Consider the following 211,979-nt stretch of genomic DNA (forward strand, 5'->3'; position numbering starts at 1 on the left):
CCAAGACAGATGGTATTGTTCAGACTGCAGAAGAGAAAGCTGCAGGGAGACTTCATTGTGGCCTTCCAGTACTTAGAGTTTATAACAGGAGGGAGACCAATTTTTTACACAGTCTGGTGGTGATAGGAAAAGGAAGAGCAGACTTAAACTAAAAAAGGAGTGATTTAGATAAGATGTTAGGAAGAAATTCTTTACTCAGAGGATGGTGAGCCACAGTTGTGGATGCCCCATCTCTGGGGGTGTTCAAGGCCAGGCTGGCTTTGAGCAATCTGATCTAGTGGGTGGCAACCCTGTCCATAGCAGGGGAATTGGAACTAGATGATCTTTAAGGTTTTTTTTTAGTCCAAGCCATTCTATGATTCTATGAGAGCATTACTGAACAGAATCAATAAAATGGAATGCAAAAAAAAAAGTATACAGCAGGAGGAGTCACAATGCTTAAGAAACTACAAACTTCAAAATGAATTTTACTTCTTGCTTGGTGCTAACAGTAAATTGTGAACAAACTGGTATCATTTAGACAAATGGCTAGTTGAGTTTATTACATACATATACACACATAATGTAGTATTTAGACTTGATGATCCTTGTGGGTCCCTTCCAACTCAGGATATTCTATGAGTCTATGATATATGCAACTATGTAGAAATTGCCTCAAGTGCAGGTTCAAGCTGAATTCTTCATGCTATTTTCCTGCAATAGCCTATTCAAGGGTCAGCTCTATAGCAAACCAGATAGCCCCCATACTTTTGAATGTACACAAGGTTATGCTTGTTTGCTATGTGGACGCACTGAAGAATTCTGTGACCAATTTGCCCTCAGCACCATGTTATAAAAGTCAGTAAAATAAGATGATGGCTCAAAGTTCTTCAAGGAAGGTCCCTTCTGCAATGCCAGGCAGGACATTCCAGCTCAAGATGCAGCTCAAAGAAAACTGTGACAGTTTCAGGTTTCAAAGCATCTGTGAGCCAACAAGCTCACATATAATGTACATACTGCAAGAGACTATTAATATTGATGGTATCTTTGTCTCTACCCACTAAGTCAGACATGCCTAATCCACAGTCTGTAGACCACAATTAGTCCATCCCGGTCCATTCTGCATGCCCTGTGCCATCATGGTGATGGCTCTGCCCCACTGAGTGCCCCAGCCCAGTCCCTGGAGCACCCCCATCACTCAAAGCAACCACACTGCAATGTGCAATTTGCGCTGCCTAGGCTGAAACTGGGACATGGGCAGTGTTGGGCAGTGCCAACTCAGTTATGGCAAACAATTCTATGTACTGTGATACACTGGCTAAACACAGTCACACGAACAGTGAAAAATATTCAGCCATACTTTGTGTTTTGATAAAGGAATTTGAGAACAGGTTTTCAAGATTACATCACATTTTGGCTGCATACACATTCATGAACAAATGTTTTCAAGGGTAAAGCACAGGAAAAGTAAAATTTCATCAAAAATCTCTGACGGACATCTTGAGAGCTTACCAAGAATTGCAGCCTCTACCATCAAACTAGACTGATGCATTAGTTTCACAAAAATAAGGTCAAATAACCCCATAGTTGTATGGTTTTGTTGCCCTTCTCTTTTTGGTTGAATGACAAACCTTAAAGATTAAAATAAGCTCCTGCACACTTCAGTCGTATTTTCACTTCAGAATAACGAAGTTAGCAGTATTAGCGAAGAAAAGAGTATAGAAAAGAGTATAGTTTTTATAGAGAGAATAATCCTCCTTGCATTTCCATTTCTTGTTTGCATTCTGGAAACAGTAACTTTTTATTCACACCATGTCCTTGCAATAGTTGTCACCTCCATTTGTCTTTTTTTTTTTTTTAATAGATAAATAAAATGGTTGAAGAAAGAATGCTGGGAAAGCTGGCAAAAGAAAATGCTTTTGAAGCAAAAGTCTTCTGGTCATCACTATCCTTAAGACATCATGCTAAAGAGCCTCTCCTTTATTCAAGTTAATACTGTAAACAAGAGGTATCTGTCTCAGGGGAGCAGTGGAGCGAAAGTGCCACAATATTAGCAGTGTCACAGCAAGTAATAGACAGGCACTGCTGTGATGGAATAATAACAGAAAATACATCTATTACAGGGAGAAAATGTACTAATTTATAGTCACCTCCATGTGGTGGAAAGAAACCAAAAACAACTCCTTAACCCATCTTCCTAAGAAAGAAGGTACCGGCCCTCTTTCCTGTGAGACACAAGAAAGTGCATTACAAAAAAACAATAAGAAATAAAGGGTGCTATTTTTGAAAAAGGATGATTAAATAATTGTTTCTACTAATACTAAAGACACTTGGCTCCTTGCAAAGAGCTTTTCATGTACCTGGATCTCACAGCACTTTAAGTACAAAAAGTGTTTTATGGTTTCACTCAGCCAGAGGATTCAAAACCAAAACATTATTAAATGGGGATGAGTGATGAAACACCAGGAGAAGAAAAGGGTGCTCACTTTGTTTCTGTCATTGCCAAAGACATATCTCTCTTACACCTTCATCCTTACAAGTTCACACTTGGAGGAAGCTACATGTCATATAGAGTTACAAAATGTAGATAAGCAGTCTGACTGGAAGGAACTGGTGAGGAAAAATTGGGGCCAAGAGAAACTTGAAAGAAGTAGAGTTTGATAGAAGAGAATATGGAAAGTGCACAAAGTTGGGAGGGCTGAGACTCAGTGGTGAATGTGATTCATTAACATGATGAGTACTGTCAGCTACTTTGAGAGGTAGACCAGAGATATGACAGCCCTCCACTTCACTACAAAGTTAGTTCTAGAGGGGAATGTGACAGCTGTTGCAGAATGAGTAACACTGAACTTCTATCTAGGGACTAAATAAAGAAGAAATTAACTGAAGCTAGTAGGAAATCTAGTAGACAACAATTCTCTGCACTACATACTGGGATTTGCTGTTCCTGAAATTGCTATATGAAAAAATGCTCTACTTAGCTCCTGGCTAGATGAAAAAGTGTTGAGATTTACCTGCCTAAATAAAGAAGTATATTTCTTCCCTCTGTGTCATCATCCTTTTGGAGAGATCAAGGAATGCAAGAAACACTCTCTGCTGTACAGTTCACTAAAACACAGAGTTACTCTTCCAAAATCCTTTAAACAACAACTTCATTTTTTATCCATTGCTAATAGAATCTATAATCCATTGCATAGAGGTCTGCATGGGCTTAGTTCCAGCAGTTACCAAAAAAACATTGTTTCAACCACTAAATTTACACCTTTAATAAACTTTCAAAGACAAACTATTCCCAGCAGTGAGACACTGCACTCTTCCATGAGGTCAAGCCTCATGGAAACAGTGACTGCACCTGTCACCCCAGAAGACCTACTTTTTCTAGAGAACCCTTCATCATCAATAGTCAGACTCCACAATGTTAAAATTCCCCCATATAAATTTAAGCAGAATTTTAAATGGATGTAGCATCCCAGTTAATGGTTATTTGGAGCAAAATTCCTACAAACCATTAATGACAGGGTTTACAGAAAAAGAACTATTAATGCTTATCCATATCAACTGATTCCTCACTTGACCATAGACTTCCATATGTAGTTTCTGTGATAATAGGTTTATGGGAATTTTTCTAGTACCTTCATAGAAATAGTGTGCAAGAGATTTGAAGCTCGTAGTTACTGTCTAACCATGTAAAATGTAGCAAATAACAACTACCACATCAAGAAATTGAATCAAATATATAAAGGGGGAAAAAAGAGAGAGAAAAAAAAAGACATTTCATTCTAGAAAACTGCATATTTAAGCTAGAAGAAGCCTAAATCATGTTGCTAAAAATATTTTTTTTCCAGAGCAGGCATAAACATTAAAGTAAGCATATATTTACTTTTACTCTTGCCTGACCACTAACATAAACAAGTTCTGGCCATGGACCATGAAGACACATTACCTTAACTATTGAAAAGCATAAATTTACTGCATAATTGAGCTTAGACGTACTTAGTCAAAAGTAACAATTCAGGAGAGAAATTTGAATATATGGATGTCAAAAGCACCTGCTGTGTACACATAATGCAGAGTAATTCATTGTCACACTTCTGCAGTTAACAATATTGTGAAGAAAACAAACTGCATTTCTAATTTTAAAAATTGCTTTGTATTCTGTATCTTCACTTCATGTTTCATTTGCACACTTCTGTTGCCTTCCATAAATATACAACACCTAAATATTTTCATTTTTCTAAGGGAAATATATCTGATTTTATTGCCTTCCCATCCTGTCTGAACTGTCCTTAGTTTTGTAAAGTCAAGATGCATGTGGAAAAAAATGAAAAGTCTCTACGTTCTCTAGCAGCGTTCAACATGACTGGGGAAAACCATATCTTTGCATACACTATCATACTGTGATACTATATTACTAGGCAGGGATAAAACATGACAGTATAAAATGATGATACAGATTTGTCATGGAAGATGTTGGCTGCTGTGAAAAAGTATCACTTGCTGTTCCGAGGGGGGAAAAAAATCACCCTAAGTTATCAGGAAACTTACACTGAAGAAAATTAGTTGAAAATAGTTTCAACTTCACTGCCCAGGGCATACATTAAATGCATTATCTGTATTGAGCTCTGCTGCAGCTCTAAATTTAGTGAAATGTGGTTTTCACTGAGGCTAATGAAAGTTGTAATCCCCATGGAGAGTGAAATTTCAGCATTTTATTTATTCAATGGCTTCTCATTCTCCCACCAAACCACCTCAGGCTATGAATTATTAGAGCTCAGAAGATAAGGGTTGGGGGTCTCTTACAATGGATACTCTGAAAGTAACATCTCCTATTTTATGATCTTGGCCCCCAGTGTCAGAGGTGGATGTTGGTGGTACAGCACTAGAGGCTGAACCTTCCCACCAATATTCCATGACACATGTTGTTGCTGAGTGACAGATGGCAGCAGAGGGGCAGTCTGACAGAATGGCGTCTGACATGGAAGTGCAGATGAAGCAAAAGTGTGGAACTGAATTCCTCCATGTGGAAAAAATGGCACTCACTGACATTCATCAACACCTGTGAATATTTATGGAGACCAAACACTGGATGTGAGCACAGCGGAAGTTGGACTTCATGGGCAACATCCTCCTAGAAACAATGCTGTCATAGCAGCTATGAGGCAGTAGGTCACCTCTGCTGGTGTAGATATTTACAAGTGTGGCATTCAGGCTCTTATTCATCACTGGTGTAAATGCATGGTAATGACTATGTTGAAAAATAGCATTTTGTAAATGATAATTTGTTCTATCAAATAGCATGATTGTGTTCCTTGTATCTGATGTAGTTTCCATGGAAAAAAACAGGAGGCATTACTTTCCAAGTGACCTATGTAAAATACGTGGATAAGACAACTGTTTTGGAAAACCTGAAAAAAGAAGTGATAATGATACCATCACACTTTTGTATGTTCAGAACAATGGTAGTAGGTAGTTAACCACTGGTATTGCTTTCTTTCATGAGAATTTTAATATAGGAAATGTAATTAGCACTAGCCTTTCAAAAGTCTTTCCCTTACCCTCCCCAAGAGGAGATGCCTGTATTCCTGTTTCAGTAGGATATGTGGCTGTAGTCTTCTGTCTTACCTACAAGCACATACTCATATTTCTATTGAGTTTGCCAGTAGACACAACTTGGAGCTTATACTGGCTTCATGGTTTTGTGACAACCATATGTCACTATAGAAATACCTCCTTCTCCTTAAAACTTTAGTGAAAAAGATCATACATACCCACTTGCATAAAGTCAGGAGGAGCAAAGCTAGACCAAAACTTTCCAGAGAATTCTAACCTGGATGTATGATTCAGGTTGCTCTTTTCTTAGCCAGAGTGGTTTCCATCAGAGTCTAATGTTGGATTTACCATACCAAGTTTTAGTCTGTATACATACATAAAAATTAGAAAAAAACCCAAACATTTGATGCTTAGTAAAAAGTCATTACAATGGGACTTACCTCTAGATTAAGACATCTTAACACTGTGAGACACACATCCTCACTCCCACTGTAGCTGGTGAATATCAGATCAATGTAGTTGATAGAATCCATAAAGCAACTGAGCTTAAAAGTTTGTTCTGAACCTCACAGCTCATAAGGTTAGCATGGTTAACAACAGCTTAGTTTCTGTGGCCAATTTTATACAAACAAACAAAAAACAACAACAACAACAACAAAAACTGTGTTTCAACCAATTCATTACTTCTGACTCCTGAACTCAAATGACTAAGTACCTACATACGACCCGGTCACTCATACAGTTTTGTCACGAGGCTGAAATTCACATATTTACATACTGCAAGGGCCACTGCACTTCCACAGTGTCATCCCAATCTGTATCTATACTTCATAGCAGTGTCTTTACTTCATGGTTCCCCTTAAAAGCAAACAAAACAAATGTGTAACAGTTTATATTTGTTTTACTACCACAGCTCAAATAGTAACCTTTCCCATCAGCAGTAGGATCCCTTGCAGAAATAAATAATAGCAGAATCCACTTGAAGCACCTAAAATTACCTAAATATGAGGTACTGAGCTGCCTGCTGAGATATACATACATTCTATACATCCTCTAGGCAGACCTTATTCACTGACATCTAAGAAATCTGTTACAGAATTTAAATCTCCTCCCCTACATAGGCTTCTCAAGTTCTGCATCCAATAATTATACCTCATCATTATAGCAGGGTTCAAGCATCCTCTCATGCATGACATTTAGCTGAAAATGGTTCACCCTTGAGGGGATGTTTGGATGAAGATGCTAAAGATATCCCCTGCAGATCAGCTTAAAAGCTTTTTAGCTCAGTTAATAGATGAGAGTCTGATTGTATTAGTATCAGCTAATTGATTTGGGAAACAAAAACCTATAGATCTTAGCCTGTCTTACATTTGCCCTATAGTTTGCTGGTAAACCTGAACAGTCAGGGACAAAGACTTAACAGATGCAGCAGACTCTGGAAATTGGATATTTTCCAGTTCAGCAATTGGTAGAGACGCTATCTGGATTATGCAGTCCCTTATTATGAAGTGTCAAGGATTAGCCAGAACTGAAAACACATGTGGGATTAGGGATTTATTTATATGGAGACAATCAGGAAGTGAATTAACTAAAAATGTTACTTTAAAGAGAAGCTGTAAAACTGCATTAAACCCTAATGTGCATGTTCTCTTTAGAATTACATTTGAATGATCTAACTTCAGTGTAGAAGTAAATTAAATTAAATTAGGACCACTTGAATTCTGGATAAGAAGGCCCTTGGGGGTTTTAATGATGTTTAACTGATCTATTTCTAAGCCGTATCTTTCGTTGACTCACATTAATTTTCATGAATTGAACTGTGTAGATAAACCTCAAGTTCTGAAATTACAAAATCCCACCAAAAAAAAACGAAAAAAAAAAAAAACAAAAAACCAACTGCTAAATTAATGGCAGCAAAACATCTTTTAAAACAGTTGCAAAACAGCTCGTTCATCTGCAAAGGCAACAGTAAGTGATCATGCTGACTCTGGATCTGCACCCTGAAGGACACGATTTAGGAACAGGTTCTCCTAAAGCTTTGCATTGTGACAGAGCCCAAGTGAGGTTTGTTCTATACTTACACTGACAACTGCTTGCTCTGGAACTGTTGTACAGCTGGTCTTATACCACAGATTTTAGAAAGCTATGATCATTTTGGAAGGCCTTTAGGCCAAGGTTAAGGTTTATTCTTGATTGAAGACATGAAACCTATGACACATCAAGAAATAAACTTTTCTCTTTTTTTTTTTCATTCTAAATTCAACTGCTAAAGTCAATGAGAATAAAACAAAAGGGAAAACTCTCTTCTTTTTCCTCTAATCTATATAATCCATGTTTGCCAACTACCACCCAATCTATTTCTTGCATACTACTAGAAAAGCAATGAAACAAATGGCATTACTTATCTTTCTGCTTTATGAATGCTCAATATCCTGTTTCCACACAGGAAAGACTATGCTGCTAAGCAATTTTCTTGATATGTGAACACACCTATTAGAATGTTATGCCTAATTAAGGCCTTTGGGGAAGCTTACTATTATCAGATAATATTTTACTGATATCTTCATACAGCTGCAGAAACAAAAAACATGTTGATTCGGTAACGATGAAGTTCCAAAAAATCAAGATTGATGAGGTGCATTCTTCTCACTTGAACGAATTAAAGAAAAAGAAACCTGGTGCCAAAAAACAAATATTACTTTTTCATAAGCACCATTAACTATGACCTGAAACAATATTAATGCTATTAGAACTGCTAAATGAATAGAAGAACTGAAAAGTTCTAATGGAGTTACCATGGAGCTCAACTTACCACTTTTACTATTCTCCAATATGGATTTTAAATGCCAGCATTTTGATTAATAATTCCTGATGTTATACCATTGCCATTTTGAATTAAAAGGAAACGTAATTCACCTATTTAAGAACAAAAACCGGAAAAAAAAAAAAAAAAAAAAAAAAAAAAAAAAAAAAAACAGAAAAAGGGTGAGAGGTTGCATTTATCAACAACGTAGAGATAGCAGCCCCTCTCTGAATGTTCTGGAAAACAGATGGGGCTAAAAGCAGAGAGGTTAAGGAGGGGAAAGCATGTTACTTTAACACTTGAAGAGGAAGTCAATTTAACCTTGACTTCCCCCGTGCCTGTGAAATCATAAACACCAAGCACAGCTTTGGATGAAAAGACTTTCTTCTCAGTTATTCTGGGATGACAAGGTTTGCAGAACTTCAAAATGTATGGTTCTGAGATTCTGGTATGCTTTTGCCTATTGGAATATATCAAAATATTCTGATTTTCTTTTCCCCTGGAAATTATTAATATAATATAATATAATATAATATAATATAATATAATATAATATAATATAATATAATATAATGTAATGTAATGTAATGTAATGTAATGTAATGTAATGTAATGTAATGTAATGTAATGTAATGTAATGTAATGTAATGTAATATAATATAATATAATATAATATAATATAATATAATATAATATAATATAATATAATATTGTATTATATTGTATTGTATTATATTGTATTATATTGTATTATATTATATTGTATTATATTGTATTATATTATCATAGTATCATAGTATTGTGCGAGTTGGAAGAGACCTTAGAGATCATCGAGTCCAGCTCCTGGGATTCAAGCCCTTCTATGTAGCAGAGCAGCATTTCTGCCACTTGCACCACAGGGGGGATTCGAACCCTGGGCCTCTGGTGTTGCAAGCAGCAATTCTACCACTGCGCCAATGGAGGCACACAACAAATTATATTATATTATATTATATTATATTATATTATATTATATTATATTATATTATTAATAATATTATATTATATTATATTATTAATAATATTATATTATATTATATTATTAATAATATTATATTATATTATATTAAGCCCTGAACTACTATGTTTAAACACATACCAAAATTCAACTGATTTCTAAAGTATCCCATTTTTCAGGATAATGACTGTCTTTTATTTATGTGTATGTCCAGGTTCTTCCTTGGCAAGCACAGTAGAATATAATGGCAAAAGTTTGCCTGGTTCAGCCAAGCAAACTAACAAATGCAAACAAAATATCCACAGCCCAACCCAGCTTTCTGCTGTCTTAATAAGCTGAATCAGCTCATGAGTGGTAGAACAAGTACCAGCACCTCTAAAAGAAGTTGAACCATGGAGGTAGAAGTAAGGGAGGACAGAAGAGGAAGTAGGGGAGAGCAGAAGCTTCCTTTCAGCAGTAACAAATCATTAAGCAGGCTCAGAGATCTCATTTCTGCAGGTTTACATGCCCAAGTATTATGTCTGAACACAGGCAAGCCTCTCTGCCTTTTCCTTCACTTCCCAAGGGCAAAATTCTGCCAAATGTGTAAAAAGAGCTGTTAAGTACGACAAGATTTAGAAAAAATTTCTTTTTTAACTGCTGTTCAAGTATTCGTAGTAGTTGCAATGCACTGAATACAGACCTATAGTTAAAAAAAAAAAATCTACTTGGTAATAATTCTGAAGCTTTCTTATGCTCGTCAAAAGTGTTAACTCTTCAAATGAGACATTTTTATATGGCTTTCAAAACTCAAGGTCTTTTGCTGTAAAAATGAAAACAATTTCTTTTCAGTTTTCATCCTTCAAAAAGAGCTTGTGCAGTCAAATTTAAGTCTTTGCCAGGTAACCCTCTTTTGACTACACATCACACCTGAAAATCTAAAAGAGAAAAGAGTTCTGTGGAAGTCAATATTTAAAGCTTTTATTACAAAAATATTGGAATATTATGATATTATTGAGATGCACTGTAAAGCATTTGCATTAGAGGGTAGAGGCATTAGTCAAGATTGTTCTGTAGGTCATCATTCATAGATTTTGCAAGAATAAACTGAAGCTCAGGACAGAAAAAACATTGTCCTTTTCTATCTGTATTTATAATAGACCTTTACTCGAAAGCCAATCTCAGATTTGGTATTTGTTTTTGCCTTAATCAACATTGGAAAAGATCATACAATTACAGAATGATTTGGGTTGGATGGGACACTAAAACCCATCTAGTTCCACCCCCACACAATGGGCAGGACTGCCATCCACCGGATCAGGCTGCCCAGAGCCCCATCCAACCTGGCCTTGAATGCTCCAGGCATGGGGCACCACAGCTTTTCTGGGAAACCTGTTCCCCTATCTCATCACCCTCATAATGAAGAATCTAGCATCCCAGCATCTAATTTAAATCCCACGTCTATTAGTTCAAAGACCATTCACCCTTGTCCTGTCACTATCAAACTGTGTAAAAAGTTGGTCTCTCTCCCACTTCTAAGCTCCCTTTAAGTACTGAAAGGCTGCAATGAGGCCTCCTAAGAGCTTTCTCTTCTCTGGGATGAACAAGCCCAGCTCCCTCAGCCTTTCTGTATAGGCCCTCCTCTGTACCCCCTCCAATTGCTCCATGTCTTTCTTAAGCTGGATGGAGCATACACTGGGTATGGTATGAAACAGCTGGAGACTGAAGGACAGAATGCACAGATGAGCATCTTAATCAAACACAGACATGTTGTCAATTATTTCCCTTCCTGTTTCTAAGAGTAAAAATGGATTCTCTCATTGAAAGTAATAAAAGAGGAAGATGTAACAAGAAGGTCTGGAAGCTGGAGTTGGACAATGAGGAACCTGGAGACCAACAATTCTGGATACTTTCAAAGGGTGGTAGTCCAGCTTTTCTGTCTCAGCTTATCTCTAAAATGTACACACATTATCTAGCAAGCCTACAGAAGATATCCAGTTGTTGGCAGCAAAGCTCTTTTCAATACACAGGGTACTATAAAAGCAGTAAATAAAATTATTTTTACTACCACTAAGAAGAAAACAATAAAATACATACTTGAATGAAGGGCAGCACACTGTAATATTGTTGTATTCTGCTTGAAAAATGTATTTTTTTTTTCTTTTGAAGATAATGAAAATATACCATAAAAATGGAACTTGTAAAAATAAATCTCAGATAAGTAATCTAAGGAGGATGTGAGTGCTACAAGAAATTGACATTGGTTCGCCTGATTGCTTTGATGCTAAATGACTTGAAAATTGGGCCGAATGCTCAAGGCTGTCATAAGATTCTCTGTTAAGCTTGATTTGTCCAAATCAGTTGCTCTGACAGAACTTCTCATTTATGCATCACTCATGGAGAGAAATCACATTATATGCTCTCAAAACAGTGATGCCACTCTGGTCTCGTGATTTTTTTCATTTGGAAGCCACATCAGACCACTTATAAGATAGGACTGTCTCAACTCCAGCCTAAATACATTAAAGCCTAAATAGAGCTTTAGACCCCTGTCTGGTTGCACTATGCTTGACAGCCAAGCTAGCTGTTTTAAAGACAGCTCACTCCATTGTTAGATTGCAGTGTAGACATACAAAATGAGAGATGACGATAGATATTCATCAGCTTTAAAAAATTAAAAATAGCTTTAAAAAATTTAAAAATGCTTAAGAAAAGAGCAGGAGAGACAAAGACTAATTTTTAAAGGAAATAAGATTTTACTTTCTGGAAATTACCATTTAGACAAAAAGCCTGATTAATGAAAATTTAGTATAAAGCTTCCAACTAGGGAAACAGATGATATTTCCTGTCATTTGAGGCTTTGGTGGAAAGATCCCTCATAAGAAACTGACTCCAGCCTAACAGATTCTTCTCAAAAATGCTACACAAATGTTGAAGACCTCTATTTTTCAATACCTGGCCAACAAATTTGTTCACTTGCATATTTTGCTCTGCAACTTAACAAGTAAAATCAGAAAAAAATCCTACCATAGGAAGCACTACCTTCTTATGGATACATTTTTACCTTAACTCTCATTTTTACTTTCATTAAGCAAAAAATCCACATAAGCACCATACAGTAGAAAATTAGAATCCTTACTATGACAGAATGTAGACTAATCTGAAGGGTTGGCCTTCCAGCACACGAAGGGGCCCCAGAGGAAAGTTGGGAAGGAAATTTTTATGAAGGCATATAGGGTCAGGATTAGAGGAAATGGCTTTAAACTGGAAGAGGATGGATTCAGACTAGATATTAGGAAGAAATTCTTTACTGTGAGGGTGGTGAGACACTGGAACAGGTTGCTCAGTGAGGTGGATTCCCCATCCCTGGAAGTGTTCAAGGCCAGGCTAGATAGGGTTTTGAGCAACCTGCTCTAGAGGGAGGTGTCCCTGCCCATAGCAGGGGGGTTGGAACTAGATGATCTTAAAGGTCCCTTCCAACCCAAACTATTCTATGAATCTGTGAAACATCTGACTTAAAGTCTTTAAGTACTTACTGACATTCTAAGGTGGGCCTAAGTTCCAACAACACTTTTGTGAAGGAAAGAGAACAACTCTTTTCCTATTTCTTGAGGTTTTTATCATTACAGAGGGAAAACATCAGAAACATGCTGTGTGTAATTAAGGGATGAAGGCCACAGGAGTTTAAAATCCCTTTGTTAGGACAAAAACAGATCAATAGCTATGTAAACAATCATGTTACTTCCTTAAGATACAATTAGGGAATTAGAGGATGGCAAAGAAATACTGGAAGTCCCTTATCAGTCAAAATTCTAACTACTCAGAAAGTACACTTAAAATATTATGTACACTTATTATTTGAAATTTAGAGCTAATACTAGCTTTAGTTTGACATAAATGGTTTATCAAGCAATGTTTTGACCTTATTTAAATTGACCAGTGTTCATTTCTGAGATTTCTATTAATCATTCTCTCACTGTGCACTCTTGCACCTTAAGCCATCGTTATCATCTAAAGTGACTCAAAGAAATGGTAAATCATGGTATTTGTGAGCAAAAAGATGTCCTACGATGTACTTTAAAACATAATAAATTGCTTCTGTTGCATCTTCCAACAAGCGCAGCAACAGACTCATTAAAGAGTGAAACAAAATGAAAGTAAGTGATAGTTTTTTATGTTCCTATTTTTTACCTGATGTAACAAGATCAAAAGAACAAGACCTGTGCAGTTTGTTTCAATGATAACATTGTTAATTCAGAAGGAATTGCTATTAAAGATCCACAGTGGCTGGCTACAAGAATTATTAATGATAGAAGCAAAGAGAAGTAGGAATTAATTTAAAATAAAGGAATATCACTTACAAATCTCACTTTTTTTTTACTCTTTTGTTTACCTGTCACTGCAATTATCAGTGTATGAAATAGCTGTGATGAGATGTCATGGAAAGATGAGAACCCTTGTGTGGTTTTAGTTTGTTTCTTAATTGGCGTGCATTTGAAATATTTTCTTCAATATTATATCCTCTCTCTCCCATTAGGAGTGCCTCTTCCCATAGCAAAATATGTATGAAAAGTGCAAAACCTCTACATTTGCTAGGGAGCTTGGGTACATATGGCACTGGAAAATACTTTTACACCTACCCCAGGAAAGATCAGATAAGATGCTGCACTTTAAAATACATCTACATTCATCCATCTATACATGTATGCATCATAAATATAAAGTAAAATATCATGTGATAGTTTTGAATAAACTATTCAATGCTTCCCTGGGAAATTGGTCAAAATTATGTTATTTGCAAAGATATTTAACACCAAGGTCCATAAAGCACTGGAAAAAATTATGGTAGAGAGCCAGTTTGCAGTAGTGAGAAGATCAACTATGTAATCCAGTAGCTTTTTCCTATCTGTAAATTATATGATTCATATACCATACAAAGATAATCAATGACTTCATTTATTTATTTATTTAAGTACAGTAAAACTCATATTTCTTGACATCCACAGCATCTTACAAAAACTCTCTTTTAAATTTCCAGAAAGATTGAGAAATCTGAGAGTCACTATTCGTTCTAAAGTTGCAATAAAAGCAAATAAACGATTTAGATTTAAGTACCATTTCACAACGACTGTATCACACTTCTAAATATTATACTTTCTGATGTGTTTACATTTGACTGAGGTCCAATACAACTTGCTGTATGCCCAGACCAAGGTGAAATAGTGAAGCCATACATTTAAAAAAAATAAAAATAGAAAATGGTACACAACAGGTATTTAAGCTCAATTTGAGCTGTGAATCTACAGGTCAAGTTAGAACAATAAATGACGCATCATCATATCAGTGAAAATTTCTGAATTGACCTGGATTTTTTCCCAGCCTAACTTGGGATAACTATTAAAGTGACAAAAATTAACATTGGCACCTTGAGTTGCACATTTACCCTACAAGAAAGCTGTCCTGAGCTGAATTCAGGGCACCTACAATCCAAAGAATAAAGACAAGGCCTCAGTTACTGACACCTGCTTCAACAAGGTGTGCAGAGTAAGATGTTCCTGGCAGCCCAAATGCAAATCCTTCCTGAGAAACACTAGCAGGTAATGCAGTGCGTGACTCCACTACTCACCCCTTACAGCAGTAAGCAGCAGATGACCCTGCAGCAATACGTAATCCCAGCAATTGCTTTCTGCTTTCCATAAGGAATAGAAAAGCCATACTGCGGAACTACAGTCTTTCCTATGGGCCAGACAGAGCAACCAAGCTATGTACAGGTTACCCCTACTAGTTATTCCTGAGCACAGCCAGCTAGGCTTTGAGGAACTTTGGGTTGTCAGTTGAGGTACACCCCCATCACCAAAAATAAGAATCTGATATCCACTTCTGTGGGCTGATTCTTTCAAAACTATGAATAACTCTTACTGACAACAGTGGCTTAATCCTATTTGTAGAGTGATAATAGAGTTTCTTAGCACAATGACTGGCATTATGCTGGGTTGGAGTAGCAAGGCAGGTGATGTCTTGCGCTGTCTCTTATATAACAGCATGGAAGAGTGCACAAATCCAGCCCTTAGGCTGTTGAAAAGAAAGGTATCTTCTGCTCAGTATTTTATAAATTCTTAATAAAATAGTAGAACCAATATACAGCAGTCATACACTCATCAAATGCAATGTGGGGAAAGGGAAGGAGAGAGGAAAGAATATTTATGGCTTGCTTCCTGTATCTGGTTTGCTGAACAGCAGATTTACATCAAACCTTTGTTCAGTGGAGATTTATGCCAAGATTTACATACATATAGAAAGTGAAAATACTTTCACCAAATGTGGGAACAATGCTCATTTTTAGATGCATATTTATTTACATTGAACTATCTAGGGACTTGACCCAGCAAAACACTTCAGCATAAAGTTAGCTCTATGCACTTTAATGGAGGCTTACATGTGCTTACAGTGAAACACTTAGCTTAAGTGCTCAACTCAAGGCTTATATATTTCAAAAAAATTTTAAATGACAGATTTCAAGTAAAATATGCTAAAAGAGATAATACAAAAGCAGATTTTATAAAAATATTTCCAACCTGCAAGCAACCTTCCTCCCATCATCCCAAATCTGCAGGGACATCCTCATCTCAGCCACTGCTAGACAGAATCCTCAAATCTATCTCTTTTATTATATCCAGATTTATAATCAAACTCCAAATGATCAAAGCAACCTGATCTCTAGAGGGAGTGCAGCAATGTATTTTATTTATTTATTAATCACAGCTCTTCTGTTAATTTTTCCTAGAAAAACAAGATTTAAAGCATACCTAGAAGACGTGACTAGAGCTTTCTAGCTAATAGTCATACTTCTGGCTTCTTGGGAGAACGTGACATAAAAGACAAAAGCCTAACAGATATATCACTCTAAGCATGCTCTGCCAGCTCTACACCTCACCTAGATGGAAACTTTAACAGGAAAATCCACAAACTGTCTCCTCTCATAGCACCAGTCTTCTATCAGTGATTCAGCCCAGTCAGAATCCGAGCAACTCCATCTACAGAAGAATCTGTTAACCCGTGACAGTCTGAAAACTCACAGCAAGAAATGCTTAACTGTATTACAGGAGGCAAGTTGCCTAAATTAACCAGGTAGCTAAGCATCAGGAATGCTCCCACTCATTAAGATTTGCCATGTGCTTCTTAAGGTACAGGCAATTTTCTCTTCCCTCCATCATAGTCACAGAATAAGAGTTAAGGATTTAAAACACTTGTGTTTCTCTAGAACTGAGGTACTACACAATTCTTGTTACTGTTTTCTTCCTTTCTGCTTCAGGTACAGCAGTTGGTACCCCTGCAACACAAGCAATTTAGGACTACTTAATATTAATGGTGCATGTACAGATGTTCGTTGTGCATCAAACCAAGACACTCATCGGTCTGCAGTATTGTTACTCTAGGAAATCTAGATTTTATCAGCTTTAGGGACAGATACTGAAAACAGACAGTGTCTACAAGGTAAAATACACTGTAGCATCCTTACAGTTCGTTTAGTCAATGTGTAAAGTCTACTTGCCAGCAGACAGGACTGGAGCAGCTCATTGCTCACAGTAGATGACCCTGCAGAAAAGCAACAGCATAAACACAACAAAGTACTTGTTTTCCGCCCTTTTCATGTTTACATCTCAAAGAGTTTCTCAGTGAAGAGGTAATTCAAGAGGTTTCCATAGTCAGTCTAAGGTCACTGATTTAAGGCTTCCTTTTGCAAACTCCTTAAAGAAACCTATGATGGAGCTCCATAGACTACCCTTTGAAATCTGTAAACAACACTGGCACCAAAGGAGCTTGATCCTGTGACTCTACCACCACAGTGGGAAAAAGCTCTGCCACAAATGTCTTCAGCCTAAGAAATAGGTATTTTCCACTGATTCAAAACTGACCAGACACAAAGGAAGAAACACCCGGTGTTTATTCATTCACGATGTATATATGCTGATGGGCTTGTTCTGAACACCTGACATTTCAACTTTGCTACCAGTGTATTATTTATAACTCCAGAGCATTTGTCAAGCTTTGGGCATCCTGAAAATAGGGACTACATAAGCACAGGAAAGGAGGTAATGCCAATAACTATGTACTTAGAAGGCCCTGAAGAGCCATAATACCGTTCTGGCCAATTTAAATATTCATTCTTTCCTTGTTAACATAAAGCCTCTCCACGTTTAGTTTCTCAATTAAACAGGAGGTGAAGTGGTTTACATAGCAGTGTTTTAGTGAGATGGAATCTAATTACAGTTAATCTCCCAATATGCAATAGGGTGGCTTCCCAACAATTAATAAAAAGCAATGGTTAGGAATGATGACAGCACTGCTTCCAAAATGAACTTAAGATAAAATGCAGGAATGTATAATTACCACATTAAAAACCTGCATTGAGAGGTATTCATTTCTCAGGCAAGAATAGGTAGAACAAATTATGATTATAATATATCTCTCATTCTGGAGGAAAGGAAAGCTTACTGTACACATTTCTTACAGACCTATCTTGCACTGGTGCTTAGGAAGCAGAATAGGGCTGTTCTCTTATCAAGAATCTAGGTGCTATGGTGTCAGCTGTACGCACAAAAAGATAATAGCATATGGAGACAGAGGAACTAAAATATTGATATTTCATTTTTTAATCCTACCGAGGACCTGTGGTTCTTCAGATTTTTCTACTATGTGACAGATACAGAGACAACTTCTTGCCATCATAAATTAATATGATTTGGGAGCGAACACCTAAAAGCACTCAGGGTTTGACCTTGTGTGTCTGAATTTTTAGGAGTCTCCATAGGACTCCAAAACATAATTGTATTATGCTGACAGACAGTACTTATAATACTCTGGAGGATCTGCCTGATCTTTGGAAGCGTATTTCTATCCCAACTAAAACAGAGCATTAAGCAAAAGATAGTCAGTCTTTGTACTTAATATTCACAGCTTTCCTAGATTCAGCCCCTGAGAACCAGCAGTGACTGTATTAATAGCAATTTTCTCCCACCACTTTAGAAGAAGCCACATCAAACTTCTACTTGACAGTTCAGGTTAGGACAGTGCACGCTAAGCTACAGGGCACAGAAGAGCAGAGGTACTACAATGAAATGACACTGCATTTTCCCAAGCCTGACAAAATGACTTTAATGCCGTTGAAAGAGCACTTGAACAGTCTCCTCCTTCTTGTTATCTAACACAATTTGAGTTGAAGAAGAAAACAAGAAAGTCAAAGACTGATACAAGTCCCTTCTCTCTCCAGAAGAAGGGTAATAAGAAAAGACTGCCATGCCTAATAATGCAAATGTCAGTAATTAACAGCTCAGTAAAAATTGCCTATGATTTCCACACAAATCTTACCATCTGCCTGCAATAAAAACCATGGAGTGTATCTCTGACAGAAGTGGAAGTCACATGAAGGAGATGTAAGCAGAAGCAATTCAGCAAATTAAAGGATCTTGTATGTCAAGATAAAGGGAGCATTTTCCCTTAAAATAAAAAATAAAAATAAAGAAGTCCTTTAACTTAGACATTTTTGAACTTATTCCCTGATATTAATAAATGAGTTCCTTTTAAAAAGTGGTGCGAATCCATAAATACTTACAACTTCTGAGCATAATATTTTAGACATGTGACTCTGTTTAAACAAGAATAGTTTAAAAAGAGATTTCAGCAGAGAATTCTTGAGAACCAGCAAAAAGATGTGAAGATGCACACAGGCTGGCCACCTTCCCCACCCAGCTTGACTGGGAAACCAATGCTTGGTGTGCACAGTGAGGTTTTAGTTGTGGGAGACTGCAGGGGCAGCCTGTTTGGGAAGAGGCATGGGGCTGCCCTGTGCTGGGTCCAGATGGTTCCAGACAGCTCCACAGTAGACCCAAATGCAGGCCAAAGCTGAGCCCAGCAGTCAAGTTGGTGACACATCTATGAAGAAATATGCAAGACAGAAACAATAATATATACAAGAAATGGCAGAAAACACCAGCTAGAAAGGAGGGAATGAGTTACAAACAGCAGAGGGAACACCAGGCTCAAAGGAAGAGCAGTTCTGTGGCAGATTGATTTCTTCCTTTAAATTGTAATAAATATAACTGCCCTCTCTGCTGCTACATCATTAGAACTCCACTGTGCTAAGGAATATCAGGACACATTCAAAGTGGACAGGAGATAATCCACTAATTTTATACATTTGTGTGCTCGTTTTTGTCTGGGATAGGGTTAATCTTCTTTGTGGTAGCTATTGCTGTGTTATATTTTGGATCTGTGATATAAAACAGTGCTGAGAAGTCAGTTATGATTTAGTTACTGCTGACCAGTGCTCATACAGCATCAAGGTCTTTTCTGTTTGTCACACCGCCCTGCTTGTGAGCAGGCTGCGGGTGCACAAAGTCCTGGGAAGGGACACAGTCAGGAGAGCTGACCCCAGCTGACCAGAGGGATATTTCACACCATGTGATGCCTTGCTCAGCATTACAAGCTGGATGAAAGGAGGAGGGAGACAGGAGGGGGATGTTCGGAGTTATGGCATTTGTCTTCCCAAGTAACCGTTATGCATGAAGAAGCCTTGCTTTCCTGGAAACAGCTGAACATCTGCCTGCTGATAGGGAGTAGTGAATGAATTCTTTATTTTGCTTTGCTTGCACATGCAGCTTTTCCTTTACCCATGAGACTGCCTTCACTTAAAGCCACAAATGTTTGCAGGTTTACCCTCCCAATTCTCCCTCCTCTTACACTGGAAGGAATGATTGAGTGCCAGTGTGGGGCTTCTCTGCATACCAGGCTTAAACTATCACAGACTTTTCTTGGGGCTCAAGGGGCTTAAGACCACAAGTCTTCACCGGCACATGCTAGATTGGATTTATAGTTGCTCTGCTGCTGACAGGCTCCTGCGCCTGCCTTGGGGCTCACTCACTTTAATATATATTAGTCTAGTGCTTGCAGGGGGCTCTACTTCTTGTCGGACTCTAATGTGCCTGGGAACATTTCCGTGGCCACATACGTGGACGGGTAATGGCCAAGGCTTGGCTGCTGGTCCTGTGATACTGCATTGGACAGACTGCAACTCCATTGAGAAGCTGAGTCAAAGGGACTGAGAGCTGTGGGTAAGTCCATGAGGGAGCAGGTACACCTCAGTGTTATCTGTGACTGGGGATAAGCCTACACCAGAGCGGGTATATCTTAAAGCGGCTGTGGCTGTGGATGTTGAAGCTGGCACATCCCTGAAGAGAATGTGCACCACAGATAAATTCACACTGGAATAAGTGTACCCTAAAGTAGCCCATGAGTAAGGCAGGTAGAGATATACCTCTGAAGAGATGGACAGTGGCCAACAGATAACGCTGCACCAGTGCAGGTACTTGCCAGAGGGACTGTAAGCCTTGGACATAGGCATGCTGTAGCACTGGCAAGGAATGGAGTAACATTAAACCTGATCCAAAGGGATCAGTGATGGAGAATGTAGTGGATATACATTTAAGTAACATAATCCACACTTTGAATTGCTTGTTATGTGAACATATATAGCAAGAACAATCTGAGCACAAAGTGCTGCCCTCAACTTGAACAGAGACTTGGGTGCTTTGGCAGCAGAATCCGTCCTCTGGTTCTGTTTTTGCAACATCACTTCTTATACAGCCAAAAGAGAAAGCATCTTCATTTTTTTGTATTCAGATTCATGGTTGCTTTCCTTTGAAATTTGTAAATTGTCTCCTATGAAAGTAATGCGAAACACCAGCTGGGTTTTTAAGTCTGGGAACACATACCAACAACTAACATAAACATTACCAATAGGGATTTCAGTATCCTAACTTCTAGAAAAATAGTACAAATACTTTAAAAAAGGGGATGCAAAAGGAGTTGAGCAATAGGGATCAATTCTTGTGGGATCAGATTCCTCAGGACAGGATTTTAAACATTACGATGTATTGTTCCAGATAGATGCATAATTTCATAGAATAAAATAAAAAATTAAAAAATCCACATCCCAAATTCAACTGGGCAACAATAAATTTGGGATGCAAGTGTTACAGTCATTGATGCAAAGATTCCTGAAGTAATAAATGAAGGCCAACAGATTAAATATCACAGAAAGTAATCTTCAGTCCACTTCTGTCCTCTTAGTAACCTTTCTGCAACACAGCAGTTTTTGCGCTTGTGAAGAAGTCAAATCTCTTGATGCCATTGCAGCAGCCAAAAAAAAAATCAAGTCATATAAATCCATAAATTGGTCACCGCTGCATTTCCTTCTTGACAGAGATGGAGTCCTTCAGATCTGCATGTGAAGATGGTTTGAAATTACCCTATCCCAAAGCACACATAAGCTCCTGTTTTGTAATGCATTGTGAGTTTTGGCACAGTTGATTCCACAACAAAATCATTTAAATTCTTTTGCAATTCTGATGCAGTTATTAATGCAGCAGTTGACTAGAAGAATATCTACAAGCAGTGTAGAAAATAGAAAGGAAGATAATGACTAGTCTGAAATGCTAACAACAGAAAAGCACTAGAAACAATCCATTGTAAAATAACTTCTTTCCTCAAGGCTAGGCACATTTAGACTACAAACCCAATTATGGAAAAATACTGCACAATACTCAAAGAGAAATTTTCAGGCATGGGGAATTCTTTGCTGATACTGTGCTACATAATCTTTCCCTTTTTTTCTTTCCCCTGCTGAAGTAACCAATACACTGAAAACAATATATTTAACACTGTCAAATTTTCCAAACTATGAACCTTCCTCAAATTTATTGGCCAAAAGAAAATCAGAAGAGTTAAACTTTGATGAGATATAGTAGCAGTTAACAGACAAAATGCAAATACCTTCCTCTTCCTATACATTCCATTCCAATCAGCAACAGTGTGGTGCGTTCTGGGAAGGGAGGCAAGGAATTAAAATACAACTAAAGGTTGATCAAAATCCTACAGGCAAAAACAGGCTTCAAGTGGCAACATAAATAAAATCTTCTTTCTTTCCTTCCTTTCCTCTTTTCTTTCCTTTCCTCTTTTCTTTGCTAGGTTTCCACACATCTTATTCTGATGATGTAATAAGCAGCTGGCATAACAGCTAAAAGCAGAATGCCTCTTTCCTGTATTCTGCCCTCGTTCCTCACTTCAGTACAGTGAGGAAATTCACTTTAACGACAACTAAGCAGTACCAGATCCCATACATATAAAATGGACACAGCTCTCACTGCATTCCCCAGGGGCTAGCTTTTCTCTCCAGCTGGGTCCCTTAGCAGTTCTGCTGTTCCAACATGATATATTAATGAGATCCAGTACCTACAATTTCTGGGGACTTAGAATTTACATGCTAAGCATCACCATTCTACTGTCTGACAAGGCCATTTAAGATATCCCTGAAGAAAATGGCTTTGCTTCTTTTTTCATTTTTTTCCCCAACACTTCTCAACCAAAAGCAATATATTACTTCTTAGCAGAAAGGATAAAATGAACATTTTGCAAAAAAACTTCTTGTTGCAGTATTTGCCAAGAACAGCCAAGGTCTGGTTAAGTTAAGCGTGCGTGCAAACACTAGAAATGACAAAACAGCACTTGAGAAAGGTACATCACAAGTCCACAGGTTTTCTATATCGTGCAGCACTTGCATGTAGGTAAGAATATAAACACAAAAAATACCACATGTGGTTTTTATGAGCTTGGGGGGGGGGGGGGGGGGGGGTTGTTGTTTGTTTTGTTTGCCTTCTCTTAAAATAATAATAAAAAAAGGCCCACTGTGTTGCTTCAGTTATTCGAGGAAGGGCTGAGGATTCTGCAGAGCTAGTAGCACCCTGCCAGAAGGAAAAGCCCTGTTTCTCACTGAAGAAGAAAAGACAAGGTTGATAAAACAGGTATTGACACCAGAGTATGCCAAGGGAGAGGAAAGACGCACTGAGTCTTGCCATTCCTCTTTGTGATTCCTAAGAAGTCTGTGCAAGCTGCAGCAACCTTTATCACTGTGTAGGTCACAAGAAAGGGAAACTATGGAGGGAAATTAAGACAGGAGAGCAGAGAAAGAACAGCAACTTGCGTTTAGATTCTTGGAAAGGGAGAAATCACCGCAAAACATTGTCAGAAATAAGTCAAGCCAGTTTCTACTGTTATTATTGAATTAACTGCTAGGTTAAGGCCTTGTCTAAACACAACAGTTATGCCAGTTTAATTCAAATCAATTAAAAAACTCATTAAAGTTACACAGGTGCAAAGCTCTTTGCAGACAATCTTGTGCCAGTTTATAACTAGCTAAAGTGATTTGCATGTATCCACAAAAGGTCGCACCTGCTTAAATAAATTGATTTTTTTTAATTATTTTAATTTCATGACATTTTATCTAAATGTAGAGTCTGATACATAGCTATTTTTAAATGCACTGAAGTTGAGGTTCTCAAGGATAATTATTATGCAGTGGTATTGTGTTTTCTTTCATTTAAACACTACCATACATTTTTAAACAATGATCATCCAGGGATTTCAGTGATGAGCTCAGTGGAATCAGGCATCTTCCAGCACGTTGAGTTATACTCTGCTCTACAGTTCAGGAAGCACTATTTCATCTGCTTATAAAGCTATCTTCAAAATCTTAACGCTAAACTCACTTACCTGTTCATCCACGGGACCAAAAAGTTGGAAGGACTGTTTAAGATTTGCTTATTACCTTAAATCCGCTATCTATCGGTTTCTAAACTAAGCTACCTATTACTGTTAATGAACACTGCAGAACTGTTGCCAATGAAGTTTGGCAAAAGGCACGAATTGTTCCCTCCAACCACGAGTTTGTATTTCTGATTAATAATTTACTAGATGGATGTGTCTGGTTTCTTCTGTCTTAATTCTGTCTGACATCCTTACAACAGCAGGCGGCATGTCAGCAACACATGGTAGCCGTGTTGAGGGGTCAGGAGCTCTCATATGATGTTTTCCTGTATACAGATCTACAACTTTGAAGATGCTTCAGTTTGTACAGTCGTAACACAACCTTCCACACTTGGCATTACCTTCCTAACAATTCCATTATTGAGGAAGCTTGAAAAATAAATGAGATTCTCCTCCTCCTCCCTTCCCCCCGACCCCCAGCTTTAGGCATTTGGATATTTTTTTACATGCTCAGAATAGGAAACTGATTTTCTGTATGCAAAATGGTTCATAATCAATACGCAAAGTCAACGCCTTGACCACTAATTTCTATGCTTTCATGGTTACTTTGTTTTCAAAAAAAGCCATCACCAGACACAATGGAACAAGTTAAACCAAATTACCTTCAAACAAACAAACAAACAAAATAGAAGAAAACAAGAATTAAGAACGGTGGGAAAAGAATATATGGAATAATAGAACAGCTTAGGTTGGAAGGGACCTTAAAGCCCAACCAGTTCCAACCCCCTACCATGGGCAGGGCTGCCACCCACCAGATCAGGCTGCCCAGGGCCCCATCCAGCCTGGACTTGAGCACTCCAAGGATGGGGCACCACAGTTTCTCTGGCAGCCTTTTTCCTCTGAGTAAAGAATTTCTTCCTGACCAATAATCTAATCTTCCCCTCTTTTAGTTTAGAGACATTCCCCCTTGTCCTGTCACTACTACACTCTGTAAAAAATTGGTCCTCTTCCTGCTTATAAGCTCCCTTCAAATACTGAAAGGCTGCAGTGAGGTCTCCCTGCACAGTGTTCTCTTCTCCAGGCTGAACAGCCCCAGCTCCCACAGTCTTTCCTCATGGGAGGGGTCCTCCAGCCCTCTGGTCATCTTTTCATACCTCCTCTGGACCTACTCTAATAGCTCCATCATGTCACAGGGCAATGGGGAAGGACAAATTTCAAGCAGAGGTGGAATGCAGTCGTTCAGTAGGCATGGTTCGCATCTCCTCCACAAAAGTGTTTTCCATTTCTGTCATGGCAGCGTAGTGCCAAAATGACTGACTCCTTCCATCCAGCCGTATGACTATGAATTTCCATTTGAGTGCAGCTGTTTAATCAGACGTACTGTAAGACTACTAAACCTTATTTCGCACAACATTCTGACAATGTATTTACAGAAACATTAATAAAAGCTTGTACTAGAACTGCGCTTTTGCTACCACTAAATTTTGTTATCCACTCTCTCATGTACTCAACGGTACAGACTTTCGAACAGTTTGAAAATGAATAGGAAACAATATCGTTTGTTACCAAGGACAAAGAAACACTTTACCATTAGTCAGCATTCAAATAAATCAAGTTCTGTCGGAGCCTGTCTAGGCTCAAAAAAATTGTCAGTATAGTCAGAATGATATAAGCTCCCTGCTGGAAGTTAAAAGTTATAGCACTGAAATTTAAAGTGAATGCCACGTAACTTCACCAATACCACGTTCCACAATGACTTTTAAATAAAGCAGATTCTTAATCAAGAAAAGTTAACACTGATAGTAAATTTTGCACTGAAAGTTTTGGTATTTAATTTTTTTTTCAGTGCATCATCGGTCAGTTTTGCCTTCTTAGTACCCAGACTCTTGGGTGCAGGGGGAGAAAAGACAAAGATATTCTACATACAGCACCACATAGAGCTTCTCCTCTACTGCATCATTAACCTTGAATTGCTGTTACCAAAGATAGGATCCACCTATGAGAATGGAAATACCACAAGTCATCTCAGAAGAGCAGACCAGGACTAAGCCTGTTGTACAACCAGTCAATGCATCTGCAGGAACAATGGATAACTGTGAATTTCTAGCCATTTTTGCTCCTCGTTCGCGACCCAATTAAAGAAAAAAATATATCTATTTCACTAGAAATGCCAGTTGAGCAGCTCATTAAAAACACAGACCATGCTAGGAAAGGGGCAAACGTCTAACTTAATTTCTCTTGAATCTATTATTGACCTATTTTAACTAGAGTAGAAAAGAACAACGTATTAACAGAAAAATAAAACACGCACAGCTTTTCAAGAGCCAGATTCAGCAAAATTGAACCCCATCATTTTACAGAAGCTTCCTTAAACCTCATACAGGGGTTGCCCCAAAAGTAACACCTCCTATTTTATGGTGTTGGCCCACAATGTCAAGGGTGGATGTTGATGGGATGGCAGGAGAGGTTGAGCCTTTCCACCAGTATTCCATTACATGTTGTTGCCGTGTGACAGATGGCAGCAGAGGGGCAGTACAACAGAATGGTGTGTGATAGAGAAGTGCATATGGATTCAAGGGGTGACATTACGAGGACCAAGCAGTGGCTATGAGCACAGCGAGGCGTTGGGTGTTGCATTTCAGTAGGGCTGACACTGACAAGCGCAATGTGCAGGCCCCTGTTCATCTGTGTTGAAAAATAACGCCTTGTAGCCGAGCATTTGCTCTTTCACTGCACCCTTCGTATCTGCTGTAACTCCCACGGAGATAAACAGGAGGCTTTACTTTCCGAGCGACCCACACTTTACTGTACCTAGCAGTATCCCTGCCTTCAAATCAGTCACAGCCCCCACCACCAGCAGCACCCGGCAGGGGCCGGCAGAGCCGCAGAAGCAGCGGCAGCCGCAGCTCCTGCCCCGCCACGGGCACGCCCCCAGCCCGCGAACTGCGGCTCCCGGCAGCCTCCGCGGCGAGGGCGCACAGGACGCCAAGAGCCGCACCGACCCACGCGCGCTTTAGCGCTGCTGGCGGTGACGCTCTACTCTCTCTCTGTGACTCCCTCCTATTGGATCGCAGCACCGCCACTCAGAGCCCTCCCTTTCCCGATCCGCCAATGCCCGGCCACCGAGAGTCGTCTCCCCTCCGCGCGCGCTGCCACGCCTTCCCCTTCGCCACTCCGATTGGCCGCCGGGCCTCGCCCCGCCCCTTTTAAATACCTGTCGCTTCGTGACAGGCTACCACCGACTTCCGGTTAGCAGGGCGGCCGTGGCGATTGGCCCGCCCCTCCCCCCGGTGCCCGCCTTCTCCCGCAGCCCCGCCCCCGCCCCCGTAGCTCCTCCCGCGCCGGAGGGCGGCAATGTCAAACCGCCCGCGAGCCGCCAGACGCCAGCCCGCGCGCGCCCGCCTCTTGCGTCCACGCGCACGCGCGGGGCCTTAGCGCCGCTCAGGAGGCGGCCGCGCGCCCTCAGCTCCTCCCCGCTCCGTCGTCACCGCCCGCCCCTGGGCTGCCGAGGGCGGCGGCGGGAGGCAGAGCCCGACTCCGGCGAGGCGGCGGGCGGCGGCGGGCGACCCGCGAGGAGCGCGGCGGCAGCAGCGGGGCTGGCTCTGCCCCTTCCCTCCCACCCCCCGCCCTTCCCTTCCCCCGCCCCTCCCCTCCTCCCCGCACGCGCCGGGCGGAGCGGCCGCGAGGGAGCCCCGGGCGCAACATGGCGGAGCACTCGGCCCCCGACAGCAAGCACAAGCCCGGCGCCGCCGCCAACTCCGTGGCGCCGCTCAACAGCCGCGGCGGGCCGGGGGGCGGCCTGTCGGGGGGCCTGTCGCAGCCGGCGGGCTGGCAGTCGCTGCTTTCCTTCACCATCCTCTTCCTGGCCTGGCTGGCCGGCTTCAGCTCGCGCCTCTTCGCCGTCATCCGCTTCGAGAGCATCATCCACGAGTTCGACCCCTGGTGAGCGCCCACGGGGGGGGGGGGCGGAAGGAGCGGGCGCCGCCGAGCGGGCGCTGGGAGCCGCGGGGTCCCGGCAGCGCCGCCCCGTCCGGACGCGGCGGCCGCGAGAGGCGAGCAGGGAGCGAGGGAGGAAGGGAGGGAGCGGGGCGTCGTGCGCGGGGCTCCGTCCTTCCCCGGCGCTCCGTCCTTCCCCGGCGCTCCCTCCTTTCCCGGCTTAGTCGGGGCGCGGTGGGAGTGACAGCGGCGTGCGAGGACGTGCCCGCGTCCCGGCCGCGCTTAGCCGCAACTTTGCGTGCGGCGGGGGGCTCCGGGTAGCGAGCGCCGTCTCTTCCATTGAACGTCCTGTCTCGTCGGGCTGCTGCCACGCGAAGGAGGGAGGTGCTTTGTTTTGAAATCCGCGTTACGATCATCGAAACCAAACGCTGTTGCTGCGGCCAGACCCCTCGTGCAAAGCGTGCGGACCGCTGTGGTAGTCCAAAAGCACAACTTCCTCTTTTCTGTGTGTGTGTGTGTGCGTGTGTTGGTGTGTGTTTTTTCTTCTCCCCCGTCTCTCATGTAATCCATTCAGAAACCGTGGCACAGAACAGGCGGAGGGAACAAGGAATCGCTTTGTTTTTAAGCGTTGCACGAAGCAATCCGTGCTTTGTGAGCTGAAAGCCAAATATCTGCAGAGCGCCGAGCAGTCGCCCAAAATTTAAGTGCCCTTCTGCAAACGCGGAAGGGAGGAATGCAAACTCTTAATTAATAAAGTGAACAGCAGGGAGCACAGCTCCATGCAGCTGCAGCGAGCATATAACCCCAGGGTCACGTCCTGGGGAGCAGCTTTTAAAACTCTTCCGATTGAAATCTAAGCAAAAAAAATCGGTGGCGGAGGAAACTTGATACAAATGACGTCTTTGCACAACTTTATCTGGTTGCTGTAATCAGAAGGCTCATCCTTGGATGAATGGAAGTTGCACAGCGTTGGGTTGTGTAACTCTCATCGCTAAGCCTTGAAGGACATTAGGAATGTGCCAGGAGAGCTCGGTTTGTGGCCCCAGTGATGGCTGTGAAGATAACCTGCAGTGTGGCGGGATGCACAGTCATCTTCCTGCGCGTGCAAACAGGGCACCGCTGCTGTGCTGTTGCACGGAGCTCTGCTCGTAGGGAGCAGCAAAGTTGACAGAACTCAGTGGTTTTAGTGCAGGTCTGTGGGAAGCAGAGAGATGTTGAGAGCTATGCTAGTGTCATGTTGCTGCATGCCAGGAACAGTGGAGGCAAACGCACTTAAGTTAATTAGTAGGAAAGAGAACCTAAAATGGTAGAAACTGGGGGGGAAAAGAAGTGTTCTCTATTGCACTGGTGATATGAGAAAGCAAATAGCAGTTGTTCCCAAATACTGCCGTGTGCTGAGGAATTAGTGGTTTTTTTCACAGTTATAAGGGTCTTACAAACCTGAATCTGATGTGGGAAAAGCGCTTATGAAAAGAGATTAGCAGTGCCCTATTTTTATTTTCTTTAACCACTTCTTTAGCAAGTTGTGCAGGTGAGCAGCTTTCTGTTTCCCTTTAGGCATCAATGAAACAGTTCCATGTTATTTCCCATTCCTTTGGCTTTTGCTGTCAAGCCTGTATAGGGCGTAAGCATCTGTTCCGTGTTATTTGTTTTGTGATGAGAGAAAGCTGTGGTCTGCGTGGTAAAACCAGGAGCATTAAGCGAATCTGTTAGTCTTTGGAATGGAAAACACCATTTTCCCCTGTGAACATAAGAAACATAGGGAATTGAGGGTGGAAGCAAAGGGAGGCTTGCTTTGGGTTATCAGCAAATTAATTGGATCAAAATGCTCTGTTATCTCTAGCATCTGCTTCCAGTTAGGTTTCTGCTGGTGAGTTTTCTATTGGAAGGTCTGGAGTGCTCTGTACAACTTGCTCCTGAGCCTTTCTTCAGGTGTCATTTCTTCCAGAAATGGCTCAAATGTATAGGCAGCCCAGTGCAGTACAGAGGGCAGCATTTGCTTTTGATCTCCACTACAATCCACAGCGCTCATTTGAGGGAAAACAAGCTGGTATTTTGTTGTCATCGTGCTGTCCTACAAACTTGTGGCCTGATTATCATTACTGGGATAACTGTTTTCTTTCACGCTGCATACCTCTTTCAAATAGTATTGCCACTCTATTTCCCATGCTTTGTTTACTTGCCATGCTTGAGCTGGTTCAGAGACCACAAAAAACATGTGTAATTTCTGTCAACTCCTCGGCTGGGAGCTGATGCGTGGAGTCAGTCAGCACTGACTGGGAGCTGTTCTTGGCTATTGGAAAAGCCAGCAACACTTCAGAATTTTGTTATCAGACCAAGAACTCAAGCCTTGAGCAGTGGTTCCAGTGTACGCTGGGGTGGGCAGGTTTCCTGCCTAAGGTTTGGTTCATGGTTTGGCTGGTGTGGCAGCTGGGTGAACCAAGAGCATCATTTCTGTGCTACACGCTTGTGAGTGTGCACTGAGGTGTGTTCATGAAAGTACAGCTGTGCTTAGCCCAGCTGTCCAGCTTCTTCCTTCCTTCTTTCTGGTGTTGCCTTATGTGCCACAATGGCTGCCCAACCAAGGCAGCCAGACATACAGAATACCAGAACGGGACTGCTTCACCCCTTACCTGCTGCTTTGCATCCACTGTGCAGCCCCAGCCTGCTCCTATACTGTGTCACGTAGCCACTCACATCACACGTACTCATAATAACCTATAAGCTGAGTGTGTATACATAGATAAGTCTACCAGTGCATTAGTAGTAGTCACGCACTGGTACTGCTACTGACTAAAGCAGGAACAACCTTTAGTGCACTGGTAGTCTTCAGTGAGTGCTATCAAAACAGCGCCATTCATTCTGTTTGCACAGCTCTCACCACTGTCACATGTGAGAAAAGTATCTGAATCATTAATCATATCCCACGGCATTAAGTCAAACTTTTGTCTTTCCTGAGAATTTTAACAGCTTTCTAAACAGTAGATTTGGAAACTCGGATACGACAGGAGTAAAAGAGCTGGCTGAAACTGGAATGCGGAAACTCTTGTGCCTGGGCATGAGACCCCTTCACGTGTGCCGTGCAGCACCAGCATGATCTTGTCAGCCAGGTTTGCCTGCTGCATCCAGGCACGTTGTGTCCTACTGTCCCGCCAGCCCTGGGTGCAGCAAGCTTGTGCGCATCTTTACCTCTTCCAACTTGGCACCATTGTTCAGTTCAAACCACCTGCTGTCATCAGGGTGGCTGTTGTTTATCATACACCACACAATTGTGCTAGGGGGAAGTGGGGTTTGTATACACAGTAACAGTCTACTTTCTCATCACTGATACCATCAGCTGCTGTTAGTGGACTCTGTTGACTGGCAATAAATTGGCAAAAATAAGGGTAAGGCCAGTGTGATGACATTGCAGAGGTAGACCGGTTGAGGGGAAATTAGGATTTTACCTTGAGCACAGACACAAATGTTTCCCTTGGCTCAAACCCTGTACGCTTGATGGATTCTTGAGAAGTTATGAACTTTTTATTAATGGAAACATAAGTTAACATGTTTAACTAAAATATGAAGGCTTCGTTAAAATCCAGGGTGTGACTCTAGTCACCATGGAAAGTGTATAGAGTTGATGGAACCCTGGAGTTTCTGTTAATGTACCGATTTCATCCAGAGAGAGCAAGGCTGTAGGTTTGCACTGCAGTTTGCTGATCTGATACTTTTTGGAGTAAGGAGTTCTCCTGTCGATCACATAGACTGACCTATAGTGCAGTCCTGCTTTTTCCTTTGTGCGTGCTGTAAAGCACTCACAATGAGTTGATTTAGTGAGGGAAATTGTCCAAATACTGTAGCATTTTAGTTCTCCAAACCTGCCCACAATCAATTTTTATATTGCACTTCAGTCTCTTTATTTTTGAGGAAGAACATGAGCGTTAGGAGAGAACACAAATAGCAACTGACTTTACAGGATAAAATCAGGTTGAGTGATAGGATAGAGGTGTGTATGTGTAGAAACAGCATGTGAGGAGTGGATGTGTGTTTCCACACAAGAGTGACGAAAGAAGGGTAGGTAGCAGTGAATGAGGGTACCTTAAACAAGTGTTCATAAGGGGGAAAAATTAAGTAAGGAGAATGATGTTGTATTTATATAGTACGTAAGCTCAATTAACGGAGTTCTGTCTGTAGGCTATGAGTGGATGTGGCCTACCCAGGTAATTCATCTGCCCGTTGCTTACCTGCTAGTGGCTTCTCTTGCTGGGCAACTGCACGGCAAATTACACAGTAAGTGTGTTGTTCTTGAATGGTGGCAGGTATTCATCTCCAAACTGCTGCCATTCTGCAGGCTCTTACCCCATCCCATTATCTTATGAAAAGCAAGCATGCGAATGCAGATCTGTTTGGGAAACCTTTCCCACCCACTTTAACATTCTTTTCCCAACCACCTCCTTTTGTTTATAATCTTTGACAACGTCCAGACCTTGGGAAAACATTTGGTTGCAATCCAGTTTGAATATTATTGAATTGATATATTGGCTTGATTTTGAGATGCTGGAAAACGTCAAGAAATTAATCCTAAAAATTTATATGTTTTCTTCATTTACGAGCCTTTTGATTCTATGAAATGAGAAATATTCTGTTTCCATTTGAAAGGAATATATTTCAAAACTCTGTCAGCATAAGATGGCCTTTGGATTTTAGTGCTTTCTTTCCAGGGACTTGTACAGCCTTTCCATGTTCAGATACTTGGCCATTTGGAAGCAGCCTTTTCAAGAAGGTTGATATGGTACCAAGTCAAGAAGATGTGAAACTGAGTGTATTTGGCTTTTCTACTGCTTAGGAAATTGCAGGAGGTGTTAAGTATTAGAAATTTAATGGAAGGAGTACAGTCTGACAAAGACGTGTTGGACAAAGTTGCAAGAGTAACAGAGAGATGCTGAGTGGGGAGACTCAAATTTTGTCAGGCTATAGGCCAAAGAAGTTAAAAGCAGTTCCTCTTGTGGTTTCAAAGTGTCTGCCATTCACATAAGAATCAAAGTTTTGATCCATTTCTCCTGTTGTTATTTATCACATTTACTGTTTGTATCGTTTCTTTCTTCAATAGCTCAACTTTTACTAGGGGAGAAAGTTTCACATGCTTGCAATAATGGGGTTATGGATGAGAAGGTAAGAGGAACAGCGTTGGTAAAACGCAGAGAGTGTGTGCAGAGAGACCATCTTTACAGCATCTCCTAGAAGAGATGGGAGATGAGACAGAGTGCTTGCAGAGTACCCTCCCTTCTATTGATTTGTGGAATGAAACTTGAAAAGCAAAATGTATAGGGATTGTTTTGTAGGCTGGGTTGAACTGAACCAACAAGTTTAGCTTTTAATACTGTGATTTTAAAAAAAAATAGTCTTCAAAAATGCTTTAGCAAGTCAAGTGTTATTGAGTGACTGCTATGATGAAAATCCTTGAATGGACTTCTCTTAGCAGCTATTCTATTATTTGAGCAGCTTAATATGTTCTGTTTTTTGAACAGAAAGTTGATTTCATTACAGAAGGTCAAGGATGGCTTTTAAAGGTTTTCTTTTGCTTCCTGTTGTAATTCCAACAGCCCCTGGTTTTGGCACCAAGTAATCCTAATTCTCGTGTTTTAAATCTGACTCGGGTTGAATTTGAGGTGGGGATTTGTGAGGGCAGGTTTAGGCGGCAAAGTTAGCAGGCGAATCTGAAATCCCATAGGTACTTAAAAATGGGTTGGGGGTAGATGTGTTTGAATGTCTTTGCTGTTCCACGAGCATCTCTCCTGATGCAGACAGGTTCTTTCCTGTTTAATGGATGTCTGTGAACGTGCTGCGGAAAGTTTCCTGCTTAATTCTTGAGAATTCTGTTCTTGCAAGCACTTTGAGGTACATTCATACTGACATGTAGCGCCAGTCCTGAGGGCTTCCTTCTACTGTGCTGAGTTGGCAAAGCTGCTGCTTTTGCAACCTGTACTCTGTAGCAGGGCATGCACGGATTTTTTTATTACTATTGTAAAGTCCTTCAGCGAAACTTCTAGCCATCAGATTTACCACGTGCTTGGAGAATGAAGTGAACTTGGGACGGGTAAGAAGTGGGACTGTTGCTGTAGTCTTTCTGTGTTCTGTATCTGCAGCATGTCCAACAGACTCATTTTCAGCCATGTGACTGAGCAGAGCTTGTGATCTTTATCTGAACTGTTGCTGGGAATCAAACTGAGATGGTTTTAATGTTAGTAGCTGATAGGTCTGGGTTTGAGAAGTACCACTACACAGACCCTAACATTACACCTCACCTTACAGAAGCTGGAACAGCTGAAGGAATTAGTTTATGGCCATGGATACAAACAGGACAGTTCAGCTTCCTTATTTCTCAACTTAGGCAGCTTTCCCTGGGTAAAAGCTCCTTTGGCACATGGAAAATTGAGTTCTTCCTACACTTCACAATTCCTGCTATTAAGTGAGGCAATATCCCTGTGCTTTAGCAGAAGAAATGGTCTCTTTTCATCAAGAAGTAACGGGATACTTGGGCATGAGAGCTTCACAGAGCAGAAAGTGGCATTTAAAGTGTATATTTGGTGTGGGAGACCCAAGTCCAGTGTCAGATCTTACTTTTTAAAGAGCTTGTCTAATAGAAATGACTGGAGTATGTGAACTGTGATGAGAATTATTCCTGGGTGTTACTCATACCATGTTCTACAGCATTTTATTTACACAGTTCAAGTTAGTTTGTTAGTTAAAGTGCTTTTCAGAGTTCTGTTCAGCTGATAATCCATGGAGATAGAATTGCAGTACACCTTTGCAAAAAGGTTCCTCACTGAAAACCAACAAACAAAACCCTCAGGAAACAGTATTGCCACCAGGGATTTGAGTTCAGTTTGTGGATTTTTGGTGCTGTTCTTAACGGAATCACTGCTTTACATAGAATTATTTGCATTTGCTCAGAAAAGTGGCTCGCCGAACGCATCTTATTCATGGGTACTATCTATCCTGTTTGAATGGTAAATGAATTCTGAAGAAAGGAAAAATAGCGTGTCGTTATGTCATTTTACGCTGTTCTTGCATATGTGGCTGGGCAACCTACATTATGTGACTTTTTTTTAGTCCCCACTGAATTGCCAATCCTTTCTATATTTTTTTTCAATTATTATTCTGTAAATTGCAGCTTACTTCTTGCTTAGCTCTAAGAAATATGTTGTTCTGTTGTCTTTGTTGTTCTGGTTTTTATTCAGTCTTCACAATAGAGGGATATTTGTGGGAAAAAGGTGTGAGAAGCACCCGTTTGATTACTGAGTTGATCGGAAAGACCACGTTTTGGGCCGAACACTTGCCTGCTACAAGCAGAGGATTTGAAAATACAGCAATGCGTTTTGTTGAGTCAGAAGCAAAACAACAAAACAAGCCTACTTGTCCTAAATACCTTTCTGCATGTCTTCTGCACCAGCTCTTATTTTTGTCTCTTGCCTGTCTTGAATGTGCTTCCTTCCTATTCTAAATCTATCACAAACTCACTGGGAAGTTCAGCTGAATAACTTGGAATTTTGTAAATATTGTTTCAAGTGCTTATCTTGGAAAAGACAGTTTCATTTTCACAACTGAAACATTTTAAGTTTATCATTTGGCTATTAAAGGCCTTCCAAAGTGCCTTTTATTTTTTCCTTTGGCAGTAGATAAAATGCCTTAAAGTTGCAATTCTTCTCATTTAGAAAGTCGGTGAAACAAAATTGGAGCTTTGGCATTATATTGATGTTAACAGTGGAAGTAAATGGGTATCTCTTTGGCTTGCTTTACTGTAGAATAAGGATCATTAAAGCCAATGCAGTGTTTGAGTTTTTTAAAAAGCTGTGTAATGCTACAGTGCTCTATTTTATCTTATACAGGTAATACTTATCTTATACAGGAATGATTTATCCAACCTCAAATGTCTGAAGCAATAATTGAAAAAAGCTGCTGTGTATGTCTCACAATTTATTCTGCACTGCAACAGTTTTAATCTTTCGTTTGCCAAGTAGAAAATAGATTTTGACACTGAAGAGACTAAGTTAAATATTTGTGACAGTGTCTTAATTTGTGATGTCTCAGGTCAGTGTCAGTCTACTGCTGGTAATGACAAATGTAAATGTTCTGCTATGGCTAAACATGTTTAGGAGCCAAAGAACCTGTAGTGCTTTAATCTTGTAATGTGCTGCTATTTACCAATGTTTCTTGCCTCTTCCTAAAGAAAAGCCCAATTTTTTTTTACTGGGAGAGGTTTAGATGGCCCTGTTAGCTTCTAAGCAAGTGGAGTGCCTGTAGTTGCCATCATCTGTTGGACATTTCTTAGGATAATTTTCTAGCATACTAATAAAGCAACTGACAGAAATCTGATAAACACAGGTGTCAGGGAATGTGGCTGGATGCAGGAAGAAAGAAACTGCCCTTTCCAGTGGCAGTGAGCTGCTGTATTGTCACATCTGCTGTCCTCATTTGGCCACAGGTATCCATGTGTTCTGTGAACAACAAGCAGTTTATTCAGGGGTGACCATAGTTCCTCCTAAAGCTCTTTGACTGTGCTGTTTAAATGTTCCACCAGAAATGAGGTTGCTGTTGGTTGACTGGTTATGTGGGATGTTGAACCACCTAGATCTGAGCCCCTTTTCCGAATTAGCATGGCCAGCTCTAGTCACTCTTCTAATTTAAATGCATGTTTGTGGAGAGTTGGGAGGGCATCCTGTCTGGTGGGGATTGAAGTGTGGAAAGGCCTGGAGCAGGCCAACTTAATTCATCTCTGGAGAGTGAGTGAGGAGATGATTTAGTATTATGTGACCTCAGATCCATCTCCTGAGAATTTCTGCTAGGTCCTTCCCAGCAACTTTTACATATCCCCTGCTGTATTCCTCCTTTCTTCCCTGCCTGAACCACAGCTGATCCTCCTGTTTTAGTATCCCCCCTACCCTATTCTGTTTCATGTGCATGTTCGTTTTACCTTTACCCAGTTTACAGGGCAGTGTGGGAGAAGGGCAAGACGTGGCACTTCAAGTCGGGGGCTGTCACTTAATAAAGTGGCATTAGAAGTTAAACCCTGCTCTCTTACTGTTCAGTAATATAGGACAGAAGGGATATAACTAGCAAATAGTACATTGCTGTAGCCAGCCTGTCAAGGAGTTGATGTATTTTGGAACATGCTCCTGGGCATATGATAGAAAGATGGGTACAAGCTGAATATTTCTGTGACAACATTTGTGCTAGGAAGGCATCACAGCTTCGGAGAGTATCTGAAAGAGAGGAACACAGTTGAATAAGTTAATAGTTACAATATAGTAAGACAAAAAAATACTAGAAATCAGTTGTGTAATGAGACAACAAACATGCAACTTCAATTTTCACATAGTACATGGCAGGGATTTAATATTAATTATAAATACTCTCTTAACTGCTAAGCAGTATGGTCACTGTGGTACACTTAATCTGAAATGCTTCTGTGAGGTTACCTAATAAAAAGCAAATTGTGTTTTATTGTCATACTTACGTGATTCTTTTGTGTAGTCTTTAAAGAAATATTAGTATGCGTTAGGTGCAGCTTTTAACATGTTGAACAAAATTCAGTGAAAACTTGCATTTTTGTTTTGATTTAGACTTACTGGAAGCAATATGAAAGATGTGAAATAGATGTAGGGGAGAAGTAATTTTTACTTCTTCTTGCCATACTTCTGACAATAAATCTGACAGTGAATGTGGATCAGGAATGCAAAATACACTTTGAAAGATAAAACCCTGTCTGTCTATTGCAGGGAAGGATAAAGACCACTTTCTGTCATCATTTCTTGGTCTTTGCTTATTTTATCGGTGACCTCCTGTTCCCACACCGATTTCCTTCAGCATGAGAATATCTGTGTAGTCACTCTGCTAACAGCTGGAATGGTTTCTGCCCTCATCTAGAGGCTGCCATCCTTTATGTCGGTTTGTGTTAATGGATTATGGGAGTGCTTCTAATCTTCCTCAGGAAAAAAAATAAGGTGAAATAGTTTAAATTATCTTTAGAGTGGTATGCTTTTAGATGTAATTCAAGCTAATTATCTGATTTGGGCACTGGAGCAGATTAAGAGCACTTCTGCACAACTTTTAACTAGCAAAGCTCAACTGAAGGATGGCTGCCACAGTTAAATTTGGGTGTGTAATTAGTACAAGGCATTCTAGAGTTGTGCATCTCCTTTTTACCGTTCTTTGCTCGTTTGTGGTTTGGACTACGTTCATGCCTTTTTCCTTTCAGGTTGTTCAATTAGGGCATAATTCAATTTATCTATGTGTTTCTCCAGATTTAAGACATACAGTTGAGTTTGGTCAGCCGGCAGCTATGTCTATCTGCATAATGCAGCAGTTGATTACTGATGTCAAGTTACTGAAGGGATCAGCAGAATTTAAGCAGACATGTACAGAGTTAAATAAAATTAGGTTTCTTACTCCGACCTTAGTCACTGGACTGAAGTTGTTCAAGGTAGAGAGACAGTCTGCTTCTTCTCTGACTCTCTTATCCACTCTAAAACATTAATTTTATTTTCACAGTATCCCCTGTAGTAGTCAATAAGACAATATTGCAACAGATAGAGCTGAACAGGTGTGCTATGAAAGGTCCAGCTTCTTGAACAAAACAGAGCCTAAAGCCAGAAAGGACAGCTGAAAAAAAGCATAGGGAATTCAGGTAACTAAGAATTCACTGTGGTAGGAGGAATAGCAGATGTATTAAGAGATGTACTAAAGAGTGCATTTTTAGGGAATAGCCTCTAATTTTGAAGCTATTAATCAGCCTTTGTCATATTAAAAGCCTGCTTTGTCTGGAAGAACATCCTTAAACATGTTGTTGAATTTGGTGCAAAGCTTTCAGAGCTTCATGATGCAAGGGTAATGCATTACAAAGTAACCCGGTACTGCTCAGGGGGAAAATAAACAAAACTCTAGTGCCTTTCTAGTTTTGAGAGCTGGTGGTGTATTGAGCAGAGAAGTGAAGCCTCTTAAGCAGGTGTTACTGTCAGAGCATCACTGTCAGTATTGATATCAGTCATAGCTTGCTATCTGCAGTGAAGTATTTGTCCAGTAGAGAAGAAGAAACACATTCAAATGTGCCCTGCAGTAATTTTGAATGATTCTGTTTAAATAATCATGAAAACCTTTTGGGAATTTTGACAGTCTGAGGAAAAAATGGAATCATCACTTTCTTATTAGGTTTAAAATCTTTGAAATGCTATGAAAGGCAGGCTTCTCTGGCAAAGTATAACTTCTGGTGTTGTTAAAACTAACTTTGCTTAATAATTTGCCTTTAGACATGGAATAATTGAAAAGCAAGACAGAAAAAAAGGTCATGAAAAAGCTTTATAGGCATCAGAGGAAGCGTCTGAAACTGTAGACAGACATCCACCCGCTACAGCGATGATGGGATGCATATTGTGGCTTCAGATGTAGTATATTGTGTGAAAAGTATAAGGAGTGGTCATGGCATGCCTTAAAAAGCTTGCAGTTATTTAGCAAAAATATTGAAGATGCCCTGGGCTCTCTGAAAACAGTAGGCTGTATGCTCCCTTTAGCATTTTGTATCATTAAGCTACTGACAGCATGCAGTTCCTAATGTTAGCACTTGCTAAGCGCAATGTGCTGTTGGAAGCAGTCAAAATACCATACCAAGAAGTAGCTGTAGAAGTACTGTAATCTTTTTCAAACACTTCAGGAAAGTTCTGATTCTTAATGGTCATTTTTTAATGCGTGTTCTATACACATTCTGGTACTCGGGATTTGCACTGAGCGTGGTTGAATGTTGCACTTGAAAAATACTAGCTGTCCTTCTGGCTACGTTGTCTGGTTTTGTTTCTGCTTAGGCTGTTTGCTGTTCTTCCCCATCAGGGATTAGTCGAATGATACTACAGAGAGGAGGAGCTAAGTTGCTAAGCTGCATTCCAGCAACAGGGAGGGAAAAAAAAGACAAATAACTTCTTCCTTAATCTTTTCTGAACTTACATGGCCATATCACTGCAGAACTTCATCCTGCCATTTTATTGCATCACTAAATCAAATGTGAGTGTTGTAAGCGACAACTTGCAGGATGTGTATTTCTCTTTTGCAGTGGCTCTATTTGCAACAAAAACTGCAGAGATCAGTTGTGTCTCTAAATGTGGGGCACTCTTGAGAACTTTCACCAAATACTTGGTATTATTTGAAGCTTAACTCAGAATACAAAGAATAATCACAAATTCATATCTTCTGAGATAAAATCATAAAGACTTAAACATTAAAAAACAAAATCCTCCTTAACCCCTACAGAAAGGATAAAATTATGACATTATCAAACTCTGCTGTAGTCAAAGCTATTACTTCTACTTTCTGGCAGAGCTTAGTAATTAGCATTTTTCAATCAACTTCAGTAATAACTATAGGAACATGTACTATGTCTTCAGTGACAGACCGGCTAGAGTTAACATGTTCATGACTTCTGGGTGTTTGTGTTCCCATGAGGTGCAGATACTCCAGATGAGTGTGCAAAGTGATAACAAAACTGTGGTAGGAGAGCAAAGAGAAACAAAGAGAAAAAAGGTTTGTGATCACAGAAGTACTTGATTATATGTGAATGTTCCAAATGGGGGCAGTTCGTGGAATGTGTCATATATTTGTATTAAATTTAAGAACTAATAAAACCACTCAGCTGACAATCATCTGTAAGCTGCAAAGAAAGGAACAAGGGAGTTTTGGGGGGGTTGGTACTGAAATGAAATTGCCTGGCTGCTCTTCCATTTTGCAGTACGTTGTCTGCCTTGGCTCAGGTGAACTGAGGACCATCCACCATCTGACAGATTCTTGCTCTTGAACATCTCAGTGTATGTTTTCTCAGTTCTTAATGTGAAGTCTGCAACACCTTGCTTTTGGTAGTAGGAAAGGCTCTTTATCTGTCATGAATGTTTGCCAGTAGGTATTTCTGGTACCAAATTCTGATTGATTAGTTGAAACTGGCTTAAGCGGCCATGTATGCTCTTCCAGAGATATAAACTCAGCACTAGTAAGCATTTTTTTGATGAGAAATAATACTGCTGTGTAGTGCGTTGAATCATCACGTGGTTCATTAAGGTACCATACTTCCATTAAAAAGCAAAAAAAAACCCATGCAAAACTCATTGTGCTGATTCTCAATTTGAAGATAAAGGCTTCACAACAAGGCTTTCATCATGGTGCAATTGTAGTATAATATATAGGCAAGCAGATGTTTTAAAATTTGGTATTGAATACTCCAGTGGAAGTTACTGAACTTTTCTCATTAGTGTTTTCCACAGAAGCATTGGACTGAATGAATTCTTCCTTTAGATGTAAAGCATGTCAGATTTGGAGTTGGTCTTTTTCAAGAATCTACATTTGCAGTCTCTAATTAGATGCTGTATTACAGAATTGGTTCCACATTTGCATTAAAATCTAACTTCTAGAATTGCTTAGATAACTTGCAGTGTTCACAGTTAGCTGGTATCGTGTCATTTTCCTGAGTATGCAGATGTGAAAGTTTTATGCACCTGCAGCTGAAGACTTTTAGTGCACAGAAGCCTTTATAAATCCAGGCTTAGAATAATTCAACAAATTCTTCTGGTAAGGAGATAACACATTCCCTAATGACAATAAATGCCAGATAAAATACCTAGATGATGGGACATCAGTAGCATGAAGTTGGTAGCATTTATGGCAGCAGCATTCCTGCAAGAAGCAGCACTGATCTTAGCCTCTCTTGTAATGGGAGGATCAACTGAATTTCATCACTGTCAGTGTAATTTGCCTTAAATGTTGTTAAGATCTGGATGAAGCAACTGCACTGCTGCCGCACATGCTCTCATCTCCTGTGTATTCTCCTTAAATAGTACTTTTGTCAAAGAAGTACTCAACTTAGGAATGTCAAAGCCGAAGATATCTCTTTACAAATATAGCAGTAATTGTTGCTGTGATGTGCTGCAGAGTTCCATAGCTCCTGGATATAGCGAGTCATCACTGTGAATAGGACTAACTAATCATCTTACAGCATCACTTGGTTTCATTAAGGAAGCAGTTCACAGAGTGGAATAAAAATCGAGCCAAAGTATGAACAGTTGGTTAAGATCTGATATTAGCAGTACATAACATGTAAATGAAAACTCTCACAGGCTTTGTATTGCAAGCTGCCTAGTTAAGTTTCCAAGTAATTTTGCTACTACTAGAAATGCTGCCTCCGCTCAGTTATTTTGCTGTTGCTGCTTTTGCTCAGCTGCAAGCTAAAATTAAAATATGCTTTGAAAATGAAAATCATACTTTTTAACTCTTTAGTCTTCTGCTGTACCTACTATAATACAGATTTCTCCAACATAGCTATCTGCTCTACCTATCGTAATATAGATATCTCCAATAGTTGACAGAAAATCACCAGAAAATTAATAGTACCATGCACAAAGCATCATGTTAGTGAAGCTGGAGCGTTCCCCAAAGGTTCAAACTAGGTTAATTTGGTGGCTGAGGCTTCTAATTCTGAAACGTACCAAGAGGATTGTTTGATTTCTTCAAAAATTAGCTTTGAGGAGGAGATACTTCAAACTTCAGACCTGATAGAAAGGGGCAAGGAGAACAGCAGAGCATCATTTTCCTCACAGAATGTCAGCTAAAATAAGAAAAGTCAGTACATACGAGTATTCAGTCAGTCAAGTTCTTAAGTTCTTTCCTAACTGATAGCTAACATGCATCTTATTCACAATGTGGGTTGAGAACGTGAATGTTCACCTCAGGCTTTCAAGCTAAGTTCTTAATTAGACATGTGTTTCACATAATTTTCTTCTTCGTTCTTCTCATACTGACTTGCCTCAAAGAGAGGAAGAGAATCTTGGGAGGTGGGTGAACATTTCCCATACCTTCAGATCAGGTGGCTGTGGGTGGGAGAAAAGGGATCCTTTCCTTAAGATGATCCTGTCACATACTACCACGTATTATTCAGTCATTGTAACCAGAAGCCTCCTCCAGTCCTGGTGTGCCTAATCTCTATCCAGTCAGGAAGAGGGTTGGAAAAGAAGTCTTTGATATCTGTTGGGGGTGAAGATGGTGATACCAAGGCTGAGACGTGATACCCTTCAACCTTTGGAATGTGGGCATAAGCAAAAAGGCTCATCTGTTGATATTCCCTGAAATTGTTTTATGTTCTGTGGAACCTATAGGTGGTTGCATGTGGCATCTGTAGAAATATGATACCACTTTGCCACTTTCTAGCACAGTTTGTAAAGAACCATGGTGGCATGAGTGTTGTGTGATCATAAAATCATGGAGAGGCTTGGGTTGGAAGGAACCTTAGAGTTGTAACACCCTGCTGTGGACAGAACTGCCACCCACTAGGTCAGATTGCCCAAAGCCCCATACAGCCTGGCCTTGAACACCTCCAAGGATGGGGTATCCACAACCTATCTAGGCAGCCTGTGCCTCACCACCCTCTGAGTAAAGAATTTCTTCTCAACATCTAATCTGCATCTCTCCTTTTTTAGTTTAAAACTGTTCCCTTTCATCCTGTCACCATTGGACCTTGTGAAAAGTTAGTCTCCCTCTTTTTGATGAGCTCCCTTTAAGTACCAGAAAGCTGCTATGAGGATTTCACAAAGCCTTATCTTCTATACACATAACAAGCCTGGCTCTCTCAGCCTTTCTTTGTAGGTGAGATACTCCAGCCCTCTCGTAGTCTTTGTGGCTCTCCTCTGGACCCGCTGTGACAGCTTCATGTTTTTCTGTAGTGAGGCCCCATGCCTGGATACAGTACTCCAAATGGGACCTCATGAGGGCGTAGCAGAAGGGGACAATCCCCTCCTTCTTCCTGCTGGCCCAACCCTCTGTTGTTGCAGCCAAGGATACTGTTGGCCTTCAGCCTGGGTGCATCTTCTGCTTTGGTGTCATTAGTAAACTTGCCCTTGTTCCTAATGGACTTTCAAGGTGATTGTTTGCAGCACATGCTGTTATCGTCTCTCTCTGTTCTGGTGAAAGGGAAACGGTTTTACAAGGTTCAGGCTTGTCCTTGTAGGAGCAGATCTCTATGATGCAGGGAAGTAGCATCAAAGCATAATATGGGCATCGTGTTCAGCTGTCTGGTACACTGCCCACCTCTGCTGCTTTGTCAGTGCCTAAAGCTGGCCTTTGCACAGCATTACTCAGCAGATTTGTCCTTATGCACGCATATGCTTATATTCACATATTTATTTTTGCTTGCAGGTTACCTGATGGAAGGGGAAGTGAGCACTTTTTTATTTTTTCTGAAGTCACAGTGAGGTTCTGTAGTTAAGCTTCTAAATACTATTTTTTTTAGATTTCTCTGGTCTGAAGATTGTTTCTTGCTCAACCTATAGGACACCTCACATTGAAAAGTTAACTTACCTATAGCCTTTTTTTTGGTGGCAAAAGAATCCATTGCCTTTCAAAGAGGGGTCAATAGATTCATATCTAGCAAAAAGTATATAAGGATGGAAGATTAAATTCATTCATCTTAAGTGGTAAAAGTATAAATGCTGTTATGTTGGCTTTCAGTTTTGAGGGGTAATTCATTCTAATTACATACATAATGGGTTGCAGCCAAAGCACAAGACAGTTGTTCTCTTCCCTCTGAAGTCAGTTCTGAAGCTTTACTCGTTTGAAACTTGAGGAGAATGTCAATATGTGTTCTTGCCTATTTCATTTTTTAACTTATCTTTTAATGTTGTAAGAGTAAACATCTGCAGCCTGTGTGAGCTCGAGTCATGACTTAAAAAACTGACATTAGTCCATGCTAGTAAATGCATTAGCTTTCTTGTTTCCTTTTTAATGTCTAAGATAGCAGTGTTGACTGGGTTTTCAGTGCATTTTAAGTCAGGACCATACCTGGCTGGAGAGCATGTAAATTCCTGTTTTGTCTCGTACGATGCTGCAGGCTCTCGACACTAAACAAATTAACAAAAAACCTTGCTGCACTGAGATAAGAGGCTAGTTTTACAGGTACAGCATTTCGTAAATCATATTACAGTTGACCATTTGGAGCCGGAGAATTAATTGTTATTTAGAAAGTTAGTCAAATAGGAATGGGTGCAGGCTTGTTAAAAACAAATGTCACGTTGCTGTTTGAGAAATACATTTGTAGGTCAAAATGACGGACATTTATGTGAATTTTCTTATGTAAATATGTCTAATTACTTTAGAAGGTCTACGGTTTTATCAGTGTGTCCAATATGAATGGTTATGTCGGACAGTTTTCCTGAAAATACTGCACTATTATATTTATTGGGTTTTATTAATGTCTCTTGACTTACTGTGATAGTTCAGCGAGTGGAACCATACAGGTTTGCTGGCATCTGGATTTGAATTTCAGTTCATTTTATTCAGTCATCTGACTTTAGCAAAAAAATATAATCTTTAACGCTTCAACTAAATACCAGTCGGAATATTTATTAGGAAGGCTGGATTTGTGGAAATTGCTTGTTTTAGAAGTGGCATTTACCCGAGTTGTTGTAAGCCTAAGGTTTGCTTGTTGAGTTCTTAGTTTGTTGTTGTTTTTGCACTTATTTTTCTTTTGTTCTCTTCAAAGCTGTTCAGCATTAATACCTGTGGCTTTGTTGGTGTGGCTTTAGAATACACACACAAGAGTTGCTGTTTTGGGTCAAATAGATTGCAGTTTGTCTCACAGCAATGTGAGCTAATTTGAAGAACTTTATAATAGCTGTAAGATGTTGCTACTTGAAGTTTGAGACGTTTGAAGAATTAATTATTTGCCAGAGAATCAGAAGATTATTGCATTGATAGCAGTGCATGTGTGCTTGTCAATGTTATATGGGTGGAGTGGAAGGCTGAAGTGAAAGTATGCGTGGAAGGGCTTTAATTGTGCAAATAATTTTCTGGCATAGAGAATATGTACAAACTTTGAAGGTGAAATTTCACTTATAGTGATTCTATCTTATGTAAGTAGGTTCTTATTTGAAAGAAAATATTTATGCAGAGGGCCATCAGGTTGACATTGTGTGAGCAAATAGAGTTTGTTTATTTCATATTATTGCATTACTTCATCTTTCAACATTATGTAAAATAGATCAGTGGCAGATGTGCTGGGTAGCTGTCTTGACTCAGAAGGAAGTCCTGCATTAATTCTCCCATAGTCTTCATTCTACTTAAGTGGTATTCTGGATAGGGTATGTAAATTGGTGAAGAGACTGCTAGCTTTAAAAAGGAATGCAGAAATAATACAGGCTTTGTGTCAGTCGTAGAAAACCGTTTAATGTTTACCAGGACAAAAGGCTGTAATACTTCACCAGTGTATGTGCACAGGCTGTAGAAATGGAGATAGTGTGGTTGTTAATCACTGCAAGCTTGGTAATTTACCTTAAAAATGTATGGATTTTGAGAGGACTGTTGTATAGTAAATGAGATGCTGAAGTTTATTTACTTTCTAGATCTCAGTGAGAAGAGGACTTAAGTTATACCTAGGGTTCTTGATTTTTATTCCCTTCCCACTGTTCTTCTCTTTTTTTTCTAGGTTTAACTATAGATCAACACATCATCTTGCATCCCATGGATTTTATGAATTTTTAAACTGGTTTGATGAAAGAGCATGGTATCCACTGGGAAGAATAGTTGGTGGGACTGTAAGTATTGTAATAATGAAATTTGACTTTGTGGTAATGCTGCTGAACTTTAAACACAACTTTGACATCAACAGAAGGAGAATCTTGGTAGAAAATACTTTTAATTGTTACACTGCTGTTGAGGGAGTAAGAGGATGTTCTTAATTTTTAGCTGCACTAATTAAGACATTAAGTCAAATGCATTAGACCTCATCCAACTGTATACTGTGAACAAGAAATACAGAACTGAGTTTTGCCTTGTTATATGAGCTTATGATAATAAGTGGGGGGTTTATAACTCCTGTAACTTTGATTTTTCTTTGTAGGGAAATTATTACACAGGGTTACATTACAAAAGAAAAGAAAGTAAAAAACAATTATCTAACTCTTCTATGACTCAAGCTTTAAGTCAATGATGTATTTAAAGTAGGCATCATCTGCATGTGGAATTCACATTGAGGGTTTCAATGAATAAAGACCCTTCAAAACTAAACTAGGAGTGGTCAGGAGACAGGCATGAGAAGCATCAGGAGTGGCTAAGATTGATGTCAATGCAAGTTACAAAATAGGAAAGTTATAAGAAACAATATTATTGATTAGAATACAAATATAGCTCAGTAGAATGTCTTTAGTAATTCAGAGCAACACAGCCACATCTAACCTTGAAAGTACATTAAAACTTTTTAATTACAGAGCATACCGTTTACATTCATTTACAAAGCTTTTTGTAACAATTAGATCACCATTTGCTTTGGTGTTTTAGAGATACTTGTGACATACTTCTTGTATGTCTATTTTTCCATACTTATCTAAAGTTAAAAAACCTTGGAAATTGAAATTAATTTTGATTGCATGCCATATTTTGGAAGTTGCATGGTATGCTATGTTTTAATAGTTTGCCTTGGTAACCTGTTCTCGAGGATATAAGCAGAACATCCCATCATCTGTTAATTTAGCACAAAGCTCTTCTTAGCTTTTGGAAGAAACTAAGGCAGTTGAAGTCCATATTAAGTTTTCTACTACATATTGATTTTTTTTTTAATGTTGATAAATGTGGAAGGGTACGATTCCTATTAAGAATATTTTAATGTCCTCCAGTATTCTATGATAGATACAAATCCATGGAACCTATGCTTTTCTTTCCTGGAGGACATCTTAATCCCGTTTTGTAGGACTTTGTTTTAGTCTTCCTATCCAAGATGTTTAAGGATATCTTGCAAACATAGAATGCTCAACTGACTGTCAGTCAGCTTTTCAATTTAAAAACTGCAATGCATATTTTCTTTCTCCGCGGGTAACAAGAAATAAATAAATGACATGGTGTATTACAGAGAAAATTGGAAATGGCTGAGAAGTGTTGAGGAGCTTTGTGTTGTTTTAGTTCTTTTTTGGGTTTGTTTTGTTGCATTTTTTGTTTTGTTTCTTATAGCTCTTTGCTGGCTTGAAATATTCATGCAAACTTTAGTTTCTGATTCCTTATCTGAACTGAAAATTCTGCTCATTATGTGATAAATGTCAGGGAAGATGGGATATTATCTGTGTGCTGCTTATTCATTTCGAAAATGGATTATATGTAATTGTTAGCATTTGGGTAAAATTTAAAGAACCTTGGGTATTCAGCAGTGTTGTCAAAACATGATTAAAGCAGTATTAAAATAATTCCATTAACTTTACCTGCTCACTGCTTGTATCAGCTTAAGAAATGACTGTATTTCCTTGCAAATGATATGCAAATAAACTTACCGTGACCATTTTGTACAATAATGCAGTGAGTTTTTTTCCCTCCCTTTAGGTATACCCAGGACTGATGGTGACAGCAGGCCTTATACATTGGATTTTAAATATGCTTAATGTGACAGTCCATATAAGAGACGTGTGTGTGTTCCTAGCACCAGTTTTTAGCGGCCTTACAGCTATTTCTACTTTCCTGCTCACCAGAGAACTGTGGAACCAGGGAGCAGGGCTTTTAGCTGCCTGTTTTATTGCCATAGTTCCAGGTTACATATCTCGATCAGTAGCGGGATCATTTGACAATGAAGGCATAGCTATTTTTGCACTGCAGTTCACATACTATTTATGGGTAAGTAATTGCTGCATCTTTTGCTTTGGAAACGTTTTTTGGTTCCTCCTCCAACCAAATGAATGATTTTTTCTTAGCATTCATTGAAATCTCATTTTCTTCCCTCGCATTTCTCTTCTCTTTGGCTCTGGATGTGGCAAGTACTGAGAAGTCACATGATCTGAACTACTCCATAATAATGCTCTTCAGCTTATTACATGAAAATACCGCTCAGCTGGAATATGTGTATCCTGTAGTAATAGGATAGTAATGACGAGACTGTACGTTTAAAGAAACAGTAGGGTTGCTTTCATTTTTTGGTTTGGAGATATTTGGTGGTTATGTCAGACTTGAGCCTCCTTATTTAGCTGATGAAAAGCTGTAGACTTCAAATTGTCATCTGGAGAAGCTATGACTGTACGTCTAGACATTGACAATTCAAATTTAGTATTCACATTTAAGACCTAAATCTGCCCATGGAGCAAGATATTCATACTGCTTGCATGCTTTAAAAATGTTTAATAGTGTAATGCCTTTTAAACAGCCTATTTTTTCATCTGTCACTCCTTAATCTGCATGTAGAACTTCATCTGTCATGTAGTTTTGTGTGAAGGGATTTAGGCAAGCTGGAGTTTTTGGGGACGTGGGATATTGTTGGTAAGAACATAATAGAAGGAAAGTCAAGCTTTTCATGATTAAGTTACTGATGATAATTAAGTGCAGGTTCTGAAGAAAGGCCCACTAATGATTTTTATGTTTTCTTAATTTGAATTTAAATTGCAGTTGTAAAGGTATATTAGTTTGGATAATAATAGAATCAACCTATGTTGTTACTTTTTAATAACTAAGACAAAATAGCATTTGTCTCTTCTAATGAAAATCCCGTATTTAACTAGACTGCATAGTGCCAATAATGTTTGTTGTGCATAAGCTCTTGCAGAACTGTGTGAATCAAATATATTTTAGAGATAACTGCGTAGCTTTGTTTAATGACAGTATTTCACCACTGACTGTTCTGTACAAAACCATATTCCTGAGCCAGTTCATGGATCCTGCTTTATCTTTAGTAAAATCTGGATGCTTTCACCAACCTTAAGTGAGCTTTTCAGAATTACGGGACAGCTCTATAAGTACAGAGCTGGGTCTGATGCCAGCCATAGGAAGCCACAGGTGGTCTACAGTTAACAATAAGTTCTAGTGTCTCAGAGAAAGCAGCACAAAAGTGTTGCGCCTACTTTTCTACCTCGGATCATGAAATAGACATTTGGAGCGCATCCTGTCTCTGCATTATCTAGAGAGATAAGTGTAAGCTGTTCTGTGTACGAATGAGTTGCCCTTGTGGTTTGATTTTTATGGACATCAGTAGCATACAAATATAATTTGGTACGTATTTAAAAACTTGACAGTTGTATTTAAGCTGAATTTTATATTATTGTCCAATATTTGTTTATTATACTTGGTTATTTTTAAAGGTGAAGTCGGTGAAAACTGGGTCAGTCTTTTGGACAATCTGCTGCTGTCTATCTTACTTCTACATGGTAAGCCTGTTGTATGTTATAACTAAACTCTTTGGGTAGGGCTTCATTCATGTGTCGATGTAGGACAGAAGGAGGAGATTTTAGTCTTTGTTGGGATCATACTGTAAAGTTGTTCCTTTCTCTTAGTAATAAGACCTTAAGTATATGATTTAGAAGAAATACTAAATATTTTGAAATTCCAAGTGTTTTAAGTACAGCGAAAGCAGTTCTCGTACAACACTAAATACACTAAATACAAGAACTTTTCTTGCAAATTCATCCCGTGCTGCAAACAGATGCTCTGATTCTGTGGACTTTCTAGTTTGGCCCAGGTGATTGAAGGTGGAGTTTTGATATTCATGCATATGTGTGTCATTATTACTATGTACATATTATACAATATATGCATATCGTACATGCTATATACAGTGATAACAGTAGATTTTTTTCCTCCCCTTCTGAACTGTTAGATTCACAGTATTATCCTGCATGAATCTGTCAAAGGCCTTTTTTCATCTAATGGATAAACATTTTTTTGTGGCTATATGATAAATAAATTAGCTTCAAAACGTCCAGCGGTGGGATAGTTGGAATAATTGCTTGGTGATGTTAACATTGAAGCCTGAAATACTGCATTTTCACAGGCAGATAGCTGTAAAAAATAAAGAACTTGGGAATTATTTTGCGTGCCTTAATTTAAAGTAGAGCACTAATTCAGAGGTTGTGGGTGCTGCCTACATTTCCTTTAGCTTTAATGTTAATTGGGTTTTTTGGGAGTACATCTGTTTCCTCTCATTTCTCCTCCTTTCTGTTAAGTCAGCAAACAAAGAGCATCTTTTTTATACACTAACATTTGTGTTTATATTGCATTACATGGAAGGTCTGTGCTTTTGGTACAGAGCTGTGTGTTGTACAAGGTCAGGTACATTAGGTTTTAAATTGACAAACTGGTAGATGGTTGTCTTTTATATTAGGCCTATTTAATGGCAAGATCCTCTAAAAGTGTTGTTCATAAATATGCAGATATCTTATTTTCAGCTGGGACAGTGTCTGGTATATATATGAGTGTCTGGTACGATGCCATGTTTTGGTTCTAGGAGAAAAACAATGCTGATAACACACTGCTGTTTATAGTTGCTGCTAAGCTGTGTTGTACAGAGCCAAGGCCATTCTTAGTGAAGGGCCCAAGGAGCTGGGAGGGAACAGAGTTAGGACAGCTGACTTAAACTGGCCAAAAGGATATCCCGTAACTTACGGCAGCACGTGGAAGGAGTTTTGAAGGGAGAGGGAGTTCCTCCAGCTCTCTGCTGCGGCTCAGGGGCTAACTGGACATCAGTACTGGGGTACTGAGCAATTGACTGTGCATCACTTGTTATATACATTCATGTATATGTATTGTCATAACTACTATCCTTTTCTCTATATTAGTAAATAGTTTTATCTCAACCCATGAGTTCTACTTCATTGTTTTTTTCCTCAGTTCTCTCTCCCATCCCACTGCGAATAGGAGGGAGTGAGCAAATGAGGGTGTGATGCTGAGCCACCTGCTGGGTTAAACCACAGCATAGCAAGTTCTCCTCATCTCAGTCTGACTAGTCCCTTGGTTTGTAGAACTTTCCAAGAAGGAAGGGATGTGATCTAAAGTGTGCATGTGGCAGAACTTAAAGAATCAATGTCATCATCGTGACACTCAGTCCTTCATGTAAATTTAATGTTTATTTTCCTTTATTTTCCTTTAAAGCAATGCCAACTACTAAAAGGTTAACCTATTTCTCCATTAATTAGTGTCAGTGATTAGATGAGAATTCGGTTGCTCACAGAGCTCACCTGCTTCATCTCTGTTGGTGGCTTTCCGTATATTGTATTTCTTTTTGAGGAAGTATTTTGATAAGATGCCCTCCTTGGCATTTTGCTTACATAAATTTGTAGGACAGCCTAATGATTATATGCATTATGTAGTATTAATTTGCCGTCTGGTGGAATGAGTGATCTTCTCAGTGCAAGTTGAAAAATGACAATTTTGAGGCAATGAGGGTCATTCTGTGCTTGTGGAATGTGGGGAACGGCTTCTCCAAAGAGAGATGGATATTGCATGAACTGAAAGAAGCTTTACTTAATATCTGAATTTGCTTAAGGTACGCACCTAACTCACTCTGGTGATTTGACTCACAATATAGTGTTGCATTCCAAAAGGAGGAGTTATTTTTTCTTGCATTTAAATGTTTTAGCTTTTATTTAACATAAGCTACTTTTGCTTCAATTGCTTTGTCATAACAAAGGAGTAAAATTAAACTTTAAACTGAGTACTCACAAGAGCACTGCTGTATTTCTATTGCAGCTCTGCAAGGAAATCTCCCCTGTGTTTGAAAAGCTCCAGTACAATCTTCAGTGTAGATCTAGTTTAATATCTTGATAATTAGCGAATAGATGCTAATTAGAAATACAAGTTTCTGGTTCATGCAGGCTGCCTGCTATGTGCATCATCTGAGTTTTTGCCTAAGCATGACAATTTGTTCTCATTCTATACTATCTTACCTGTCTTTGGTAGTATTTTCTCTCAGAAAATGAAATTGCCTATGTAAAACATGGTAGTTCATGTTAGTAATTTGGCAATAGAATGACAATAATCTGAAATTATTTTCCAGAAAATTCTCAGATTTTCTACTTGTTCCTCATGGTATGAATCAGTCACCCCAAATTTTGAAGCGTTTGGTTTTGCAGTTAGAGTATCAGAAAGCACTACTTAATTCTGTCCTTAGTTTAGGATTTGTTCTATCAGACACAGCTATTTGGGTTTCTGGATTCTAGGGTTTTAAAAATACCTACATGAAACTGAGCCTTAGAGTACAATTAAAGTAAAAACCACACAGCTGCTGCATTCTGAAAACGAAGATCTGGGGTAGGCATGGTACATATGGGAGAAGTCTAGACTGCAGTTTGACAAGAGAACGTGTTAAAATACAGGCTGCCTAGTTAACATTAGCCCTTCATAATGTATTAAAAATTTAGATAACATATTGTAATGGTAGCTCATTAAATCTTTATCTAAGCCAACAATGAGTGATACAAGGATAACACTGTAATGTTTCAGTTCTAAGTACATCTTACCAGTAGTTCTCAAGCACCACAGTTAGTATGGGTTGACAATCTCCTTGATCTTGTCGTGTGCCATTCCACAGCCCTGCTTCCCTGTGTATCTGCCCTCTTCCCTTCGTTTCTTTCCTTACACCTCAGCTTCCCTTTGCTGCATTGTCCCAACGGTTCTGTTGTTGGCAATGCACCTTGCTCCATTTCTTCTTTCTGGCTGGAGATGAAAAGTGATTGTGCTTGTTGTATGTCAAATGAAAATCTCGAATCCTGGATGGGAGTACTATTGCTGCCATGTGCTGCATCCATCACCTTGAGGAAAAGCCCCCAGCATCACATTCTTGTTTGCCAGCCTGAACAAATTAGTTCAGGAGGAGCTGCGGAGCTGTAAGCAAGGCAGTCATGAAAATGTGCTGGCCCGTTTCAAAAGTCTTTAATACTTTGATATTTTTGCTTATGGGGGTTTGAATTTTTTGTTTTCCTTTCCATTGGTAGTAAGTGTGGAGAAAGACTCTGGTAGTATTGCCAGTAGTTTGGCTTCTTGTCTACCTGGTTTTTGTGTTTTCTTGTCAGCACTGACTGTCATAAGTATTTGCAGATATTCTTGCAGCTGATTTCCTATTCCATTTCTCACAGGTCTCTGCATGGGGTGGTTATGTTTTCATCATCAACCTTATTCCACTGCATGTGTTTGTTCTGCTGCTGATGCAGAGGTACAGCAGGAGGGTCTACATTGGTAAGTTTTGTTCTTTGAATAGTCATTGTTAAATGCTAGATCATGAGATACGAAATTACACTGATGTCATCTGTATTAGGTGGGAATGAAGTAATTGCACATCAGATTGCATTTCATTAACTGAATAACTGAGTATAGTCAGTTGCTGTCAGCAGCAGTAGAGAGTGAAGACATCCTGTTCACAGTTCCAAAACTTTGGATGCACTGCAGTGAATTCATTTTCTACTTTGTAATGCACTGAAAAAAAAGAGAGATAACTGGATGGTTTGATATTCCTAAAATCCTGTTAGTGTATTTAATTTGTACATTGTGTGGGTGCATCCTAAAGAAAAAAGAAAGTTTCATTTTTTTTTCCTAGTACATAAAACAACTGCTATTTTTAAAGCGTTTTGCAGCAGTAATTTTGCAAATGTTAGAGTATATTGTGACATACACAAGAAAAGACACAGGGAATTCTAAACAACCATGGAAGTTTTATATAACCTGAACTAAAATGCAGCATAAGAGTCTGCCACCTCCACTTGATTCCTTAATATTTTCTTGGGTTAATGGATCAACCTTGCTTCCAGTTTCAGAAATGTTTGGATAGCGATCTTAGGAGAATAACATTTTTATTTGATTTGCCTGATATTTACGTACTATGTCAACAGTTTAGAGATAGAACCTATTAAATCAATTGGCCGTTGTGTGGATATGTGAATGAAATAATGAAGAAGCAGTTCAGGGATTCAAAAATGAATAAATTAGCTAGAAGTTTTTTGATCCCTTCATGTGAAACCTTTACTAAAGATAGTTTGAAAGCATAGCATTCGTTCAACTATAATACCATGTTTTGTGTTTGTAAATATATATTTGTTCCCCCTTTTGGTACTGATTTTCTCTTGGTATTTTTAGTGGGTTTTTTTGTTGTTGTTGGTTTTTTTCAGAACCTACTGGGGGAATTACAATATTTGCAGACAGTGCGTAATGGTTCAAATATATAATGGTTACTCACACTCCATTTTTCAGTTTTTATAGCCCAATACAGATGTTTGTTCCTTGCTTCTTAGTTGCCTATTTTTATCATCCGGAATCTGAAATGAAATGTAAAGAAGGAGGGAAAATCTGAGGCACCTTTAATTTTAGTGGTAGTTAACTTTTTCATAAACCACTTGTTTATAATTATAGGGGAGAGCAATCCGTCTTGTTTTTCTTCTAAAATCACTTTATTAAATATTTTCGTTTCCAGCTTCTGTGAGTTAGACAAGAGAAAACGAAAGTTATTTGTTAATAAAATCCTAAAAGGATGCGGTAACCGGAAACAAGGACGCATAAGTACTCTTGTTTTTTTCTGTTCTCAATGAACTAGTCTTTAAATTCATCAATGGAAAATAGTTCTGCCAGCTCGTATGACTTAAAGTTTTTGGCACCCATTTGTTTTGCATAGAGCTGCTGTGTTTTGAGATGTTATTGTCCTTCAGCTGTGAGGGAGATGCACTTTAGCAGAGTTGTCAGAACTAAAACATGATTGCTGCCTTGCAGTTTCCTAGCAATTCCTGGCTCAATTTAAACTTCCATGGGAAGCCTTACACAGATGTCTGCACATCTTGCAGCAGCGTTGTAGTTTGTTTAACAGGATGTTTTTGTAAAAACTGATAGGAATGTTCAAGCAATTCTGGGTAGAAATGGAAGTGTGTTTCACTGTCACATATTCAGATAGGATGATAAGATGAAAGCTCATTGAAGTAGGGAAGATAAAGATACTTTTGTAGCATATGTGATATGCAACTACTAGTGTGTGTGCAGGAGACTCCTATTTCTCAAGACCAGCAACATGAAGCTATAACTTTTTGTAACCTATTGACAGATGACAGTAGCTAGTAAAATCAGCATCAATTTTAGAAAAAAAGACTCTTTATTTGAATGCAGAAACTGCTGTCATGTTGTCCTCCATTCTTTTATGTGTAGTTTCTCTTGTAGTTTCTCACAAATAGAAAACATGAATGGTTTTACGTTTGGAAAGGCACTAATGTAGATTTAAGTCTTGCGCAACTGGGAGACTTGGCAATTTTCATTTCAATCTACTCTTTTTCTTTTTTTTCCTATATACTTCAAAACAAAACACTTAAAGACAGGACATGGGGAAACGGTTTCAAGGTAAAAGAAGGGAGATTTAGATTAGATATAAGGAAGATTTTTTTTTTACAATAAAGGGCGGTGAGACACTGGAACAGATTGCCCAGAGCTGTGGTGGTTGCCTTGGCCTTGGAGATGCTCATGGTCAGGCTGGAACAGGCACTGAGCAACCTAATCTAGCTGTAGATCACAGAACTGTAGTGATTGGAAGAGATCTCTGCAGATCATCTATTGCAACACCTCTGCTAAACACAGGTTCCCCTACAGAAGGTGGAGCAGAAAAGCATCCCTTGGAATTGGAAGGGATCCTCAAATGTCATCTAGTCTAACTCAAACAATTCAGTGATCTGCCAGAATATAAAACTAAATTTCTATAATTCCTTGCTTTGGTGTTTTATCATATGCTTTTATTAACTACTGAAGTATTGTAAATCTTAAGGCAGTAAGTGCTTGTTTCTGATGATTCTAATCTACTCATTGACAATTGTTGATTGTATTCTCTAGAGCAGTTTTCAGTAGTTTGTGTTGGGTTTTTTTTTCTCAAGTTTGTGCAGTAACTGAAATTGTGTGAAATGAGATTATCCAAAAGAAGGTCAGGTTTTTTTTTCTGATTTTGGTTTAATCAAAGTTATAATCATAGAATCATAGAATGCCTTGGGTTGGAATGGTTCTCATAGACCATCTAGTTCAACCCTCCTGCTGCAGGTAGGGTTACCCACCATTCAATTACTAGATTTTGATCAGGTTGACTTGGGGCCCATCCAACCTTGCCTTGGACACCTCCAAGGTTGGGACATCCATGATACCAAATAGATTTCAGAAATGCAAATCAAATTCTTGTTTTTACATCACACTGTTTGCATAGTCTTTGCACAGGAACGTGGATACTTTGTGATGCAGCATTACCTTCATGTAATAAATTCCTCAAAAAGTTGTGTCAGACCATCAGTTCTTTCAGTACCAAGCAGGCAGCTGGGGTGGCTGCTTGAGAGAAGTGGGCTTTGAGAGGTGCAAAAAAAAGAGGGCAAATGAAGCACACCGGTTGTAGAATTAAAAATGATCCTTCAAAATGGTCTAACAGGTTGAAATCTAGTGATTTATGCCATCATTAAACCTCCACAGGATGGCAGTGTTGCAGCACTTTTATGATACAAAAATGATTTATGTTTTAGTGAGTTCTTCAAAAATGAAGTTTTCTACAGCACAAATACATTTCAGTGGCATAAAGAGGGAATAGATTGGTAGTAAAGCCAAGCAGCAGAATACTGATGCTTCAAAGAACACGGCAGCGAAGAGAGCTGGAAGTGGATGGAAGCATCATGACAGTCATTTTTCTGATCTTTGCAAAGCATACAGTGTCCTAGGAGCATAATACACAGCTGCAACAAAAATAATGCCACTGGTATATGGTGTGGTCCTCAATGATGTGGTCCCCAAACCTGTTCTCTTAGTAAAGAATTATACAAGGACAAGGATCTCCTCATAAGATTGAGGCTGTATCCAAGGCCAGTGGTTTATGATGTACAGGAATGTTTAAAAAATCTTGGAGGTACGGTACTGCTGTTTGCAGCTGAGGGAAGAAAACCTCATTTGGATTTGAAGTTGAGTAGTTGCTCCCAAGATGAGCAGACTTATTGTTGTTCGTAGTTGGTATTTCACTCTTGTCCTTCCTTTTCCTTTTCACCTTGGGGTTTTCAGGAACCAAATCCTGTCAGAGTGATGTATATGAATATTGTTTCAGTTAAAATAATGATTCGTGGTGTTAATACTTTTGTGTTCTTGGCCTCAACTTTCTGAGGGGTTATGAGTCCCCGTTATCAGTACAGGTCTAATAGTACAGATGCTCAGTATTCACTTTAATTCTGTTGCTTTTCAGTTTCTTGTCATGCCTCTGTTCTTGTGTTAAAAATAGAACAAACGTACCTTTTTCATTCTCTAAGTAAGGAGTGCACACTTAAATGTTTTGTATCTTTGCAGCCTGGCTCCTTTAATTTCTCCTCATATGGAAAGCTGCTTTTTTCACTTGTTACCTGAGATCTCTTCTCCCTCCCATATTCTGGAAAAACACAGAAATCAAATAGGCCCGAAAAATAAGCAACAATAGCGTAGTTAGGAATAGCAGTACTTTGCTACTTTCTCTAAGAATGCATTTTTTTAAGGGAAACAGTGGCCAAAATATTTAAGCCATTTTTTCAGTTTCAGTGCCATTCTTTGTTCAGAGTTGAGGAATGGGCTCTGCTGGGGAATCAGCGCTTTTTGAAGTGTGTATACTCATTTGTTGACGCTTTTCTCTTCTGCTTTCTCCCTCTTTTCTCGTAGCATATAGCACTTTCTACATTGTTGGGTTAATATTATCAATGCAGATACCTTTTGTGGGATTTCAACCAATTAGAACAAGTGAACACATGGCAGCTGCAGGTAAGAAAACTGTTTGCTTCCAAAGAGCCTGTTCAGCACAAGAAAACCTCAAACCCTTGTGGCTGTTTCTTTGTATTAGAAATAACTCAAACTAATAAACTAAACTGTTGAAGAAAATAGGTACAATTTAGTGTTTGTAGGGAAGTTTTCTTTCCAATCAACACATTATCCTTCTTTGTGTGAGCTAATGGAAGTAAAATGCCTCCGTAACGCTGAATCACTAATGCATTCTGACAAGCACTTATTTTACACATTGATAATCTCTGCTGTGTTGCAATATAATGTTGCTTTCAAATGTTGTATAATTGAAACATTCATTACTGGTAAACACACTTCTTATTGAGCCATTTGTTTTTAGAGCTGATAATTTTTCAAAGCGAGTTAACTACAGATGACATACTACATATAGGAGGCTGATTTTTAAATTACCCATTTTAATCTTTTTGATTCTTTGTTTTCTTAGACTAAGCTTGTTCTCAGTAGCTGTTAAGCATTCAGACATCTTGATTTCTTGACAGAAGTAACCTTTACTAAGTCTGCTAGATGTAGGAGCATGCATATTATTTATTAGGAGCACAGACTGGTTTTGTGGTACAGCTTAATTTGTTAGATGGCTCCTTTTTACAGTTATATATTATCACCTAAAATGTATTTTGGACAGCAATTGGAAGTTGATTAAAATTCACAGGAAAAAAAATATATATTTTTAGCATATTTTTGATATTAATTGAGATTCTTTCAACATTCTGCAAATAATGGACAGAGTAGAAGCTATTATACCATAGTCTGCATCAGAACAATTCTACAATTATTTAGTGAATAGAGATTTTGCTTTCTCTGGGGCTTCGGAACTAATGAATTTCAACATCGTCTGTCACAGTTCCATGATTAGAGAAACACCGTATGACCATATGTTTGTAGTCATGTGGGATTTTTTAGCAGTGATTTTAGCTTTTGAGTGGCAAGATCACTGGATTGATATGATTATATATGTTGAAAAATATAACAACAGAAAATGCCCATGCTTAATATTAGACTTGGAACTACCTTTTTGAGTGTACGGGGTGCTTACCTAACAGCGAATTCTGGTGTTTCAGCATTAGCTTTGTATAATTCAGTTGTCTGTGTTACTTAGATGTTGGTTTCTTTTTTTTCTTCCATTAAATCCTATTGCTTTGTTTGGTAACTTGATTCCCATATATTCCTTTATTAGACTTGCTTTTCATGTTGTCTCGGGTCTTTCTCTGTAACCCATTACTCAAAGTAGCCAAGAGCTGTATCTTGTTTTTTCATAATGCCTAGGTTTATTAAACTGGCCTTTGTCAAAACGTATGCAATCCAGTTTTCAGATGTTTTTCCCCTTTAATCCCAAGTTAATTTGGGAGTGAGAGGGCAGCTTTTAATCCGTAATAAGCAAAGAATGTTTATTGGAGAAATTCATTGCAATAGCTGAGGAACTATCATCTCTATTAACTATTAAAGTGAATTTGTGAGTAGGTAATTTTATACTGGTTTTCAGATGTAGGGGTATATATACATTGTGTGTATTTTTCTAACCCAAATAGAGGGTAAGTTTGGCAATTGCTTTTTTGTTTTGTTTTGTTCTTAGAATTTAAACAGAAATGTTTGTCTTTCTTTAGGTGTTTTTGCATTGCTGCAGGCATATGCATTTTTGCAGTATCTGAGAGATAGGCTAACAAAGCAAGAGTTTCAGACCTTGTTCTTCTTGGGTGTCTCACTGGCTGCTGGTATTGTATTCCTGAGCGTCATCTATTTGACATACACAGGTAAATAAACATGAAACCAGATTCTCTTTGGAGCAGGTAACTGAGGTGATCGGAACTTGAGTTAAGTCAAAAATAGTTGTTGGTGACACCAGAGCAAACCAACACCCATGTTATTACTTCATGTGTCTGTGTGCTGGAATTCACTCTGCATTCTGAGCTGCAGGATTCTTTCCTGGATTTGAGTATACTGGGGATATTTAGACTTATAAATTAGCTGAAGAGACCAAACAGATCATCAGCTGGAGAGCACAGATCGATATCACGTCAAAATACCAACAACGCATTTAGAATTAAAGAATGGGAGAAGGCGAATATTACAAAGCATGTGCATGCCAGAGTAATTCTTTCATTACTGAAAATGAAGTGTGTGCATGTAAATGTACTTTGCATACAAAACTTTGTAACATCATTGCAGTTTTTCCATAATGCAGAGTATGACACAAGAAGTCAGGTTGGAAGAGGAACATAACTATAGTAAAAGCCTATTGGGAAGATAAGCACAGTTAATCTATTCTGAATAGCACTGATAAATCAAGATAAAGATAGGTACTTTATTAAATAATTTAACCTGATTTCAATATTACTGAAGGTAATGTATGTCTGTAAGTTCCTCTTCTGTGGTTCAGCCTCCAATCTTCATGATAGCTACCCAGCCTCACAAAATTAATCTTGTTTTTGTATGGTTATGTTCCTCAGATGCCTCACTGCCTTTTTCTCATTCCATGACCTATTTCTTTGGTCATTTACCTCCATGCTTTCTTCCTCCAATGGAGAAAAAGTCAACTGTTTTCCTATATAAACATCACCCATGTGATATACTTTATACATATATGTGATATACTTTATACATATACTTTATGTGATATATACCACTATATGTGATATACTTTATACATATAAACAGTTTATACATATAAACTGAATTCTGCTTGGTATAAATTGGGTGATGTTAATATATACCTCATATATAGTCATGTTTTTTAGAGGGATTGGTTGGTTTTAAAAAGAAACAATCACTTTCTTCAAGTTTAACTTTTTTTTATATTAATGGAGATCTTTCTTGTACTTCCTCTTAGCAATGTTTCTACTGTAGATTTTCTTATGGCATCAGCTGTTCTTCGGACATTCGATTGCAAGTTTAATTTTTGTTAATTATGATACCATTATTCCAAAAGAGTACTTAGCATCAATACTTGCCTGAATCTTCTAAACCTTGATGGTTTGTAATTTGCTTTTCAGTGTGAATGAGCAAATCCTACTGATACTTGTAATCAAAAACAAAAAATTCAGACTGGCATATCAGGACATTTGGCTTCTAATCTCAGTCTGTAGCAAAATATGTTTACGTTGCATTTCTTAGAAAGTGTTAACATCCTTTTCTGAAATTCCATAATAAGCGTCACTGCTTTACCAAACAACAAGTCTGCTCCCCTCCGTTTTTCTTTACATGCTGTGTGATCCAGGCTCCTGATTTATCTCATGGCACTCAGCCCTCTCTCTGTATTTTCTTAATAATCCCCTTGCAGCAGGGTGCTGACATCAGGACCGTGCAACCCAGGTGCAGCACCTGGAAGAAGGAAATTAATGTTTTGGATGGAAGTCCTGCCTGCCTTAATGCTCATCAGTCACTCTTCTTAATTGAGCATTATTCACTGTTTTCAACTCTGTGATATTTTAACATTTTTCTAGTCAGCCACCAATGGGACACCAACCCGCTGTGTGGTATTTTGAGCATATCAATACAGACAATTTTCAACACATCTGGTTATCGCTTATCCAGCCTGCTCTTCTTCAGCTTACAAATAAGAAACAAGGAGAACGGTTTAAAGGCATTTAGTAATGTATCTTGGGATGTTCTCCATCAAGATCCTTATAGGGACTGAGGCTACTGGCCAGTAGTTCCCCTGGATATTCCTTTTTGCCTTCCCAAGAGGTGGAGCATTAGCCATTTTCCAGGCGGCAGGTGCCCTCCTTTATCACCCTGATCAAGATCATGGATAATAATCACAGCTGCCAGTTATTTCAGCTTGGCTGAATCCCATCTGATACTGTGTTCTGGATACATCCAGAGAAGACAGTAGCTGGGTGTTCCCTGTCTGCTGACATCGCATTCTTACTTGTGCATGGTTTGGGAGCAAACTTTGCATTCAAGGACTGAAGGGGAAGATGTCTCGGCACAGAACATTACACATAATATTTAAATGTCTAAACAGAATATTAAATGAGAATCCTCAGTCAAATAATACTATTTGTATTTATCAGTGGGAAGACTTAGCGCATCACGCAGAAAGGCTTAGCTAATAATTAAAGGGATATAAAGTTCTCATTTTGGATCCTCTTTATCTGAATTCAGATAGAGCTGAAAGATTTGCAAGGAAATTTAAACTTCCAATTTTTGTCATCTTATAAATTATAATATATAATATTATAAATGTGTTTATATATGCAAGCTTATCAGCATGTCAGATAACACCTTTTATATTCTGTGTTGCATGTAGATATATCAGTACAGAAAAAATACGAAACGAGTGTTTTGTGTATCAGTGTTTTGGCTGTTAATCATTCTTTATTTTTTTTGCTTAGGCATTTGAGAATAATGAAATACTTCTTATCAGTTATGTTTTCTGTTTTTGAGCTTCTTTACAGCACGTAGGTTGCTATCAGTCATTCTTTGAGAAATATGTTAATTATTTTGAATCACCGTGACTTCTGGAGGTGTGTATGTCTTGAGATTGAACTGGCCCGGTGTGATCTCGTAACTAAAACTGGGTTCATGATCGGTAGACTTCCTAAGCTACCTAATGCAGTAGGCCTTGTTCACATATTCTGAACGTTTAATGACATTTCTTCTGGTGTTTAGTTTTGTGCTGTCATGTAAAGGTGTAAACTAATTATTGCATTTAAATACCTAGGCAGCAAAAGTCTTTTTTTCCTCTCTTCTCGTTTTCAGGTTATATCGCTCCTTGGAGTGGAAGGTTTTATTCACTGTGGGACACTGGGTAAGTAAAGGATAATATTTGCTATCAATAGCATTCAGCAGAAAACTGATAATCTTTTGCTCTCCTCGTTCTCAAATCCATTTAGTATTTCAGTAAACAAGAGTACAGTTGATTTTGATCACTTATCTAAAAAGAACATCGGTAGTAACTGTACCGTGGTCTTTGCAACCATTTTACCTTCATCACTAATTTGTTCATTAAAGTTCTTGCTTCTTTGGAAGTCTTTGAATATGCTGATTGTATGTTCGTCTATGAAATGTCGGTGCTTCTCAGGTTAGGATAACCAAAAGTGGTGTCAACACTTGGGGGCACACTTCAGAATTATGAAGAACCTTAAACTTACACTGTTTTCATTGAGCAACGTTGCACGAAATCAAAAAGTTGTTACACATGATCTTGCATGGTATTTGTTTATTACATTCATACATCTGTTTTGTGTATACAGATGGCTACTCTGAACAATTTTGGTTTATTCATCTGAGTAGATAAACATTCTGGTTTAGTTAAACCTTTAAAAATCCAATGTTCAGTTCCTTATCCAGACACTTAAATAATGGATGCTATGAATAAAACCAAAGGTATTTTTCAGATCAGTGTGTTGAAGGTGAGTTTTAACTGGTAGATTTTCAAGGCAGGGGTTCATTTGCAGTTCAACTTTTTATCAGGCTTGGAAGGCCAGCTGACACAAGATCCTGTACCAGCACTGTAATAAATGGAGTAGAATAGGTGTCAGTAAAGAAGCCTCAAGTTTATTTGAAAAATATATCGATGTTGTTCCTTGCCTATAAATGGTCTGCCCATCCAGGTACAAAACATGAAACTTTTGAGAGCTTGCCTGCATTAGAGAATCGCATTGTGTTTAAAACACGTTAATGCATTTCTAAGTAGGACCTGGGTATCAGTGAAGAAAAGGATACCTCACCATTTGGGCACGTAGCTTCCAAGGTTAGGGCTGTATGCAGAGCCGTCTTTTAATGTGGAACCCAATTTTGTCATCATCCGCACTGAGTGTTTGACGTGTAGTTTAGTTAACGTGCCTTTCCAAGTGTAGACAAGGCCTGGTTTTAAGCATCTGAGAAAACGTGGGGACATCAGCAACTGGCCTGGTATTTAATATTTGGATTCATCACTAACCAAACAAAGATGTTTTGAATGGAGGAAAGCTTTCAAAATACAGCATTGAAATCCTAGGAAAATTACTGTCACGGTTGATTGTCACTCTGGAATATAATGATGGCTACCATGGCTGTATGTTTTCATTCTGGTGAATTTGGCTTCCTATTTAGCCATTATAGAACAAAACATCTGTAATTCTCATTCTTTTAATTAGTATGGAAATGATCCTTTATACCGATGCTTGAAATAGCTCTGCACACCAAATACTTCCTAAATGCAGTAAGACAGGGGGACATCTTTTGGTACTGAAGTTTCATCAGGTTTCCGCTAAATAAAGCGCTTAGCATTTGAAATTGCAATGCTGCCTTTGAAATGCATTTCAGAATTCCTAATGCTTACAAGTTTTAATAATTTTATCTCTTCAAAATAATTTGAACTGAATTTTTTTTGAAAAAGGTATGCGAAAATTCACATCCCGATCATTGCCTCTGTGTCTGAGCATCAGCCTACAACATGGGTTTCCTTCTTTTTTGATCTGCATATTCTCGTGTGTACTTTCCCAGCAGGGCTGTGGTTCTGTATCAAAAACATCAATGATGAAAGAGTCTTCGGTAAGAGAAAATGTTTTAAAATCATCTTCAGCTTGATTCTGTTTTGGTTTTGTTTGCTCAAAGCCGGTTTACAACGTGTTTAAACCTTTTCTAGAATGAGGGGGGATGTTCGGAGTTGCCTGTAGGCAGTAGTATTTACAACCTGATATAAATGCAGCTCGTGTGGAGGTGGGTGGGACGGTGATGGAGTGCCTTATTGCACGGTGGGGTCAAAGCATTTCTGTGGCTCTTCCATGTGTGGATTGCACAGCCCTCGGGTTAGGGGTGCAGTTTCATATTCAGGTGAAGAGCTCGAAGCAGCAACCCTCCCCCACACAGGTTCAAGGCACCTGATTCTTCTCTGGGTACCTGGCAGTCATCCATCATCCACAGAGGATGATGCGAAATGCCTCTTCTTAACAGATTTTCAGCTATTTTAGTGAACTTAATCACTCACTGTGGAGCAAGTGCAAGATAAGGCTCAAACCTAAGCAGAGGCGTGGGGTCTCACTGTGCCACTGACAACAGATTGTTTGTTTGTATGAAGCTTTACTTTGAGAGCACACTGCCAAGGCTAGGAATGAGGTTTCTGAAGGTGTAACTTGGAGTTGTAGCCCAAAAGGAGGAGTGATGCACGCTTGCTCATTCTTTTACGGAAGCAGAAGGCTTCAGTCCAGTACAGCAGCCTGGTGGAATTACCCCATGAGCGACAGGAACATTTACTGTGTTCAGACCTGTGACTTTGGAGTATTTTGTGCACTTTTGTTTACGTGAGTCCTTGCAAAAAGCGGTGCTGCAAGGCTCCCTTTCAGCCTGCTCATGCTGCATCCTTTCAGTCAGCATCAAGAGACCTGTGAGTGAGAACAGAGAGCCGTGCCACCGCACTGCACAGTGCAAAATGTTTGTACAATGCAATTCGATAAATCAGTGCCCCTTAATTATTTCTGTGGCAAATCACGAAGTTTTCACTAAAGTTTGTGCTTGTATGTGTCAAGCTGTAGCAAAGCAGCAATAACCACTATTACGTGAGCAATAGATGTTCCTAACAGTGCATGCAGGTTGTGTTCTTGCTGTTTTTTCCTCTGAGGAAAAGTGTTGTGAATATTCCTATCCTGAAAATCCTTTTTGTTGTTGTTGTTGTTTTGTTGCTGCTTTGTTTGGGGTTTGGGGGGAGGAAGAGATGGGAGGGAAGCAAAGAAAGGGAGCGGAGTTAATGCTGTCAAGGAAAACTTGCTTCAGAATAGGGCTTGCAGTATCATCTTCTGTAGCTGTGTTGTAATGTAGACGAGCCCCCAGTTTGTTGAGGAATGTCTGTAATTTAGATTAAATGTTGATGTTTATATAAGGATCTAATCCTTGCTCTTTGTTTTTTCAGATTTAATAACTTGTTTGGCCTTTCTAACCAAGTGCAACTACCTGCTACTCCAATAGTATTATTGGTGTGTGATATTAAATTTCGCTAACAGTGGACCTGCTGACACATTATTAATGAATATGAAAATGGAATTGTGTTATTGTTAATAGCTGTCAAGATGAGTTTCAGGAAGGACTTGAGGTTTAAAAGGGAAACGCATTAGTTAATTATCTCTGTAAATTAAGGAGCAGTACAAGCTGCACGCTCCAGTATTTATACACACAGATACTCAGCCTGCTCCCAAAAACAGTTTTCTGGTGAGCCTGAATGCGTGCAGTCACAGGGAGGGTTACTTTCTAAATGTCATCAGTAGGTTTCTTTTTTTCCCTCTGCAGTTGCTCTGTATGCAATCAGTGCCGTTTACTTTGCTGGTGTGATGGTTCGCCTGATGCTCACTCTGACTCCTGTGGTCTGTATGCTGTCTGCAATTGCTTTCTCTAATGTCTTTGAGCGTTACTTGGGTGATGATATGAAGAGGGAAAATCCACCAATAGAGGACAGCAGCGATGAGGATGACAAAAGGAACCCTGGCAACCTGTATGATAAGGTGAGGGGAGGGAGCAGAAGTTAGGAATTTAATTAAGATAAGCTTTATTGTTGTTTTGGTTTATTTTAACTTTTCTAAAGGTCTGAAATTTAGAGTAACAAAGTGCTGTTCTCCAATGAGCTGTAAGTAATGATGCTCTGAAAGAAAATCAGTGCCAGTATAGAAGTGGCGCCTTCTAGCTGATCAGAGCGAGCCTTTAACCAAAGGAAGTCTGCAGTGCTGACCCAGCTTTCTAGATGGGTGATGGCAGGCAGTTGTTCCCTCTCCTTTAATACAGCAGTTCTGTGTCACGCAGTGTGTAACTGCTTCCCTTTTGTATTCCTTCCTAAACAGAGTGAAATAAAGGAATAATACATTTTATGGGAAGGTATGTCTGTACTCCCAAAGTCCTGAAGGAGATGGTGTTACCTATTCATGTTTTTATTTTGTAGCCTATATTACACTAACCAGTGCATGAGGATTTCTCCCTGTTCCTCATAGTAGACTCCAGTGTCCTTCTCTGTTCCACTGTGCCTTATAAAAGGGCATCATTGCACTAAGCTGAACTAAGCCACATATAACAGACTTTCTTCTTCTGAAAAGATCTGGGAGAGTAATCCATTCTTTCAAGTTGCTGCATTGTCCAAACATTCTTGTGCATACCTAGTTGATTTACACTAGAACTTGGTTGATTTTTGCAGTATCCCACAGCTTTTATGCAGTGAAGAAAAAGGCATTTCATTTTCATTGCTTTAGATGATTGAAGTTGCCGTAACAGCTCTGTTTGTGTTTGTTCAGGCAGGCAAAGTGAGAAAACATGTATCTGAACAGGAGAAAACAGAAGAAGGACTAGGTCCCAACATCAAAAACATTGTTACTATGCTGATGCTGATGCTGTTGATGATGTTTGCCGTCCACTGTACCTGGGTCACAAGCAATGCATACTCCAGCCCTAGCGTTGTTCTTGCTTCTTATAACCATGATGGGTAAGTAGTGGGACAGGTCTGAAAATAATAAAAGGGCAAAAGCATTTCTAGTTCCTTTGCATTTATAATTTGTTTTGCTTTTTATTATATTAAGGCAAAATCATCACCTGAATGAAAAACTTCTTAATATTCTACTTTTCAAACGTATTTTAAAAAATACTTAATGTGAATACATAAAACGAATCCTATCCAAAGCCAAAGCATGATGGTTTGAAAAAGAACAAAAAAGTATTTGGGTCATACAACTTGTTAATGAATACATATTCAACTGGAAAAGCATTTAGTCACGTCTTCAAAAGCAGTTTCAGCTTCTGGCTGTTCAGCTGTCCATGAGTTTAATCTCACGAGTACAGGCTGGGGACTGAATGCCTCATAGGGAGTGGAAAGCATAAAAAAGGCTTTGTTTGTGAGCCCAGATTTATCATGATGCAGTCAATTTCTTGCCAACATTTGTACTGATGTGAATAAAATGAACTCTGTTTTGCAGCACTCGGAATATCCTGGATGACTTCAGGGAAGCGTACTACTGGCTGAGACAAAACACAGACGAGCACGCCAGAGTAATGTCGTGGTGGGACTACGGTTATCAGATCGCAGGGATGGCCAATCGGACCACACTGGTAGACAACAACACTTGGAACAACAGCCACATAGCTCTGGTAAGCGTGGCAATGCTCTGCAGAGTACCAGCACCAGAGTGTCTTCTTTTGGACAGATAGGAAAGTGTAGATGTTTACTGAAGGATAGAATGACACAAAGAAACAGGTGGAAGGAGCAGGTATCTCAGCCGTTATTTCAACTCTGTTATAAAGGTTGGACTGGGGCTAGACGGGATCAATTCTGCTTTTGGGTTCTCCGTTTTGTTTTCTTGGAGTTTCCAGAACTTCAGCTCCAGTTCAGTTTGTCATATTTTCTTTGTGGGAGGACAGACAGCGTGGGGTCGTGTAACCATTCCCCTTGAGAAATGCACTGCAAAAACTCACCTGGTACCACTGCTCACCTGGCACTGTCCAAACACAGATCAGTTCAGTTCAGCAATGCTTTTGACTGGATTTTGAGTGGCACTATGAAAACCGACCACGTGAAATGCATTTTCAGGCATCCTGGAAACCTGAGAAAGCTTATACGTAGCAATAGAAGAAGTGTTGCAGACTTTGAAGTCTCAAATCTCCAGTTTGATAAAAGCATCTGTACCTTCAGTTTCTTCCAGTTCCAAAGTTTAAGGGTTGCTCTTTCCATCTGAGGCAGGGTGTTTGTTACCACTGTCTGTGTCTACGGGGACACCATCCTTTTTTCAGAAACAGGAATGCTCTGCATGGTAGCCTTACTAGGTGCTGCGCAGTCAGCCATCGCTCAGTGCCTGCTTCTTCCCAGAAGACCCGTGTTCTGCGGCATGGGCAGAATGCCAGGAGGAGCTTGGGGGAAGTGATAAAATAGTTTCTGTCTTCTGTCAGTACCCAGCGCAGCAGTTGGACCAGATGTGCTGGCAAGCAGCATTCAAAATGAACAAATTAATTGAGTTGTGCTTCGAGCATACAAAGTACTGTAAAAATGTGTGAGGTGAGGTGCTTTTGGCAGTGGCAGGGAGCTAGCATCAGCCAAAAGAAAGCTTGGGAAATGGAATCATTGGTGCTAATATCAGTCAGCAAGCTTTCCCATGTAATAAGGCTTTTCTCTTTTTTTTTCTTGCTGAACTGCCAGAGTCAGGTGTTACACAGCTTTCTAATCTGACTGTCTATCTGTCTGTGTTCATCTGCTCTACAGACAGCTGTTTTGCTGTTGCCGGTATCTGTAGTACAGATACTGTGTCCAAACCTGCAGATGCCTTCAGGACAAGATGTATAAGGTGAACAGGCAGACCATAAAACAATTACCTGTATTTTGTGCACGCAGTAACTGTGCACGTTACAGCACTAACTGTTAGTAGTTTCTGATAAAGAATTCTGCCCAGTATGACTGGTACAGTTAGTTAGCTTCTGTTTGCGAACAAAGGGGGAAGTAAAGCACTACGTGTGTTTTGTGGCAGATCTCTGAACTTGTGTTTTGAATGAGGCATTGCCCTGAAATACTTGCGAGGTGACTTTTTCCTGGACAGAAATAGAAATCTGCCAAATAATTTCACACAGATAAGGATAACAACAGCCAAGAAACTGAGGCTGTTGGTCTTTCTGACAGATTGACAGCCTAAGCTTAGTATTTTCTCATTAAGTTCTTGACTTAACTGAATTTTACCCATTTTGATGCAGTATTACTTATATTGTAGTTGTGCCCTTCTACTACGGTGAGACATTATTATACACTTAAGTCCAAGAGATTCTGTGGCACACGGAGCTACTGAACTGATGCCGGTTATTGACCTAAGTGGATTTTATAAGTGGGAAAAATGCACAAAAGGAAAGCAGTTGTTACCACACTTTCTACAGCTCATTTCAGTAGGCAGCCCTTCTCCCACAGAGCAGATGATGTTTCCATTTAGGTTGAGCTTTTGGCCTTCTATATGAAGACAATCTGTTTTATCTACCTAGAAGGAGATTGTGGGGTCAGGTGGGGAACCATATTCTTGGTCTTGCAGGTGCTTGATATGAGAACGTGATTAGTAGGCAGCTGTTCAGAGACTGAGGGTGTTTTTGCTATAATGCAGGTGGGAAAGGCCATGTCCTCGAATGAGTCGGCAGCATACGAGATCATGAGAAGTCTGGATGTGGATTACGTTTTGATTATTTTTGGTGGTGTCATTGGCTACTCCGGTGATGATATCAATAAGTTCTTGTGGATGGTGAGAATAGCAGAGGGGGAACATCCCAAAGATATTCGGGTAAGTGGAAATGCACATGGGGAAACTGAAGGGATCTTGGCCCAACGTGTTCTGTATTTTCACCTCCACTTTGTTATGGTTTTATTGAACCTTTATTTACTTTGTCGTTTTTCTGGTGTTCATCACCGGGAGGGAAATCTCTGTTTACTGCAAGTATTTGAAAACTACGTTAGGGGTTGTTTTTCTAGAACAGCAGCAGTGCAGAGGCCTGCAGTCTGCAGGACAGGTTCTTTCAGTATTTAGCTGTGAAAGGTCAGTAACCTCGAAAGTTTCTCAGTTTCTTTTTTGCACTGTAACAGAAGAACAAGGTATCCCTTATCATTCCTGTCTGTCTCACTGTGCACCACTGAAGTACTAAAAGCAAAAAAGGAGCGTTCAGAATGTTTGAATAGTTGGTGTTACCAATTCCTTCATTCCGTAATAGCAGGAGACAAGTTAGTGCTAATATTTATGTAGAGTTGAAGTAAGTTATTAGAATGTCTTCAATTGCACAAGTCTGTAGTAATATTTGCTTAAGCCAAACAAAAACTTTCAGCACAGACCTAAGGAGAAGCTGCATGAAGAGTTTCGTCATGCGCTTGTATATTAACAATGTGGTGCTCTCTACATTTGAAGAGTAATTCGTCCTACAACCACTTTGTATCTTTTCACATCAGTTTTTCAGTGACTGCTTACAGTAAAGTGACAGAATTTGTAGCAAGACTAGAATAGAGATGTAGAAAAATTGTTCTGCAGCATTTTAGGTTACAGTGAGGCAGTTTGTAACTGATTCTACCTTCATTGAGCACCATCAGCACTGACTTGAATCAACTTTTAAACTGCAGAAGTCAGAAGAATCTTAATGATTCTTTATGAAAGTTTTGTTGGGGTGGTGGTGGTTTGGTTTTGTTGGTTTTTGTGGAGAAAGGAATGAGAAATTACCTTACATAGAGGTTTAGTTTATACTGACTCTATTTATCTTCTTTTGCTTTCAAAGGAAAGCGATTACTTCACTCCTCAGGGAGAATTCCGGGTAGACAAGGCAGGTTCTCCAACACTGCTGAACTGCCTCATGTATAAGATGTCCTACTACAGATTTGGAGAGATGCAGGTTAGTGCTGACTCTTCTACTAAATCATAGTAAAAATGTGAGAATACAAATGTTACTCTGATGCATTTTCCACTCTTTAGATTGAGTACTGCTCCTACTAATGGAATCGTAAGAAAGAAAGTAATCTTTAACAATTAATCGTAACACCTCCAAACTACTTCCTGCACAGAGCCTTTAGGCAGAAGCAGCTGTACTGCTAAGCTAGGCTGGCACTCAGCTTTGTGCTGTCCTTTACTTGGCCTCAGATGAGTGTCCTAACTCCATTATGGAGAGCACTCGATAAGCTTCAGTTCTTTTGTGGCGGGGAGCATTTCTTGTTTATAACAGCAAAGCAGAACTATTAATAATTGTCTTTATTTAGTATCTGTCAGAAACCACCCAATTTCTATCCAAGTCACACTGGTGCTGTAAGCAACTCCATGCTATATAACAGAGGGAGGACAGAATTCTCAGAGCGAGCCACCAGTCCCCTTTGGAATCATCAAACATGTGTAGCTAAATTGGCCTGCTTTGCTTTTTTCTTCTCACCACCAGCCCTTGCCCCATGGGCTTCTCATTCTGATCAAGAGCTCTTTATTCAGCTATAACTTAGAGGCCATGGGATCATGTTCTTAACACAGGGGTGAGATTTAACTGATAACCCTAATAAGGAACTATTTCAGACTTGAACGGAAGAAACATGATAGTGCAAAATATTTCAGTCTGAGAGCAGAGAAGTACACATTAACAGCTGTGCCAAAAAAAAACCCAACCTACTTTGAGCTGTTGTACCCTTGTCTTTCACTGAAATAGCATCATCTCTGAATGCAGAAGTGGCGTTTCTATTGAAGATACAAAGTGGTGTTTCCTGCATCAACTGCAGGAATGAGCGAGGCTTCTCAATTTTGACAGTTGAGAATAAGAGAGTATTTTCCATGTCGCGATAACCAACGTAATAAAGGAAGCAGCATCCTTTGAGCGGACCAGTGGAAATTGCTGCCATGTGGTATAAAGCACCACAGTTTGTGGTGCTGTGCTTTTGGGTTTTGTCTTGAACTAATACACAACTCTGGTCTTTGTAGCTGGATTTTCGGACACCCCCAGGATTTGATCGTACGCGAAACGCTGAGATTGGAAACAAAGACATTAAATTTAAACATCTGGAAGAAGCCTTTACTTCAGAGCACTGGCTGGTTAGAATATACAAGGTGAAACAACTAGACAACAGGGAGACGCTGGATCATAAACTTAGAGTAACCAACATTGTACCGAAACAGAAGTATTTGTCAAAGAAGGTGGGTTCCCAGTGAAGTAACTCAGAGGGTCGAGAGAGGGCAATTTATTTTTAAGTCAATCACATAGCGGGTGAATTATGTATTTCCACTAGCCAGAATGTTACGGATACTGTTCATGTTAGTGTCCAGTATCAGACCTGCCTGCTGGTAATAATTGTTAATTTACTGTCTGCTTAACTTACAAGCATGTGAAGACACAAGGCTAGATTTTTTTTAGGCAGAACGCTAACTGGAAATAGAGCGTGTCACTGGCTGTTACAGCTCCTAAGTCTTCATGTAACTGGAAACATAATCTCTAAAGTAAAGCAATTCATGTTTCAGTAACTATGGCTCACTAAGTAAATTATGTGGAAGTTGCTTTCTGACTTTGTTTGAAAGTAGTGATGCCTAGAAGTTTAAAAATGGCACTTTTGTATGAAATAAATTAAATATGAAACTTTTGTTGATGGAACTTAAGTGTCTGGCTGCTTACTGTTTGAAGTCATCTTAGCGTTAGTTTGGCGCGCTACTTCCGCCTGCTAAGAAGGATTTGTTATCAGGGAGCTCGGGAGAATCGCAGCAGCAGCAGCCCTGTCCTTCACGGCCTCTGACCCCTGTGTGTACTAACATACATTGCAAAAGGAATCCCAGGATCCTGTCAGAAAGAAAGGTGTGTGAATTAGTGCAGGCAGTAAACATACGCTGCATCATACAAGTGCAAATGAGGAATGGTGGAAGGGACTGGTAAAAACGCTAAAAATGGCATATTTTAAGTGAAATAAGGTATTTGAGAGTTGCCAAGGAAGCCAATCTTACTTTAAAAAGACAACAGCAGAAGTTTTTCTGTGCCTAACTTACAGTGTAATTTCTGCTTGTAGGTGATAAAGCAAGGCTGTATGTAATAATTGTAGACGCACTGACTTCACTAGAGCTGTGGATGTGCCAGTTCTGTCTAAAGGCAGTTTTGATCCAGCACCAGCTGTTGTACCACCAGCTACTAAAGGATTTCCCACTAAGGAATCAGTGAACCAGGAAAGAGCTCAGGGCCGCTGTCTAAACTCAGATTGCTTAAGCACATGCTGAGGGCTCTGTAGTAGCTGGGGGTTTCAAAGGGTTGCTTCCTTACTGGCAGTCCAGTCCTTCTCCTGTCACTCTTCCACGATAAGGGCTGACTGCTCAAACTCACCAAAGTAGCAAGTCTGAGTAATGTGTTCATATCTCACTTCAAAACGCTGTTAGTTTTAGCAGAAAGTTAAAAAGTCACATTGAATGGATGCAACGGAGCCTGCTGCTACGCACAGCACACTGCAGCAAGCGTGGGAGCTGCCCAGTGTGCAGCTCCGCTCTCCAGGAGCTGACTGACTATTTATTTATGCAGCTTTGAATTTCCAATGAGCCAAGGCTAGCACTAATACTTCTCCCCATCACCACCTCTGTTAAATAAAAAGAAGGAAGAGGAACCTAAAACACACTGATAGAGACCCACGAGCAGACGGCACTAACAAGCCCGCAGGCAGCAGAGGACTAAAGACTAGAGAATATGGTTGTGCAGTTTCTCTTCTTTATGAAAAACGCATTTTGTGCAAACAAACATTGCTATCGACCTTGCTAACTTCGAAGAGAACCAAACAGGGCAAAAGACGTGAGGTGGTATTTCCAAACAAAACAAATGCTCTCTGTCGCTTCTGCTCTTTGGCCTATTGAGCAGAGCTTTATCGCGTTGGTTAATTATCAATTCTGCCTCAGCACAAGCTTTGAAAATAACTCCACGGATCGTGTGTATGTGCAGCTTGGAAAAGTACAGCACGCGCAAAAGCAAATGCTGGGCATGAATTAACAATCCCGGTTTTAGAAGTAATAAACAGATAATACTTAGTTGAGGATTTACCCATTAAGCTCTTTAAAAATAAATCTAATGCTCAGACTGAAATGCACGGCATTAAAATCGCGGTCAAGATTAAATCATTAACTAATACGTTGTATTCTGTTTTTCTTTTTAGACCTCCAAAAGGAAGCGTGGCTACATTAAGAATAAACTAATTTTAAAGAAAGGCAAGAGACCCAACAGGAAGACAGTTTAAATACACTGTTCCGAATGCTAATACGAAGCAGTTGTCCTTGAGATAACCGGTCTTTGCCTTTAGCTCGAGTCATGTTTCACAGCAACATGAGGGTACAGAACCATCATTGGTCCAGATTATTGTACAAAATTTTCAGGCAATGTCTGATTAAAAATATTGGCTTATTGAGAACAGCTGTTTTAGATTTGTAATGTGAAGCAAGACAGAGCTGCTATCCAAGTCTAGCAGCGTTTTTTTTTATTGGTACATATTATCCTTCAAATCGGTTGAGAATTGGGACTGACTGCACCAAAGAACCCTGTAATTTGGTCCTTGGCACATGCATACTTGTCAATCTTTTTTGGAACACGTTCAGCTGAAGAGCAGCAGCATGTAAACTGGAATGGTTAAATCTAAAATGACTTGTTTTCGACAATTACGAGGAAATAAAGCTGTCTTTGAAATTAAACCTTCAGAATAAGTTCCTCCCATAATTACCGCTCCATGGTTTCTTCAACCGTCCTTTCCTCCCGCTGCAGGCTGGTTTTGATCTGGGGTGTGAGAAGTAAAGCTGCAGTTCCCAGCAGAGCTGACAGGACAGATAACTGGGGGACGGCTCGGACCGGATGAGCTGCTTTTGGTTAACAGCGATTGCAGTATTGCTGCCTTACGCTATCGTTTCATCAGGTAGACGAGGCAAGCCTTGCACATTGCAGATACAAGGGCTACACTTATTTGCATCCTCTGGAAAAATCTGAATCGACAGTAATGAATGCGATAGAAACGTACAGCTGAGCACCATACGGTGGCTGGCGCTTCAGAACTGAAACTAAACTCTTGTAGGTAAATGTTTACATTAGTAAAACAAGCAGAGCCTGTTGTAGGGAAGAAAAAGGTTGACAGGTATACAACCCCTTTTCTGTGGCTGGCAGTGGTAGAGGGTTTGCAAACCTCTTCCCCCCTCACCGCCTTCGCCTGCGAGGACAGAAGTTCTGCTGGAAATCTGTTTTCCGCATCTTTATTTAGTGCTCAGTTCAACTGAAGAGATCCCCGCTGTAGCGCTACCTGCTTCGTCTGTCTTTTATACTGATCTCCTGCTTGTTTTTTTGTTTTTATAAAGAAAAAGGTGGTGAAAACCATCACATTAAATGCACTAAAGTAATATAAATGGAGGCTGAACGTGTTCGCTTTCCATCTATAGGGAAACTTTATACAGACTTGAACGTTTTCTTTAGATAAAATGGAAGAAGGGGTTTTGCAGTTTGTTTTCCTGCCACAGGTTGCAACTTTTTACCGAAACCAAACTTGCATCAACAAGTTGATGTGAAGCGCAGAATAGTATGTACCTTTCATGAAGAAAATGTAACCTTACAGTGCTCTGTTGAGAACGTTACTGCTGACTTCTTTCCCAAGCTGTAGGATATTTTTGATTTACGAACTCGTTTCCAACTCCAGCGGTTCTTACAGACCAATACTACGGCTGCAGCGTTTTCACTGAGGTAATTAAATCTGGATTTCTGGGCCCCGTCATTCGGAGATTTCATTTCTATTTCGTTGCTTTCAAGCTCAATGCAGACCAGTTGTTGACTGTAGGGGAAAATAAAGTTAATTCAAGTTTTGTGTTAATAAGGGTGTTGTGTCGGTTTTGTTGTGGTTACTCAGTAATGTGGTGCTTACATTCCTAGCCATAAATTCATGCACTCAGACTGGGTCATGCAAAGTTACTGACCTCAGGAAGTTGCTGCAGTGAATCCACAGCAGCTACTTATTAAAGCTGGAAGGATGTTAAGTTAAACACAGGACCTCCGCTGTGAGGAAATCCAAAGCAGCTGTGATAGCTCCAGGGAACACACCCTGCACTGAACGGTGCCTGCAGCTGGAGAAGCTCGAGAGGTTGCCATCACTTACATACAGGCAGAAGGGTGATGCATAATTTGTCGTATTCCAAGCAAACTTACACCTTGACTGCTCAGCAGTGGTAAGAAACAAACAATCGGGCATTTGAAAGACTGTGCAAAAGTGAGCTGAACAGCTGCTGCTGGTCAGTCTCCTGTTTAGCTGTAATGCAGCCTTGCGTAAGAGATGACCCTCCCATCTCCAAGTATCTTTACGATTCTGTGAAAAAATGTGTTTAACTGTTAGCGTTCTCCTTCAGCAGAGCAGAAATAATTACTGATGTTATAGTATTTTTAAAGCAACATGAAAGGATAAGCAGCTAACTCCAGGAACCTCAACCAGCCTGGGCCCAAGTTTACCTGCTGCTTACTTACCTGAGCATTCTTCAATCTAATCTGACTTCAAGGCTTTTACTACTAATCTGCATTACAATGAAAACTTGCCTTGACATCATTAGGAATATATAAAGAATTCCCACCATAGCAGCAGGCACTGTGTGACCTTCCTTGGTCCCTCAGGAACCAACACCCTGCAGGTGCCCACTTCTCCCATCCTCAGCACTCCTCCAAGAGCTGAACCCCTCTTGTACCAGCAAAGGGCAGCACGCTCAGTTTACATCATTCTCCCACCTACCTTCCATCCCGGGCTGCTTCCTTACGTACAGCCATCCATCCTCTTGTTGCTCTACTGAGTCAAGGGTGGTAGAGTTGGAAGCACAGTTGCTACAAAGGAATAAAGATCTAAAGCAAAAAATAGGTTTGAGCCAGGCTCGGCCCTTCAGTTGCTGAAGAACTACACCTGAGGACTCACAGCTGGTCCTGCTCAAGTTTGGCACCACTTGGGCACTGCTATGAGTGGAAATGAGAGCATCACTGCTGCTGTTTATCCCAGCAGAAACATACAGACATGTGGAAGCAATTCCAAAAGAGGAGGGGAAGCTGTTTGTTAGTTAAGTACCTATCTTGATAGATTTACTCTTGGAAGCAGCAGTTAAATGCTTTGACTCAGCCCTCTGTACATATCAATGCCACTGAGTGAAAACTGAAATGAAATCCCATTTGGCAGCGACTAAAGCTGTCAGTAACAACGCTTAAAACATGCCATGGCCCTGAAGCAATGCAACGAGGGCTGAGGAACATGACTGAGTGGTATTTCCTATCTCATTTACAGCCAGGGCTGGTCTCTGTTTTGCTTTAAAACAAAGTCCTCTGGCATGGTGTTTCCCAGCAATGTGGATGAACGTTTAAAACAAACCAGACTCACATAATCTGACATCTGAGAAACGCAGACCACGCCAGCGTCCAATGCTGCAGTAACCCGGAGCCGTACTTAAAGATAATCTCTGTTAATGATGAAATTTAAATGAAATGAATTCCAGAACTGAGGGAACACCTTCACCTTTTTCCTTCCTCTTTGCCAAGACAAGGCTTGTGCTTCTCAGCCTTTCCAAAGCCGATGCTACTCCAGCCCTGTGCTCTCTATGTGGTGCTGCCCAAGTTAAACATCAGCTGTACGGTGTCTGGCAGCAGTAACAGGGAGGGACCACTGAAGTACATAAATAAAAGGCAGAGCTCCAGTGACAAATCGCTCCTATCAGAACCATGAAAACGGACCATGTGTGCCCTCAGCACTGTGGAAGACCTGGAAATAAATGCTCCTCGTTACCTAATTCTTCAATGGAAAGAGAGAGAGCTTCCCGCTACTGAATGAAACAGCTTTTATTCACGAGCATCGTAATTTTAACTTCACAAATCAAGACACGAAGGCGAACCAGAGGAGCCCGCCAGAGCATCTTCTAAAATCAGGAAGGTAGAAATTATTTTCTGAACGTTTCTAATTTGGGGGGGGGATTTTCAGTGAGCCTGTGGCTTCTTTGGTGTATGACAGTCAGAGGTTCTGGGGGGAAAAAATGTTCCCATGTGTTTAATTCTGCATTTGGAGTGGTCTTTGTGATGATGCTACAGACTGCACTGGGAGCTCCAGTTGCCTATCAGGCTAACGTAAAACAAGAGCAGAACCATGACAGGCGTACAGCTGGCAGGTGGGAAGGAAGGCATTTTCATGCCCATACCTGGTGGTGGTATTCAGTCATTACCACAAGTGCATCGCTGTGGTGTTACAGAGAAGCACGGACTGCACGTAACAATAAGGAATTTCTCTCAAAAAAGAAAAACTGTCTGTACCAAAACTATGCTCATTCAGTCCATGTTTTCCTTAAAAAATAGTATTAAAATCACTCCTAAATCATTCTAACATGAAAAATAGAAGGTATATCCAAGCAGAGAAATAACATTCACGAGGAAAAGGAGGCTGCACTTCACTACATAGGGTTCTGAAGTTCAGCATGGAAAGATCTATCAAGAGTTACGTCCAGTGAACTAACGTCTCCTTGTGCACACACCTCTGTATGGCCTCCAGTTACTCGAGAGATTTTAATATCCAGCAAAAAATAAAGCATTATAAAATGCACAACACTCAATGGATAGAAGCAACACTTTCACCTAACGTAGTAATGTAACAGGTGCAAAGGAACAGTCATCCTATTAAGAAAGCAGACAAAAGGCACAACATAATCAGCACTTTGAGGCAGGGCCTCACGACGGGGGGTGAGAAACAGAGAGGTTTCTTTGCAGAGCGCTGTTAGAGCAGCACTGAGCAGAAGTCAGCACGTCTCATATCTGTTTGCTGTCACTCCTCTCGAAAACACCTTGACTTGTAACAAACACACACTGTAAAGCAATGAAGGTTTAAGAGATTAAAAGAATCCACAACATCCTTCTGTGTGACAGTGGTTATCTTACAAAGCAAGATCAAGCTGCAGGATTGTTTACTCTTTTATTTTACAAAACAAGTTACATCCCATTTCATTCATTTCATTAATAAAGTTCTTGTTTCAGCGTAGTAATTTACTAAATCGTTACTTGAACATCAGAAAATCATTCGTTTGAAAAGGCTTCTCATCTCCACCCACGAGGAACCATTCAAAGCATCACCTGGGCCACAAGCCAAAGAAATGAAGGTACAGCTCTGCGTGAACAAGGACTGAGGGGCTCCGACCCCACAAGCAGCAATGGGCAGGGGCAGCTCTGGAGGCTCAGACCCACTGCAGCAGCCGCACCCGACTCACAGCCTGGCATTTCTGCACAAGTGCATCAGCAGCAGTTTGATTTTAAAGGCAGGGCTGTGAACCCGGGCCCTGCGGATGGGGGGGAAGCAATGTTTGAGGGGGAAGTTGAGGCAAATAAGACCTCAGCTCTATCTGCCAGGAGGGATTTAGCAAAAACATGTAACCAAACGCATCTGCATGACAACAGCCAAAGAACATCACACAGCAAGACCAAAAGCAGCTGGCTAGGAGCGACCGACTGGAGACCTGTGAAACTTCTGAAGTAGGAACAAACAGAACAGTGAGGACACGCCGGGTTAGTGCCAACAACGTTCTTGAGAAGGTATTGCTACTTCTTGTAAGAGCAGAAAATTCACGCCGCAAGTGACAGAAACATGCTCTTAAATCAGCAACCCAAAGAGCGCTGTCAATGCATCATTCATACGTCAAAGTGAGATACCCCGTGACTGTTGGAACGGAACGACTGCCATTAAGTGACGTCACATTTCAAGTGCAAAACATTTTTGGCAAAAGTGAAAAATAGAAAACCTTCACCAGTACTAATAAAAAAGTGGTTTTTAAATACTAGCACAGGGCCTGATCCTGCAAGCACGCAACTCGGGAACCCCAGCTGATGGCAGCCAGAGTCCTGTGCCCTAACATTTAAAGGATAAGGTCTTTAAATCACCATTAGTGTTTATACTTTGTTTATGCGTAGTGTAGGTAACACACACACACAAACACACATGCAACACTGTGTGTCTATATGTGCGTATATCGTACACGTGTGTGTGTGTCTGTGTATCCATACACACCAAATGGCTCCTGAATCACCTCGAGCTTGTGGTTATTTGAGATGCACTGTTCACAGTATATAGCTTCTCATTTGTATCTTCTGAAAATGAGACCTACTCAGAGACATTTTACAAGTTATATACTGTATCTTTATAATGCCTTTAAGGTAAAGTTATAAGACAACTCCCGTATCTTGTCAAAGGCTCTTCCAGAGAGGATTCAAGTATTGCCAACCATCTCCCTGTAAGAAAATTAGGGACAGGTTACAAACAAGGCTTATACATAATGCATCTTCTTACGTCCACATAAAAGCTAAAATGCCACCATTGACACTAGAAACCACCCCTGTCCTCTGCAAACTCTGTGCTTAATGAACGTACAGATGATTTTTGCAGCAGGGAATGAAATTTCCAAGGGGAAGAGAAGCATTGGGAAGATGCAGCAGATGAACTACTGGTTTAAATAGCTGCACACGCTGGCTAACTTAAACACAGCTGTGCAATGATTCTCTCAGTACATCTTATTTCCACTTCCGCTCTTCTCTAAGGAAGAACAAAGACGAACTTTGTAAAATCTACCTCATTTCAAGCAGATGAATCCCAAGACTGCTTACTTACGGGCCTGTGTCCCTAAGAGCATGTTCACTTTGCCATGATAAGAACAAGATTATCAGGTGAGCATTTGCAAATCTAGCTGCGGATTTCAAGGTAAAAAGCAAAGCTTCAGGTGCCTGACGCGAGGTACCAAAAATTCAGTGTTAAACTCAGTCTAATTGAACAAAAGTGAACAAATGTACAGAATAAACACGGAACAATCTATTGCTTCTCTCTAAAAGCCAGACTCTACTAAGAATAAAATAATCAGTGATACGTAAGAACACTAGCCCGTGGTAAAACCACAAAGGTCCATCTGTACAAGCACTCGTCTGCACAAAGATGGTACCGGTCTTAGAAAAGAAAACATAATGCTGTACCTCTTTGGCAAAATATTTTGGCTTCCATGGGGTTGTAAGAGCCGCACGCTGCCTCTCCTCTGCTCGCTGTCTCTCTTCAAGGTGGTGTTTGTGTTCTGTTGCTGCATCGATGTTGCCTTCCTTCAGAGAATTGGTGACGTGCTGCCAGAGGTGCCTGTGTGATGGGGAAGGAGCACACATGACAGTCAGCACGTGGCTACAGCAGCAACGCAGCCAGCATTGGGATGGTGCCACATTGCTATGCCACCTCCACAAGTCACATGGATGCTGAACTACCACTTCCACTCATATACCCATTTGCAGACCACATCTTCATGCACGCTCAGTTCCCTGCAATCTCCCACAAATTACATTTCTCAGCAGCTTCTGTTCCTCGACTCTTCACAGCCTGACCATTTTGCCTCAAAAGTGATGAATGGTTTTACCATTTCCTGTTGACATCCTTTACTGATGACCTACCCCAAATGGCAGGCATTCATTCTGCGTGTCTTTGCAGCCAGCTTTCGAATGACATGACAGAAGCCAAGAGAACATTAACCCAGGGCACTGACTGCTCCCAATGGCTTTCTAACAGAGGTGCTGACACACCGATGCTCAGAAGCCCTTCAAGGACTATGCACTTATTTCCAGTTGACAATAACTATCAGTACAGAACCTGATTTGCTTTTTACCAACAGTATTGAGATGCAATGCTTCCTCACGCTGCATTCACCGAGCAGCATCTTGGCCCCAAAATGTACTAAGAAACTGACTGCAACTCCCACATATTTCCAGGGGTGTTTAAATGAGTTTGTTGACAATCTGATGAACAGCACACCCAGCAGCAGCACTGGATAACTGTAATTTGCTTAGCAGCGTCAAAAAATACAACAAATACACTGCGGAGTTACTGCTTTCATTATTTACTCCAACCTTTCCTTGTTACTAAACTACGGGGAAAAATGAGTTTGTGATAAAAAGATACGTCTAGAAAGTAAAAAAAACAAAGACATCTGACCTTGCACAATGTTTCAAGATACACCGTTGTACAATAAAGAAATACATTTAAAGATTGTAAAGTGAAGTTCAACTCGTGTTTTTAAATCCTCCAATAAAGTGTTTCAGAAAATGATCCTAAATTCAATAAAAATATTGATTTTCCTGGAGATAAGTGAGAACAGTTATTGACAGAGAATAACAGAATGAGTTTTTTTCTAATATACCTAAATCAGATTAGGCAGGTGATGTGGGTATTTCTGTCACACTGGATCATATTTTACATTTCTGTACATACACACACATCACATATATTACATGTATATGTATGAAATATGTAAAGTGCGCAGTTCCTGCATGAACTATAAGATGCAAAGTTACAAACTGACTAATTTGGCTGCCACGTTACAATCCAAGAAATACATAAACAATCCAAGAAATACATAAAAGACTGCATTACCATTTTCAAACGCTCATTAAAATGCATGTGAGCATTTTTTCCACTGGAAAACTCATGTTTACATCATTACAGTGTCATTTATCTACCAAAGAACCAATGCACAGCTTCAGCTCCTTGCACCTAGATAAACATGCTAAATGAAAGCAAGGTTTTTTAGCACCACACTGTTGATAACTGCAGGTTGCTTCAGGATTCTTTTTTCTCACCTGGGATTCAGAAGCAGAATGCTGTAATTCTTCTGCCTTACCTTGATTCCAGTGGGCCTTGTTTTGCTATTGGTCTGATCTTCTTCTTGGTAACAGGCAGTTTGCTAGTGTCAATCACTTTGGTTTCTCCATTGCTGTAAGTGAATTCCAGTGTGCCATTCCATTCTCCCTGTGCTTTGCATACGATGGTATTAGTGGGATTATGTTTCACTTCAGCTGTAACCCTAATTCAAGAAGAAGAAAAAAATGACCACAAGAGTGATAACTGGTAGCATTCGTTATCAGTGTATGAAAGCATTACCACTGCACCGCTGCTAAGGCTACAAGTATGTTCCTATGTCTATGAAATAGTTTTTCAAGCATAAAGACACTGCTCCACAAAGACCCAACTAAAACAGGGAGGAGTTTCCTCTGTGTGTCTGTATGAACAAGCACACTGTGTGCTTTAGCAGCTTGTGTCAAGTAATCTGCAAATTCGCTTAAGTTTTTAGATGATTCAACTATCACAGCACAGCCATCCCCATTTTGATGGGCACCAATTAATCTGTCCCTTTTAGATAAAGCCCTGTCAAAACAGCCCGTGACAATTATTAGCCGGAGCACAATGTTGAAATGGTTGACACACATATAGAAGAATAATAAGATCAATGGTAATTAAACAGAGGCAACCATGCAAAAGCACACCTTCCCAACAGGCAGCACAGCCATGGAAATGGCTACAGTCTGAAGCAGAACAGGCAAGGGAGCTGTGTGTGTTAAAGATGTCACCAACTTAAGCATGGAACTAAGATACACAAGCTATCTTGCACAGCTCTTCCTGACACTCCTGGCACTCTCATAAAGGGGAACCAAAGACAGATGAGCAAGAGTTTCATCCCATATTTCAGTGTGGAAATGGGAGCCCTCAGTGGGGAACTACTACAATGGGCAGTGATGTACCACGTATCTACGACGCAGTGCAATAGAGGAACCAAAGAGATGACCAGCTAAATCTTTCCTTGAAATCCCATAGGAGGTCAGCAACAATAATTCCCATACCTGTGGACTTTCCCTCCATAGAAGGGCTTGGTGTGGAATGTGACCGTAGCAGAGTAGCCAGTCCTGGCACAACTGATGTTGACTTTGCCTCCAAGCTCCACCCATGGGATGGTAAGTATGGAGCGAGCGTAGGCACTGGGCAGCGTGAAAACATATTCTTCTTCGTGCTCCAGCAGGTACAGAACACCTACATAAGGAGGTTGACAGTGAAAAGGTAAAAGCTCATTGATAAGGTGTGAGATTCACTGATCAATTATTGTCATTAAAATACACTTCCACAAAGGGCACAACGTGAAACTTGCCTTGAAGAAGGGTACTGCCAGCTCCTCTCCACTAGTTTATTTCTGACTAATTTTCTGTTGGGAACAAAAGGTTCCCTGGGTCTGGCTGGGTGCAACCAAGAACCATGCTCAAGTTGACCACCTAGGAATTTCCTAGAAGTTTGCTCCTTTCTTTCAAAGGGCCCAAAAACTCTTACGTAACTACTGGGAGGCCACTCCTCTGTTACCACTGACACCAACCTCTCTACCACGCAGAGAAAATTGCTGCCAATTCTGTTTCATTCTATAATGGTTCCTAACAACAAAATGAGCAGCAGACCTACAAAGGAAGTAGTACCATATCTGATGAGAAGATCGGATCAGCTTTCATTAAGGTAATTGATGCAGCTCTATCCCCATCACAGCTGTACTTTGGTCTTTAAGATGGCAAAGAATGGGCATAAGACCTAAAATCAGGTAAAGAGCACTTTAAACCTTGCACAAAGAATTAGGTAATGCCAACTATGTGCAGAATATTTTTATTACAGTTCTGCACTCCTTTATATCCCATTTAATACCTAGCTAAAGGCAAATTTATACTTAGGAAATAATTTTTCACAACAGGGATCAAAAATAACCCATCATGAGAAGTACTTAGACTCCAGAAACCTCTGAAAATATCAGGAAAATTATCTTGACATACAGAAAGTAATAGAATCAGTTCAGCAACCAGATGAGCATAAGCCAATTTACCTCACCCTGGGGCGGAGAGGGGAAGAATTGCAACACATTAGTAGCTGTATTTATTAGTTTGTCTATCTGCTGAAGACAATAAGGACACATCTTGCAAAGTGATCTGAAATGTAACGATGGAAAAGCACTGAATAGGAACAAGCCACTAGTACTGTCAACATAAAAACATGCCCTTAATGCTGTACAAAAACACAAACCTAAGTGACATTCAGAATTTAAAAGCACAGAGCTCTATGAGAACCATCATTTTAGACACCAGCTCCAACTGCTAGAACAAAGCACAGGTACAGGAAGCTTCTTAACTTGCTGTTTCTGTCTTCCAGTAACCTCCCAGCTTTCTGCAGTTGTTTCGGGACCTCTGCAACTGCAGCTGCCAGCAGCAATGCAGCCAGCATTCCTACTACAGCAAGTCTGACACAAACAAACCAGAGAGTGCAAAAGCACGAGCACAGCACAGCAATGTCATGAAAGAACCTTCCATCATTTTACCTTGCCAAGTCACATTTTGTGTCATGTGCTGAACCCTCAACCTCACTGAAAGGTCACAACACAGCTGGAACACACACACGTTTTTGCCTCAGGTCTCCTCAGTTCCACTCCTGTAGGTAAAAGCAACCTTAACACCTTGCAGGAAGGCTGAGCTACATAATCCATCCAGGATGCTGACCAGGAAGAATTTCTAAACAAAAGGCAGGCTGTGCTTATCACAGAACTCACTGGACAGGTGCTATAACAGCGCTGAATTAATACAGAACAACAGAGAAGCCTTTTACCAGGATGATATTAAAAAAGGATCGCAGCAAGCTCATGGAGGCCTCATGGCAGCTGCATCTCCTCACAGGGCAGCACTGAGCTCTGCTCTCTGCAACAGTGACAGGGCCCGAGGGAACAGCATGGAGACGTATCAGGGGAGGGGCAGCTGGGGTCAGGGACAGGGTCTGCACCAGAGGGCGGTGGGCATGGAACGGGCTGCACAGGGCAGTGGGCACGGCCCTGAGTGCCAGAGCTCAAGGTGCATTTGGACAATGCTCTCAGACACTGGGTTTGGGCTTTGGGGGGGGCTGTGTGCAGTCAGGACTGAACTCAACGGTCCTTGTGGATCATAACACAGAATATTATATGATCCTTTGCTTTTATGATTCTATAATGGCTACAAATACACAAAAGGGAAATGCCTGCGGTTGCACTATTTCCAAATGGAAGACTGTAACAGCTTTTAGATCCAAGCCCATCAGCCAGCAAAACGATGCTGAAGCTCCCCATTTCCCACAGCTTTCTTCTTCTCAAGGCCCAGGCACCCTCCTCAGACACGGGAGGAAAATGCCAGGATCAAAACTGTGTTGGCACGGGTTTGCTTTCACCACTCTGATGGGATCAATAGCTCTACTTCTCCATGCAGGAATGGGAGGGATGCAGAGCTCTAATGATCAGTGCCAAGCACACTGAAAAGTGAGTGGCAAATAACAGCAGTGACCTTCAGTGTAAATATTTAACAACCACAGCAGGTTATGTATTAAAAATTGAACCAGCTCGCTTAGCAGCATTCCTAACATTTGGTAGCATCCTATTTTTCTTCTTAAATTCCTTAAGCACCTCAATAAGTACATTTCTTGAATGAAGCGCTACCTCCCTTGAAACATGGCTCCAGCTCGTTAATTACAACCTAAAGAAGAACAAAGGAAAGATATGAAACATCCACAACTTGATACCACTTTCAGCGCCAACAGGTGACCACCAGTTTCCCATTCTAACCCTTGGCAGAGTCCACCTGCAAAACCTCATGTGACTGAAGCAGTGCAGGGAGTGCAGCTGCACCACTGGGACTGAGCCAAGAGCTGCATCTCTTTTTGTAGAGGAAGCCAAAGGGACACCAAGACACAACAGATATAACTGCTGCCACCCTTGGAGTTCACATTTTAGCCTCCCAGATTTACTTTGAGAAATTAAAAGGCACTAAAAAGAAAACCTAACAGGTTTTTTGTTGTTGTTTTTTTTGTTCGTTTTTTTTTTCTTTACTAATGTTTCCTCCTCTCACATCAAACAATGATTTTGGAAACTGCAGATTCCTCCAAGAAGTCATTAAGTATTTATAGGCAGCTATTACAGAGGGAGAAAGCATCACGTAAGTACTCTGGGAAGAAAAGTAGATTTAGTAATCTAGTGTATTATTAGAACAAAATCCCATAGAGAAGGGTGAATTTTTTGTAAACAAGCCATGAATTTTGAAATCTCCCCTTGAAATATCCTTAACGCCATTTACTCCTGCTTTCATTAAGGCAACATATTCGCAGCCACGCTCCTTTCCATGCCTCCCCAGACCACATGAAAGGAAGCGATGTTCACAGCAAATCATTTTGCCCCTTTGACTATTACACGTCCCTCACTGACGCTGTAGCTTTGTGAATTGATTTTCCAGTAACATGCATTGACGGAATACCCAGAGGATACTCTGGATCAATAACTGCAGAAGAGGCATGTGAAACTTAATGCTTCCCACTGATTGTTCGGAGATCAATCTGAACAACAAATGGTATGTGGGTCATAAATGGCCGAGGGCAGTTTCCTGATTTAACTGGCTCTTCACAGTCTGTATTATTCATAACAGGGCATAAACGAGAGTGAGTTACTCACTGGGATGCAACACACGTGGATGCAGCCCATCAGCAGCCACCACGGTTCACACAAGATGCCCTTGTCTCAAACATTCTAGCGAGCTGCTCTGCACTGCTTGTTTTCCAAAAGCTGGCCACGTTTGCTAAATTCAGTCATGAGGCCCGTGTCATACAGAAAGATCTGAAAGCACCAGGCTAAAAAATATTAATTAAAAAAATTAATGCTAGGAAAATAGTTCGTTAGTTCCAGCTGCATGGAGCAGAGCTGGTGAATTAACAAGTTACTAATTCCTCAGGAAGGGAAATGATATATTTTGTTACATGCATAAACACATGCACATACATACACGTGAATGGAAAAAACTAAGACAAACAACACTTGTTGCTTTCACTTGTATTTATCCTGGAAAGAGCACTGAGCCTTTCCCTACCTATCAATCCTCTTCAAGGCTGATTGATTTCAGTTTTAAGTAATAACTTCTGAAAGCAAGCATCTCAGGAGTTTTGAAAAGCATTTAAATAAAGAAGTGAAAACACAAGATGTAACTAAGCCATTTGACTATAAAGAACAATCCATCTAAACTGCTCGAGCTACAAATTAACCAGTGAATCAAAGCTAACACTTCCTGTCAGATTTTGCTGCTTTGCAACAAAAACCAAGGACAGACCAGGGGCACACAGTGAGGTGTGCTCAGAACAATGTTTTTCTACCAGAAAAGCCTTATCTTACAATCAGAATCTGTTTGAAGATTCCTTGGGCCATGTAAAGCACATTAAATATTTACTCTGACTCCTACATCCCCTGCTAATTTAAATCCTAACACAATTCTATTCATTACACCCTCCTCCCCTCCCTCACTCTCTCATTAGTACATAATTAACATTAATCAGAATTAGGGACTGTGCATGCAACGTGAATTCTTACATGCAAAATACTCCCTCTTCTAACTCTGCTTTCTCTTGGGAAAACTCAGCTCTGGCTGCTCTGAAGAATGCTTTTGTCACACAGTGAAGAAGTTAACAATTCTCTTTAGCAAACCAGATTTGGAGCCCTCATAACCAAAGACGAAGGCCGAGCATAAAAAACTGCCTCTTATGGGCTTCCAGCATTGCCTGTCTACTCAATTCTGCATCTCCGGAATTAATAAACAAAAATCATAGAAAATCTTAGGTACTCTGAGTTGCAACACACACAGAAAAACTGCACAATTTGGATACCGTGCTGTACCATTTGTACAACAGATCCATACTGCTGTCAAATCCTCTTATTTAACCTCCTATGGAAGCCTTGGCAGCTCTGCTGCACCCTATTTCAGCAAGGCATAAAAAGCAGCATGTGCTGCGCATCTCAGGGCATTGTGACACGCTGAAAACACAACTTTGCAAAAGAACCACAGAAACGTTATTAGCATATTCCTTACACAATGTAATTCCAAACACTCAGTACTACGCTACCTATGTAAACAGCAAAGTGCAACATAATAAATATCTCTCAACTGTTTGGAGGTCATACACACACACAAAAAACAAACAACATTCAGGAGACAGCAGCTTCCACATACACCACACTTAATTGTATTCAATGCTAAGGTCACAAGAAAGTTAGAGGGTAAACAAAAGCATTCTGTTAAATATCTTAAGTAGAGCAAGACAGTCACTGCTACCACTACATTATGTGATTTCAGCACAGTTTGCCTCTGCTGCTCTGTGGGGAAGGATTTTTCCTCCCTACATACATCAAAGCAGTGTTGAATGAATACACAGGGTAATGAAAGTGCCACATGAGCGCCAGAATGATCTGAATATCATCTCAGGAAGGACAGAGGCGTGTGGGAAGTCAAGAAAATTGCCTTTCCAGAATCTAGTATCCATAACAAATATTCAAAGGCATCTACATGTACAGAAGTAAGCTTGATGGGTAATCTTAAATGTGCATCAATGTCACTGAATGCATATCCTGCAAGAGCAAGGAAAAGAAGCTGAATGATCATAATTAAAATTAAATAAATAAATAGATAGATAAGGAGGACAGGAAAAAAAAGTATGAATATAACATGATTACTTAGGTCATTCAATATAGAGTAACAAAAAAATGGAAGCAGAAGAAAACACCAAACAGGGACTGCAATGATTCGTGTCAGTTTGTCTTTTCCCAAAAGCAGAATCAGTCACATCTGAATCACTCCTGAGAAACCTGCTCAGTAACGTTCTAACAGTTTCTAATGGTGAGGTGATACAATCCTGCAGCGAGCCTTACTGTCAGAAAGCCCCTCCTTGTAGCCAGCTTGAGTTTTTACCCCTCTCAACTACCTCTTCCTACATTTTCTGAGTCATAATGTGTCTTTTCATCATCTACTTTTCACTAGGCAGCAACCTCCATTTGAAATACTGCAATGTGTACATTGTCCTTAAATATCAAGAAAACTCTCCAAATGATGTTTCATGACAAAAGATTGTGGGGCTCTGCTCTACCAAACACATAAACACGGTCTTCCACACCATAAGCCCAGTGGCTACTTTTCTTTGGTTCAGCAGTATATTCCCCAGCATTCACGCTGACCTCAATCTAACACAGAATTTGTACTTATGTAAGACATGATAAAGAGAAGTCTGCAACAGCTTTTCATTTTTGCACAGCTTGACAAATCTATACGCCAACTGTACCAGGGAGACCTCCCTGGGACTAAAATAAAAGGAGAAAAAAAATCTATATTGGAACAAAGTATAGTCTTGAGTGAGGAAACCACACAGCAAGCAAACATTTTCAATAGAGGCTGCCAGATTTGAGCTGTCTGTTCTCAGATTATAGGAAAGCTTCGCTGGTACAATTTCCTGCTGCTTATTGCTGGTCTTCAGCACACAACAGAAATACCTGGGCTGCACTGGCGTTTCTCCATCACTTCACAGAAATGCTGTTACCATGAGTCTGCACGCTTCTGCACTGCTTACATGAGCAAAAGAAGATGAATGACAGCTATAAATTGGTAACCCCAAACTTCTTCCACAAATGTTTACCACAAAGACAGTGGCAAACCTCACACTAAAAGGGTTCCTCACAACAGATGTTCCCCAAAGCACGCCTCCTCTGATGGCACCTCTCTGGGATCACAAAGGAAGGGAATTTACTCCCACTAAACAATCACTGGAGTGGGGAAGCAGTTAATTCCTATACCCTTTCTCTCTCAAAACTGGGACACATCGGGACTTTGAAGTCTTAAGTAATCCCCACAGTAGACACCCCCAATCCCAGGGAACTGTGTGCTAGCAGCAAGAAAAAGAAATTTCCTCACTCCTAAAAAGGCTTTGCTTTTGACTGTAATTCCACTAAACAGCTCCCTTCGCTCAGAAAAACAGTATCAGATATGAATATGTACCAGAAAAATGTGACAAGTGAAACCAATGACTTGGCCTGAAAGTAGAACAGTAAGGAGACGGACAGAAGGACCTGTTTCCCTTCTGACACTCCCTTCACCCCATATTAAAATAGCAAAATCTCTGGAAAAAGGAAACAGCAGCACTACTACAGACTTCAGCTATCACAATATTGGATCCAACAGTGAAAAAGTTTCAAGGTCAGGTATGAGAAGTGAATATATTGACATCAGGAAAGAAGCCACTGTAGTCATGTCTACCATTCAACTTCGTTCTTTACCTCCAGCAGAAACAACAGAATATATCTGTCTGCTTTTTGATATCAGGGTGTTTATTTCCAGTCACCCTACTTGTTGTCCTCACTCTCCTTTGTTACTATCTTCAATGTTGATATTATTTAACACAATGGAAAAAACAAACAACTACTCTAAATCATTCTGGTTCCCCTTCTATGACCACCTATTAAGAGCAGTACCTAAAACTTAGTTAACAAAAAGGAGTAAAAACCACAGACAGGAGACTACCCTCAAACATCAAGAGGGACTAAACCGTTTTGAAACATTAAATTAATAAATCAGCAGTCAGTAACAAGATGGATATATGCATGTTTATCAGCTCACATCACACATTAATGATTTGTTGACTCCCTGCTTTACTGAATTTCTGTTGAGCAACAGTTTATCACAAAGCTGAATGTGCATATATGATACAGCAAAACTATTTGGCTTATCACAAAGCTTGAGACAATACGCTCCTGTAGTAAGCACTACAAAAGCCACGGTTCTTTATTGGAACTATGAGAAAAGAATGTTGGGCTTAAGTACAAATGTTCGTTTTGTTTTTTTCCTATTTCTTTGCTCCAGTTGTAAATCTCCAATGTAGAATTGGATATTACATTACAAGTGAGCAAGAAAATTAAAATTGTTCTTACCAAATATACTGTCCACAGTCAATTGCTACTGCAGCTTAACACAGGACTATGTATTAGGAAAAAGTTCTTCTCTGAAAGAGCTGTCAGGCACTGAAACAGGCTGCCTAGGAAGGTGGTTGAGTCAACATCCCTGGAGGTGACTAAGAACACATTAGATGTTGTACTAAGGGACATGGTTTAGTGGGGAAATACTGGTGGTAGGTAGATGGTTGGACAAGATGGTCTCAGAGGTCTTTTCCAACCTTGGTGATTCTATGATTCCATATTTCAGATATAATTAACCATCCCATTTAAATACACATTTCTGTTGTTTTGACACTCATAACATTGCCTCAAGAAATAAAATAAAATCACATTTCTTACCTTCACCTACCATAGAAACACCTATCGACATGCCCATAAACTTGCTTTTGGTCCATACGTGAGCGTTCACACACATTTTCTTCTCCTTGCATTCACAGTAAAAGCAAGATACTGGTGGATGATGGGACACTTGTTCAGCCACAAACCTCAGCTTGTAGCACGTGGACTGGTCCTGGCCAGACTCCTTGGCTGGGTCCTTAGAAACCGCAGAGGCACCACTAGTTCTGAATGGTTTCACTTTATCTTTAGGCACATCCCACGAGCAATGAAACGTTTCACCAATTATAGGGTTATAGGGCTTCTTGGCAACCGCTCCCTTTCGGCCTTCATGAAAAGCTGTTAGATAATACTCCACAAAGCAGATAATTCTTTCCTCAGGAGTGGTTCCAGCTGCAATTGACAAAAACAGGTCTGGATGGGCCATGAAATTTGCATACATCTCCAGCAGGGATCTTTTCTCCAAAATAAATGTTGGAAGCACTACCTGTATGCAAAGCAGACAAAGGCAGACATGATTTCCCCATGATCACACTACAGTGAGGGGTAGGGGGGGAGAACAGTTAAGACAGCTGCAATTTTGGCTTAGCCAAGTTTCAGGATAGTGTATTTTCCTCCCCTATGTAATAGCAATTTCCCTTTCTTTGCAGTGTAAATAATGGGTAAAGGAAAAAGCAGCAGCCCTGATAGCTGCACCAGCTGCTTCCTATTTCATTATGATTCTCAACAGTAGCTCATGCAACGGGGACGTGGTATTCTGATTACATGGAAATTCTCCTTTTCCTCTCCTCTCAGTTAATAAACAAACCATTGTTCTCATTGCTCTCCTGGTTCACAAGGTAGAAAAAAAACAGACTGTGATGTAAACTGACTTAGTTCTAACATCAACAGACCCAACTGATTATGACCTTCCAAAAAAATAATAATAGAAAAATAATAATAAAAAAAAAAAGCAAACCTTTCCAACCTATTAAAAAAAAAAGGTTACTGTACATAAACATACACATCCTAATCTAAGTGATGGACAGCACAATGCGTACAGCTATTCAGTACCTCAAGCACCTGGGCTCCCAGTTTCACTCCCAGTTCCTCAACCACCCTCTGTGCATGCATATGAAACTTCCAGTCCCTTCAAACCAGGCCAACAAGATCCAACCCAAGACAAATCTTGAGCGTGTTACCAAGGATAAAATCACACCAAAGGCCTTTCTCAACACGCTCTAGGCAGGAAAATGCTTCAGGTTGGACTGCACCTGCCATACCCTGTCACTGTATCCCCCTGACCTTCCCACTACATCATCCTCCAGTCACCCTAGGGTATGTGGCACAACTCTTCCTTTTCATACCCTCACCACATGACTGCAGGAAGCCACTGCATGCCTTTACCTTATTTCACCCAAACTCAAACAAAGAAAAAGTACACAAGCTGTTACATCAGTGTCCTGGGACTAGAGAGGCCCCTTGGGTCTAGAGGGATGCTGGGACTGAGTGCAAGTCAGGCTGCATGGCAGGCAGCCGTCCCAAGTGACTTTTGCATGATGACAAATGGTTCATCTGGCAGCACAGATGTCACCAGTGCCCCCAATCCCCCGCTTACAAATAATGCTTTGTGGGAAGTTTTATTGAAAACTTCTTGGAGTGACCTAGAATAAACTATTTCTCTCCATTCCTCCACATTCTTCTCCTCCCCCATCCCTCCATACCTTGTGCAGAGAAGCTCAGAGCTCACTGCTGTGCAGCCAACAAGGAATTTCTGGCACAGATATCCCTCTGGAGTCAAATGGGTTGGTAATGATAGTTACAGAACTACTGTTGTCCTCTATTAAAGTAGCTCTTTAGCTTTCCTCTTTCAGCTCCCTTTTTCCCTTTAACTTTCCTCCACATTTACTTGCTCCCTTCCCCAAGAGGGATGCTTATTTAGGACACACAGGGAATCACTTTTCAAACAAATACATTTGCTCTGCCCTTTAGTCTTATCATACTATTCCACATGGAACCAAAACATGGGTCAGACCCATGAATCCCATGGATAATGGAAAAGAAACTATCAAACTTTTATTCACAACTTAGTTCTTCCTAAAGAAAATTTGTAAGTGTGAAAATAAAAATTCTTTTCATGATGGCTCAAACAATCTTAATTCCTTCACAGTAAGTCATCACACCCCAGGTACAAAACAAAACCAGATCGCTGCTCCATTTGGTAACATGCATACTCATTTTCTCTCTCCTTCTGTACGTGTGTGTGCATACATAACACAGTCATTCCTCCATAAATATTTTTACAAGTTTAGACAGAAATTAAATTAAGTTCCCTCTGTAATATTCCTCAGACTCTGTAACACTTGAGGACTCTACACAGTTTCTATTACTAACCTAACAAGTCCCCAGAAGATGCCAAGACCTTAATTTTATACTATTTGTGGTAACATACTAAGTGCCAAATACTGTCCTCAGTGCCCAGTGGTTGTGTGACGGGTGGAGGTGTAGCTGAGGAGATTGCTTTTTAAAGGTGAAAGTTAAAATTTGGAAGTGGGAGTAGAAAGAGACGAGATTTTCTTACGGTATTTTTAGCTCTTGAAGCAATTTCCTCTTCTTTGTAACATTCTCATTCTAACCAAATTTTCTTTTTCTGATATCGCCTTTAAAAATGCAATTCAGCATTGGCGACCTCAGTGCAGAAACTCATTTTAATACAAATTGTACACTGAAAGACCAGGGTATCAACGGGAAAACTGCCAGTAGCACAGAAAAAGCCTACCTGGCATCTAGAAATGCCAGCAGTGGCTATCATGAGTTCACTGTACAGAAGGGAAAGGGCAGAGAAACTTAACTCAATAAAAAGCACTGCACCTCTCTTCATGTCCAAGTGGCTGACTCTAAGAGTGACCTTTATTAGCACAAACGGAGGAAAACGGAAAGGAAGCGACAGGCCATGCTTAAGATTATGCACATTTGATGACACAACATTAAGACTTCTGTGGTTTCATCCTGTTGGCTTGACTGTGAAAACACAGCCCCCTTACTCACTCTCTTAGACACAAGCTGCTTTGCACATATACACTTAATACAGCCAACACAGTCACTAAAGAGACATTATGAGAAACTGAACATTTTTGTTATTCAGTTTCAATAATCAATTTGAAATCTGAAAGCCAGCTCACATGATCTTGCTTCAAAAGCCCCAACTACAATGGAAAATGCACCCTTAACTGTAGCAGGTAAGGATCCTTTGCAAAACAGACTAATTGAATTGTTTTCCTCAAAAGGATGCAGAAGTACATATGAAAACTGAGTTTCAAAGTTTACAAAGCTCTATTATTTTGCCAAAATGTCTAGAAAACACTGCCTCTTACTAAACAATCTCATTGCCTGGAATCTCCTGTACACAGCACCATCAAACTCTTAACAGAGTCCAAAAATCACATCAGGATTTTTTTGTTTGTAACTCATCCCTTTTTGATTTCCTCAGAAACAAACCAAACAGAAACAAACATGTTTGGAAGGTATACAGCATCTTTCTTGCCAGCACAGGACTGCCATGCACTTCTGCTACTACTCTTATCTTTCAAAGGAATGAGTTTTTGGACTCTTCTGCAGCCAAACAGAGCTCGGTCTAGAGAAATACAATTACTATCTACGTTCATATTGTTTCTGGACTACATCAGGGGGTGGGTTTTTTTTCCTTGTTTTTTCAATTCCATAAGGTCAGCACTACCTGATATTTTCCTCTGAGGAAAAGCTGTCATGACAACTAAACGGACAGCGGAATCTCTCCAGAATAATGATCAAATTGCTGAAGTCTGAAGCAAAGCACTGCCTGACAAGGCACTAAAATGTTGATTTCCATTCTTAGTCTCTCTCTGAAAAGCAAGTTGTTTAACTGATATCCTCACTTCTTCCTTGATGTTAAAAAGAGGATGGGTTTGAATTCAATGTACTAAACTAGATCTGAATGCAAGTGAAAAAGGTACAGCATAAGTTCTTAAAAATAATGATCACCATGATTTACTGGGAGGCAAAAGCTGACCAGCCTACCCCATGCTGAAGTTTTCACTACCTTAGGAGGACGAAAGCTTCTACTGTTATCTGTATCATTGTGGGAGTAAAATAAGGGTCTTTTCCACCCATTTATGTTTTTAATTTATTTTATCTTGCAATTTTAAACCAGAAGATGTTGTGAGCAACTGCAGAACTAATCTAGAGCAGGTCGACAGGCTTCAGAACTACCAGTAATACTTCTACTCTGAATGGCAGCCCCTTATTTTTCAGTACAGTTATGATGCATATGGGGAAGGTAAGGGAATGGGGTGAGCAGTCACCCATCTCTACAAACTGTTAGCATTGATTTCAACCCATCACATGTCATTTGACAACACAAAGAGACTGTGGTACTATTTTTGTTTTTTAGAGTCCAAATAATAAACGATTTATATGCGTGGCAGGGTTTTTGCTTTGTTTTTCTATCTTTTTTTCTTCTCCTCCCCACCAATGCCAATTTTAAGCAAAGTGTAAAGTCTGAAACCAGTTTGCCACCACAAACTGCTCCCCCATCCCTCCAGCAGCTGCTAAAGTCCATTTAGCCACCACAGGGCTTAGCCTGTTCTAGCAAGTCCCCATGCAGATTTGATACTACATTGTGGGGTTTTTATTTCACAGCAATGTTTTACTGTTTAATTCTTCATTAAAAGGCATGGCAGCATGACGCGTTTCAAAAGTGAAACACCTCTATGATGCTAAATGTGGCTATTATCACTGCAGGAGACTCGTGTCACTGCAGGCAAGGCCAACACTAATGTAATGTTGCTTCTTCTGACATGATACAAGAAGATAATGGTTATGCATCCAGAACCAAAAGTCAGCAACGGCTCAGAAGAGCCATTTGTTCATGTGCATCTCGTCTTACAGTCCCTAGCTCATAAAAGGAACTAAAAAAACAACCCCAGGGAAAAAGGCAGAGGAAAATGCAAACATACAAAAATATCCTCTGATGTTAGTAACTACTCTGTCACAAGCACTTCCAGCAGAAGCTGACTAGCACCAAGGCTATCCGAAATCTGACTTCCACAGGAATAATGAACAGTAAGCAGTACAGTCAACAAACTGAGCTGTATCGTCACACGTCCGTGGCCCTGAGGGCCTCGTGTCAGTAAGCAGAGTTAATAACAAAACAAAAACAACAACAACAAAAAAAGCAGCCAGCTGTCCTGCAATTTTTTATTTTAATCCTTGAAATGGTCAGAAAAGTGATGTGCACATGTGGCACGTCTCATCAATACTCATCATATGCGTAGTCATGCATCACACACACACAAGAGAGATCCAACTCTGCCATATGCCTGCTCTTCTTTTCGGGTTGTAGGCATTATACACACATTCATGCACACTAACGTTCTGCCATAGCACAGATCTGATGATATTCATTGCTACCCTCAGAAACCTGCTCTAAGTATGTTGTATAAGAAGTAGGTTATCATATTATTTTACCTTCTTACTTTTCATATACATGTCTACACCTCTCTTATTTACAGAAATTTATTTACACTATGATTCTATGGCTCTATGATCTGGGATTTTTGCCTCTTATGATAAAAACATGACACTAGAAATTAGAAAGAAAAGCCTTATGCGTTAAGACAGAATGTTTTAAAGCACACAGAACTAACAGATAAGGAATCAATCTAGTTTAAACATCACAGATTCCAGAAGCTGTAGCCAACAAAACAGAAAAGAGGAAGAGCTATTAATGATTGAAGAATGACAGAGAAACAAAACAAAAATAAACTGTACATAACACCAGACGTACTAAGAAGTGACAAGTATAAATTATGCACAAATCAAATGATGAAACAATTGTCCTCTTCAGAACAAAACATTAACTTCCCCGTAGCTATTCAATAGCTATACTTAGCAACAGATCACCGGACTGCTCAGTCTTAAAAATGTAAGTATTTATAAATAGTGTCAATTGCTTCAGAGGAAGCAGAGAAGACTACATTGAGAAAGTCTTACTTTGTACAAAATAGTAAAAACAGATTTTGATTAATATGTAAGATTAAAAGGAAAGCAGATGCAACTCTTCCAAATACACAAATGCCCATGAAAATAATCTGCTGCACAGCTACCCCATAGCTACTTATGGGCAATCTCTCAGTAACCATAACCTCTCTGTTCACATCTGTACAGATAAGCTCACAACAACACTGGTTCCAGAAGCAGGAGGATGTACAGAATGTCAGACTGCTGGGCTGGTTAGCACAGACACTCACTATGATACACTGAAGACTGTCATGCTTACCATTAGCTTTTTCTTTTTTTTTAATTAATTGAAGCTGCCAAGTAATTAAAAGGGATTCACTCCACAGAGCAGTAACTCAAGCACAAATCTCCTTCATCCATAAAATTAACACTATGGTTCCTCAAAGCTTGATGCACTCTGACTTAATACACATGTGGGATACGTACACAACATACAGTTGTATGAAAGATTTGTAAAAAATAAGAAAAGTTTCTAAATCCCTTCTTTTATTTTTCCCCCTACCAGTGCCTATTGTCGCTTCATGTGAAAGCCTGCCTAGCAGACAACAGGAGCCCATAGCTGTACAGAACCACCCTTTTACACACACACACACAGACACACATAGAGACACACATTAGGAAAAAGATACAGTGTCCATACCCTGGTAAGGTCCATGCCAAGTTTAAGCTGGGAGATGAGATGGAGAATTACACTACGCTGATCCTCCATGACTCCTAAGTCTTCCTCTTCGTTATCTTCTGTATCTGTTGCTTCATCTTCAACTAGGATCAACTCAGATGCTGAATGCTGAAATGAGAAGGAACATCACCATCTGGACAAAGATAATTTTCTCTACTACATACGTTTAATATGAAGTCGTTCAAGGGAACAAAAGACAAGCCGTTAAAAAGAAAGGTACAAATAAAAAGCCAGTGATGGGTTCAACAGAGTGTTCTGATCCTTTCTTCTGAACAGCAGTACTAAGTATCAGACACTAATTTACACATTATATTCTTATCTATATTGCAGTCAGTGATCATTGCTCTCGCTGACCACTGCAGTCCAGACTTAATGGAAGAAGATAAAGAAACCATAAACACCTTGGGGAATGAAAAAGAGAGATGACTGGGGGTAAGGCAATGCCATGAATTTGCAACGTTACACTGCTTCCCAGTGTAAAAGCGGCAATGCTGCCCATTTTGCAGACACACCAGCTGAAGATCAAGAGACATCATGCCATCCCCCTTCAAGAGGAACTTGACAGCAAATAGGGATCATGATTTGTGACACTGTTTCCATTGGGGTTTTACAATATATTGACAACACTAATCCAAACACATGCTAGTACTTTTGCTCAGCCCACTTTGAGAGCCTTCCAGATCTAACTTTTTTTTTAATTATTATTATTAAATGAAAGTTTGGTTACACAGTCAAAAGTTCACAGCCCATAATTTCATTATTCCCCGAGGAGCCCATGCTGCAAACGAGCCAACACCACCCGCAGAAGTTAGCATTCCTTCATGCTAAGCAGCACATTCCCGCAGAAGCAGTGAGCTTGCTGTGTAGAATGAGAACATTTTCAGCTCACTGAAAGTCTCTGCAAGTGAAAGTTTCATTAAAACAAAAAACAAAAAAACTAATGCTCAGAATTAGGTTTCAAAGGAAGTACTTCTGAATATCACGTTAGAGACCCCGCAGGCGAGCAGCTTGTCTAAGGAGGACGGTGCTGGAATTCAGTTGCTGCACCTTCACAAGATTTTAATTAAGCTCTTTCCACCTTTTTTTTTTTTTTTCTTTTTAATTAAATACTCGTTAGGTAACTAGTTGCAAAGGAATATCTATTTGGTGAGAACCAAGGACAATTAAAAGACACTCCGCATCTACTTTATTTAAGGCAGTAGAACACATAGCTTCCATAAAGCAAGATCTGGTGAGCTGTAACCTCAACAGCTTAAAGCTTCTCAAAAGAACGAAACCACGCTTTCCTCTTCCCACTCCCTCAGAAAATAAAAGCACAAAACAATAATCCCTTTCCTCCCAAAGCACACAGCAGCAGCTGATGCCTTATTGACAAGTTCAATCAACATAAACCCGACAGCCTCACACAAAATTATCAGTCAGGGGACACATAAAACACTGAAGCCCGGCTCTGCTGTCGAGGCGATGTTTCATTTGGAAGGGCTGTGGAAAAAGCAGAACTTACAGCAGGCGTTTCCACAGGAGCTTTGCCTTTGATCCAGCTTGACCTCATTGAGAGCACTGAGCTACTGGGTAAGCACTGCTTCTTCGTTACTGCCATGAACCAAGCTCGCGGCAAACAAGCTCCAGCAGGATTTAATAGTGCTGGGGAAAAGCAAGGGAACCTCCCTCCTCGCTCCCACCCCCTCTTCCTATTTTTTTTTTCTTTTGCTATCCAACGAGTTTCAGTGCGTGTGCCGGACGTCAATCTGCTCCGTGCATTTCGAGTCATGTGATGCTGGGATGAGTGAGCTTAACTGCAAGCGGCTCCAGTGGGGAAAGCACTGCTGATGTTTCCCAAAGGACATACCACTGGGATGCCCTCCAGGTTTGGGCTGGGGAGGTGGACGAAGGAGAGAGAGAGAAAGCAGTTGCAGGTAACAGCCAGCATCAGAAAATAAAAAAGAAGCTACACATCAACCCGTTCAAAAGACAAATAACATATAATTTTCTTTTGCTCCTGAAGGACTGCACACTCAGCCGGGGACAGAAACACTTCTTCCTTGCCTGCTAAAGCAGGTATTAAGTTTTCGATGCCTTTCAAAGTGCTGCTAGCAAATGCTACCTGCCTCCCATTGCTCCTGGACAATATGAACACAGTAGGTGGGAGCAGCTCTAGAATCAACACAGGTATTCAGGGAAATAGTTTTCGCATTGTTTCAAATGAAAGACTTCCAACTCCTTAGGGAGGATAATAAGTACAATGTAATACTGGGATCAAGCACCTTTAATGAACATTCTGCAATAAGGACTGTATTTTTCATTATCTTAACTATTTTAATAGCACACATAAGGACACTGAAAATCCTCTACTCCTTCTTCCACTACTGGAGCTTTCAGTGCAACAGTGATCTCCAGTGCATGCAGAATGACATCACTTCTCTGTAGCTTTCCTTGCTTTCCAAGAAAATCACAACACAAGTAGCAGCCTGCTACTTATGTCATCAGACCTGAGTAGTCATCCTCAGTAGCAATATCCTGTATGTGTTTTCTTCTCTTCCCATTTGCTGTTCCACGTAATTAATGAATTACCTCTTGGGGTAGAAAACAGACTCCTCTTTTAAGAAACGCAAACTTTCTTTAAAAACAAACCAACAAAGCAAAAAATCCACCATGTAAGTACAATACATGGCGTGTGTACAGACAGCCACAAAATACAATGCTATAAATGCCACAAAATACAAAAGATAATGCACCTTCAAAATGTCATTTTAAAGTGCCACTGAGTTTTTATTTCTTTGAACAGAAAATAGTATACAGTTTAGTATAAACCTATTCTCAAGCATGCAGTAAAATGTAAGGGATTACACTGACCAATCATCCCTTAATGGCAGCTTTTCTGAATTATTAGACAGACACATAAATAACTTTTCCCCATTAAATATAATTGCACAGCTGAGCTAGGAAAGCAGTGATTTGCTTCATTCCTGAACAGTTGGGGCACAAAATAAAAGCTTTGGAGCTGTGCAGCTCAGCCTGGGAACAAGCAGCAGAGCGAGATGGATGCTGAACCTGAGAATCGGACAGAACCACTTACAAACACCAAGAAGGCACTATTTACCATTAGTGTATGTTTCCAGCACTGTTTGTTTCCAACACTGGTCTGAACTACCAAGACTTTACAGAAAATAAGACATAATTTCTAGAAAACCCTTTGAAGCTTACTACTTGAAAGTAGAAACCACACTCTGGAAGAGATCTATTTTAAACAAGTTAGTACATTAGAACTGGAATTTAAGAAGGTCATCTCCTAGGATAAGAAACTCATCTTCAAGTCAAACGTCTTGGGGAAAAAAGAAAGAAATTGCTTCTGAAAGAAACACTGCATTTAAAAACATTCTTCTGGAAGAAGACATTCCTACAAACTCGGGACAGAATCAAAGAATTAGAAACTACGTTTCTGTCTAAGGGCAAAACTCCTTCTGTTCTCCCAAAGAAGACTCCACACATTTCTATTTTTCAAACTGTAACTGTTGTATTGAAAATTAATTTTAGATAATTAGTTCTGTTATAAGGTTCAGGGCTTAGTTTCCAACATGCTCACGAGTCATATCATGTAACAGTACTGTCAAGCATGGCATAGATCTTGTTTATTTGGAGGAAGGAAGCATAGAAAAAGGAATATGCAGAATCACTGCATCATCAACCTAATAGGTTAGAAGAGATCTGTTCTGATCACCTCGTCCAAACCCATCTACTCAAATGAAGAGCCAGTTGCTCACAACTGTGTCCTAGTGGGATCTTAAGATCTTCAAGGAGGGAGACTCCACAATATCTCTGGGCAATCTGTGCCACTGTGTTTGACCATCCTCACCAGTATTAAGCAGAGGGAAAGTAGCACTTCCCTTGACCTGCTGGCAGCACTCTTCCTAATGCAGCTTAGGAGGCTGTTGGCTGTTTTTGTCGTAAGAGTACGTCGTTGGTGTATCATCGACAGTTGTCTCCCAGGACTCTTGGGACTGATTTAGTGCAGTGCCTTACCTGCAGATAGCTCCAGATGCATTATTTTGCACTTCCCTGTGTTGAACTTGAAGACATTTCTTTTCTGTGCTGCCTGTGACAATCTGTTTCAATGGCAGCACAGCCCTCCTGTCTTATCAGCCAGCCTCCTCCAGCTTTGTATCAGCTCTAAACTTGCTGAAGGTTCACTCTGCTCTCATCATCCAGGTCATTAATGAAAACGTAGAACAGCACTAGCCCCAACATTAACCCTTAGGTACATCACTAGTCTACTAGCCTCCAACTGGACTTTGTGACACTAATCACAACCCTCTGGGACTGGCCATTCTGCCAGTTTCTATCCACTTCCCTTACCTAATCCATTACCCATCTGTCTATGAAGATGTTATGGAAGACAGGGTCAAAAACCTATATTGAAACTAATCAACACATACTGCTTTCTCCACACACAGCAAGCCAGTCACTTTATAGAGGATTTTCATGCCACTTAAGCAGGTAAGCTCATAAACATACGCTATTGGTCACCTTTCTGTCCTTTGTGTGCTTGGAAAAGGTTTCCAGGGTTAGGTATCCAATAACCCTTACAGGCACTGAGGTGAGGCTAACCAATCTGCAGTTCCTCAGATGTTCTTTCCTGCCCCATTCAAAGACAGGAAGGGCATTTGCTTTCTTCCAGTCTTCATGAACCTCTTCCAATTGCCATGACTTTTCAAAGATAACAGGGTGGCCTTGAGATTACAATGGCCAGTACCTTCATGCTCATAGATGTACCCTGTGGAGCCCCCTAGACTCATGCATGTCCAGTTTAAGTGCTCCCTAATCTTGTCCTCCATGAACAAAGGTATATCCTTCTTACTCAGTATCTTCTCAGAAGCCCGGCATTCCCAAAGGCCAATCTTAGAGCAAAGACTGCAGCAAAGAAGGCACTGCATAACTCAGCCTTTGTTCTATCATAGCAATAAGTACTCAAGCATAGTAATAAGCAGAGACCATGTGTATCCTGACACGACACAGTGACAACTTGTACAGGACTCATAAGGCAATTCTGCATGTAACCAGACCAAAGAATTTTAGGATTTTTATCAAGACAAGGAAAAGTCTTATGTAGTAAAACTAGATTTCGAGACAGGTGCAAGACAATGAATCTCAAATGCTTAAAACATCTGGATAAGACAACAATGTGAAGTAGTTGTTAAATATTCCTATATTTTAAAAAATGGCAAATGATAATACAGAGTAACAGAGTCTGCAACACTTTCATATTGAGAGAAAGGTGGAAGAAATTAGCTGCAAGACTTGTTCAGAACCCACATTAAACAGAATCAGCATTCTCAGACTAGTCGAAGATTGACATATTTTCCATAGAGTCATCTGATTACAACTAGTCCTACTACTGCACATAGAAGTCAAAGGCTTAATTTTTAATTTTCAGATTCCCTCCATAATGATAGAGGCTTGCAAATATCATTTACATTTTTACTTGTGTAACTTGAAAGCTCGCAAACAGGTTTTCTGTGGGTGTAAGACTATATATAACTCTGTGTTAGGCCAGAGAGTTTTGGCATATTTACACTAACGTGACAAACTGACTCCGTACAATTTTCACCACACTGAATTCCAAAATTAGAATTCTCTTTGTACAGTAGATACATTAACAGCACTCCAAAAGTGGGTGTTGTTACATAATTAGGTGCTGGCTTCTTTCAGGACTTGTCACTATATTAGAACTGACAAAGCTGCACAAACCTGTATGGGTCACTTGTCTTTTTCCAGCAGGTATCCTTCTGAAATATTTAATTGCATTTACTATCAGTTGTGGCATGAACCTGCCAGGAAAATGTGAGCTTACTGCACCCCATCCATTATTGGAAGTGATCTGAATCTCAGATAAAGCTTTTACCAGCAAGCTGTGTTTATTAAACTGATTTATATACAGGCTAGTTTATTAGCACGCTATGAAAGGAGTAATTCTCATACAAAATGTTGAACTGAACAGAAATTGAAGAAGATTTCAGCTCAGTCATTAACCTAAATCTTGAAAGAAAACACTCACATGCATTTACTTTAAATCCACAATGAAGACAGAAATTACCATCACCTATGCACCTCTCTAACTTACAATGTGTTGCCATTTACAGATTAGCGCCTTTTAACCAACATGTTCTTTACTTTTTTTTTTAACTATATCCAGGAAGATTCTAATCTCTCTTCAAACAAGCTTTTCTCCTCCTCAAGAGCAGTCCAAATAAAACAAATGGGAAAATACTTTTCTCAGCACTTACCATCACACTATTAAACAATGTAAGCACATTGTGGAGGAAGAGAAATAAGAAGGTTGGAAGTGAATTCAGTTTATTCGCTGCTTAAGCCCTGGCCTCCATCTTACTGAAGCCTTAAGTTTTGCTCCTGGTAACGCCCCTTGACTGATTATTGCAAAGAGCAGATGAAGGATAAAACTTCAAATGCACCAACATCTTATATTCTGATGGCAACTCTGGCACCTGAATACCAAAGTTCCAGTGACTTTCAAAGAGATTTAGGGGTCCCCATTTGTCAAGCATTTTATTTATTTATTTACTTATTTTAAATATGGCTTAAGAAGCCTACATACAAAGCAGAGCTTAAGTGAGGAAGTTAGAATGCAAAACTTATTATAGCTCATACACCTCAATTTTGCCCACCAAAAGGCCCCTTAAGAGAAACAAAACTAGGTGGCTTAGCTGATTTTCTTCATTTATTCAGATTATTTCATAAAGCTGTTTCCTCTACTACCTTTGTTACAAGCTTTTGATTTAATTGCTAGGAAAATTTTTCTACAATATTAATATGCAAAATGTTTACCACCTCAATGAGAGAAAAAAAAACATACCTTTTTTTTCTAGAATTCAACTGCTATAGCTCAGAGTTAATACTGAAGAAATATAACTCCTTAAATACAGATGTAAATAGAAGAGGATGACAATCGAATGAGAAAGATTTCAGAACTAAAAAAGTGTGCACAACATAACACTGTAGCAAACAAAAAAGTCCATTTTGCTTTGACAGTCATCTACATACAGATCCAATCAGCAAGACTGTTTCTCTTTCTTCCAAACTGCATGAAGGAAAAAGCAGAAAATAAGCTGGTTTTCTACTTACCTTAAATTATGAGTACCAAGAAAAATAACTAGAAAGATAAGTAATTGCTGCATCTGGGTTTGGGATACAGTGCTCATCACTGACAGTTAAATACGGAATATTTGGTAGGAAAAAGGTTATATCAGGAAAGGAAGTCTACAAAGTGCCTAGAAATTACTTTCTTAGTAAAGCTGTTGTTTCAGTTTGGTAATTCAGATCTCCAGAGGAAAAAAATATATTCTTCAAAGCTTAACTATCAATGATAAAACATCTACATTTCTTGTCTGGATAACTTAGATATGTTTTGTGGGTTGCTGTGTTTTGATTTTTGTTAGAATATGCTACACACTTGGACATCCGTACCATTTATGCAGCAAGGGACAGGTGCAAAGATCAGAGACCAGGAAGGTGAACCACCTATTACACAAGATTTTAGACACAACATGTAACTGCAGTCACTTATGGAACAAAGTAATGCCTTGCTCATTTTATGAGAAGCTTGACTATGAAGGAAGTATGCACAGTCCATTTTGCAGAGATGATCTTGATACTAACCTCTTGCAGTAATGCATACAACTGACACGCAGATGGTGCAAGCACAGAAAATAACTACAAAACTAGCTCTGCAGGTTACAAATAGGACTGCAGTCTTTCTGCCCAACAAAACCAATCTGATAAGCATCTTGAGGCAAGAACATTATCTGTATTTTCACTCTTTTGAGAGTTCCACTAACATGCTTTGTTTCCCTCCCCTACCCCCAAGCATCTCCAGGAACAGAGGTCTTTTTACACATAAATAAGCTCAGAAAGCGTCCCTTTCCTACACCACGTAATTGTTTCAAATCTTATTTGTGACCATAGTTGGCAGTGAATATAACAATACAGAAGTGAAGAGAACCAGACAGGATAAGATATTTAAGAAGGAAAAGCTCTGATGTGTAGTAAGACCAAAAAGAATGTAACATGAAACATCGGGCACCTTTGTAAGCCTTCACATAAAAAATACTAGAAACAAAGGAGACGATTATCTTATATGATTAAAGTAGTAGTCAGTGAACCAATACCCTTTTATATGCAGAGATCCTTACTTGGATTACTCATAGCACTGTAACCCTGTCAAGCATCAAATCAGGTTTGACAACTTCCCCCCCTCCCATATGAACATATTTTCTTCATAAGAGAATTCTTCTTTGGTTATCATAATTTTCCTAAATCCAAAGTAGTCAGTACAGAAAATCAGCTGAAAAGCATCTCATTCCTAAACATAGACTTGAAAGAAAAAGATAAAGTATCAGCACCAGTCTGCACATCTTGTGAATATCTATCATGAAGCAAGCACAACTGAATTATGACACTGTTTAATGTGAATTTTAAAACACCAGAGGACTATGCAATATTGCATAAATTGAGTATGAACAGGGAATAAATATTTTCCATCACTGTTATCAGAAAGGACAAAAAGGAACAGCAACTAGAAGAACAAACTAAAAAGAAAATGCTCAAAGCGAAAAGCCCCACAGACTTGTCCTAAATTGAGGCAAAAAAGAAATAAAAAATTGTGAAGGCTAATAAAAATCATAATAGTGAATTTCATATTAACCTGAAAATACATGAAAAACAATAAAGTATCGCATCATCTAATGCCATACAGACACTAGTGAAGAAAAACTTCCTGTAAGACAATCAGTTTTGTTTTGAGAATTAAATTTTTAGAAGATGGCTTTAAATAAAGAACGCGACAACTCAAAGTAAGTTCTTTGCCATTTACAAGCTTGTAAACTCCAGTGCTTGGAAGCCTGTAAAGACTCCCAGCAGCAGCCAGGCAAAACTTCAGAGATTGTGAAAGGTCTGAAAGTCACGTGTCTGTTACTCCTCATGAACTAAAGACAAAACACTGCATGGAGCAGCAGGCTGGTAAGGGAAACAAACGTGGATGAAAGCATAGCAGAAAGTCTTACCCTCAGTTTCCTCCTGTATTAAAAGGTATCCTCACTAGACTGAGATACTTGTGTAGAAACTTGATGAACTTGGAGCAACTTGTCTCTTAACAGCCACAAAGTAGGGAAAGACTTTTTGGTAAGGGACACAGCAGGCAATAGCCAATAGCTAATAAAATGTCATCCACGTATGCAAAGTGGGCACAAGAAGATGGACAACTATAAATTTAACATTTACAATCATCTGGTCTGGCAAAATTTCTTCATACATATATCCATTTCTTGCAGTGCTGCTACTTCTATGCAGTACCACATGGCAGGACATTTATCAGAGGAAAGAAATAGTAAGGATGCTAACACAAGCAACATTAACGATTCTTCCAAGGCAACAAACTCATTAAACCAGCCTGATTCCTCCTTCCCTCAAATTCTTTGTTCCATCCACAACATACATTCTCACTGCTGCCACACACAGGCTCAAAAGAGGAGGGGAAAAAAAGGAAGAGAGGCGTGAGTCTTTCAAAACATCCTCATAGGAGAACGTCAATCCATATATGAAATAATCCAAGCCTAGAAAACTACCACCTTTTATATGGCTACATTCTTGAGGGGACTGGAACTCTACTTGAAAAGTTTCCAAGATTTGTTTCCAGTCTCATGAATCACTTGGTTCATCCTCAACCACAAAGAAATCTGTGTGGCCTCTGCCAGCCTGCACTGTAAGGTGAAAGAGTCCTAACTCGTTCACCTTCACCTACCAACTCCTTGGCTGAGGTAAAGTTTTAGTCTTAGGAGCTTTCATCCCACCTGTTTCCACATGCAAAGCTTTTCAAATAAAGAACCACTAAAATTCATCATCATAGGTGGAAAAGCCTCTTTCTAGCAAGACCAGATGGAACAGCTGAAGTCAGTTTGGATGACGCTTCACTTAAGACAAACCATATCCAACCTGAGACAAATACATACTGTGAAAAAGTTCAATCCATCCCACTGAAGTCTAGGTAAGCTACTGATAGCCTTAATGAGATGGGTAAGCTTACTAATGGACAGCATGGCTAAATCCGCATACTAGAAAAGCAAAACCAACATCACAAAGCAATACAATTAGCACACAACAAATAGTGCACAATCCTGAAATAAAACTGATACTGCCTTTGAAACTAACTTTGCAAGGGGGCACAGGTTTTATAATTAACTGAATAAGCAATTGTTTATTTTAACTTAATTTTTAAGTCTTCCTGCAAGTGAATCTGCTTTTACAATGATGAATTTTCACTGAAATTCACTATTAATTATGAAATGCCAAATAACCAGAACCTCATGTTTATTCAAACTAGTTATAAATTTTGTATTAAAGCTTCTTTTCTTATTTTAAGTAGAATATTACTCTTGAGTATATTTTACAGATATTAGATGGAATATATGTATATATCAATTTGCATCTATTATTTACATAAACAGATCTACTAGATTCTTTGCTGACACTGTAATTACTTCAGAAGGTTATAAAAATATAAAACCAAGATTAGTTAGGCTATCTTAGTCATTTTCTGTCAGTGCTGCTATAGCAGGCTCATGCTATATAATTCTACTGAATAGTTGTATATTTAATCCCTAACTATACCTTTCTCTGGAAGTTTCAATCGATTATCTCAGAGTGCATTTTTTAGATGCCCTGATAGAGAATAGATTAACTGGTACCATGTTTGCCTAGAGGTTAAATTTATCTATCCAAGTCATTATAATCCATTTACTGTGCTCTTCAGCCCAAAAGTACTTAATCACACAGAAAGCAAAACGCAGGGCACATTTAGCAATTCCGTAATGTTAATGCTAAATAGTGAAAAAGGACTCTGTAGTACCACCAATATTACTCTCCCACACTGATCTGTTTTCTTTCTACTGCTGCACATGTAGATAGCACCGCATGTTCATTTCTAAGCTGAGCTCCCAGCACTGATTACAAACACTTGTGTCAAGTACAAAAAGGAAATAGGAAACACCAGGAAAAATTGATACCAGGAAATAATTCCAAGTCTTGGGCAGAACTGCCTCAAGACAGACATACACAGGAAAGGTAACACCAAATTAGAAATTACTTCCCTCATCTAGTTTTGCTTCTAAAATGACAGAAACACTTAAAAATATTTTCTACCATCTCTAAATCATCCTGTAATGGCTCAAAAAGAGAAAGGACTCTGCAGAGGATGAAACATCATCATATAGGATGACATTAAAGACAAGATATGAAAGGCAGAAAGCAACTTCAGCCTAGAAGATAAAATCTCCTGAACGGATTGGACAAAAAAATGTCTTTCAGAACTAAGAAGAAAACAACCCTGTGCCTCCTACAAATACTGCAAGCTCGCTTTTGCATTTGAAAACATCAAGGTTCAGATCATGCAGGAGACAGAAATATCCTTAATGATCAGGACTTGACTACACTTGCAATCATTATCACAATGAAAACATGGTTTAACAGTTAGATAATCAGAGCTAAGCCTCAATCCTACAGTGCTGAAACTTCAATCCTATTAAAAAGATACTTCGGTATGGAACATGTGTACAGTGTCTCATGCACGTAAGCAAGGGAAAGTTAGGGACAGGAAAGCAGAGACTGCACAGATGCCAAATCCCCAGGACAGTAAGAATCAGCTGGCATGGCAAGTTAAGGAATTAGGAAAAAAAAACAAAAAACAAACAAACCAAGAGCAGAGCTAAACTGCAGATGTAGGTACAAGATATTACAACATAATAGTTCTTAACCCAACAATTAGAGCTAAAGAAAATTAGCACTTCCCTCTCAGGTCTCCCCTAAGAACCGCCATTTTTATTTGGCTACCAGGGGAAACATTTGGCCTGCAGTCCCAATCTCGTTGCTCAAAGAGGGACTTCTGTCACCTGAAATTCCGATCAGTTGAACTGGAAGAGCAGCACACACATGGAAGTGATTCACAGCTTTATTCCACATAGGCACAAACTTTATTAGAACAAAATTTATTGTTAAACTCAGTATTTTGAAATTAATCAATGTCAGAACGTCAAGAAAGGAATTTCCAAGTTGTTAACAATTATGTGAAGGAAGCAGGTCACTGTTTGTTGCAGACTTTACAGAGATCAAGTTCACATCACAGCTCTAGAGGATGTACAGAGGCATATTTGTCCTCTTCTGCTTTAAGGGAAAAACTCTGTAAAATACATTACAACTTATACCAAAAACTCCAGGCAGGTTTGTTAGGGGTTGCACAAAAGTATTTTAATTCATCTCACATCAGATGTAAAATAGCTCTGTTCAGATCAGCCCTTAGCCCTGATGAAAACAATATGAAAGAGCTATCTGGCATTTCACTATCAGTGGTTACTTCTTCCAGTTGATACAAGGGGTTTTAACCTAATGCTGCTTTATAACACAAACCTGAAAGGAAACTCTCAGGTAGGAAGGAAAAGCAGTAATAACAACAGTAACAAGAAAGGAGATGATAAAATAAACAAGTAAATACACTTGGAAATCAATTCTGCTACAAATCTTTTCCTTTCTGAGCTACTAAGAAGAATCTCAAGTGACATCCCCTGCACTTGGAAACAAGAAACATTTTAAATAACAAAAGCAAGTAAACTGTAACAGATTGTTTAAAAATAAGACTCTAGCTGCTACATTGTTTCACCACAGGAGAAATTGCAACCTGAAATCTTAATTGGGCAGCAAAGAGAAAAGAAGTGTTTTTTTCCCTTTAGTTATACGCGGCATCAAAACACAACTCCACAACTTAATACATTCCTCAAGAATACTTAGGCATTCTTGCTGCAAAACTGCATCAGATGAATCTTGTCCATACTTTCTTTGTAAGCATTAAAAAAATGGAGAAAAAGTCATATATGCGTTAATGACATTTCTTAATGCGCTGCTACAAAGAGCCTACCCACTATGCTGAGAATTAACATAACCATCACTAAACCTGTTTAGTAACTTGGCCATGTAGCCAGGGAACTGCTGCCAGTTTGTAGCCTTCTATATTGGAACAATTCCTTTGCAATCTCCTTTCAACAAAACAAACATCTCTATTTTCTTCTTAAAAAGCACCATTGATTCACATACCTTAAATGATCTTTTCCCTTATAAATAACATCCTATAACATAAGCAGCTAAGTCAGTTGCTCCTCAAGGGCTGCAATTTAATGGCATTTTCTATTTCAGGCTACAGGTCAGTTCACAATTTGTTTAGTTGCTACACCTAATGTATTATGCTGAATGTCAGTCAAACAGTGCTCACCCATTCCTTTGGGGCATAGCTTCTGACTAAGAGACAGAGGAGATGCTATCAAAATAATAATAATAATAACAAATAATTCTTTCATAAAAATCCAGGTGAGGCCAAACCAGAATTAACTTGATAGCACTGAAAGAGGAAGCAGCACTTTCTTCTCAGAACTTCTTGAAAATAAAGATCACTTCTGGCACTTCTGAAAACTAGCCCAACTTACACACTACCAACTTGTTCAGAGATGACGAGCACAAGCTTCTTAACAATGACACTTAGATGGATTATCTCATTGTCTACTGATGCCGCCACAGTTTCTAACAAGGAACTAAAATCTGCACTAGGAAATAAGTGAAGTGTGATGATCTGTAGTTGCTTTTTTATAATCTCACATAGTAAGTAATCAGCTGAGTCACTGCTTCTTATAACCTTGAACATGAACTGGCTACTCAGCATCACTCACTCTTGCCTCAGCCATACAACAGGCCAGAGTACATTTGAAAGTGAGTATGAATCAGAACACATTTGATAGCTTGGGAAACAAAAATACATAAATTTTTAAAGATACCATCTTCTGAGTAACTGCTGGACTGCATCCTTAGTGGGCTGCTACATGGCTTAAACCATTTTTCTTTTCTACAAAGCCAGTTCTCCAGCCCTCCTTTCCATAGTCACAGCAACAGGAAGCTCTGCCTCCTATTTGACACTGCTCAGCTTACACAATTGGGCAGAAAACTTGCAGCTCTCTCTAAGAGCACCTGCTCCAGAAAAGAACCTGTCCACAGCAACCAAGAGACATGCAACCTCTATAACAGGCCATGACAGCTTGCCAGATCTGAAGTTGAACACAAAAACAAGAAAAATAATAATAATAATAATAAAATAAAATAAATAAATAAATCCAATGTGCTTCAGCCTTCCAAGAACACGCTGATTTCTTGATCAAAATGGAAAATCTATCAGCAACTTTCAAAAGACAATTTCAATCTGTGAGCCAACAGTATCAATCTTGGAACCACGAAGACTCTGTGGAAGGGATATAGCTTTGAAAAGAGCTCCCAGGAACGAGTCCTGATTTAGGTCCTTTTTTGGGGCAAAACAGAATTTCTGTTTCAGAAACTGTACTACCCTAACAAAAATTACATGCACAAGTGAAGATGCTTCTTGTTGCTTCAACCTACTAACTTCCTACTACTGCTTGTGCCAAAGCCAACATCCTGAGCTTTCTGTAACCTAAATCTTTTCTTCCCTCCTTTTTTTTTTTGAGTGCTAGTGCCCCCAGGGGATGCAAACACAGGCTGCTGATTTCAGGAAGATGGTCCACAAAGCACCAAGTATTTGGTACAGAAACTAGTGTTATGCTCCCTTGCTAATATCCATCTCTGGAAGGGTATTCCCTCCCTCACAAATTATGAGCTCCCATACCTCAAGCCATATGCAAAATTCAATATCTCACATCAGCAAGAGAAAGAGCTGAGTTTTTGGAAAAAAAAAAAATATATATAGCTGTAATTCAAAACAAGTCATAAATGACTCAATTCAACTGCAAAAATGATGCTCTCTAAAAATAATAATAATAAAAAAACAGAAAGCTCTCAAAAGAATATTCTTAAGAAAATGCTGTAAGAATTGCATTTGGCTCATCTAAAAATGGAATTATACAACCTCCTAGTAATAAGCAAATATAATTCATTTAAACATTAAGATTATTGGATACTGTAAAATAGCAAAACTTGAAATTGCTTTTTAAGGACAGAACTGGAAAAGAACCAAAGTAACAAAGAACTGGAGGAGAACCAAAGAAACAAGTAATATTAAAAAAATAAATAAATCTATTTCGTTTTAGCCCAGGAATTTTTAAACTACATTCAACTCAAGATACTACAAAAGACCTGGAAAAATCAAGCAGCTTTATTATCTCCCCAGCCACTACAAAGTTTGTTAAAGGCAATATACTTTAATTTAAGCTATTCCAATTGCCAAAGAGCATTCACTTGTAGTAAAGAGTTTCTTCAGCTCTCAAAAACGTCTTTCCAGTTCTCCAGGTCTTGTGTGCTCCAGGTGCCCAACAATCTGTGAAGTCTCAGTGTGAAGTGTTTTCCTGGTGGGCAGCACTGGTATCCAAAGCAGACAGCAGAAGCTGGAGAAGTTTGACATGGTGAGAGAGTTTCAGTGCACCAGATGCCTGATACGCAGCTATGAGCCTCCTCAAAGAGTCGATGCTTCAGAACTGCCCTTTACCAAGTAAATGCCACAAAAGCACAAATCAACAGGCTGGTGCAGACGATATGAACATGTTTGCCTATAATCACTTAACATGAAAGTGGGCCAGAAAGCAATGCACAATTTTGCACTCAGAAAAGCTGTACCCAGAGACATCCAAGAGCAATTAGCAACATAGAAAAATGGGTAGCAAGCAAATCATGTGGTTCTAATGTCTCATGTCTCAAAGCAGAATAAAAAACCAAACAGCTTATTCTATCATCAAAGATAGATACGCACACTGACAGACCACACTAATGGCTATTACAACTAGGAGATTATACGCTTTCCATAGTCCACTGTCTCTCAGTATCACAGGGAAGCAAAAGCACAGCGCAATACATAAACATTTTGTTCTAGTTTTCAGAGTGCATTTTTGCATAAAACACCATTTTAACAATTATTTCATACAGAACAATAAAGATAAAAAGTACAGTAAGTACTTCATAGAAGCATCCACTATCACACATCTTTGCATCTAATCAATGTCAAGTCTCAAATACAACAGAAATGGTCTGCTTACCTCAGTACCTGGCTGTAGTGTCTGCCCATCTTGGGCTGCAGATGGAACTATGGCCCATGTGATGTTGGCACTAGCAGATGATAAGGAGCTGAGGGCACCATTTTTCAGTTGCTCTGAGGAATGTGACTTGGGCCCAGGCCATCCCAGGATACCATCTGAAGCAGAAAACAGGTATCAACTTACAAGACGCAGATGACTGATATTTCCACTCCTCTCATCATTCTATTCATATTAATGAACTGTTGCTTATTCCCTGTCCCCATGCACAGCTTTACTTCAGTAATAAATCAATGAAGGAAGAAGATTTTACAGTTTTATTCATACTGCCAGACAGAATTATACACAAATTATTATACATAACTATACATAAAGATTATTCAATCTGGCACACCTTTGTAATTAAGCAAGCATTCTCTATCCAGTGTTTTAATAGGTAGGAAGTTATTCAACATTATTGTACCTAATACAGTGCAGGTGCTTGCCACATCTTTTAAACATAGATCATTACCAGAAGAAAGATAACTAACCATCTAGTATTTGCATCAGGCCCCAGGCCCAGGATGAGCTCAGGCAATATGCTGGTTACCTCTTCATTTACTCTGCCTGAAAACAGAGTTCTCAGCTTAACAGATGTACTTAATTTCTGCCGGAACTTACTCCAAAGCTCTCCCTAGATTAAGTGTTAAAATGCTTTCCTTGTATCAAGACGACAGTTTAGAGGAGTTCTCATTAGAAAGATGCACGTTATATATGAATCAAACAGAACTAGACATCAAGGCAATCCCTACTATTGGAGGCACCTGATTTCCAGGACAGGCCAGTACTGAGGGATGCTAAGACAGAAAAATCCAATCAACTAAGAAGGCTGCAACGTCCTTCCTACCTCAGTACTCTAAAACACAGTATCACCATTCATATCTGCAGCCCTCACCACTGTGCTTAAACTTCAGCTATCAATTACATGCTGTTATAAAATAGAAAGATACAGATAAGAAAATCGTGGTTTTTCAGGCATTACCATAATATGTGCATGAAAATACAATTAGTGTCACCAGGAGGTTCTCTTTCTCTCATCACCGCCAACATTTTAAGATGATCTTTAAGAACAAAAAGTACATTTTCTTCATATCACCGGTGGTTAACAGAGGTTACTTCCTAGTTAAGATAAATAGCTTGATCTGGTGAGATAACCTGTGTAGCATTATATTAACTTAATATTTGCATTGTTTAAAATGGGTCAGAAGTCCTATAGCTGAAATCTTACTCCATTCCAAAGATAGAACAATTGCAGCACATTCCCCTCATCTGAAGTGATACCAAGTTATGACAGTATGACAAAACTTCAGGTCTACTTGCTCAGCTGGATTTTGTAGTACCGCCTTCTGAAGGAAGAGTAAGGAAATGATCTGTAAAAAGTGTAAAACGATTTTCAAAGATCAGAGAAACTAGCAGGGAGGAAAAGAGAAAAAAAAAAATAATAATAATAGAACATGTATTTCATATAACTCATATTTCCCAATGACAAAGGAAGAATATCTCTGGGGCTCAAATATCAGGCCTTTACTTTTCCATGCTGCAAAGACTTCTGCATTTCAGTAATTCTGAGTACAATGCCGGTAGATATTCTTAAGATCAAGCAGAGTTATGTGAATACGTGTGGAGAAAATGGTCTTTTTGTTTGACTTGCCCTACATTATTAGTCCAACACACCACAAAGTCAACATCTGCTCTCATTTCAAAAACTGAATGAAATTTACACTGTATTGGTATACATGGTAAAGAATGAAGAGCTCAGTGACTGCAGTCATAGCAGCACTCTGTTGGGAAGAAAGGGCAGCTCCAGATCCCCACAGATAAGTTCTGATTCAGAGGATAAGCTGATGATTTTTCTGGCAAATCCAAAATGGATTCTGCATGGGAGGAAGTAAGGAAGCATAACTCCAGCATTTAAGGATAAAACTAGAAAACTTATAAAAACTTTATGTGAAATCAGAAAACTTCACATAACCTGTTAGCTCCTTGGAGGGAATGTGTAAGGCTATAAATTCATAAACATTTTTTTTTTTATTCTTTTTTACATTAATTGATACAAATTTCATAGAGAAAAATCACATCAAGCAGCTGAAGTGCACCTGCTTCAACAGTTTTGCAGAGCACAGCTCTCCTTCTCATTCTTCACTACTTTGTAATGTTGTAACAGATCTATTTTTCCATTTCTCTCTGTCAAGCAGCTGAATATTGAATTATTACTGTTATTTCCCTATTACACAGAAACTAAAAAAGATTGAACTGACTTTTTTTTTTTTTTTAAATGCAACTCTTTGAAAATAAGTCATCCACTCATTTCCTTGGGCTATCAATTTTCTCTCTTCACACACAATTTATTTTGCCTTCACTGTGAAGAATTACTCTTTTTAACTAACATGTTTTTAGAAAGCTCATTTCTGTAAATAGCCATAAGAAAACACCATTTGAATAAACACTTTGCTTCAGGGGAAATTTGCAAGCGTGAACATTTACTTAACCATCATTTACATATTTTTTTTTAAACACTGGATCAGTTTTCAGTACAAACACACCTAGTGAAAAAAGATTATTTTAGTCATCATCTTTCTCTGCACATTTTAAACTCTACCACAGAAACAGCATCTATTAGTAGTATGCCAGCATGTTTTTCCATCTGTCCCAAGGGCAGCGGTATTCCGTCATAGAACGATGCATCTTGTCAGCTTAGCCAACTTTTTAAGCAGATCTCACACACTTTACTAGAGGATGCTAGCAGTTAAGGTCCAAAGGGTAAATCACATCTAATAACATCACATTTAATATGAAAATCTAAACTGACACATCAGTATTCCTGGGTCATTGAAAGGGAATTGCCATATACCTTATAGGATTTTACTTCCCAGACAAATGCAGGGTATTAAGAGAGAATCATTACAGAATCACAGAATTGTAGGGGTTGGAAGGGACCTCTAGAGATCATCGAGTCCAACCCCCCTGCCAAAGCAGACTCCCTACACCACGTCGCACAGGTAGGCGTCCAGGTGGGTCTTGAATATCTCCAGAGAAGGAGACTCCACCACCTCCCTGGGCAGCCTGTTCCAGTGCTCCGTCACCCTCACCGTAAAGAAGTTCTTGTGCACATTCGTGTGGAACTTCCTATGCTGAAGTTTCAGCCCATTACCCCTAGTCTTGTCCCCACGCACTACTGAAAACAGACCAGCCTCACCACTATGACTCCCACACCTCAGGTATTTATAAACCTGGATCAAGTCCCCTCTCAGCCTTCTTTTCTCAAGGCTAAACAGACCCAGTTCACTTAGTCTCTCCTCATAGGGGAGATGCTCCAGGCCCTTCACCATCTTTGTGGCCCTACGCTGGACTCTTTCCAAGAGATCCCTGTCTTTTTTGTACTGGGGAACCCAGAACTAGACACAGTATTCCAGATGAGGCCTCACAGACTATTAGAAATAGTCTGAAAACCAAGTGAGGTAAGAATACAGTCTCTACATATAGAAAGTTAGAGGATACAAAAAGCACTAAGCTAATTAAAGCAAAACATCTACTACTATAGCAAGCAATGCAGAAATTAGAACAGATGTATTAAATATGATATTTGTGTAATCAACTAGATTTCTTCCACTTGTACAACATCGGGTATGTAGTTCCAAAAGAGAAAGCGAATTCTAAGCCCAATTACTCTGGCAGTTCAGTGTGTTTGTACACACAGTATGACAGCTTTCACGAAAAGTACAGAAAAACAACACCAACTTCTACTGTAACTAACAGGCAGCAGAAAAGTTCCAACAAAACAGAGAAGAACATTTCTAGATAAGCTATGTGTAGCACCCAGACATAACCAGGCCTTCTTTCCCTTTAGCAATGCTGCAGTTCAGAAAGATCATCCATTTCAGGTGGCACAATACAGAGTATTGAAGGGGTTTGGAGGAGATTTTTCAGTTAAGCACTATCAATTTCTTTTCCTTTTTTTTTTTTTTTTTATTCCAGTGGACCTTCAAACTATGATTTTTTATTATAATTGATGTATGAAATACGCTTAGCGCCTACATCAATTCTATAACAACAGAAACTTTAAGTTCTCTGCTCTTGGCTTATAGACAAAAAAAAATACAACAATCATATCATTTTCCCTTAGCACAATCATAAACAAACAACTATTGATGAAACTCTTTCAATACATTGTAACTACACTGTAATACATATTCCCCTAAGAATTCTACACTAGCACTGAAGGAGAGACCAAAATTGGTCCCTGCTGGGCTGGAACTAGAAAACAATGTTATCTTGCAAAGCAAGAAGAGCATGTAAGGAATAATGTATTAGCATATAGATGGAAGAGCAAATTGTTTTTGTTAGTCCCAGAAGAAGCAAGTCTAGCACTGATACATTTAAAGGAGACACGACTGACTGTGGAATTTACTTAATTTACACAGGTAATAATTTTATTCTTCCTGGCACCTTCAGGAATTGGGAGGGCTGGGGGGCAGGAGGGAGTGTTGGGGATAGCAGGTGTTAAGCAAGAAGGAGGATTCCCCTACTTGGTCATTTTTCTCTCCTCTTGACATTTCAGCTAAAGGAGAATCCATAGCTGTCATCTGTCACCATGTTAAAAGCACCTGGATTTTGTCTTTCCTGGCCAATTATTTTCTCAAAAGGAAGAACCAGACAATATGATGAAATAAAGTACATCTCCTTCTGCCCCCTCCCCCTCGAACTCCAGAATCACCTTCAGTCCATTTGTTGCCATGGAAGCCAAATAAGTAGCATTTGCACATCCAAGTGAACTCCAGAAAAATAGATAGCGAAGAAGGGTTTGGGTTTTGGCTTTTGTTTTTAGAAAAGAGAACAAAAATAACCCCTCAAAAAAGAAGAAAATAAGAAACATTACATTTGCTATTCAGAAAAGCAGGCAAGTGAAACTTAAAAATATTATGAAGGAGTTCCTGTCTGGTAGATGCTTTATTCAGTAAATGAACATGTGATGCAAGTTAGTTTAAAATAAGGGACATATTTGTACTCACTGCCAATGACTGTAAGGCAGGATTCCAATTGCAATAATATTAAAATAAAGAACAGGCCTAAAGCACAACATAAGGTGATAAATTAGCTTTAAAACAAATACCCAAATTTGCAGCGTTCTTAGTTTGGTATAGAAGAAAGGACATTAACTACAGCAGTCATCAGGCTCTAGAGATACTCTTCTGCCAAAGGCTGCACAATAGGAAAAAAGTAACACCAAAGATTTTCAAATAGAGATAGAAGTTTCTTCTCTGTCACTTTATTTTGAAAGCCATCTGTTTCCTGTTGCATACTAAATAAATTCAATCTTGTCATATGGCACTTAATGCTGAGTAGTACACACTACTCTGCTAGGTGACATCCTGGAACAATTTTTGGCTCTACGCTTGTTCAGTGGCACCCATCTGAGACAACCTGCTTGACAAGCTTTTGAGGTTAACGGTTACCATGAGCACAGCACAAAAAGAAACATATGTGGCTAGGCGATGAGGAGAAACCATTTTCAGCTGGTTGCTCATTTTGGGCATTCAAGCTGACTTACGGGGGTGGTCATGCTACTAACAAGATGTCACTGGATCCCTTGTGGTGAATATCCCCACTGCCTTAGTCTTCTAGATATTCTAGATATCTGTATCTATCTATCTGTATCTCAAACCATCTCCTCCAATTACTGGAGCTAGATAGCATGTAAGAAATCTTCGAAATATTTCTCCTCCCTACAAAGGGAACAGAATCCCAAAATCCAAAACTTGTAGGTATAGATGGAATTCTCTCCCCATTTGATATGTAATCAACAATTTGAAGTAATAACACACTTTCCCGGCACATTTTTCAGTGAAAGAGAATAATTACAAAGAACTTAGCCATTGATCAATGCACACAACTTTAATAAAGGCAGCTAGGCATGTTTGCCATTATTTTGTCTCAAAAGTAGAAACAGACAGGATTGTTCTTTCACTGACTGTTCCTGTTGATACATTTCCAAAAATCAAGCACTACCAAAAAGAGAGTCACAAAACCCTTTCCTTCAATCTTTACAGCGAGACTAAAACATGTGTTGACTACCCTTCAAAAAAAGATTGAAGATTTCAGTTTAATCTTCAAAACTGCTTGTAGACTTGAGTTATGTGATGGACAACTTGTGAGAAACATTAAAATGAAGAGCAGAAAATTTTCCTTAAACTATTCTATGTCAATTTCATAAGATATCTCAAGTCAAGACCTACACAGTTCTAGATTTTGGATGCAATTTTATTGCATGGACTGCTAAAATGCTTTCCTTCTACTCACACTACTGGAAAAGATAACACTAAATAAATTAGAATAAAAGAGGAGATTCTTTTCTTTTAAACAGTAACAGCCCACAAATCTGTTTGAAGTAGCAAGTACTAAATAACTTCGTGATTGCAGTTCCTCAGTATTATGTCAGAAACTCAGCTACCTTAAGTCCTTGCTGTAGAAGAATTAAGATTGTAAGGCAATGCACAGAGGAAAAGTTAACAATCCTTAGGTAACTGGCCATAACAATTTCAAGAACAAAAGCAGAGTAAAGTTCAGAAAATAGATATGTATTACTCTTCAGGCAATTCTCCTTATTCAGAACATAGTAGTGAGAGATTCTGATGCTGAAGTAAAGGTAACCTTAAGGATAAGTTAAATTCAGCAAAGCTAAGTCACTGCTTATTTCTCACATTCTGCATGAGCAATACTGCTCTGCTTCGCTGAAATATTTCCATGAACTGTAGGCTAGATGCAAGTACGTTATCAAATACCTATTTTGTGCATCTATACAAAAGCCTGGAGATCCTAGCCCAGGATACCCACTGCCTTCTCACAAGAGTTATTCAGCATTATCTTGGACATCATCTAGCAGGTAATCAGACAGCATCTGAGTGGAAACATTTGGCAATACATTGCATAGGGCAATCACAATCATATGTGGGGAAATGGCCTCAAGGGGAAATGGCCTCAAGTTGCGCCAGGGCAAGTTCAGGTTGGATATTAAAAAGAACTTCTTTACAGAAAGGGTGGTTAGGTACTGGAATGGGCTCCCCAAGGAGGTGGTTGAATTGCCATCCCTGGATGTGTTTAAGAGCCATTTGGATGTGGTACTCAGGGATATGATTTAGCAGAGGTTTGTTGTTGTGGTGTTGTTTCCTGGTTGTTTTTTAAGGCTACTGGTTAGGCTGCGGTTGGACTTGATGATCTTCAAGGTCTTTTCCAACCTGAGTAATTCTATGATTCTATGATTCTATATAGGAAAGGTATTTTAGACTTCCTATCAGAGGAACCCGAGGCTTTTAAAGGAAGAAGTGATTTTCACCTAGCAGCATCAAGAGGTGACTAAAAAGGTTATTCTTTGGTTGCTCCTCCTGGATATGCAATTAAAAAAAATGCCGGGAGGACACAGTCAAAATGAAATATATTATCTCTCGGAATTAGAGTTTCCTAGAGGATTACTTAAAGGCACTAGTCTGATTAGGTATGAGTTTATGTAGCCTTGATGACTCAAACTCCACCAACTCAGCAGAAACATTAAGTCCATCAAAGTACATCTGAAAAAGATTAAGCGTAGGAAAATCAGTAATCAAGACTTTCAGGCCAGGTTCTTTAAGGCAACCGTGTTGCATAATAAGTCCTGGGGAAAAGAAAAGGGAAAAAATACAATAATTTTGCAGACTTCCAGTTAGAGAGAATAGACTAAATATTTCAGCAGCTTTTAGTTACCTCCTCTCCCCCTTCTTCCCTCTCTCTAAATTACATACCAAGTGGAAAGCACACCTACACACTGAAGAATTAACTGCTTACATCCAGGTCCTGTTACTCTGAAGATGCTGGTATGAACAAACGCTACAGAATTCCTGAAAGAATTCTCCTATAAGTTTAAAGTCTAAGAAGAAACAAACAGCCGCATTTATTAGATAATATTAAATACTTTCTAATAGTGACTTCCAAAGGTTTTTAGAGGAGAGATTAAAATAAGTTTAATAAAGAAATTCAACAGCTTTTCCCCATTATTGTGCACATAACTGCAAAAATCATTACTAAGTCAAAACAAACACCGATTTAAAAGAACATTACTTAAACACAAATTCAAGAGCAAGAACAATTTAAGTCATCTATCTCTGACAGTTTGCTTAGATCACATGAACATGAAAAACAACATCCAGAGAGTTTGAAACTGGAAACTGACTTCACTTTGAAGGATGCTTTTCATCTTTGATACAGCCCATGCTGTTTTGAAATGGCATTATATCAAAGATACCTATTAAATGCCCTTTATCGCTACTATGTAGATGTGCACAAATTTTCTAAATTAAAACCAAAATGTAGAAAATAAAATTTGTTGTTCCTGCCCCATGTTCCCCAATGAAACATATCAGAAACTGGATTAGGGAAAGTCATAATATGCCACATTATAGGTGTAACAGTTTCTAACCCTTTTTTTCCCTCACCAAGAACCGTTTTTATGTTGTTTCCCTACTTCTCAGCTGATCCTCTTCTATACTTCCATACTTCTACTGATCCATACTTCTACTTTCCCCACAGGGGAACTCTATAGAGGGCTTGGCTTCTTAACCAGTGGTCTCAGTGGCTCTGAAGGCATATTTGCCCAGTAGCAAACCTACTGTAAAAGTAAGGATGTTTCACCTTTTTGCTTTTCTTTTTTTTTTTCCTACTTGAAGTTGGATTTTGTTATTGATTCACCTACAGAAAACACACAGAGCCCCAATACCCAGAATTCTGCCGTTGCTCTTCCTCTTATACCAACTCCTGCTCCTGCACTTAAGCTAGATACTGCAATTAGAAAGTAACAAGTACCATTTCAGAAAGGTCTTCTTATGTTATAGACAGAGTTCTGTGTGAACTGGAAAAAAAAAACTGAGCTATATAAGCTTCATGCCTGTATATCTAAATGCAGTATCAAACTGTTTGACATTTTAGGCTCATAAAAATTTGCCAAATACATATCTATATTTAAATAGCAGCAAGATCTCTTCCTAGAATTAAATAAAACCATTGACTGGAATAAAATCTGCTTGACCACGATCCTTCCATGTAGAAAAACTAATAATATGATTTTTCAGAAAACAATTTCATTTTTATCAAACAAATTCATATTGGGATTTCACTCTTTACAAGAAAACAAAAAAAAAAAAAAACAAACAAAAAAAACCACAAGCAGGTTCTGCACTGTCATTAAGAACACAGGCTTAAATACCTGTTCTCCTTGCCATCTCTTCAGGTTTTTGTCATTATTATTACCATCCCTTCTCTGCCTTGCTGTCTTCAGAATCTAACTTCCCTGGGAAGACTCAGGATAACATCTTTTTATCCCCTCTTCTGTTTCCAACTGATTTTGCAGGGTATTTTTTAGATTAAAAGACCAGATCCCTGATGTTACAGAAGCTTACAAGTTGCTCCATCCAGCTTGCTTCTTTAAGGGATGGTGCATTTTGCTGCTTGAGTACCATAATAAATAATAATTTAAAAAACAAAAAACCTAAGACAAAAAAAGAAAAACGGGAGAGATTATGCTCACCTGAGGACAGAGACCTGTTATGGTGCTGGCCCACTTGATGCATGCTTTGCTGTAACAGAGTCAGGCATTCTCCAAGGCAGCTCAGGGTGGCAGCAGAGGTAGCTTTTAAAAGCAGCAAGTCCTGATCCAAGGCAGAAAGGGGGCCAGAACTTGGGAGAGCTTCAATGGCTTGTACAAGATTTTTCTGTTGTCCCTCAACTTGGCTCATCATCTGTAAAGGTACAGAAACATCTGATGTCATAGGAAATATCACTACGTAGCTGTCAAATTCTTACAGCTCCATACGATGACTAAATGTAAAGAGCTGCCTAAAATGACCGTTAACATTATGGTCCAAACAAACCATAAACTTACAAAAACACAGGGCTTGAGACTACCACTAGGCCTAGCAAACCATCAAGACTACAGTAGAAAAAGTAGTCACTTAAAATAGTTGGTTTACTATAGATTAAATAATGGCTCACACTGTCTGGAATTCTTCATAAGGAAATACATGAAATTTCTATCTCCTTCTCCATTACTAATTTAGATTTACATTTTCTTTCCTTGGTATATGATCTGAGACACCCAAGGAAGATACACTATCCATCTTCTTCCTTTCCTACATAAAACATCTAATCACAGTTAAAGAACTGATATTTTTCATTTCTCATGCTTCAGTAAGGAACTGCTCTTAAAAAATACGGTGACTTGGAAGCTTATAAGCATTACCATAGGATGCAACTTAGAATACTTATTTACTGTCAGATATGAATACCAGCTGTCAGAGAGAAAGTTAGTCTGTTTCTAGATTTGAACAAACCAGATGAAGATAAAATGCATGCTAGTAGTGCAGATAAAATACATTATAAAAGTAGGCTGTTCTTAAATAAACTGACAAGTTTCCAAAGTCATTCCTATAACCAAAAGAAAGAGCTTAATAAAAATTCTGCTTTCACAATCTGTAGCAAACTGCACATGCACGATGACAGGCCTCTTTATTTCACTTACCTTTCCTTCAAGTAAGAAGCCACCTTTATGTATCACGCTGTACCTGGCAGCATCTTTGAAATAATCATACCCATGACTGTAACCATACCTACTTGGGCCAAAACGCAAATTAACTCTGGATTTTTTTTGTTTAATGCACCGAGATACTGCCAGCCTGTGCCTAATGGGACAGAGTTTATACACCTCATCTCAGACAGTTAACTTTAGTTAAGCCACCGCAAAATTTCTTTAGTGACGGTGAATCACACTTCTTCCCTTCTTCACCCTTTGGCAATACACAGCAGAAAGAGTATATACTATCAGACAGACAATTCAGTCAGCATGAACTGGGTTGCTTAGTATTCCTTTCTCCTGCAGGTGCAAGACCTACCAATATAAACTCAAGATTCAATTACCTGTGAGAGTCCATACTGATTAATGGCTGCCATGTGTTTGTCTTCCCTCTCCTGAAAGATTTCATCTTTCTACTTCCAGTACAATTGCAAGTTTATGATCCTAAAAGGTGGACACAGAAATAAACTACCCATCCTCTGCCAGACTGATACAAGAGAAAAGTCCTTTTATACAGAATGCAGCATCTTAAAATCAGCTTTCAAAAAAGTAAAGGATAATCCCGTGCCAGTCATTCTTTCCAACAGGAGATAAAAGCATTTATTCTATTCATCTCTATGCATTCCTATAGGAGGATTTTTTAAACTAAACATGACATTTATTCCTCGAAAGTCCTCTTATTACATTTCCCTTCCCTCCCTTCTCAGAGAGTCTATTTTGCTAAGTCTGATGTTTTTACATAATCTAAGAAACTGCTACTTGAAGATGAATGCTTAATAGGTTTATGAAGCATACAAATTCAATCTCACGCCTAAAGTTCAAACTCTAAACATGACCGGAGATAAATCAAAGTCCAGCTCCTTCAGTTACATGAATGAATCATACAACACTGAGACTACAGAATGTGTCAGCACTGAACCCATTTACCATGCAATTCACCACATTAACTGCAATGTTCCTGTACTAGCTCACTGATTCCAACCAAGCCTAGACAAACACATCTGGCTTAATTATTACAAGATTCATGAGACGATGTGGATCTTTCTTTAATGCAACTATTTGTAAATCCATTAAATTACAAATAAAGCTTTTCAATGTAGGTGCTTTCAATCTGGAGTTAATTTGTCTTCATTCTCCTTCTTCTACACACATGCAGCACTTAACACAACAGTCATCATCTCTCCTCTGATGCAAGTATATACTAACCCAGCCAGATCAGAGCACCTGAGGACACCAGCATGACACTATCACTGACGACAAGAAAGTTATAACCCGGTTATAGATATGAAAGAAGTTGCCATGCAAAGTTACAGTTTGATAAAAGGCAGTCTGTAATGCTAAAATGCTTGACTATAAAAGCAAGCTAGATGCATTCTAGGAAATTCAGAGTGTTGAGATGCACTTTGCTAAGTAAAGTGTCTTAAACACAGTATCTTCCAAACAGAATACCTTCACTAAAAACCAAAAAACTACACTTGAGATGATCAAAGCTTTCAAAGGAAAAGATTTGTAAACAACAGATTCAAGTTCCTTTTGTTCAAGCTACCACAATGTTTAAAATAAATAGATAAATAAATAAATAAATAAAAAGGAAGAACTTCATCAGGTTTTTTATTATTACTTTTTTGACGTATGGTAAGAACACTTCCCGTGGCCTCCCTGCACTGTGGCAAATATACTGATACAAAAGGCTATGCTGAGTGCACTGACAAGAACAGAAACTGAACTCAAAGAAGAAGCAAATAACCATTCCAGCAAGCAAGCATTCTCAGCATCTTAAGACATTGTGATTTCAAGCTCCTTGAAGGAAACAAAGACTGACATCAGCCATTTTACCTCCAAGGGCAAGCATACACTTTCCCTTCATCATGTAAGGCCACGTGAAGGATGGCAAGAAAATAAGTAGTGCCATTCATTGAGGACTCACTTTGCTCTGTCAGTTAACAGCACCCTTTCTCTGCTTCAGTATTCTCTGTGCTGTCAGCAATACTACTGCTAGCAGCACATTGTCTGCCAAGTTACCTCTGAGCACAGAAACAGAAACCTCCGAAGATACTGTAAATCAAACACATTAGATTGTTACATAACCCTAATAAAGTTTTTAACTCTGACTTTGAGCAAGAACTCCTGGCTTGATCCAGGCATCATCAACAATCTCGACCCAGATATCATCAATAACAACACGAACCATCATATTACAAAAATTATGACTTAGAACAGTCAACAAATTCTTATCAAAGCATAATATAGAGATTCATATACCAAGGATATTGATATATACTGTAATGTAAGACAAACACATGGAACTCCAATGTCACCAAAGTAATCATACCAGTCACTGAAGTGACACATTGGCTAAAATCTCAGCACAACTTCACAATTCCCACATCGTATTTCCACAAAGCTGTCCTATTTTCAATTATTTATTCTGAAAATGAGCATAAACATACATGCAAAAAAAAGAAGAAAAATCAACAAATATTACGTCCTTCTTTAGCTTGTTTCCAGCCACATCTGGAGAATTCAGTGCTGCCAGTCACCAGCTCAGAAAGTATACATCTCCCTACTGAAATATCTGTCAAATAAAGATAAATTCTACAGTTGCAGTAGAAGCATGGAGTTTAGGGTGGGTTTTTTTCCCCATTCAATATGTTCTTATTTTGAGTTATAGCCACTGCAGAGTAAGAGCCCCGGTCCTAATTTCTGAAAATTCTCCTCAAACTTACCCAAGATCACTCGATACGTGCACCTTCCTACTTAATGAAAGATTCCCTGACTAGGATTTATAGGTTTACCCTTTTTCTTCACTAAAGTCACGTCCGCAATTATTGTAGTGGGATTTCATCAATGGTATGCAAGGTAGAAAGGCAAAGTTAGAGCTTAATATATAGCTGACGTGAAAAGAATTATATACGAGAGTTGCTGCTAAAGGCGCTGCAATATGTAACACCAATCTCTTATTAAGGAACATTTTGCTTTTCAGTTCTGAATCTGTTTATCTGTTTAGTATAAAAAGGTACACAGGACCATATGACTACAGACATGCTTGCTTTACAATTAACAGATGTGTATGCTTTGCTTACAATAAACAACTCAGTAGGGGGGCTTTCTTGAGCTGTAGACACTAAGAAATTCTTCCCACAAAGCTTCAATCTGGACAAAGACCCACAACAGCCTCTGTGAGCATTGTTATGCTAATGAGAAAAACTATTTTGCAAAAGGATCCCAGAACACTAAGTGACATATTCCAAAAGCATCATGGAAAGATGGAACAGGATAATGACATCCATATCAACTGCCCTTTCTTGATTAATACTCCCTTCCCTTACAAAGAAGAAGCACGTAATTCTCCATTATTGTTACCTCAGGATATCAACCAGCTTGACCTCAATTATTTCGAAGATGCAAACAATGAACAGTAAAACTGGAATGACTCTGTTATATAATAGTTATTAAGGCTTAGACACACACATCCTATCAAAGAAGCTTCAAAGGAGCAAGTTAATTTTCACTTGGCATGTAATTTGCAGACAGGGGCGCAAAAAGTGACAGAACAAACAGAACTACACCTCTGCCAATCAGAACAGCAGCTAACCACCAGGACAAGTTTTCCTTGCAGTCTTTGCTCCTTTTTCCACAATAATATTTCTTTCCTTTCAGAAATAAAAATAAAAATGAAAACAAAAAGCACAAGCCTCCCTACTTCCATCTGTTATTTTGCTCTATTTTCTCAAACCAGAAATTCATATAATCTGTTACAGGAACAACTAAAAAGCCAGTTGCCACGTATCCTATTGTCTCAGATGACAAAGCATAATTTCCATTGGGGTTTTGTTTTGGTTCTTTTGCTCAGTCTTCTTGCAGTGCACTCCACAGGGTGGTTCCTTCTGAGGAAACCCTTAAAAAACAGAGGAACAAATGTTGTTAGACTGGACCAATTCTGAAAGCAGAGCCTAAGATAACCAGTAAGAAACAGAATGACTTTGTTGCTTCCTGCCTTAACTACTCTTCCCAGTCTGCTGTTACCAGCGATGACAACGCTGTTCCACTGGCAACCACCAGCAGGGGCTATGATATTACCAGGGACTGTGGCACCAGATGTACATTCCAAGGAGCAGCTAGCTCTTAATTGTCATCACCTGCCATTCACTTTCAAAACTGACTGCTTAATCAGTCCAAATATTCCTACGTTCCAAGCTTCACCAGCATGACATATTCAATCTATGGTTTATATTTTTAAGTTCTGTAACCTGGTCAATTGCTATACATCCATATAACACAATATCACCGCATTTTTTGAAAACATGATTAATTACTCGATTATCTAGAGACTTTTTACTCTCTATCCTCCTGTCCAGTAACTTACTAATTACATATTCAAGCTAATTTGCTGTTAATTGTACATTTACAGTAATCAGACTGTATTTAGCAGGTCTGCATACTACTACCTTCTTTTTTTAAGCCCAAAGGGCTGTTGGATATCAGAGTGAGGAAGGAGACAGGACTATTTTTTGGTTACTGATCTGGAAGCTGTAAACATTGCTTCCAGCACTGGAGGAGCAAAAGTAATCCTCTTAATCCTCTTCCCTGACAAACTCTCAGACTACTGCAACTTGGGCACATATTACATTCCTCCTCCTTTCTTCCAGTGTTTTAAAACAGGCACAAGCTCAGCAAGAAAAGGAGCTGATTAGCCACCTGTTCTACAAAAGCATTTCTGTGTTCAGAAAATAAATAAATAAATAAATAAAATAAAAACAGGATATTCTCAACAGATTTCATCTTTAAGTACTAAGAACTATATGAAAAACTATAACAGCTGATATTCTCTGGGACTCATTTGAATGCAAATACTCCAAGTTTCCAGGAAACTCTGCTACTATCCACGTGCAAAGACAGATCTCAGGGGGAAAAAAGTGAGGTCTGGAGGGAGTGATTCACAGCCTTTGCAACATACGTGCAACTTCACAGAGAGAATTCAGCAATTCTGGCAGAATCCCCATGAATGCTACCAGAAATCTCAGTACAACAGCCCACTTCCTTGGGTGTATCAGGTGTTTTCCTTTGCTTTCTCAGGCAAACTTACTACCATACTTTGCTAAGATCACACTTCCAGACTTAATCTTAAGTACATGCTTTCTGTATACTGTCTGTCCTACTCCTCACCTGGGAAACAAGATAGTGAAAGATGGAAAGAGGAAATACTTTTCATCCTAATCAACATCCTGAGATATTTATCCTCTGTTGGCTCCCTACTGAGCTATTAAAAAAAAACTGCCAATTCTCAGTCTCTTCTTCCTCCTTAAGATCAAGAGAGGACAATAGCTCTCCCTTCTAAGCCAACATACACTTCAGGTACTTTTCCTCGCATAAGAGGAAGATTTAGAAATAAACCAAAGTACTAGAAACCGGAGTAAAAAGAATTCCTCTGATAGTGTCAGCTACCTTAAGAATGTTTCAAGGAGACACTAAGCAAGACTTTGGGTGAGAAGTCAAAGCTCTTTACTAAGATCTGGCTTCTGTAATAAACACTCAAGTGAAAAAAAACATGATTCAGACAGACAGTATCAATGAGCACTGTTTTTCTCCAGAAATCAGGGTGAGTGGGCTATGCTTTTTTTTTTTTCCTCTCCCCAAAACACTAAGTATTAAATTTAGCAAAGGCCATCTTGCCACTGGAGGGAGCCGTCTCAGCATCAGGATCTATTTTATGGCAATAAGGACTGGTTTTCTTCACTGCCTGTTGTATTTAAGCTCCCTTTGGATAATCTATACATCTACAGGTAATGCTTCCATTCGCTACCAGCATAAGGCTTGAACAGAAAACTACAACTAGTACATAGTAAATACTCAGTTCCCCCTGCTATCTTAAGAACTCCTTCCTTGAATATTTGCTTGTATACCTGTTAGATTAACCATATCATATTAACAGTCACCTACTGAGACTTAACATTTGCTACTAAAGATAACTCAAGAGTAGCAGGACGCAAGGATATTGAGGCAAAAAGAACAGAGAAAAGTAAAAGCAGGTAGCAGCTGCAAAGGTTGGTGTTGTTTTGTTGAGGATTTATTTCACCTGAATTGCTTCCAGTGATCAAGAACCAAAAATTGAGAAGCCAAAGGAAGAAGCCTGCAATTTCATGTAAATCTTGGACAGCAGCTGGCTGCCATCCAGCCAAACAGAAAGCGCATTGTTATATTTTAAACCACAGAACGTAGTACTGAGAACACAGCTTCTGAAAAGCTTCTGGTGGAAAATTAGATTGTTTAATTTCACTACACGGATTGACTCAAAATCTGTGAGGAAAGTCATTACTTTTAATCATTAAGTGTTACTCACAAGTATGCGTTATCCTATGAGCTCTTCTGAACATCAGTTTCTCCTACATTAAATAAGGACCAGTTAATATTACAGCACAAAACTGGAAGGCATATTTTGATTACTGGCACATTTGTGTCTGTTAAGTACTCAAAAGGGCTGCTGCTAGTCACTAAGTCAACATCAGCAATCACAGAAATATTTCATTAGCTCGTCAATGTATAGCATACTATTCACAGAAGCTATTTTTGGTAACTTACACTGCATTGCTCTAGAAGATAAATTATACATTTCAGAGATGGATTTTTAAGCAAGGTGATTCCCTCAGAACACATCACTAACGAACAATTTTGGATTTTAAAAGAAAACAAACATTCCATTTCACCTCAGAATGTACAAAATGCTTATGGTGATACAGAGTAGCCCAATACACCATACAGGTAATTCTTGTGGAGATTTACATTGTGTCTATAAGGGGCTTAGATGGCAAGGGCCCAGAAGCTGTCCCATGTCAGTTAAGAGCCAGCTCTCCCAAAAGGGACCCCCTGAAGACACCCAGGTCAGTGCTGAAAGAGGGCAGGCAGTGCTCTATGCACAGAGCAGAACTTCGCTGCAGCCCAGGAGAGGGACACAGAGGAGCAGGCTGTCCCCTTGCAGCCCATGGGCACCACATGATCTCCACATGCAGCCATGGAGGAGCCCACAGTGCAAAGGTAGATGAGGCCTGAAGGAGGCACAGCCCATGAAGAGCCACTGCAGGAGCAGCAGACAACAAGATTTGCTTATAATTACTAAGAAGTACTCTTTAAACAACTCTTAGGTGGGACAATTTACAGCAGAACAATCATGAGTTTTCAAAGTAGGTATTACTTCCCCATCTGGCAATCTGTTCTGCTCATGTTTTCTGAAAAGCAAGTCAACTGTCACTGTCAAGGCTATCTAAACCTGCTATTCCTGAAGCCTAGACGGGAAGCCCTGGATAAAGCACAAGTCACACAGAGATAAAGCACAGTAAATCCATCCTTGGCCTTATCCCACTGTCCCAAAGCAGACTGTCAACTGTTTTAAGTTGATATCATCAACTTAACAGCACTGAAGTAATTCAGCATGCACTGCCATGGTTTTGAAACAGTCTGTGACACCATAATACACTAATAGTAATTTAGTAATAAGTACTAACAATAGTACTTATACTGCAACTTTTAAACAAATTCAGATGCTTTGCATTCACCAGCCTAGACCTACCAAAAACCAACAATTGGATAAGTTGGAATCTCCAGGAGGAAAAACTGCAAGCAGTCAGCCCAGAAGTTAGCAAACATTATCAGAACACACTAAGCAGTACTCAAAAGAATCTAAGACGATGTTTCCTGAGCCAGACAACCACAGGAACCATTTTTCTATTGTATTATATATCAGTTACAAGTATATATCTAATAGATGTAACACAAAGTTCCTGTAAGCAGGAAGCGGGCAAGCAGCTTCTTAAAGTTTTAAGTGTAACATACAGAAGTTCCAAAGGCACTGAAAACCTCAAAGCCAAACTTAAGTGAAGGAAATCATATGAAAATCTCTCAAATGTCATTGATCACATCTTTGTTAAAGATGAGAGCTACAGTGTTTACCACCTTCCACTTGTAAAATCTAAATGTGTCCTGCATTTATTTGTGCAGCAGGCAGAACTTGGGTGTAACACAAGAATTTGAAGATTGTTAAGTCCTTCCAAAATGCATATAATAACATAAATTGAAAACTACACAAAATATATGAGCCATTTCTACGGTTACTTTCTCCTGGAGGTCATTAACGTAAGTACTTTCTGTAATTAACATTTGAAAACTGGCCAGCCACCTAACACTACATAGTCATCACTGAGAACACTCAAAAACATCTTCTACTTAATTTAATAAAAATTGCATTTAAGTAGGTTAACAAAACAGCCCGTGTATCTTGGAAGCAGTTACTGCCGTTATAAACGCGGCTGTAGAAATTAAGTGAACCTGGTCTCATTTAGGACTAGCTGTGAATATCACTGCTGCACCAGATAGCCAGAAATGTGCACTGAAAGGAAGGCTGCTAAACAACTAGGCGTGATGTGCCATCCTCTCATCTCAAAAAAAAAGGTTTACAGAACTATGCTATCTTCAAAGCTTCACTTCCAAACTGTCAACTCTGAAACAACTGCAGTATTAGTGAAAGAGAACAGCCTGGTTGCTTTTCAAAATGTAGGTAAGCATGTGATAGGGTACGCCCTATTTCACACAGAACAGGTGAATTCTGTTTTATATTCAACATTAATTGAGAATTTTGAAGGCATGAAAAAGATGAAGACTGACTTCCCCTCAAATTTCATTTCTTAAGCTCCTTTGCAAGCTTTCTGTTTGGTTAAAATTTAATGAAATGCTCTAAAAACTAAAAACAGTAATCTTAGCTTCTCCAAAACTGCTTTAGAAAATGAATGCTGCAGCAGCCTCCAAATGTAGCTATCATCAATGTATTATCCTTAATTTATAAAATTGCCATTTAAGTGATTGAAAATGAACATCTTTCCACATATTCAATTACTACTAAACTACAGGCTGAGAAAAATTTAATAAAAAGGAGCCATGTTTGCATCATTAATATTTTTCTGATTTGGAACAAAAACAACAACAAAATCAAAGAAATAACAAATGACATTCACTCTTGACATTACTCACATGGGCAAATGGTGTAATTTAGTAGAACATTCGCTCTGTGATTCCCATAGCAACTCTAATTCTCTCTGCTTGTGTATTTGGAGTCCAAGATGATATTGCATTTGCTTTCATATTCAAGCAAAAGTACAGAACAAGGTTTAGTTTAGAAAGATGCAACTTGTATGCATTGAACTGCAAAGGCGAGGTGAAGATTTGCATAATAAAAGTATTCAACTCTTGCCTATGCAACTTAATAGTTACTGTTTTATAGTACTGTAATTTATATAAGCACATGCACATTTACTACTTAGCCTGATACCCACAGATATTTAAGCATCCCATTTATTCCCTAAGGAGACATGTTTTTATTAAGCTTTGCAACACTAACTTGTGGCAGAACAAACAGCCTTAGGACATGACACATCCTCAGACAAATCAAACAGTCTCCAAAGAAACTGTCCTGGAAGACATCAAATAATTGTATCTGTTCCTATGTGGTCTAATTTAACTTTTTGTCTACAACAGTATTGAAAGCAATTAATCACACCAACACTGTTGGACAGCTAAGAAGAAAGTTCAGCATGCTTAGGCTTCTTGTACTATATGAGAAACACAGATTTCTAGAGAAAGCAAATAACTCATCAGCCAGTTGTGTAGCTCCTGCAGGAATGAAAAGATAATAATTTGGAATATGTGGCCATGGAGAGGCAAGAAGTAGCAGGGCTGTAATCTTTCCAAAAAGCAGAACTTACCAAATTCACAATCAAGATCAGGTTAATTGAAGAAACGACCGCATTTAAGAGAATAATAGGATTTTAAAAAATACATCATAATGAAAACCAATGATCCTTGGTTTGACCAAATTCAAGTTTCCAGGGATATTACACCAGGTAGTGAAGACTGTACATCCCAAGTGATGGATGACCTCTCTACTGTGTTTCTGTTTTTCACAGGTCTCACAGATCAAGTCACAGTACTAACATAACACTGTTTAAAATATTTCTCTCCCCTAAAAACAAGGAAAAAGGCTTCCCATTTCCATTATCCAGAAGCACAGCAGCTCTTTTCATAGATTCAACTACTGTATTTTACAAGATGTACTTATGTTAACATAATCCTCTTTGGAGCACATGAAAGAGAGAGAGAGGAAGAGAGAGAGAGGAAGAGAGAGAGAGGAAGAGAGAGAGAGGAAGAGAGAGAGAGGAAGAGAGAGAGAGGAAGAGAGAGAGAGGAAGAGAGAGAGAGGAAGAGAGAGAGAGGAAGAGAGAGAGAGGAAGAGAGAGAGAGGAAGAGAGAGAGAGGAAGAGAGAGAGAGGAAGAGAGAGAGAGGAAGAGAGAGAGAGGAAGAGAGAGAGAGGAAGAGAGAGAGAGGAAGAGAGAGAGAGGAAGAGAGAGAGAGGAAGAGAGAGAGAGGAAGAGAGAGAGAGGAAGAGAGAGAGAGGAAGAGAGAGAGAGGAAGAGAGAGAGAGGAAGAGAGAGAGAGGAAGAGAGAGAGAGGAAGAGAGAGAGAGGAAGAGAGAGAGAGGAAGAGAGAGGCTTATTTGGTTGGCAAAGTTTCAATTACTTTATCAGGGGAAGAACATTAACACGGAGATCTGTAAACCTCTTGCAAACTTGTCTTAGCCTTGTAATCATACCAAAGACCAAATAAGAAGCAAAGATTCTGTTGTTGACTCTCTTTCCACGCTTTTACATTCTAAGTTTCCTCTCTTCACATCAAAAAGCACCAGAACAGAAACAGACTTAAGGGCAGTTTTGTGAATGCCTCTGGCCACATCTCTTTACTCATAATTCTAAGAAAGAGCAAATCTAACAGTCCTGATTGTCTGATACAGAGAACAAGAATATTCATCCCAAAAAAGCAGGCAACATGAACCCAAGTCTGTCACATGTAATCCTGAAAAGAAGGAAATAAGTAGAAAATGTCACTGAAATCCAGTATTTCCAGAATAAGGAATCAAACATATTCTTCTCTTTCCAAAAGATGTGAGTAGGATAAGTCAAGCAGCCATTTTTCAGACACTGGGAAATTAGTCAGAAAGATTTTTATTTTATTTTATTTAGTCCAACATTCTCTTCTTTAGGGAAAAAGAAAAAGAAATTAAAATCTAAAACACAGAAGGTAAAGTTCAAATGCCTCCTTGTAATAACTTCCCATATTTATCTAAGCTTAATTTTCTCTCCTTGAAAAATATTCATTTCTTTGAACTTTCAAACATTATCATATGTTCTTTATCTATTTTTTTTCTGTTTATTGTTGCTCTCTAAGCTTTTCTCAGAGGATCTGATGCTCTACCTGAACAGTGACTCACAACAAATATAGTACAGTTATTATCTATAATTACAAAATAAAGTCCCATCGTATTTACCTTTAAGCAATGACATCACACTGCAATATTCTATACCCAAATGAGTCAGCATTCACCAGGCCTTGTCTGTAGAAATAGTATCTTGACATTTTTTTCTATTTAACATAAGCTAATATTAATTTCCTTCCCAAATACAGTTCTTCAGGTTTGTTGATTTTGTCCCTTTCCAAATTATTATGAACAGTACACATTAAATCTCTCATTTTCGATTCCTTTCAGTCTCAGTAAATTTTATTCAATGAATCTACTACAGCTCCCACTGTTTATTTTATTAATTGAAGTAATGAATCTCTCGATTCAGCCTATAAAAACAAATACATTTAGTAAGGTAGAAAGAACTTGAGGAGATGTCTGGTAGACAAGGACAGGATATTCTAATGCAAAACAAACAGACGTGTGTTTTCTGTAATATAAAGTTAATAGCAGTAACAATCAGTGACTTCACTGACTTCAGGGCAGGGAATGAGCACTGACAACACAATACAGAATACAAGGGAAGTTCTCACTTTTAAAGTTAGCAGGGGAAAAAAGCATTCTTTATCAGAATGTGTAATACAATTCCTCACTGTTAGAACATGCTAAGACAATTTATTCAAATTCTTATTTTAAAAGTCCTAAATTAATAAAACATTCCAGGAGACAGAACTTAAAAGTAGATTCTTCAGATTATAACTTAAAGGGTGAAGGCAGATATTTTAATCTAATGTGATAAAAGAATGCTTTAAAGTTAGGCTGCCAACAGTTTCTTTGGTAGAAAAGGTGGGAAGGGGATTTACAAAGGCACTATTAGAGAACAGCAAGAAGTTCAAATGGAACAAAAATAACAAGGGGTGAAAGATGAAAGTGAGCTCTGCGAATATCTGCCACATTAAGCTTTATCTCTGTACTATTTTTGCTGTCTAGAAGACAGACTTTAGTCAGTATAGAAGCTTTCGTTTTTAAACTGTGGTAGACACACACTGAAATAAAATCTTTCTTTTTTTAAATTTGTTTCCTAAGAACATAGCATTCTTCCATCACAGACCAATAACATCAAAATGTCAAAGTTAAGACCACAGCCACATAGAGACATACTGCTGATGGGGAGCAGCTGCTCCTTCTTTCACATTCATTCACCAGAATCATTCTTTTCTAGTTACATTTAGATCTTTTATAGTCCTTTTTCCGATCAAAAACATTTTGCTGCATGCAGCTTAGAAGAGATGTTCCACCAGCACTGAAGCACCACTGCAAAGTCTGGTTGCTACTTCACCTTTTAATGTATGTGCACACAATAAAAAGCCTGTACACACCAGACTTCAAGCTGAACCAGAACTAAAGAGAGCCTTTTACTCAGCAAAGGGATCAAAACAAAACAGTCATACAGAGTAGGAAACAAAGAGAAGTATTGACTTGTCAGACTTGACTGTTTATTCCAAAGCAAAATAAGAAGTCACATCAGATTCTCTTACCTCTCTAACTTCATGGAGTTGTCCAGAACGCTGGCTCTTAGCTCTTCGAGCAGCTGCAGGTGATTTGTGATGTGTGATGGTCACAACAGTTGGCCCACTTTGATTCATATGTTTTTGGCCACTAGGAGAATTAACTGTCCCAGGTGGCAGCAGAGATGAGCTTCTACTTCGGGAGGATGAAATGCCCTAAAACAAGTAATAGAGTGTTGATATTAGCAATCTTTACACAAATAAATAATTTGCAGTTCAGGCTATAGATCTGCATTGTTCTGCTTTCCTCACAGTCTTGGACCTGGAAATCTAACTGCTCAGGACCTACTTATTCCTTTTGAAGCATCTGCATCGCTCAGCACAGATCTTCTCAGAAATACTGCAGCCAATGCCTTTCTAGAATTGCCTGAACTTGGCCTCCTCAAAAATCTCAACAAAATCCTAAGTAAGGACACTGTTATACTGTTATGTTCCTGTAACCATCCTTTTTAGGAAAGATGAGGAAGTATTCTGAAGACTGAATAGTAACATTCATCAACACAAACATTTTTAATGAAGACGCTGACCCATAATTCAAACTGTTTAGCACGCATAGCAAGAAAGAAAGGAAATCTCATAATAATGCTTTTACCTGATAAACTTCTGAAACAGTATAGTACCGAAATTTCACCATGAAGAGCTGCAATTTTGGCAAAGCCAATCCACAAACCATTCAATTAAACATAACCTTCTATCCAAGGTGCGGCTTAAACTGTTAACAGGTTTTGGTGTGAGCTTAGGATAAACAGTAAATACAAAAAAAAAGTCTAGAAATAAGTCTCCAACAGTGTTTGCAGCACGAAGACTCCTTACATACAACCCATAAAATTCATCTAAACATTCAAGAACATTCTTGGTTCTTATCATTTACCAGTGTTGCTACCTCTGTTGTTTTCTGTAGCCAAGTTCAGATGTGCACTAGAACACACTGACATATCACATACAGTTGCAATATAAAAAAGCTTTTTTCTTCTATTTAAACTGCCGATTGCATCTGTAAGGTTAAAATTGAAACAGAGTAACTTCTACCTCATAAAACAGAAGCCAGTTCAGACAGTGACATTTACTAGCACTTTAAGAAAGTGAGGTAAATACACAGTGCAATGGGTGAAAAGAACATTTAATCTCTCCTACCAGCTCTGCACAAGTAATGATGGCAGCCTTCAATATTTCTGAGAGTTACTGTGAATGTGGGAGACTATTCCTAGAGTGTTGGCAAGTGAAGTATTACTTGAGTACAGTCTTCCCCACTATACGTCAACAAGTTACTCATGAGCACTGCAATTCTGTAGTTTAATAACTAAATAGGAGTTAATAACTAAAAGACAAAATCCAGGGTGGACGAGTGCCAGCTAGCACTGGAATCGAAGTCATGCATTATATTACCACTACAGTGACTGTAGATGATGAGGTAGACTATCTGGCACTGACAAGATGAAAAAGTTAACTGTGTCGTGTGTTCTCCCTGCCACCCACTCTCAAAATAGACTTCTAACTTTCTGAGGCATTGGAAGTTTTAAAAAGTGGGATATCACAGTCTTGGTACATGAAGAGCAGCTATGCAGACATACTGAGTGCTCACAGGAGAAAAATAAAAGAATAAGAAAAAAGCGTTACCCAAAGGCTTAGATGTACGCTTTCTTTACTACCATGGCTATTGAGATTGTGACAGCAGGCACCCATACATTCAGGCATTTGTAGAACTAACCATTCTGGCTGATAATTTACAATCACATTAGAACTGGATTTGACTGGAAGGCAAAAGACATCTATACAGCACAAAGATGGAATTTATCACGAAGGAACTGAGTTTTGCTACTTTTTTAATACACCTTTCATCTGAAATAGCATCGTTTAGAAACAAGTACAAACAAGTACAGTCTCAAAATAACAGAGAAAAAGGTATTTAGGAAAATGTGTTGAGTAAAACTGGATGTGACTGAATTTTCTTTTTAAATAGAAGTCTCACAGAAAAGGGTTACCCCTAGCATGACAGTGGAATATATTTACTCATTTTTCTTTTTTAAACTGGCTAGCATGTAAATAGTCCCAAATGAAATTTTGAGTGCTGAGGAAGAACATGATAATTTCATTTTTCAGCATAAGATAAATGTATCCTTCAGTTCAATAAAAATTATTTTTAGAATTAAATCTTCTGAGAACCACTGAAGTTCTAGCATCAAGTTATCACAATATGAAAATAATCCATGACTGCTACCTTCACATAGCCAAACTGATCACAAAAGAAAGATAAGCAGCAGCAATTTAGAACAGTGAGTCCAGCCATTAGTTTCACTTGAAGGAAAGCAACACTCTATGAGAAGTTCAATTTTATTATGCTTTTATTTTCTTTTGGGGAAAAATAAGTTATAGATCTGCACACAACAAAAGAAATATAAATATGGAAAATTCATGCACTACTTCTGTTTAAACGCAGCATCAGGAAGGAATGAGAAAGATCAAGCTTTCAGAAAAAAACAGTGGTCAAAATAATCCCAGTGAAACAGAAGAGAGAGCTGGCAAAAAACAACACATCTATAGTTTCAGTAGCAAGTGGTACAAGAAAGGCTGTACCAACAGAGTAACAACAGGTAACCCCAAATCTCTACACATACAATATGACAACCTGACAAGGGCTAATTATAATCACACTGCCAGGTTTGTCTGGTATTCAGTTGAATGCCTTGCCCTACAACAGTGCTACAAGATCTTTACACAGAGATCATCCCTGCTTATGGGCATGTTCTATTAACCTGTCCTTCGCCTTTCAGAACATCAATTCTATGCAACATGCTGAGAAAGATCTATTCAGAATTAGCCAGTCTGCATAAATATCAGAGCTAAATACATGGATTTGAAGAGATAGTGAAGAACTATATTTTTTCCTTATCTTTCCATTTTTTGACCCCTGTTATACCTTACTTCCATTTAGTAAGTCTGCTTTTCCAATCAATGTGCTATAAAACTCCATCGGCCCACCACACAAACCCTCTTATTCTTTAGAGGATGTCCATAATATACAGAACCTAAATGAACTCTACGCTAGGACCCAGAAAGTTCACCCCAGGCACACCCCAAAGACAGACATAGAATTTCAACGTGCAAGTAACCTTTCTTCTATTCCATAGCTTAATCCACGAGATCAGTGCAAAACCTGAACTACAATCACACAAGAAAGCCTTCTGAAATGGAACTGCACTCCTAAGCAGTTGGAAGCAGTAGACCTGCCCCAGACATCTGTACCAGCAGCAGAGAACTGTGCCTACTCAGCCCAAGGACGTGGGGCTGGTAACCAACTCCTTCTGCCAGATTCTTCCCACAAATTCCAAGAGAGACCTTTCCAGGAATCACACACTCAGCCCTTCATGTACTTTCAAATTTTACAACACGTTGTCAACACTTACATCCCAGCCAAGTGTTTGACTCTTCTTTTGCAGAACTTCTGCAAATTAAAAACTGGAGATGAAAAGCATCTCTTTTGCATTTAGACACAGCTGTTCAAAAACCAACTTTTTTGTTACTCTTAAAAATGTGAAAATCATTTTTTTTTATTTTTTTTTTAACAGCCAAAAGCGATCTAATTACACATCATACTGCAACAGTCATTTTCCTAAATTCACTCACAGGAAATCAAAGCAATGACAGTAACTGACAGATCTTTGCTCCTAATCTCCTGCTCTCTCCTCTAGTATCATAGATTTTCTCTTTTGTTCTATTGCTTTCTGGCTTGCAAGCAGACAGAAAATAAAAAAGAAAAAGAAAGACAAACAGAGGAAATTGAGACATAAGCTCTTCAACAATTAGTAATGTATAGTGCTAGTAATAAGCCAGGAAACTCAGAAGTTGAAGCATCTGAAAGGATTACAAATACCCTTTCCTGAGGCTACACTTTACCTTGGCTCCAACACTTTGCCTGCTAATAAGATGAACCCAATAAAAGAAAAATATAGAAGACAATAAAAGGTTATTTGTACTTACATTCATCCTTGTTTTATGACCTAAAACTCTTTAAAGTATGCCTAGCTAACATAGTCCTGGGTTAAGCTCCTTATTTTGACTGTCCATCTCCAAGAGAAAAAAGCAATACATTGACTGCTTCCATTTGGATATGAAAAATCCCAACAATTAAATAATGTAACCATAGAACATAAAGTTCCAGCTATACTAATGCTTCAACTACGCTAATGTTTCATGACTCACTTTCCCCAGAGATTACTCTTTCTCCTCACAGAGTAGGGTTTTCCAGTATTTACTAGAAGCAAACAGTTTTGTTTATTTTCAAAAGCAAATGCAATGTTCCAGAGATCAATAAACTAATTTTTGAAGTGAATTGTCGTATCTGTTTATGGATGATAATCATCATCTGCTTCAGAGGCACTGTGCCACAGATGTTTTCTACAGAATAATAAATCCTGAAATGACATTCCTCTACTCCTCTGTATACATATACAGCACAGCACAAATCCCCGTGTATAGCTTTAAAGCATTGAGAAGTCACACAGTCAAAAAGTAATTACAACTGAGACACCACCATTCAGTATTTTAATTCCCATCTATTTCTTTCGACAATGCATCCTAAGTAAGCAAATGTTGAAGAAGAATATGCACAAATCTGGTTAAACTACACTCCAATCACTCAGAAATATTAAAATGCAAATGACAAACTACATAAAATCCAAATTCTAGCATCGAAAAGGGATGAGCTTATGGGCTCCTTTGCATGATTGTGTAGCGCTCTATCTACAGCAATAACTTGTCTGACAGATTATTACCATGCTTTATCATCTTTAGGTAAGGCGATACATTTGTCTGCTTTTAAGCAAAAGACTCATGTTTATTTGCTCATAAAAATATTTTATTTGTCAATAATCATTTCAGCATGTTTATATTCAGCCCTGATTTTTTTTCTTCCTCCAAGACTTCTTTCAAAGATTTAGAAACTGGAGATGTGAGTAACTCTATCTTCATGCAAGTTCCGAAGGGAAGTGAAAAGTACATATCTACAGCCAAGCAGTGCTTCCTTCTCAGCCTCACTACAATGACTATTTCCAAAGCATGTTTTAATTAGAAGCATGATGCTTTATTTTAGTTCTCCAGATAAAGAAAGAGAGATGTAGAAAAGCACACAAGAGAGGAGGGAAGAGTAAACTTGCTGAAAAGAAAAAGAGTTTTGATGTTAAGAAACAAAGATAGAAACCTTCACTAGCCTGGCTTTATGGAAAGTTACCTTGAGCATGTTAAAAACATGCACTGTATATTCCATTTGGAAAGCAAAAGTTAACTCTGTTGTATTCATTACTAAAGGCAAAAAGAAACCTGAGAAAACTGAAGAAGAGCCTGCAAAGATCTGACAGTCATTTTTCCAGCTGTAGAGGAAGTAGTACACATCTGCCTCAATTATTTGAGGCAAGTGCTGACTTCAAACTCCCAGAAATTACTATGGGTGCTGTTTCTAAATTACAGACAAATCACTGCAGTTGTCTCTGGAGGAGCAGTTTTAATCTTAATCCATTACTCTCTCTCCATGTGATGACCATCAACTCCATTGACAACAACTTCAGGGAGTTAAACAAGAGGAGAGACAGAAAAGTAAACAAAATTGTCTGCTAATTTAGTTCCCTAAACATCCTTTCCAAAGGGCCACATGTTGATTGTAGCAGGTATGAGGAGCACTGCTTGAGAGGAAGGAGAGCCAGAAAATCTCTCAGACACAAGCAGTCATTCGGTTGGCTCAGTTTTAAGTATGTAGCCCGAAACTAAACCAGAGGATGGTTAGTTTCTGGCCAGATTCATCTTGACTGTTCTCCATTCAGGAAGAGGGAGACAGAAGGGCTTTAACCATATGATAAGCAGAGTCACGTCTCCTTCTTGCCTTTTATCAGCACTCACTTGATTCCTCAGCAAGCCAGTTTCTGATGCCCAACCTCCCATAGGTGTGAAAAACAGCAGAACACAAAAAGTGGCAGCAAAAGGAAAGGAACTAGATGGCTCTGTGCAGCTGCAGAGAACTGAAAGATGGGATGAGGTGAAACAAGAAATTGGACCACCCAATTTTCAGCAGCTCACTGCTCAGCTCTGAGCTGAGCACTAGAACAAAGAGTCTAGTCCTTTGTTTTTCCACAAACCTAAGCTGAGAGTTTCCAGTTTACCACTATTCAAAGGCACAAGCTGCTTCACAAATTTTTGTTCCTTGCCACACTCCTGATACACAGAGAAATACAAGAGTTGTTGGACTGGCATATATAACTGATACGTATGCTGAAATTGAGTTGCATAAAAAGCTCTCTGTGTACTTGTAGTGGTTTTACAGCCACCACCATCAAAAATTCAAGAAAAGGAGAAAAGAAATTGAGAAATAAACAAGCTTTGGAGCTTTATATCCAATTCACGGATATAAAATTATTGGAAGTTACCAGAAAAAAAATCATGCATGGGCCTACTTTTTGAATTTACTTTCTCTCTCAACTCCAATTTGACTTTAATTAAGACATGGACAATCCAATTGATTTAGAATAGTCTTTAAAAAAAAGCAGCAATCCTATCTAGACGCAGATGACTTCTTCCAACAAGTGTGATTTGGCACTCTCTGGAGACTAAGCACTCTGTAATTAAGCAAAATGAAACTTGTATGGGAATATCGAGAACACTGGAATTATCCTACAGCGTGGGTATTATTTGCCAGGACATTATCCTTTTATTGCTTTTTTTGTCATTAGGATGTAAAATTTAATTAAAACACAGCAACAGATTTAGCTTATATTACGCCTACTTGTCAGCTATGCAGCTCACCTTCGGACTATATTCAGTAAGTATGCAAGCAACATTTTCATACAACATTTTTCTGTTGTAATAAGGACATAACATTTACATGAGAAAGGGATATAATCAGATTCAGATTTAACTATGTGGTTGCTTACACCTGCAGGACTTCAGAGAAACTTCAGTAGAGGAACACAAGAGGTTCAAGAAGATTACCAGAATTATTAAAAGATATCATTATTAGAGGACATGATGGTACTATACAGTACATATAGATAAAATATATTGAGAATAGCACTGGGCCACAGTCACACAAGAACAATATTTAAATGTCTGTCATAAGGATTACAAGAAATTAATGAAAAACTAAGTTACTAATTTTCCTCAGAAAAGGCTTTAGCTCAACCAGAATAACTTCCTGACAAATCACCATCACTCAAAAAAAAGAAGATAAAAACGTTTCTATTTTACTTCAGACACTGTAGTGAATGCCATTCCTTTAAAAAATACCATCCAGCTGTTCAGCTAACATATGATAAATACCTTTTGGCAGGGTAGGGCGCAGCCCTTTCCAATCGAAGTTAAATGCATTTATTTATTTATATAGCAAGCAATTGGCAGCAGGAAAGCAAATTTTTCATTCTTGGAAATATATTAACAGAACTGTTTAAAAAACCAAATGCAGGAACAGAAATTGCTGGTTGTTTTAAAGTGTCTTTCAGTACATACACTAAAAGCACATAAAATAAATACAATAACAACTTGTTCCTCAGATTGTTTTTATCTGTTTTGTAATCTCTCCCACCTTCAAGGAGCACTGGAATTGAAATAGTCTCAAACCAGTTCTGCCAAGAGGCAGGGAACACTCTCAACTCATCATCCTGCTCTTTTTAAAGTACCAGTTCAAAACATTTGTCTGTTTGCAGAGAAAAAATTAGGCACCATTTCTGAAGAGAAGGAATTCATATTAATCTTCGTATGACAACATCTTCCAGATTTGTAAAAGAAGTTGTAAAATTGACCACTTCTAACATATACATGAAGCTTCTTAATAAGAGCCATTAAACTGGAAATACTAATCAGCATATCACACTATTAATGAATGGTCAGTTTTTCAATAACCATCTATTAACGGCATCCAAAATGCATTACATGAATTTTCCACGAATCAGACAATGTTTATTTAAAAAGAAAGAAGCCAACTGGTTTAAAGAACTCTGTTCCAGACAGCGAGGAATTACAGCTTGCTGCTTCCATTCAGGAATACCTGAACACAAATACAAATCACAGCAGCCAGTCTATCATCCAGATATTTCTGTTCCTCCCCTACGCCACTTAAAACAGTCATTACATCTCCTCTTAATTATTTACCTTCGAATTACCTTCCTTGTGGTGTTTGGCACAGGATCGAAGCTGATTGATCCAATATTGTTTCTCCTTTGCATCAGCAGCTAAAATAAAAGCAAGAGAATGCAAGGGATCACACATGAACTATTTTTTGGGATACAGAAGATGAAGGGAGAAGGAGACAAGAAAGAACAGCGAAGGAAGAAAGAGAGAGGGGGGTTATTCACTCATTGAGACTGTACAGTCTAGTTTAGTTTAAGTACGTGCAATTTCTGAAGTACAATACATCTAAATCTCAGCTTAAGGTGCTGTGGCCAGTTGGAAGCAATAAGCTTATGACACTTCTTCATGGTTATCTCTACCAGTCGTTATTTGTCTCATGTTGATTTGAGATACTCCTCATCAGTCTCAGACACTATTAAAAGCAGAAGGACCTCAAGATGGCTTTCAACTTTTCCATCAATCATCGCTGTCCATGATGAACAAAGGCCGTGCCACAGCATTTAAATATATGAAAACTATATCCAAGCCTGTCAACCAGACAAGCTACAAATTCTACAGACACTTCAGCTCTTCTTCAGTGTAGTTCAACAGAATATCTCTTTACAGTTGTATTTTGCTGACATGCCTCTAAAAGATACAACGTCCCCTGACTATCTTTGAAAAACAGGTTCAAAAATTGAGAATTATGCTTTCTATATTAGACAGCTCCTGTATAACGCTAGTAAAATACACTTAGGAGAGATTTGTGCTTCTCTTTTTTTAAAAAACAAACTACTAAGATGGTAATTAGGAATACCAGTGCAGAACTGGATACACTCAGTAAATATTCTTTCCTGCTTCCTTGACTATTAAATATCTCAGTGGTTATTGACTCATTATAGAATCTATTAATTTTATTCAAGTCCTTAAATCTCACTACACTAAAAGCAGTATATGCTTTAAGTATCCAAAAATCTCAAGTGAAAAAGCTTGACAAACCAAACATGCACATTCATGATTTCTAACTGCAAATTCCAAAACATTTTAGCAGAAGTTCTCCTTGCTCGATATTGTGTTTCAGTTCCGCACTTTAAATGATAACACATGCCTTCCTTTACACTTCCGTACATGTACCACAGGGAATCCTACATAGCCAAATGAAGTTGTGGTCAAAATAAAACTAACATTATTTTAAACTTTTGAAGGAATGCACTGCATGTCAGTTTGTTGTTTGTTTGTTTGTTTGTTGTTTTTTTTTTTGGGGGGGGGGTTGTTTGTTTGTTTGTTTGTTTTAAATAGTGTCTGTTCATTTTATTTTTATAAATTGGTTTGATATGAAAATATTTTTGTATGTTTGATCAAGTACTGGTTTGCAGTTCTCTTTTTTAAAAATAACTTTTAATTTTAAGGTAACTTTCACATACCCTATAATCTTTTGCACGTGGAGGGATACAGGAAGGCAACATATTATATTAAAAGTATACTAAATTATTCCAAGACTAGCAAGAACAGAGTATCTTAATAGTATTCCACTTGCATTCTCCCTTCTTCAGCTCCTTAGCAGATTCATTGTTACATGTAGTTGGCATGACGGTGGCAAGGAAGATTAGAAATTAAATACTATGATGTGGACAGCAACAAAAATAGTTCTACCTTCATTTGGAAGCATACTATATGCACTGAACAATCAACATGACACTGTAAGAACTTAGAGAACTTATCTTGAGGTATTTTCCAGCCCTGTAAGACAACACACATTGTAAATTCACATGTGCTTAACTCCATATTACTATTCAGTCGTGCTTATAGCATAGTACACAAGAATACAGCTATACAACCACTACTACCTTCTGACATTAAAGGAAGTAAGAGATAGGAGATGCAGAAGCAGGAAAGGGAGAACACAGCTGGTACTTTAAGCAGCACTGTACCTCTCAGCTTAAATATCTCTCCATTAGCTGAGTAGACCACCAACATGTGTGGTACTTCATCACTGGGTGATATTATAGCTCCAGCTAAAGACAAGGCTCCTCGAGGCTTCTGGGTTTTACTTTGTTCATTCACGAAATACTGCAGAATTCCAGTCTCAAAGTCCAGCACAAAGTACCTGTTGAAAGAAATAAAATGTTTCTGTGAAAGGGTTTTTCAAGCAGTTACTGAGAGAATTATTTTGACTAGTAATTGTTTTGGAGGCTTGGGGTGTTTTTTCTTAAGGACATTATTCTTTTGCACAGGTTTCTATCAGACTAACAGTGAGGTTTACACAAGTCAGAAAAGCAAGTAAAGAAGGATTTAACTGAAGAGATGCACTGAAGATAGGAGACAGTTTCTTTTCTGTTGGCTGCTTTTTTCCCCATGCATTTATAAACTTGATATATATGCTAACTCCCTGCAAATGGCCTTCTGAAAAAGAGGAGCTCTTTTTGCACAAGGATGAGCACAATTAAAATGATGATATTTTCACTTCTGTGATCGCATTTCACACACAGTTGTTATGGTTTTAGTTCTGAAAGTTGAACAAAGGAATCTGAACATTCAGTTCCCATTAAGCACTGGGTAGGAAGTACAAGTGGCTATCTACAATACAGCTAAGACACAGGAACAAAAAAAAAACGAGCAAGCAGAAGGCACAGAACCCTGTGAAGAGACGTTGAAGAAGCTGGGGCTGTTTAATCTGGGGAAAAGGAGGCTGAGGGGAGACCTTATCCCTCTCTTCCAGTATCTGAAGGGTGCTTACAGTGAGAGCGGGACAAGTCTCTTCTCACTGCTGACAAGTGACAGGACAAGGGGAAATAGCCTCAAGTTGCACCAAGGTAAGTTTAGGCTGGACGTTAGGAAACACTTCTTTACAGAAAGGGTAGTTAAGCACTGGAATAGGCTCCCCAGGGAGGTGGTTGAGTCACCATCCCTGGATGTGTTTAAGAGCCGTTTGGATGTGGTGCTCAGAGATATGATTTAGCAGAGGGTTGTTAGAGTTAGGGTACTATGCTTAGGCTGTGGTTGGACTTGATGAGCTTTGAGGTCTTTTCCAACCTGGGTAATTCTATTCTATGTTTGATGGTCATCTGATTTCCAAATTAGTTACTCATAGAATGTTTTTTGCAGGACTCTGAGGAAATCCCTGGGACACTGAAACAGAGAAAACAAATGCTTCATGTAATAATAAATAAATAAATAAATACACTTAGAAACAAATGAGTACAAACATCAGAGTCCTTACTCATATCTAGACTCATTAAGCCAAACATCTATTGTTTGTATGGCATGAAAAATCATGCTCTAATATAGCTGTTTTGGAAAGGGAAGGAGCAATAGCCTTCTGCTAAAGAGTAAACAACCAACATTATTCTACTTCGGTCTTACTCGCTCATTGGTTGGCCCCAGCCATTCTGCAATGAATTAACTACTAAGACTGCAAGACCATAGAAATGAAATTAATTGTGTTGTTCAAGTGAGACAGAAACATTATTTTAAATATAGACATCTCGCACAACAGCACATATCTTAAATTGCCTTTTCCTATAGGAATCATACATGTAATTAAATCAACAATTTAACTCTTTGCCAAGAAGAGACAGAAAACCTCTTTGCTCACATGAAGGCCTGTTTGCTGTGATTCCCAACAGTCTAGAGTGAATATGATGCAAATATGACCTACCTGCTTACTTCCACAAAAAAATAAAGTTTAAAAAAAAAAAAAAAAACTTTAAAAACAGCCCAAACAAATTGACTAATATCACTAACGTAGGCATTTGGTACGCATATTTGCTACTGTTCCTCTGGATGGGATAAGCATACTTAATACAAACCTCTGTTCAGTATTTCAGAAACTCTGTGACTGATTAGACTTGTTGTTTTGCATGCCCCAAATTTGCTCAGGTTATTACTTTATTTTGAAAGTGTCATTTTGTTTCAGCCATTTCTTCAGTACTTCCATACTAAGAACACCTTTAAGCTTTTCCATCCCATAACATTTATGGGACTGTTTTCATAGCCTACTGATGTTCCTGTTGTTCTTCCCTGCTTCTCTTTTTGCAAACTAAGTTTGGGTATAATAAGCAAACACTGCCTAAGATCTTCAGAGTTTCAGACATTTTGCTTGGGCAAGCATCCTTTTCACCTTTACTCCCACTGCCTCCAAAACAGAATAAAGATCACCTTTACTTTATTCATAGATAAACAACCCTTGCTTCAAATAATCCTAAGCTAGTGCACCATTTACCCTCATACTTCTGCCCTGGCTCCATTTCCCATAAGTATCTCCACAAACCTTCCCTCACTAAATGGAAACTCTCCCCTTGTAATCATGAATCATCTTTTCACCTACCCTCTGCAGAGTTTATCTTCTTCTCAGCATAAAAACGACTAAAGGCAAACTGAATGTCAACCACCATAATGTTTTCAACAGCAGTGCTAAAAGTAAGGGAGCTCTAAACAGAAATTGCCAACATTTGAGAAGATTAACTTATTGCCATCTATTACACCAATCTATAATCCCCATGTTTTGTTTGACTTAAACGATTTTACAATACCGCTTCCTCACTTACAAAGCATTTCCCTCTCTTCTGATTGCTCTGTAGGGAGAGATGATGCACTTAACGGTGGGTAAAAACAGCAGAATTGAAAAACATCTGATCAAAATTCTGACTGCACATCTCATAGCACATTTTCATTTCACTTACTCTCAGTTTTCCTTGTCCACTTTAGAAATATCTGTTACATATTCAACAGAATAAAACAGACAGAAGTGAAGCTATACCCCTGAGAAAATGATATGGTCACTTGACCCTAGTGCAAGTGTTTCCCTCTATCCAACTGATAAGTTCTCAGTTTTCTATTTACTTAAATCCAGCAAACAAGTCTAGGCTTTATAGATAGCAAAGTCCATTCTAAGCTTGTGACATCCTCATGATAACTGCCCCACTTACTTCACTCCTCTTATCAGGCCATCTTTTAGCAACTACATCACATGCAGTAATGCACTGTATATCCACAGCTTAGAAAAAAAGCAACAATTGCATTAAAAATAAATAAATATATATATATATCCTCCTACCAAGACCAAGGAAAAAAGATCCTTTGAGTCTACTAGAACAGAGTCTATTAAGTTACATCTACAGCATGAGCATTTCGATTGAGAAATCTTTGCATATTAGACCAGCAAAGCACCCCCAGAATGAACATAAGCTCCACAAAGACATGCTTTGCATTGCCTAAAGCCACCCCAGAGAAGAAAACCAGCCATTCAAGTACAGAGTACGCCTCCACCAGCACCATGACATCCTGCTGTAGTGACTTTTAAAATTCTACATATGCAGCAGTGATGGCATCCTTCCACATCCTTGTGATAACAGTCCTAGCATCAGAGTTCATTTGACCTCCAAGTCAACCATAACCTATTTTATATATAGTCTCAGAAAAACAGAACATTACCACTGGCCTCATCCCTTCAGACTTTTAGATGCTTTCTTAGTTGCTTGTAAAAGCATGCTGCACATTTTCAGTACAGTTTGAACAGTAATACTAAATGGAAAAAAGAGTAACCAATTTTCACAAGCCTTGACATTGTGCTCTTCAAGTACTCTGCCTTCTTTTGTCATCCCAGATGAATCAGTTTTTATGCCTGACAACTTTGAAAGCCAGAAAAGCAAAGAGAATTATCTATAGAAAGAGGAGTCCTAACCACTCAGCAAAAACTGTTCAGGTCAACAAAATAGCTTTCCTCTGATTTTGGAGAGGCCAGCAACTCAGGAACTTTTCATAGTCATCCACTCTAACCGTGACCTTGCTCAAGTTGAACAGAAATGTAAGTATATGATGCATGAATCCCCTCCTCACCTTTCTTACAGTGCTATCCCAGGGAAAAAAAATAAAAAAGAAATAAAGAAGGAATTGCACAGACATCTATAGTCACACAACAGTGGCAGGTAAATTACACTTTCAAAAACATTAAAGCGATAAAAAGGAGCTAAGAGAAGGAAAGTGGGATAAATGTTCAATCAACACAAGATATCAAAAAAATAAAAAAATAAATAAAAAATAAAAAGAACAGAAGCAGCCTTCAAAAACATTTTCTTATGTCGTAAGACAAATAATCCAGACCAGACTATCAGAAAAACACAGGAGAAATGGAGATGAGATTCTTCCATTAACCGAGAATTGAAAAGCAATATATATAAAGCAGGAGAGAAGTAAATGATGGTACATGTCCCATTTTAGAAGCCAGATTAACTGTAATCAAAAGAAGAAGGATATCTTGCAACTTGAGTTCCACAAGTCATTTGTTCTGCACACCAGGGAAATAACAGCATTAACTTCCCAACAACTGATTAATCTTGCCATCTTTTCCTCTATTACTTTACTGGGCTTGCTCATAGAGCACACAGTTACCCAGCACATCGTCTTTCCGTAATTAACTCACAGATTAACATTGATGAAAACTTCAGCATACTCTTTAAGAGAACTGCCAGGCAGGAGGTAGCAGAGCTGAGTTATGTAATATCAGACATACAACAGCTACAGTCACACAGAAGTTAAGAAATAACTATTACTGACACACACTTCTAAAAGAACCCTTAGTTTTTCTCTTACATCAAAACTGGAAAAAAAAAAAAATATATATATATATATATATATATGATGTATTGATGTATATATATATATATTTTTTTTTTTTTTTAATTAACATTCATTAAAAGAGAACAACTAAAGCTGAGCTAGGGAACCACTGGTCTAACATCACAGCTGCTTAAGCACTGTTCACATTTGATCCAAACCAGATTTCTTGCTTTAACCTCAAATCTGTTTGGAGAATACCATCTTCCTGCTCCTCTGGCCTGGCCCCAGCTCAGTAGTCTCCACCAAGATCCTGAGATGCACCACGGATCTTGTCCCTCCCCCATTTCTTCAGGGTGCTTGCCATGAACCTTACTGCAACCCTATCAACCATTTCACCACCAGAGAAGACCAACTGGCAGCAAATCCATAATCATGGGATTAACTCTCAGACTTCCTCTTCATCCATGGAACACAACTTCAATAAATGAATAGGCCATATTTCTGATATTTACTCTGTGATTACTTTCAACTTCAGTAGCTGCGGTCCCTGAGTTTGCTCAGCACTGAGCAGAGGAGCTGAGGAGGAGCCCTGATGGCAGCTGCAGCTCCTCACAGGGAGCAGAGGGGCAGCGCTCTGTGACAGCGACAGGGCCCGAGGGAACGGCATGGAGCTGTGCCAGGGGAGGGGCAGCTGGGGGTCAGGGACGGGGTCTGCACCAGAGGGCAGTGGGCATGGAACGGGCTGCACAAGGCAGTGGGCACAGCCTCAAATGCCGGAATTCAAATTGTGTTGGGACAGCATTCTCAGACACTGGGTTTGGGGTGGTTCTGTGTGGAGCCAGGGGTTGGACTCCTGGGATATTCTATGGTTCTTTGCTTATCACCCAGAAGTACACTATATATCAGACAAGTGGAAGATACCATTTGTACTACTGCCCGCTAGTTACAGCGGAGTATTTTCAAACATTTAAATTTGCATTATCCATAAATGCTTAACAACTGAGTTCACCATATGCATTACCAACTGATATCAATTATGAGGTAAAACACTCAGCAATGAAGAACTGTATTTCTGCTCTAGCAAAAAGAAAAAGAAAGAAAAAAAAAAGACTGACACAACCAGATTGTTTTTTTATGTTACTCATGAGTTTGTTAAATCGGCCTGATGACAATGCAATTTCTACTCTACTTTCTTTCCAAACTGTTCCTCTCCAACTAAATCCCAAGCCTAATGAATTCAGTAATCACTTATCTTGACATTTATCATTTGGTTCCATTCCTAAACCCTCTATCCATCCACCCTGACAGCCATTTCATTAATGAAATAAAACGAAAATTCAAGTAGTGCAAGCATTACACACTAAGAAGCACAACTATGTTGCTCTCTACACTTGTGGAGCTGAAAAAAAAGAGACTTAAACACTGTATGAATCTCCTATTTCAACTGGATTTCACACTGTGACGTGTGCTTACTTTGGCTTCCCCATTCAACAAGAATTTAACCAGCAGTAATTTCAGTTTGGGGAGCAATGAACCATTTATAATCAAGTTGAACCACAACTGGGAACTTTTGGAAGCATTACACGTCTAAAATGGAGATAAGAAATAGAATTATTACCCACAACTAAGAGATGACCTGTTTCTGATTATCGTGTCCTTCTTGATTTTAACCACAGATCCACAAAATCGCAAGGAAAATCTCTACTGCTTTGCCAAGTCCCAGTCAATTCCTACATTTCTAAGTGAGCCCACTTTACAAACAGAAATGTCACCTATCATCTGAAGAAGTTACATTCACTATTCGTAGTTCATAAGTTCAACCTTTGCTTCCTCAGTTCCTCAATTACCTTCCTCTGCTCAACAATCTGAATTCTATAGTCAGCAACAGACTATAGTCAGCTGCCCTTATTTTAAGCAAAACGAGAATACAGTAATAACAAACTAATACTACGTAGTTTTCTAATTTCAAAGGGACTTGCTTAGGGGTTGCTTTTTAGGACTGTGAAGAAAATTTAGCCTTAAAGATAATGCATCAATTTTTCACTCATCAGGCTTGGAATTCATACTGATTATGAAAAAGAACATTAACTGTATTAATCCTTGCTTCAGCACATCCAGCATCACCACACTGAGGGACAGCAATTTATGGCAAACACACAAACAGAAGGTACACAATTGAGATTGATACCATAAGCAGCACTTAGAGCTTACACCACACCCCAGTGAACTGGCTGGCTGCCCAATGCTATTTGTGTCATTTAACAATCCTTCCTATCTTCTTTTTTTTTTTTTCTTTTTTTTCTTTTTTTTCTTTAATTTGTTCTAAATTTGCTACTACTTAATAATTTAGCAGACTTCACTTTTGTATTGCAGATCAGAGAGAAAAGGCTAACAGTGACATAACTGGGAGGAATAAACAGGACAGTGCAACCTTGATTACAACAATATTATTATCCAGCTCGATTCACATCGCAGGTGAAAAACGGTTTGCAGATAGGAAAATAAATTCTCATTTACAAGGAAAAGAACTTTGATACAAAACAAGAACAGAGCAACTCCACGTTACTTCTAATAACTAAACTACAATTGAAATGGAGTTGGGCTTTGAAAATGTTGGAAATATCCAAATTATTTATCAGGACAGTACCTCAGATAAAAGCAGATTTTATTCACAATTGCAACGGTGGGCATTCCACAAGCAGGAGCACGCACAAAAAACAGCATTACTTCCTTTATGCCCTATTACCTGACGCTTACCTGCTCATAGGTTAATATCAGCGTGATCATGCAGAAAAGTTTAAAGAAAAACTACATCCCACAAACTCGTGTCAGACAGTCAAGTCTAAATCACAATTTTATCTCAAATTACTCAGTATCATCCGTAATCTAAGTTATCTGCTACTCACTGCTAGTAAACTTCAGTGACAACAAAAGATACACACAGCAGAAAAAGGCTGCTGAAAGCAAACTAAGAACATCTATCCAACTGAAGTACCCACTCACCCTTCTTCATCTTCAGCTACTGGAGCCTGTACTCTAAACTACATTAAGTGAGACACTATTACCAAAAGCACAGAAAACGCAGGAAGGAAGCAATAAATATTTATCACAGGTGTCTACTACACAATACCTTCCAATCATCCCATCCTAAACTGTCCTATCAGTTCCCTCTTATGGCACGCATGCCAAAGATGAATCAAACCCACATTTGCGGAGGTAAACCTGGTTAATATTTCTCTAACCTTTCCCTCCCAACTCTTCCTTTCTCTTATCCAACAACCCTTAAGGATTAAGTCCAACTCAAACCTGCATTGCTGTGATATCTAGATATTATGCCCTGCCTAATAGAGGCACCTTCACCCATCAGACATCTGCTGACTTTGAGAGCCTTCACTACCAAAAATTACTGGGTTCACACAGAAAAGCACCTAAGCATAGGACAGCCACTGTGGGCCTGAGTTTTTATGTCAGATCTGGTATTAGTTTGGTTGTCACCTGGAGATGAAGTACTCTCAGGGACTGAAACATTAATAAATCAAATAACAGAGGCACAGAGAGTGACCCTGAACAGCAGCAAGAGCACTGAAACTGAGGAAGAGACAATTGCTGGCTGCCAAAGCTCAAACACCTCCAAGCTGGAACTCTGGGAAACTATTCAAGTAATCAAGACCACAAAATGGACTGCAAATAGCACTAGTTCAAATAACAAGAATACTCTAACTTCAATTAGAGTAGCTCCCAAGTAGTTCAGCTACTTAAAGTGCCTGTGTTTTTGTTCAATTTAACAGGGAGAGAACGGAAATTAGAAATACTGTTCAATCATAGCTTGAGCAAATTTCACAAAGAAAAGGAATCTGTTAACTCAGAAGTTAGTTGGGCTGCGATGTCTTACAGTTAAAAGCCATGGAAATTGTCTGTGTAGGTGAAACCTAGCAGGTGAAATGTGCTACAGTGACAGCTTGTCACTTAAACCGGGTATAACACAGCGGTTAGTCAAGGAACTTCAGGGAGTTGACCAGCATATAAAGAATGGAGAGCAAATACCAGCACAAGAAAATTCTTTTTTACTGCTTACAGGATACCAGGTCACTTTAAGAGAGTGTAAAAACCCTGAAATCACAGGAAAGTTAAATCACACAACTGAATTATAAATTTTATACTATAAAATCTGCTCTATTTTGTAGATGACACTTACTGGAAAAAATATCTGCTGAATAACAGGACTGTCTCTTACTTAGTTCTTCCCTCACATTTAAACATGCAGTACAAGAAGTCAGAGGGGATTCAAAGAATCTCTTAATAAAAGATGACATCAACCTAGAAGTTTTCATTAGAAAGATATTACTGAAAATTAATTAGAGCAGTCACTCATGAAATGGTTTATGGAGACAGAGACTTGGTTTTATCACAACCGCTCTGCTGCCAACAAGCGATGAACAATTTATAGAGCAGAAGAAGGTGACAATTAAGGAGCAGAGAAACAGAGCAGTTTGGTCACAGGAATTGCCAAGTTTTCAGTAGATAGACCTAAAACTAAGCGAACAAATCTGAAGACCCACGTTGACACTACAGTTGAGTACAAAACACCATTACTTTGACTTCCAAACACTAACAAAAGCAAAGCACACAGTCCTTTACTGGACTATATCTACTAGGGGCTATCAGTAAGTTGGAGAGGATAGTTTTCTTTTTACAAGTTCTTACCAAAACTAGCTCATCAACTAGTATCTTGAACAACTTGAAGATGAGAACAAGTTAGTTACTCCTTCCTTGGCTTATTAGAGGACTGACAGAGGAAAAAAAATTAATAAATAAATTAAATAAAATAAATATATATATATATATAATCACCACAGGACTGTATTTTGACAATATATCAATGTTATTCTTTCAAGTTATACAGAACATTAGACTTTCTCCTGCAGCTTCAGTAATCCAAGCACTTACTGGTGACAGCGAAGATTTAACTGTTATCCTTGAAGCTGGAGTACTTTACAAGACAGATATTGACATTTAAGATATATTTATTTACAGTTTATTCTTTTTTTTTTTTTTTTTTTTTTTTTTGGCCAGGCTTATTTGTCGTCACTTTTATAAGTGGGATCCCATGACCATGAGTAAGTGCAGTGAGGAATAAGTAAGAAGTTTACTACCTCTATGTGACAGTGTGTTCTTAATTCAGTTCAGACAACCTTGCAAAACAACATCATCTGAGGACTGTTGTAATGATGTGTTGTATTTACTGACATAGATAGAACTGCAGAGAACAACTGTAATGCTTTTGTTAATCCCACTTAGACTTTTCTATATTAAACACTACTAAGAATCACAGCCAATGGTATATGCTCTGAGTATTTTTCTTCAAAGAGAGGAATAAACACTATACAAGATATTCCCCAATCATTTCTACCCTATATTATCTATTTCATATCCAGCTTACCATCTGCTAATATAAAAACCTATATATAATGAAAAATTAAACCTACAAATACAAATCCAGTATATTCTGTATTTTCAATGCTCTCAGGCACACTGTGTAAAATTCTGGTTAATGTCACTTCTGCTAAGCTTAAAAATGACCAGCAGGTAGAAAAAGCATCCCTTATTTCTTTTGATGTGTGAGAAACAGATAGGATGTTTCAGGAGTACTCAGCATGGGTTCACCAAGGGGAGGTCGTGCTCGACCAACCTGGTGGCCTTTTATGAAGATGTCACTAGCTGGGTGGACAGGGGGAGAGCGGTAGATGTAGTCTACCTTCAGTAAGGCTTTTGATACGGTCCCCCATGACATCCTTCCTCATCCAAGCTGAGGAAGTATGGGATGGATGAGTGGACAGTGAAGTGGGTCAGGAATTGGCTGACTGGCAGAGTGCAGAGAGTTGTCGTTGGCGGTGCGGTGTCCGGCTGGAGGCCTGTAACTAGCGGCATTCCCCAGGGGTCTGTGCTGGGTCCGGTCTTGTTCAACATCTTCATCAACGACCTTGATGAGGGGATAGTGACCACCCTCAGCAAGTTTGCTGATGACAAGAAGTTGGGAGGATTGGCTGACACGACTGAAGGCTGTGCGGCCATTCAGAGAGACCTGGACAGGCTGGAGAGCTGGGCAGTAAGAAACCAGATGAGGTTTAACAAAAGCAAGTGTAGAGTCTTGCACCTAGGTAGAAATAATTCCATATACCAGTATAGGCTGGGGGAAGACCTGCTGGAGAGGAGCTCTGCTGAGAGGGACCTGGGCGTCCTGGTAGACAACAGGTTGGCCATGAGCCAGCAGTGTGCCCTTGTAGCCAAAAAGGCCAATGACATACTGGGGTGCATTAAAAAGAGCATGTCCAGCAGGTCGAGGGAGGTGATCCTCCCCCTCTACTCTGCCCTGGTGAGGCCTCATCTGGAATACTGTGTCCAGTTCTGGGTTCCCCAGTACAAAAAAGACAGGGATCTCTTGGAAAGAGTCCAGCGGAGGGCCACAAAGATGGTGAAGGGCCTGGAGCATCTCCCCTATGGGGAGAGACTTAGGGAACAGGGTCTGTTTAGCCTTGAGAAAAGAAGGCTGAGAGGGGACTTGATCCAGGTTTATAAATACCTGAGGTGTGAGAGCCATAGTGGCGAGGCTGGTCTCTTTTCAGTAGTGCGTGGGGACAGGGCTAGGGGAAATGGACTGAAATTTCAGCATAGAAAGTTCTTCACGAATGTGCGCAAGAACTTCTTTATGGTGAGGGTGACGGAGCACTGGAACAGGCTGCCCAGGAAGGTGGTGGAGTCTCTTTCTCTGGAGAAATTCAAGACCCGCCTGGACGCCTACCTGTGTGACGTGGTGTAGGGAGCCTGCTTTGGCAGGGGGGTTGGACTCGATGATCTCTAGAGGTCCCTTCCAACCCCTATAATTCTGTGATTCTGTGATTCTGTGATGTCATATGAGCCTAGAGATATTCGTTCCAGCTTTCCCTAGTCTTCATGAAAGAATAATGTGACAAAAATACTACCACAAGACAATAAATGAATAAATACAAAAACGTATTCATGTAGAGCAAGCAAGAAAATACTCAAAGGTATACAGGATGCTAAATCACCCCATAACTTTTGGAAGTTTTCAGACAGACGCTATTCGAAAACATCAAAAGTCACCTTTATTGCTGAATACATGCAGGCTCCAAATCACAGATGCCACTAATGTATTCCAGGCAGGAGAAGCTGTTAAGTCTGCTCCCACTTCATTGCCAGAGATCATTGCCCCTGCAGAGAAATGAACCAACCTGTCCTCAGAGAAATTAAAATTGATGGACTCATGCAGGGTGATAGTCTCTCTTGTACTGATCTGCTTTTCAAATATTGTTATTTGGAAGAGAGTAGGAGATATTTAAGTCTATGCAAGTTACCTGCATGAGATTGCAAAGAATACGACATCTGCTGGAAGCCAAAGCCCTTCCAAAAGTGACACTTCATCTAATTTGTATGTGATGCATTTCTATGGAAGAAGAAATCAACACAACCACTTTCTTAAAATTGTTTAGATTCTATGTGAATAATTCCATTCCAAAACAACTACACTGAAAATAAGGGGAAAAAAAAAAAAAAAAAAAAAAAAAAAAAAAAAAAAAAAAAAAAAAAGTAGCTCTACTATTTCTTAATTCAGAGAATTTCTTTATGATCAGCAAAAAATATATATAAATATTTAATATCGAATGTTGATCTTTTAATCTCTGAGTTACCTATTTTTAAACAGAAATACATTATCTTGGACGTTTACACCACAGTCCACAGCAACTGTACAAAAATGAACAACAATGCCCCTCCTAAATCTCAGATAACTGGGCAAAGTAAAGTGAGCTGCACTTAGAAAACTTTAGAGAAAAACAATTCTAGTTCTCACTCTTGCTCCTCAAGGAAGAATCACAGAATCATGGAATGGCCTGGGTTGAAAAGAACCACAAAGATCATGTAGTTTCAACCCCCTGCTATGTGCAGGGTCACCAGCCACCAGACCAGACTGCCCAGAGCCACATCCAGCCTGGCTTTGATTACCTCCAGGAATGGGGCAGCCACAACCTCCTTGGGCAACCTGTTCCAGTGTATCACCACCCTCTGAGTGAAAAACTTCCTCCTAATATCTAACCTAAATCTCCCGTCTTAGTTTAAAACTGTTTTTCCTTGTCTTATTACTATCCACCCTTGTAAACATCCATAAGAACTGAGGATGAGCACTTTAAAAGCCTAGTTGAGCTGAAGAAGCCCTCCTCTATTCACTGTTACATCAGAACTACCAGTCTGTCAACTTAGTTTTTCAGTTCCCGTTTCTGGCCAACAGTAATACTGTACATGGCATTCCTGCAGAACTACAATAATAAATGTTGTCAGCTAAAGATAAAGGTGGCACATAACTTGCTAGGTCAGTCTTCAGGTAGGAGAGGATTCATAGAATCATCCATCTGTTAGGACAGTGATCCATTGCCTCTGCCAGCTACTAGCATTACAGGGAAACAATTGGCCGGTGTTTTCAGCAGTAGATCTCAAGCGCTGGTAACCATACATGGCAGTACTCACTTCAGTTTGTCCTGCACACAGTGAAGCTCGTTTACTGTTGCACTGTGAACCCTCAACTACTCCAGACTTCTGAAAATAAGCTTCCATGCAATTGCATACAACACCTCCCACGATTAAAACAGCCTCTCCCACACCAACAACCACTTTACTAATATGAATCTTTTATGACCAAAGAAAACAGACATTAAGAACAATTTTTACCACTCAGCATCAGCAGTCCTGCCAAGTCAGATTCCACTGTGCTCACTACAACACCAATTTCAATTTTAAAGTCATGAAAACATGGCATTTTGCAGGGACCACCAACATTGCATATGTTTCTGTCGAATCCCCTGTCATATCTTATTGAATTAGTCAAAACCATATTTGCTGGGCAGCCAGCAAGTAGGTAATTTTCAATAAGATTTGACAAGAGTTAACACAAAAGCATTCAGGCTGCTCTACAAACAGGCACAGACTCACCAATAACTTTTTACAAGCACAACGTGATTTCTGTTGTTATTCCAGCATTACAACCACGCTAGTTATAACAAAACAATTCATGAATTTCTAATTTAGTCCATCCTCCTACACAAACAAGTGCCTTTGCCATAACTGATGTTATGAATGACTACAATCAAGCATCGTGAAAACAGAAGTTTAAATTCTTCACTGCTGCAATCCGCTAGTGCTTTGATATGAAAGAAATTCCCAACAAAGCTTTAGGCACAGTCTTTTTGCCCGCTGGTACAATCCAAGAACACAGCTAGGACAACAAGCTTTTGCACTGTCTCACCAAAACTATAGAAACTGCTTTCCATTAGCCTTAACTTGACAGAAAGATGCAAGTACTTCTTTTCTCCCCCAAACATCCAGCAGCATGCATTCTTACCTTCAAAAGAAATCATGTACAAAGCAAGATTCCCAAGACTTACCATTCAGTTACAGACCATGAGCAGTTTCTGAGTTAAAGTGTTTAAAAGCCTTGTCTTGTAACTATTAGGAGCATTCAACCCCCTTGTATATAGTACAGTCAGTGCATGAATTCTGGTAAACCATTTGGGTTTCCAAGTGAAACTCCTAACTACAAATCCTATTTGACTATTGGAGGCATTAAGAACTGTACAGCAATTGCAATAGTGGAGCACAAGGGGGAGGACTCCAAACTTGATCACCACCTTTGTAATCACTGTAATCTGCTTCTCTGTTACTGAATTCCTATGGAGCATGCTCACAATTGTTTTCATATTTTCATAATCATTATTTGCTAATTCCTCTTCTTGCGACATAAAAAGTTTAGATCACTTTAGAAAAAACAGGAGACATTTCAAAACTATATTGCCAATAACTAAAATAACAACAGCAAATCCTATTTCTTTTAATCATTCAGACAACATCACATCCTATCAATCACCTATAGAAGATCAAACCTTGGAACATTCAACTAACCCAGTAGGACACAAAACATCACTTCAGAAGGTGCTTCTACTATAGCTCCAGACAGTAATAGTTTCTCTCAGGTCAGAGTCGCATGCTCCTCATTTTGGTAAAATCGGTATTAAGTATTATAGCAAAATAGAAGCCTTTTTTTTTTTCCTCCGTGTAATGGGAAGTAACTTCAGTTGAGAGATCTGCATTGCACTCAAAGTATGCTAGCTGCACCAGTCAGAAACTCAAGTCTTACTTTTAGTGCTGGAGGGATTAGGCTACATGAGGGTCTTCACAAACACCCATAGTCAAAATAGGAAACACTGCAGTGAGATTTCAAAGAAGTGAATTCAAGTCATTACAACTCACCCATTTCCCTGAAGAAGCAACAAGAGTGTTTTCCTTCAGCCACCAGAGACTTTCAACCTCAAATCCAGAACAAGCAAAACTATCCTACTGCACTAAAAGTTCTATGTAATGACTTAGAATTCATTTTCTTTCCCTCAAACGCAGTTCATTAAGCTCTTCCCTCTAGCTTTTTTTCATTGTCTCTAATTATGACAAAAATCAACACTGTAGTAAGTACTTGTCTATTTAACCACTTCTTTGCAGTTTTGTTCTATTCCCAAATGGTACAAACTATTCACAAACACTCAGCAGATGTTGCTCCTTAGCTGTTATTTCTCTTGCCTAATGCCCCAAACAGAAAATATGTGATTAAGAACATATACCGTTATTCCCCCTCTCCTCAACAAAACAACTCGTTGTATCTGAGACATTATAACTGGAGATGCTCAAGCGAAGAAAACAAAATTCTCTAATGGAATGCAAGTCTCAAATGAAAACAGAACCTGCAAGTCATACATTTAACAGCCATTTCCAAAAACCATTATTTTGTACAAACATCATTTCTCGCAAGAGAACACTGTAAAGAAGTAATACTTCGCAACTCTGAGAGCAAAAGCTAACATGTTTTCCTAGCAATGATTTGACACCGAAAGGTCACTCCTGCTCTGCAGTGCCCTCTGGTACCCTATTACCTCCCTCATACACTTCTCCATACTCACATCAGATCCAGCATTGCACCCCCTCTTTGCTCAGAACAAAATGAAAAGCAATGACAAGGAAATAGGGCGATAAAAGAAGGGGGGGAAAAATTAGAATAAAAATAAAAAAAACACTAAATATACTAAATATACCTTAATAACAAACTAAAATTATTGCAAATAATCTTAAGGTATTCCTCAGATTCCTATAGTAACCCATACTTGCTGTTAAAACTGCAATCACAAACTTCCATGCAGTCCAGGAAACCACAACAGAGAAGGGAATGATGAAAAGGGAAGGGAAAGGGAAAGGAAGGGAAAGGGAAAGGAAGGGAAAGGGAAAGGAAGGGAAAGGGAAAGGAAGGGAAAGGGAAAGGAAGGGAAAGGGAAAGGAAGGGAAAGGGAAAGGAAGGGAAAGGGAAAGGAAGGGAAAGGGAAAGGAAGGGAAAGGGAAAGGAAGGGAAAGGGAAAGGAAGGGAAAGGGAAAGGAAGGGAAAGGGAAAGGAAGGGAAAGGGAAAGGAAGGGAAAGGGAAAGGAAGGGAAAGGGAAAGGAAGGGAAAGGGAAAGGAAGGGAAAGGGAAAGGAAGGGAAAGGGAAAGGAAGGGAAAGGGAAAGGAAGGGAAAGGGAAAGGAAGGGAAAGGGAAAGGAAGGGAAAGGGAAAGGAAGGGAAAGGGAAAGGAAGGGAAAGGGAAAGGAAGGGAAAGGGAAAGGAAGGGAAAGGGAAAGGAAGGGAAAGGGAAAGGAAGGGAAAGGGAAAGGAAGGGAAAGGGAAAGGAAGGGAAAGGGAAAGGAAGGGAAAGGGAAAGGAAGGGAAAGGGAAAGGAAGGGAAAGGGAAAGGAAGGGAAAGGGAAAGGAAGGGAAAGGGAAAGGAGGGGAAAGGGAAAGGAGGGGAAAGGGAAAGGAGGGGAAAGGGAAAGGAGGGGAAAGGGAAAGGAGGGGAAAGGGAAAGGAGGGGAAAGGGAAAGGAGGGGAAAGGGAAAGGAGGGGAAAGGGAAAGGAGGGGAAAGGGAAAGGAGGGGAAAGGGAAAGGAGGGGAAAGGGAAAGGAGGGGAAAGGGAAAGGAGGGGAAAGGGAAAGGAGGGGAAAGGGAAAGGAGGGGAAAGGGAAAGGAGGGGAAAGGGAAAGGAGGGGAAAGGGAAAGGAGGGGAAAGGGAAAGGAGGGGAAAGGGAAAGGAGGGGAAAGGGAAAGGAGGGGAAAGGGAAAGGAGGGGAAAGGGAAAGGAGGGGAAAGGGAAAGGAGGGGAAAGGGAAAGGAGGGGAAAGGGAAAGGAGGGGAAAGGGAAAGGAGGGGAAAGGGAAAGGAGGGGAAAGGGAAAGGAGGGGAAAGGGAAAGGAGGGGAAAGGGAAAGGAGGGGAAAGGGAAAGGAGGGGAAAGGGAAAGGAGGGGAAAGGGAAAGGAGGGGAAAGGGAAAGGAGGGGAAAGGGAAAGGAGGGGAAAGGGAAAGGAGGGGAAAGGGAAAGGAGGGGAAAGGGAAAGGAGGGGAAAGGGAAAGGGAGGGGAAGGGAAAGGGAGGGGAAGGGAAAGGGAGGGGAAGGGAAAGGGAGGGAAAGGGAAAGGGAGGGAAAGGGAAAGGGAGGGAAAGGGAAAGGGAGGGAAAGGGAAAGGGAGGGAAAGGGAAAGGAAGGGAAAGGGAAAGGAAGGGAAAGGGAAAGGAAGGGAAAGGGAAAGGAAGGGAAAGGGAAAGGAAGGGAAAGGGAAAGGAAGGGAAAGGGAAAGGAAGGGAAAGGGAAAGGAGGGGAAAGGGAAAGGAGGGGAAAGGGAAAGGAGGGGAAAGGGAAAGGAGGGGAAAGGGAAAGGAGGGGAAAGGGGAAGGAGGGGAAAGGGGAAGGAGGGGAAAGGGAAAGGAAGGGAAAGGGGAAAGGAAGGGAAAGGGGAAAGGAAGGGAAAGGGGAAAGGAAGGGAAAGGGGAAAGGAAGGGAAAGGGGAAAGGAAGGGAAAGGGGAAAGGAAGGGAAAGGGGAAAGGAAGGGAAAGGGGAAAGGAAGGGAAAGGGGAAAGGAAGGGAAAGGGGAAAGGAAGGGAAAGGGGAAAGGAAGGGAAAGGGGAAAGGAAGGGAAAGGGGAAAGGAAGGGAAAGGGGAAAGGAAGGGAAAGGGGAAAGGAAGGGAAAGGGGAAAGGAAGGGAAAGGGGAAAGGAAGGGAAAGGGGAAAGGAAGGGAAAGGGGAAAGGAAGGGAAAGGGGAAAGGAAGGGAAAGGGGAAAGGAAGGGAAAGGGGAAAGGAAGGGAAAGGGGAAAGGAAGGGAAAGGGGAAAGGAAGGGAAAGGGGAAAGGAAGGGAAAGGGGAAAGGAAGGGAAAGGGGAAAGGAAGGGAAAGGGGAAAGGAAGGGAAAGGGGAAAGGAAGGGAAAGGGGAAAGGAAGGGAAAGGGGAAAGGAAGGGAAAGGGGAAAGGAAGGGAAAGGGGAAAGGAAGGGAAAGGGGAAAGGAAGGGAAAGGGGAAAGGAAGGGAAAGGGGAAAGGAAGGGAAAGGGGAAAGGAAGGGAAAGGGGAAAGGAAGGGAAAGGGGAAAGGAAGGGAAAGGGGAAAGGAAGGGAAAGGGGAAAGGAAGGGAAAGGGGAAAGGAAGGGAAAGGGGAAAGGAAGGGAAAGGGGAAAGGAAGGGAAAGGGGAAAGGAAGGGAAAGGGGAAAGGAAGGGAAAGGGGAAAGGAAGGGAAAGGGGAAAGGAAGGGAAAGGGGAAAGGAAGGGAAAGGGGAAAGGAAGGGAAAGGGGAAAGGAAGGGAAAGGGGAAAGGAAGGGAAAGGGGAAAGGAAGGGAAAGGGGAAAGGAAGGGAAAGGGGAAAGGAAGGGAAAGGGGAACCCCTTATTCTACATCATTACATTATGCTTATTATACACACACACACATATATATAGTCGTGAGCAATCAGAAACCTTATTTTCTTAACAATTTATATCTATTTTCATGCAAACCTTAGGCTGAAAATAAAACTTTATATCTTAACACCCTATTATTTACTAAGTTGAGGAAATGGCAAAACTGCCGGAAAAGGAATATGACAGCGGTGAAAGGGAAAGGCAGCGCTAGTGAGGCGTCCCCCACATCAAGGTGCACCCATCCTTTCCCAACCACCACAAATTCCCTTTGAATTAAACTTCTTTCCACGTGTGCTCTACACATGCATGGCCAGTACATGATATAGAGCCCAGATGGAAAAAACTTATTTATAGGATGCCTAGCTTACGTATACGGAAAATGTTTTCTTAACATTAATCCATCTATCTTAAGTCCTGCACCATAATTGGACATTCGTCATATATCTTTAAGGCTCTACTTATATATACAAGAAATTATTGGCTGCACTCCCCCAGCATCAAATTCCCTTGTGGAACACATTGAACATCCCCATTTTTGTGCATCACCCACCAAGTACATCCAGGTCCCTGGGCAAAAACAGTACCTCGGAGAGGTTTTCCCTTTCCAGATGCTGGAAGGACCCAAACCGCTTTTCCTAACACGCTCTTTACGTGTATTACAGGAACCTTATCTCCCTCTACGGTACGTAGGGAGCTGGATTGGTTGGGACCACCACGATTACCAGATCCTCGAGTGTTGACCAACCAGGTGGCTTCTGCTAAATGGTTTTCCCAATTTTTATATGTTCCGCCGCCCATTGCTTTCAACATAGTTTTTAACAATCCATTGAATCGTTCAATTTTACCAGACGCCGGTGCATGATAGGGAATATGGTAAATCCACTCAATGCCATGATTTTTGGCCCAAGTATTTACAAGGGAATTTTTGAAATGAGTTCCATTATCTGATTCAATTCTTTCTGGAGTGCCATGCCGCCACAGGACTTGCTTTTCCAATCCTAATATGGTGTTTCGGGCGGTAGCATGGGGTACTGCGTATGTTTCAAGCCACCCAGTGGTCGCCTCGACCATGGTGAGTACATACCGTTTACCATTTCGGGATCGTGGCAAGGTGATATAATCAACCTGCCATGCCTCCCCATATTTATACTTTTGCCATCGCCCTTCCCCCCAAAAAGGTTTCATCCTTTTGGCTTGTTTAATTATAGCGCATGTTTCACAGTCATGAATGACTTGAGCAATAGCATCCATAGTTAAGTCCACCCCTCGGTCTCTGGCCCACTTATATGTTGCATCTCTTCCTTGATGACCCGACGTCTCATGGGCCCACCGAGCTAGGAATAATTCACCTTTGTTCTGCCAGTCCAAGTCTATCTGAGCCACCTCAATCTTGGCAGCTCGATCAACCTGATGGTTGTTTTGATGTTCTTCAGTGGCCTTACTTTTAGGCACATGCGCATCTACATGGCGCACTTTTACAACAATATTCCTTATTCGGGCAGCAATATCTTTCCACAGTTCAGCAGCCCAAACAGGTTTACCCTTTCGTTGCCAGTTGTCTTGTTCCCACTGCTGCAACCACCCCCATAAGGCATTTGCCACCATCCATGAGTCAGTATAAAGATGAAGCATCGGCCACCTCTCCCGTTCAGCCACTTCTAAGGCTAGCTGAACAGCCTTTACCTCTGCAAATTGGCTTGACTCTCCTTTACCTTCAGTAGCCTCTGCAACTTGTCGTGTGGGACTCCATACAGCAGCTTTCCATCTGCGATGTTTCCCTACAATACGACATGATCCGTCTGTGAATAGGGCAAATTTCTTTTCATTTTCTGGTAGCTCGTTGTATGGTGGGGCCTCCTTAGCACGTGACACCTCCTCTGCGGGCGATGTCGCAAACTTTTTACCCTCAGGCCAGTCCATGATCACCTCTAGGATTCCAGGACGGCTGAGTTTCCCCATCCGAGCTCGTTGTGTGATTAATGAAATCCACTTACTCCAAGTGGCATCAGTAGCATGATGGGTGGAGGGAACCTGTCCTTTAAACATCCAATTTATTACTGGCAAGCGAGGTGCTAGAAGGAGTTGTACTTCGGTACCAACTACTTCAGAAGCAGCCCGAACCCCCTCATACACGGCTAAGATCTCCTTCTCAGTTGGAGTGTAGCGCTCTTCAGATCCCTTATAGGCTCGACTCCAAAATCCTAGGGGTCGGCCTCGGGTCTCTCCTGAGGCTCTCTGCCACAAACTCCAAGTGGGACCTTTTTCTCCAGCAGCAGTGTAGAGGATGTTCTTTACATCCTGTCCCGTCCGTACTGGCCCCAAGGCCACGGCACGGGCTATCTCTTGCTTTATCTGCTCAAAAGCTTGCTGCTGTTCAGGACCCCATGAGAAATTATTCTTCTTCCGTGTCACCTGATAGAGGGGGCTCACAATGTGGCTGTAGTTTGGGACATGCATTCTCCAAAAACCCACTACTCCCAAGAAAGATTGGGTCTCTGTCTTGTTGGTGGGCGGAGACATAGCAATGATTTTGTCAATCACATCTGCTGGGATGTGACGACGCCCATCTTGCCATTTTATACCTAAGAATTGAATTTCTTGGGCAGGCCCCTTCACTTTGCTGCGCTTAATAGCAAAACCAGCTTGCAAAAGAATTTGGATTATTTGTTTTCCTTTCTTGAAAACTTCTGCTGCTGTATCACCCCACACGACAATATCATCAATATACTGCAAGTGCTCGGGAGCATTACCCTGCTCCAAAACAGCTTGGATCAAACCATGGCAAATGGTTGGGCTGTGTTTCCACCCCTGGGGTAGACGGTTCCAGGTGTACTGAACACCTCTCCAGGTAAAAGCAAACTGTGGCCTACATTCTGCAGCCAATGGGATGGAAAAGAAGGCATTAGCAATGTCAATGGTGGCATACCACTTGGCTTCTTTTGACTCCAGTTCATACTGGAGTTCTAGCATGTCTGGTACAGCAGCACTCAATGGTGGTGTGACTTCATTCAGACCGCGGTAATCCACCGTCAGCCTCCATTCTCCACTGGCTTTACGCACTGGCCATATGGGACTGTTAAAAGGTGAGTGAGTTTTGCTAATCACTCCTTGATTTTCTAGTTGACGAATCAACTCGTGAATGGGAAGCAATGAGTCCCTATTGGTGCGGTACTGCCGTCTGTGCACCACTTTGGTGGCAATTGGTACCTCTTGGTCTTTTACCTGGAGCAACCCCACAGCAGAAGGATCATCTGACAGATCAGGTAAAACTGACAGCTGCTTAACACCGTTTGTGTTAACAGCAGCTATTCCAAAGGCCCATCGATACCCCTTGGGATCCTTAAAATATCCCATCCTGAGGTAATCGATACCCAATATACATGGAGCCTCTGGACCAGTCACTATAGGATGTTTTTGCCAGTCTTTACCAGTGAGGCTTATTTCAGCCTCCAATAGAGTCAATTCTTGGGAACCCCCAGTCACTCCATGGATATGTATTGATTGTGTCCCTTGGTGACTGGAGGGCATTAGGGTGCACTGTGCACCAGTGTCCACCAGGGCCTTATATTTCTGTGGTTGAGATGTGCCAGGCCACCTAATCCACACAGTCCAGTATACTCTATTATCCCTTTCCCCCCCCTGGCTGGGGGCAGGGCCCCTCTATTGGTTACCTCGACGGCTTGCGGCAACTGGAGCCTTCCCCCTTCTGGAAGGGTCCGCCTTGATGACTAACTTGCGTTGTAATTCTTTCACTCGTGCCTGGAGTGCAGAAGTGGGTGAATTACTCCACTTCTTTATATCCTCTCCATGGCTACGCAGGAAAAACAACAAGGCAAAACGTATGACCTTACTGTTGTCATTTGCTCCAACGCGAAGACGTCTCTTTTTTATGGTTGAGATCTTCAATGATACAGGACGGGAGGATCTTGCTTGGTTTAGTTTTCCCGATAGGTTGTCGTGGGAATCCTGGTCCCCATCATCTTGTACCATCATGGATCCATCAACATCGGGCACAGTAGTCAACATATCTATAATATCATTCTGTGTGTCTTCCACTTTATCTAACCGTTTAATTGTATTTTCCACTTTATCTAACCCTTTAATTACGGCTGAGATGCAAACTCCTATAGTGTTTATAAATAACTCAATTCCATGAATTTTATCAATCAGTTCACTCACAGGGGGTTCCCTTGCCCCTGTGCCATATATTATTGCTAGTGCACTAGCATGCTCTCTTGGTGCAGTCCTTGTAAATGCACGCCACATAAGGCGTGAAACACGGACTGTCTCAGGATCATGTAATTGGTTGGGATCATCATGTCTGAAATTAGGGCTGTATAGCATTTCCACCACAGCACGTTCTCTCAAATGTCGAATACCGGTCTCTATATCAGTCCATTTCTTTTCCTCAGGTGTCAGATCCTGTTTAAGGGGAAATCTTTCTTTTACTGCTAACAGCATCCTCGTCCAGAGGGTGTAGGACTCATCTTGGCATGTGCCAATACCTCTATCCACACGTGAGTCCCTGGAAACACTACCCAGTTGGCGAGCTTCATTGCCATCGAGCCACACACTGTTGGCCCCATTGTCCCAACATCGAAGTAACCAAGCAGCTATAGATTCTTTTGGCTGGCGTGCATAGTCCTTTCTTAGATCCCGAATTTCACTCAGTTTTAAGGATCGATCAGTAAGAGTTGTGATTTTTTCCTCACCTCTTACTCTTCCAGGAGTCCTTGGTGTTGATGGCGGCAACTGTATTGATGAGGACCCCCCATTTGAAATTTTGGGGGCAAGAAATTCTGGCATAGAAAATCTAATTCTTGGCTCCTCCTCTCCTATTTCCTCTATTTCCTCCAGTTCACCCTCCCTTTCTTTTCTCTTTTCTTCTGCCTCCTCCTGCTCTTCTATCACCCTCTGCTCTTCTACCTCCAGTGGTTGTTCTAACTGAGTTGAAACTCGTTTCGTTTTTCGTCCTCTTACAGGGGCAACCAACATTGAATCTGGTGCCCCCTGTGATTGATCAGATTGGCTGATTTTAATGCCCTCCAAGTTAGGTTGGAGTCCGTCTCTGAGGGCGTTCAGTTCAGATTCAAGGATGTCCCTCTCAGACTGGAGGGTATCATACATGGACTGGAGGGCACCTATGTGATTCCGGAGGGAGTTACGATCAAACAGGATGGCACCGTACTCAGTCTGGAGGTTGTCGCGCTCGAACCGGAGGGTGTCTCTCTCAGATCGGAGGGTGTTACGCTCGAACTGGAGGATGTTGTGCTCAGACTGGAGGGCGTCATATTCAGACCGGAGGGCGTCTCTCTCGGATCGGAGAGTATTACGCTCGGACTGGAGGGCGTTGTGCTCGGACTGGAGGGCGTTGTACTCGGACCAGAGAATGTCGCGCTTGGGCTGGAGAGTGTCGTGTTTGGACTGGAGGGCATCGTGCTCGGACTGGAGAGTGTCGCACTCAGACTGGAGAGTGTTGAGTTTGGACTGGAGGGCGTTGTACTCGGACTGGAGAGTGTCTCGCTCAGATCGGAGGGTATTACTCTCAGAACGGAGGGCGTCGTACTCAGACTGGAAGATATCATACTCGGACTGGAGGATGTCCCTCTCAGACTGGAGGGTGATACGCTCAAACTGGAGGGCGCTGTACTTAGACTGGAGAGCATTGTGCTCTGACCGGAGGGTGTCTTGCTCAGACTGGAGGGCATTGTGCTCGGACTGGAGAGTGTCAAGTTTGGATTGGAGGGAGCCTTTCTCATTTCTGAGAGCCTCTCCCTCATACCAAAATGAGTCTCGTTGATGTAAGAGGTCTCTTCTCTCAACTATGAGACTCTCCTTCTCATACCAGAGTGCGTCTCGTTGTTGTAGGAGGCTATTTCTCTCAGCTAGGAGACTCTCCTTCTCAGCCCAGAGTGCATCTCGTTGTTGCAGGAGGCTACTTCTCTCAGCTAGGAGACTCTCCTTCTCAGCCCAGAGATTCTCTCGCTTGGCCTGGAAACTCTCTCGCTCATTTCGTACTGCCTCCCTGAGACTCTCTTTCTCAGCCTTAAGACTCTCTCTCTCAGCTTCCAAAACTTTTTCCCTCTCTGCCTTTTCAGCCCTAAGACTCTCTCTCTCAGCTTCCAAAACTTTTTCCCTCTCTGCCTTTTCAGCTCTGAGACTCTCTCTCTCAGCTTTGAGACTCTCTCTCTCAGCTTTGAGACTCTCTCTCTCAGCTCTGAGACTCTTTGGAATGGTATTGAATAAGGCCCGATAAGCTTTAGCCAGGCCCCAAGTCATTTGTGCCTCCTGAGATCTTCCTGAGCCACAACATTCCTGTCTCAAATATTCTATCAAACTTTCGGGATTCTTCAAGTGTTCAGGAGTAAAGCTCCATGACACTGAAGATGTCTTTCCCTTAAAAATCTCTCCAAATCCTCTCCACACTCCCTGCCATTCAGTATTCTCTGGTTCTGGGGAAGACTTCCTCAGAATGTTATAAATCCAGATACTGATAAATAGAACAATAAACAGTAAGTTTAGGGAGATTGACACGAGAAACTCAATTGACAGTGTGGTCAACTGGGCTTTCAAAAACTGTATAAAAGATTCAAAAAAAGAATGAGGAACATGCTCGAAAACCACCATTTCTGTAATATTAGTTGCTCCTTTTGGAGCTTCTGGAGCTGTATGCAGGTACCAAGTAAGCATTTCTAAAAATGTTTTCAATCGATTGTATATGCCTATAGCCCCATAGATAAAAGTGGCGAGCTTAATTATGGCCCAATAGGTTTGAATCATTACAACGGAAGAACCAATAGCATGCAATGCTTTGCAAAATAATTCAATTAGAGGCCACATTTTTATTTATTCATTTATTTTCTTCAACAGCGGGGAAAAAAAAAAAAAAAGTAGAGCTCAAGTTTACAAAATATACTGGGCTGTTGGCAGTCTGCCTGGATTTCAAAGTTTGTAAACTATTCCGGGGTATTGGCGGTCCGCCCGGACTTTTCAAGGTCAAGCTCCCAGGTGCAGAAACGTAAACTTAGATAGCTCCTTAACGAGAAAACTCTGTAAAAACTCTGCAGCTCTGTAAGAAGCTAAAAGAACAGCAGAAAAAAAAACGGCAACTTGCCACAGCTGAAAAAAAAACGGCAAAACGGCAACTTGCCCGATTCTCCACCAAAATCCTGTCGTGGGTTAGCCTAAAATCTACCTGCACCCAAGACAGGGGGGCAGTCGGCCCGCAGGCCGCTGGCCCAGAAGGAAAAGAAAAACAGGGAAAAGGAAATAAATACAGCGGCAGCGATCTAAGGAGGCACACTTATTTACTAAATACTATATTGGAATACAGAATAACACAATATAATACAATATAATTGGAATTAAAGCTAACGAATCGAGTAAAATAAGAGAGAGTGAGTCCCGAAACCGAGAGGCCTACTGTAACTCTAGGCGAAACGGCTGGTACGCTCCCACACGGCTCTCCCCCTGGCTGGCAGGATCCAAGAGAGCGAGTCCAGCACTGAAGTGAGATTATATAGTCCTGGTCATTTGACTGACCGTGATGCTCCCTGGGACATGTAGTCTTCTTTCTGTGAGCAGCAGATTCGTCAAAATTATCTATGCTTAACATGATGTTATGATGTGGAATACTGATAGCAAAATTACAACATTGCAAAACATTGCAAAACCATGACAGAAGGGAAAGGGGAAAGGAAGGGAAAGGGGAAAGGAAGGGAAAGGGGAAAGGAAGGGAAAGGGGAAAGGAAGGGAAAGGGGAAAGGAAGGGAAAGGGGAAAGGAAGGGAAAGGGGAAAGGAAGGGAAAGGGGAAAGGAAGGGAAAGGGGAAAGGAAGGGAAAGGGGAAAGGAAGGGAAAGGGGAAAGGAAGGGAAAGGGGAAAGGAAGGGAAAGGGGAAAGGAAGGGAAAGGGGAAAGGAAGGGAAAGGGGAAAGGAAGGGAAAGGGGAAAGGAAGGGAAAGGGGAAAGGAAGGGAAAGGGGAAAGGAGGGGAAAGGGGAAAGGAGGGGAAAGGGGAAAGGAGGGGAAAGGGGAAAGGAGGGGAAAGGGGAAAGGAGGGGAAAGGGGAAAGGAGGGGAAAGGGGAAAGGGGAAAGGGGAAAGGGGAAAGGGGAAAGGGGAAAGGGGAAAGGGGAAAGGGGAAAGGGGAAAGGGGAAAGGGGAAAGGGGAAAGGGGAAAGGGGAAAGGGGAAAGGGGAAAGGGGAAAGGGGAAAGGGGAAAGGGGAAAGGGGAAAGGGGAAAGGGGAAAGGGGAAAGGGGAAAGGGGAAAGGGGAAAGGGGAAGGAAATCAGCAGCAGGGATTTCAGGGAAGATCGTTTCCTGAAAGAGAAGGACAACATAACTGAACTTCTGCACCGAACGCTGGACAATAATAAACCAACTCCTAAGTGTAAATGCTCTTTGAAACAGAAGAGATCCATCATAATTAGTTCAAGTACATAACGTATGACAATACTACTAGGGAAAAAAGTGAATAAAAAAAGCATAACAAGTGTAGATCATTACAAACAAATTCCAAAAGCAGAGCTCTGGCAGTTTTCAGATTTCCAGTGCTTGGTTACAGTTCCATAATTCTTAAATTTTCCTTTTTGAAAGTATGCAATTTAGTATTCCAATATCTAAATCCAGTTGAGGGAATGTAATGAAAGTCAAAACTCAACATACGAAAGTAGAGTAGGCATTTTCAGTCTCTTAGACATCTGTTCTTGATATCCTGACACTGTCTTAAAAATGCAATCTGTGAAAACCATACTGTATATTCTTCCTGTACCAGCTGCTTTCTCTATTATCACTGACAGTTCCATTTAAGCTGTCCAAGTCCCTTGGTTGAGAAACCTATTGCACACCCCTAGTGTTCAATCTGTTCAGGCATAAATAGCGAAAAACCCAGTTTTAAGCTCAAGGAGAACAGAATTCCAAAAGGTTTCATACCATTGGCCTAATCTCTGGAACCAACTGTCTGTTTGGCCAGTTCTAAGTATTAGAAAATGCAACATTTTTACATCTCTTTACTCCCAAGTATTTTCTCCAATTCACTTCCTAGAACACCTCCCAACCCTACACTCACTGTCACAGTATCAAATAAAAGATCAGATAAAGGGGAAAATATTGAGAGGGATCCTTCAAACGCAAAAAAGAAGACGGTTGGATTCATGCCACTTATCCAGTCCTACTTCATATTCCTTCAGAGTTAACTGCCAACCTGGCGGTTCAACATAGGAAGGATCAAGACTAGATTCAGTATCTGTTCAGCCCTTTTTCCTCAAGACATTAATTCTTCCATTTAGAAACTAGAAAAGACACGAACCTAAGCCATCAGGCTAACAGTTCTAAACTACTCCGGCACCTGCTTAGGTCTTGCTATTTTCTGTGACTCATCCTTCAACACAGAACTCCTACCAGAACATCTGTGCCCAAGAAAGGCCCACCTGAGCCTCCTACCAACTTTCACAGTCATCTGCACCATCTATTACAGCTCATGCATGAAAAGAGACAGTCCCAACAGACTTCATGCACTGACGGTGTGGCACAGTCACGGTGTGAAAGAAGAACCTCCAGTTCTTCCTACATTTGAATAATCTGCCAGCTTCCCAAAACCTAGCAAAAACACAGTATGTGCTACAAGCTTTCTTCTGAGCAATAATATTTGACACTTTAAGCCCCTGGGACAGATGGGGCTGCTGAAGGAGACTGCCCAAAGGCATCAGCTGCTTACTGCCTGCAACTAACTCCTACATATATATCCACATCCAAGAGTTTTGCTTTCAGATAGTGGCTGTTCTCTTACCTTCCTATGCCAAGTCTCAATTAATGCCTTACTTAAGAAAAGAAGAAGTAACGTGCTATTTTCCCAGAATAATCACATTTTTGCTATCAAAGCGTAACAGCTGGGGAGGTCAAGGGGGCTTAGAACTTGCAGTCATCCTAGCAAGTTATTTAATCATAGAAGAAACCCAAAAACCTAAAAGTTTCTAATATCCTAGTCATTGCTTGTGTTATTCTTCTGGTTTTCTGTGATTCTTCTGAGGACATTCTACACTGAGAACTGCCAAGACTAAGTAGTCCGTGTAGTAACATAAAAAGAAGAAAAAGGCAAGAAAGTACTTACACAACTAATCCTGGTTTATTTTCGTATTGGCTAGATTTCAAGCTGATATATTTTCAATATACAGAAGTCCACCTCTTAAAAAGAACCTACCCAAAGAAAGATACTGACTGTATTGCATTACAAACAACACAGCCCAGCAGGGTACAAAGCATATTCCCATCCCATCAACAAATCATACAGCATAAATTTTCAATTAGCTGTCTCGAGTCAGCAAAGCTTTATGGAGGTTTTATCACAGTTCACTGACTTCTCTGTCAGACCTTCATAGTTCAACCTTGTTTTGCAATGCCCTGTCCTCAGCAAGAATCACTGCCAGGAGCCAGCAACATTTCAGTGTTGTGTTTTTACCTATTTACTAGAACATCAAGGAATAAGAGACCTCAAAATAACATTTCCAGCAAAGCCGTAAATTAGAACATTTTATAAGTCACTTTTATCTGAAATATTCTTGCCTTCATCATCTCAGTCAGGGTCATAATGCCAATACAAAACTGGTGCATACAAGAGTTTGGCCCCTTCATCTTTTTTGATAATTCTCTCACATTCGTCTAAGTACTGTGGCATGTGGACCTGCATATGTTACCTGTGTAATTTATATGAGAGAAACAGTTTGTTCTTAGCTGTTTTTCAAACCCTGGAACACATAATAAGAGCTGACCACCACCTACGAAAGCAATAAACACAAAGATTTCAAAAGCAGTTTCCAGATGGAGAAAGGCATACATACTGATGCCAGGAAACAGCAGCCCTCATACTAATCTCTCTCTCATTCCATATAGCATCGCTTACATAATTCACTAAAGGTATATTCTCTATAGTTATTCCGGACACAAATTATTATAATATATTCCAGATGATTACATGGACTATCAGACACTTTCAGGCAGACACACACTTTCTGAACGCACCTGCTGGGGCAATAATTTTCGTGCAAGTTAAAACCAGATATTTTATTCCATCAAATTTGTTCTGTGTGATTACTATACTGCTTATAGCAGCTGTTATTTTTCACTCTCAAGATGATAATTTATCATCAAGGTTCTCCAAATTGAACCTCATGAATGTTGGCACTTCTCCCAACAGCAATGTTCATTTAAAATACCATTTCACCCACATAACCTGTTGAACAAGTAATGTTTATTCTATGCTCATACACAGGGGGCTGAGAACTCGGCTACGTTAACACTAATGACATTTTTGTGAGTTGCTTGTATTTTTTTAAGTATATATATTTATATGAAACTAAATAATGCAATGGACAATTTAAGGAGGTCCTGCTTCTGGAAATTTTGTATTTCTCAGATTCCCTCTTCCCTGCAGAACTTGTTTTTCCTTGCCTTTAAAATAATAATAATAATCTGTAGTCAACAAATCCCCAATTTGAAATTACAAACATATTCAAGACCACTCCGCACTTTCTCTATAACATCTCTATATCATATGGAATAAACTAAGACATACAAAGTAAGAAAGCTGCTTTCAAGTTACCATTGCACTGGCTCATTTCCATCTCCAGCTCATTTCCATCTCTTCTCCAGCTCAACACGTTTAAACAAAGCTTTGCAGAAACCAGATCTTTCTGATTTACCAGATCATCTTATGATAGCTGGAACTTCTCGGCTCTCTATGTCAACGCTCTGAATAGGGCTGGCCCTACCTTTCCTCTTAGAATCGCTGATTCACTAGGAAGAGAAGTTAAAGCTTCTGTGTGCAGTCTTGACAGTTGATGTGCAGCCTTCTTCACAACACAGCATCTTGTCAGCACCGCTTCTTAGAAACATATGCACAGAATCCACAGAGCCCACTAAACGGTGGTTTCACCAATATGTTGTGAGATATTCAGAGTATTAGCCATGATCCCCCTGGAGACAGCAGCCTATTTTGATTTGCAAGCAACACTTTCTCTGAAAGACCTTTACGCATTAAGTTGCTGCTTTGTTTCTGTTTCTATAAACTCTGTCCTACATATCCAGATATTCGCTCTTTAATCAAAAACGAAGGAACAACACTTATGACCTTTAAACAGGAAAAATCATCACATATTCTTGAATTTACACATAAGCAATATTGCGTTTAAAAGGGCAAAGATAAGCCTGGCACATGACTATATATCCAGGTGGGCGCTGTCAGTAGCTTCCTCTGGCTACAGTTCACATACTATTAACGTAGAACAAACTCTGCTACAGAAGGCGGGAGAGGTAAGAAAGCAGAAAAATGTTGGCACTGCCTCAACTGTTCTGCAAATTAGAGAAGAATAATTTCTGCCTATTTCTTCAAAGCCACTCTTAAAAGTAGGTTTAAAATCTTCTCACATCATTCTGAATACATATTACATGATTTTTAGACTTTCTTTTTAATTTATTTTTTAATAATTGCTAAAGGTCTATCCCTGTGCTGTCTTAAGTTTTGTATCTACTTCTTCATTCTTCCCTTCATTTCCTCCTCCTCCATGGCTCCCTTTCCCTGCATCAATCCTCCTCCAGCAGCTTTTATTCCTTTCCTACGTTTCTCCCACCATTGTACACCTCATCTTTCTTCCCCTATTCTATTGTCAAATCACCCTTTCCTTCCACTTGCTTAATAAAAATGAGATTAAAAGACTGTCGTGTAACCCAACAGTAACACAATCAAAGCCTAATAACCAGGTAAGATAAAATGTGCCCGATGGAAGTAAAAAAAACCAAACCCTATGCCTATGGTGTGAAAGGCAAACCTTCCAATTGAGAGTGATTTTTTTTTTCCTGTTTCCAAGAGTCCAAGAGGCAGAGCTTCTATAAAAAGCTTACTGTGATAAGGCACCAAATATATATATATATATATATATATATATATATGTACCCACCTTCAGAAGAGGTTTTTGTGCCAGTGCAAAATGCCCAAATGCTTGCAGCAATGAATACCACAGGCTCCATCCTGCCTACACCTAGGTAACTTAGCTATGATCCAATTCACTTTTTTTCTTCACATAGTCAAAGAAGCTCGGAGAACCCCAATACAGTTCTACTTCAACAGGAGACATTAAATGCATTGAAATACAGGATGTAACCAGCCTAAAAATATAACTGAACAAGGATCTTTGAGTGAATGTATTTCTAATAGCGTTCCTTGGCAATCAATTCTTGGCTTAAAGCATTTAGCAATGACCTAGATGAAAAAGAAATTCCATAAAGATTGCTGATGACATGAAAATAAGCTATCCTCAGCAAATAACATGCATCCTAATAACATCAAAATAAAATCACACATCTAGTGGTAAAAAGAGATGTAATTACAAGAAAGAAGATTGACCTGGAAAAGTACTGTCTGTACACACACACACACATACACATCTCCAATCCTTACACTAATATTTTTTCCTCCCAAGTAATTCTTCAACCAATAATCAGTTTCACCATTTATATTTTGAAATGTTCTTAAATGTTTTTAATGTTTATAAACAAATAATCGGGTAGTATTTTTCCCCCTACAAAAATAAGGCATCCATAAGCCATGAGAAACTTTAAGACTTACTAGGAAAAACGAAGAAACATGTGCTAAGCATGGATAGAGCATACAGCAGGGAGACATTTTATCACCTTGCTAATGAAAAAAAAACAGAAAAAACAGAGCATCACAGTACTTCCAAAATGAGTATGCTAAGGGACATCAGAAGAAAGAATAAGAAGAAGCACCACATGCAACTTAGAGAAAAGCCTAACAAGCATCAGACCACGTGCAACTCAAGCAAGGCAAGCAGAAGGTTGCAAGAGAAAGGGTAGGGATGTATCTGTCTGGAGAAGCAGAGCAACACCAGGGAACTTGAAGTATCAGTGCTGCATGTAGAGTAACAGTTAAATTCACAAGTCAAAACAAAGCTAATTTTCCAAAACTGCAATGGAGGCCTTAGGAGTTAAGTTTGTGGACATTTTGAGCAGGAAATACTGAACTGGAGAAAATAGGATGCATTACATCTGCATTTGTTCACAATTAACTGTACACAGTTCTAGTGTCCAGACTTGAAGAAAAACACTGAAATAGCCAATAGTAATCATAAGACCATAAATTACTAAAATTATTGGGAAGCTTGACTTGCAGCTCCACTGAAGATTCCATTAGTTTAGCTATCAACAGACAAATGATAACATGGTCAGTCCGAAAAGACTGCACAAGGAAATGACATTTGGTAAGCAGTGTTTTCTGTCTCATACACAGTACGTATAACAAGATCTGAGTGGGAAAAACAAACAAACAAAAAACACTGAGACATATTAAGAAAGGTAATTTTTTAAGTAGTGAGTAGCTAAAGTTGGCACCAATAGTCAAGAATGCTCTATCACTGGAATAAAAAGACTCAGACTCTCAGAGGAATACAGGTCTAGGTGGGACAAGAATCAAGACAAATGCTATGGCTTGTGCTAGATAACTGGTACTTACGAATCTGAATTACTCAATTTATCTGCTAATTATGATGGCTGCTCTCAAAGTAATGCCTCCTATTTCATTATGTTGGCCCAGAAAATCAGAGGTGGATGTTGGAGGTATGGTCGTAGAGGTTAACTTTCCCACTAATACTCTGTTGCTGTGTGACAGATGGCAGCAGAGGGGCAACCTGACAAAACGGCACCTGACATGGAAGTGTACCTGAGACAAAGGGGTGGAACAGAATCCCTCTATGTGGGAAAAATGGCACCTACTGATATTCAACAACACTTACTGAATGTTTATGGAGGCCAGAGAAGGTAAGCACAGTGAGGTGGTGGGGGGTACATTTCAGCAGTGGCAATAGTAGCATGAAAGACAAGCCTCCTCCAGGCAGCTATTCGCAGCTGTCACATCACAAAACAAAGACCATCTCAATCAGCTTATCTGCACAAACTGGTGGATTAAAACCTGTATATAGAGCTAAATATCAGCTTCAACTAGTGGAAATGTTGGAATACTGCAAAGTTTGCACTAGGTAGGTCTCACAAATGCTCACATGGGAACAAAAAGAACAGCATACATAAGTTTGTCAGGACTAAATGAACAAATATGAGGATGAAGGTTGTTCACTGTATCACTTCATCACCAGTGACATGACACAGCACAACTGAGCCTGATTCAAAACAGCAGGCCATGAAGCAGCAATATGTGAATTCCACATTGAAGCACAGTTCAAAACGCAGCCCTCAGTGGATAAAATGATGCACACTGACCGTTGGGACAGGAAAGGAGTATTCCTTCTGAACACCCTGGGATCTGGACAAACCACCAACTCCAACCTCTACATCACTATCACTGTGCTGACTAAGCGTCAGGTCAGAGAGGACAACAACCTTTCTCTTGCAGCATGCTAACACCAAGCCTGGTACCACGGGGTGCACAGCCAATCTTTACTGGACTGTCCTACCACACAACAGTACAGTCCAGATTTGGCACCTTCTGAATTCCATCTGTTCAGGCTGATGGAAGATGAACTGCATGGGCAACATTTTCCTAGCAACAACGTCACAGCAACTGTAAAATAGCAGGTCACCTCACTGGGGCAGATTTTTTTATGAGCAAGGCATGCTGGCTCTTGTACACTGCTGGCAAAAATGCATAGCTAATGGTGGTGACTATGCTGGAAAAAAATAGTGCTTTGTAGGTGACAGTTTACCAAACAGTCTGATTGTGTTCTTTGTACCTTTTGTAGTTTCCAAGAAAATAAATATAAGGCGTTACTTTTGGAGTGACATAAATGCCATTTTGGAAAGTACAGTAGTATTATAAAGTACAGTAGTAGTATAAAACAAAAACATTTAAGTTCTAGAACTGTATTAGGCCAAGAAACAAAACTTTCTTATTTGTATCACATTCAATACTTTTGTAATGGATGATGATCCATTATAACACTGATTTAAAATATATCATTTTACATTAAGAGTTGACAGTAAGTGATTTCCAGCACCCTTTTCACTTGAAAGGTTCACCCTTTTAAACATACCATAAAGGACAAGGTAAGAATCATCATATTACTTAGGTAAAGAGAAGTTAAAGCCCAAATGCATTCTTCTTATTTAATAATTGCTTTTAAATACAAAGCGATGTGGAAAACTTCTTGAATACAGTTCTTATATACACACAAAAAGACTCCAGGCACATTATTTAGTTTAACAACTTACTGTCACTTCACCTACTTGAACACAAATCCGTATGCACAAACGGGTGCATTTTTTCAGATGAGCTAGCAGGAGCATGTGTGCTCCCTCTAACCACATTTATCACTGCGTTGCTAAGCACAGAGATCTCCATTCAAAAAGACAGCAGTGAGATGAGCTAGTAATAACAAAACCCAGATAAGGGTAAGTGCTAGAGCCAACTGCCACTTCTTTTCACTGTCTGAAAGCAAAGTGTGACATCTGGGTGAAAGGAAGACCAAGGTCTATTTTGTCTGTCACTTCATTCCCTCTGGTACCAAGACTGCTGCTCAGCTCTGAAGTGCACTTGAAAATCTCAGACTTACTGAGTGAAAATGCTCAAGTCTCCTTTGTTTTAAACAGACTTTACCCACACCTACGATACCATCAAGCATCTGACATAGTGAATAACCATGCGTTACATGAACTTATCCTCCAGATAGGCATAAGTAGCAGTGACCCTACGTGCAGCCAAAGAACAAAGAACTTGGGTTACCTGCCTGGCGACAAGAGAAATGTGGATTGCTTGGAGATCTGCCATGGACATCTCCAAAGTCCAAACCACAAGACCAGCTTTTTAAATTTCAACCTGACGCTCAAAGTTTTTTTCTTCAAAATGTTTCTTGTAAGCATCCCTGAAGGACACAGAGAAATGATCGATTTCTCATCCTGCCTTTGCTTTAATAAAAGCCCTTTTCTAACTTCACTCCTCTTCCAACAACCTTTTCCATTCTCCTCACATATCTCTTTAAAGACAACAGCAAAAGCTATTCAAGATAAATCAAGCAGTTAGTGATAAAACAAGTTAGGTTTAACCAACCACTAAGCACAGACAAAGTGCATCTTAACTTAAAATTTTACTTTTCCTACAAATAAATTAGAGGTATACAACAAAGGGGTTGTTTTTTTTTTTTCCTAACAGTGACCTTCAACAATAAATAATTAAGAGCAAAAAGTTTCAATAGCAGGAAGTGAAGGAAATAGAGGAGTTAAAAAATTAAAGCTCACATTTCAATACTATTACTTTCATTATCTAGATTTCAGGATTTAGGAAAAAGAAAATACTAGCATTTATTCTAAACCAGAAATTACTAGTAAGTGATTTTTGACATTTTATGTTCCAAGTTTATCTGACACTAGCAACATACATCTAACTTTCAATAACATATTCATGTATAGTCATATTTCTCCAGTAACCACCTACTTGCTTTTTACACTGGAAAAAGATTACAAGTCATTCCTAGACCTTGAGTGCTACCAGTGAAAGAACCTGGAGCAGCTGTCACTGCACTAGACTCTTTAATCCTTGACTCTCGACATGTTTTGCACCTCTCTTATGACAGAGAAGAAACAAACAGAAAGGCTGGGCTGCTGCACTTGCTGTATAGTTGGTACCTTATGAAAGCAGACAGAAGACGACTGGGAGAGTTGGACAAACTCTTTTTCCCTAGGCAACACTTTGCCTACTGATGCAGCCAAGAGTTCCATTAGCTTTTTTTATCTGCAAGGGCACAAGTCTGACTCACAGTTACCTCGGTGTCTACCAGGACTCCCAGGTCCTTTTCTGCTGAGCTGCTTTCCAGATGGGTGGCCCCCAGCACATCTTGCATTATTACTCCCCAGAATGACTTGCCATCTCTCTTTGTTGGACTCCACATCAAGCACTTCCAGCCCATCTATGGCACTCTGGATGCTTGCGCATTCCTTTGAGTCGGCCACTTCCCTTAGTTTCATGACATCTGTAAGTTTACTGAGGGTTTACTGTACCTCATCACACAGATCTTTAATTAAGACTTCAAACAAGACTGCGCTTAGAATCAGCGCCTAGGGTACTCTGCTCAATACTTGCTCCACTAACCACTACTCTCTGCACTGACATTCAGCCAGTTCTTGATCCACTTCACAATCCAGCCCTTCCTCCTGAACTCTGGAAACTGGTGTTTATGAAGGCAACCTTGCTGCTGAAGAAGGCACTCAGTACCTCAGCCTGGCCACTGTCTCACGTAACCAACTCATTTTCCCTAGTCTTCCTTATGTCACTAATGTACCTGTTAAAGGCAACAGGAAGGGCTTTTACCATCCTTAGCCTGATTCAATACTATCTGGATCTTAGCTATCCTAACTTCATCCCTAGCTGCTCTCTGTATTCCACCCAGGTTACCTGACCTTGCTTTCATCCTCTGCAAGGCTTTCTTTTTGTATTTTAGTTTGGCCAGGAGTACCTTGTTCATTCATGCAGGCCCCCTGTCGCTAACACCAGTCCTGCAGCCAATTACTGACCTGTCCTGAAAGTGAGATGTTCTGGTACCTCACATCAGACACAAATGTTCTTACATGAAAGAACATCTTAAACATCTTACATCTGTGGCTGAGGTTGTTTTGCTCTCTACCTTCACACCTGTGAAAATCAATGGCAAGTCAGACCTTAGCAGAGACACTCTAAATGCCCAGACCCCTTGACAATTTTACTGTGCAACAAACTGCCTCAAAACAAACAAAATAACAGCCTTTCCTTCTGCTGGTGTGAGGGTAAAAAGAAAACCACCTCGCTTTTTTTCAAAACAGGCTGCTCCTGAACATGCTGTAAGAGAACAAATAGATGTATTTGGTATTACTAAATAAATAAACCCTCAGAAATTCTTAAAACAGAAATTAATGCAGCCCTCAAGACTGACTGAACCTAAGGCCTTCAATTACTTCAGTTATTGTTCATCAACGCAGTGTTGCGCTTCAGTATTGCCCCATCTGAAATAAGAATATCTCGCATACCCCTCTTAAAGGAGGATTGATAAAAAAGCGACATCAATTTATTGTAATTCAAACGAGACAAAAACATCTCCAGAATTTTAGAGGTTGCGCTGCATAATAAGTGTGGAATAACTTAGGAAAGAAAGCCTTCTTACTTCAATGCCTCATGGTAGAAGCTAACATTAAATACATTTAAATTATTTAGGCTAATGGGTAAAGTACTTTAAAGAACATTTTAAATCCACCATCATTGAACTCTCTCAATTTCTTCTTTATTTTTCCATTTTATTTATATTCATGCCATCCGGCTGTATTGATCATGAAGTTAAACAATCCTGCAGTTTTCCAGATGAAGTAAAATCAGAACTAATTTCTGTGATCATTCCACAAACAGACAACCACACTTCAACCCACGCATACCCATTTATTGGAAATTATAGTAAGATCAACTTTTGTAACCTTCCAGCTGCAGCTGTTTTGTTTAGAACTGGCATCACCAATGCCAGCCAACATAGATCAAGGAACACCCGGATAAACTAGAAATATCACTTAGCCCAAAAGCTCTGTCTCACCACAAACCATGTAGTCAAATAGCCAGATTTATACAAAATATGATCAGCAGTTGACAAAGCATGATATGGCAGGATTAAAATAGACTGCTAAGAGCAAAATAACATTAACTGCCAAGTGCTTCAGTGGAACTGTTCACGAGACATTTATCTCCGTGATGTTTTCAGATAGAAGTTTCTCAGACATACGTAGATCATCTTGAACCGCCATCCTGATCAGAGATCTAATCAGTGCCAAACACTGCCCAAAGCCAAAGGACAGGCAATTCCAGACCCAAAGACTTACAAGCAAAGACCTCAATTTTGCCAATTTCCATTAGGTTACCTGAAAGCGACCCTTAGCAACACTCACACAATTAGAAAAAATTACTGCTGCTACCAAAAGAGATGGCGGTACCAGGAAAAAAAAAAGAAAAAGGAGAGAAGGTTAGTTGTTCATTTTAATATCAAAATGTGTTTATTTGGTTCTCAAACAAAACAACAGAAGGTCTGCATAAATCAATAACAGACAGGATTCTAACACAGAATGTAGCACAGAGCAGCAGTAGCCAAGAGATAGTCGAGGGCCTTCTCTACATCTCCATGAGAGCAGTCTATACATGTACATGAACGATGTCTGGTTTACAGAGACAAGTGTCTATCTATATTGGTCCTGACACGTTCACTATCACCCACAGTGGGTAGAACCTGTGCACGCCTTCTCCTGCGTGAAATCAGATCCATTTCTGAAACTTTTCAGCAAGCATTGCCATAGTCCTGCTACACTGATTCAGCTCCATAAGAGGCAGCATCAAAGCATCCTCGGCATCCATACCATTTAATTTTCTGACTTACAAATACTTTAAAATTACTGCTGGAGCATCCAGGAGATAGCTATGCCTGCATTCTCACTGCTTGGGATCACTCGGTGTAAGCAAAGTTTTCTGGTTTTGTTTCTCATTTTCCAAAGGTTTGTCGCTGGATCTGCATTCTCTCTATAGCCATTGTTTCCCTTCAGAGCCACCGCTGCAACACCATACATTAGAAAGTTGAGGTATAGATATCCTAGCTCACCCACTCAGTAAGTTTAGCAAGAAGCAAAGCAGCAATGGAAAACCTCTCGCGTTCCACAGACCCCAACGCAGCGTTCCCAGCCCCACAACCCGAAACGAGGCCCCACGCCCAGCACCGGACGCCCGCAGGGCGCACAGCGGCCGTCCCGCCCGCAGCCAGCCGCCACCTCAGCACAGCCCAGCACCTGTCACGCAGGAAGGACACCGCGGCAGGAGGGAGCGTGCTGAGCACGCGGGTAACCTCAATGGCCCACCCTGAAGCCAGCAAATCACACCGGTGACTGCAGTCACAAGCAAGGCGTCTCCCTTCCACTCGCACCCATTCTGCTTATCCCGCCCAACTTCCCAGCGGGAGGAAGGTAAGTTGCCCGAGGAGGAACGCGGAAAGGGCGCCGGGAGCCCTCCCGCACCCACACAGCGATGCGCCCTTCCTACGGATGGGAAATAAAACGGAACGAAACAACAATAAATACCGAGGATGGCAGGAAGGGAGAGGTGCGGCGGAGCAGGGCCGGCAAACAGCACCGGCCTACCTGCCCGCGGCGGGGAGGGGGCGGCCCGGGGCGGCGGCTGCCGGGCACCATCTTGGGGGCGGCGGGGGCCGGGAGGCCGCGGCCCGGCGGCGTATTACCTGCTCTGCCAGCCCTGCAGGAGGTTGGTGTATTTGCTCAGCGTCCCTTCCAGCACTGGCTCCCGACGCCTCCCGACGCCGCCCGGCGCCTGCGCGCCCCCCGGGCTGGCCGCCGCCGAGCTGGGGGTGCTGCCGCCGCCGCCGCCTCCATCCAGCCTCCCCGCGGCCGCCGCCCGGCCCGGCAGCCCGCGGCCGGCGGAGGAGGACGAGGGAGAGGAGCCCGCCGACGTGGGGCGGCTGCTGCTGCGGCTGCTGCTATTGCTGCCGCCGCCCTCGTTCGCCGCCGTCTTCTCCATGGAGCCCCGGCGGCGGAGGGTACGAACCCGCTCCGGCCGCGGCCGCCGCTAGTGCCCGGCAAAGCCCTGACTCACGGGCGGCGCCGAGGAGAGAGGCGGCGCCCGGGGGAGAAGGGGCCGGGCCGCGGCGGGAGAGGGAACCGCGCGCCGCCCCTCGCCTGGGGCCGGGGGGCGTTGGGCGGCCGTTGGGGCCCTGCCCTGGGTGTGCGCGGGCTGCGCGCTGAACGCCGGGGGGGCCGCCGCCCTCTGCGGGCTGCGGGTGTGCAGCTGCACCGCGGGAGAGCGGGTGCCCGGGGCGCGCAGCCCGTGGCACTACAAAAGCTGTGCCCGCCAGAGCGCAGCGCTTGGCAGGAGGGCAGTTCTCAGTGCGGATGGATGCACACGAGTGCCCATGGATGCACACGAGTGCCCTTGGCCACAGATCGTGGCACCGAGGAGGCGGCTGTCTGTGACACCACTCATGCGGTGCACGCCAAGGTGCCAGAGCAATCCCCAGCACGCTGTGTGTGCAGCGGGACACCGTAGAGTCACAGAATCAGTAAGATTGAAAAAGTCCTCTAAGAGCAACCAGTCCAACCACCGACCCCAACATACCCACTGACCACGTCCCTCAGTGCCACATCCACACAGTTCTTGAACACCTCCAGGGATGGTGACTGCACCACCTCCCTGGGCAGCCTGTGCCACTGCAGCACCGCTCCCTCTGAGAAGTTTTTCTTAATATCCAACTTGAACCTCCCCTGGAGCAACTCAAGGCCGTTCCCTTTTGTCCTTTCATGTACATCATCGCATTGCATCAGTTCTACCATCGATCCAGACTTTGCAGAAAACATTTCTGTGGGCTCAGTTGCATCGCCTGAAGACAGAGGATGATTTAAGATAATTTAGGATCGTTATAAAAAGACAAGCAGGTCCTTGTACCATCAGCAAGGCTTGCAGCTGTGTGGTTACATTCCCCTAGATCATTTCCACAGCCGGCTTTGCTGTGTTAGCCGGTTGCCTCAGCCTTGTTACAATATACATCTTCACAGCACACCTGATGTGCAGTTATGTCATTTTATAACTGGAGACCTGAAACACAGAGGGGCTCAGTGGGACTGACAGCACAAATGGACAAAGTTTAGTGCTTTGCTTTAACTCTTAGAAAAGTTGTGTGTTTCCATGTGTTAGAGTTTTTTGGACTGTGTGAACTCATGTGTGGACTCGTGCCATCCCATTTCTGTGCCTCTGAAGGTTTTCAGGCCCTCTAAACTCCCACATCTAGAGGCCTGCGCTTCCAGTATAAACCAGCCAGGAGTGCTTCTCGCTCAGATTCTCCCAGTTTTCTCTCTAGAAAATCCTACCATATGTGTTGTGGTTGGTTAACTGAAATGTTGGATAACTCGATCCTGAATTTGGGGTAGTTAAACTTCTATGTTGTAGCTAAATAGTGAGGCACTGCAGTCTGGAAACTTGAATTTTAATTTAGCCTTTCATTGGTGGAATATTTAGTGTAACATTTAGCGTACATCTCTTGCAGCACAGACAAAGATTATTAGCTTAAGTTATGCATTAAAACAGAAAATATTTTAGAGTAATTTTTCAAGACAGAGCTATTACTTTAATGTTTAGGTAAAGTTCCCCACTCATTGTTCACTACAGAAAGAAATTCTGTAAGTACAGTTTGAAAACCCCTGTTCTCTGACTGCTCCATCAATTTGATGGCTGCAGTTTTCAGAAGACCTTGGAATGAAGGAGCTGTGCTCCTTCGGGAAGTTCAGACCTCTCTCTCTGGAGACAAGCATGAGATGCTTTAATTTCTCTCATCATCAGCTACAGCAGCTACAGCTACAGCCCCCAACAGTGGAACAAAATGCTTTAGCAGCATCATCACCACAGCTTCCCACCAGCCACTGCAACACATTAACTGTGTGTGTTCCATATTATAAAGAAAGATTTTTTTTCCTGTCTTCCGTAGCATTTATTAGAAGAGAGTTATGTCAGGAAAAGAAGCTTCCTCATAAAGTTATACAGAAACCTCTCTATGTCTTTCTGTACAGTAAAGCCCAAATAACAGTTGTGTTCCCATGAGGGAGCTTCTGACACTGGAGAGACAATGGGCTGCCAGCATATCATATCCCCAGGAGAGTTTAGCAAGATCTCAAACCACCTCACTGCTGCAAGAAGGTCTGTGTGATGTGATAGCACACCTCTTACAGCTTGAAGGCTGGTTAACAGGGGAAAACAAAATAGAAGGATCAGCGGCCACTTTTCAAATGGGGGAAAACGCTACTCTGATAGGAGACATATGTCACTCAATAGCTTCTAAAATCGTTAGTCCTTCAATAATAGTTAAAACCAGAATCAACTGGAAGGGGAAAAACAGTAGAGATTTCACAGTAGTGACTAATTTGTTGATAAAATGATAACTGAAGCAACTAATTTATATGATCTATACGTTAGCTGTAGCTTCCCAGGAAAGACATTTTGGTGTCATTTGTAGTAGTCCTCTGAAAACCCCATCTCAGTGTTCAAGGGCAATCAAACAGCTGGGATGAGCTCATTAAGGAAAACAGAAATATCAGCATGCTGCTATATAAATCCATAATAGACCCAGTGGATGTATACTCTGCATTAATAACATTCCTTCAGAAGGGATGGAATAGAAAGAGAAAAGGTATAAACCCCAATTTTGTAATGACGAGAGAGCCAGCTCAACAGGATTTTCTGCTGGAAAAGAGAGAGCCTGTGTACAGGATGCTATTTAGGCTATAGTTCACCATCTCTCATGAAACTAGAGCTATGGGGGAGCTGGTTTAAAATAAGCACAAGGGAATGTTTTTTTCACATTATTTCTAAAAGTGAAACTCATTGTTACAAGATGCCAAAAGTCCAGAAGAATAAAAGAGCAATTTGATAACTGTTTTCAAACACCTTTAAACAAGGCTGTGCAAAGTGTTTTGGAAGTATCCGAAGATCAGAGAAGCCCTAAACTTCTGATGCCTTGAAGAGTGTTTATTGATGAAATTATACCTATGTTATTCTTGATCTTTCTCTAGGTGTCTAGTAGTGGAAGAAATGGACTATGCAGACCTTTAGTGTGACCTATAATTCATATACTAAATACATATGAATATATATAAATGAATATATATATCCTCCCCTTTGGTTAGCCAAAGATCCTTTTGATCCCAGCCGTGGCAATCTATGCTGTTTTTGCATCATATCTAAGAATGGGACTGTACTATCTTATTCCTTTTTCCTTCCCAGTATGTACATACTACTGTGATGTGACAGAGTTGGACAGCCTTTCATTGCAATCTTGATATCAGTGATCCCCTATTCTCATTTACTTTAAGGCATTGATGTTTTCCAAAATGACTGAACCTGTTTTGTTTTTGTGTATTTTTTTCCCTTAGTTAATGATCTGTCCCAGTAGAGCTACCCTTCAGAGTAATACACCCTGAGTTATTCTGATGCAATCCTGCATGATGTATGCTTTGTTACAAGTATTCTTAATTAGCTATTTATTAACAGCGACCTACCTAATGAGGGCTTTTGCTGTTTCCAAGGTAACACAGACACTACTTCACAGTCCTCCTTTGGTATGTTACTTTCCCTCTGTGGTCAAATTAAATTATGCCTCTAAACCAAAATTTTGTCTCTTTCTTTAAGTATCATAAGAAGCAGAATGGTTCATTATTTATCCCACCTTTCTAGAAAGCAGAACATCTTCCAGGATAACAAATTCATCTGTGTTTGCCTTTATCGGCAGACAGAGAAGTTTCCCCATTCTGCGATCCTTTGCTAAGCTACACAGTTTCATCACACAGAACAAGGCCATCTCACAGCCCATTTGCTGCTTTCTGTTTCATAGTCATCTTGTTTTGGGCTTCTCTACCTTTTTAATGCTTCCCTAGCAAATAGTTTTCTATAATTCCTTTCCATGTCCCTTTTCCACCTCTTGCCCTCCGTCCCCACCAGCTTTCCTCACAATTTGTAACAAACATAATCACAGGGGCATGGAATTCCTACAAGTTCTTCTCTAATAATGGGGTCCACAGAACTTAGTTTTGACTGGTTTGTATTCAAAGCATTGAACCTATTCCATGAAAATGACACAAGGCTTCCTCAGTTTTACCATCTCCTCCTTCTTGTGCTACAGAGACATTGCATCGTTTCCCATGAGCTTAGAAGAGTAAAGCTACATGTCACTGAATTGCATGCAGTACTTATAGCAAAAACGTGCCACTGCTCACCTCTCTACTGTTGTGAGCACCAGAATGGATCAGACATGATCCCTAAGGATTAGTTCATGCCACAGTCACACTTGTGCCAAGGCTGTTCTCACTAACACTTCCCCAACAGTCTATTGTAGCTGCCACAGCTTGAGTGCAGCTGGCACCCATGCAGCAGGTGGAACGATGCAGAGAAACAGGATGTTCTCCGTTCCTTCCTCAGATCTACTTCCCTACATTACTGGATTTGAAGTTCTAAAAGAAGCAGTGATCTCTCTAATCTGACCTTTCCATGACATAGAACAAGAATCATAATACAACTATTGTGATCTATCTTACATAATGGTTTCATTTAGATTTAACCAGCACATCATGCACACTTCTGACCCGAGGATTTCAAGGACACAGAGAAGCTGCCATTCATTTTGCAGTCTGCCAACTTTAGCATTAGCTTTGCTGCATCAGTATGCATTTTATGCTCCTTCCTTGGTGCCTGCAAGTCTGTAAGTGTACTAAGCATACTTCGACACTCTTCATCTTGCTGTCAGCAGTTTCTCATCCATGTTTCTCAACCACCAACAAGACTATCTCTTACTGAAGTTCAAGCCGGTGACAGGGAAACCAGCATACGGCACTAGTACCCAGGCCACCTTGGCTGCCAAAAACAATCTAGTTCAGGAAACACAGTTTTGACTGAAGCATAACTAACTCTGCCACAAGGCACCACAAATTCATTTGGGCTGAGATTTGTGCTGCCTACCACATCTAGATTTACAATAGCTTGTTTACTCACAGCTCTGTAATTTGCAGGTTAGGCCAGTTGAAAAAGAACTTGATCAAAACACCTGAGAGCCTCTAGAATGCAAACTTTGGGATGGCCAGGTGGAGAGAACACTAGTTTATATTGCTTATATTTGCATCGGATGTCATTAAAGGAGCATAAGGAAATAATGTGTGTGATAACCATGATGCAAAATATTTTCTGTATGATTAGAATTAAACCTTTGAACTGCCCAGGAAACAAATAGAAAGGTGGTGAACAGAGAAACCAGGTTAGCGTAAACATCACACGCAATATATATTGTGTATTTTAGCTGTGAGGAACAGCCTTATTCTGTGCCAACTTATGTTTGAACAGTTGTTATATGTAGTGACAAATACAGCTCTTTAAATAGATTCTTTCATACTCTAAGGCCAGAAGAAAACACTGAGATTATCTATCATGACCTTCTGAGTATGTGAAGCCCTTTTAGCTGTGCTGTGAAATTATAGATAAATGTTGATTTATCAAATGTTAACATGATACAGGCACTTTTACCCATGTTTTTCCAGCAGTATAGTTAAACATTTAGAGATCTGAAAAGTACACTATCCCTCTAAGGGTCAGACTTAACACTAGACTGACTCTTCTCATTGCTGCTCTCTTCTATCAGTTCTCAGGCTAGTACATGGGCTCTTTTTTTTTGGCCACTTTTTGCCAAACTGAATGGTTTCCGTGGAACGTATCAGATTTCAACATTTATTATACATAAAGCATGATGCCATATAACATTGTAAAATCGCCCTGATTGTCTTCCACTGACTTTCTAAATGAAGTATCTGTGAAGCATCACAAGGGGATGGCAGATTAGAAAAAATAAGAGGGAAGATCTGTGTACTGGCAATAAAGAAACATTACGATTTTTTGGTGATAAAAACAAGGAGAAAAATTAGGTTAAAGCTTTCAAACAACTACTTATGCAAAAGGTCCTATATATTACTAGTTTCAGCTTCCATTCTGCATGTTTCAAGTTTCACATGCAACATAACTGTCTCTTTTTGCTCTACGGATCTGCATAAGAAGTACTCAAAGGTAGTTTAATATGCTTAATAGAAATAAACAGACATGTCAAAAGATGGAGTGGATTTCAAACACTTTCTGAAACTGCTGAACCTTGTATTAATACAAGCATAACTTTCAGTCCCTTTTGCACTGCAATGTTTTAGAAGTTGGCAGGCTGTAGAGAACATGACCTATTTTGCAAGAAATGTTAATAGGTAGTGCATGAACCTTAGACCAAATTCTCTTACTTGTGTTTTAATGACTTTTTGCTAGCAAAATAAATCTGTTGTCAATTCAATAGACTAGTGAAAGGTGCTTAGCCATTTAGTTCTAAATTTTAGCTCCCACCAATAAATGCCAGTCAATTAAGCATGTAAAAGGCAGTAAAATGCAATAAAAGATATTTTGTTTTGTGGTGGGGTTTTTTTGTGTTTTTTTTTGTTTGTTTGTTTTACAGTTTGTGAGTTTATAATCTTTGGGGTTATACTTTGATTAAGTCCAGAATGTTTTACGGCTGTAATTCTCCCAAGATAGGGGTGGCAATATGCTTGCCAGGGTTCACCACTGATTTAAATTTGCCTGTTAACCAAAATAACAATAGGTTGTGAAAAGCATAAATTATTTACATGATATAGTAGGTTTTTTGTGCTTGTTAGTTAGTTTCTTCTTTAAATGGAGCATGCTACATAGTGCCATATTAGTGCGAGTACTGGGCTAGTTCTCTCGCAGTCTGCAGGTCCAGTGCTGACAGAATGGATTGGCAATGTGATGTTCCACAGGACCACAGCAGAGAACTGACCGTTCAGTGATTCTGAAGAACAATAGAAACTGAAGTTTACAGAAGCTTGACAAAGTCATTTGTTTACTCATTTTTTGTTTGCTGGAAAGAAAGAGACAGACATATTTTTTATCCCCCTCCTCCAGTGAATTTGCTTGTGAAGCTTTCTCTCTCCCATCACACTCAGTCCTGACAGGAGTATCCAGTGGCGACAACCTCAGATATGCAAAGAGCTGAATTGTGATTCTGTATCTCTGGTTTCCAAAACCAGAACTGTCAGCTTTGATCTTTGACTTTTGAGAGTCCGTTCTGCAAAACCCAAGCTATGTGGCTTGATGTGAGAGCATTTGCCTTGATTTCAAAGGTAGAAATGAATGTTTTTTGTTTTGAACACACAAACTAAAGGTTCAGAAAGCTGCCATTTTTCAGTTTAGCTTTTCCTGACTGTGTTATTTTTCAGAAAGGATGCTTAGGATGGGCACTCCTGCAGTTTCACAAATCCAGGCATTCCAAGCTCTGAGCTCTGCCAGTTTCAATCAATCGTAAACGTTCCCCAACTACAGTGATCTCATGTCACAAACTAAAAATAGGGCAATGCTTGCAAAAAATAAATAAATAAAGAGATAGCATTAAAGTTATGAGCATTGATATAAAATGGGCTACAGGCACCAACAAGCTGAAATGACAATAGGAGCAAGAAACTAGAGATTTGCACACAGAGGAACTTCTTCCTTCTTTATAAGATACACAGAAGACTGGACAAATTTGTTTTACTTTTTCTGACATCTTGTTTGTATGAAATTGAAGAAGGAATGTCTGATCTTACCGTCCGACTGGGGGAAAAATAGGGACTGATTCTGGGGCATCTGGAAATCCTGAGCAGAATTCCGCCCCTAACCAATAAATCAGGTACTGGATCTCTAAACAAAAATAAACAGCTTCTTCAAACTGTCACCAGAGTTACAAATTTGAATAATGTCATACAGCTTTGAAGAGTCTCACTAGAGACTGACTGAAGAGTCTGACTGAGACTCCACATCCAAACCTGGCTTCTCTTAGCTTTAATATTCATTTGAGATTTCTATCAATTTTTGACAGAATTTACAAAACGGGACATGGAAAAGAACTGAGTTTTTAGAATAGGTATCAAATGGAACAGGAAAAGTCTTCAAAAGATCATGCACCTCTTTTTCTTCTTTAGAAGACTGATGGAACAAAATCATCATCTACAAGCTATAAGTATTCATACAGTGAATGCTTCATAAACTGGAATAGGGTCTTATTATGGGAAAACATAGCCCATTTAATCTTAACTTAATCTGATATCAGATTCATTCATGTCAGAAATGAAATCCATATTGCTTTTAGTAGAGAAGGGCATAGAATTCTGCTGCTGACAGAGGGAAATGGGGCTGATAGACAGAAATAGACAAGAATTACTCAGATCGTTTGAAAGAGTTTTAAGTATTTTCACAGCTAACAACCAGTAGTCACACCACATTGGTCTTCGGCAATTGCTATTGCTCTCTTTCGCCAGCTTGATCTGTGCTAACCAAGTTTAGACAGCACTTTGGTAGCAACACAAGCACTTAGTCTACTGCAGAATTCCCAGTGGAGGTGGAGTTGCTCCACTGTCAATCTAAGAGCGCAGCAGAGAATTTACCAAAAAAGGTTATGTTAAATGCAGTCTTCAGAGGCTGCACATAAACCACACATGTCAAAATCCTGGTGCCTAACTGGCAGCAAGCTTGGAAGTTTGTAGCCAGGAAGAAATAGAAGATAAGTCTGCTGACATAACCACAGGATTTTCTCACTCTCGTATAGCTGCAGAAGGAAAAGCAGCATTGTATGACAGGGCAGCGCACCAGAAATAAGTCAGAAGCTGCCAGCCACAGGAATAAAGAAGGGTTTCAAGGTAATCTGAATCTTAGGAAAATACTACAGCAGGAAATTGATGTAAAGAGCCCACCCAAGCCATTGCACAAGAAAAGAGAAGGATTTAAGGCTCTTGACAAAAGAATAAAATAAAAGAGAAAGGTGGAAAAATAATCTTGTTTCAGCTTCTTTCTCAGGTTGGATATTAGGAAAAAATTCTGCTCCAAAAGAGCTGTGACACACTGGAACAGGCTGCCCAGGGAGGAGTCACCATCCCTAGAGGTGTTCAATGGACGTTTAGATGTTGTACTGAAGAACATGGTTTAGTTGGGGAATATTGGTTGTAGGTGGGCAGTTGGACTAGATGACCTTGGAGGTCTTTTCCAACTATGGTGATTCTGTGATTCTATGAAAATTATCTGGTTCAAGTCAAGAGAGTTGCGGTTATTCTTTTTCCTTGGCCTAGAGCAATGTGCTTCAGCCTGAACTGGGGAAATGGAAATAAATAGCTATTAAAAATAATTAAATAAATGAAATCGATAGAAATGCATTTGTAATGTAGGATCAAGGTATCCTGTTCTTTTGTCTACCTCTCCTACTACAATAATACAATTGGTGTTTCTTTCTGGGAGAATGCATCTACTTTCTTCTCACTGATGTTGCTGTTAGCTACCCAGGAACGCACACATGACAGGACTAAGCAGGAAGTGTGGACCTTCCTGTTTCCCTGGCTTCTGAACTTCCCCTGCATTCTCTGTACTTCTAGTGACACCCCTTGTAAAGAACTGTGCCTCTAAGACATTTGTGCTAATGTTAGTAATAGAAAAGCTCAAGAAATTGAGGCCCAGCTGGAATCAAAGTACATAATGTAATATCTCCCTGCTATGCATCTTGTGCCCCAGAGTTTACTTAATGTTGCATAGCACTAGAAATGAAATTAAAATACATATCCCAAAGGCTCAGTCACATCTCTAACACTCTAGGTATACAGCAGACAATGAAGGAAGTTCATACAGAGTTATACTGTGAATACAAAAGCAATAGGTATCATCAAAAGAAAATACGATGTTGGGAATGTTGTTTTTTTATGGTGTCTGGTGCTGAAATATATGGTATATTTTGTCATTCCCTGTTAAAATAACTCAAAGAAGGCAGAGAAATTGCAGTATAGAGATATAAGAAACAAAACTGCTGTGTCATAAAATGGAACACAGAAATGTGGTTTTATCTAGGTTACACTGGATGTATCTGCAGCTCAGTGAAAACAGAACAATCAATTTTGTTTTCTCTAGAAGAAAAAGAGCAGTGAAATCTGGGACAGAACTACAAGGCTTCAGAAAACACTGAGAGTGCTGGCAGGTTTATATTTAAATCTGGGCCTATTGTTTAGCATTAATTTGAGATTTATTCAATCCAGAATAAGGCTAATTCTGCAGACGTGACTGAAAATTCAAAGTATCAGTAAAAGGATAACTCAGGTATCAGTTCAAATCTACTGGGTAATAAGGAATGTAAGGTTCAACACTGAAGTCAAGGAGAATAACATGAGGACCCACACATCCTGTGACGAAACATATGTAGAAAGTGAAGCAGAAAAAAATAAATCCAGGACATTGTGTCATTTTGCAAAGGTTTCCTGCACTGGCAGAGTGCACAACACCAAGAAAGAGCTGATATGAGCCTCATTAAGCTATGATTAATTCCTCATAGAAGTTGTACCAGGAGATGAGTGGGGTGTCAGCTGGAAAGCAAATGGGGAATGTATTGCTTTGTGCATCAGCGTCCAGCTAAAAAATGATGTATTGCCGGAACTGCGGAGTTTCTATTAAAATACCACTAATAATAGAAGATAAACAGTAGGATATAGATCTCACAGTGGTAAGCTTCTCCCACTTACACAGTATAGTAATTAGGTTATATTTCTCTATATTATAGCAGTATCAAAGGAAAGTAAGCCCCAACTTCTGGATTAAAAGTAACTCATAGCCATGTTCTCACAAAGGTGGACACACTGAGAAGCAGAAGGAAAGCAAAATAATTCAGGATATTATGAAGGCACTTCCCTAGAAAACAGAGAAATACTCATAAAGCACAGAACAGAAGGGGGGAAGTTCATATTTTTTGCCTCTAGGAAAGTTCTCCTTGGCCTAACATAGCATGAGAAGAGAATCCAAAAGCGTTATCTGGGGATATGCAGAGGAAACAGAAAAACAAGAAGATCAAGCACATTTATGACATCATAGAAAAAATATACTGTAGTTGGGCATGGGTTCCAAAGAATTCAGTGAATAGTTTAAAAGGGGACATGTTCCATTTTCTCAAATGGAAGTAATACTCAGGGAATGCGGCTGATGCTAAGACTTGTCTTCATTGAACACAAACTCAAGATTTCCCAGTTACACCTGCGATAGCTTTTCCTGCAAATATTATGTACTTCACTTCTCCATCTGAGGAAAAGTTAATCGTATTTGTTATTTATTCCGATATCGTAATAAAATCGCTAAGGCTTAAAGGTGCAAAAGGGTTTCCAGTTAATGTGGTAAATAACGACTACAAAGTCAATTTTCCATTCATTGTAATTTGGACAGCTAAACACACTCCAGAAGGCCTCTGGTTGGATCACTGATTATGAATTTTGAATGGTCAAAGCATGTGTGAGTTTTACTGCCTTTAAGGCCAACACTCCAAACAATTAAAAACTTCCAAATAAATATTCTTGCCAACTTGAACGCAAAGCCGTGAACTGCATTGTTAAATTCACTGTCATTGCAGCAGATTAATTGCTCATGCTATAAAGTTTATGGGTGCATAGAAAAGAAAGAAAATGCTTTGTCTCCATTTGCTGCATATTTGTAGCAACAAATGAATAACTACCTCCAAGAAAGTTGATAATATTTATTCTCAAAGTTGTTGAGAAAGCAAATGCAAATGAGAAGAGGCATCATTTTCTATTGCATTAATACATTCTTCATGTGTTTTTTACACCATTCTGGCATCCATTATTATGTATTAGGTATAAATAGAATATCAGAGCAGAGGAGACAAGTTCTCAGAGATGGAGACAATTATGAGGAGAATAGTCTATTCGTGATAATAATTTTAAGAATTTTCCTCTTTAACCAAATTAATATAAATTTGACTATCAAACAATTTAGAACCTCATCTCTACATAAAGAAGAGATAGCAGCTTGTGACACATTGTCAACTCTCAGAGTGGATTTTTTTAAACAAAAGTGGATTTATCTTGTGCATATTCAAAATTAATACTTTCCTACTAAGAGATATCTGCTGATCTCTATTAGAATTATAGAATCATTACGGTTGGAAAAAATCTCTCAGATCACATAATCCAACCACTAACTCATCACTTCCACACCACTGACCACATCCCTCAGTGCCACATCCACACTATTCTTGAACACCTCCAGGGATGGTGACTCCACCACCTCCCTGGGCAGCCTGTTCCAAAGCACCACCAATGTTTTGGATAAGTTTTTCCTTATATCCAACCTAAACCTCCACTGGAGCAACTTGAGGCCATTCCTTCTCATCCTTTCACTGTTACCTGGGAGAAGAGGCCAACCCCCACCTCACCACAGTCTCCTTTCAGGCAGCTGTAGGGAGCAATCATGTCTCCCTTGAGCCTCCTCTTCTCCAGTCTGAACAATTCAGCTCCCCCAGCCACTCCCCATAAGACTTGTGCTCCAGACCCCTCATGGCTTCCTTTCCCTTGTCTGGACACGCTCCAGAGCCTCACAGTGGCTTTCTTGTAGTGAGGGTCCCAAAACTGAATGCAGCACTCGAGATGCGGCCTCAGCAGTGCCAAGTATGGAGGGATGATCGCCTCCCTGCTCCTGCTGACTGTGCTATTTCAAATACAAGCCAGGATGCCATTGGTCTTCTTGGCCACCTGGGCACACTGTTGGCTTATGTTCAGCCATCTATTGACTAACACATCCAGATCTTTTTCCTCTGCATGGCTTTCCTGAGGAAAATTACCCCAAGGCTGAAGCAAGGAGTTGCTGTGACCAAAGTACACAATCTGACATTTTGCCTTGTTAAACCCATGTTATTGACCTCAGCCCAGCTATCCAGCCTGTCCAAATCCCTCTGTAGAGCCTTTCTACCCTCAGGCAGATCAATACTTCACCCTGACTTGGTGTCATCTGCAAACTTGCTGAGGGTGCTCTCAATTACCTCATCCAGATCATCAATAAATATATTAAGCAGGACCAGTCCCAATACTGACCCATGAGGAACACCACTTCTGAGCAGTCACCAGCTGGATTTGGTTGCATTCAGCACCACCCTCTAGGCCAGCAGGTCATCCAGTTCTTTACTCAGCAAGGAGTACATCTCTCCAAGCTGCGGGCTGGCAGCTTCTGCAAGAAAATACTGAGTGAGAAAGAGTCAAAGGCTTACTAAAGTCTAGGTAGGCTGCATCGATGCCTTTTCCTCATCTACCAGATGGGTCACTCGATCATACTGAGGTTGGTCAAGCAGGACCTGACTGTCATGATCCCATGTTATCCTGCACATGCCATGTGATCACACTCCAGACGATCTGTTCCATAACCTTCCCTGGCACTGAGGTGAGGCTGACAGGCCTGTAGTTTCCCATATCATCCTTCTGATACTTACAGTATTTTAACCCTGTATAGGATTTACATGATACAATTTGTTAGCAAGGAAACATGAGAGTATCAACCCTGCAGACACAAAAGTCAGTGCAGGAAGAGAATAAGAAATGCTCCAGACACAGCGCCTATATTCCCTGCAGCCCAGGAGAGGCCCATGGAGGTGTAGGTTGTCCTCCTGCAGACCATGGGCACTGCACAGAGCAGATTGCCACATGCAGACATGGAGGAGCCTGTGGTGCAGCAGGGGATGAAGCGTGAAGGAGGGATAGCCTATGGATACCCCCACAGGAGCATCCTGAGCCAGAGCTGCAGCCCATGAAGAGGAGCCCAGGGTGTGGCAGGAGGACTGAGGGTTGCCCTCGGTGAATATCCATATTGGAGCAGTGTGGTTCTGAAGGGTGGGCTTTGTGGTAAGGAACTGTATTGGAGCATTACTTGGAAAGCTGCAGCCTGTGGGAAGCCCACAAGGGATCAGTTTGGGAAGGACAGCATCCTATGGAGAGACCTATGTGGAGCAAGGATAGAGAGTAGCCATGAAGGAGCAGCAGAGATGAAGCATTATGGACTGATCGCAGCCTTCATTCCCAGTTCCCCTGTGCTGCTCAGGAAAAGGAGGTAGATGATGATGGACTGGGGAAGGATTGAACCTCCAGAATAGGTTTTTATGTTTGAAAAACACATTAATACACATCAGCATTACAAATGATGACGTTTTTCTTTCCAGAATTAATGAAATGCAAAACTAGTGACAAAATTGCTGACATCAACCCAGTTCATCATTATTTTTCCAAAAACTTACAGAGAAATTTTTTTCCCACTCTCCAGTAACCAACTGAGGTATCACTCAGGAAATAAAAACACTCTGTAGTGTCAAAGGAGTTTCCTCCCTCGCAGTACAATAAACTAATCTCCAGTGTAAGACATCCCGTGCCAATTAATATTGTGTTCCTGTTATAAAGTTGTGTTCAGGACTCTATCCTGTTTTTACTGAGCACTGATGTAGTACTAAAGCTTTGCTTACATACTCAGTTCCCACCAAGCAGGCACTAAAGCTGGCTAGCTGCCATCCTTGGAAGCTGTTTCAGAATCTCCTGGCCATTCACAGTTTATGGCAAGTGTATAATTTCCATCCTAACAAAAACATTGAAATCAGACACAGTTACTATGGATCCTAAATTTGTCCTAAGTGTTGATACTCCAGGAGTCAGTATGCATAGTGACTCAGGGAGTCAGTACGCATATACCACAGAATAAGAAAGCTGAAAGTTGCAACATCCCTGTGGGAGTTTTTCTCCTCTGCAGCTAAGATAAATAAAGTCCTACGCCCTTGAGTTTAAAACTAGCTGAGAAAGATCGGTTCCACGTGGGACATTCCATGCTGGCTTGTTACGCTGATAACAGGGTCTGTATGCTGCTGGTACTGTCAGCCTGCACGTACTGTAAACAAAGGTCATGGAGATTGTCACGCTGAGTACAGACAGGCTTTGGACACATTTAGGTTGCACAACTTGCATTGTTTTTGTATGCACGCCAATGGAACAGCACAAATCTAAGCCATCATGGCAAAAAGCAGCCCACTGCTGGTGAGAAGTAAGACTGCACTTTATTAAAGGCAAACAAAGGCAGCACAGAAACTGTCCTATCTTCATCACAGAGAGGCTGTGCTAGACCTCCCCTCCATCCAGAATGTCCACTAAAGCACTATAAACGGAAAATTATGGGAAACTGGGTTTGTGGAAAGCATCCCACTAGAAACTCTTGATGCAACGCTCTAAAGCACAGATGTCCAACTTTTTGGCTTCCCTGGGCTTCATTAAATGAAAAGGAATTGTCTTGGGCTGCATTTAAAATACATGTTATAGTTAATGTATATAGGTAACAAAACTTGCTTTTTAAAAATGATTTTGTATATTATACATATAAAAAAGTATTTCCATGTCAGAGGCCACTCTGCTAGAGTGCCCCTCTGCTGCTGTCTGTCAATTTTATTCTTGCTGTGTGAAACTGTGAAAACAGTTGTTGACAAAAGTGCATACCGCCAAAAAGTGATGATGTGAATAAGGTGTGATTGTGGAGGGAGGGGTGTTCTTCTTTCTAAGACAGGGCTTAGAAAGGTCTGATAAAGAGACATGATGAGATTCTTGAGTTGAATATCTGATAGCAACTCTACAAATTTGTAAGAGACTTGTACAGACATTCTTGTCTCAAAGTCTGTAGAACCTGTAATAAGCTGGTCAGACAACATTTGACTCCAATTGTGTCTTACTCTCACTCTGGGTATACATACATCAAACCATCTCCTCCAACAAATGAAGTGAGACAATATTCCATTTTGAAATTTGCAGGCAATGTATTTATGACTACTGAAAGCAGAATTGCAAATATACCCTAAATTTGACTTAAAAAAAAAAATCTTGAAATCCATTCTCAAAATTCAGTATCAAAGCAGAAAGCTCGGATGCCTGCTTTTTATTGTTCACAGCATTTTATTTATCCAATGTACCACAGTGCACACAATTATTTACCGTAACTGAGTTGGCACTGCACTGCACCCTCCCTGTGTCTCAGTTTCAGCCCAGGCAGTGCCAATCCCACACTACTCTGCAGTTGTTGTGAGTGATGGGTGCATGTCTAGAGCCAGGCCAGGCTTCTCAGTAGGACAGAGCCACTGCCACAATAGCATGGGGCAGAGGGTGGCCACAGAGCAGGCTGTGCCAGGCTGCGGGTGGGACACAGCTGGGATAAAGCTTAGATGTCCAATAACATGCATTAATAAACCATCATAGAGTCACTCACTAATACCTATCTAGAAGAAAAGATGAACAGAAGAAAGATGTCCTAATTACATTGCTTTATCAAATCACTTTTTAATAGCTTTTGTCAGAGGTCATCATGGCTCTATACATCCTGCTCAGTAAATTTCCCAGCAGCTACATGGCTTTGATCATTTAGCTGCCTACTGACATTTCTGAAAGCCACTCTGGCTTAGTCTGTTGGTTTCTATTATTTTTTTCAGTCTGTTACTACAGGTTGATCATGTTCTCCTTTCTGGGCTTCTGCCTTGCTTAACACAGAAATACTTCTTGCATGAAATAACCTGTGAGATCCTTGGCAAACTGTGCTTGGCAGGCTGTTTCTGACTGATATCTTAATTAGCCCTGTTGCAATTATAGAGGTTCAAATTGACCTTAAGGGAGTCACTTTTGACTAAATTTTGTCACAGTCCATGTGTGTTGTAGACACGCTTTTCTATTGTTAATATCTCTGTTAAGGACAGCAGAACTAAGACTTAATGGTGCTGGAACTGGAACTGCTGTTTGACAGTTGCAGCTTAGCCTGGACTTACAGAACACCCTTCTCAACTTGTGCCAGCTCAGTCAGTGCATCTTTTCTGCCCACACCCACCCACATGGGAATCTTGCCAGACTGCTGCAAATACTTCTCTTTGTATACAAAAGTGTTCTAAGATTGTCACCTCCCATTTCTCTGTATTACCTGAAATGGTCCCACACAACCAGCTACTCCGCAGTCTTAAGTTCACAAGCTGAGGAACAGCAGCCCCTCCTGTAACTTAGCTGGTGGCCACTTACAGAGCAGACAAGCATGTGGTGTGCAGATCCAAAGTGGCAAGGTACATCTCCATGTGCTGCCATATGATGGAGTTCTCCACAGCGTTTGAGCTAAAACAGTACAAAGTCAGCATGCAGAGAACTAGAGTCTCTGCAATACGGATAGAAGGCATGGAGACAGTGGGGCCAAGAAATCACATCTATCCCAGTAGAGTTACCAACCGCAGGCTGGATTCCTTGTTCCGGTAGCCTATATTTTGTCTTTACTGGGATCACTGGCACCCTGTGAGTCCCACACAGTGGATCTCCTATTGATCATACAGCTTTACACAACTGACATCTTACAACTTGGCCTTCTACAACTGTCAGCTTGACATGTTACTCAGCCTGAAAGCTCACAGACTTCCTGCTATGAAGAACAACCTGTTTAGAGAATGTTAGCTGACACTTAATTTAACACCCACCTAAGATGCCCAGGTGGAGCCAACGGTTACGGTGATTCTCTTAAGTCTCTCTAGAACTTCTTCAGGCTGAACTTCTTGCCTATTATTGCACTCTGCAACAAATAAAATGTTACCTGGCATAGTTATCAGAGTGTTTACCTTGCATGAGGAGTTAGCAAGCTGCTTTTTATTAAATAAAAGTACTAGTTTTGCTTGGCATGTATTATGTATTTTTAATACATAGCGCTATATATACAGATTTTGCTTATCCTACTTTATTTCTTCTCTACATGATCTCACATAATAGCATGATTTGCCCCAGTTCTAGGACAAGGGAATAAGAATATGCTTTCACTTCCAATCTTAACAATTAATCTTAACAATTTCATAATCTACAGTGATTTGCCCTTTGTACATACCTTCCTTTTCTGAGTGACTCCTAGATCTTGCATAACTTTATTCAATTAAATCAGCTCTGCAGGTGAAGTCAGACAGAAATACAATGATGATCTTTGTGGTGGTGTTGTTAGGCTGATTTCTACTCTCCTCTATGCAGGATCAGCATGGATTCATCCAAGTTGCTAGTAAAAAAGTAATGTCATTACTGTGCTGTGTGTTAATTGTACATAAACTTCTGTGATCATAGCTTTTAAAGCTAGCATAAAGATATTATTTATAGTTTCAGCTGTCAGCTAAAAGCAAGAATGAACTGCTCCACAAAGAAAGGTGAGCCCAGACGACAAGCAGATGGAAGCAGTGCTCTCCCTGGAAAGGGTGTAGTCCCATGCTACTTGAACAAGAGCAGATCTGGTGACAGTGACTATGTTAAGCTCAAAGTCCACTGATGGCCAGAAAAGTCTGAAAGCATTTTGCAGGTCCAAGTAGTTCGGACAGGAACCAAAGCTTGAGATGAAATCCAGTTCCTGAGCTAACAGGCAGTGTGCATAGATGAAAGTGCACAGCTGGGTCCCATGTAAGGTAGTTTTTACAGAGCCATCTGATCCAGCCATACACAGTTACGGCACACCATGGCTGTCTGTGAACAGAGGCAGCCAAAGTCTCCAGAGGAGACTTACAAAGAAGGATGGTTACAGGTTGGTCAAGGCAACAACAGCTTCTGAGCTCCCTGGGGCCATGGCAGCAGCTTAGGTAAAACTAACACTTTTGATCTGTGCATTTCCACTTAAAAGAGTACTCCGCTCTTGTGTTTTTTACTCTTCTTGCTCCCATTAACTGTTCGCAAACCCATACCACATGTAGACTTTCACTTTGCTTGAAATGAACCGACACTTAACGTTCTGATCCTACCACTTTACATGGACTGTTTCATAGTGAATTCACATTGTTAATGGTTTCACAATGTTTACACTATGAAATTCAGCTTCTCTTAGTAGATACTCCATTAATTTGTTCCAAAAAAATGACAACTACATGTAATCAAATTAGAATGCAACAACAACAAAAACAAATATAAAACTGCATATAATACCACACAGTCTATGTCAGTGAAAAACTCTTAAACAGTAACCAGCTGACTTTCAGATACAACTGTTCAGAGCATCAGCCAATCACATCCTTGTTCAGGCAGGAACCACAGAGCATAACTATTTCTAAAAATTAGCTGCTATACCTTTCTACAGTAATTTAATCTGGGCTTTGAAATGAAGGATGTCAGCATATCTATGTTATCATTCATTGTGTTAATGGAAGAGCCCTCACTGTCCCAGTCTTAATGTTGGAATTGATACAGAATCACAGAATCATAGGGGTTGGAAGGGACCTCATGAGATCATCAAGTCCAACCCTCTGCTAAAGCAGGTTCCCTACAGCAGGTCACACTGGTAGACATTCTGGCTGGTCTTGAATATCTCCAGGGAAGGAGACTCCACAACCTCTGTGATATACTCACAGTGTAATTTAGTAAGAGGACAGCAGAGAGACTATAAGAGAACTATCCTGTTTCCAGGTAATTGAAGAGAGCAACTGAAATCCATTATGGATGAAATCACTGTCAGGTGTATCCACAACCTTGTAATTCTGTAGTTCAACTGACCATAGTCATTTTACAGCTTTTCCAGCTGGAAGAATTTTCATTTCAAGTTCATAAAATCACTAAAATGTCTTCACTATCAGATTCTTCACTAAAGTAATGTACTGATGCCAAGTTCCCTTCCATTGCTGCAGCTGCCTAGAGTCAACATGATGCTAACATACAGCACTATGCCTAACATTCCATGAAACCAAGAAATTAATCACCAGTATTAAAAATAATAATAATAATAATAACTATGGCTTATTTGGCAGCTTGCAAGGCCAACTCTCTCACATTAAAACGAGGAGGCAGTGATGCTGGCAAGTATGCAGTAGATTTGTAGTCATCTGTGGCATCACAGTAGTAAACAAAGAGTCGCTCTTGAGTTAAAGTAGGATTTTCCTATTTGCAGCACTCTATGGAATAATGGTACATGCACTGACCAACCTGGCATTCTTTTTGCTCCTAACTAAGAACAGTTGTGTAACATGGAAACGAGCCAGCCCCGTTTGTCTAAAGATCTGGATTCTATTTTCACTGTGGGTTTGTCATCTGAAATCCAGGAAGAAAGCTCTCTAATTCCAATGTGGTGTTATCATTTAGATCATGACACATGATCTAAAGCCTTCAGGACTAATATCTTTGCAAAAATGTTATATAGAATTCCATGGAAATGGAGATTAACAGTAAATTCAATTCACTCCAAATCTTCAATACTCTATATGTGCTTGATAAGAGCCCTGTGCCTGATAAGAGCTCTGTGTAACTTCAGGAGTACAGTTCTGTGGTCTGGGGCCGCACAACAGTGGGAGGGTTGTTTCTGAGTTTTGCAAGAGACCCAGACACTGCTTAAAAGCAGAGCAACTACATTATATATATATATAAATTATCTGCAAGGCAGAACTCCGTGATGGTAGTGGGACATGCCTGCGAAAAGCACCAGAATTAACATAATAGCCCAGTTTGATACTGATCTATGCTTTGCAAACTGACCTCTTTACAAAAGTTGACTTAAATATCAGGGAACATTCCTCCACTCTAACCATTCTAGTTTTCCTACCTTCCAAAGGTAAAGGTCTTTGTTACTGCTTACTTTGTAGAGGAAAGGTTAGAAAGGAAGCATTCCATGCATGCCGTCAGAATGGTTTGGTGAGTAAGTTGAAATGAAGGTTGAGTCAACATTAAGAATAATGGAAGATGGAAAAGGAAGTAACTTGAGCAAAACAAAGGAGAAAAATTTACATCTGTAAAGCAAAACTTGCCTTTTTTCTTTTTTTTTTTTTTTGTAAGGAATATATTTGAATATTGTTTATCTGTTGAACTAATGATGACAAACAATAATTCTAAAAATGGTTCTCCACTATTTAGGGACTGTGGGCAACCAACACTCAACAAACATCTTTGCTTCCCAAAATCAGCATGCTTTGCCCCGAGCCCACATAACTCTGTCTCTCTCTCATATTTAGATATCATATTTCAGAATGCAAATCTAACAGCAGTAAGTTGCCTCATCAGACATTTGATCTCCCATATTATGGGAAGAGACACATTCGTTCCACAAACACTTTCAGCTGGAAAAGGCACGCAAACATGACAAATTCTCCAGTTTGACTTTCTGCACTGACTGCACAAACTACAACCAGTGTTTTCTGACAACACAAACCAGGAGAAGAAGGTGCAGTAAGGGGACTGAGTGGATGAAGGAGGTTGGTCTTTCTACTGACCCAAAAGGTTTGTCTAGCTGTGTCTTTAAGAAATAACAACAAAACATGAAAGCTTAATGTAGTAATTGGAAACTAAAGACCATCAGTCACAGGCTAGTTGAAAGGAGTATCCAGGCAGAGAGTGGGAGGCAAAGAAGAGACTCCACCTTCCTCAACACTGCGAGTTAGGTCTACCTAGTGTTATTTCCTACGCTCACTAACCTGTGCTGTGTAGATATAAGATATACCTAACCAGAAGTCATAAGTAAAAGATGTAAAATTGGTAATTCTTGTTTAGTATAGATTTAAATAAGACTCCTGTAACACACCTGAGACACTGAAAGGTGCAGGGCAAGTAGAATGGAGCTCAAAAGCATCAAATGTATGAATCCTGTTCTGTTTTAATTTGATTTTCCAGTTTTACTGTGCTGCTAGATTACCAAATCTGCTTTCAAGACTGGAAGCCTCTTAGAAAATGGTACTAACAACATCTGTAAGAAAGAAAGCCTACAAGAAGCAAAAGAGATGCATTTGCCTTCCAGATTTTTCCTTCTCAATTGAGCTTTACAGTTTGTGCTTGACCTAGGTTCCCAGCCAGCCTGAGACTGTATTTATCTTGTAGAACCTGTCAAGATGCAGTATATTCTCTCAGCAAAGGTGCAAACATTCTTATTTCGTTGGGAATTGAGAAGTCATATGTTAGGAAGACTGACTGACTTTGAAGGTGCATGTGAACCTTTCGTGAGTTTGCTACCAATGAAGTGAATACATCTGCCTGAATGTAGTAAGGAATATAGGGGCTTTTACCCCTCAAAAATCCTTCCTTTCATCATTAAACTTAGTCATCAAAAATGCAGAATGGTCAGCCAAAGTAGAACAGGATGGTGATGTCTGAGGTGAGAACAGACATCAGTGAGAAATATTTGAATGGATGAAGGAGTGGAGAGCTGGCAAAATAAGCACAAATAAGAGGTGGGAAAGCACAGTGGAAGAAACACATGAAGGGAAACAGGGACTGAAGCTGATGATGGAGAGGAAGTCTAAGTTAGGAAGACTGTGAAATGTCTGAGTTTCTTCTCCTAGCCTTAATGTGCATTTCCTTTGGGGGACTTTTAAGCTACCCAGAAGTCGCTAGAAATAATAATAATAGTAATAGTAATAATAAGCCACCAAAAAAACCTACAACCCAATCTAACTCCTTCTAACTCCAGAAGATCTGGGACATGCACTTTCTTAACTCTATTGTCCAGTTACATCTACATTTAAACTAGGCAGGAACCTCAACCTCACATCTATCATAAACATGCGATAGAAACTACAGTATCTTTGGGAAATGTGAATTATTATATCTTAGACTTCTTTGCTTTGAGGTCATCTACTAAAATGTGCTACCTAATTCATATCCAGATTTAAGCTAGCAAGTTTATACTACTGAAGAAGTCACAGAGACTGGCCCCGCACTCCCAAAATAGCCTGTATGTAATAGAAATTCCTACAAAGTCAGCAAGAGGATTTAGAATAATTCAAGGTGCATTTCAAGACCTTAATATTTTCCAGTCCCAAAGTTATGTAATTAAGGATCAAAGTCAGACTCCTATCTTTCATACAGAACACTGAAAATAAATCAGACACAACTGTTGCTGCTTTTAAATGCATCCTAAGAAAACTGTTTTGAATATGCATCTACTCACTGAAAAAAATACAGCGTATTAAGTGGAAATTTTCCAACTAGATAATCAGGAGCATTTTCAAAAATCCACACAGAAAGATAAATATTTTAAACTGTCTTTTCCTGTTGACAGATGTTTCTGCTTTGTGCAAGACTCTGCAGTTGTAGATTACAACTGCCGTATTCTATTATCTCTGGGTGCCGAGTTTTGAAAGGAGCTTCTTGGTTT

General features: G+C 40.0%; 2 protein-coding genes across 2 annotated transcripts; one reads left to right on the plus strand and one right to left on the minus strand.

The window, feature by feature from the left end:
* The first annotated feature begins 27,297 nt into the window (after positions 1-27,297).
* STT3B (STT3 oligosaccharyltransferase complex catalytic subunit B) lies at positions 27,298-76,609 on the plus strand. Its single transcript, XM_072328733.1, has 16 exons — positions 27,298-27,851; positions 46,330-46,438; positions 48,210-48,497; positions 49,949-50,014; positions 53,717-53,816; positions 58,251-58,349; positions 59,990-60,136; positions 63,087-63,135; positions 64,708-64,862; positions 66,591-66,802; positions 67,580-67,767; positions 68,255-68,426; positions 70,409-70,582; positions 71,559-71,672; positions 72,734-72,946; positions 74,926-76,609. The coding sequence occupies exons 1-16, from the start codon at positions 27,613-27,615 to the stop codon at positions 75,004-75,006; spliced, it is 2,406 nt and encodes an 801-aa protein (XP_072184834.1). The 5' UTR covers positions 27,298-27,612; the 3' UTR covers positions 75,007-76,609.
* A 1,974-nt stretch (positions 76,610-78,583) lies between these two features.
* OSBPL10 (oxysterol binding protein like 10) lies at positions 78,584-189,115 on the minus strand. The gene is made up of 12 exons (XM_072327474.1): positions 188,707-189,115; positions 149,028-149,203; positions 147,139-147,218; positions 138,979-139,164; positions 125,121-125,331; positions 115,535-115,689; positions 99,399-99,545; positions 92,726-93,209; positions 84,435-84,621; positions 83,438-83,620; positions 81,756-81,909; positions 78,584-81,023 (listed from the first exon to the last, which is right to left on the minus strand). Exons 1-12 carry the CDS (start codon positions 189,000-189,002, stop codon positions 80,979-80,981), a joined length of 2,304 nt encoding a protein of 767 aa, XP_072183575.1. The 5' UTR covers positions 189,003-189,115; the 3' UTR covers positions 78,584-80,978.
* Between the last annotated feature and the right edge of the window lie 22,864 nt (positions 189,116-211,979).

Source organism: Excalfactoria chinensis, chromosome 2 (genome assembly GCF_039878825.1).
Source record: "Excalfactoria chinensis isolate bCotChi1 chromosome 2, bCotChi1.hap2, whole genome shotgun sequence".
NCBI lineage: Eukaryota > Metazoa > Chordata > Aves > Galliformes > Phasianidae > Excalfactoria > Excalfactoria chinensis.

What these genes read in the sequence shown, in the direction of transcription:
- STT3B (XM_072328733.1), top strand. Translation starts at nt 27,613, where the DNA reads ATGGCGGAGCACTCGGCCCCCGACAGCAAGCACAAGCCCGGCGCCGCC. An exon ending in TGAACACATGGCAGCTGCAG is followed by an intron (nt 58,350 to 59,989) that starts GTAAGAAAACTG and finishes GTCTTTCTTTAG; the next exon opens with GTGTTTTTGCATTGCTGCAG. An exon ending in AACATCCCAAAGATATTCGG is followed by an intron (nt 70,583 to 71,558) that starts GTAAGTGGAAAT and finishes TTGCTTTCAAAG; the next exon opens with GAAAGCGATTACTTCACTCC.
- OSBPL10 (XM_072327474.1), bottom strand. Translation starts at nt 189,002, where the DNA reads ATGGAGAAGACGGCGGCGAACGAGGGCGGCGGCAGCAATAGCAGCAGC. An exon ending in CACTACAGCCAGGTACTGAG is followed by an intron (nt 99,546 to 115,534) that starts GTAAGCAGACCA and finishes TTCTCATTTCAG; the next exon opens with CATTCAGCATCTGAGTTGAT. An exon ending in TTGGCATGGACCTTACCAGG is followed by an intron (nt 93,210 to 99,398) that starts GTATGGACACTG and finishes CTTTGCATACAG; the next exon opens with GTAGTGCTTCCAACATTTAT.